General features: G+C 39.4%; 3 protein-coding genes across 53 annotated transcripts; 2 read left to right on the plus strand and 1 right to left on the minus strand.

Annotated features, from left to right (window-relative positions):
• Window positions 1–31718: 31718 nt before the first annotated feature.
• dlg1b (discs large MAGUK scaffold protein 1b) lies at window positions 31719–142751 on the plus strand. 50 transcript variants are annotated; one of them, XM_077195693.1, is made up of 28 exons: window positions 31743–32368; window positions 32722–32853; window positions 41841–42004; window positions 46759–46830; window positions 79945–80112; window positions 84253–84369; window positions 100125–100223; window positions 100783–100836; window positions 105469–105519; window positions 108344–108468; window positions 111484–111653; window positions 113386–113522; window positions 113610–113754; window positions 119503–119629; window positions 122110–122266; window positions 122428–122530; window positions 123124–123238; window positions 124601–124777; window positions 126931–126997; window positions 128993–129092; window positions 133767–133808; window positions 136133–136183; window positions 136291–136392; window positions 138059–138231; window positions 138489–138598; window positions 138865–138956; window positions 141165–141247; window positions 141361–142751. In XM_077195693.1, the coding sequence occupies exons 1-28, from the start codon at window positions 32350–32352 to the stop codon at window positions 141406–141408; spliced, it is 3000 nt and encodes a 999-aa protein (XP_077051808.1). In that variant the 5' UTR covers window positions 31743–32349; the 3' UTR covers window positions 141409–142751. The 50 variants fall into 50 exon arrangements, with proteins under 50 accessions (XP_077052348.1, XP_077053030.1, XP_077052599.1 ...); XM_077195457.1 differs by having other exon boundaries at window positions 31769–32416; XM_077195543.1 differs by having other exon boundaries at window positions 31769–32416; window positions 128996–129092.
• A 1203-nt stretch (window positions 142752–143954) lies between these two features.
• LOC143707054 (protein NCBP2AS2-like) lies at window positions 143955–144701 on the minus strand. Its single transcript, XM_077199736.1, has 2 exons — window positions 144571–144701; window positions 143955–144469 (listed from the first exon to the last, which is right to left on the minus strand). Exon 2 carries the CDS (start codon window positions 144460–144462, stop codon window positions 144148–144150), a length of 315 nt encoding a protein of 104 aa, XP_077055851.1. The 5' UTR covers window positions 144463–144469; window positions 144571–144701; the 3' UTR covers window positions 143955–144147.
• A 21275-nt stretch (window positions 144702–165976) lies between these two features.
• Window positions 165977–188219, plus strand: tfr1a (transferrin receptor 1a). Of its 2 annotated transcripts, none has more exons than XM_077197526.1 (18): window positions 165977–166281; window positions 169428–169478; window positions 169992–170226; window positions 170390–170570; window positions 170681–170900; window positions 173341–173463; window positions 173533–173628; window positions 173723–173862; window positions 175762–175925; window positions 176999–177118; window positions 177257–177342; window positions 180088–180151; window positions 180227–180294; window positions 180958–181028; window positions 182646–182730; window positions 182829–183056; window positions 183620–183772; window positions 186017–188219. In XM_077197526.1, the coding sequence occupies exons 2-18, from the start codon at window positions 169446–169448 to the stop codon at window positions 186257–186259; spliced, it is 2310 nt and encodes a 769-aa protein (XP_077053641.1). In that variant the 5' UTR covers window positions 165977–166281; window positions 169428–169445; the 3' UTR covers window positions 186260–188219. The 2 variants fall into 2 exon arrangements, with proteins under 2 accessions (XP_077053641.1, XP_077053650.1); XM_077197535.1 differs by lacking the exon at window positions 165977–166281 and adding an exon at window positions 167731–167847.
• The last annotated feature ends 49168 nt before the right edge of the window (window positions 188220–237387 follow it).

Consider the following 237387-nt stretch of genomic DNA (forward strand, 5'->3'; position numbering starts at 1 on the left):
AACTGTACCGTCTAATGCTGGCACATTCAGCGTGTAGCCAACAGATGTCCTTCATATTCTTCAGCTCAATGAAACAGCTAATAATTCATTTCGAGAAGGGCAGAATGATATTACCCGGTCACTCCTTAAGGGAGCCACAAATGAATTATCACCCTTCCCCGCACAATATGATGATCTGAGATACTGAGATTAAAGATCAGATTCATATTCGTATTTCATTATAGAAAGGAATAGATTAGGTGAAGGGATAAGGATTCCTTAACTACAATGCCCGCGTTGCTCTTTATGGAATTGAGACTGATTTGGTGACCAAGGTTATACGCCGATTTGTAAGAGATGTGTAATCAGTGGAGGCAGTCATGGCCTAATGGTAACAGAGTTGGACTGGTGACCCAAAGGTCACTACTCTGCTCCTAATGTGTGTGCACTTACTTGGATGGGTTAAATGCAGAGGTAAAATTCCAAGTATGGGTTACCATACTTGGCTATAACGTGTCACTTTCACTAATTTATACTTCTGCGTCGAGTGTACGCCGTCGTGTGAATGTTTTCAAGGGCAGTGGTCCAGCGGTGTGAGAAGGTTGTTGATCTAGCATGCTGTGTGTACAGGTTCAAGAGTTGGCAGAGCGTTCAGCAGAGTGTGCCATCTGAACCTCTCTATCCATCCATTCATCCATCCATCCATCCATCTGTCCATCCATCCGTCCATCCATCCGTCCATCCATCTGTCCATCCATCCGTCCATCCATCCGTCCATCCATCTGTCCATCCATCCGTCCATCCATCCATCCATCCATCCATTCATCCGTCTATCCGTCCATCCATCTGTCCATCTGTCCATCTGTCCATCCATCCAATCCGTCTGTCCATCCGCTTCAAACACACGTCCCTTCTTAAAAAAACAGCCTAAAATAAACCACAAGTGGGGTAATATTAATGTATTTATGTCGTATAATAAAACGTGAAAGTGTCTTGACCTTATTTCAAACCCATTTACTTCAAGATGAAGGAACCGGAGGTGCTAAAATGCTAATTCGTTTTCATGATTTGGCTTTCAAATTTACGTCATACCTGCATTGGTCAAGCCAGTGCTATTATGTCCATTCCAGGCATTGTCCACACTAATACGTTTTCGTTTGAAAATGCATCTTTTTCTCTCCGTTTATGTCAACGAAAATTGAGCTTTTTGAAAACGCTTTACCAAGTGTATAAATTTTAAAATTTGCATTGTAGCGTAGACTGTGAAACGGAGGCATTTAAAAACTATGACATATGTTTAATTATGTGACGCATATTGAACCAATGAATGTTTATACCGGTATTGTTGTGCTATTCACTTTCACATTGTTGCTAATGATATTTTACTTTGTACACTCTTCATATCACAGCCCTGCAAAGATGTCTAGATGACTAGTTTCAGCAAATTTACTCACAATTGCTGTCCTGCAGCAAAACATGAGAGTAGTTGCGTTTCAGACCAAACATATAATAGTGACTGAGTGCGACCTGAACGCATCAGTGAATGGTGAGATATTTTGTTAGATAAAATGATCCTGCCAGTAGAATAGCATGAGAACTTTATGTCTGTCTGTTCCATCTGTATCATCTCAGTGAGCTTTTAAAAGGTTGTATGCATGCGCAGTAAGTTGAATTTAGCTCTTATAAACTAGTCTAACTCAAACATTCTGGGAAAATTTGTGGGACCGTGGTGTTGTAGTTTGTTTATAGCCTACCTTTAGCTTTTTACTTCTGGCGACTGCATTTAGTTTTCCGACATTTCAGTGTAGATGAGAAACTTTTGGAAAACGCTTGAAAACGCTAGTGTGGAAAGAGAGCGTTTTGAAATGAAAACGCTGTTTTCAAATTTATCTGGATTAATGTACGTAGGCCCCAGTCTGGGGTGCTTAAACAGATTGCAATCCATTTGACGCAAGATAAAAAAAAAACCTGTTGTGAGATTAACTAATTCAGGAAGGGGTCAGCAGAGGTCAGCACAGCCCATGGAAACACAATCAATGTTTCCACACAGGCCTAGCAAGTCATTGATCTTGTATATCATGTTGTTGTAGTAGTGTTGCATGTCACAGCCTGCCACATCATTGCACACAGGCATCCAGTAAGACCTGAGAGCTGCATTATGTGTAAAACATGGCCCTATGCCATGTACTGATTTGCTCAGACAAATATTGTCATTTTATTTGCATTGTCATTGTTCAGTAATGTTCATTAGTAACTTTTTATGAGTGTACTTTAGCCGTGTCTTCTTTGCCTTAGGTACCCCCAGAGTTCACAAAACTGAACTGGCACTGCCAATACATGTTTGCACAGTGAATTGTGGGACTGACAGTGGAGCCTTGTCTTATCCAAGCACACTTTAATCAACAACCTGATGAGAATCACTTTACCAAGGTGCATTATGAATGACGAGGTGTTACCGTCTCTTTAAATGCCATCCACACTTCTGCAAAACACAAATAAGCAGAAATTCATCTTCCTTGTCCTGTGAGTCTAAAGTCTGGTGAGAACAGCTTAGTGAGGATTTTGAACTGTCCGTGTCATCATAAGCAGCTTTGCTTCAGAAGTCCCTCGAACTGAAGACCACCTGAGTCCTGTGGAATTGATAAGGTGGTTTAGGACATCATGCTTACCCTTCCAGGACATCATTAACATGTCTTCTATATTCAGTAGCAACTATCTGCATAGTGTTGATTTAAGATTTACATTACACCTGGTGTAAAAGACAATGATGAACATGTTTCTTTTATTAATCTGTTTTATATAGTAATCCGGACTTCTGATAAGCAGAGCAATGTTGCAGACCACATATTTTATCAACTACCAAGTCCTGCTGGCATATAGTTTATGAAGCAAATGGTAGTTGATGGTGATTATAAATTATTGCTATTAATATGGCACTCCACCTGACTGTTCAAAGGATAATGGATTGTCAGTGGATGCCAGTATAAAATACCAAGGTAAAAATGTCTAACTTTTTTCATTTTCTTTTTTAGATTGAGAGCCATGGGATGATACAGTACACTTCCCTCTTGATGGAAATAAATGTTATGATGTTATTTTCATCAAGAGGTGCATACATTTTTGGTCCAGATCTTGTTTTGACAATGCAAGAGTCCAGGACGTAAAGTCTCCTCCAGCACATCCCAAAGACTTTTAATGAATTTAAGCTCATAACTGAAATCATGAAACTGATTCTTCATGCTCCTCCCAAACATTCTTTCACAATTTGAGCCTAATCATTGTCATCCTCGAATATGGCCATGGTGTGTCTTCCTACATGGTTGTTTAAGAAATAAAAAGCTACACACTCTATCAACTAGGGTTAGAAGAACTGTTGTAAAACATAAAACATGCTAGAAACACAATAATCACTGCAATAATGATCCAATCATAGACTGTATATGTATATACTGTATATGTATAAACCTATTCCTATACTCTAAAGGCTCTTTCTTAAAACCTATTGATTTGTTACGTAAGGGATAATGTACATCCAGCCGGTTGTTACCGCAGAATAAACCCCAAAAGGGGGTTCAGGATTGGGTTGCATCAGCCTGAAGAGGTTTATTCTGCGATAACAACCAGCTAGATGTACATAATCCTGCTTATTACAAGGCTACTTGCCACTCAAGTAAATAATTAGACATGAAATATTGATCTGAGTCAAGATATATTATCAGCTCTTTAAATGCAAAGCATCAAATTAGATCGACATTTAAGGGGTACGGCACTTTCATTTGTTTTATTAGCTCACCAAACGCAAAGAAAAAACATTCCTAGTAAGCGTATGTTGTGATATATAATTACAGGTTGTGGGAGTCGCGCAACGGTGACGTCAGTGGGGTGCGCCTCGGGGAGCACAAAAGACATGTGACTGTGTTATGCTCAAGTAGCTTAGCTGTAGCAATAAAGGTCAGTTAATAAAACAGTTCATTCCCAGTAAGACGACACGGTTCAAGTTCAAGTTCAAGTTCATTTATTTATATAGCACATTTAAACAGCCGCTTAGACAGACCAAAGTGCTTTACAGAACAGACAAATAAGAAAAGTAAAAACAGCAAAACAACCCATGGAACACATAAAAAGCAGCAAAGCTACGAGTAGCCTTGTCAGAGACTCAATTGTAAAATAATAAAAATAATTAAAAATAGAGATTAATATGCTATAGAGAACAGGTAGGTTTTTACCAAGGACTTAAAGATAGAAAGGTTGGGGGCCGTTCGGATCTCTAGGGGTAGGGTGTTCCACAGATGAGGCCCTGCCACTGCAAAAGCACGCTCCCCTCTACGCTTAAGTCTGACACGAGGGACTACCAGCAGAGCCTGGTCGTGAGACCTTAGGCTTCTTGACGGAGTATAGGGATGAATAAGTTCGGAAAGATAGACTGGAGCTAAGTTATGTAAAGATTTAAAAACAAATAGGAGGATTTTAAAATCTATTCTCTGCCGGACTGGCAGCCAGTGTAATGATTTAAGAATTGGAGAGATATGGTCATATTTGCGACAGTTGAGAATAAGTCTAGCCGCAGCATTTTGGACCAATTGTAGACTGGCAATTTGAGAAACTGATATCCCATAATAAAGTGAATTGCAGTAGTCTAACCTACACGTGATGAATGCATGAACCGCCATTTCCAAAGTTATCGGAGTAAGAAAGCCTTTGATTTTAGATCAAGATTTAGATTTAGAAGTTGGTAGAAACCGGAGCTGATGACAGCTGATATGTGTTTGTCAAATTTTAGAGACTGGTCAACAAGAACACCCAAGTTCCGCACTCCTGTAGACTTAAAGGGAGATAGGCTCCCCAAGTCTGGGCTTATACACTGAGACCTTTCACTCGGGCTGAAAACAATGACCTCGGTTCCTCTTTCATTTAAAAGCAGCGACACATGACATGGTGTCAGAAGTGGCCGACTTCACGCTCTGAAAATAAGACATGGCGAAGCTCGGACCTCCGGAATCTTTTGACTTCACGCGGCCGGCGGAATGGCCGATGTGGCGCCGACGTTTCGACCGCTTTCGGGTGGCGTCAAAGTTGGACAAAGATAGCGGTGAAGTGCAAGTAAACACGCTTCTCTACGCAATGGGGAGAGAGGCGGAAGCGATTTATGATTCCTTTGTGTACGATGACGGCGGAGAGGATGACGACGAAGAGGAAAGAGGTAGACCGGAGTTGGACTATGACACGGTGATAGTCAAATTCTCCGATCATTTTGTGCCCAAGAGAAACGTGATCCATGAAAGAGCATGTTTTCACAAGAGAGCACAAAAGCCCGGTGAGTAAGTAGAGGCATTGTGAGAAGTTTATACGAACTTGTACAGTATTCTGAGTTTGGGCACACTAAAGATGAGCCAATCAGGGACAGAATAGTTATTGGTATATCTGACAACGATGTATCACAGAAGTTTCAGCTCGAGCCGGAACTCTCTCTTGAACGAGCTATTCAAATAGCGCGCCAGAACGAACAAATAAAGCAACAGAATGTGAGCCTGCGCTCGGAGTGTGCATTAGACGCCATGAGACAGGGGAGCCGGCCGTTCCATGGCAGAAGGAGCAGCAACGATGGACAATGGCAGAAAAAACAGGAACACAGTGAGTCAAAACAGCATCCTACCTGTCCCCGCTGTAACAGACAACATGGTAAAATACATCCTTGCCCAGCCAAGAATAAAAAGTGCAGAAGGTGTAAAAAAATTTACCATTTTGAGGCAGCTTGTCAGACGAGGATGCTGAAAGAGGTGGTTACAATGCCTAGCAGCACCACTAACACAGATGAGATGTTTTTCCTTGGAGAAGTTACTGAACATGTGTCAGACATAATGGATCAACCTGATTCAGAAAATAAATGGCTCGTTGACTTACCTGTTAATGGCAGCACTGTGAAATTCAAAATAGATACTGGGGCAGACATCAGTGTAATATCACAGGCTGCATTCATGAGACTGCCACAGCGCTCCCGCCTGGTCACTACAGTGAAACGACCCATCACCAGCCCCGGGGGCGAAGTCAAGAGTATTGGCAAGTTCCTGACAACAAGTGAGTACAAAGGAGAAAAGTACAGATTCTGGATAACTGTAATTAAAGGGCCATACTCTCACAACCTCCTGGGACGGAGTGTTGCCACAAGAATGGGACTGGTCATGAGAGTAGATGGGATGGACACTGTAATGTTAAGTCAGGTGTTTGGGGATATTGGTTTGCTCAAGTGCGACCCCGTAAAAATCGAACTTAAAGCTGACTGTGAGCCCTACTCACTGACGACGCCACGTTGCATCCCGTTCCCCCTTCTGGCTAAAGTAGAGGCTGAACTCAAACGCATGCTGGCCCTGGGCATAATTGAGGTGGTTACAGTGCCTTCTGACTGGTGTGCCCCGATGGTACCAGTAGTGAAGAGGAACAAGGAGCAAGTGCGAGTGTGTGTCGATCTAAAACGCTTAAATAAGGCAGTTAAGCGAGAGAGGTACATCATGCCAACATTGGAGGATATTGCTCCCAAGCTAGCCGGAGCTAAAGTGTTCTCTATCCTTAACGCCTCCTGCGGATTTTGGCAGATCCCCTTGGATGCTGCAAGCCAAAAGCTGACAACCTTCATCACCCCAATGGGGAGATTCTGTTTCCGACGGCTGCCATTCGGTATCACATCGGCTCCAGAAATCTTCCAACGACAAATGTCGACACTGTTAAAGGGTCATGATGGAGTTGTCGTAGTAATGGACGACATACTTGTTTATGGAGCAACAAGGAAAGAACACGACACCTAGGGATGGGAATTGATAAGAATTTAACGATTCCGATTCCATTATCGATATTGCTTATCGATTCGATTCCTTATCGATTCTCTTATCGATTCTCATTGGGTGAGGGAATAAGTACAAATGTGTTTGTTTGTATTAACTCGCTTTAATATCTGACCAGAAGACACAGCACAGAGTATTAGTGGTTTGAACCTACACTGGTCTCATGGTTCGGTTCGATTACGATTATCATGTAATCGATTCAGTTCAATTCGATATCTCGATTCATGGGACTAAAGTCTGTTTATGCCATTAAGAAAATGAAATTCTGTCAAATCAATTTTGTTTTAAAGAAATGTTCATTTAAAAGCAGCGCTCATTCATCAGTGTATAATGTTACCCTGAGACGCGCGCATCCGTCAACGAGTCCGTTGTTGAAGACGATCATCCATTTATAATCACGCTTAACAACACAGAATACTTGTAATTTGACCATCGGGTGCGGATACATAAATCAGATAACATCAGGGCGGGTGGATGATTTGTTTTTGGCTGCAGATCCGGGTGATATTGGAGCTCATGCTTACTCTAAAGCAGTCAGACTCTGCAGGCGTTATAACAGCTCGAGTGAACACGGCTAACGTGGTATTTCAAGTTAGTGATATTACCTCCTGCATGTTCTATTTGTGCGTGACATGAGCGGACACGCACTGTCTCTTCTCCAGGTCGTGCTTACCAGGTTGTTCATAAAAGCTGAAATGTGCCCAGATGTAGGCTTTTAAAGTAGTTGGAGCATTTTTAATTACTCACACTCGCGTCAAATGAATTGCATGCTGTATGGCCAAATGTTTCTGCATAATGGAGGTAGTTCCCTTTGACGAAATTGAAATTTTACAAGTTTTGCAAGTGACCGTATTGTCGTCTTTTCGCGTGAAATATAACCAAAACAACGTAGCGCGTGTGTGACGTCATGACACATTTGCAACGAGCGGAACCGATAAGAGGAATCGTTAAGCAAGCATGCTAACGGTTCCAAGGAATCGGTTCACTGGGCACCGGTTCTGAAGAAGAACCGGTTCTCGATTCCCATCCCTAACGACACCCGTCTTAATGCAGTGCTGATGACCATAAAGGACAGTGGTTTAAAGTTGAACAAGGCCAAGTGTCATTTTGGCAAAACAGAAATAAAGTACTTCGGCCACCTCATAACTGCAGAAGGCATGAGACCTGACACTGACAAAGTTAAAGCCATCACACGGATGCCAAGCCCAACCAATGTTACGGAGTTTAAACAGGTTCTGGGTCTTGTCAACTACGTTGGAAAGTTCCTGCCTGGCCTCTCCTCACAGCTGCATCCCAATCACTGCCCTGCTTAGGAAGGAAAGTGAGTGGGTGTGGAGTGATGTTCAAGAAGCGGCGTTTGAGAAAGTGAAAGCTATGCTTGTGTCAGCACTTGCATATTATGATGTTAACCGCAAGACTGTCATCAGCGCCGATGCGAGCAGCCATGGATTAGGTGCGGCATTATTGCAGGAACAGGAGGGTGTGTTAAAGCCAGTTGCATTCTGCTCCCGCACATTGTCAGATGCAGAAAAGAGATACTCCCAAATTGAAAAGGAGTGTCTGGCAGGGATGTGGGCATGTGAGCGCTTCGCTCGCTATGTGCAAGGCATGGAAAACTTCCTTCTACAAACAGACCACAAACCACTGGTACCCCTCATAAATACATATGACATGGACCAGGTCCCTCCAAGGTGCCAAAGACTCCTAATGCGCCTACTGAGATTCAATGTTGTGGCCGAGCACGTCCCAGGGAAGCAGCTTATAATAGCCGATGCTCTCTCTAGGAGCCCACTGACTGACAGTGGTGATGAACACACTGACCAGGACGTTCAAGCATATGTGGAGTCAGTGGTAGAAAATACGCCTGTTTCATCGAAAAAACTTGACAGAGTCCGCTCCGCTACACTAGAGGATGAAGAGCTTCAAAAGATTGTGCAGTTCATTAGGAATGGATGGCCACTAAGGACATCGCTGTTTCCATCCCTGCAGGGATATTATTCTGCCAGAGCTCACCTCTCTTAGACCGATGGACAAGTGTTGTATCAAGATAGACTGGTTATCCCAACTGCACTTAGGTCAGAAGTGCTCAAACAGCTACACGAGGGACACCAAGGTCTAACAAGGTGTCGTGTTCGAGCTAGGATGTCAGTATGGTGGCCTCGTATCAGTGCAGAGATCACAAACACAGTGTCAACATGTAAGTTCTGCATTGAAAATAGACGCACTCAAAGATGTGAACCGCTCCTCGCCACACCTTTACCTGGGGGACCCTGGCAGAGCATTGCTGCTGATTTGTGCGAGCTAGAAAGACAGAATTATCTCATTATGACTGATTATTATTCTAGGGACATTGAAATTTCCCACCTGTCTTCAACATCCAGCCACCAGGTCATTACCAGGCTCAAAGGCATGTTTGCAAGATGGGGGATACCGCTGGAGCTGGTGAGCGACAATGCCACACAATTCACCTTGGGTGAGTTTCAAGACTTCTGCCAAAGCTATGGGTTTGTGCATATGTCTACCAGCCCTCATTACCCCCAAGCAAATGGTGCTGTTGAGAGAGCTGTGCAGACTGCTAAGCGCATTCTAAAGCAGCCTGATCCATATCTTGCTCTAATGTGTTACAGAGCCACCCCTAGTGCTGTTACGGGGGTGAGCCCAGCTTTACTTATGGCTGGAAAAGACATTAGGACCACACTTCCTATGTTGGAAGGAAAACTACAAGTTTCTCCTGTGGACAGACATCAAATCCAGCAGAAGGATGCTCAGGCTAAATCAGCCTACCGGTTCTTCCACGATCGCCGTCACTCTGCTCTGCCACTTCCTTAACTCCAATCTGGGCAGGCAGTTAGAGTGAAATTGGATGGAGAAAAGGGGTGGAAAGCATCTGCTAAAGTCATTAGCAAGTGCAGTGAGCCCTGGTCTTACATCGTGAAGACAGACAACGGTGCAGTGCTGCGACGCAATAGAAGACATCTGCAGGCAGTCCCGGAGCTTGCTGACTCTCCAGACCAGCAGCAGCAGTCTGAGGGATCTTCGCTGCAGCTGCCCAGCAGTCCTCCTTCTGTGGCTAGACCCAGTCATGGTGGTCCTGCTTCTTTCCATAGACTGAAAGATTCACCTGTGGTGTGTTCACCACACCAACCGTCCCCTCAGGGAACTGTTCAAGTGACATCCAAAGGTCGTGTGGTCAGAGTTCCTCTCAGATATAGAGACACTTGAACACTTATTGATACTTATCTTCACACTGTTTCCTCAGTATTTCTGTTTTGGGTGATAAGTATAGTTAATCGAGCTACATTGTGTTCCCGAGTTATGTTTCATGGGAATAGATTGTTATGTTTGGAGAAGATCTGATAATTGACAGGATAAATAGAAATTAAGTGCCTGAGATCACAATAAGTAATGCCAATGTAATTCATCAACCACCCAGAGACTGTTATGTTCATGTTTATCTTTATTTGATGTGTAGTACATCTTGTTTAACTGTTGAAACTTTAAACCTTTGAAAAGGGGGAGATTTTGTGATATATAACTACAGGTTGTGGGAGTCGCGCAACGGTGACGTCAGTGGGGTGCGCCTCGGGGAGCGCAAAAGACATGTGACTGTGTTATGCTCAAGTAGCTTAGCTGTAGCAATAAAGGTCAGTTAATAAAACAGTTCATTCCCAGCAAGACGACACGGTTCCTCTTTCATTTAAAAGCATCGACACATGACAGCGTATAAAGCACATAATTCAGTTACCCGGATGAGCCTGTGTAAACAGTTTTTATAGGTTGTTCTATGGGAATAACATACCGCTGGATGTCACAATTGACCAATCAGAATCAAGTATGATAAAGCTGTGTAAAATCTGGTATAAGAAGACTGAATGGTCAATATTCCCTGTTCCTAAATACTAAACGCATCACATTTTTGGCTTGCTGTTCTTTAAGAGAACAAATGCAGTAGAAGACGATTCTTCTATGGTTTATTGCTTCATCAATTGCAAGACTTCAAAGGTGTGCTTCAATAGGATGGAGGAGAAGTGCATGTAATTGAACACACAATGAATGTCTCATTTCCACTGTAGGAGAAAAGGAAGCAGAGGCAATTTGTGATTTGCATAACCAAAGGCTACATCAAATGACTGGTTCTACTCAAACAGGCAGGTCAGATGAGAGCAAAATCTGGGTTCAAGGGGTCTACCACTTTTTGTAGTTTAAGCATTGGTGTGTTATGTCTTGCATACTGAATCAGAGCACTTATTTAATGAGTAAACATGATATGGTGAAGTTACAGTGAGGTTAAGATTTCAAATCAAGTGGCATCTGCAAACAAATAATGCTTGACCTTTTCTCAGAACTAGAAAAACTAGTTCATCACCAACTATGAGCTTGTTCCGCTAACTTTTGACAACCAGAAAGTGAATTGTTTTTGTGTCAATATATTTTATTTATGCTTGTTTACATTCTGTTCCCCAAGTATGGCCCACTGTAAGCATTCTAACTGAACTTTCCTTGAATGCAGAGAAATGGTGCCTCATCAAGATTGTACTTTAAAGGAATAGTTCACCAAAAAATGAAATCTAATTTACTCACCTTCACTTCTTCTCAAGCCATTAGACTTTCATTAAAGGGATAGTTCACCCAAAAACTTTAAATTCTGTCAATAATTACTAACCCTCATGTCGTTCCAAACAGTAATACTTTCGTTCATCTTTGGAACACAAATGAAGATATTTTTGATGAAATCTGAGAGATTTCTGTCCCTCCGCTGACAGCTATGCAACTACCACTTTGACGCTTCACAAAAGTTCATTAAGAGATCGTAAAACTAATCCATATGAATTGAGTGGTTTAGTCCAAATTTTCTGAAGAGACACAATCGCTTTATATGATGAATTTAGATTGAATTTAGGCTTTTATTCACATATAAACATTCTTCCACTCACTCATCAGTTGTTTTAAACGGAAGCTCAAACATGTTCACTTGACATGCGAGAACCAATGTGTTCTCGTGTTACGCAGCAAATTTGAGATTTTTTGAAAAATTTGGAAAAAATTATGTTTGTTCTCACTTGTCAAGCAGGTTCGATTGAGCTTCTGTTCGCTGATCAATGTTTAAATGGAGGGGCTCAGGAATCTCTCAGGTTTTTATTAAAATATCATAATTTGTGTTTTTGTTTTTTGGGCGAACTGACCCTTGAAGTACAAACAAACTGGCAGCAATTGTTCCATTAAAAGTGTTTAAACTAGGGGCCTCTCTTAGAGGGGCCACCCCAACTTGCCATTAGATCACATTACTGAAGTCATTCACAATGGCAGTTTGAAAAACAGGCCTGATGTTTCTCCCCACCATACTGTGCTGCTGTTGCCCGGACAGCTAGGTTGAAACATTTAATAGAAAACAGATATTGGTGTATGAAAAATATGCAATGGATGAATAGGTATATTGGGCCAAGGATTTTGACAGTATAGACTAGTTTCAGGCTAGCTTAAGGGTTTTATGAGACTCTTGTGAGAGCCGCTAAAGGGTGTGTTGGTGCATATTGTGTTCAGGTGTCAGTGCGCATGCTTAAACAAATATGTGTGCAGTGCAACACAAGCTCTCAAACACAAACACACATTCACATTCATACAATGAGCCCAACCCTTAGCACTTTCTCTTCTTGAACAGAGGAAGCTATTGTACAGCCTGGTACACGGTTGCCGAGGAGGCTCTGTGGTGCTGTTCCCTCTACTTTCTTTCCCCCTTCCATTCACTCTTTCTCAACAGCAACCAGACACCAGGGCTCTCTGTGCCTTCCATTGATGGAAGCAGGCTTTCTGACCAGCACTCATTTACTGACTTCACTGGCACTACGCCTCTTTTTCCTTATGTGGGATGTGGTCATTGCTGGGCAGACAGGGTCAACGCCCAAAGCACACTCTCGCACCACACACATATATATTTAAAATGCAGACTCGCACTACGATTTGCTTTGCCTTTCTGGTTGGATTAATAGTTTATAAATGACTTGCTCTACATGACAAAAATAATTATTTTCATAAATATTAGGTTAGAGCATGGTGCTAGGGAAAATCTTTTAAATTGTAAAACATGTGCCAAGTGTAACGTGTCTTTCCTGTTTTAGTTTTTTCACTGTTTGCTCTGTTCCTGTTTGCCTGAGTTCCTAGTTAATTTCCCCTGTTTGTTAATTAGCTTCCATAGTTCCTAATTCCACACACCTGTTATGTTTCTCTCTTGATTACATTCTCTGTGTATATAAGCCCCGAGTATCCCTAGTTCATGTGTCTATTATCATCTGTTATACATGGTTTTGTGTTTGTTAGTTCTCCAGCGATCTCCTGAGTTTTCTGTTTTGAAATATTAAAGGCCGATTTTTTCCTATTACTTAACCGTGACACCAAGTACTTAGAAATGTATTTTTGTATTTACATTGGTTTCATATTTTGAAAGTCTTTTATCATTTTGTAATGTTGTGTGTGTCATGTGGTGTAATCAATTAAACCATAATATTACATAAAATAAAAAAATAACATGTCCTTACACCTTGAATACATATTTTAAAAGTAATTTACAAACAGTTTTTAATATATATTTTTTAAAGAAAACTTTTTTTTATTATATGAATTATGAATAAATGAATGAATATCATTTTGGGGAGTTGCACCATGTGGCATTTTACAACCTGAATTAACCTTGCCTTATCATTAGAAGTTTAAATTATCTGATATTTTAGAGACTTACTGACCTTGCCACTGTAACAGGTGTGCAAGAATGAGCCCAGGGCCAATCCAAATGCTCACACAGCTTTAATAACAAAAGACAAAACATAAACAATCCAGACCAGAGAACAAGGCAAATAATCCAATCGAGAGCATAAAGAAATAATCCAAACAACACGGAAGGGAAACCAGGAACATACAAAACCCCCAGGTAAACTACATGCTACACCAAGAACGACTCATAAAACCTAACTAAAAAGCAGGAGCTTCAATACACAAAGCAATGAGTAGATAATTAACAACAGCTGGAACTAATGAAGGTGACGATGGTGACTAATATGACAACACAGAGGAATGGAAACCAAACACAGGAAAGTAACTTAGTCACAATGGAAACTCAGAATGCATTTCAACATAAAAGTCCTTTAACAAGACAAAACAAAAGACCCGGATCGTGACATAACCCCCCTCAAAAGGAGTGGCTTTCAAATGCTCCTAAAACAAGAATAAGTCCAGGAGGGAGGTGGAAAGGAGGCAGATCCGAGGGTGGGACAGAGGGCCAGGTCTGCGGAATGGAAGCAGGACTGGAGACTGAATGGATCAGGGAGCCAGGACGGAGCAGGCTAGACCTGGCCAGTTGGGTGGCCAGGGTAGAGCAGGTGGCCAGATTGACCCAGGTTGGCTTGAAGACCACCTCAAAGGAGCTGGAGACCACCATGACCACCAGATGATGACCACCAGCAGATGACCACCACCACCGGGCAGACAGGGCTGAAGATTCCCATGGTGGAGCAGAAGGCCACCACAGCAAAACTGTAGACCACCACAGCGGAGCAGAGGGAACCGAAGACCACTTCAGCAGAGTAGGTGAAACTGGAGGCCCCCACAGTGGTGCAGAAGACCACCACAGCAAAGCAGATGAAACTGACAACCACCATGGCAGTATGGAAGGAACCGCAAGACACCACGGCTGATCCGGCAGATCTGTAACATACAACATATAGAGGTTAAAGGTGGCCTCTAGGGCCGTGACAGGGCTGGAACAGTGCTCATAAATGGCCTCCGTGTTTGCAATATGACAGGCAGAAAGTTCTTAGATGGCCTCTATGGCTGTAATAGGGCAGGCAGGACATCTAGAGACAACTTTCATAGCAGTAACAGGACTGGCACAGAGTTCAAGGGCAGCCCCCATGCAGTGTTGCCAACTACTTTCAAAGGAAAGTAGCTAACGCCTTCACTAAAAGTCGCTAAATGTCGCTAGATGAAGTCATACGTCAATTAGCATATTCATGAAGTCATCGCGTCGTACTTGTGTTCTGCCTGCGTAATGTGTTTTCTCTCTAAATTCTCTTCTAAATGCTCACATACTGTATTTTAATATAATATAATATAATATAGCCGAATGTCCAATAAAGCTGTTCTCATTTCCTAACATTTTTTTTGTGAGACAATAGAACGAGTAGCTATGATAGAATGAATGACAAAATGTTTTATATGTGTAAAATTATCTGAATTGAGAGAGTTCGGGAACTGTGGATGAAAGCTCTGTTATATTGAGTATTACAAGTAATAAGCACAAGAAAAGAAAGGAAATTAAAATGGTCAAACTAAATTCTTTAAATATAAAACAAAAGAGAAGTAGATAAGTGATAAGTCCGTGGAAAAACAAAAAAACTGGCGTGCGCTCAATAGATGAATGTGCTGCTACTCCTCTCAGCCATTCACTGAACAGGGTAGACACAGCTAGAGAGAGTAACGCCAGGGAGAAAGTAAGACCTCACGCTCGCAGGACAGTAACATTTGGAGGATACTGAAGTTTGTCCAAAAAGTCGCTAGATTTGTCGCTAATCGCTTTTTTGAAAAAAATGTCGCTAAAGGGGTCTGAAAAGTCGCTAAAAATAGTGACAAATGCGCTAAGATGGCAACACTGCCCCCATGGCCATGACAGGACAAACAGGGTTTCCAATAAGGACCTCCAAGGCTGTGACAGGACAGGCAGGACCCTCAAAGATGAGCACCGTAGTCGTGACTGGACAGACAGGGTTTTCAAAGGAAGCCGGCAAAAACTTAGAACAGCCTTGGATAGCTCAGGTGCAGTGAACGTCACTCTGACACCAGACACGCCTGGAGACTCTGGCATGGCAGATGCAGTGGGAGTGTCACGATCCTCCTCCATGACACCCACTATAAAAGCAGAACCACTCAGTTGTAATTCAATCTCAATATAGTCTTTTGTCCAGTTAGGATTGTGCAGTGGCATACCTGAACTTCCGGTGTACCTCGACCTCAGAGGTCGTACCTGAACTTCCGGTGTACCTCGACCGCAGAGGTCGTACCTGAATTTCCGTTGTACCTCAACCGCAGAGGTCGTACCTGAACGTCCGGTGTACCTCGACCGCAGAGGTCGTACCTGAACTCCTGGTGTACCTCGACCGCAGTGGTTGTACCTGAACTCCTGGTGTACCTTGACCGCAGAGGTCGTACCTGAACTCCTGGTGTACCTCGACCGCAGAGGTTGTACCTGAACTCCTGGTGTACCTCGACCGCAGTGGTTGTACCTGAACTCCTGGTGTACCTCGAACGCAGAGGTCATACCTGAACTCCTGGTGTACCTCGACCGCAGAGGTCGTACCTGAACTCCTGGTGTCCCTCGACCGCAGAGGTCGTACCTGAACTCCCGGTGTACCTCGACTGCAGAGGTCGTACCTGAACTCCTGGTGTACCTCGACCACAGAGGTCGTACCTGAACTTCCGGTGTACCTCGACCGCAGAGGTCGTACCTGAACTCCTGGTGTACCTCGACCGCAGAGGTCGTACCTGAACTTCTGGTGTACCTCGACGTGACCGCAGGGGTCATATCTGAACTTCCTGCTCTGCCTCTGTCTCCAGGCCCTCTTCTGCTTCACAGGCCTGGCCCTCCATCCCTCCCACGTTCTGCCTCCGCTCCACCACCCTCCTGGACTTTTGTTTAGAATCCACTCCTTAAAGAGGGGCTCTGTCTTGATTCCTGTCTTCTGTTCCCCTTGTCTTGTGTGGACTTTTATGTTATTTCCTGTTCTATGCCATGTTTTGTAGTCCTTTGTAGTTTTTCTTGTTGATTAGTTTTCCCCAGGTGTTTCCTATTAGCTACTCCCCCTTTTTATCTTATTAACATTGTTTCCCGGTGTTATTTTGTTCCAGCTTTATGTTCATTATTGTTTGTCTGTTTCATTAAACTCCACTGCACTTGGATCCTCATCTCTGCCTGCCTTCCTTGATTACTGTTACAGACACAGTCATGAGGTCAGATGTCCCCTCTATCCTATAACATGTATTATGTTTTTTTGCATGTTGGTTGCACCACATGGATTTGTTTGGGACAAAAGTTTTTTAAAATAATTATAAGCATTGTTAAATTATTTTTCCCCCTAAGAAAAAATAATAAAAGTTTATAAAAAGTTTTTTTTGTTTTGTGAGTGCCATGTCATTGATCCATCTGCCACAAGCATAACGGTTACATTCAAGCTGGGAACATGTCCGTAAGACTCAAACATCTGAACATACTGAATTAGCAGGCCACTGAAGATCATGGTGATGTGGAGGCCATGTTGCTAATGAATATCTGGTTATGACATGGCACTTGTAAGAGATTTCGCTTAACACTTTGAATGCAAATGTCTTGTCAAGTCAAGTCAACTCATCCTCATTTATATAACGCTTTTAACAATGTAGATTGTTTCAAAGCAGCTTTACAGAGATAAACATTTAATTTATGGTAACAGTGACTGGTTTGCTTTTATAGTGGTTCTTGAAAAATGTTTTTTCCAGCTAAAGTTAGTTTTGATTGATTCACTTCCGTCTAAATGATCATTTGTTATTACATTAGGGGCCGCTAAGACGACACCGTTCTCTCTAAACAGACTTTAAACGTGAACCTGTGATAGACGCTGATGGCGTTCACATGCGCATTAAGAATTGATTCTATAATTATGTGCGTTTGAATATATGTGCGCAGGTTTGTAATTCCTGACAAACCATGCCTAAACAAACTACTTGTCTTGTCTATAAATTTTGATGCAGAATTTTATTATTCTTGCATAGTATTATAACTTTAATGCTACAAATATTATTTCATAGAATAGATACTCTGTATGTTCCCTGGAGGATGACTTCTCTGAGATAAGACTATGTAGAAAACATGTAATAACTGAGAATATATGTGTAATCCCAAACCAGAAGAGGGAGCCCTCACCTGAGTACTGACTGTGTTCTCCTCCCTCTGCTTCTTCTGCACTCATCTCCTGTTTGACTGCTATTTAACCAGAGACCATTCTTATACTCATTGCGAAGTATTGCCAGTTTACCTGCCTTACCGAGCGTTATTTCCTGTTGATCCTGTTTGTCTACTGTGAATGATTCTGCCTGGTTATCGGTTTCTCGATTTTCTGGATTATCCCCTTGTTTTGGTTGCTGATCGGACTGATGTTTTTGCTTGGACCTTTTGCCTGCCTACTCACCATTGCCTTCTGGAATTCCCCTTTGTATGTTGAAAGATCTGACTGCTACCTTGGTTTTGACCCTCTGCCTGTCTTATCGTATTTGTTTGTGGAAACTCTCTTTAATAAACTTCCGCACATGGATTCTCACTCAGCCTCAGCGTCCACGTTACAGAATACTTCGCCTCCCATGAATCCAGTGGAAGTTTCGAATCTGCAAGCAGCATTCGCTTATCAAAGCGATATGTTAAAGGGATACCAGGAACAACTAACCAAGCTCCAATCTGTCAACGAACATCTAACGCACTCACGATGAACCTATGCAACTCAACGTCTCCCGACTTTCTGAAGGAGAAAGGGAGAGGCGTCGGCAACATCAGTTATGCTTTTACTGTGGTGAAGCAGGCCATCGCAGTCTAGGATGTCCACACAAATCTCAAGCTGTTCCCATGGTAAATATCGAACATTTCTCCTTACTCAGTAACAAATCATTGACCTTAGACATTACTCTCAAGACTGACACGTTGATTCTTGAATTAACAGCGATGATTGACTCTGGAGCTCCTCTGAATCTGATTAACAAGGACATTGTCACGAAGTATAACATCCCCATGCAACCATGTACCCCACCTATCAAAATCAAGGCCATCGATGATACACTCATTGGAGAGGGGATCACTAATCAAACAAAAACTCTCACACTTAATGTTGGTTTGCTGCATCAAGAGTCTATCACATTGTATATCGTTGATTCTCCCAAATTCGAGATCATCCTGGGACATCCCTGGCTATCTATTCACGACCCTGACATTTCCTGGTATCATGGTGAGCTGACTCATTGGTCCACATTTTGTCTAAATCACTGCTTCCCCACTGAACCCCAACCATGTCTCACAACCAGCATTGAAAGTCCAGATACCCACAAAACTGTGAACATCCCCACCTATTACTACAATCTTTCTGAAGTCTTTAGCAAAACCAAGGCCGCACAGCTACCACCACACCGACCCTGGGACTGTGCTATTGATCTGCTTCCCAATGCCATTCCTCCCAAAAGCAAAGTTTACCCTCTCTCACGTACCGAAAGTCAAGCAATGGAAGACTATATTGAAGAGGCTCTGAACTCAAGTTTTATTCGTCCATCTACATCTCCAGCAGCGGCAGGATTCTTCTTTGTTGAAAAGAAGGATGGAGGACTAAAACCCTGCATCGATTACAGAGGACTAAATAATGTGACTGTCAAATTTCGTTATCCCCGTCCTTTAGTACCCTCTGCCCTAGAACAGCTGCGGGAAGCCACCATTTTCACTAAACTGGACTTAAGAAGTGCCTACAACTTAATTAGGATAAGAGAAGGTGATGAGTGGAAGACTGCTTTTCTCACCACCAGGGGACACTATGAGTACCAAGTTATGCCGTATGGGATGGCCAACTCACCCGCCATCTTCCAGTCATTCATCAATGAAATCTTCAAGGACCTTCTCAACCAGTTTGTGGTAGCCTATATTGACGACATTCTCATCTACTCCAAGTCTGAGGCAGAACATATCAACCATGTTAAAATCGACCTTTCTCGATTACTCGAAAATCAGCTCTATGTCAAAGCAGAAAAATGTGAATTCCATGTTAATCAAACCTCGTTCCTAGGCTACCACATAAGTCACCATGGAGTAAAAATGGATGAAGTAAAAGTTCAAGCAGTCACCGAATAGCCCGAACCCGCCACAGTCAAGGAAACTTCTACAGACGTTTCATCCGCAACTACAGCACCATAGCGTCCCCACTAACATCACTTCTAAAAGGTAAACCCACAAAGCTAAGCTGGAATAAAGAAGCCAACAATGCCTTTATCACACTGAAAGAAAGATTCACCTCTGCCCCCATTCTGAAACACCCAGACCCCAGTTTACCTTTTATAGTAGAAGTGGTTGCCTCCAACTGTGGAATCGGGGCAGTACTCTCACAGAGACACGGTCAACCAGGCAAACTGCATCCGTGCGCATTCTTTTCAAGGAAACTAACTGCCGCTGAACGGAATTATGATGTGTGGAACAAGGAACTGCTATCCTTGAAAGCAGCCATCGTGGAGTGGCGACATTGGTTGGATGGGGCAGTCCACCCATTTCTAATCATCACAGATCACAAAAATTTGGAATATATCAAAAGTGCAAAACGTCTTAACCCACGTCAAGCTCGTTGGGCTTTATTCTTTACCCGCTTCCAGTTTACAGTAACCTATCGGCCCGGCAGTAAGAACTGTAAAGCAGATGCCCTCTCCAGACGATACGACCTTCCCACAGAACATCTCACCACAGAACCCATCCTTCCTCACTCTGTCATCCTCGCTCCAGTTTCCTGGGACATCATGGAGGAATTACAACAAGAACAACAACGTGAACCACAACGTGAACCACAACCCACTCACTGCCCTCATGACAAACAGTACGTACCACGATGTCTACGTCAACGTATCATGCAATGCTACAAAATTCATTTTGGTGCCCTGCAATGGCTAAAGAGGTCGCCGCTTATGTCGAGTCTTGTCAAGTCTGTACCCAGTCCAAAACCCCTAAAGAATTACCCTCCGGTCACCTACAACCACTACCCATCCCACAACGCCCATGGTCCCACCTATCCATAGACTTTGTCACTGATCTACCTCCCTCCGACAATTGTACCACTATTCTAGTCATTATAGACCGTTTCTCAAAATCCTGTCGTCTAATCCCATTAAAAGGACTACCTACCGCAATGGAAACAGCCCAAGCCCTGTTCCACCATGTCTTCAGAGTATATGGTCTCCCAGAAGATATTGTCAGCGATCGAGGCACACAATTCACTTCCCAAGTCTGGAGAGCTTTCTGCAAACAACTGGATATCAACGTAAGTCTCACATCAGGATATCATCCTCAAGCCAACGGCCAAGTTGAACGCCTCAACCAAGAAATCGGCAGATACCTACTGCAGTCGAGAACAACATCGATGGTCTGAGTTTCTACCTTGGGCAGAATATGCTCAGAACTCTCTCACACACACATCCACAGGCCTGACGCCCTTCCAGTGTGTCCTGGGGTTCCAACCTCCCTTGTTCCCGTGGTCTGGCGATCCTTCCTTAGTCCCAGCAGTGGACGACTGGATCCAACGTAGCGAGAGGGTGTGAGACAGTGCACACGTCCGTCTCCAGCGGGCCGTGAGAACACAGGAGTTCCAGGCCAACAGACGACGTCGCCCACATCCTCCCTACAAACAAGGACAACAGGTCTGGCTCTCGAGAAAAAACATCAAGTTACGGCTGCCAAGCAGGAAGCTCAGTCCAAGGTATGTTGGCCCTTTTAAAATTCTCAAGAGAATTAATGAGGTAACTTACCAATTGGAGCTTCCTGATAATTACCGTATCTCTCCCTCCTTCCATGTCTCCCTCCTCAAACCGGTCCACCCGAATGCTGACCCTGGTCATGAGACCCCAGAACCACCACCTCCATTGGACATTGATGGAACTCCTGCTTAACAAGTGAATGAGTTACTAGACTCAAGACGAAGAGAGGGTCGGCTCCAATATCTGGTCGACTGGGAGGGCTATGGACCTGAGGAGAGATCGTGGGTAGCCGCCCGGGACATTTTGGATCCATCTCTCATCGAGGAATTTCATCGAGCCAGACCTGACCGACCAGCGCCACGGGGACGCCCACGTCGAGCTCCAGGAGTCGCTCCTAGAGGAGGGTGTATTCTGTAATGGTTCTGCCAAAACAGCAGAGGGAGCCCTCACCTGAGTACTGACTGTGTTCTCCTCCCTCTGCTTCTTCTGCACTCATTTCCTGTTTGACTGCTATTTAACCAGAGACCATTCTTATACTCATTGCGAAGTATTGCCAGTTTACCTGCCTCACCGAGCGTTATTTCTTGTTGATCCTGTTTGTCTACTGTGAATGATTCTGCCTGGTTATCTGTTTCTCGATTTTCTGGATTATCCCCTTGTTTTGGTTGCCTGATCGGACTGATGTTTTTGCTTGGACCTTTTGCCTGCCTACTCACTATTGCCTTCTGGAATTCCCCTTTGTATGTTGAAAGATCTGACTGCTACCTTGGTTTTGACCCTCTGCCTGCCTTATCGTATTTGTTTGTGGAAACTGTCTTTAATAAACTTCCGCACATGGATTCTCACTCAGCCTCAGCGTCCACGTTACAATATGAGAGAACATACAAGTCCTCTCAGACGAGTACATGCGTTAAAAACAATACGTGCTGTTGATAGGTCACAGTGATGAATTTCCTGCCAGTAAAACATGGCCAGCCCCTTCTGTAAAAGAAAAGCTGTTAGACAGCACTGACCCATAAACGTGATGGACAATGAAACGAGAGTGAGTTAACGTACTGTGCCAGAAATGGATCTAATCTCTTACAATAGCTTTTTAATGCAGTCACTCAGTGTAATAGACCCAGTTTACTTTTCTAGAGCAGTCTTTAGAGCAAAATGTCTGTTAAAATGTGACAAATACTGTTTACCTCTTAAAAAAATGTGTCGACATGGTTAGACGCATATAGATCTCCATGCATGCATTTTTAATCCTCAATTTAATCCACAAAGATCTGCTTCATGGCATTAGTTATATTTTCAATTTTCACACGCATTTGACCAATTGTTGTGTTCTCTGTTATTCTGGGATTAATCCCTGAGGTCAAAGAAGCTAATTCAAACCATTATCTGTCCGCCTCTGGGATTTGTTCAAATCAAGAGCGGAATCGAGTGTACTCAGATTACACTGAAAAAAAAAGAAAAAAAAAGAAAAAAGAAGCAGGCTTGTCAATCACAATAATAAATCGTTTCCCATTAAGGCAAACATTTTAGGAAAATGTAATATGACTGTCTCATCATTTCTAAACGTCTAAAGATGCCAACTGCCATATGTCCACATGAAACAATCTGTGATATGGCAGTTCATTTACTGAATTAAGTCACTCCATTTATACAGCAACATGGCTGACCCCCGCTGAAAAAAATGACATTGGATTTAATGTGCTATACTTCACAGCAACTACAAATCAAGTTGCTATTCTGATTATTGATTGTATTTCCCTAGTAATGGCATATTCAGTCATTTATAGGAGAAAGGATGTTCACAAAAACTGCTTTTTAAAAAGACTGCAGTTGTTAGACTGTTCAGTCAGTGAAAGCATTGGTAGAAATACATTTCAACATTTAAGCCGTGCATAATACATGAAAAGTTAGCCTAACTGAAATCAGCTATTTTATAATGCTTTATCAATGATAAAAAAATATATATGTTTGTATAGTGTCACACTTATTTAACCCTAATTAGAGCCAAATTAATCACTGTGGTGTAAAAAGTATTTTAAGCTATACAGCGCTTATTTTCAATACAGATTGTATCAAGACAGCTTCACAGTGATAACATAAAAATAATACAACAAAGTTTGTTTCTAGAATAAAATTGTGTCATCGTCCACCTTAGGTAGGCAGATAAATAATACTGTTGAATATTAAATGTCCCCAACTGAGCAAGCCAAAAGCCAAGGCAACAAGAAAATACAATTTCAGTTTTTTTCTACTTCAAGGTTTTATGTTTAATTCAATGTGTTACTAGCTTTTTCTTTTGTAATTATTTTTGAAATAATCATCATCATGATTATCATCATCATTGTGCAGAGTTTAGTGTGTTTACACACTTTAAACAATTAGGCTGTATTTATTTATCTATATGCTTTTATTTTCCTTTTCACCCTAAAAAAACAGTATGCAGATGTTAAACTCAGATTTTTGATGTTTTTGACTGGTATATGAGCACTGTTCAAAGATTAACAAGACAAACACACATTACTAGAAATCTTTTTTTACAACCCTTTATCTATGTGACGCCATATACCATGTAATCTTCTATGGATTTTCCTCATTGACAAATCTTTTTTTGTGCATATTTTCCTTGTTTTCAAGCACACTATAAGTGCATCATCATCATTGCCCGTGTACTATAGGTGCACAGTGCAGAATGGTGCCACTTGGCACAAAAGCCCATTCGCTTGAATCACTATGCTTTGTTTTTGCTGACAGTAATGCAGAATGTGTGCTACTGTCTCCCTATAGTGCTCTGTTGGGCCTGCTGGGATGTAGATAAGACTTCCTGTCTTGTGTATTAATACTACTGGGGGAGATTATATTAACAGACTTATTTTATGATGTAAGGTGGGATTTGTAAGGTGCCATCTGGCCATTCACAAACACTAAGCCCCTTCCCCAATCATCTAATCATGACATGACCAAGCGGCAGGAATAGATTACAAGGAAATCTCCCCTCACATACAGGTATAAAGCAAAAAGTACAAGCATCAGTCCTTTACAAATGATCTTTTATTAGATGTGTGGTAGACAAAAGCATTCAGTACAACTAATTTATCAGAATTGGTAAAGACTCATATAGTGAAGGTGAACAAAAGTCTGTCTTCTACCATTATGACACATTTTGGTGTTCCCCATGGCTGTCCTATGCTCTTTATACTTATTTCTTTTGGTAAAGATACATTTTAAAATATTTAGAAGACACAGTTTTAATATCTTTTAAGTACCTTGGGCATCTGAGATTTGAACACTAACACGGTGTGGACAAAGTGTTTGAATGGTGTGGTAAAAATGCTCTTGAGATTAATACAAATAAAACGGAACATTTATAAGGTTCCCGATGTTATTCATGATGAGGCAATCATGCAGTTGGTTCATAAATACTTGGGTGTAATGATAAATAATTTATCTTGGAAACATCATATTGAAAATGTTTGTAAGGACAAAGCAAAAAAATATACTTTCTTCACCATCTCAGATCTTTTAAAGCAACATGTAGGGTCTGTCTCTCATTGTGTTTCTGGTTTAGTCCAGTGACCTAGTTTTCCCTAGTCTGTTTAATTAGTTATGTCATTCACCTGTGCCCTGTTCATTTACTAATTAAGTTCCTTTGTTTGCTCTGTATACTTAAACCTTCAGTTCTCCTTTAGTCTCTGTCCGTTCTTGTTAATGTTTGTGTGGCTTTCTATTGAGTGTTGGTGATTAAAGTCTGTTTCCTGGAATTATTCCTCGTCATGCGAGTTTCTAATATTCCACGTTACGTAACACAAGTATACAGACATTTCTTTTTGCAATATTGTACTACATGGAACAAATGTTTATCTTCCACCTTAAAGTCAGTTATTTCATCAGAAGTTTAAAGCTTGTTAGCTAGCCCCTTGGGATACTTTGTGAATCAACTTACCATCATAATTCATTAAGCCTGTCAAACAATATTATACTGATCCTAATCATGTCCTGCATAATACTGTTACCATCAAATCAAAATCCCGCGATTTAATAGACTGTAGCACTCCTTTGTGTATTAGTCATAACACTTTATTTTTTATACTTTATACATACACGTTACACCTTACTATAGTAATAATAACAGCAAATGATGCATAATTACAAGTAACTAACCCTATAAGTAAACCCGTTAACACTTTATTTTACAGTGTCCTTACATATGTTACATGTACTTACCATAGTAATAACAGTAAATTATGCATAATTACATACAACTAATGTTTATTTGCAGCATATTGCACCATAAGCAGGGAAACACCATGGATGTTTGGCAAGTCCATTAGCCTATTTTACGTTGGAATGTTCTCCCCACATTGACATGGGTTTTTTCCGGGTGCTCCGGTTTCTGGGTGAATAAGAGAAAATACATTTCCAGAGAGTGTGAATGTGTTTCCATCCATCCAGGACCAGGATGTTTCCCTGCCTAAGATCCAAGAAGCTAGGATAGGCTCCAGCATTCCCTCTAGGACAAGAAGTTTGAAAAATGGATGGATGTATTTTTAACCTGTTTTATTTATTCTTTCATGGCCCCTGGCAGGACTTTTATGGATCCCCGGAAGACATGGCATTAAATGATGATGTTTTAACATTAATCCATTTAAATGAGCATGCAAAATCACTGAATTTGACTATCAGGGAATTACAATATAATCTTCATTGGATATGTCAAGTGTTGCCATTAAGAATGACATTTCTCATAGTGAGAGTGTCTTTGATATACTGAGATGCAGAACAAATGGAAGATAAGCTGTTACTCTGGATCGATCAAATCTTGGCATCCTGACATCCCGCTGAAATTATGCCAGAGAATTATCATGTTTACAGGCTGGGATTTGTTTAATAGGCCATCAACATTAAGAGAATAAGATAAAATTACATGCCACGCCGCTGTATGATACCGAAACGATATGATTATAATAAAATGAGCAAAACTGGAAATAATGACTTCAACTCAGCATCACATTATCATTAGTGGTGACAAAGCAAAAACAACTAAACAAAACAGTCACAAATGTTTCTGTACATAGATGGAGCTGCCCGGAGAAATTCCTGCATCATTCTAGTTGTATTTCCCTTGTTGTTGACAAAATTTCATGTCGCTACACGGCTGCCAAAATCCTGATTTATGCCAAGATTAATTGTGAGCAATTTGTCCAGAGATGACAGCAAAAACAGCTGCTATAATCACTGCTCAGTACAAGAGAGCCAGACGGGATGGACATGTGTTGGAAAGAGCCGATGTAATGTTGCTTACAGATCCACATTCTGTCACAGAGAATATGCCCAGTCTCAGATGGTAATACATGATGATTACATCGACACAGTTTGGACAAAAACAAATTTAGAAACAAATGAAAGAACGGAATTTTCCACAACAATGCCAGACTCCCGAAAAACTAAGCCTTCTGCGAACCATACATGTCTGTCACCAAGAATAATATGCTGGAGTAAAAGCAAAATCTAACTAAACACTCAAAGCAAACCCAGTCTTCATGAGATACAATACAAACCTGTACACTGTGGACAAACAAAAAAACAAAAATAGAGTTTTTTCGCATTTCATGGGAACAAAAAACAAAATAGAGTTTTTTTTCGCATTTCATGGAAAGAGAGCACGGTTGCGTACAGAGATGGCTTAAAAGCTGCTAGATCTGCTTTTTTTCAACCTTATTAGAAGAAAATAAACAAAACACTAGGTACTAATTTGAAACAGTGGCTAAATTAATGAAAAATAAAGCTTCAACCCCAGACATTTCCAAGCAGCACAGCAGTAATGACTTTATCAACGTCTTTACTTTTAAGATTGTACTTACAATAATATCAGGGAGAAAATTATAACTATGCAACCGTCTACTACAGTATCGCATCAGGCAGTGCATTGTAGTCTCCTTGAAGAAAATTTTTATTCATTTATTCATTGCTATAGATTTAACTCGTTAAATCATCTAAATCGACAACATGTATGTTACAGACTAAGTTATTGAAAGAGATGCTTCCAGGGGTCATAGATCCTCTTCTTAATATCATTCATTCATCTTTGTCATTAGGATACGTACCCTACACTTTTAAGCTGGCTATGATTAAACCGCTTGTTAAAAAAACGCAACTTGATCCTACAGAATTAGTCAATTACAGGCCGATCTCGAATCTACCTTTTCTGTCAAAGATACTAGAAAAGGCAATATCTTCACAACTATGTTCGTTTCTAGAAAGAAATGGTATCTGCAAGAATTTTCAGTCAGGATTTAAACCGTATCATAGCACTGAGACAGCTCTCATTAGAGTCACACATGATTTGCTCTTATCATCCGATCGTTATCATCTCGTATCACTCTATTAGTGCTACTCGATCTTAGTGCTGCATTTGATACCATTGACCACAACATTCTTTTAAATAGACTTGAAAATTATGTTGGCATTAGTGGAATTGCATTAGCATGGTTTAAATCATACTTATCTGACTGTTATCAGTTTGTAGCAGTAAATGAAGAGATGTCTTATCGATCAAAAGTTCAGTATGGCGTACCACATGGCTCAGTACTAGGACCGTTGCTGTTCACACTGTACATGCTACCCTTAGGAGATATCATTAGGAAGCACGGCATTAGTTTTCATTATTATGCTGATGATAATCAGCTCTATCTTTCTTCACGCCCTGACAAAACTTACCAATTCACAAAATTAACAGAATGCATAGCTGATATAAAAAACTGAATGACTAGTAATTTCCTACTACTAAATTCTGAAAAAAACAGAGATACTAATTATTGGACAAAATACTTCCTCACATAATAACCTAGAATACTGTCTAACACTTGATGGCTATTCTGTCAAGTCCTCGTCGTCGTTTAGGAACCTGGGTGTGCTCTTTGATACCAATCTTTCATTTGAAAGTCAAGCGTCTAGTATCTGTAAAACCAAATTTTTCCATCTTAAAAATGTATCTAAATTACGTCATATGCTCTCAATGACAAATGTGGAACAACTAGTTCATGCGTTCATGACATCAAGGCTAGATAATTGTAATGCTCTTATGGGTGGTTGCCCTGCACGCTTAATAAACAAACCACATTTGGTCCAAAACGCAGCAGCTAGTTCTTACCAGAACCAGGAAGTACGACCATAAAAGCCCGGTTCTATCAACACTGCATTGGCTCCCTATTACACATCGTATACATTTTAAAATATTGCTGATTACTTACAAAGCACTAAATGGTTTAGCTCCCCACTACTTGAGCGAGCTCTTAATGCATTATAGTCCTTCACGTCTACTGCGATCTCAAAATTCTGTCCAGTTGATAATACCTAGAATATCAAAATCGACTGCTGGCCTCCTATTTAGCCCTCAAAACTTTAGAACAGTCTTCCTAACATTGTCCTAGAAGCAGACACACTCTGTCAGTTCAAATCTAGACTAAAAACACATCTCTTTGACCTGGCATACATATAGAACATTATAAATTCCTATTATTCAAATCAGTTAAATGATTATTAGGCTGCATAACTTAGGTCATCCGGAACCGGGAACACTTCCTATACGACCTGATGTACTCGCTACATCATAAAAAGAATGGCATCTATGCTAATTTCTATGCTAATTTTAGTCTTTCTGTTTATTCCGAGGTTTACTGTAATCAGCCGGACCCGGGCCGTATCCAGATCAGATGGTGGTTGCGCCTAGACACGACCATAACACATCCCTGAAGTGTCAGCAGAGCCTGTGTCATCTAAACTCTCCCCTTTGAAGGCCTCATCGACACGACAGCCATCGGCACTGATTCTCAACAAACTCGTCTCCATACGCGCGTGATGACTCCGATCTTCAACCAGATTGTCACGGTTCATGAATTCACTGACTCTTTCTTGCCTTGTATTGTTGTGTGGGCGTGGTCGCTGATCACCACTGCTGATCACGGCGCCAACTGCATCTGATCAGCGTCACCTATTTATACTCACAGTTTTCGTTTTGTGTTTGTCACATCGTTGTGGATGTTTCCCGGTGTGTTTCTTGTCTCCTGCCTGTCTTCAAGTGTTGCACTTTGGATTCTGTGTTCCAGTTCCCATCACTCTGTCTTCTTCCATAGAGGAAGTATCTTCAAGTTGCTGAGTCTGTTCGGATATCGTGTTGGACATCTTTTCATCTATTCACCACCACGGGATACCGGGTTGTTCATCGCCGTCCCTGTGCTGCCAAGAGCGATTATTCCCGGACACTTGCACAACCTGACCACTCATTACATTTCACTGACTTGTCATTTATAAACATCCTTTTACTTGCTATTGAATCCATTGTTTTACTTTACGTAACACTGATGAACTATATAATATAATGTTCCGATCCAATCTGACTTCTGTCCTATAATTGCTGCTTGAATCATAATCATACACTGTTCGTTCGTTGGCCAGAGGAGAACTGGCCGACTGAGCCTGGGTTCTCCCAAGGTTTTTTTCCATTCTGTCACTGATGGAGTTTTGGTTCCTTGCCACTGTCTCCTTTTTTGCCTTTCTACGCCTTTGTCGCCATTGGCTTTTGGCTTGCTTAGTTGGGGACATCTAATTTTATATTTAACAATATTATTACAATATTATTTTTCTATTATCTCTGTGAAGCTGCTTTGGAACAATCTGTATTGTAAAAAGCGCTATATAAATAAAGGTGACTTGACTGTGTCAAGGAGGAGGTATAGCCTCTTCAAGATCAGAGAGAATCATTCATAAAACATGATAATCTAAAAATAAAATCCTCTTTTACCATGACTCCTTACTAATCTGGGCCACTGCTTTGGTTGTTTGTGTCAATACATGTTATATTTGAACGGCACATATGGATCTGATGATCCATTGAGTGTTTGTGGTCGTTCTGGGTTTGGACAACATTAATAAATGAACATTGCACAGAGGATGTTTTCGTTTGAGGTTATTTCATGGTAGAATTTTTTTTTTATGCAAGCATCATTTCAACAAAATGCACAACAATTAATTAATTACAAATTTTACTATTGTATACCACTTATATTTTAATAATAATAAATACAAATTGATATATATATATATATATACTTTTTTTCTATTTATACTTTTTTATTTTTAATGTTTTTGAAAGAAGTCTCTTATGCTCATCAAGCTCATCAAATTCTTACAGAAAAGAATTTAATATTTTGAAATACTATTACAATTTAAAATGAATATAATTTAAATATTAGGGCTGTTCAACGATTAATCTCATCCAAAATAAAAGTTTGTGTTTACATGTGTGTGTGCTGTGTATAATTATTTTGTATATATACACACACATGCATGTATATATTTAAGAAAAATTTGTCATTTATACATATCAAATATTTATATATAATATAAATTATATATATATATATATATATATATATATATATATATATATATATATACATATATACAATACATACATGCAAATATTTCTTAAATATGCATGTGTGTTTATTTATATATACAAAATAATTATACACAGACACACACATATATTTTGTAAAACAAACTTTTATTTTGGATGTGTGCACAGCCAGTGTGTCACATGATCCTTCAGAAATAATTTTAATATGTTGATTTGATACTCAGTTATTATCAATTTTGGAAACAGCTGTGCTGCTTAATTTTGTTTTTAGAGCCTGTGATACTTTTTTCAGGATTAATTGATGAATAAAAAGTTAAAAGAACAGCATTTATTCGAAATATAAATCTTTACTAACCATATAAATCTCTACTTTCACTTTTTTATCAATTTAACACATCATTGAAAGTATTAATTAAAAAAAATAATAAAATAATTAGTTAAATTGTATAGTGTACGTTGTAAGAGGCTTCTTTCAAAAACATTAAAAATAGTAATGTTTCCAAACTTTTGACCGAGACTGTCTCTGTTTTGCAATACCAACACTAAAATAAAATAGTTCTACCCATTACACCACTGGATTAACACAGAGACGTTTGTGCAGCAGAAGACACATCTCAAGATCAGGTTCTGTGTGGCTTTACATAATGCCTCAGTTGAGCTTCCACGTAAACAACTACTACAACTTCTTGGCAGTGGTTTGTTAAGTCAAAGCCGCTGTCATAACCGTGCATGTTTCATTTGGATTGGAAACACAATCTAGGCATAGCAATATTCAATCAAAATATTTACTTGTAAGAGCCTATATCCTCATATAGACCCTTGTTTACACCACTACCCTGCTTGAGTCAGTAGTGAGTCTCCTTTAAGAAAGTGTGAAGTCTCACCTTCCCAACCCTGAGCTGAAAGGTAGCTCAGTCCCATGATTGGGCGGTCAAGGGTAGGGTCTAGAATCACGTGACATTCTTCCAACCCTGGGACGCCATTTTGGAGGAAAGTTTGGAATTTCTGACACATAGGAAGAAAAAAAGGAGGAGGAGATAACGAAAGAAGTTTGACGTTTAGGAAAACAATCCTCATTCCTCCGAAGGCGAAGAAGATTGAGGAAAAACTGCTGACGTGAGGATTTGAACCGCTTGTGTTGACACTGAGTCCTTGCAAGCTCACGGCAGGGAGGTGTATATTTGCAGTTTGGGGAGTTTTTTTTAAGCCCTCCTGCAACTGGCGGCGACATATGTTCAGTTTTTCCCACGCAGCTGCGGAGCAGATTGGCGGCGGAGCCTGAATCGCAGCGTCTGTGTGTGTTGTGAATGGAAACGCAGGGCTGTCAGTGGAGTAAACGACTGTCGGGTTAAAGAAGTGCAGGCAGCTCGCGCTCGCCTCTAACGTTAACGTACAACCAAACGGCTCGTTTTCATATCAGCCCGAACCGCCCTCATGTTTTTTACCGGATAAACATTAACGTTAGAGTTTCATGCCAACTGCGTCCGACTTACCACCCTCTGACACTCTGGACACACTCGTGTTGGGTGAGGAGCGTTGGTTTTATCATAGCGTGTTTTGTTCGTTTCTGTCGCGAGCCCTGCTGGATTGGTTATCGTGTTCGAGCCCAACCGAAACATGCCAGTCAGAAAAAAAGGTGAGATACACTTCGGATATACTTTTACACAATCTGGCACTGGAGCTGGTAAGTCACTTCTTTCAGACTGTAAAATATGAATATAATTTCTTATACGCACTGTATCTCTAAGGTTACTGAATATAACCTAAACTGTAAAATTCTTTGGAAATAAGAACTGTCATACATTTTTGTTTTGTCCAGTCATCACCACATATATTTTAAAACTTATACCAAAGTCATTTACGACTTGTTTAGGCTCTATTCACTCCTTAAGACGGCAAACGTATAGATGAGTTTTAAAATATTTTTTTGCATTATACTCTCTCGTGTAATTATGTAATTAATGAAAACGTTCTGTCTGCTCTGTATAGATGCACAGAGGGCTCTGTTACTGCTGGAGGAATACCGGTCAAAACTCAGTAACACTGAAGACAGACAACTGAGAAACTCCATCCAGAGAGTCATCGACATCTTCCAGAGTAACCTCTTCCAGGCACTTATAGGTACTACAATGTGTCATTCAGCACTTCCCCAGTCATAATGAAAGTACTGTGTCATGCTGTGAGGGCTCTATCTATCTATCTATCTATCTATCTATCTATCTATCTATCTATCTATCTATCTATCTATCTATCTATTTTTATGTTACTTACTATTTTATTTCACAAAGGGGACACAAGACAAGTGACTAAAGTTTATTTGGAGCCCTGTAGGATATGTACAGTATCTGTTTTTCATTTATGAAGGGTTCATATTCAGTGTGTCGAGGTTGCTTGCGACATTTTCCCTCCAAAAGTTTGTGAGAGCTTGTCATTGCACAGATGTGTTGAGTAGTAAAAGCCAATCAGGGCCGTGTGGTGCTCGAGCTATACTGTCATTTAATGACTATTGCCCTGTTTCAGAGGGGTGAGAACTTCTGACATGTAGACGACTATAATACTAAAGGGTACCTAACACTGTGCTGTGAATGGTAAATACTTCGAAGCAGTGTGAACTATTGTCTAAAGTATTATCTGAGGATGTTCTTGTATAAAGAGATCTGATATGCATTAATGTATTTTGAATTTTGTTTTGAGGAGCCAGAAGACAGTGTCTCTTAGTTTTCTTATTTAGTATGGATAGGGACAGTGCACATCAGTCAACAGTCAGACACTGTACCTAAGCCAGACGTAGTAGACCAAGAGGCTAATTTTCATCTGTTGCCCCTTGCCAACTATAATAAAACATGTGTCAATATAATAAAATCAAGTGGTTCCCAAACTTTTTAGACTGGCATACCCCCGGAGGCATTTAAGATCCTTTTGCGTTTACATTCTCTCTTCCACTTAGTCTGCTGTCACACCTTTTCCGTGAAGGGACAATATTTTGCCCCTTAAATTGCATTTTAGGTGCAATTTTTTATATCTTTATTAAAACAAAGATTTTCTAAACCTATTAAATATATGTCATGTTTCATATAAAATTCTTAAAATTCAATTCATTTAATCATTAATATAATAAATAAAGCAATGAATTAAACTAAATCAATAATTCTAATGAAATAAGTATTAACAAAAACTATCTTTGCACTGCAGTTGCATCTAGATGTATTTAGTTTAATCCTGCTCAGTGGCATGAATTCAATTACAATGGTATAAATAATGTTATGAGAATGTTTTCAGAAAAAAGAAGTTCAATAGAGAAATATGAAATTATGGCAAAGGAAGTGATACTGCCAGTAGGTGGTGGCAAGTCACTGTCTTTATGATTCATTCATTCATTCATTCATTCATTCATTCATTCATTCATTCATTCATTCATTCATTCATTCATTCATTCATGCAAGAAGCAAGCGGCTGACTGTATTTATGAATGGGTCATTGAATCATTGACTCTCCCAATTGGTTCAAAGCCGCAGATTTGTTCACTGACACACCAATGCTGCTGACAAGCCAGTTCTGCTGCGGATTTTGTTTGAACTATTATTTTGTTTAGAAATAGAGCAAACAATACTGTTTAATTTAGATTATTTAAAATGTCCTTTTTCATTGTTGAAATGTTGGATAAAATAAATGTCATATTTGCAATCATGTGGATATTCTAGAAAAAATTGCATTCTTACTCGTAAAATATATGATCAACATTAAAAACTAGAACTCACACAGAGTGTGTTTTTGTGTCGAAGCGAGTTTGAGTCTTAAATCGATCTCTGTGGACAGTCCGTGTCTATATTTGTTTGTCATGCTAGTAAGTGCTAAAACCCCACTTTTGCAAAGGTACATTGTCGAGAACCGCAGTAATGTAGTGCTAAGGCAGCAAACTCTGCACGCAACCTATCAACCAACCCATATGCATGCTGCTTGCGTGGATGCAGGCAGTTTTGACTGCAAAGATGATTCAAATTGATTGAATGTCATGTATTTCACCTTTTACGGCACTACCATTTTACTGTTTTTACATTACAGGCGGCATTTTGCCTCAGCGTTTTGTTTGCGTACTCCCACCGTCACCCACATACCCTAGTTTGGGAACCACTGTCTTAGGCAAGACGTTGCAAACTAGGTAAAGAAAGCAACCACAAGGAATGCTGAACAGCCAGTTTCAGTGGTTCTGTTGTTTGATTGGTCGTGTGCAAGTGTCTTCTTGTGTTTGACCCTCAAGGTGTGGAGGCTTCCTGTAATAACTTAATCCCCTGTTTCCAATTCTTTAGAAAAAAAACCAAAAAGCATGAATGTTTTATTGCTTGAGTTGTTAAGGGTGCTCTAGGCGATGTTGGGTGACGTCACTTCTTGTTGACGTTTAAAGTATTGTCAAACAAAACAGAGGCTAGCTAGACCCTCCCTCCTCCTCATCCTCCGCGCACTAACCCCCCAAACCCCACCCCCAAATCCTTCTTGTCGGTTATTGGCTGGAACAGTTTGTTATGTTTTGTGGTGCTGGTTAGCCCAGTTTGTTTTTGTTGTCGTTTGTGGAGCCAGGGGTGTCTGCAGAGACCGCGTTTTTTTACAGTGTGTTCAGGGGACAGGCAGCTAGCGGATAGTGAGGAGATGTTTGCTGTATGTGACAAAAAAAGTTTTGGCCTAAAAAACACGTGACATCCCTTAGAGCACCTTTAAATGGAAAGAGTGCTACTTTAGGCGTGCTTGGTTACTTGTTTAGGTTTGTCTGGTAAAATGCTCATGTTTTTAGGATAAAGACTGGTCAGCTTCCTCTTTGTGAATGTATTTCAGTCATATATGAAAAGCCAACTTAGTTAGAGACAGGGGGAACATTGCAAACATTTTAATTGCTTATCACAAGGCACGCGAGTTGTAAATATCTGCTTGTGTTCGCCAGGCCGGAGCATGTGTGCCTCACTGTTCTGTATCTCAGAAAACCGTCTTACTCTAAGCTGCCATGATGAATCGTTGTGCTCAACATTGCTGGATAAGTTCATACATCATACATGTGTAATCATCCTCATGCGTAGCCTCGTTCACGTTCACACAAACACGCGCAGAAATCCCTCTACTCGTCGTATATGTCCTGCATGCACACGTGTTCTTCTTAAGAGTGCCGCTAATGAAAAATGCATTGGAGTGACGGATTCCGATATGACTTTTCCTCAGATATGTATTCTAAAGGACAAACAAAATGTAATCCGTCTGTTGACATGATTACCCTAGTCCTAATCCGCAGGCTGATGATTTCCGACGGTTTCTCTGAGAGAGCAGCGCATGCCGACTCGGTGCATGTCTCTCAATGATTAGAGCCTTAAGATCCCTCTCAGGATGCCAGAGAAGAAGAGTTAACCAGAGCAGGGCAGGTCTCCTCCTGCATGCAAAATGTGGGTCAGATGGGTCGAATGAGATTTGGAGTAGGGGTAAGGTTAAATCACATTACCTAAAGTAGATAATGGCCAGGTTTTCTATTCACACACAGAAGAACCTTTTTTTCAAAAAGCTCTTAGTGCTTCATAAAGAGCTGGAGTGCTGAATCTGATATCACACAGGCAGGCTGCTATCTTTTCCTAATCTTTATTCAGAGGTCCTGCCTGAAACAGAATATGTAATGGAAAAAAATCACTTCCTCAAGTAGATGGGAAGCATCTCCTAAATCACATTGTAATCACGTGGGCAAGCGTCAAGCTAGCCAAAAAAGCAATAGTATACACTACCAGTCAAAAGTTTTGGATCGGTAAGATTTTTAATGTTTTTTAAAAGAAGTCTCTTCTGCTCACCATTATTTGATTAAAATACAAAAAACAAAAAAACCAACTGTAATGTTGTGAAATATTATTACAATTTAAAACAGCTGTTTTCTATGTGAATATATATATGTGTAATTTATTCCTCTGATTAAAGCTGAATTTTCAGCATCATTACTCCAGTCTTCAGTGTCACATGATTCTTCAGAAATCATTCTAAAAATGTTCACGAAACATTTCTCATTATTATCAATGTTGAAAACAGTTATTTACATTTTTATTTCAGGATTCTTTGATGAATAGAAAGTTCAAAAGAACAGCATTTATCTGAAATAGAAAGCTTTTGTAACATTAAACACTACCGTTCAAAAGTTTGGGGTCAGTACAAATTTTTATTTAATCTTTTGCGGGAAATAAATAAAATAAATCAATACTTTTATTCATTAAGGATGAATTAAATTTATCAAAAGTTACATTAAAGACATTTATAATGTTGCAAAAGATTCTATTTCAAATAAATGCTTTTGTTTTGAACTTTCTATTCATCAAAGAATCCTGAAAAATTTGTACACAACTGTTTTCAACATTGATGAATGAATGAATGCTCAGAAATGCATAATGAAATGAATGTTTTTTTGAGCATCAAATCATCATATTAGAATGATTTCTGAAGAACCATGTGACACTGAAGACTGGAGTTATGAGGCTGAAAATTCAGGAATAAATTACATTTTAAAATATATTAAAATAGAAAACAGTTATTAATATTTAATATATTATTGTCATAATATTTAACAATATTACTGCCCCCCATGATTTCCTTATGTGGCTGATTGTGGTCTTGTAAATTATTGTAATCTCCAAAGAACAGCACAATTATTTTATTAATTACCTACAGAAAGCGTTCATAGTCTGTAAATGAGCCATCAGAAAATGAAGACATGTGTCAGAGGTAAAGAGACCCGGCCGGCTCTGTGAACTGAGGAAACTCTATCCTGTGGCTGCAGAGGTCTGTTAATCGGACGTCAATACAGCACTCTGTTTAAGGGCTGCCTTACCACAGATCTCATTCCAGAGGGAGAAAAAGTGAACACGAGACTCTGAGAAACCTGGGAATCGGCTGAGAGTTACACCTCTGTTTTAATTGGCTCAGAGCGGATATCTCATCTCCAATCAAATATAACAATCATCCACACTAATGGAATATAACAAACTTAAGGAGATTAAGTCCAGTTACAGATCTTTTGCTTTCTGCATCCTGTTATGAATCCACTGGCATTTACATTTTACCTTAGCTGTTTTTTCTTCAGTCTGTCTTCTGATATTATAAAGATCGCGTAAAACATTTGTACTATAACAACTCGGCCATGGTACATGGTAGTACTACTAAAATAGGCAGCGATTAAAAGTGTTAGAGCTCCATTTTTATCACGCACATTATGTACTCTCAGAGCATGGATGGGGTCACTGAACTGACATGAATAAACAGAAGGCCTCGTAATGACATTGGTATTATACTAAGGGCAGTATTAACCTCTTAATACTGATTCTCAAACAATGATTAAAACGTTTTTTCGTTGAGTTGAGTTCCTCACTCCTAAATTCGTGCTCATTAGTAATTTGCTTCTTCAATCATAACTTCATCAAATGCCAGACTGATTTGCCACAGAGACCAGATTAAAGATCTAACTCATAACCTCACTGGTTATTACTTTTTTATTTTCATCATATGCATGTTTTATCCTGGCTGACCAAAAGCCTAAGTTCAGCCATGTTGTTGACCATACTGTTTAAATCTGCTAGAACAAACAGATTGCTTTGGAGTCAAAGGCCTGATGTGAGAAAGATGCTTTTTAGCACAATTTGAACATGATTGGTTTTCCAGACGATGTTTGGGTTATTATTAATTATTAACAGAGGACGTCTGCAATGTACTGATTGGGATGGGATTGGGACGTCTGTGTCTGGTTGTGGCCTGTGGGGATTACAGAAGGAAATGTGCTCTGGATATTTGCGTCACAAAACTCATTCAAATGAACAATTTATACATGTGATTATAATTATTACGCTATGTACTTAACTCAACCTGAGCTGCTGAGCCATTTTCAAGAAAATGCTGAAGACGCATCTTTTTCATCAACACTTGACTGTGCTGGACTAACTGGGGACTGTTCACAGCAATTGCATATTGTTTCCATATTGTTGGTTGGATTGCTTCTATTGCGCTCCTCATTTGTAATTCGCTTTGGATAAAAGCGTCTGCTAAATTATTAAATATAAATATATTTTATTGAGGGGAGAATATAATTAAGGTGATGATCATACCTCACATTGCTGCTCCAGTGGCCTTTTTTTGAGCAATTTGCAATCGGACTCTCTTCTCGTCAGATGGGATTCCTGCCGTACGCAAGCCACTAAGTGTTATTTTACTCAGAAAGTTGGCAAAAAGGTCAAAAGCGCAATGAGAAATGTAATTGTAATTACAGTGTTCGATGAAGATAAAAATAAATTTGCAAAAGATCATACACCGCAATCTCAGACACTCATATCTGGATGAGAATAGATTTCTCCCAGATTTACCCCAGGAGTCAGTTGATAGTTTGCTCTATAGTTTTTACCGAGGTTGCGTGGAGAAAACACGATTCGATTTCAGGGTAAAAATCGCAAAACGCATTTGAGAAATACAAATTTACCAGACCGCCTCAGGGGAAAGTAGTTTCATCCGAAAATCACTTTTGGCTGTTGGTCTATAGCTTCCCTTCTGTAATTACTATTAGGAGCTTATTTGAGACAAATACAAGGCGAAACTTGGCAAAGTGTAAATGCATCTGCTTGTTTAGGCTACTCTAATATTGGCATGCTTAAATTTGGGAGCCCCGCAATCCACATGTAAGAGAGCTGCCATGGATGGAGCAAACACAAAACTCAAACACTAATTTACTAATACAAAAATACAAAAAGTATATTTCAAACATACTTGTTCAGCATAACTGTACATGATTGATTTGCTTGCAAATTGAGGGTTTTTCACCATCTGCGTCCTGATGTGCTTCAATGAGATTTACAGATGAAGTTATGAAATATTTTGCTCAGATATTGCAGCTGACTCAGCTAGAGTGCTGTGTAAATGCACACTCTTATATAATGCATCTTTAATTTGTTTGATGCATGATGATTCAGCACTTGAAAAATCGTTAGGTCCTTTAATTTATGTGTCCCAGGTTGTTTTCAGTAAGATAGCATAGTTTGTTCTCATTCCATCCCATCTCAACCCCACTTACTTTTGGACTGGTCGGTAGCCAATCTGAAGCTGCACTTGACATTTTGTGTTCTACAATTCTCTTATCATTTCTTAAAGCTACACTGTGTAATTTTTTAAGTTGATTCTTAGCAAAAAATTATATGTTTCAAAATTATATGTGCTCATTCATGTGTAATTTCTACCGCTGCTCATGTGCATTTGTTATTATCTGAGGCGGCCAACTTTATTGTGTGGAGCTATGTCTACCGAGGTGAGTAATACATCATACACATTGAGGGCGGCGTGTGTGTTTGTCGAATTGCCGTAAAGCAGTTTGTGTTTCTTGCTCGTTCTCGCTTCTCACGAGACTTCCTATTTCCAACAATTTACTTGCGGGACGTTAATCCTCATGTTGCAACTGCAAGGTTGGTTTTCCGCCTGGGAACGTTGGGGGGAGCGGGGAAAGTCACCATTCTCACCAGAACAGGTTATTAAACCATCCATATTATTTCTAAACGGTTTTATTTAGTTGAATTAGTTGCCAAGTTCCCCTTTAATGGTTTTTCATAATTCCCCCCCCGAAAAAGTTATATTTTTGAGAAAGTGAAATGAAGGCCATTGCAATCAACAACTTTAGCGTTTCAATAAATAGATTCAGTATTTGTTTTGTCTTTCTTTCTTTTGTTTTATTTTGAGAGTAGTTGCATGACTGAGAGGTCAGTCAGATGTCAAATGGTAGGATTCTGTCACATCCTCCAGCTTCTCGAAGGCTTACAGGGCCATTGACAAGTGAAAGAACATCGATTAATCTCAAAAAATAAATCCTGGATTAGACACTTAGGTGTCTGTGGAACAAATCTTTTCTTTTTGACCAGCCTTAATACAGGCACCAAAGTCACATTTCAGATCTAGATATTAAAAAATGCTAAATTATTAATGGTCACAGCAGGACAAATGATCATTCTACTATATTAGTTGGTGCTCAGTTACAAGCCAGTGGTTTTTTAAAGGGGCTGTGAAGTTACTGGACTCAGTATTTCTACAGGGAAACCAGAGATGAGGGAATCACCACCACCAGCTGTGTGCATTATAAAAATATTTATTCTCATTTCTGTGAAGCTCCATGTGATCCAGCATGTATTTTCAGCCCTGTTACCCAATCTCTTCCATGCATAGAAGACCTGTAACCCTCTGCTATTTTCTGTCTCGACTGTGCGTCGACCAGCATAGCCAACCACAGCAGCTCAGCACGGCATTCTCTCGAACAGTCATTCATTTCTCCTCTGCTTGTGGAAGGGACTAGTTCCCTAATTTTTAAACTGCACATGTGCCTTGAACAGTTTCTGTTTGTTTCATTGTCAAAATGTATGAACTTCTTATCTTATCTGTTTACTCACGACTGGGTGGTGGCTTTCAAATAAGTGCCACAAACACTTTCACTTTCATCTGACCCTTGTATCTTTATGATTGTAACCTGATGAATGTTGTAACAGCTGTGGATGACCTTTAAATCTCCCATGCCCTCCAGCTTCAGTCAACACTCTTGTTTGTAATCTTTAAATTGTTGTTCACTCTAGGATGTGTATTTATAGATGCTTGCCATTAGCCACCAAATCACTTCAGAGACCCTGATCAGTTATTTAAGATTTTAATTATTGTGTCCTTGAATGACCTTCAAAAAAACTTGTCCAGCTCCCCGTAAAAAGATATTTGAATACTTAAGTCACAATTAAAATTTGGGAATGATATTTTGAACACAGATTTGGGCACTTTATAGTTGTCAAAGGTTATAGAAACACATGATGATGAACTACGCCCTGTGTGAATTTTAGGGGAACTGAAATCATGCAGTCTTTGGTTGAATGATTTTTTGCAGCCATGTTGGTTAGAATTAATAGAAGAAATTACTTTTTTGATATGAAATGATATATGCAGTGAAATTCATACATTTATGTGTGACATAAGTGTCTTCAGTAAATAGTTTGTGGGCACCTGTATCTTGCTTTTCCTTTTTAGTAAGCTCTCTCAGGTATGACATTACAGAAACATTTCCTGTTGAAAATGCATATTTTCTCTTCTAACAGATATCCAGGAATTTTACGAAGTGACCTTATTGGATAATCAGAGATGTGGGGAATCGGTGAAAGTGCCCGATGTGATGCCCCCAATGAACCTGTGGGATTTCTCCAGCATTCAAAGCACAACGGTGACTTCAGACACCCTGCCCAGCCTTAGCACCAGCATAGAGGTAAGAGTGCTCTAATTTCTAATTATCTGAATTAGATTACCGAATGAATAGAGCTCAGAAATGCCTGGTCTGATTTTTAGGTCAATTTGAGGCCCTTTAAGACTTTGCATTTCTGCTAACACATACAAACATCTCACAGTGTAAAAAAAATTGATGTTTGTAAAGAAAATGTCATTCTGCTAGTTTTTTATTAAACAAGTCATGCCACAACATGGTCGTTTAATTAGACAGCATTTAGATTACTAAGCACCAACCAAACATGACATGATTGACATGTTAATTGGGAAAAGATGTTAGTCTTGAATATTAAATGAAATTATGCTGCGCTGATGCTGTCATTGGGGCTTTTTTGTTCTTAAGCATCATTTGTAACTGTTCTGTTTCCCGAAAGCAACTATGGGAAACGGCGTTCAACGGAGCTTGCGACCCATAGTTGGCTGATGATGCTTTTGGGAAACGCACACCTGAAGGGGAAAGGAAATGTCTCCCCTACATGAAACACTTGTGCTTTTGCAGTTACACACTCTTATGTAATCATCAGTCAGTCATTCTGAGAATCTGACTTCCTGCTTTGCATGTTACCACAGAAGTCATTGTTGGTGGAATTCACTGTAATCCATCTTAAAGAGTCTACTGGAAATCATTCGCTGAATGACTCCTCACACTTGCAGAAACTGTCGGAAAAGACACTGTCCTCCTGGATTCAGGGGGCGGTATTTCGGTCTCAGTAGCTGTGCGTGTTGCTGCTGAAAACAAATGTGACAGAAGAGTCTTTACGCTCCATGGCTCTAACTGCAGTCTCTGTGCATGCTGTTTGTGAGCTTGAATACTTTAGTAGCAGATGTTCTCTTTCCCTGAGCGGAGGAACAGAATAATGTACTTCTGCAGAATATCCTGAAAGAAAGCAATGTTCAGTCACTAAATTACCTCTTAAAAGCACAACAAGATAGATAAGTTGTCACAGAAATAATTGTTTTATTATCCTTTTTTAAGTTACTAAACTGAACAAGCAGTGAAAATGCATTCATTTTTTGAGTTTAGGAGTAGATATGCAGATACCTTCAGACTTTTGAAAAATGTGGAGATAAAATTGGAGAGGAAAAGTGAACACAAAATTGTCTCTTCCAGTCAGTTTTATTTCTCTCTAAGTTAAAAATATCAAAGGTTCACAATGCTAGTACTACATGCAAAAAAAAATAAAATAATAATAATTAAAAAAAAATAGCAAACATATTACACATGATTTTGCAAGCTTCATTACACACCAATAATTATCTTTGATTTAATAGTAAAAAGCATGGTAAATATCACTTGTGAACCATTTTTATTTTGCATAGAACATAGAAAGTGTATAAAATGTTTATTCTTACATAATGAAATGAAACTTTATAGCAAGACAAAAGATTCAGACACTTTATTCCAAAGTTCATTCCCAGTTTTAAGTGTCATTCTTCCATAGAATGCTATAAAACATGAAAGAATGAAAGAATTCTCCTTCAACTGTTGAAGAAACACTCATACTACTATTTTTAGTTTACTTGCTGTGTAGATAAGCTTTGGCAGACTAAGGTAACTCCAGAAGTTATCTACCTTTTTCATACGCCCCATGACGCCCATGAGAATCAGTGAAAACTTCTCAGTAAACACAATAAACATTTACAAAAACTGGATATAATGAGATGATATTATTCTACTCACCCTTCAACCATCGGATATTAAATGGACATTTAAAAGTGTAAGAGGACTAACAAATTACTAGTACATACGATTAATAACCCCAAAAGATCGATTATTTCCGCAGCAATATACATGTTAAAAATCAAATAAAATGTGCATTAACTGGAACATTGAGTAATAATATTTCAGTGATTTTCGTCATTTTGATAGACAATAGATATTGTATTTAAACAGACCTGTAAGGAGAAGTGAGGGTTTGGGCAGACAATTTTTATACATTCCAGTGAATTATTCATGGGATACATCATAAATTAAATCTGGAGAGCAGACCACAAATGAGCAGTATATGTTGTCTTTTTTTTCATAATGTTACAGTGGAATACAAAGGAAGAAAAGAAAAAAATAAGGAGGAAAAGAATTCAGCGACTGAAGAGAACTCTTGCCATATATAGTTGTGGTCAGAATTAATGGCACACCTGGTAAATATGATCAGAAATGGCTGTAAGAAATAAATCTGCATTGTTTATCCTTTTGATCTTTCTACCCTTTGAAAATCCAACCTTTCATTGAAGTAAAAGAATTGAAAGTGGGGGGTAAGTCACATTTATGAAATAAATGTTTTTCTCCAAAACACGTTGGCCACAATTATTGGCTCCCTGTTATTAAATACTTTTTTCAATCTCCTTTTTCCAAGATAACAGCTATGAGTTTATAATGCCTAATGAGTTTGGAGAACAAATGACAAGAGATCAGAGACCATTCCTCCATACAGAATCTTTCCAGATCCATGTTGCTGGTGCTCCTCATCAGGTCAGGGAACTGGGACAGTCATGGCAGAAGCTTCATTTTGTGCTCCATAACACATTTTTGTGTTGATTTTGATGTTTGTTTTGGATCGTTGTCCAGATGGAAGATCCAACCACGGCCCATTATAAGATTTCCAGCAGAGGCAGTCAGGTTTTGATTTTTTATCTGTTGGTATTTGATAGAATCCACGATGCCATGTATCTGAACAAGAAGTCCAGGACCTCCAGCAGAAAAATAGGCCCACAACATTAAAGATCCAACGGTATATTAAATTGTATACATGGGGTACTTTTTATCCTTGTGTACACCAAACCCATCTAGCGTGTTTGCTGCCAAAAAGCTCTTTTTTTAGTTTCATCTGACAACAGAACCCTGTGCCGTTTAAAGTTCCAGTCATTCTGACAACTGAATATGCTGGAGTTTGTTTTTGGACGAGCGAGGTGGATTTTTCTTGAAACCCTCCCAAACACATGTGGTGATGTAGGGGTTTTTTTTTTTGGTTTTTTTTTGGTAGGCTTCTGACCCCGAGACTCAAGTAATCTCTGTAATTCTCCATCTGTGATCCTTGGAGAGTCTTTGGTCACTCAAACTCTCCTCCTCACCGTGCATTAAGACAATATCGACACATGTCCTCTTCCTGGCAGATTCATAACATCTTTAGTTGATTGGAACTCTTTAATTATTGCCCTGATGGTCAAAATGGGGATTTTCAATTCTTTAGCTATTTTCTTTACAGCCATTTTCTATTTTGTGATGCTCAACAATCTTTTGATGCACATCAGAACTATATTCTTTAGTTTTACTCATTGTGATGGATGAATAAGGGAATTTGGCTTTTGTGTTTCCTCATATTTAAACTCCTGTAAAACAAGAAGTCATGGCTGGACAATTTCATGTTCTTAGTCACCCTGGTGTGCTAAAAAAAGTTAAATATTAATGGGGATATATTTCAGAGATATTTTACTCGCAAACAATTCTAGGGGTGCCAATAATTGTGGCCAACTTGTTTTGCAGAAAAACATTGCTTTCATAATGTGACCCCCCCCACTTTCAATTCTTTAACTTCAATGAAATGATTTTTGCAACAAAAAAAAAATCAATGAAAGATCAAAAGGATAAACAATGCAGATTTATTTTTTTACACCCATTTCTGATCATATTTACCAGGGGTGCCTTTAATTCTCACCACACCTGTATATTCTTGTTACCGTGACACATCATATAGAACATGAAGGAAATTTTACAGCTCATTCAGGCAAGCTGTCGGATAAGGATTATTTGTAGCACAAACTTATGATTTGAAATGATTTGTTTCAGTCTTTTTGAGTGGAACATCCCCAAACTGGAAGTGCCTCTCATAATCTAAAAATAGATTATGCAATAGTCTTGTTAGGTCTTGTAAGTGTGGATACAGTTTGTTTTTACTAAAGGTCACTAAACAAGTTTTGCTCAACTATAACATCTGACAATTGTGAACAAACTAAAAAGATTATAAATAAGTAAACATGCTTCTCAGAGTTTCTTCTCAGAGTTCTACAAAATCTGATGAATTGATCGCTTGTAATAACAAAAGTGATGTTAGTTAGTGACTTGTCAGACCACATTCTTTGTGTCTTACCATAAAAAAATTGTGTAAACAGTGTTGATGTAGTTTGCATGTTTGGATCAGTCTGTTTGTCACAACACCACCACCTGCCTGCAGTGTGTAGACGTGTACAACATCAACACTCACTTTGAGTATATTTATAAAAGAACAGATTATTGGATCCAGTCATTCGCTTTGTTGGGAAACAGGAACTCAACTGACTAATATCTCAGTAACAACATTCTCAGACTGACCAGTGTCTTAAGACGACATGGTTTGTTTATATTTCTATAAGTGAGTTAGTCAATAATCTGATCTGATTCTCTAAACTTGTTCAGCTACTGTGTATTACTTAGAAAACCAGTAAATCTGAGGCTTGAACTGCCAGAGCCTGAAAAATTGACTTGGGAGGATGTGGATCTGTTATACCATTAACGCAATAATCACTTATTCAGAATAATTCTTCTCATTCAACTCTAACTTACAGGGCTTTCTAATATTTTGTTCTATACAAACAAAATATTCATTGTTGCTTAGCGTCAAGCTTTGAAACTTCATACTAGTGGAATGTATAGGTCATTTTAAATAAACTTATCTAACTCGCACATCTGCTGTGTATTTCAATGTCCTTTCTCTCCTTTTTCCCTCTTGTTTCTTTCTGTGTTAATAAAATGGCCACTCTCAGGACTCTCCCCTCCTAAATGAAATCCTTCTTGTGCTCGCTAAAGCGAAATCCTCCCACAGTGAGCTGGACCAAGTGAGTATCACACCGGCACGGGTCTGGTGGGTTGGGCATCCCCCATGGCCGCATGTCTGGGCCGTTCATTTCCTCCTACCCTCGTTGACGGGGTTTGTTCCGAGAATAGAGGGACTCATGGGTCATTGCGCCCCATTCATTTAGGCTTGCCTCATGGGTCTGCTCTGGACATAGTTCATAGCTTTATCGGTGGGATACCAAGTTTTGGTGGCCAAGCTGTGGGTTGCATTTTCACAATGCTAAAACTTTATTCAAAATGTGTTGGTAGCTTTAAATTCATAACGTCCAAAATGTGACATTTTTGTTTCTGAATGCGATCAGCCCGATATAGCTGATAACTTTTATGATTTGTGGAATTGGATTTTTAATTGCGTGATTATTAAATTGTGCTGTTCAATTTAGCCTAATAATTTCATAAAATAAGTATGTTTATGCTTGTGAAAATGTCAATTTGGTGTTGTAAGTTTAAAAATCCCATTTTACCAAGGTGTATTTAAATCTTTTATTCAAGGACTGTATGATTAATGTTTTTTTTTATATGTACCAGCAAAATGTGTATTTTATGTTGTTCACTTTTTACATTGTCTTATGATTGTACCTGATACCTCTTATCATGGACTCATTACACAGACTTTGATTACACATTTCAGATGCAATATTTAACACCATAAATGTAGCAAAGTTTTTAACATTTAAATTTTTTAAAAATGTACATTTATAACACTTTACTTGGTGTTATATTCTGCAGTACTTCGAAGGGATTTCTAATATACAGTAGCTGCTGAGCTAGTGACTGTAAATTTTTCTCTTTTGACTGGCACAATCCATCTATCCAAAGTCATAGAAATGCAATTGTATATTTCTCGTTTACCGCTGGAAAAATGGAAACACAAAAATAATATTTGGTTTGATGTCCCATGTACCTCTATTGAAATATTTTATGTATAGTTTACTGTTCCAAACGTGGTAATGTGAAAAGGGTCCATAATGGAATAACTTTTTTAGACAATAATGTATTTATATTCTGAGAGGCTAAGAGGTTTGTGTCATTACTTTATAACAAGGCTAAATGTGGGCAGTCTTGAGGGGAGACACATTACAGGGTACGCAAGTTACGAATCAGCTTACTTTTTTCAAGAAACTAGTGAAGTAACGCACTGCTTTTACAATTACAACAAAATATCTGTTACTTTTTCAAACAAGCAATGCAAGTTACTTTGTTTTCCCATTTATTGACTGACACCACCTGTCCCCATGTTGAGATAAATCGGAAGTGATCTCCTGACGACGTGCAAGTTGAAGAACACAGACGAAGCTGGATCATTTCCATAATGACTCAATCCACCAAGAGCAGCACAAATTAGTGTCGGGTTTAAGACTTGCTTTTTTGGGCATTAAATAAGGGCACAAATACCAGTAAATTGACTAGCACAAACCTTAGTAAATCACCTTGCATTATTATTCATTTTAATACTCTCCTATAAATTTTGAGTTGCAAAGGGAAACTCCTACAAATCCATATGCCAAAAGGTCAGCCGCAAAAATAACCCTCTGCATGCCTTTTCAGTGCTAATTTTTCACTGCGTAAATCCTGACAGAAGTTCTTTAACACCAAAAAAGGTTTTGCGCTGGCTCAAGCTGTAAGTAAATCTGGCCCTTGGTGTGAAAGGACCTTTACATTTGCCAAAGATATAACTTTTGTTATACAACAAACAAACCTGCAAGCCCTGCACAGATGAAAAAAAGTAACGTGTAACATTTCTTTCCATAAAAAGTAACTTATAAATGCAATTAGTTACTTTTTTTAAGGAGTAATGCAATCTTGGAAAGTATATGTATATATATATCCCCAACACTGGTTGTTTCCACCGACAGGGTGCTGGTGCTTGATCTGGAGCTGCTCCACACCCCGACAGCCTGCTGGCCTTGCACCAAAAACCCCTACTGCCCTATCATACACCCGGCGCAAAGCAGCAGCAGGGGCGACACAAGTGTTTTTTGCTAGTTTCAGCCTGACGCAGTTATCATTTTAACGTCCTGCGCCACGTTATTTAAATAGCAAATGCATTTGCATTTTACTTTTATTTGCGACCTTTTGTGCACCCATTGAAGCGTTCAGTTTTAACGCTTGCAAATTCTGCCATGTAAATAGTAAATCCACCATGGCATGAGTGCAACTGGCTTTTAAAGTAAATGTGAGATGAGACTCTGATTGGTTTGTTACACGTTACGCCCATAACACCCATTTCTCATTAAGAGAATAGTGACAACCCTTTTAGAACATGCGCCGGGGGCACCGACTACGTTTCCCATCATTAAAAAGTGGATTCGGACACGACCTATGTGCACTTGTGCAGTGTGATTTAGACCATGCGCTTAGATCCTTAAAATAGGGCCCCCTAATGTGAGGTAGAGTGTCGAAATAATGTCAGTTTAAATAAAAAATACAGGTCAGTGTGGTAAAAATAACAAAACTTAAATGCACAAACAAACAAAAAAATCCCTCTGATTACAATCAGTAAAGCAAAGTGCCCTATGTTGGGATCCCTTTCTTATGTTCAGTATGTTTCGTTATTGTACTATTAACAAATATAACATGTGGACTTATTTAACTTACCATTGTATAAAAAGCAGCTCATAGTAGCGTTGAGACACTGAATTAATTACTTAGATGTTTAAAAAATGTTTGCAATGTATGTGTATTTGTAAATCAACGTTCATTTCACAAGTCAGAGGAAATGTTGGCCGTTTCTAAGTGCTTTCCGCCGGCCAAGTTCCGACTCCACAGCACTGTTTTGTTGGAAACTAGGTTACCCAGTGTTCTTTTTGTTTTCTTTGGTCCAGAAACCTTTATGCAACAGCAGCGTGAACTAGTATAGGCTGCTTCTGAAGGGAAGGGCTAATCACTGTGCACATCAAATATTTATTCCTACACTGCATTTCAGGGCAATCTACAGTACGTGCTATAAAAGGCTGCTTTTACACCGTCAGCTCAGTGTTAAAATGTGTGTGAGGTGAATGATGGTTGGGCTGCTTCTGCTGGGAACATGCTTGAATTCTGCCAAAACACTTTCTCTGTGGGGTGTCTGGATTTCTCTCTCCTGAGGCTGGATCAGTTGTCACTTTTAAATCTTACTCTGGTGTCAGTCTTTACAGGATGTGGCAAATTCAGTTGTGAATGATTTATATTGCAGTGTAATTAGGGGTGCTCCGATTGATCGGTCGCCGATCATAATCGGCCGATAATTGCTTTGGGATATGTGATTGGCGGTCTCTATAAAGGCCAATCAGATGAGGCAAAACTCGCGAGACAATTTTTTACGACCTTGTAAAAATGGCTTCACCGGTCTGGCAATTCTACAGGTTTTGTGAAAAAGACAATTCATTAGCAATCTGCAATGTGTGTACCATGCAGCGGCCGCTTTTCAAATTGTATAAATCCATAAATTCCGCAAACTTTCTTTTAGTTCTTAAATGGTGTAGTGGTAGATCTTTTGCCAAGCGTGTCAGAGGTTACGGGTTCTAATCCGCACTCGTATATATATTTTTTCTTACATCAAAACTGAATATGTTCATCAGTGGTTACAGTCTATATCAAGCAGGGACACGTTTGTGTTTTATTTTGTGATTTCACCGGAATGAATAGAGTCCGCAACGGCGATAGATTTAAGCGCGCGTCCGAGTGAAGACTGTGCGGGCCACAGAGAATACTGTATCCATGACACTAATCGCCGCGGCAACGAGCGCTCAGTTTGAGTTCAAGAAAACACATTTTAGCGCTAGATCTCTTATTTAATAGTGAACTAAATGAATGTTCTGCTAGTTAACTGGAGATTTTTTATTTATTTATATTAGGTACAGCCGTGCCTAAATGGTACAAAAAGTGTCGGGGGACAATATCGATCCTAAGAAGTCGTGGGACAGACTTCACTGGATCTAAACAAATCAATCTAACCATAGATGTGACCAGTAGTGGTGGCTTTCTTAATCTGTTTAAAATAATTTTGCAAGGGTTCTTGCAAAAAAATAAAAAATAAAAAAAAAAAAATTCCAAGAAATTGAGAGAAATTAAGCGAATAATCTCTATCCCCCGTCTCACTTTCTCTACCTCTCTCTTCCTCTCTAAATGCCCACAAAATTTGACTGAGCATCCCAGAAATAGCAAAGTTATAGATAGATACAGATATGGAAGTTGTTAGTTATTAGTATTTTTTGTTGCGGTGCACTTTTCTGTGGTCCTTGTTTGTCCTTTAAGTGTATTAGAAAAACGGATGCCTGACTGACTCAAAACAACATTTTAACTATAGCTTTTTTTGTTGCAGTTTTTAGTTTAAAGTAGTGTAAAGCTAAATTTAAAGACTCGGATGTTCTGTCTTTTATTTTTATTTTATTTTATATTCTACAGGAAAGTTGTATTTGTCAAGCCCTAAGCTGCTCCCAATAACCAAGCACAGGCTGCTAAGTTAATATGCTGGACATGTTGCTTGCAAATAAATACACAGGTGTCAATTCATGATACATTGTCTTCTCTTAAATGTAATACTTAATGTAAATTGTTGTTAAATATAGTTTAATAAGTAATGCTACATGATAAATAGAAGGCTTCAAATAGACCATGTAATCGGTGATCGGTATCGGGTGATACAGCTTCCAGTAATCGGGGATCGGTGATCGGCCCCAAAAATCCTGATCGGAGCACCCCCAAGTGTAATTTTTAAATGTTCAGAAAATGTACAACACTTAACTAGCATGATAAGCTTCAGGTAAATTCTGGAAGTTTTGATTATCCTGAAGAGACTGTTTTAGCAATGCCATTCATCATACAATTGTAACAGATATATAATTTTTTATTTGAAGATATATGATTTTCGACTCTGAAACAACGTATTTATCTTTTAAGATCATGTATCATGCAGCGAAAATAATATATTTTTATATTTTTTCTTTGCTAATTTGGTCTTTTACAATGTATTAAAGTTTGTTCATGGGTCGCAATTCTCCATGGATATTCAAATATGTCGCGATGACTTTTTTGATGTAATCTGATGCTGAATGCGAGCACGCACGTCCAGAAAGATAGACGTTGTCTACAGCAGGGGCGGAGCCAGACGATGTAAAGATTCGGGGCTTAGCCCAAATCTAGGGGGGTCCAGGGGGATACTCCCCCGGGGAGATTTTTTTCCCATTTACGTCAGCTAAATGCACTATTTTTCAGGCTGTTTGTGATAATAGAATGCCTAAAAATCTATATACTATCTGGGAAAATGATGATAGTTAAACAGTAAAACAAAAAAACCAACCAGTAGAGCCTACAACCTATTTTGTATTTAATTGTTATTAAATACTTATACTTTTTGCTCAGAATTACTGCATTAAATATAGATGATATTGTGTAATATGTTACGTAAGGGATAATGTATAGCGAGACGGTTGTTATAGCGAATACAACCCCGACAGGCTGATTATGAGTCTGACGCGAAGCAGCCTGAAGGGTTTATATTCGCTATAACAACCGCCTCGCTATACATTATCTCGCTTATTACATGGCTACCTACCAAATAAATCAATAATTTGACACAAAATATTGATTTAAAAAGGAGTTTATTGATTTAAAAACGGTTGTATTGTTTCCGCTAAAGAAAATAGTCCGTTCCGTCTCTGAACGCGTCCATGGCAACGCTCTGTTTTTCATGGCAACGGTCTGTTTTTCATGGCAACGCTCTGTTTTTCATGGCAACGCTCTGTTTTTCATGGCAACGCTCTGTTGTCAAGAAATAACAGACCGCATTCTACATTAGAATTCTACCAAGCCATGTAATAAAGTAAAATAATGATGCGTTGTCCAAAAAGCTTACATATAAAATTGTGGACGGTGATATTCATTTCATTTAATTCATTGCTGCTACTATTTATTAATTATTACTGTTCACTATAACAATTCCATTCATTATATAAATACTAATACGTTTATTACATTATTACAGGCGCATCTCAAAAATGTATTATAAATAGTGTGCTGCACCACCAGAACAATATGGAGGACCAGCTCTACCATATTTAAAAATAAATACAGAAATAAATAAATGCTCAATAAATAAATAAGCATACAATTAATTGCCCCAAAAATACAATAAACAAATAAATGTAGGTAGAAATTAAATTATACAGTGAGACATAAATGTATATATCTCTTTTAATTAGCTTCTTTATTTATTCATCTTTGTAATAATTACCTTATTTATTTATTGTTCGTTATAATCTTCAACTTTATTTATTAATTACTTATTTTTTTAAAGTATTTATTTATGTGCATGTTATAATATTTTTGTCTGTTTTATTCTTCCTTTGTATTTTTTTACCCTATTTATTTCTTCAATGCTATTTATTTCTGCCTGTCGTTTTTACATTTCTGTATGCATTTCTGCCTCATTATGCAAATGAGGAGGGGCTGTGTCTTAAGGGGTCAACTTCTGCCCATTGGTTGGTTAGCATTTTACTGCATCGGTCAAATCTACATGCCACCGGCCACAGTCACAACAAAGATGGCTACCTACGATGAAGTTGTCAGTGAGCTGAGGCATTTAGCAACTGTTTTTGAAAACAATGCTAACGTTATAAGTATTGACTTTATTATTTTTCGTTTGGACGCTCTGACAGAACGTGTGTTTCAGTTAGCGGCACACATGGACACAGATGTCGACAATGTAGTTTTTCAGAATCTGGAGGAAGCGGCCCATCTTCTTAACTCGGTTGCCAACGTTAATCACACACCTGGGATAGCTGGTCGCCCTGCTTATATGCTGCCTGTGGACGCCGTGGAATGGTGCAATGGCACCAACAGGCAAACCCGCATGTAAAAGTCCTTCCACGGCGTCCACAGGCAGCATATAAGCAGAAATGCTTATCCGGTTCCTCCAGATTCTGAAAAACTACATTGTCGACATCTGTGTCCATGTGTGCCGCTAACTGAAACACACGTTCTGTCAGAGCGTCCAAACGAAAAATAATAAAGTCAATACTTATAACGTTAGCATTGTTTTCAAAAAACAGTTGCTAAATGCCTCAGCTCACTGACAACTTCATCGTAGGTAGCCATCTTTGTTGTGACTGTGGCCGGTGGCATGTAGATTCGACCAATGCAGTAAAATGCTAACCAACCAATGGGCAGAAGTTGACCCCTTAAGACACAGCCCCTCCTCATTTGCATAATGAGGCAGAAATGCATACAGAAATGTAAAAACGACAGGCAGAAATAAATAGCATTGAAGAAATAAATAGGGTAAAAAAATACAAAGGAAGAATAAAACAGACAAAAATATTATAACATGCACATAAATCAATAAGGTAATTATTACAAAGGTCAATAAATAAAGAAGCTAATTAAGAGATATATACATTTATGTCTCACTGTATAATTTAATTTCTACCTACATTTATTTGTTTATTGTATTTTTTGGGGCAATTAATTGCATGCTTATTTATTTATTGAGCATTTATTTATTTCTGTATTTATTTTTAAATATGGTAGAGCTGGTCCTCCATAGAACAAGACTGACAGATTAAATTCTCAGGAAACCTTTGCAGGCGTTTTGAGTTGATTAGCTGATTAGAGATCTTGTCAGGTCGTATAAAAAATTATTTGTTCTAAAATTCTAATACATTTTGAGATTACTACTTCTGGAGTTTTGATTTCCATGAGCTGTAAGCCCTTATCAAGATTAAAACAATAAAAAGCTTGAAATATTTTACTTTTTATGTAATGAATTTAGAATATATTAAAGATTTACTTTTTTAATTAAAGTATGAGGGGGAAAAATAACTTATTAACGATATTGATGCATCTGTAACGTTACTTGTAATTGTTGTCATCAGGAGGAAATATACTTTCTCATGTCTTTCTAATCTTCTTTAGCACTATATTTCTCAATTAGTCTCTCTTCTTATCCCACTAATGTGCCAAGATTAGATGTACCCCCCAAATCATCAGACAAATCATCCGCCCATCTCTATTAGCAAATAATTTCTCTTAATAACACCTAACGATAACTCGCTAGCTAGCCAGCAGCAATACAATCACTTAACTCAAGTGTTAAGTTACAACAGCGGATTCACAAACCTGTAACACTTGTCCGCGGTTCGTCTGACGCTGCTTCTGAATCTCTCTCCGGCCGGTGAGGTTTAGTTTTCTGTATAAAAAACTTTGTTATGTCCATATTAAGCTCGCTACGACGCCAGTGAAACATACAAAAAGCCCGCCAGCAGCCAGCCCCTGATGACAACGACGACGAATTTCTTCTTCGTTAGTTTTTATTGGCAGTTGGCAAACAAGCTGAGTGATGCGCGATGCATTACCGTCCGCATCCACGCACGGTAATAGAGATTTTGTTTCATTTTTTGCCGCTCGAGTCAGAAAGACTGAGATAAAATGAAAACAAGTTGAAGTTATTTTAAAAAACCTAAAAGATTCGGGGCTTTTGACAAAACATTCGGGGCTTAAGCCCAATTAGCCATCCCCCCGCTCCGCCCCTGGTCTACAGCGGTTTATAGTCTAGGATCTATTGGTTTATAGTCGCAATAAAGTAAAGTTATCCACTCTGAAGAGTTGAATTAGTGATATGCTGGATGAAGCAGTGCGCGCGCTCTCGCTTCTCCTGAGGGTTCACTTGGAGACGTGCGCGCATCTCTCTCTCTCTCTCTCTCTCTCTCTCTCTCGAACTTCATCGGCATGGCCAACATGGAGAGCAAATACAAACACGTGGATGGCTGTTATTTTTCTCTCGTTCCTTGAGGAGTAGCGGTGAGCTCCGCATTTATGAACGGATTCAGCGTGATTCTCGTTAAAGAAGAGTTGCGAAATGAGATGCTGAGAGGCGCGAGGTCTCTGTCCGATAGGAGAGAATGGACTGCATTTGTATTGTTACTACCAAGGTAAGCGCACAGATTAACGATGTTTTACTGCGACCATCTGAGTGAATGCCTTTACTGCATTATAGTTCGTTTTTTTTCTGTGTATAGCAGTACTTTTCTAATTAAATAGTATATGGCATTATTATCATCTCTTCCTGGAGTCAATTTAATTACTTTAATATTAATAATAATATTCTAATATTGTTTTTTTTATTGTTGTTGTTACTACTGTCTACTAAATAATAATAATAATATTTTTTATTTATTTATTTATTTGTTGTTTCTTTGGACAATATATTTGTTTAACCAACAATATAACCAAATATTTGAGATTGGGGTACCAAATGTCAATCTGCCTTTTGAAAACCCTTATTGATTGAGCGCTATTCAGTGTCCCTGTCATTTCCCTGTGTTTAACCCAGGGCTTGCCCTGATCAATTTGTTTTCAATCAATTTTTTATTTAGGGATCACAATTCTGAATAGACAATTAAGCAAAATAATGTAATTTATTAGAGGTTAATAAAAAATGTTGATTGCTGCAGTCTATTTTAAAATATTTAATTATTTTGTTTTGAATGAATGAATCAATGACGAACTAAAGATGTCACTTGTTTTATTATTAGATGGATAAGTGTTTTTGAACAAATCTATTAAATGATTCAGTGCTCTTGCAATGCATTTTTTAACAGTCACTTGTTGCCAAAGATCACAATCTTTTAACGATTAAAATGTCCAGCTCTGTTAGCTAGACTCTGTTAGCTATTTCACATCATGTAGTTACTAGCATCGTCTAACTACTATGCAATTAGATAAACTGTTCATTCATTACATTTCATTACCTTTGTCTTTATTCCTGTTTTCCTTCCACTTCTCTTCATTTTCTTTGTTGGGCACTGAGGGCTTCTGTCTTTTTGACATAGGCAATTTGGCTATAATGCTAATTTAGTCATGTGAAATCGGCCCTCTGTTAATTCTGCAAGTCGATTTTTTTGTAATGTTTTAAATTAAAAGTATTAAAATAGTATTCTTAAAAAAAAATCTAATACAACAAATTCACTCATATGGACACCCCAATGGATGTGCGGCGCTCCTAGCATTTGCCTATGCCGCGGGCCGGCCCTAATTTAACCGATTCTCAGCAGCACCTGTTTGGTTTTCTGGCTTTTTTAGCATCTTGAAGCTTTCGGTTTTAGGTCATCTACTCAAGTTACTCAAATTCCATTCAGATATTATGATTTATATCATCCCCATATTTTGAACCTCGGTGCTCTCCTTTCTGCCAAGCAGAGCTACTGTGATTCAGTATGATACCATATGATCCAGAAGCAGCCTGCCTACGAGCCATGAGACTTACTAACATGTCTTTTCCTAGTATCCCCATGTACCAACAATACCAAAAGCTTAAGGGACATGCTCTCCAAAATTGCTGATTATATTACCAAGTCAAATCACCTTTATTTATATAGCGCTTTTTACAATACAGATTGTTTCAAAGCAGCTTTACAGCGATAACAGGAAAATAATCTTGTAATAATATTGTTAAATATAAAATATAATGTCCCCAACTAAGCAAGCCATTAGCCAATGGCGAAGAAAGGCGAAAAAGGCGACAAAAAAAAAATACCACTCGTGTGATGTCATGACTCGTTCCCTCATTAACAGTACTTTATGCCATTATATATCTGTTCATAGATGACTGAAGACACAATGCTGAATTGCTCTTTTTTTGCTGATTTGTTTGAAGAAAGAAAGATGTCAGCTGGACGCCTGACAATATCTGGTGTTTTGTATGCAAGTCTTTCCCATCCTGCTTTAATGCCGTTTATCTCAAGGGTCTTACTGTCATTTATCTTGACCTCCATGAGGCTGACGCCCTGCCTTTGATCTCTAGTGCTGTCTCTCAAAACTGTGGACTGAAATGATACCTATTGTTTGATTCATATGGGTAAATATTAAATACTATTTATGAAAAAGATGTGAATAGCAAGCATATTGAATATTGTTTTTTTCATTTGTGGAACTTTTTGTAATAATGAAACGTTTTTCATATATTTAACTGATTTGAACAAGTATATTATTATATTTGATAGTGCTATAAAATTATATTATAGTCACAAAGTGTCTTGGTTTGGGAAACTGGACAGTATGAGGTGGTCATTGTGACTGGGTCAGAACAGCGTCTGATGTGTACTTATTTTCTGTTATGTGATAATCCATGGTGTGAGAAGAATACTTTTTCATTATTTTTTCATTATTAATGCGTGGTCACATTAGCAAAATTTTGGCAAAAATGTAGTGTAGCGATGTATGAAGCACAACGGTCTTGACTGTAAGCTTGACCTTTGATGACCATGTAAATAAAGTTGTATTGCACTGCAGTGCAAGCTGAATTTTGGCTCAGCGTGGAGTAACATTTGGCACTGAACTGTATCGCTGAATGATTACTTCATTTCTTTACTGTTTACTGTGATTTTTTTTTTCAGCTACAGCATACACTTAAAATGTATCATCCATAAATATAGACTGCACAAATGACATTTCCAAGTAAACTAATGTATAACCTATGAGCTTCTGTTGTCAGAAATGTTGCAGATGAGGCTATTTCTGCTCAAGAGAGCAGCGTTTGTGTCCCGGTGTGGGAATTCTCTCTTTCTGTCTCTTCCCCTCGCTCAGACTGCGAGGCTTCACAGAGGACGGGCTCCAGTTGTGTGGAGTGACTGCATGTTTTCTGCATGCATGACTGCTGATTCTCATGTCTCCTCTGGTTGGTACCAGCCTCAGGGCATGTCAGACTTGCAGCTAAAAGCTCATAGATTTCCATGTGGGCTTTGCATCGACCAGGAGGCAAAGTCAGTAAAAAAACTTTTAATAGATCTTTGGCTTTCTCACTGTGCTCAGAAAATACTTTTATTTACACCTTTACATTTATCAGAATTTAGTACCATGTGATTCGGAGGTTTTTCCTCCATAAACTTTCCTCTTGAACATTTTCTTTGCTTTTTGATGAAGTTATGACACCCTACCGTCCACATGATATTTGCTTGTCAACATTATGCACTCTGAAACCTTTTAATCAGGGTCAGAGTTTACAGTGTAGCTTTTATTAAGTCTACAGGCCTATTAACCTTAGCAGTTGAAAAGAGCTCTGTAATAAAAAAAAACTAGCCATAGACTGGCCTGAAGAATTAGACACAAGTAATTCAGTGTGTGTGTGCGTGCCTGTGTGTGTGTGTGTGTGTGTGTGTGTGTGTGTGTGTGTGTGTGCACCGCCTAAATATGGTGTAGTACAGCTGTGTGGGAGTCGTTGTAGCGTAGCCTGCATTAAATGTCATGCTACACATTATCTCAATCCACGCAAATGATTGACTCATTGGTTCAGAAATGAAGCATTCTCCTCTGGGCATTACAATCTGCGCTAATCACTTCTTTAAAATATTCATCATCTTTTTCTGTCTTGAGAGGTCTCACAGCAAAGATTCAAATAAACGAAGGAGGCACCATTGTCATCTAAACGTGAATTTCTATACAACATAGCTGATGTCTCTCAAGTCATTGTTACTCGTGCCATTTTTATGCATGGTGGTGAAGATGCCAGGCTGCTTCTCCTCCTTCTTTTATGCTGAATTATGCATTTAGTGGCTCTGAGGTATCAAGCTGGAACACAGTATTTCTTCATCTAAAAATACTCTGCTGATTTTGGGTCCAAGAAGCTACTGGTCAGCACTGATGGAGTAAAGGCCCGTTCACACCAAGGACGATAACTATAACAATAACGTTAATGATATATTTATACAAATTCTGTATAGTTATACAAATTGTGGAATTATACGTTCTGCAGGGCACTGCGATACTTTCACGATTAAAGGGGCAGGGGCTCAAGCCCTCATGTGGTTCACTTAAGAGTGTGACACAAGAAGCTGACGTAAAAGAACTAGCGGCGATGAAAGTGTAGTGGTCGACCGATATTGTTTTTTTAATGGTGATATTTTTAAATGTTTTAATGTAATCAAATTACTGTATTTTTCCCAAATAAAGAAATTGTTTGGAAAAATAGGAATAACAAGCTTGCCAAAACACTTACCAACGCTCAGTAATCTGGTAGCCTAAGTTTGTGATCATGTTTGCACTGGGAATCATATTTTTTTCAAATAAAGACAAGGTAACACTAATTATATAGCATATAGCACACAGTGAACATTACATGAATATGTTACAGTGGGAACTAAATTTAATGTAGCATAGTTTGAAATCAAGGATTCAAAGTTTGTCGATCGCATTCAATTCACACAGACTGACCATCGCGGATATCGTAACATGTTCATGCAAGCTACAAACGCGCACTTCAGAATATGATTCGACTAAGACTGCAAGGTTTGTAAAATTTAAATGTTATTCAAATATTTGTTTAAATCATAAAAATGCATATTTGCTGAATGCTGACGGTAAATTTCGATGAATGAGAAAGTATTATAGTTCTGTTACATTCTGTTACTAATAATATAAAAGCTATAATTCTTTTTCGTATACGGTTTACTTTCTTTAACAGTTTTATTTAGTAGCCATAGCTAATGAAGATGGAGAATGTGAGCGCTGTGTGCTCAGGCGCTGTCGTTCTCAGAGCACATGAGTGTAGGAATGTTGCATGAATGTTCTCAGTGCCAAAATAAACAATACAATAAATAAAAGTCAAAGAAGTCAAAATAAAAGTCTTCCAACACATCGGACAAACAGAAAAACGTATCAACTTACAGTATCTGTTTAAGCTCACTTAACCAACATAACCAACAGTGTTAACGAGGACACGCAACAAAATATTTCTATATGTGACCGTTCAAGTGTATAAAGACATTCAAAAAGCACTCAATTCGCATGGTGTTTGAGATTTGTTTTCTGTTCGCACACTTCTCAGACTAAACGCGTACCAAATTGATTTATTTTTCACGTCTCTTGTGCTTGAATGTTTAAATTGACAAGAATTGTGCAAATTATAAACTTTTGTGATGCCACAGTACCGGTATCTTTGACTCTATCCCCGGGCCATTGGTTATTTCTGACGTAATACCTTTCATAAGTATTTATTTTTAAATGTTGATCTCTATCCATTGTCTCCTAAGAGCTCTTTTTGCTCTTAATAGTTTCCACTTTTTTTTAAATTTATTTTCTTTGCTCCAAGGTTTTGTTTTCATCTATAAAAAGAATACAGTAGTGCATACATTAATTCTATAAAAAGTGAATCACAGTCATATGTCTTTAAGACCCTATGAAATCAAATTTGAACTTGTTTGGCTTTTAGACAATGCCTGCTATCTTTGAAAACATTTATATAAATACACTTCTCAAAGTTGACAACTTTTATCAGACTTATATTTATATAATATAAATAATTATCATCATAAAAAATCTGTGTCTATCTTTAACTACATATTGAACAACCCATTCAGTGATTTCCATTACACGAGAGTAGATGTTAAAAAATACCATGACAATGCTTAGGTTTCATGAGCTTCTCATTCAGAATATTATAGGAGCCATCTTTGGAAAACAGTCTTGACCACGAACGCCGTGCTACGAGCTGAACTGTGACTTGGAATTTCACAGTTCAGCTCGTAGCACGGCGTTAGTGGTTCGACTGGTCGAGACTGTTTTCCAAAGATGGCTCCTGCCTGTATACGCGATGGTACTGTCTTTATAAAGTATATTATTATTAAACTGTCTGTACACTTACAGAGTTCTCAGTGCTTCGGTTTGTATGTAGAGACCCTCATTAAGCTACCGCGTTAGTGTGGGGCTATTTTGAGCCTTGTTAGTGGTATAAACTAGCAATCTCTTTTTACTTATTATATGCCCCATATACTAGCGTTATAAGCTAAACAGTTTTTAGAGATAAAACTCTTTACACTCGATTATCATGAAAACAAATCCCAGAGAACAGTCGACTCTGTACCGATGTGTTATTACAACACAGGTTCATTTTGCGCCAGAATTCTCCTTTAAGAAGAGGTCATCACTTTTTTTTAAAGGGTCATGAAACCCTAAACCAAATTTTCTGAGATTTTAACAGAGGTATGTGTGTTGAACACCATTGAAGACAATGTTAGCATCTGTTAGTTTTAATAGTAGGGTGAAAATGGTTACATTTTAGTTTTTCCCCGCTATTTTCGTCTTCCGGGTTTAAAATCTTCATCGCAGGCTGTGACGTGGCAGAGCACAGTGTAGTGCGTTGATGACTCATCGGTCTCTCATAATTATTAATGAGACACTGTCTCTTAATTATTCATGACACCACGTAGATCTTTCCACAGACATGTCAAACTGTGATATCGCGTAGTAAAGGAGAAAGACAATCATGGGACGCAAAATTTTCGTGGTGCAAAATTCAAAGTTGGTTGAATATATTTCCCCGCGATGCTGCCAGGGCTAGACTCTGGCTCCGGGCGGTTGGTTGGCCATCAACCACGGACACTTCTAATACGTGTGCCGCAAACATTTTACCCGAGAGAGCTTCGAGAACTGGAGAATGGTGGACTTTGGCCTTATCGATGACCAATGCAAGTTACGTCTTGCGAGTAATGCGGTACCAAGTCCTGAGGACTTTTCTATCCCTTCAGAGGTAGGCTATGTGTGTGTCTAAAATGTAACCCTGGTCATTTTACTTGCCTTTTGTTAAATAAGCGGTCGTTATGAACATTTTAGATATTTCGATTATATATCAATTGTATGCTTAATGCGGGAGACTTGTGAATGTGTAGTGTTGACGTGCAGGCCGGGCGACACCGTGTGGTGGCTGTGTGTGTGTGTGTGTGTACGTGCTTGCGTACAGGCAGGGCGAGCCTACGAAATGATTCGGGGTCAGAGAGAGAAGCGATAGGATGTGTGTTTGGACGAACGACTGAAAACTCTGAAATTATTGTTTATTATTGATCGTACATTGTACAGAGGTCAAAATAATTGTACAAATACGATTATTATCGTACATCTGGCAACACTGCTGGCTGATGACAGTTCCCCCTCTCCTCTCCCCTGCCGTGCCACACCCACTCCCTCCCTTCTTCTCACAACCATCACGCCCATTTAAGTTGCATTTTTCAAAAAGATTGTGAGCTAGACTTGAGCTGAAAGAGGGGGGTTTCATGACCCTTTAACGGCACTGTTTTGGAACAATTTGGACGGCATGGAGAGGGATGAATATGCATATGGAAATGATGTGCAGATGAGGATATGCATAGTAAAACTAGGTGTCGTAAGCTCCATATATGTTTATTTCGGGGAGGAGACGGGGTGGAGATGCATGTACACACAATCTTCCGCTGACTGGATTTTATAAAGGGAATTTTGCACACGTTCTGGCTTTTGTGCGTACGGACACTTTTAGGATGAAATCTACGTAAAGTTTTATACATGATGCCCCAGCCTATTTCCTCTTTATGTCATTTTTGGTGTGTTCATATCATGTTTCAGTGAATTCAAAATACAATTTCAGCCTGATGGGACTGGAGAGGGGAAGCTTTCCTTAGCTTTGATTGCCAGAGAAGTGGTGTGTGTGTGTGTATCATGGGAGTTTGAATGGGATGGAGGACTCTCATGAAACATGTTCAGTGCACATTGCTGGCACCTCCACAGAGACTACTTCAATGTCTTTACTGCTCTCAGATCTGCTCACAAACAGATTCATTGTGATAACAGTCATGGGATTTGTTGACGTGCCACACGGTCGTGGGATCATAGCGGTTCTTTGTGTGTATGCTTTACCAGTTTAAAGTTAGAAAGAATTAATTGCTTATTCACCATCCTCAAATTGAAAAAAGCAGGGTTGGCAAAGATAAATTTTTGTGATTCAAAAAAATCATAAGACTCTTTTTGACCATCAGCCCGGACGGTTGTAGTTGTGAAATCATTCTGTTCTGGGTCAGTTGGCATATTCACGCTTCTTTTTCAACTGTGGTGATACAAATTCAGGATTCGATCGTGCATTACCTCAGGGACACACGAGCTGGCGAGTTGCACTTTGGAGGATGATCCCGTCATCCGGGCTGGGACCGGTTTGTAATTGAACCGTACTGAACCATGCTCAGATGGGAATGCAACAGGAACTGTTCATCATCATGCTTGGAAAATGCGTTCTTAAGTCGGGGCTTTACATTGTGACCATTTAAGTGGCATTTAACTGAAAATTGCTGCGTGTGACTGAAAAAATATTTAAACTATACTGTTGTGCAGATGCATTTTGGGAGTTGTTGATTAATTCCAGCTGTGATCAGCTAGTTTTCATGCCTTCAGTCAACAGAGCAAGAGTAAAAAAGTTATGTGCGATGTACAACACTTCAGAGTTTGTAATTATTTTTGTGAAACGGGTCAACTGTTTTTGTTTAAGCTTATTTTGTTTGTTTTCTAGTAAATAATCTGAAAATATTACATTCATGGTGTAAAAATGTCTCCAAAATGCAACCAAAATAGCAAAAATGCCCCTGATTGGGTTATTGTCTTTAAATATATATAAAATAGTTAAGCAACATCACACAAGCAAGACTGATTCTGCTTGTAACTGTCATGCTCCAAAGAAACGCACAGTCCACTTTTTCTGAACTTGTTTGATTGCTTTGAGGTTATAATTTAAGTTCTTCACATATAAAAAGTTTACATCCCCCTTTTCGAATCTGCCGAGGTTTTCTGCTTAAGCACAGTATGCTTGACACCATCGAATTACAGGGAAACAAGACAGACAAATCTTGTACCCTAAGATACAGTGAGAGGGTTATCAGTATGAATGATCTGCTGGATTACATTTCTAAACTGCTGGTTAGTTTGGTCACCGGAAACTTTAGGTCAGGCTTTTGTATTCGTTTGCTTCCCTCTCCTGGTTTTATGTGGCATTACATACTGAAAATCCCAAATCAATGTATAAAATTAATTGACGTGAAGAATGGCTTGTCCAGAATCTCATGAAGGTGCGTGTGTGGTTGTACATAATGCATGTTTCTAACAGCAATCAAAGGAGAGCAGATCAACTACTTTTTCCGCTTAGTTGGAATCTCTTGTCAACTGATAAAACATGCTCACCTTTGTGAAATAGAGATAATAGTAGAGTGTATGCAAGCACAAACTCATAGCATTAGATCCATGAGCTAAAGATTTAGTCCACAGGGTGGAGCTGTGCGCATTTATTTCAGGCTTCTCAAAGAGGTTTGCAATTATGACAAATGCTTGATTAGGTTGGTGATATTACTCACCTTCACTCAAAAAAGAACTTGATTTAAAATAAATGGCTTTGAATAAAAGTTTAATTATGAAGTTGTGTCTCCTTGTTGGGCTATTGGTGATAATTGTGCTAAATTATGTTTCTCAGGAAGTACTTACATGCTCATTAGAAGGAAATTATTTTATGTAATTGTTTGTAATGGAACAGACCCTCCTGAAACAGTCTGAAAAATCCTGACCACAGTAACAGCCCGAATGTTCTTTTAAGAAAAATAACTCTACTTGCCAGCTTTACTCTGATATAAAGTAAATCTTCATAACTAAAATTATGAGTAGCGTGTTAGCCACCTCAGCTACCTAAATAAATGTGTAATTTGGTCAGTTAAAGCTCTTGTTCCGGGGTTTAGGTGTTGCTTTTTCTGTCAATACAGGTGGTACTTTTTTAAAATATACTCAAAGCAATCGATAAATTGTAAAGTGCCGTCAGATCAGGTTGATAGACTCTCTGCTATCTGCTTATTTGCAGTTGTGGAGCTAGTAATGTTCAGTTCTGCTCTGAGGTTGTTCTCTCTGTGCTGTACCACCCATCAGAAATGCTCTCAGTCATGTAAATCAACTAAATCGGCTCTCAGAGACAGGGATCTTTCAGAGCAGCCAGTGCTAAATTAAGCTGCAATTTGGAATATGCCATTAAAAATGGGGGGAAAATGACACAACTCTCCAAGAGAACATAATGAGAACGGCAGGATCTGAGTCACACTTGGACAGTGAGGAACACCGACAACCGAAGTAACGTAAAATGGGAGTAATTTACAATTGTGGTACTATTGGCTTGGAGCCCTTTGACATTTGCACAAAATGTAAATACGCATGAGAGAAGAAACTCAAATATCTTAGAGAAACCAATAAGATGGCACAACAAATTGTGCTGTTGGTTATTACATTATTATTTTGCTTTGAATTTATTCTAGGATATCTGCACTGACAGATCATAGCACATGTATGCGCACGTTGCTTACAGACATGATCTCATTAGCTGTAAGGATTGGATTAGTGTGTATGGCAGTATTTTGCTACATCCCTCTTAGCTTGACTGCTGATTTAAAAAGTTCCTAAAGCAAAGTCAAAGCCTGATCTTTGTCATCGCAGACCCTCCCCCATGTTACTGCCCCTATTTGGCCAATGACCATAGCGGTTTGTCCTGTCTTACCGTTCCACGGACATCATAATCAAACCTTATACAATGGGAAAAATAGACTAGAGTAAAGCTTAAGAGGTTTTCTGAGTGACCCTGTCATGGACTTTCTCCATCGAATGGATTCCTTCAAGAAATGGCACCATTCTCAGAAGGTCACAGCCAGACTGTCCAGTCAGCTGCCAATGACATTCTGTCGTCTTATTGGCCAGTCTCCGAGCTTCCCCTCCCCCTGCCCCTTTTCTCTCCTCCGTGTAAACGTGCAGGAGGTCTCCATTATTGCTCCTCCTCCGCCATGTGAGGCTGTGCTCCCCGGGGATGTTCATTTGCTGTTCCTCTATCTCAGTGGTAACTGCTCTAGCCTTTTTCCTTCCCCTCAATGTATCGGGTGACGTAGAGCACCCACGCTGAGGATGAGACAGAGAGAGACTCAACCCAACTCCTGTCTGACGGAGCCCATGTGACAAACCCCACGCTCTACAACAGCTTTACCGTCCCCTCCCTCCCCTCACATCTCTCCTCTTCCCCTCGTTCTCTTCACAACTCACTGCGTTGTGTTCACTGTGGCGTTCTTCACCTCTCTGTTGGAAAAGAGGTGCTTGTGTGATGGAGAAGATTTAACCAGAAAACCTGAAAGCTGTACTTCACGCATGGACGCACATTCTCGCACACGGCATGGCTCCAGCGAGGCCTTTGTGTAAACATCTTCTCTGTGACTGACAGCCGTGAGGTCGCTGGTCAAAAAAGGAGAAGGACGGATCGTGGAAGACCGGTAAGAAGGTGCGGGGACAGATTTTTCATCGCAAGCAAGTGAAGCAGAAGAAAGGCACTGAGAGACAGCGGAAAACAGTGGTGACGGAGAGGGGGGCGTGTGGAAAACTCGCTGGATGAAGGAAGCAGACTGGCTGTCCCTTCCCTGGCGTGATGGAGTGAGACGAGGAATGAGGGTGGATGGTGAGAGCGGGCAGCAGCAGCAGCAGTGGAGGGGCAGGAGGAGGAGGCGGTGCGGAGGGAGGTGGTGGAGCAGGAGGTGGCCGGAGAGGCAGGAGCAAGTGCCGCTTGCGGAGGCGAGTTTCTGGCTCTTCGCTGGCCGAGCGGCTCAGCTGCCACAGCAGCGAGAAAATGTCGCCCAGCATCAAGAAGTTGGACTGTTTCTCGCCCATGCTGTGCCACTGCAAAGTGGCCTGTACGAATAGCACCATCTCACTCATGTTTGGATGCAAGGTGGGTGGCGGAGCTCTCTGCTCTGTTTCTCAGGGTTGCTTTATGGTAGAGATAGAGGACAGACTGTGAGAATCTGTCCAGCATGTGCATCTAGGTGTAGCCAGGTGTTGCTGCCAAAAAAGATTCTATACAGCTGCCAGAAAAATCAAGGAAGAGAAAGTCTGATCTCTAAGGCATACAATCAACTTGGTGAGATAAGTGTTGTCTAAAAGATCCAGCATACACCAAAGTAGAGATATTCCCATGGAGAGCTGACACAAGACATGTACATGGACTTTATTTGAAATTTATATGAATATATAAGGGAAGTTACAAACATTAGGTTCTTTCTTTTAGATTTTGTTTTGGTTATTTATTTTTGGCTCTTGCCCTTATTTATTGGATAGTTGCGTACAGAAATAAAAGTTGGAGAAGTGGGATCAGGGCATGACCGAAGTCGGATCAGGGTCCAACAGCTCTTATACGTTACATACATGTATATACCTTTTTGTACTCACCAGTGTATATTAACATGAGTTTTAAAACTTATATGCATATAAATAAATAAATAAAACAATCAAATTTTGTTTAAAATAGTTTTAGATAGAATGTAGCAAGTCACACGACATATCTACTTTCAGAATGTGTTTAATGTTAACTAGCACCATGTTTAGAAGTATCAGAGCATAAGTCATGGCTGGCTTTCTTCTATTCACAGCTTTTTCTTTTAATCAGCCATTGGCTAATCTTTGCTTTGACTATAGTTAACACTTTGCTCTCCAGTAATCACTCTCTCTCTACACTGATGAAGATTGCACACATTTCATTGTGTTAGCTCAGGGTAAAGCCTGCTTGTCCCTAATGAGTGTCACAGTAATGCGTTAGCTCTGGCATTACCAACAATTCCTGATCAAACTCTTACAGACTCTCATGTATGAAACCTCTTGATTTTTATACTGAATTATTCAGTACAGCGTGATCATGAAATTGCAGGTAACATATAGTTTTGTAAAATGGACTGTGTGAATTGATTTTGATTTAGTGTCTCATGTTCTCATTATTTTTTAACTCTCAAGCCTACGAAGACACAATTAATTCAAATGATAATGTCGTCAGTCACTCAATAAACTGTTGGAAGTCATTGGGATAGGCAGTGTTTAACTACTGCCCTTTGGCCTCTGGCATGATTACTGCCTGTATGGTGCCGTATGGTATTATGCCACCTCGAACCATGGCATTAACTTCTCAAATCCTTGATCTACAGCCCATAGGATTACATTCCATCTGCTCTGCTCGTGATTGACATTCAATTGGAATTCGTTGTCAATTGTTAAAAAATGGTGAATTCTTGAGGAACAAACCTCAAAATAGTACAAGATTGTGAAATTTTATTCCAAGGACCTCACCATAATTAAACTGACCAGGCCAAAATTGTTTCAATCTCAGCCATTCCTGAAATGTCTAAATTGTAATTTAATAACGTGCTGAACCATACATATGACAGGACTTCAGACTGACATTTGAGAGCAGTAGCACGGTGCCACTAAGTTCTTCACCAGCACCTGATTTGGTTGGGTTCGGGGGATTTTTAATCATAAAGTTAATTTAATCCTAAAATTATTATTGTTTTGCATCAATAAGTGCAGTAACTAATATGTTTATTTCTTTGAAATTCACATTTGACAGTAACGCACTGAGCTTGAGTTGAGATACAGATACAATTTACTTTTATCAACATTGTAAACAGTTTTTTTTTTATCAACAGTAACATGTAAAAAACACATTTTTATTTTATTTATTTAATTTTTTGGTAATAACATTAACATTTAAATTGGATACTATTTAGATCTTTAAAGTGCTGAAAAAATTGAGAAGCACTTGAAAAGTGCTTGAAATTTCACTCTCAAAAGGTTGTATGAACCCTTAAATGCATAATGTAAAAACATTTGACTATTTCTGCCACAATACCATGGTTACAGTTAGTGTTACTACATCAAATCCATGGTGAATGTTGGTGATTTGTGGACTGAAAAGCCTTCTTTAACTTGTTCATTCATGGCACTATGTTTCTCCTGGTTTCCAAATCAGTGCTGTTTGATCTGATATGGCTTATAACAGATGTTATTAATACTGTACCGAATTCAAGTGCATTCTCACTGGATCTCCCAGTGCTGTGTAGTAATGGTGTCTCGTGACTAAAGATAGACCTGCGTGTAAACCTGTCCTGAGGTCACGCTACGCTGTCTATTATTAATCCGAGCTGACAAACAGTCTGCACTGCGCAGCTCAAACAAGAAGCGCGGTTTCGTTATGCTTTAGTTTCGTTTGTCATTTGATGTTTTTCATATGCAACAGAAACGATAGAGCTTATCAGTTGGGCAAAGTGGTGGTGACACCAGTGTGACCTCTAACAAAATGTACCTGCACCGACTAGAGAAAAGGTCGCAGTCTTGAGCCCTGTAAGAGATGTGTAACATGTCAGCTGACATGATAAGCCCTTTCTACAGATGATCAGAATCTTAGACTTTTTTTGGATGGAAGAAAATTTTTACATTCCCACTTTTTAAGTACTTGTAAATATTCTGTTGGTTCAAGTCAAACATGGATTATGTAGGCTAAGTAATGCCTGTTTAAAATGCCTTAAAGCATTTCTCTGATTAAACTGGAGGGGAAAACGGCAGTGTGACAGTGATGTATGAGGGAGCCTATGCTGGCTTTTGACTGCTGCTTGTGTAAATACTAATTTCTTAGTCAATCGTCCTTTTTTTCTTCCAGAACACGCCTGCTGAATACAGCTTCTATTTTTAGTTTCTTAACAAACATGGGAGGTTATGATGGCTTTGGTAGGCTTCCTTTCTCTTTTGCTCTCTGTTTCTGCCACACTCCATTGATTTAATAATGATAAGTCAGGCTATATATGCCAATTGGTGAGCAGCGCAACACCTCACCACGTTAACACAGTTAAGTAAGAGGTGCACGTACGCTTTTCACCAGCTCCATCTCTGTGTGTTATAGAGTCCAGATTCTCTGGTCTACTACTCGCAAAGTTCTCCTTGCAATCTTTGCCTTTAAAAGGCCTTGTTTGATTTCATAGATATAGGCTGGCACATTTAGCACATCTCAGATTGAGCTAGAATGATCCAAACTTGCAAATGTCATTTTCTTGATGACAGGAAGGGCAGCGTATGAAAGAGTAGTGGCTGAGCGGAGGAGCTTATTCTGCTCACTGGGTTGCCAGCTCAGTTTTAGCATCTGATCACACAAATGGGATAATTGCCCAAATGCCATGTCATGTCACCCCAGTTATTCTTGTTAGAAGTAGATGCACCAATTGATCGGCTGGTGACCGGAATCGGCCGATGTTCACGTGACCACATGGGCGCCACATGATTAACAACGTGCAACATCAGCATCACACGTGCACACGGAACGCACATGTAGGAAACCTCGTGAATTACGGCCCTTTCACACCGCAAGCGTGAGCAGCGCAGTTTGTTTTTTTCCGCCGTGCATGTTAATCAATGAGTGCATTCACACCGAGAGCAGGAGCAGCGCGTGAGCGTTGAGCAGGAGCGTCGCGTAAGCAGAAGTGAAGCGGGGTTTCATCGCTGAGTCCATTTTTGCTGCGCTGCTCGCGCTCAATTAAAGTGATTGTTTAGCCTGTCTGGACATGTGGCAGACGAGAGAACAACTGTTTGCGAAATAAAACTTGCCATTGATGTACAAGTGATTGCAATGGGCCAAATGGGTGTGTTTTGAGAAACATCTTTATACTGCAAGGCTATATTTATTTTATTTTTATTTGCTATTTATATATTATTTTATTGCCATTACCTGTTTTCATACAGAAGTTTAGTTTCCTTAGGTAAATATATCACTTTTTTTTTAGTTGAATATATGGAAATGAAAATGGTTCTTCCATAACACTGCACTTAGAAATGTGTGAATTTCCCACACCAGGAGTAATACTTTATATAGTTCTATTTTATTTAATTTGTTCAAAAAATGTTCTATGTTCTATGTAAAATGTTCTATTAAAAAAAAGATAGAAAATAAATATTTGTGTTTGCTGTAAAGTGGTTCGAAAAAATGAAATCGGAATCGGTTAAAATCGGTATTGGCAGGCCAAACTCATGAAAAATCGGAATCGGCCTAGAAAATTGTAATCGGTGCATCTCTAGTTAGAACCGTTTCTGATGATTGTCCTTTAGCACTGGAGCCAATGGCTTGTGTGAGGATTAAGTTACAGGCGATGTAAAGCATTACCATTCGGTCACCCTGTAATAACAGTAGGACAGCACTGGTTAATGCATTTGGACAGATGTGGAGCTGAGGCTCATTATGCAATTGTTACGAGAAATTATACAATCAAACATGTATATTGTAGCTCCTGGTTATGTGTGTTTGTAGTGGTATTGTGGTATAGTGGTTTATAGTTTACATCATCCAGGTTCAGATGGATCCAATCTGCCCCCTTTATTGTTCCAGTACTGGGTGCTTCCCTGTATTATTAAGGAGAAAAGAAGAGTCTGTTTACTAGAGTATTTCATCCTAATCCTTAAGGATAAGTTTATGTTCTAGTGAGTGGGATATTGACAGTGTAATTTTGACAAGACCTCTGAGGCACATGTGAACCAATTCTGACACTAACTGTAACTTCACTTTTTTCAGAGATTGCAAACTTATAAATGATGCAAGGAAAAAGAAACTACAGATCTTTTAAGTTAATTGTCTTGCCTATGTCTTTATGAAATCTTTTGACATTTTTTGCTTTTAAAAATAATTTGTCCTTAAAATAACAATAAATAAATAATAATTTATTAACTTGAAAATACTAGTCTTTTACATTTTTAATTTTTTTTTTTTTACAAATTTATACATTATTTGAAAAGTTTATATCTGGAGCATAAAACAAAATCATTACATTTTACCTCAGATTTTCATTTTTTCATGGCAGGTTCAGAGAAATGAGCAAGGGAGTATTTTGGAAGCCTACCAAAACTCTTCCGTTTCTTCTGTCATGTCAAACTAGTAGGCTATATAACAATTAAGCTTGCTTTTAGGCTTGTTATAATATATATATATATATATATATATATATATATATATATATATATATATATATATATATATATATATATATATATATATATATATTAAAATATTTACATGATGTATATAAATACCATAATTGTTCCTGACCCTGTGAGCAGTCCATGATCAGACTATTTATTTATTTAAATAGGAGTGTTTGGTAAGGCAACCATCACCATTACGTTTTCTCATACTTGAGAGGTTATTGATTGCACAACCCCTTATTCTAAGTATTAAACATAGGCACAAAACTTGTCCCGCAGTGATAGTGCCATGTTAATAAACTTAACTTGTGGGTAAAACATTTCATCTTACTGTCAAATTACCATATAAAGCAGGTTATTGCAGTGTGTGTGTTCTCATTTGAAGCTGTGAATGTTGGCACAGTGTGCAGAGGAGGAAATTGGAGTCAGTTTGGATTCAAGTCTGCAGTGGTGAAGTATCAGGTGTATCCCAGGAAAGCTCCAGATTGAATAGAGAGCTGCCTACCTCAGTCACAAACGACCATGACTCAATAGTGAGTGGTCGTGGTTGCCAGGAGACCCTCCTCCTCATGTGCTCATGAGGGAAGACTTTGAGCTCTCCTCTTCTATCGTGTGCTTCCTCCCACATGCCCGACACACCAAACACCTACAAATCAATCTTAATGATAGCAATTCTTTATTCCGGTCTCGCTGACATTTCCATTTATGGTTTTTAGAGAGGATTACATAACATGGCAGTATTGTTAGGGAAACACGAAACATCCCAAACTGCGGCCAGATAAAGAAATGGCTACATCTTTGGACTCCTTTGACTTTTTAGTAAGGCTTAGTTTCAGTGTATTGTGTAATTAGATCACTCGCTGTCAGTTCAACAAACACACCAGTTATAGGTAGTTGAAGTGTTTAGAGGGATTGTTTCCATCCAAAATAACTCAATATGTTGCCGTTAATTTATAGTTATATAGGTAATTTACAGTTAAACTATTAAAATATTACCGCACTGGATTTTATGCACATGTACTACCGTAATCTTAAAAGCACCGTTTACAGAACAAATAAAATAAAGTCCTTTCTAACTTAGGACCTAAGTTATAAAGACAGTACATTTCCATGCATAAAATGTATTTGTACTGTATGAGAATATAAAGCATGAAAACACAGAGATGAGAAATAATGTTGCATAAAAATGTGAAATAATATTCTTAAATTAAATAATTGACTTTACAATTACAATGTACTGTAGCCAAAGCAAATGATTTAAACAAATGATAAAGAGAAACATGTTCTCTCAGTTCAAATTTATTTCTACAGGGACATTAAGTTTTAATTACTGTTAAACCTTTGGGCTATTGTAACTTGTATGTTCTGTTTCTATTCAGTTATTGTGATTCTGTGTGCCTCAGTTCTTCAATCAGTTTGGGAGCAAGGCACTTGTGTGTCATAATGAAACCGATTGGAACGCACTTGGAGAAGGGAGCAATGAAAGAGTCAAGACCACGTATTTTCCTCATTAGCTTCACATTAACACGAAAAAGTTAACAGGAATTTCTTATTATTGTTGTTAATAGTACATTTATAATAAAGTTTTTGAAATATAAAATATGTGTGTGTTCCCGATCTGCTCTTAAACATAAAGCAATTTACACATTTCTTACCTCTGAAATTTTTTAAACTTAATATGAAATGGATGACAAAAAATGTTTGTAATACTCGATATCACAAACAAAACAAAACAACTTGTATTATTCTGTTTATACAACTCCAACTCTCCCGCCATACCTAGATTATTCACTTTGTGAAGGGATTCACAGGCGTTTGGAGCATCCCTACAAACGGCGTCCCCGTTCTGAAGTGCCCTTCAAGGGTGCAAAAGCGCCGTTTGAAATTCATGCTTTGTCTCCATTATCATTCATTAAGTTAAGTAGGTGTATTTTATTAAGTCCTTAGTTTATTCTGTTCTGTTCAGAGCAGTTAAAATATCAGAATTTAATAAATGCGCTGAAACTGTCATTTGGTCCTCTAAACGTTTGTGTCCTATTGAAGTCCATTATATGGAGAAAAAGCCTGGAATGTTTTCACCAAAAAACTTAATTTCTTTTCGACTGAAGAAAGAAAGACATGGACATCTTAGATGACATGGGGGTGAGTAAATTATCAGCAAAAGTTTTTTTTAAAGTGAACTAATCCTTTAACGTTATCTTAGTAGCTATAACTTATGGAAAGAGTGCAACCTTATAAAGTTACATGTATTGCAAAATACATAATGATTTGAGGACCAAGTTTGTAGTCAAAGAATGAGCATGCCATAGTCAATGTAAAGCATATTGTTGATGTTTCGTCCCTATTAGTGAATGTTCCATAACTGTTTATAATCCGCCGTCATCGGTGGTCCTGCTTACTAGCCTGCGCGTTCACGGCAGGCTCCGCTGTGGGGGAGGAGCTGTGGAGGGAGGGCTGTAGCGTAGCAGAGAGCAAGGGGGTTGGACCTGTAAGTTGTGCTTGTTCAAATTTTCAGGCTAAGTCAACATTTTCTCAAAACTCCCTACTGCAGCTTTAAGTTAACTTTAAAGTTTGTCAGCCCTAAAAATACAATATTTTTAATTGGATTGTCCCATTGAATTGTAGCCTGGATGCCAGCTCGAACCCCGCCCACAAATTTTTTAGGTCGGGAAGTTCTGTCTGGACTCGATCTGTTGAGGAGCTATTATGCCCGAACAAAAAATTGTTTTGTCCAATCAAATTGTCAGGGCGGGCTTTATACGATGATGGACAGATGAGCAACGGTAACGTAACCATCCACGTCATCAGAACGCTTGGGTTGAATTTATGGTTGAATAAGTTGTATATTCCGCAATGGCGTGTGTCAGAGAATATATAGACAGCGCATTCATTTTAGAAGAGGAACAGAGAACCGTGATCAAGGCATTTGTCGATGGAAAAGATGTTCTTGCCGTCCTTCCTATGGGATTCGGAAAAAGTTTAATCTATCAACTTTAATCTATCTCTCAACATACGTCACTTACTCCGTTGCTCTGATTGGTTCTAGGTCTATCCAATTGAGTACAGAGGCCTTTTATTTCCTGGTTCGGTTGACACACGCCCCATAATCACAGCCCAATGGAGCAGTATCAGACTCGCATTCTGAATAGAATCTGAGTATGACGACATCAGGCTAATTGAATTGGCTTGATGAGCGCAGATTTTATTCATTCTTTGATGCATTTCCGACTGAAACAAGAAGTCAGGGTGGGCACAATTATGTCTAATACATTCCCCTTTAGATTTAATATGAAACTGTTACTATTAGGGATGACAATTTACCCAAATTCCCATGATCGATTGTTGTTTAAATTAACGATCAATTAATTGATTAATCATAGCTTTAATACTGCAATTTGTCTCTATTGCAGTGGCTTATAGCCAACAGCATGACAGGGTTTGCAAATGCTGTTCAAAACACATGTTCCTCACCAAATGAATGAGGGTTTTTAGTCTAAATAAAATGCTAGTGGGATTTTAAAGTGAGTCGCTGTGATTGATTATTTATTTAATAATCAAAATATAACGATTAATACAACGTGTCACCAACGCCGCCTCAGATGCGCGCTTGTGAGAATGTGTAACTGCTGTTGTGGATGCGCTCTACTGTAAAAACGCGCTGAAACACGCCAACTAAACTCAATGAATTCACAACGTTTTATTACAATAGTGTTCTCTTTATAATGTTATGTAATATGACAGTCCCAATCATAGTTATTATTAGTCATGCATTGTTGTTTGAGCTGCATGCACTGAAGCTGATCAGCGGCACGCTTTACTACAGCATTAATGCTTAACCAAATGCATTCTATATGGGATAAATCAGGTATAGATAGGCCTACACAAAATAAACCATTTAGAAAATAGCAAATGTGTGAACAATTGAATTTACCAGCATAGGGAGACTTCAGATTCTAGAGAGCATTTGATTGGACAGACAATCTAAACAGAAGCAGAAGTGTAGAATGATGCCATCAAATTTGCAGATCCGTATTGGTGGTCAACCATATTGGAGAGAAGCTGCACATTTTGAATGCTTCTAAATGTGATTTTTCACGGAGAATTTAAGATATCTTTCTGCAAAACCCTTGGTTCACTCTTGTAGCCCCATAGGGGTCCTTGAACTCCAGTTTGAAAACTTGTTTTATTCTATAACAGCTTGTTATTATACATGTATATTTCTGGATACTCTCTTAGGTCTATGTTAAATATGTAACTGTATCTCAGTTAAAATATGTAACTGTAATAAATGGACAACACATATTTAAAGGAAGTGTTGGCAATTCACACACTCCATATCGTGACCGTAATTTAGAGATGACAACCCTTGATGCTCTTTTCTGAGCCGTTTCTAACCAACTCGGATTTATGTGTTTATGTGTCAACACTATTAACGCCGAAATGAATCTGCAGCAGTAAAGCTCTGTAAGTTGTTTACGTTCATTATTATTGCAGTGTTATGTACTTTGAGATATGAGGTAGTTTAATGCGGTCTCATATGTGTTCATGTGTTTTGGATGAGGCGTGGCTTTGGAGATGCTCTGTGGGGAGGGGGGTGGGATCTAATGCTTTGCTCCGAAATTCCCAATACTAGCTTTGATTATTTCTTGACATAAAGTCTACTTGGAAATGAGCTTTTGACAATACCAGTAACTGAAGGAGAAAGTGATGTATGTGTACTGATTATGTTTTTAAAGAATATGAGTCTGATCTGTCTGATGGATAGATAGATGTTTTTTAATAACCAAATGCAAGATTAAGATGTAGAATGACATGTAAGATGGTTATCTCGGTTGTCCTCAACATCCATCATTAAATATTTTTTCTAAAACATTGTGGAAGATAATAATTTCCCTTAAGTAAGTAAACCAAAACACTTTACAGTGTGAATTCCCCAATGATCTTTCCTGTAATCTAGCTTCTGATTATACACCATGCAAATTCATAAAGCTAAGTGGTTGAACCAGTCCAATGAGGCTTATGTTGGCTTTAAATAAGGCTGCTTAAATCGCAGGCTTACCCATAGTGAGAAGTAGTCCGTATCTGATAAACCTGTTGCCATAGCAACAGTGTCCATCCTCTGCCTGTGTGGAAACAGCTCATCAGTTTTCAGTGAAAGCATGTTCCACTGAATGTATTTTAGTGGGAGGGGAACTCATTCATCATCATGTGAAAGCGCTACTGTAGTGCAAGGGAATGGGTTGATAGCAAAGTCCCATTCAAGAAAAGTCTGTGCACTGTGGCGGCCATATACGCCTCCGGGCAGCTATTTCGGACATCCAAGACCAAGTCCTATCTTTCTGAATTGTGGAATCCTGAAATTTCAAAAACTGCTTTCTGAACTCACAATTAAATAACATATTTGAAATCAGCAACAAAATCTGACATTCACTGTCCCGTAAATGTTGTTTCTTAAAGCTTACTTTTCTGGCTAGATCAGCCAATGCACATGTGCAGTCCTAAGCGCGAGTCCCACCCACGAGTCTCTCTAGTCTTCTAACGGCAGCTGCTGTGACTTAGAAGGTGGGACGTAAACCATATTGCGCGTTGCAGTTTCTCAAATTCGTAAGTAATAGAAGTGCACCATTTATATTCTTTGGTTTATAGTCTTCTGTATTTCTAGAATCAAATGTGGATAATTGTAGTTATTCACAACATTTATGATACTTAAGCTCTCGCTTTAAAAGTATATTGTGTAATGCTGAAATGAGGGAATACAAATCATTTACTCAATCATTTTGCTTTAAAACTGTATGATTTTGACTTTTGCTCTACAGTCCAGTCAAGACACGTCACTGTATCTCTACTTTCAGTCAAGGATTTCCATAAATTTCAGGATTAAAGTATCTGCAACCAAATTCCTTTTTCATTCCTTTTGCACCAACTACATGATTACTAAAATCACCTAAAGCTGCAGTCTTTTTTCATCATCCTCCTAATTTCACATTTATGATTGTGTAAGCCCGGGTCAATTGGCCAAAAGATGGTTTTCCGATCAGTGGGTGAAGATCTCTATGCGTTACCGTCTTTCCGCATGGCAAAGTGATTTGATTAAATGAAATATATTTTCTCATATGTATTAACTCTTTATTTCATCTGACTCCATAAATGAAAAAGGTTTTAATGATATATGTGCATCATTAAGTGTGAGTGAATGTTTGACTATTCTTTTTAACTCTACTGATAATATCTGAATAATGTCAGAGTCGATTAGAATAAAATCAGATGTTTACAATATATTATGTCAAGTAAATGTATCACGCCAATTGTATAATCAGTTCAAAGATAATAGATACAAACATCAAATGCTCTGAAATAAAGAGAGAAGATGCAATACCTTGACATTATAAAATACATGATGCAAAGTGTTTTGTTAAACTTCGCATAACGGGCTAGTCTGGGTTACAGAATCACCCCAGCCTCTCGTTGCATTTCATTATATAGCCAGACCAAGGCAGAAACCTCTTTTCAAATGTTAACATGAGTTCACAGTAGGAATTCACATTAATCACCATCCCAGACTTACTGGGGGCAGAAGTTGATTTACATGGAACCATTTGCTAACAATGGGAATTTGTTTTGAGTTTACACCTTCTGAGAGCTAGAGACCATTTGCCTGGAAGCCACACCCCCCTATGTGTGCAAATTATCTCTAAACTCTTAAATACCTTATTACCTTTTGGTTTACTTCTTTGAGAATGAGACCTTTGTACCAGTCACACTGAGACATTTCAAATGATATCAAACATGTGTAATACTGTATGATAATGATTCAAATTAACAAATATATATTTTCGGGTGAATTTCAGGTGATCTCAGCATGAATGCATAAGAGAGAAATTCAAATGTTGATTTCCTTAGTTCTCTCAGAGAGTTGCGCTCTCCTCCAGTTCTTCCAGTTTCTCCAGTCTTACAATTGTCTGGATGTCTTAGCTCTGTTACCAAAACTAGACCGATGTTTTGCTGTCTACTTCCTTCATAGACAGCTGTGTTGTAAGACAACTTCCTAACATTCATAGAACCCATAAGTGACTGATTTTTAATGATGAAGCAGAAACTCCACTCACAAATCTCCTAAAAAAGAGACTTGACTATTTCTTTCAGTAGTTTGGCATCAGCATGTTGCTAAGCTAATATAAAATACTCTAAGCATAAAATTATATAGAGTGCACATACATTGGGTAAAACTGTTACATTTACATCTCAGTATTGAAATAAATAAGCTAATTGTATTTTTCTTGTCCAGCATTTTGGATTCGATTTTGGTATTGGCTTCTCTGACAAAGCCTAAATAGTCTTCAGAGGCTTTAAAGCAACCTGCATTTCTCCAGCGTTCTTACGATGGCTTAAAATTCTGCCTCTGTAGGAAGTTTTCAAATAGTATTTTTGTGACTACATTATCAATGCAAACCAAGCAATTTTCAAAGGGAAAATAAGATCTCAAATCTTTTCTCAAGCATTCATCTTTTCTGACTGGTCACTGTTGTTCTTTACAGAAGTACAGACAACATGACGAAGACACAGGATCTCCACAGGATCAAAGCTCGCCGCAGTTCACCGATGAGGCTCCTGGGCCAGAGCTGGTCCAAGTGGCCGAGAAGAACCTTTCCCAGATTGAGAACGTCCATGGCTATGTGGCACATGCACATATCTCCCCAATGAAGGTAGGCCCCAGTCTTGGAATCTACACTTCCTGATCAGTTCACCTGTTTTAACATTTGCCATGTTGTCTATCACCTCATTGTCCAAATTCTGCCATGCAGTTATAACTGTGTGTGCCTCACTCTTTACATACACAAGACACAAACACAAGTTTTAGTTTTTAGAATGGCTTCCCCTTCTTGCATTATTACAAGAAAAAGCCGGACAACCATAGTACTGCTACTGCTTTTTTACATTCAGTTCACTTACATTTTTGCCACAATCGATCAAAACGAATAACTTTGACTAAAGCATACAATGAGGTCAGAATGAGAAAATGTTGGGCAAATTGAATGATTTTGCTAGATTGGCTCTTAATCCACCCATGCACTTGGTTCAATGGGATTCTCATTATTAGTGTGCAAAGTGCTTTATAACACAGAGGGGTTTGCAGAGCCCACAGGCTCATAGGACATTGATCTAAACCAAACCGCTAAAGCATATGAAAGACTGGCACAATGGACACAAAGACATGTATCCACCCCTTGCTACTTTCTCTTAGCTCTAGCGTTTGTTGCAGGTATACATAAAACATGGGACACATCTTTAATGTTTTTCGATGAGTGGCTTTTAAATGTATTCTATTAGTTAATAGCTTTTCTGATTTAAACTTCCGCAGCAATGAAAGTAATAGAGGTGAGAAGTTCAGTTAATTTCTGAGAAACAGTTCTTTTGTTCAAAGAATTGATTCAAGTTTCATGATTCAACCATATTTTTTTACTCAGAAAAGTTTACAGATTTGCCATTTTGCATGAGTTTAAAATGTTTTGGTATAATAGTTTAGTATGTATTCAGTTTCTAAAGGAAAGGTGGCGGGCTCCCATTTTTACAAGTTTCTCTTTTTCGGTGGCTAAAATTTTGGTACATTACTAAAATAAATCTGTATTAGCTGTTTTGTATGTTTAATGTATGGTTAATATAATATGAGCATATAAATAAAACTGATTAAATATTCGATCGTAAGAATTTAGACATAATTTACACACCCTAATCTGGTTCCGAACCTGTATAAATTACTCAACACTTAGTTCTCAGTTATGAAGAAAATTCTGGTCACTGTTTTGTAAAATAATGAATGGAGCTGTTCAGCTCCCAAAAGAAAGCATGATAAAAGTGGTCTATGTTACACTGAAATGTAATTTGTTACGAATTTACATTTTTTTTGTAAAATATAAGGTTGGGTAAATTTAATAGTGTAGAATAGAATTGAGTTTTTCAGCCATTTTGACAGCCCTAGTTCAGTCGAATCCATATTACTGAATATTAAGTGTCCCCAACTTAGCAAGCCAAAGGTGACAGTGGAAAGGAACCCAAAATCCATCTGGTGACAGAATAGAGAAGAAAACCTTAGGAGAAATCAGTCTCAGTCAGTGGACCAGATTTTCTCTGGCCAAATGAACAAACATTATGTGGCTCCATTAGATTGTGGATTGATATCATTCAAAATATTTCACGTAACTCTTTCTGCTTGAAGATCGGCATATACATCACACCAGAATTTGGTTGGGAGGAAGAGGATCTTTTATATTTGATTTTATATTTGATTTAAAGCCACAGTGCATTTATTGTTGGCTTCTTTGAATATGTATGTGAAATTGCTTAGCCCTTTATTTTCTCAGGGTGAAGCACTATCTCTGTGTGCTAAATGAAAGGCAGTAGAGTGACTGTGTCCAGAGAAGGTGAATATACTGTGAGGCAGGAAGTGATATGTATGTATGTGTCAACATTTGCTAGGACTCGTCCTGCTCCTGTTGTGCTCCAGCGCTCCCTTCTGCCTTTAGATTTATGACCCCATGGCAGGCTCCTCCTCAGTCCTGATCAGAGCCTAAGCCAAAAGCATGCACACAACAAACCACACATGAGAAATCACACCTGCCACTTCTCATAACCTTCACTGCTCTCACTTAAACCAGCACCTTTTCATTCCCCCAGCCCGCCTCGCAATGTGCCATCCATCTCAGACACACCCTCACAATACAGTTATGGCCCAGGCTAGGGATGCTCATATTGACCGTTTAACCGTTAACCGAAAGTAAACATTTTAACTGATTAATACTGACAGTTAAATGGTTTAAAAGTTAAAAGGTTTTTTATTTTGAAGTTTTTTTTTTTTTAGTTTGCTGCATGGTTAAAACAACACTATTAAAAAAACACTATATTGCCTATATTTGTTAACTCACGGGGCGAGTCGAAACGCGCAACCACACGTGTCTACAGACATAATTCGCTGAGCAGGCAAAATGGAGCGAGCGAAAAGTACTGTGTTGGACCATTTCGACAGAAAGGGCGACGAAGTTACTTGCAAAATATACTACGCGGTATTAAAATACAGCAGTAGTACAAGTACAATGCAATATCACTGGCGAAGCAAACATCCACGAGCAAATGAAAGGTGCGCGCTTCCCAAAGCTGGCCACTCTAGCGAGATGTTATCTCTGTATTCCCGGGATATCTGTGCCATCGGAGAGGGTGTTTTCTACCACGGCTCTAACTGTCAACAGGCTGCGCTCCAGACTAACCCCACATCATTTTGACATGTTACTTTTTTTTTAAATAAAAACTAGACAAGGTGTGGATTGAAGTAGGTCTGCTATTTTTATTTGACGGAAAAACTTAGTCTGACGGAAAACAAATTGCCGGTTTTTCAAAGCTCACTCATCAGTTTTATTTTTATTAATGCCACTTCAATATTATAATCTTATCAGGTAACGGTTAATCCTCGGATAACGAGCGGGAGTTGTCGGTCGCGAAAATAAACCGTAATGAGCATCTCTAGCCCAGGCTGATCTGAGTCACCTTAGCATCTCCTCAGAGACTCTCTAAACTGCCTTTTTGACATTTTCTTTTTCTTTTTACTTTAAGACCCCCCATGGCTCAACACAATATTTGAAGGCCCCTCCATATACACAAAGATATTTCCTGTATTTCTGCTGTAATTATGAAAAAGTTTTTTTTTTTTGATATATTGAATTAATTCAAGTGGTTAATTAATTTAATATATTAAATTGACCAAAATTTATTTTTTGATTCATACAGTAATATTCTGTATTCCAGAAAGCTGTTCTTTAATAAAAACAATAGTTTTAATAGGGACAATCTATCCATCCATCCATTCTCCAAACTACTTTATTCCCTGCAGGGATGCTGGAGCATTTACAGGTACAGGATTATGCAGAAAGCTTAAAGTCCCTCTGTAGTCAATAATTGAATCCCTTAAAACTCATATTTGATCACCAAAATAACATATTTAAATGTTTTAAAAATTCTTCATTCTTTTTGAAGACATGAAATGTAAACTTTTCTTCATAATTGTATAAAAGTTAAAAATAAATAAAACCAATTTGAATGCAAATAGTACATTTATATCTCTCTATCGTGGAAACTTTTAAATAACATTGACACAGTAATTTATCATATAACAATTTGACAAGGTTACTTGGTGAGGGGAACTTTTGGAGATTAGTTATTCAATCCATCGCAGCGGTGGGTTCTATTGCCACCTTGTGTTACATAGAAGTCAATGCAGATGTACATGTCTCAAACTGCTGATACTGGTCATTATGTGTTGTGTACCAATGATATACATGCATACGTTTGCTACTGAATGTGTTCATGGAGGTGGGAGTGACATTGTTGAGACTGACATTCTATCCCAAGAGTCTTTTCATATATTCATTTGTTTTACATTGAGTTTTGTAGTATAAATTTGTATCTTTGTATATTAAAACAGTCTCCATGATCCTCATAGTTGCCATTTGGGATTAATGTTTCCATCCTGGTGATTTATATACAGTCTGTGTTCCATCAACATATGCCCTTGTGATACCACTCTCCGTTTGCTGAGTCTTAGGCTTTGTCTCAAAACCTAGTGAGCTTGCCTATCCTAGGGACTGCGTTTTTGGGTATCTTAGGGTGTTCAAACATCCATGTGAAACATGCCCCAGACTGATGACTAAATGAGCAGCTCACTAGCTTTAAATCCTAACTCCTCATTTTGTCCTATTGTCTGTTCTCTCTTTATCCTCTTCTCATGATGATGCAATTGTAGGCAATTTGAAGTCAAGCTTATATTGTAATACTATGAGTTAAATGCCCCTCTGTAGGTTGAATCTCTGGAATGCATCTTCGATGGGCCGTCCGCTGTAGTGAACGAGGAGAGTCCTCCATCTCCTACTACTCCCCTCTCCAACCCGTACCCTCAAAATCCTGTGACCGTCCAGGTAACAGTCACCCCTCCGACTTGGCAAGCATCTTTATGTGCTTCTGATGTAGTATCTGTGGCTTGCCAATTCTGTGTTTGTCATATGGCTGTCAGTGGTGTGGTCTGGTGTCGGTCATCATGTGATGAGAGTGACTGGTCGATGCAGCTTTTCATCGTTTCATGAGGAGTCACATACGTTTGATCAGACAGGCTTGATGCTGACACTAGAGGGTACATTACAGTACCTCTCGTTGGTCCTTCCGGTTTGTATTAGCAATATTTCATTTTGATTAGTGCATGAGCCTGCTATAATCTACATATGTGGGTTCTAGTTAAATGATCAACTTGTTGCAACTTGTTTTAAATGCAACAGTTGTTTGTCTACGAATGTGGAAGCGATAGCTTTGCTGTTGCATTCGTCATCTGTTGGTGCATGCTGTCATGCATGGAAGCACCTTTGCTTCCAAAGCGCATGGCCAGTGTTTTTCCGTGCTGTAGTTTCCAATTAAAGCCTGGTTACTGCATTATTACTGCGTCATTTTATATGATGATGGCAAATTCCTGGTTTACTCCTTTTTTCTGACTGCACATAAACTAGGGCTTGGGATATATGAGGTGAAAGTGCTAATTTAGGTCTAGAAACAGTTTGTATTTTCTTTGCCACATACTTCTAAGAATGAGGCAGTATTGGTATGGGTTTGAGGTGAGGCTGTGTCCTTCAGTCACTTTTCTCATACAAATCATGAGCCTTGAGCTGCCTCCCATTTCTCGTCAGTGACGTCAGTCCTGATAAATCTTCCCACGAGGCAAAGTTGAATGGCTTTATCTCACGTTCAAGAATGCATTAGGCAAGCACGACAAATGCGAAGAGGTCAAGGTTCCAGAGTGCCGTCCCCTACAACCCGGGAATCTCCATAGGCACAGGAAAGGATATTGCCCTGCCTCATCTCCAAGGCAATGTGAGGAAGAAGGGGAAAACATCGTCCTCTCTTTTATCACAACGCAGCATAGAGACACTGCAGCCGTTTATCAGAGTACTGTCTGCATCGCAAACCTCTGGACTCATTTCTTTCAGGCAGTCAGAGAGGAGCGCAGTCAGTGCTAGCCAAGTCAAGCACCCAGTCTCACTCTCTCAGCTTCCTGCTGACTCATTTTGTGCTGGAAGAGACGAACACAGGCACCTGCATCTGCTCGCATCCCACCACTGCACAGCCGCGATCGCATCAGCGTGCCAGGAACTGCATCAGCCACAGCAGCGCGAGAGAGAGAGAGAGAGAGAGAGAAGGTGAAACGAGTAGCGTTTCTGGGGGCTGCACTGATTGTAAAGTGCTTTATTTCTGCTGCAGTTTACGTGCGTCAGGGAGCCTGTGTTTTTCTCTTTCCCTGCATGCGGTTCTTCTTAGGTACCTGAACCGTATGTTTTTGTCGCCGACACGCACTATGTGCAGAAACTGGCATTAAGATGCCTGCATAAGAAGAGGTGGAGGGGGCAGGTCAGAGTCGGGAAACCAGTTCTATTTTACCGGAGCGTGAACCCCACACACGCACACTCCAGCCTCAGCCCACAATGCTCAACTCGGTGTGGTATGCTAAAAAGATGGGTCGCCGGATCATGGGTACCCTCAGGAGAACCAAGAGGCGGCGTCTGCACTTGTTGGTAGGTCTGGAACTCCGCAACAAGAAAAAGCTGCGTGTCACTCACGGCAGTGAATTCTTTTGGTAAAGCAGATGATAAATGCTTAAACTTAGTTTTGGATGTTGACAGAAGTTACTTGATTTGCCTTGTATACAATGTTTTTACATCTTTTGCAACTGCATTAATCTGATTCGTGGGAACTTAGTAATTTGTGTTTTCACCCAAAACACCGAATGCACCATATAATCACGATTTCGATTGTGAGAAAGCAGAGTAGCGTCATTTTTTGTTAGCACGTCATGGAGTCTGAAATGCACTGATTGACAGACCGTTTCGTAAAGGCCAAAGTAAAGTCCTTTGTTTTGTTGTGTGAAATATGAGCATTGATCTGCGTTTACATTGTGGCAGTCACCTGCGTGAGTATGTGATGTCAAACACACAATCAGTGTTTTTCGTTGAGAAAATGTGAAAGCACATATCTCTTCCCTCTGCTGCCTGGCAACCTGCGTGCCTCTGTCATGCAGCAGTGCTCGCTGTGTCTTACACACACACACACACACACACACACACACACACACACACACACACACACACACACACACACACACACACACACACACACACACACACACACACACACACACACAGACACACACACAGACACACACACAGACACACACACACACACACACAGACACACACACACACACACACACACGGTGTGCACTGCACATAGCGTGCACGTTACAGATGTGAATGGTAGCGGTACTTTGCCACTGATCTAATCATGGTTGTTGAGACACTGGAAAGATTAAGCTCATTTAACTAGTCAGATTTACTGTTATGGTCCCTAGTCGCTAAATGATGCATGTAATTTGTTATCAAATGCATGTTACATGTTTAAATACCCATGGTAGCTTTGGTTGTGCCTATTTATGAGTTTGCTTGTTTGTGTGTATTTACTTTCAGTCCCTATCAAGACACAATTGCTTTGCTATTGGCTTCTACATTTGGATCATAACCCAACAGATATTTTGGTGGGTTTTATTCCAACAGTCATTGTTCAGGTAAAAAATAGTGAGTGTATATATAACATAAATGGCATTCCAAATAAGGTATATTATATTAATATTAAATGTTTAATTTAGAAAAAGGGTACAAAACAATCCAAGTGTTTGGATGTTTAGAGATGTTCAATTAGCAGTATTGAATAATATGTGGAATCTGCACACAGAGCTGAAACTCAACAGATATCCACAGAATTGGGATGTGCCTTTTATGGCTATACAGATTTCCCGATTCGATTCTGTAGCAGACTGTTTTCATTAACCGGTAACTTTATTTATAAATAATATTTTTAAATGAATTTATTTGTATGCCATACCCTTATTGGCGTATCTTGTCATCATTAACAGATCAGTCTTGGCAGAGTCATCAGAGTCAGTTTAATGCGCTGACATTCTCAACAACACTGACGCTGAAAATGGGAGAAACGTTGTGCCACAACGATATAGTTTAACAATCTTTCAATCCACAAATCACCAACATTTACCATGGATTTATTGTAGAACAGTAACTGTAACCATGGTATTGTGGCAGAAATGTGTCATTTATTAATATCGAATTTGATAGTTTTATTAAAGTAGACATGTATTACATGTATTAAAGGAATAATGGAATATAATTCTTGTATTTTTTGTTGTTAAGCTATAGCAGTTTTTTTGCATTTGTATTTATACCAAATGTCATTAGCCTACTGTTTTTTCATAACAAATACCACAGAAATAATATTTTCTACCTTGGTAATGAGGTGTTATGTGTTTTTAACTGTAGTTATTGTGATCTTCAAATGTATGATACTATGGAAAACCAATAGTTAATTTTAATATGAGTAGAATCCTAGCTAATACAGGCACAAAAATGTAAATTGTACTTTATAAAAATTAGGTTGTTAAAATTTTTCAAGATGTTACTGTTTTTGTTAATAAAAATAAATGTATATCCACATCCCAACTCAAGCTCAAGTAACTGTCAACTCAAACTACTGTCAAAATTTATGTTTGTAAGAGATAAAACATGTACAGTAATATTATTAATATTACATGTGCTGTGCTACCAAATCAGCTGCTGGTGTCGCCATCTGCAGAACTCTCAAATGTTATTGTAGAGCCCTGTAAAAAGTTTTTTTTTTGTCATTTAAACATAATGGACATTTATAATACTCAAAATTTCCATTACTGCAAATATTTTAACCTACATTAGACCAAAAACTAAAATATATTTGAGATGGTTACCTGTAAATCATGTTTGTGCTTTGATAGTTAATCTGGTGCATCTGAGTGCATTATGTATTCTTATTATTATGTATTGAGGATCTCTTTTGATGAAAGTAAATTCATGGCCTATAGTTTTGGGCAGGATCGTCATCAGCAGCAGTTCTTTCATGTTCCCTGAACAGAACAGGCTTTTAACAGAGACTGAATACAGATAAAATGTGGTGACAGGAATAGCCAATACATCATTTGTGGATTCTGACTCTGCTATCAACATCTATTGAGAAGCTGACCAGCAGTCTGACCCTGTCAATAGCTGGCCTAATTTGTCTGCCATTGTGTGGCCTATGGAAGATTTGAAAACGGATATCCAGCGTTAGGTGCCCATTCTAGCTATAGAAAGAGTCAGACGGTACCTTCATGCAGTAGCTGTTTTAGTTGCACTAACACATGCTTTTTTTATCTCATTTTTTTACTCTTAACGTGTTAAGACGGTCAGATCCATGAGTTACTATTATTGGTGTGGATTTCCCGTGCTGCTCAATGCTGCAGCGTGGTGGTGTAATTGTCAATTAGCAAGGTGACAGGATGGCTTGGTTCTCAGAGGCGACTATAAATGGGGTTTGCTGGCATCTCATTAGATATGCACGCAGTGTATTCAGGGATAATTTGGAATTTATTATTGATGTCCTGCCATATCTATTGGCAATCTTTTCAGAAGGAGGTGGTGGTTTAGCATTGTTGTTTGGGATACCATCTTACCCTCCGAATCAATAGTTAAAGCTAAATCCAGACAAGCCAATTCTTCAGTATAATTCAGTGGCGCTTATGTGCAGAAGGCTTTATCTGATTACATGAGGGGATGCAACACTATCACAGCGCTTGAGCCAGCATGGTGTTGACACGCGAATGATAATGTTTTCATACCATCCAGTCCCTGCTGTAGGCTCTAGTGCACTAATGAATATGTCAACAGATGAAGCCGAAGAGCATGTTTACTGTGGCTTCTGGTGCGAGACAGGGGACCGGAGCCTGCACGGGAAATCCTGCTGGCTCTCTTAGATGTGCAAGCAGTTGCCATGGCTTTATGCTCCTAAGGGAGTGGAGGCAGAGCCTGGTGACAAAATCAGCCAACTCATCCGGCACCTGTGGCACATCTACGGAACTGTTGAACGGAAGAGGTTCCTTCTGAGTACCGGTGTTAAAGATCGGGCACTATATCCATGGCGAATGGTAATGCAACTGATCCGGATCTGGAGAATACTTCATACCTTTTTGTGCTTTTTCCTCCCCAAAAAATCTCCCTTTTTGGTCTAATTACAACTACTACACTTTTGATGGTATGGGAAAGCCTTCTCGGAGGAATGGAGATTGAACTTTATTTTGGAATGATGCATGTTTGAGTACTGGTTTTCACTTTATGAAAAAAACAACAACTGAGGGTCAGTTTTTAACACTTGGAAGCATGGTTGGCTGGGCTGAGTGAGCTCCCCAATTGGACTTGGATAGGCAGCTGTTAATCATTCAATGGTCTTTAAATTTAGTATCTTGGAAACGCATCGAATTGCACAGATGGTTTCATTGGAACAAAGTAGTGCCAACTCAGCTACTGATCACAGTCTTTGAGTTTGCTTCCCCAGCTTCTTGTGGCTGATAAAAAGGCAGCTAGCTTCGTGTAGAATACTTACTTTCTTCTTTTCTTTTTTTTAATCTCTGTGGTGCATCTGAAGCGAAGCAGAGTTGGATGGTCCTGATGAAAACTCCTGATATGGCCCAGCACAGGAAGCCACACTCATAATTAAGGAAGTTGTTTGGAAATGCTCTTAGACTTTGACTAGATTTGTTTTCCTGTCTTTGTCATCGACACACTCCCGAGAAGTGACTGGCGTGCATCCATAGTACATTTGCAGTGATGAACTACATTTTCGGTGGAAACACCCTGTACCCCAGGGGAAGTCGAGGCGGCAGCACCAGTTCGGCCCATGGTGGTTCATCTGGACCCAAGCTCAGACAGTGGTCCATTCGTAGTTCCTCTGCGGAGACTGCAAAACCGACCCCGTCCCGCTGGCGCCGAGTCCTTGCCACCCTCACCCACCTCAGTACCTTCTCTGACTGCATCATATCACGCACGAGTCAGGTAAGTTCTGCAAGCTCATGCAGAGGTGCCACAGGACACAGACATCAAGAGATAATGTTAGCTTTCAATCCTTATACGTCAATGACAAGTTATCGCTTTCAAATAAAGCTACGTATGTGTGTTTACTTCCACTCTGCTGTGTTTTTTTTATATTCAGTTGAGCTAACAGTGTTGTTTGGTATCATTTTATTTTATATTTACCCAGATTGTTGATGATATTTTATTTGGCTGTTTGTCTCAAGAACTTTTATTGCAATGACAGATTATGAACTTTTGAAAGGAGTTTGTTAAAAATGTAAGCGGTTTAATTTGGAGCACACAAAACTCCCTAGAATATATATGCTTTATATTATATTATATTATATTATATTATATTATATTATATTATATTATATTATATTATATTATATTATATCATATTATATCATATTATATCATATTATATTATATTACATTATAATGCTGTTGTTTGCAATGCTGTGGCCAGGATAGTGTTAGTTGTAGCTTCAGTAGCTTCACCTTGCACTATGTGATCGGCGCATATGCTAATAATTCAAAAATAATGCCACTACATATGGTAGCAGAATTTCTTGCCCAATCTCTTGTTCTTTTATAATTGTAGTCAGCTGAAAATGATTTGACCTATAGCAGCATTTCAACCGAAGGTCAGAGAGATAATTGAACAGTTTAGTCCCCTCATACAGTGTAAAAGAAAAAGATACATCTCTGCACATGCATGAATATGCACGTATTGTGCAAAAACACTGTATACAAAGTTTTAAATTGAATTCAAATATAATGAATAATACTAAATTGTATTTTCTATTTACAGTTGATGGCATTATGTGTTAGTTAGTAGAGAACATGCAAGCAAAATTGTCCAAGAACCTTGTGTTGGTTGTGTGGCCAGTAGGTGGCACCGGAACTTCATTGTTTTCTGAGGTAAAATGGCTTGCTGTAAACTTGATATGAATCCTGACCACATCCTTAATTTTGCATTTAAAGCTCTCACTTGCACCTGAAATGAGGAAAGTTTAAGAAGCTTAAACCGTGGTCTACAGGGGGACACACTATTATTATTAATAATACCATTGTACTGTTAATACAATTATTATTATAATTATTATCATATTTTTTGAAGCATTCAAAGAGTAAACTTTTCAGCACTTTTCAAATCATTCAAAGAGTAAACTTTTCAGCACTTTTCAAATCATTCAAAGAGTAAACTTTTCAGCACTTTTCAAATCATTCAAAGAGTAAACTTTTCAGCGCTTTTCAAATCACAAATAGACTGATTCTCACTCGGAAAACTAATGCTGTGTGTTTGACACTGTAACATGAGATTTATTAAACTGCACTTTAACCTGCTCATTGTATTCAAGTTCATCCCAGCTGACATAAACACTATAAATGCTGAAGCAGTGGTTGTTAACAGCTTGTCACACTCAGACTCAACAGTTCAAATCTACTTATAAAATCAGCCTCCAATCCAATGGCCCGAGTTGTCATGTCAACGCAGCTATTCTAGGCCATTTATCTATTCATAATATTCCCAAAGGAAAGATCCTTTGCATCTATACACTTATGGTGAGCCATCTGTCACAAAAAGGAGTCATATGTAACATATATTATTTTGTATGTTCTGTTGTATATGTATTCTTTTATTATTGAGTGACATTGATTGAATGAAACTGAAATTCAGACCACAAACAAAGATTTGTGCATTTCAGGCGTTAAAATCGAATGGACAATCGACTTAAAGAGAATTTTTATATATAATATCGGTAACACTTTACAATGAGGTCTCATTTGTTAACATTGTTTTAAGTAACATGAACTAACAATGAGCAATACGTTAGTTAAAAAATTAGTTCATAAAAATACAGCTGTTCATTGTTTGTTCATATTCGCTCTTAGTGCATTAACTAATGTTAACAAATACAACTTTTGGTTTGAATAATGTATTAGTAAATGATGAAATTAAAATCAACAAAGATGAATAAATGCTGTAGAATTGCAGTTCATTATTAGTTCATGTTAACTAATGTAGTTAACTAATGAAACATTATTGTAAAGTGTTACCATATTATCTTCTTCATCCTGGCTATTATCACACAGAACATCAGAGAAACGCTCCCCACAAACGCCATGCTGACTCAAGGAACGCAAGGAGGTCAGATATTCTTAATTATGTGGGTGAGGAGCTGTTTGCTAGATGGATGCCCCTCATGCGAGGTTACAGTCGCTCTATGTGTGTTGGCGCTGTTTCAGCAGGCTGGCTTTGTATGTGAATCGGAGCTCAGCATTGATTATTCATGCCAGGAAAAAGCCCCTCCACGCCTGATGCCTTTGCCCATTGGAGCTCTCTAATTGGCATGAGAATCCAAAGAGATGAGAGGAAGGGTGAATGAGAGAGATACAGAGCGCGCAAGAGGATCGTTGCGCACACCAACGCGTTAGAGACTGGGGCTGAATTTCCCTCCAATCGCTGTTGCCAAGGCACTGCACCAAAACACAGCAGCTTTTTCAACGTCATTCTTGTCCTCCTAAAATTTGACGCCGTCTCCTAACGTTTTGTCCGCGTGCCGACCATGACAACCTTCTACTCTGGCCATGAGTACGGCATCCGGAGAGCAGACAGCTGTGAGAAGAGGAACGACTCTCATGCTCGAGTCAACCTCAGGCAGAACCCGCCATCCACCTCCATCCTCAAGCAGCACCATCTCCAGCCGACCGGGAGCCAGGAGGGCTGCTACAACTCGTGCACCCTGCCCTTAAACATAGGAAAGAGCAGGACCAAGTTCCTCAATCTGCGTGACAGCGTGAAGAAAAGCCCCACCAAGAGCACGGCCAAAGTGAGTGGACCAGGGGACAGGTTTTCCTTTTGGGCCTCTGTGTCATTCGATAAGGTAAGTTAGAGGATAGGGATCAGCAGCTCCACACTTTGGACCTTAATTGACTTGGGATGCTTTTCTACTTCTTGGTGTTATTAAATTAGGTTCCTCCTTTACACTCATGGCTGGTGTGCTCTCTTACATTTTTGTTGATCTTGATATATCTCATTCACTATCGTGTCTCTTTAATCTACAACACTGGACACGGTATTTGTCAGCTCCTTAGTGTTTTCTGGTTTGTTACGGCATTTTTTGGTAGTTTTTCTGCCCTGCATTCGCTTTATTCTCTTAGAAAATTTGTGGGTTGTTGCATTTTATATATGCACCTTTTTTTCCCTTTCAAATGTCAGTTATCATCAGGTCGACGCCAAGCTTCTTATATGCTAGTGTGTTGTTTTTCCATGTTAAATTCATTAAGAGCAATTAATCCCACAATTAAGGGTCTATAGTGGGACGCCAAAGTGGAACTCCAGTCGATGATATTGACGAGCCCTAATTTTAGTTTCCGTGCAGATCGCGTGTTTGGGGTTTAGGCACCAAAACAATTAAAGGGGCATCAGTATTGTTTAAAATCAAGCAAACCCTATATATATATGGGTCAAAGACAAAAAGGGGTTTCATGCATCAAAAAAATAAATGTGTAATACAGTTTTAATTTTAGTTTTTCCTCCCTGTACATTACATCCTTCAAACCACTAGGTTTTTGTAAGGAAGTGAAAATCATATAATACAAATTTAGTACGATCACATATTGTTTTTTATATTTTGATAATTATAGGTCAGAATAAGTATATTGTTTAATTTTTACATAAATATATCCATTACACTGAATGACCATGGTTTGTTACTCTGAATGACATTTTGCACAAATATTGCCATTGTTCCCTTAATTGCAATGTTTTTGTTATTAGTCTGTATCGTTAAATTATATTCAATAATGTTAATTCAATAATATTAATAGAGTAAATGATGGCAGAAGCAGATGTTGAAAAACAATAAGCATTTTATTCTACGGTTCTTATGCTCCCTGCCATGCTTGCTTAGCTTGTCACTTTGTTTCTGACCTGCTCGGCCCCCAAAAATTACTCCTTGCAGCTATATTTATGAATATTTTTTGTTTGTTATCAGGATTCTTTTGGGTGGAGAATCCCCTCAATGGTCTCTTTTAAACTCTCTGTTCAAAAATACTGGTAAGCTATTATTCTGACAATCGCAATCCTGAAATCCTTTCTCTTTTCCTTGCTAAAGGCCGATTACACCAAGTATGATAACTATAATGATAATGATAAAGATATAGTTAAAAAAAGTTCTTTCTAAGATATAGGCTAGTTAAAAAAAAATCATTCTAATTATAAAAGAATAGTAGAGTCCACACAACTACTATAACGATAAAGACACTGAGAAATGATATTGGGAATCACTTTCAGAGCAATTTTTTTCCCCAGCTAATGAACGATAAAAACATTGACAGCCAATCAGAATCCATTTAAAATGGCAGATGACAAAACTGCAGTACATGCTTCGAATGAACAGTGTTATCATTCATTGGTGTGGACACTAATATAGTTACCATTATAGTTATCTTTATTGAGTGCCACCCTAGATACTGGGTCTGCATTTGCTTTTTGGCATTTTACAGTGCCTTTTAAAGGGTTAGTTCACCCAAAAATGAAAATTAAGTCATTAATTACTCACCCCCATGCTGTACCAACCCCGTAAGACCTTCGTTCATCTTCGGAACACAAATGAAGATATTTTTGATTAAATCTGAGAGGTGGATCACTGCTACATAGGCTGCCAGAGGGAATGAAACTTGACGGCCCAGAAAGTCATTAAAGAAAATGTTTAAATATTCCATGTGCCTACAGTGGCTCAACTATAAGTTTATCAAGCGACGAGAATACTTTTTTCCCGAAAAAAAAAACATAATAACGACTTTATTCGACTATTCCTTTTCTTCCTTGTGGGCCTGAGACGAGAGTTCAAGAGATTTCCACGACGCATGCGCGAGAACTGAGAAGAGGACGTTCTTCTTCTAATACTTCTTGTTCAGTTCTCGCGCATGCGTCGTGGAAATCTCTTGAACTCTCGTCTCAGGCCCACAAGGAAGAAAAGGAATAGTCGAATAAAGTCGTTATTTATGTTTTTTTTTCGGGAAAAAAGTAGTCTCGTCGCTTGATAAACTTATAGTTGAGCCACTGTAGTCACATGGAATATTTAAACATGTTCTTTAATGACTTTCTGGGCCGTCAAGTTTCATTCCCTCTGGCAGCCTATGTAGCAGTGATCCACCTCTCAGATTTAATCAAAAATATCTTCATTTGTGTTCCGAAGATGAACGAAGGTCTTACGGGGTTGGTACAGCATGGGGGTGAGTAATTAATGACTTAATTTTCATTTTTGGGTGAACTAACCCTTTAACTCTGTTCATGGGCATCTAAAATGAATCAATAACGCAATTTAAACAATACAAAAATGCATTAAAATATTAATATTTATTAAGTTTAACAAATGTTTTCAGTGCTATACATTCCTCTTCATCTGTAATATGAATAAGATGCTAAACTTGTTATTCATACAGTGATACTGCCATTGTGTAATGGATGACACTTTGGTGTAACAATTTCTATATATATTTATGCTAACCAAGGCTGTGTTTATTTGATCGAAAATACAATAAAACCAGTTATGTAAACAAAATTCAATTTAGTCTTTGTTGGCAAAGTTGAGTTTTCAGAATCATTACTCTGGGCTTAAGTGTCACATGATCCTTCACTGATCATTCTAATATTCTGATTTGATGATGAAGTAATCTTGATGCTGCTTAATATTTTTGTGGAACCATGATTTTATTGTAAACTGCTTTGTTTACTAAAAACTGAATGAACTAAAAATGTAGCATACTTCTAGAGCAAGGTTCTTCAACCGAGGGTCTGCAGTTGTACTGCAGGTCATTAGCCAATTAATGTTTGATCATAAATCATTTTTTGATGACTGACAGCTTTTTAGTCTTTGTAAAGGGGGTGGACTATGCTTGCTCTCAAGGTTATATTTAATCCCTTAAAAACGGTTTTGTTTTTCATGATGCAAAGAGGACCGACGGCTTTTACATGCTGCAAAATTTCGGATGTGACATCTACATATAAATGCGGGATTCACCTCCGAAATTGCAATTGACAGTGATAGCTAGCGTGGGACAAAAATATGGCACGTCAAAATAGATACAGTACGTGCAATAGAAAAATATTCCTATCAGTATATTTTTGAAATTCCATTCCAGTTATCTATAAAAGTAATGACTTGTAAATAATCTTAAATGTCTCACTGTGTATTGTCTTGTTATGGTGGAGCCGTTGCCTACACATTATATCTGCACTTTACTGGAGAACCCTCACTAATTTCAGATACTCAGTGATTTGATTCTTAATTGTCCATCTCACAGTAAAATTAAAACTTTGATGTTTTAGTAAATTTGAGGCTAAATTTCAGGTAAATGTTTAATTGTCCAACTGACATGTAAAATTAAAATGTAAGACTCTGCAAATCGATTAAAATAAATTACAACAACTGTGAACAACTCATGAATTGTGATTTTTATTGCAACATGGATGTTTGTTATGATACATAAATCTCAATTTTAACAATGAAAAGTAAAAGTTCTAATAGTGGCATAGTTCGAATCTACTATCCTAGCTGCAGTCCGTAACTTTTTTTGAGTTCAAAATTGACTACATTTATAAAATAAGCAAGTGCATCATGAATACATTTTCCAAACCGTGTTTTTGTCTTATCCTGAATCACTATGGTAAACCTATTATAAGTGTTTATATTCAGACTATTTTAGACTGGTATTAGCCATTCCAAACTGTATTGCACCTCACCCAACTCAAGCATCACATAGAGCTCTTTTTTCATCACACAGAGCTCTTACAGGTGAATGTCTCAACAGGTGAAAGTAGGCTACCTTTTTAATAAAAGGTCCAACATATTAGGAAAACTTTTAGCTGGCTTTCCTGCAAGAAACCCTTCTAGTCAAGTAAAGTCTTTATTTATATACCGCTTTTCTACAATACAGATTGTTTCAAAGCAGCTTTACAGAGATAACAGGAAAATAATGTTGTAATAATATTGTTAAATATAAAATTAAATGTCCCCAACAAAGCAAGGCAACAGTGGGAAGGAACCAAAACTCCATCAGGTGACAGATTGGATAAAAAAACCTTGGGAGAACCCAGGCTCCCAGTGTATGATTATGATTCAGGCAGCATTATAGGTCAGAAGTCAGACTGGATCTGAACTTTCACTTTATTTATCCGGTCGGGGGTCGGAGTCATCATGCCGGTATGGAGATGAGTTTGTTGAGGTGTCAATGAGGCCTTCACAGTGTTGATGAGGCTGGCACTTCAGGGATGCGTTGTCGTCATGTCCATAAGATGGTCCTTCATCAGATCCGGATATGGCCTGGATCCGGCGAACTGCGGTAAACCTCGGGATAAACAGAGAGACTAATATTAGCGTAGACGCCATCCTTCTTATGATGTCGCAAGTACATCAGGATTTGTGGGGAGTATTCACGGTTCCGGCTGATCTAATCTATGCAGCCTAACATTGAATTATAGAAGTCTATAGAGTGTTATGTGAATGCTAAGCCAAAGAGATGTGTTTTAGTCTAGATTTGAACTGACAGACTGTGTCTGATTCCCAGACAATGTTCGGAAGATTGTTCCAAAGTTTTGGTGCTAAATAGGAAAAGGATCTACCGACAGCAGTCGATTTTGATATTCTAGGTATTATCAACTGGCCATCATTACATGTAAGTAATCAGCAATATCTTAAAATTTATACGATGTTTAATAGGGAGCCAATGCAGTGTTGACAGAACCGGGCTAATATGGTCGTACTTCCTGGTTCTGGTAAGAACTCTAGTGGCTGCATTTTGGACCAGCTGTATTTTGTTTATTAAGCGTGCAGGGCAACCACCCAGTACAATAATCTAGCCTTGATATCATGAACGCATTAACTAATTGTTCTGCATTTTTAATTGAGAAAATATGACGTAATTTAGATATATTTTAAAAATGAAAAAATGCGGTTCTATATAGTATTGATAATTTACTTATTAATCGTGGATGGGAGATGCAAATCTTTTATTCTTCTTTCCAGGCAAGGGTAGATGTCACAAATAATATCATAACAGAATGGCCTTTATATAATTGTTATGGAACTGTTGAATTTTCGAGACTTCATCATACATTTCCCCTATCAGTAGACATCGCCGATTCAGCTGTGGGTGACTCTTAAGGCATTTGTAAGAGGTCATATTATTTCTTATGCCACTTACAAAAGAAAAAAAATCTTTCTTGCAAATGGGATTTTTAGATTGGATGTACCATATGCCAGGTCTTCTACACCGGACCTGTATAAGAAGCGTCTTAAACAGAAATCAGAGTATGATTTGCTTTCTTCCAATGAAATAGAGAGCCTTTTGAGAAGAACTAGAAGTGTTTATTGTGAAAGTGGGGAGTAATCTGGAAAACTACTGGCTAATCAACTACGTAGGATCCGCGCAAAACAAATTATCAGTGGTCTTTGTTTGGATAATAGGGAGGTCACAACTGAACAAAGCATAATTAATGATACGTTTAGAGATTTTAATTCTATTTTGTTTGCCTTTGACTAGGAACACTCAGCTCAATACCGATCCTGATCATTCAAGCTTTTTATAAGTGATATGTAAGCTCATAAGTTGGCTCATTGTTAAAACATTTTTTTAGATAGTTATACAGTGTGCTTGCGTATTAATGAATGAATGGCTCGTTTTAAAATCTTCCTGGTCTACTAACATTTTTTACGACATCTGCTTTAAACATTACTATCCGCATTAGAACTTGCGTTAACTTTACAGTAAGTAAATTTATTTCACCAGCTAATTACTCCTCGACAGCGATGCCATAGAGATGTACAGAGCGACCGCAAAAACGGAAGTTCAAAGACAATATTCTAAAGATGGCTGCGTGCTTGTTTCTCTGGCGCATATGATAACATTACATTTTTGCTTTAATTCACAGATAAACATTGATCAATACACATCAAATATGGTTAACGGCAGCTCAACTGTACTTGCTTGAAGTGCAAACAATCCTCACTTACTTGCAGAAGCACTAATGCTCCTGCATGACGCACGAATACAAACATCATTGTTCTTGTGGGTCAAGCAAGCATACGGTTACCATATTTAATGTGCTTAATGTGCGTTGTTGATCTATGTTTATATGAGAATAAAAGCCCAAATTAAATCTGTTAATCATATAAAGTGACCGTGTCTTATCAAAAGACTATTAGTAAGCCGCTCAATCCATATGGATTACTTTTACAGTATCTTTATTAACTTTTTGAAGCGTGAAAGCTTTGGTGGAATGGATAGTCATTTGAGTGAACTATCACTTTGAACATGTTTTCTTTACAGTTTTGTAACAAGCAGCACATTATAAATATATAACAGAAGTCTAGAGTGACTTTGCATGTTTGCAGTGGCTTTGTTGATTATGTCAGGAGTAACTGTACCATGTGCAACTGGGTGGATTATGACCGTATTCTCATTCACATGCTCATTTCCATTCTCCCCTCATCTGAATTCTTCAATAATCACTAATGGAGCGTCTCACATCCCCCCCGCCCTCCACCTTCAGATTTGCTTGAATCTTGCATATATTCTCATACAGACACCTACTTGCACCCATCCTCCATGGCTGGTTCCTGTGCAATGATGTGCATTGTTGTGTTGTTGTGTATGCATATGTGAACTGACCTCTCCCCTTCCATGCTATTGTTCAGCAGACAGATGCTGTCCCACCCTCCACTCTCATAATCCCTGTGATCCCAATCTCCACTGTCCCTGCGGAGCCCGCTGTCATCTCTCCATCGACGTCACAGGTCTTTTTTTTTCCTTTCTCTATTTTACCACTCCCCACTCCCTTCTTTTTTTTTCGCTCTCTTCCTGTTGGTCATTTTTTCTTGATCCCTGCCATTCCACTGCTCGTTGATGGGGCTGAAGGATTATCGGCCCTAGAGTCGGGTAAAGTACCACGACTAATAGCATCTGCGTGTCAACCAGCCAGAGGAAGTGGAAAGCTCCACAGAAAGACAGACAGAGAGATTGAGCGAGCGAGAGAGAGAGAGTGAATTTAATTTTAGGCTACTTTTGGCTCGTGATAGCATTCATGCTTCAGCATTGCATGTTCTGCAGTATAAAATGCAATGTACGTATGTATGCAGGCAGTGTTGTGTTAATCTGGTGTGAATGCCAGTGGTGGTAAATGTAGCATCATGTGGAGAGTAAGTGAATATACCTTTGCTGTGTAAAATGCTGCAAGCTTAACACGGCTTTTCCTACTTACTGCATCTACTAAACGCTTCACGTTCCAGGTTCAATTTGGATGGAACAAGAAATATGCTGGAATCGATGCCTTAACTGGACTGTTTTCTCTTGCAGGCAAATCCTCCCCCTGTTGTGGTAAATACAGAGAGCTTGGATTCAGCTCCATATGTAAGTTACTTACACTTTTATTAACTTTTTTTTCATTTTGAAATTCAGAATTCCCTCAGACCAGCATCGGTGTCCTTTTTGTAAGCAAGCTGTTATTGCCAAGTTACTTTTGATGATGCAAGCAGAAAAAGGTGTAATACCTTTAAAATCAGATGGCATTCCTATTTTGCTTATGTAATGTCATGGATTTTCAATAGAACCTGGATATTCAATAAGAAAAAATATTGTGCGGCTCTTGACTTTATATATCTCGAATTGATTGGATTGAGTGGGCATCCTGTACCAATATGGTGACTGGAATGTGATGCCTAAATACACTCTTAAAAAGGTGGGTACCCAGTACCCTCAAAGACACATCTTTGAACCTCATTTACACCTAAAATGTTGTTAATATTATCCTAAGGGTACATAGTACTTGTAGCATAAAAAGTAATATTATTAGTAATGATAACCTCAAGAGTTCATATTACAACTCCAGGGTACTAATATATCTCTTTTAGGCATAAATAAGGCATAAAGGTGTTCCTTTAAAGATAGTGCCCCAGTGACAACCTGTTGTACCCCTCAGGGTACAAATTTGCATTACATAATACAATAGCTCATGCAGCCAAGGTGACGTCAGCATAAAGCCACTTCAGAGGCGGAGCATATTACATTTTGATGAAAGATCATGAAGACAATAATGTAATAATATCTGAGGTACTGTAAGTGTAGTCAATATCTTAAACTCATGATGACAATATATATTTTCTTCAGTCATATTTTATGTATTGCACTATGTGCTATTACTGGATTCTGTCTTAAGACACTGAATTTGAGTCAAGTTCCAGGGTAGCTCTGGACTAGAGGCTGACATTTTTTTCGGGAATCCCACGGGTCACGGGATTCCCGTGGGATTCCTGCAGGATGGGAGTCATCTTTGCTATTAATCACGGGATTTGGACGGTACAGGATAAATGGTTAACGGGAGCAGACGGGAGCGGGAATCAACCAATAGCAAAGAAAAAAAAAAAAGTAAATGCACCATTTTGTAGTTTCCTTTTAATACGCCTACAATGTAACGCAATTAAAAAAAAAACTACACGACCCAGCCGTCCCAGAAGCCATCAGTGCTTTTTGTCACGGCTTACCGCCGGAATTCAAAGAGCAGTGATGGAGGGAGCTAACAGCCGCGGAGAAGTCGATGTGGCAAAAAATGATTTACAGCGCAAAGTACTCCTTCTGAGCGTAGCTTCAGTGTTTCGGGAAGACTGATAGAGGAGAGGCGTTCTACCCTCAATCCAGAAAATGTAGATGCACTTTTGTTCCTACACAGCAACATATAACTAAGATGGACTCATTATGCAAGAATATAATTGATGAAAATCGTTAACATGTAACTAAAAAAAACTATAAATGTAAACTATGAATGTATTGTTTACTCAACAAGAAATAAGTAAAATGCAGCTTTATGTGCTGTTTGGGTTTATTAAACTATTGTAGACATGGTGTAAACTATGTACTGTTTTTCTTTTATTTGCTGTCTTCCATTTTCTGGAGAAAATCTAGAAACAGGGGCTCAGCAGCTGGTCTAAAACAGGATGGAGAGCAGATTAAATCAAATTCTATGTATTAACCAAACACTAATTGAAGAAAAAAATATATGGGAGCGGTACAGGAGCGGGAGTCAGTTTAAACAGGAGCGGGATGGGAGTGGGAGTCAATTTACCAGGAGCGGGATGGGATGGGATTATTTTTTAAACTTTGGTCTGGGAGTGGGACGGGACAAGATTTCTTTCTATGGGAGTGGGACGGGACAGGAGTGAAAATCCACTCCCGTGTCATCCTCTACTCTGGACCTTCGATGTCAAGTTAGCGTAGAGTTTGGAATATCGTTTCTAAGGCCCATTAGTCAAGTGTGGTGTTCATTCAGCACGGTAGTGAACTGACATCTCTTGGGTTTGTTTTCCACTTCATTTCCCTTGAGTCTTCCTGTGGAGTAGTGAGGTCAGTAGTCTTGATTGTGCCACTCACGGCCACTACGTCTGTTTTTCTCATCAAGCACCACACATTCAACCTCCACTTCAGCCTTTCTGCTGGATCAGCAGTGCTGCAGGTTCTGGGTAGCATACAGAGCCTCATGGGACTTTTTGTCTTATGTGATCGGGGACCATAATTGACTCCATGTGGAAATGATGTTGTAAAGCCAAGTGGGGTGAGAATAATGTTTTTGGGTTGGCTTGTTTATAGGAAACTACATTATGTTGGCGGTGTTGCTGTGGCTCAGTTGAGATGAGAATTAAATCAGGCTGATATCTCTATCATTTATGGAATTTGTTGACTTGAAGATTTACTAGCTACCAAAAGGAATCTGCACAACTAGTCATAATTTAAATGGCAATTTCAAAGTAACGTGACCACTACTTTTCAAAAGTTTGGGGTTGGTAAGATAAAAAAGAGGTCTTATGCTCACCGAGGCTGCATTTATTTGATCAGACATACAGTAAAAATTTATTAGAATTTAAAATAACTTTTCTTTTTTTCAATACATTTCAATATATTTTCACATGTAATGCATTCCTGTGATTGCAAAACTGAATTTTCAGTAGCCATTACTCCAGTTGTCAGTGTCACATAATTCAAACTATTCAAATATGCTGATTTGGTGCTCAGTATTTTACTGTATGTGTGCAAAGTTTACACTTGCAGAACCAAAAGGTGTACATTGTGCAAATAGTTAAGTCCCTGATCTTAAATACTAAATACACTCAATATAAATATAAAATCTTGAACACTACTAATCACAAATAAAGGGAAATCAATGAATGGAAATTAATAATGATAACAATTATCTTGTCAGTGTGGCACTGTCTATGGCGCTGACACCAAACCAGACGCAGCCAGGTACAATGCTAATGAATACGTGAGGCTCAATTCCTCTATGCATTACATAATCAATGCTTATCAAAGTCACATATTGTATAGACACTGTCTTTGTTTTGTAACAAAGCAAGCTTTGTTGCTTTTGCAGTCTAAAGGAGCGTTTAGACCCGGAAAATGTAATGTGTGATGTCAGACTTAACTGATTTAGTAGTAGTAATCTTTATTTGACAGTCCTTCCAGAACAATGCTAATTTTTTTTGTGATTGTTGCGGGCAAAAATCTTTGATTATGCGGCCCGTTTTCTTAAAAATTGTGATGGAATATGCGGGATATTTATGCAATTTTATGCGATCAAATTGCGGGAACTTACAAAATTGCAACAGGGGGAAATGGCTGCTCTTGTGTGAAGCAAACGCAACATTTTTCAACTTTCTGCTAAGATATACGTGACATTTCTTTGCAACGAAAATGCGAGGATTATGAAATCATGCAAGCCCTGCATATTTTGGATGGAAATCGTCAATTTATGCGGCGAAAGTGTGGCGTATATGAAAAAATGCGGCCCCCGCATAAATATGTGGACTTTGGCTGATTATGCGCTAAATCATGCGATCACATAATCGCGTTTTTCTGGAGGGACTGATTTGTCCCTTCACAGGGCAATTTATGCAGCATCAACAATAAAATACAAACTGACATAACACGAGACATCACAAACACATTCATCTTGATTCATAAAACCAACAAATCATAGCAAAGGTTAAAACTTATTCAATAAAAGATCTATAAAACATGATCAGTATAGATTTGTTTACATCGAACGACTTAAGTTTCCTCAAAATATATAACCGTTTCTGAGCTTTTGATATTTTGGCCTCATGCATCAATGAGTATTGGGCGCCCAACACTCTGTCGCCAGTTTGTTCCTCCTCGGACATGTTTTATTTGTTTATAGGATCAGGATAAATGAAAAAAAAAAAAAATCAATAAGGAAAGATACAGAAGATACCTTAAGATACATTTCTCTTTGCAGATTGTACACCGCGTGATGGCAATATGGGGCTCTGAAGCAGCATCTTTGAAACAGTTGCCGGTTTCATTCATTGTTTTGTTTTTCATAATACGAAGCAGAATATGGTTACAAATAAGGATGCACACATTTTTTGATAGATTGATTATTGGCCAATATTAGAGTTTTATTTATTTATTTATTTACTGGATATGTATTGGCATATTAGGTACATAATTGTGCATGTTCATTTCCTTTATTTTAACATTTAGATTATCTCTACACCATCAATGCTTTCTTAATCTTACTTAATTTTTTTCTTGCAGTACATTATAATGTTGTAATGATTAAATTCATTGTAGCATGTAAAACGACTGATTTAATTTTTTAGATTTATTTTTTATTTATTTACACAAAATAATATATCATTTTATTATTTGATTTTTATCAGTTTTCGGCCATAACAAGAAAATTCATTGTGAATCCCTAGTTACAAATGCTTTTTCCAAAATGTGTTTATCACCAGGCTGTCTCCATAACCAAAGTTGTTTTAAAGAAGGAAGTAATAAAAAAAAAAGAATGAGATGGTGGAATTTTACTGGTTTACTTGGTCTGTTTGCATTAAGTTTTATTTTCCAGAATATATACCCAACATGCAACAGTCTACTAAACAATCCATGAAATGAATAGAGTTCTCCTGTAAAAGATGATGAACTGAGTATTGAAATATGTAAAGAGTCTCTGACATGTTTTATTTACAGGTTAACGGAACCGAGGCTGACTTTGAGTATGAGGAGATTACACTGGAAAGGGTGAGTGGACTGACTAGTACTGCTTTTGTTCTCTGGTTTCTCCATACAGCAGTTCCTACAGGCCACTAAGGGGGCTTTAGTTCAAAACAGAGCACGTTTTGCATGAGAAAGCGGTAATGTGAAAGCTGTCGTGCGATCCCGGGAGCGCACTGGGGAACCGAACTCGAGGCTACCTGTAGTAGGTGGTCTGAAGTGGAACTGTGGTGTGATTCACTTGAATGTGAAAGCAACTCTGATTTGAGTCCGCACTTGTTCGAGCAGTAAAGTAAACCTGCATGTGCGTTTTAGCTGACGATGATGTCACTAGTTCAACAAAACAGATGTAGTGGTGATTTACCCTGGATCTGAGCGAGAGTGAGCCTGCAGTGTAATCGTGCAGCGAGTACAATCAGATGAATTCAATGAGTGTCTCGCAGTCAGCTTTGCAAGCAACAGAAAGCCCCCTTCATTTAACACACATACAGTAGATGCAAGTCCTTCACTCTGATGCGCATAATAGCACCAAAAAAAGACCCACAATATATTGACCAGCGTTCTGTTTTCAATTAAGGAGAGAGGAACTTGTAGCTCAACTGGGTGGTGTCAACTGCATGTCAGCGTTCATTTTAATGTAATATAACAAAGAAGGACAGAATTTTTTTTCTTTTTCTTTGAAATAACATACACCATAATGTCATTCACAATAATCTGGTAAAGTAAATGTGGTTGGTTTTGATAGACAATTTGCATAGCATATAGGACAATAAAAAATCTGTAGATTAGAGCTGAGCCGTGCGCAGATGAATCTTTTTAGAATTCTATCACTCTCTCCATTATTTCCCCTCTGAACAGCTTGTGTAACACTGACTCGGGTTACTGTGTACTTCTCCCTCAGCTATTCCTAAAGTACAAGCGGATACACTACCAAAGCTTTAAATACTCCTCTGCAGTGACTCCATGTAACAGCTCAAAGTCTGTCAATTAAAATGCCATCAAACTTGAGAAAGAATGAGAAACGCTCTCCCGACTAACCAACTCACTCTATCTCTGCAGAGTTACCAGGGAGGGAAAAAAATATAGCACCATCTTGCCTTCTACAGTCGAGAGTTAATCCCCGACTCTGCCTAAGGCCCCCCCTCATCAGCTTTTTTGTGACCCAATTCGGCACTGCTCTGTAGTGCACATTTATTAACTCTCCATAAATAAACAATGCCCCTCCACAAGCTGTTGTCAGCTCACCTTTAAGCCTGCTTCTTAATAACAGTATAACTTGATGTTGCAATCCACAACTGGAGCACCAGAGGTGTTTTTTAATCTGGGCATTGTTTCTTGGCATGTTTCTTTGTCATGTTGGCTTATAATAGTTAGCGTGTGACCTAAAAATCCACATTATTAGAGCATTCTTCTAAACATGTTTTGAGTATCATTGTAAAAGGCAGTGAAATAATTACAGTATTAAGTACTGTAACATATTCTGCTCTTAGTTATTGACTGTGGGTTGACTTTAACTGTGGTAAGAGCTATTTCTCTGTCCATGGCAGCAACAATAAATCAATAAAACCAATACAAATACAATGCCAATGTGAAGCTAGTTGACAGCAGAACAAGCTGTAGCCCTTTTTTTATTGTGGCATTTAATTTAGGACTGCTAACAATTATTTAGATTATTTCTTAGATGTATTGGATACACATCTTTTTCTGTATTTTCTTCAAAATACAAATCTAGCTCATTGTCCTCCTGCAAGTAATGTGCAAATAAAGGCAATAAAACTGTTCCAGATGTATGAATGTAGCTGCGCTATACATGTGCAAAAAATGTTTAAAATATAAAAATGAAAAAACTACAGCTTTCTCTGCAATGTTAAAGCACCATGACTAAATAAATTCAATTCTAGATGTGGGATTTCAATGAAATATTTTAATATAAAAGTAAAATGCAAGTTGTGAAAGTTATGCACTGAATTCTGGCACTTAAACGGTACAATCCATATCTTAGAGTTTTATTAGACATGTGGCCTTTGATGTCAACAACAAAACATATTGGGAAGATTTTAACGTATTAGCCGAAATAGACTGATATTTTCAAACCAATATTTTATATATAATTTTCTTGAAATGCATTTAAACTCACAATTAACACAATGAATGTAGCAAAATTTAATTAATTGAAAATGCATTGCACAACATGCTAATAATGTCAATCGCTTATGTGCGTCAGCGTCTTCAAGCGAAGGTTTTAAGCAAACCCTGTTAATACACATTTAGTGTCGATTAAATAAAGAATTATTTCTTCACTTATGCAGTGTATATAGTATATAAGTGTGTGTGTGTGTGTGTGTGTGTGTGTGTGTGTGTGTGTGTGTGTGTGTGTGTGTGTGTGTGTGTGTGTGCGTGTGTGCGTGTGTGTGTGTGTGTGCGTGTGTGTGGATAGCCTTGTTCGTCAGCACCAACAAAGACTTTGGTCTAAAGTCTAATGGAATTTCAGTTCAATTCACATTTATTTGTACAGCGCTTTGGAAGTCTATGGAAGTCCATTGTGTGGGTAGTTTTAAACCAGTGTTTACTAAAATTATCCCAAAAATATGGTGCATTGGTTCCTTTATTACTTTGATCAAATTATAGAATGAAGATAATAGCCTAAATAAATTAAATATGACACATTTTACAATGCATTGCATTTATATTTTTGAATTTCTATTTTTGCCTAAACGTTGTAATTTGGCTTAATTTCAAACGCATTGCCAGTTGATTTTAGCCGACATTATGTTCCCATAGTCGCTGACCAAAGCAATAATTGATGTTTCTCCAGAATCTCACTTAAGGTTTCCTCTCCTCTTCTGTGTAGGGGAATTCAGGCCTGGGCTTCAGTATTGCCGGTGGCACGGATAACCCTCACATTGGTGAAGACCCCAGCATTTTCATCACCAAAGTCATCCCAGGGGGCGCCGCCGCTCAGGACAGGAGATTGCGGTAAGGCTACGGTTCTCAAAAAAAAAAGCTATGGTTCTCACGTGTTTCCTGGTTTATTCCTGTTGCTTTTCATACTTTAAACAGTTAAACGAAACATTACATTGAAAATTCCATGTGGTCAATGACACAGCAGTTTTTTAAGCATCGTGTCAATAAGTGCTAAAAGTTGTTTAGATTCGACTTACTGTTCTATTCTGTTGTAATTGGTGTCTTAAGCACTATGCAGTTTTTTTAGCTTAACTGAACAGCTTCGGAGTTATTTGAATGGTTATATGACTCTTTTCGGGTTGAATGGTGGTCGCCTCGCCCCCCCCCTGGTACCGCACTTGCAACTTTGGGCCGGCGGACTGCCGTCAGGAATTATCGCGTGATTTCAGCTCTCGCGATGTAACAAATTGCTTTACGGCACTGCACACATTACACGCATACACGCCCCCATCCAGGATCCGGCTAACTATAAGAACAACTATCGTCCCATGGCAAAGACGGCATATTATAAGCAGAAAGCTAGAAAAGCATTGTCGGAGGAACAGAGAAAGAGGAAACGGCAGACTGACCGAGCGAGGAGTCAGACACGAGTTAACATGACCTGCGTTTTCAGAATGGCGAAAAAAAATTAAGAAAGCGCGGTCGGAAGAGTCTAGAAAAAGGTAACGAGAATCTGACAGCGCAAGGAACCGGACAAGAGTCCCACTCAGTCAGGCTTTCACTGTTAAAGTTGATTCCTGCGATGATCATGAGAACATTTGTCAATATCTCACAAAATTATCAGGACATAAGTAAGCCTACATGTTGTAAATAGTGTAAATGAGCGCAATTTGCAAACTATTATGATAAATTGCAATTATCATGTCTAACAACATCAAAACGGACATTGTTACGAAATAATGCAACGTACATGATACACTTTATTGGTGTCATCTGGCATTTAGGCTCAGGTAAGCCTAACGCGGTAGGCTACTTTATTATTATGAAGTGCAGAGGCCGTGAGTGCAGATAACCTCTGCGTGAGTTGTATTTACGACAGTAACGTTAAATACAAGTACTCTACAGCGACTCTAGGGATCGCTGTTTGACAAAAACAGAAATCCTGCCTAGTGCCGCTTTAAATGGCCTCTAAGACAAGCATCTGATCAGGGTCATGTGACCACACATTCTTTATAACAATATTTTTTTTTACAAATTTTCCTTTACTAGTGTGTGAACCTTGATTTAATGTTATCTAATGCAATGACGTCCAGACATGTTTTAAATGTGTCTAAATACTTGGATGTACAGAAGGACATTTTTAAATGTGTAAGTCCCTGTGAACCAAAAATTGCAACCAACTTTACTTCAGTTTTGTTATATTTTCCAAGTGAAGCGGAATATTGAATAGAGGGCATGGTTTTATTTTAGCGCTCCTCCTCTCCATCCCTCTCTCATAGCAGACTGAACCCAAGCTATCAATTTACGTCATCAGAGAAGGAACGCCATTCCAGAGCAGGATTAATTGTTCACCACAAGACTTAGTAATGTGCGCTAACAAACTAAATAGGGTCAATTTAGATTTCATGAGGACTTTAAATATATATTTGATATGTATTTGGATATGAGATAGTATTGTATTGAGCATTTTAATAGATTTCCTCCTCTTACATGTTTTGTTTGGGGATGGATTTTTCCTGTTTTGGAGTGGTTACTAAGTGATAGAGCCCTCCAGTGTCTCACTGCTGTCAGAGGCTCATTAATGCAGCGCTACTGAGGTCCTGACAGCATCAGACTGACAGCTCAACACACACACACACACACACACACACACAGAAAGAGAGAGTTTAAAGAGCCAGCCCTGCCACTGACTGCAGTGCATGCTTTTTATTTAAATTGAATTGTGTGAAAGAGAGAGTTAATTAATATGTCATAAGAGATACTTTAATGTACTTACAGACTGTAATGTATAATTGTATAAAATTGTTTCGATGGACTTGATAACTTACTTTTATAGCTTTAAATTTTTCATGCCCAGTTAGAGCTGTCACTGAGAATTGAATTGTAGTCTTGGTTAATGCTCAAAGTTTGTATTCTCTATTCTTGTGTGAAGATGCTATGTTGAAGCTCTGCATTTATGTTATCAGGGCAGTTTGCATGAACATTAACAGAGCAGGCAACATTCAAAATAAAGAAAATTGTACGTCACCTGGAGACTTTGTATTCAGTAACAGCTAGACAAAGAGATCCTCATCAAGATGTAATACCATGTCCAAAGAAATCGGAAATCGGTGTAAAACATTATTCTAGCATAACAACAGAGGGCAAGATTAAGTATTTTCTGCTCCACTAGCAGCACTAAACAATGACGGTTGTTTACTCAAAGAGAGTCCCACTCAACTATTGGTTGCTAAGTGTTGCTGTCTGAATGCTCAAACAGCATCTTGATAGTGTCAAAAAGCGACAATGTTTATACATGTCTGGAAATCAGTTTATGAATGGCTTTATGTAGCTGCCTTTGCATATTAAAGGAAAGTCCACCCAAAAATGAAAATTCTCTCATCATTTACTCACCCTCATGCCATACCAAATGTATATGACTTTCTTTCTTCAGTGGAGCAGAGATTTTCAGGAAATTAATCAAAACTGTGAGTCCATGTAATGCAATGGGGTCGTAACCCAAAAGTTGACGCCTCAAAAACCTCACAAAATTAACACACATGACCCCAGTTGATGAATCAATGTCTTCTGAAGCAAAACGATTGATTTGAAATGATAGAAGAAAGAAAGTCATACAGGATAGGAGAAGTTACAAACTTCTACTCTAGAGTTTGCTGTTGATGGTCAGTTTGCCTTTGTGATGTCTTGGTTCTGTTAGCTGTACTTGAGAAACAACACAGAAGGTAACTTTTTGTCAACAGAGTAACAAAAATGTATCAGGACACTTGATGATTCTTTTCGGTTGAGCAATGCAAGTAGTTAAATGGGATGGAGTGTCCACACACCACTGTGTGCGCATGTGTTTGACCTGTGCTTTATTCCACACAGGGTGAATGATGTGATTCTGCGAGTGAACGAGGCCGATGTCAGGGACGTGACCCACAGTAAGGCTGTGGAAGCATTGAAGGAGGCAGGGTCACTAGTCAAACTGTATGTCAGGAGGAGAAAGTCTGCATCAGAGAAAGTCATGGAGATCAAGCTCGTAAAAGGACCCAAAGGTACAGTAAAACCAACCAACTCCTCATTACTGCTGTTTATCGTCACATTTTATTTTAGACTTTTAACTGGGATGTTAAAGGTCTTACAGTTCTAAACGTTAGGTCAGTTTTTCATTTAAATTGGTAATCTTGGGTAGTCCGTTTTTGGGTTTCTGTGTTTCACACAGTTAAACGATAGGTCCATGTGATATATCCACGCTATGTAAGATTGCCAGATCGGGTAGCGTTTCTGTAGTTCTAATGGGAGATAAGAAAACTACTAATTTGACTTGCTTTACGGCAAGCGTTACAATTGCTACAATTGCTTGTTTGTGATGTCGCAATACATCATACTTTCATAAAATCATCCATCATACTCTACCTTGTCTGTGGCCATTGTTGATTCCAAAGCCGGTGCTGGATAAACAGAGAGCATGTGCGCGCGCGTGCGACAGTTGGCTGCGGTAGGGTAAATTATTTGCGACAGCGGTAATGGACAATTCCGCTTCCAACCTGTAGGGCGACCGCAGAGGAAAAGTTCCTTGGTGTTGCTTTAATAACATTGATTAGACAAGTAAAACGTGTGAAGCTCAGAACATCTTTGTATTTGAATCTCTTCATCTAGTTAGTTAGCATGTCTCACTGTTTGATGTTTACTTTCTGCATTGAGAGTTTTTTTTTTATTTTTTTTTTTAAAGATACCAAAAACGTACTAATTAAATATTCATGATCATTTTTCAGTTGCAGAAATGTTTATTTCATTCTAATACACTCAGAACATTGTGGCACCACATAGTTTCATTTCAAATTGTATAAATGTGGGAAACATTTCTTAATCCAGGGTTAAAAGTAACTTTATCCCAGGGTTAAAACTATGCTAACCCAGGGTTAAGAATAGCATGTAAAACCTGTTTTTTTACACTACATACAATACATCTTGGCAATCAACAATGAAATGATTAATCAGAATTAATGTGCATCATGTTGCAAGTCTTAATTTCACAATACACTTGACTAGTCTCTAATGTTCTAAATTGTTATGTACAGTTGTAATCAAAATTATTCAACCCCCATTGCAAATATATATAATTGTGGCTCGTGCTCTTTTAAAAAGGATGAATAGCATATAACAACAGAGTTTTAGTTTCAGCCAACCAAATGTGGCATTTTCTAGGTATTTATTCCTCCTTAATCAAAACCTCTAATCCTTCCCAGCATTACACTGAGGAAGCAAGAGTGCTGCTAAATCATTTCTCCAGATCAGAGTTAAGAGTGTATTATTGTTCACTAGAGACCATAGACATTGTCCCCTCTTGGAAAATTATACACAAACACACACACACACACACACACAATACCCAATGGGGCTATTTTAAGGCCAGCCATAAAGTTTCCACAACACTGCAAAGACTTTAAGCTGCTGTTGCCATGGAAACATTCCCCTCCCATGGTTTTATAGACAGTTTGTTGTACAATTTATGAAACAATGTATTTTTCTGTATTCAAATTTAAAGATTACAGCATAGCATTTTATGGTGTGTGTGTGTGTGTGTGTGTGTGTGTGTGTCAGAGAATGTTCATTATGACAGATATTGTTGATTATTTAGCTACTAATTATAGCTTTCTTCTCATGTTGTCTGGTTAATTTTTCTATGTTTTAGGTATAGTGCCAAATGTATTAGAACTAAATATAAATGTTGTTGTCGCCATCAATTAACCTTTTGTTTTTCGTCTGTACCTTTGTTTATCCCAGGTCTTGGTTTCAGTATAGCAGGGGGTGTTGGGAATCAGCACATCCCAGGGGACAACAGCATCTACGTCACTAAGATCATTGAAGGTGGAGCCGCACACAAAGATGGGAGGTTGCAGATAGGAGACAAACTTCTTGCTGTAAGAAAAAAGGACAGTGCTTATTTCTGACCATGTGCTTGTTACATAGACTAAAGTCTGTGTTTGTGTGTGTTTTGGTGGTCTTAGGTGAATAGCTCCTGTCTGGAAGAGGTTACCCATGAGCATGCCGTGACTGCCTTGAAAAATACCCCAGACGTGGTCTACTTGAAAGTGGCTAAACCCAATAGTGTCTTCATGAATGACAGTTTCGCTCCTCCTGATATCACCAATTGTGAGTTCCTCTATAAAATGACCTGACTAACATCAGTTAATGGTAAATACAGTGAAGGAGTTGTCAGGTAGGTGGATATTTAAAGCACAATGTGTCGCAAAGTCTACAGTATCTACTAATAGCACACATGCTGTATATGAAGAAGGTTATGTTATGCATTAATACCATTGAAAAGCTCCCTCAAAACATCTCTCAGTCCCACTGCACATAATCCTCGATGGAAACATTTGTAAAAGCTGTGAAATGTGGTGATGGTGGGTGTGGGATAAAGTGTGCTACCTGTGCAGACCAGATTGTTGTGGTGTGTGAGGCCCATGCCCAGCAGTGAGTGTATTGATCTGTGCTCTGTTCATAGCCCTGCCAGCAGGAGCACTAATAGGGCACATAGGGGAAGACTAAACTACTATCGATTGCTCTTGACTGAACGTGCCGCCCCCGCAGCCATTAAAGCTTACGTTGTGCTTAAGTGCTGAGGAGGTGAAGTCACCGCTGCACAAATGCCCCTCCGTGTGTCTTCCTGCCCTTAAACATGAGACTAATGACTCGGTGTAATGCCGAGGGCTGGGATCTCCCTGACAATATCATCTTTATGTGTCAATCAACTAGGGATGTGCAAAACACATGTTCAAAATAGACTGGTTGGTTGGTTGGTTGCCTGAATGACTATTAAACCAATTGATCTTAAGAAAGCTCTAATTAGGCTAATTTCAGGTTCACCTGACCCCATTTGAATGTATTTTTGTTTGGGGGCATTTACACAGGATTCATTCTAAACCAGTGGTTCTCAACCAAATTTCCAAGGGGGGTGGATGACTTGAAAGTATTTAAATGTATAAATTATTTTTACTATATTAAAATAATCTGTAATCTATAATGATACACTAAAAACACTTAGAATGATATAAGGCGTATACACATTTAAACTGAAAAGCTTTTCCATTATTTTCCTCAATATATATTGTTTTTATTGAAGAACAGTTACATAACTTGAAAATTAATCTTGGTTAATTATTTTAAGCACTGTAAAATAAACCATGTTAATTAAGTTTGAAAACAAGCAGCTTTGTCATAATTTCAACAGAAATACTGGAAATATCTTGCCGTATATGGAGTTTTCGAATATTGTGTCAAAAAGTTTGAGAACCATTGAGCTAAACGGGAAGCAACCTTTTGAGATGCTTTTTTGTCTGAATATTTGGGCTGTTAAATTATAAATTCGAGTTTCTAATATTTGTCGAAGGCAGCCTCATCAGTGGCGCATGAGATGCGATGATGTTGTAAAATGCATTATAATGTTTTTCTTAGCCTATTCAGTTTAACTCACTTGATGCGGAGCTGCTGTTTTGTTCATTAAAAATATTCCAGAAATAGAGAATCTTGGTTACTTCAAAACCACAACCAAGCCGTTCGCACAGAACACATTTTCTGCACTGCTTTTCCATAGTTTTCTGTGTAAACAAGACTGACACATTTAACTATTTGCACTCTCATCTCATCTCATCATATGCACTCATCTCGCAACAGATAGCCGCATGTTTAGAAAGCCATGTAAAGTTAAAAGAAGTTCAACTTTAAAAAAAAAACGCCAAAGTGTTTTTTTAAACGCAAAAAAGTAAAAAAATGTACGAATAAAATTTTAATTTAGTTTTTCAGCCGTTTTGACAGTCCTACTGAACATTTTTACTATGTCTAACAACTAGAGAACAAGATGCTATCATCAACATGCTAAATAAAGCACCATAGCCAAAAATATCAAAACTAAAAAAGAAATTAATGTGAACCTGTCCATCTCACTAATCAACTAGTCAGTTGGACAAATGAAGGCTGGAATACACTACTTTACAACTTTTATACAACTTTTAAAATCTGAACAGTTTTTAAAACTCCAGCCATCACACACTTGCTGAATGAAAAAAGTTGTTCCGAAGTCCAAACACAACAAACTCACACAGAAAAGAGCACATAAATGCTATATACACGTTATATACGTATAACAAATTAAAACAATTTGTGTTCTAAAATCAGCTCAATATTTTCAACAGGATAGAATCATAGTCTAAAGCTGAAAATGATAGTCTGTTCCCATCGTACAATATGCAGTTTTGTCTGTCAGATCCGCTTGCTGAAAATCTCTAGACTGTCTCTGACTTTTAGCAACTAATGTTAACATGTCCAAACTGAAAATCTGGAAAAAGTTATTTAGTGTATTCCAGCCTTACTTCGCTTGTTGATCGTCGTGACCCATCCCTACAGTCAACATGATTTGTCTCTATTGATGGAAAACCCGGGTGAACCTGGGCGTCCTTAAGGCCTTTAAAATATGATTCATGTCGGTGTTCCCCGGTGCAATACGTCAAGCTATAGTATTACCTTCGCCAGTGCATTGTAAATGGGTCAATCATTGTAATGCAATGCCCAAAATTAAGCAGTTTCAACTCTGACACCATTTGTTGTTGGCCTTTCAAAGCTGAGACAACGATTGATGCATCTGTGTATCTAGATACATGAAGTTATTTTACACATCTGTTGCAAATATAAACTCAATACTCAAGATGCTTATTCTTACTCCAAATAATTTTATCGTAATGGCTCTGGCAAGAGGTGGCAGGTCAAAGATGTCCATCTGACGCATGTGTTCATCGACATGACAATGAAACAACTGCACTGACGGAGCATGAGAATGCCACTTATGTTAACAACCCTCATCTGCAGTGCTGTTCATGTGGATGTCAAAGCACCACAGGCTGCTTGTTTTGAGAGATGCGAGCCTGACGCAAATCATCTGAAACTTTAGCTTTGTGCTGTAGCGAAGCACTACAGCTATAGCTTTTGACCTACAATATCTTGACTTTTGAAGATTGACAGAATAACTTTCCAGTAAATTCAAATGTCTGTTGAATGAAAGTTACCTCAAAGTTATTGTACCGACCCCATGGGTGCCCACAGTGCATTTACATAATCAACCATCCTGATTCTCCACTGCTAAGCCCTCCAACGGCTGTAGACCCCAGACTCATACAGACACAACATCACACCATCAAATCAGACACGCTTTCGTCATAAAAAGCCCTTGATCTCTCTCTACCTCTTCTGATGTGCCCTGCACAACTCTCTTTAGACACACTCGTTTCTAATCCTTAAAAAGGATGCTTGCCATGTGTCCTAATACGATGAAGGATGACTACTTTCTCAAAGTCAAAGCTTGCACAACTCTTTCTCATTTGCACTGATCCCCCTTGTGTAAAGGACAATTAGACAAAACCACCCCCATATCGGTCACAATTTGCGACCTATTAGAGACAGATGAAGTCTAGAAATCAGTTCAAAAGCACTAGATGAGAAAAGGTCCCTGACCCTAATTAGAAGGATCACAGAAACTCGTCCTTTTAAATCAGAATGTCAATTCAACTTAATCTTCCAGTGAAACTACAGACTTTTCTCTGGTGATGTATACTGGATTTCTCTGATAATTTAGTCCGCTTAGTCCCCTGCCCCTTTCTTACAATAGACTGCAAGCTTACATTCAGATTTGCCTACATTCAAGCAACAACCATCGGTTAGAACCACATCCTCACTGTCTATTTTTGTCTATTTATTCTACTACCATTGCATCACAACAATATTACCTGTATCCTTTGGTGAGGCAACCCTAGCCTGAATTGCGTACATTCAGTGCCAAAAAGTTTTAAAAAGAGTTTCTGCCTATGCAGCACATTCCAAATCAGTCGGTTTCTTAACTGTTAGATGATAACCAGGCAGCTCATTAGGTTGTGGAAGATAGCTAGGGTTGATATAGCTACAGAAAGACTCACACCATCTCTTAGACCCATCCATAGATAATAGTGGAGCCAGCAGACAAGGATGCTTTGCTCTGCTTGGCTTGAAAGACAAATAGCAAATTCAATCATGGCTGGGATCACATGGTCAAGTCTGTATTGCTAATCCAAGCAGCAATATCTTAATGCAATGAGGGCAGCATGTGGAACGATGGCACACTGGCCTCAGAGAGCCAATCTGAGTCTGAGTTAATGAATGAGAAATAATTCTATTGAGTGTGCACTATCATTCAGCAGCCTGACTCAGAATGGTAATACCGCTGTTTATAGCTCGTAGATGGTGTGCAAGCGCTTTTCTTTTTTGAGTGTAGTTTTTGGGCACACTGATATGCTTTATTTGGGTGGTGTGTTGCAAAGGGAGAGCCTTCGTGTTAATAGATTATATTTTTGTCCCCATGGAGAGCCATAAAGCATGCATTTTACCATCTGTTGTGCTTTTTTTTTTATCGTGCCACTCTGTTCTCCTCTCCTCCGCCTGAGGGTAAAGCAAGGTTTCTGCAGCTAAACCTCTCGTTCTATTATATGCCATAGTGCAGTGCTGTAGAAGAAAAAGCTACTGCCACTGCTGCTCCCAGCCAACTGGGCCCAAATATACATCTCACAACCATCAGAGAGCTCATATCCCAGGACAAACAGTAGAATAAGACCTGGATAGACACATAGATGAATAAAATGCCTTAACATGGGTTTGGAGAAACAAATTGGAATTGCATTTCATTTTTAAGACTATCTCAATTTTTTTATTTATATAGCTCTTTATACAAAACAGACTGTTTCAAAGCAGCTTCACATTAATAAACAGGAAAATAACAGCGTAGTTGTGAAATTAATCAATTATGCAACAAATTCGAGTTCAAATGTAAAGCAGAACAGAATAGTGTCATTATGCATCTGAATTTAGTTCTGTATCGCTCATCAAATATCACAAATCAATATCACTCATCAGTACATTAGGAGTAAGATATCTGTTTTCAGCATGGGATTTTACCTAGATCTTTGTCAATGGATAACCAGATAATTCAGGGAATTTTATATATATATATATATATATATATATATATATATATATATATATATATATATATATATAATATATAATATCAAAGTAAAAAATTGTCCCTTTCTTTCTAAATACATTGTGGTCTTCAATCTTGGACTCTGAGAGCACATATCTGGTCTCATCCCACTAAAGTGGTGTCACATCTCATCACGGGAGCTTTGATGGTCAAAGATAGGAGCTTTGTTACCCTGCCTTTCACCACTACAACGTTTATCATGTTCAAGCATGCATTCCACACTAGTGACATTTCCACTGTAACTGTTGATGAGAAAATATCGACTAACAGACAGACATTATTAGCGATGTTGGGAAAATGATTCCTTTACTAGTCTTGGTTGATGTATCATCTATTATATCTATCTCCTTCTCTCATCCCATTTACCATCATTCTGTCATTATGCCAGTACGGATCACACTTATTTCCAATCAACAGAGCTCATATGAGGATGCACCGATACCTTGGCACCCTTTTGTCATGAGCTCAGCTAACTGTCTGCTTCAAATGAGACATTTACAGAGAGACAAAGACAGGTAAGATGAGGATAGTTTAGGCTCAGTGTCAACCTGACCTCCAGGTCTTTTTCACCCACATGGATAGCTATGTAAGCAGAGCCGCAGTGGAGGCCCAGGTGTTAAAAGCTCAGGCCAAGGTATCATTTACTGCCAACATGTGTCTGTTTAGCTTAGGTATGCAAACTATTGAAGAGCATTCAGTAGTTGTGCAATTTTGGAGGATTAGGTAAAGTTCTTTGAGATCCTGGAAATGATTGGTGCAAGCTTCTTGGGGAATGCAGATCAAGGCATTATAGACTTGTTTCGGTGACATATTGAACTTGTTTTTCTCTTTCCCAGCCTATTCCCAACACATGGAGAACCATATCAGCCCTCCAAGCTATCTGAGCCAGCCGATGCCCCCAGTGCATTCTGGACGCTACTCCCCGACCCTAAAGACCACTGCAGGGGAAGAGGATGTTTCCAGGTATTGCCTCAAAATTGACTACATAAACCTCTATGGTGCTCATGCACAGACTATTTTGCCACAATGCATCAATGAGACACTATGCGACACCATCTGTCTGTATAGACCAACGTTTTACACATTAAAGTTTAAATACACTTTTTATTACACAAAACTAATCATAGTCCTTGCTAGGGCTGGCTATCAATACATATTTCCTAATTCAATCCTGATTTTGCATCTTGCTTACATGTAAGAGACATTTCCTGTCATCTTATGCTTTAAATTATAAAGGTACATTGGTAAAACTTTTAAAATTAGCAAAAATAAAATACCCTATTTAGCAGATGTTATTTTAAAATGATATACTACTTCATGAAAGAGTAGCTCATATATATTTATCAGACTACACCGATGGCGCGATCACCAGTTGAATACCAGATTAATCCTGTTCTTATAAGCTTATTGTTTGTGAGTTCAACAAATGGGAAGCTTCAAGCTGTTCATGATTATTTGTATAAAGTGTTGCCTGAGCAGGTCAGTGCTCTGATGCTCACCTGTGATGTTCAGGATGATGTCATGAAGCTCTATGAACTTTGATAAGAGTTCACTGGCATATCGAATTGCTTTTTTACTTTTGCTCAGGTCACCTGACCCAAGCTGCAGCGCTTCACTGAGAGAGTTGTCAAATGTGCAGTTCCCCTGTCAGTACCTCTCTCTATGTCTGATAAACATATGTATTGATTTTACAGTGTTAAACCCATTTTAATTTTAGGATTCAAAAATAGGATCGAAAATCAAACTGGATGCAAAAAAGAGTGTGGTTAAAACATTTATCCAGATGCAACAGCAGACCTTTAGAGAAATCCGGCCTGAAATGACACGTCTGTGCCGATTTAGGGATTTAATAAGCTCCAAATTTAGCCCATCCACGTCACGTGTTGGTTCATTTTCATAAAAACCGCAGCGCATCATCAAGCCTCTTAACCAGCTTGCCAGAAAATGAAGAAACAAGATTGTCGTAATCCAACAGAACAAACGATTCTATTAATCTGACCATTTAGGTGCATGGGGGGATTTTAATTTTGGCACAATAATCAAGCATACAGTACAAAGTAGCCTGAAAAGAGCATTCCAGATGTCATTGTGTTCAGTGTTGTTGGTGGTGTTTTTTTAGAGGAATGTTCTATTTAATTGGCAAAAGCTGATCAAATGGTGTTTGACTACAGTATCAGTATTGTAAGATAGCCACAGGGATTCTTTTGATGGTGTAGTAGAACAAGGCTGTGGGCAGTAGAGTAGACCAGCAGTGCCTCCAAGAGGCCAGTTATATACACTGATCATGCACTCTTAAAGCAACCTTTATTGTGGCATAATATCAATTACCACAGAAAATAATTTCATTTTCAAATCATATAAACAGTAATACACTATGGACATACAGGAGCAATATATTCAAGGGACTTAAATTCACTTAAAAGCAGAAATATGATGCTTGAATATTATTATAGTATGTTATTTGCTCCATATAAAAGGTGCTTTGTTGATAGTTATATCACATATTTTTCTGAGATTCTTGCATGCATCATCCAAACATTACAGGATTCCTGCATTCCCCTTGACAAACTATTTTTGATAAGATGTGCTTTTAACTGCAACTGACTCACGTATAGTAGATGTTGCGGATTCATTGCATTTATAGAGACTTTGAATGTACTGATTCTGATTGTTACTCTTTTTTTTTTAGAGTCAGTGGTGTTTTGCACCACTTGCATTTGTACGCTATATAAAGATCCTGTAAACTCTTTGAAAAGACAGAAAAAAGAAGACCATAGTTAACAGTTCTACACACATATTATGAATGCACACATTAGTGTCCCATTAATCCCATGTTCTTTGGAGATAGAACTATTAGATATATTAAATAAACGTATAGCCATAAAATGGTATAATGGCAACACCATCCATGTGTATATTGGTATAATACTGTTCATGTGTTTTGTTGAAACCATTTTTTTATACACACAAATATTCTCCTGTGAAGTATATTATACACACAAATGTCTTATGACTGCGTTCCACAGCAGCATTCTGGGAGATGGGCTGTATTGACGTTCGAAAACCTTGTGTTTTACGTGAATAGCCTATTTCAAAGTCAGAACGGAAACAAATCAGCATATTAGAATGATTTCTGTAGTAACATGTGACACTGGAGACCAGCTTTGCCATCACAGGAATGAATTACATTTTAAAATATATTAAAATAGAAATCCGTTATTTTCAATTGTAGTCAAATTTCACAATATTGTTAATAATGAAACGTACAATACAAAGAACACAGAACATATTTTTTTTGATTCTGGAAGATGTAAGGATTTTTTGCCAGCTGTTTGTTTCGGACTCAATGAACAGTTTGTGTACAATGCTATATGAGTCTGTAAGTTTAGTATTTATGTCAGTCTATAAGGACACATGTTGTTTTGTTTTTTTTGGTCATGAAGGGAACCCAGGAAGGTGGTGCTGCATCGAGGCTCTACAGGGCTTGGCTTCAACATAGTGGGTGGAGAGGATGGAGAGGGCATATTTATTTCCTTCATCCTGGCCGGAGGCCCTGCAGACCTGTGTGGAGAGCTGAAGAAAGGAGACCGCCTGGTGTCTGTGAGTATTTCAGTGGCCACTGTCACATCTAAGATGAGTTTCTAATCAGAAGTATTTCTTACCGTATTCAGCGGACATACTGAGCTTAGTGCTGAACAGTCTGCAGACCACTGTCATACCTTTCGCCCTATAGATGTAAAAAACGACTGTCCCTTTCTTAGGTGAATGGAATAGACCTACGCAGTGCCACTCATGAACAGGCTGCAGCAACCCTGAAGAACGCCGGACAAACGGTTACCATCGTTGCCCAGTATAGACCAGAGGGTGAGTCCTTCTCAATGTAAGACAGTGCCATGTCAATCAATTTGATCACCCATTAAAAACCAACCAGAAATCAATCACCGATCAGCAGGAGTCTCTTAGCTGTGTTGTTGCGAGTAGTAAAAAGCCAATAAACCAATACTCCAGTTTTATAGCCATCAATTGACTCATTTGAGTCATTAAGTCAGGTCAGGGTCTAAAATAGAACTCGTAAAAATTTGATTTGGATATTGAATCATACAACTCGTCCTACAGACCATTATTATAAATGTAAACAATGCCAGTAAATGTGCTTTTAACTGACTAGTGTCCTTTTTTAAAACCCCATAAAGGCAGAAATCCCATGTTCTTTGGAGATTTGATTAGATTAGATATGTTACTGTAAATAAATGTTTTTGCAATAAAATGGTATCATGAAAACACCACCCGTGTATATATTGGTATATATCTGATCATGTGTTCTGTTGAAAGAATATTTTTTATACACAAATATTCTTCTGTGTAATCTATTATACACACAAATGTCTCATGACTGCATTCAAGAGCAGCATTCTGTGAGATGGGGAGTATTGACGTTTGTGACCTTGTGTTTTTAGAGTACAGCCGATTTGAAGCCAAGATCCATGACCTAAGAGAGCAGATGATGAACAGTAGCATCAGTTCAGGCTCAGGATCCCTGAGGACCAATCAGAAGAGATCACTATACGTCAGGTACTGGACAAATATACACCAATATGTTACAAGGGACTGGTCACCAGCATGTAAAGTCACCACGAAATTAAAATTGACAATTCTTATTTTTGGGGGGAATATTGCAGTTATTATAAACAATTTATTCGTGCACATCATTATTTTTTAATCTCGCAGTGACAGCTCTTCTCTGATGACTTGAGCACTGCACAAGGGCAATAAAACATCTCTAGCAACCTGTCACTTACATGAGATCGCAGCAATTAGCTAACAACAGCGATCCAACGGTACAATCAATTCCTGACGGATATCAAGTGCCGCCCTACATTTTTTCTCATTCAAGAAGCTGTTTCACTCAGATATTCGTCACTGAAGCTAGGGGAAAAAAAGCTGAAATTTCTGTTTCATACCAACTTTGAAGGCCCGTTTACATTTAAGAACGATAGCTGTAATGACACCTATATCAGTGTCCACACCAATGTTCTGTTTATTCTAAGCGCGTGCTGCAGTTTTGTCATCTGCCACTTTAAATGCTCAAGCCCTTTAAAGCAGGATGGATTCTGTTTGGCTGTCAATTTTTTTTATCGTTCACCAGCAGGAAGAAAAAAAAAACGTTCTGAAAGTGATTCCATTGATATCGTTCCTCTGTGCCGTTATCATTATACAGGTGAAACTTGACAAATTTGAATATCGTGCAAAAGTTATAATTTTTATGATTATGGCTTACAACTTATGAAAACCCCAAATTCAAAATCTCAGAAAATTTAAATATTACATGAAATCAATAAAAAAAGGATTTTAAATGCAGAAAAATCGGCGCTCTGAAAAGTATAATCATGCATATAATCATGCAATTTTTCAATAACTGAAATACTCTAACTTTTGCACAATATTGAAATTTTTCGAGTTTCACATGTAGTTGTGGTGTGGACTCTACTATTCTTTTATATTTAAAACGATTTTTAGAACTACATCTTTATTGTTATCTTGGTGTGAACAGGCCCTAAATGTAGTGGTTTTAATAAATTTCACAATTGATTTGAAAAATTTACAGTTCACACACATTCATTGTAAAGCTGGGTGTCAAACTCCTAAAGGGTCACAGCCCTGCAGAGTTTAGCTTCAACCCTAATTAAATGCCCTTGTTCCAGATAATCAAGTCCTTCAGGCTTATTTATAAACTACATGTATGTGTGTTGAAGCAAGGTTGGAAGTGAACTCAGTAGGACTGTGGCCCTCCAGGAGCTGAGTTTGAAACTCCTGATTTAAATGGGCCAGCAATTTTTAAAGCTTCTTGTCAGACTTCACCACATGCACTCAGATAATGCATCAAGTATCTAGTCTGTGTTTTTCCTGTGGTCTTATTTGGACTGTTTTCTGCAGGGCACTGTTTGATTATGATAAAACTAAGGATTCAGGGCTGCCTAGCCAGGGCCTGAACTTCAAATTTGGGGACATCCTGCACGTGGTGAACGCTTCAGATGATGAGTGGTGGCAGGCACGGCAGGTCACTCCTCAAGGAGAAGTGGAGGAAATGGGCGTTATCCCCAGCAAGAGAAGGTGAGAGATTGAAGCTTAAAAAAATGAAAAAACGAACAAATAAACGCACACAGGATTGTTAAGGTTTACTTTGTAAACTTTGTTTTGTACCAAATAATATCACAATCACAATCTTCCAGCAACTGAGTGCTTAGCTGATAACTTACCCTCTGTAGCCTAAAGTGCATGTCTTTGCATGTTTACACTGGTTTAAAAGATGCATTTTGGCTGATCGGATTAAAAGTAGACGAGGGAGACACATTCTCGTTTACGCCTGGTGTTTTAATTTATCACTTTTGTCGACTTTCAACCACTTCTGTCCTGATTTCTTCGAGGGGACGGTCTATAGGCGGGTAAATGTATGGACCTTTTCAGATCTTTCAATGTAATGAATGAAGTAAGCTCACGCAATTTACATATAAACACGCCCAGAGACGACAGAAAAACATACAGAAGCGTTAGATTTCGTTTAGGCTCTGACAGCTGAAGACCACACTGACGATGTGAGTGTGTGTTGGAAATCAGGAATGGAGAGAGAACATCGCGCTTGGGACGTTTTTCATCTTCAAATCAAACTTGGGTATCCAGCCAACAAAGTTTAAATCCCGTCTTGCGCTTCCCATAATGTTTACGCTGTAGGTAAGTTGGCGAACACATATGACCACATGAGCGTCTACACTACAAAAGCAATCCAGTCGAATGTGTTTTTCGACTACCTCTGGAAGTGGTTGAGAGTGGACAAGCTCAAAAAGTTTTAGACCCCGTTTACACCTGCATGGGATGACCCGCCCCCCCCCCCCCCCCCCCCCCCCCCATATCACCATACATTTTTTGTAGTCATGGAGTTTCAGATATATGTACACCTCCACGTTGATAGGAGGGAGAAGAACAAAATAAGAGCAATTGGTTACTTTTCAGTTATCATCGTTAGTATGACTATTAGGGAAAAATAAATGATCGGAAAAATGGCTAACTGCCCCAATATGCCGGATAATTACTTCTCGAAGAAAACAAAAACCGAAATTGCTTATGGAGGACTGGTAACTGAGCAGACAAGTGTCACTCGTGTAGATAATGAGAATTCCCGATGTAAGCCGTCAGCTCTTTGGAGATTTTAGTCAGGCCTCCACAGACCGTGTCCTAAGCGAGATCCAAATCCACATGAATGACCCGTTCAATGGCGCAAGCTAGGGTTAGCACAGTCTAGTAAACATTGGCTACCTGTTTAAGTTATTTTTGACTGTGCTGATGAACACCGCATCATGTGAAATTGTTGCTTGCGCCGACTGAAAACATTCATGAAAAACACCATGAGACAGAAGAGATTCTTGGCCATTGTAGTAGGCTACTGAACATTGAACGGGCCATTCATGTGGATTTGCATAAAACAGTTAATCGTTTTGATGCCGTGCCTTGTGGACTTCGTTAAGCCCTTCACAGTGGGGTAGCACGAGGGCCCACGATAACCCCCCATGGATTGCACCGATAGATGATTATATTGTGTGTCGTCAAAAACATCCAGCTATCAGAGATGTCAAGAGGATTTGGCATTTCCAATCAATGTATTAAATTATTATTATTATGTTACTTTTGTTATTAAATTCATTTTACAATTAATTTGCCCCTATGAAAAAAATTTCATAGAGCATCACCATATAACCGATGCGCAGCGAGGATGATAAAAGATAGGTTTGATTAGCTCACTCTTCTTTACAAAAACAACTTAACACAAAATACTTCTCTTCTCATTTTTTCATTATGGGCCAAAAGAGAAATATTAAGAAAATGAATTTGATTCATCTCTCATCGTTTTTCAGAGAACAAGCCGAATTTGCACATTGCTTGTGTGATATTCACTGGTTCACCGCCTTGGTTTAGAATGGAAATATTTTCAATATTGTGACGTGGCATTTTTCTTTTACACCAGTTGCTCGCAAAATAATAGACAATGATTTCATTTTCCATAATAATAATATTAAGTAAATTATTAAATAAATGACTAAATCAACAAGTAGGTAAACAAGTAATATTTTGCGAATAATTTGCAGGTACAAAAAGACTTTTCTTTTTTTTAACCCCTCTTCATCTGTCCTGATGAAGAAGAATGCAGTGTAACATGGGTTTAAAGTGGAGAACAGCTTTTGTTATCTGAGATCCTTGTGTTTTCTCTATAGAGTGGAGAAGAAGGAGAGAGCCAGGTTAAAGACGGTTAAGTTTAACTCCAAGTCACGAGAAAAAGGGGTGAGTGAACCATTTCATACATGCATACAATACCTACTAAGATACAAACAATATTCTGTTCTAAAACCTAGTGAGTTGCTTTGACTTTTAAGACCAACACTTTTCCCATAATTTTCCATAAATAAAGAACCACACAAAAGATTTGACACTTACATTTTGTTGTTCATTTTGTAAGATAATTTGACAATAATGTAATAAAGACAAAAAAATACCTAGCAGACTTAAATATTGGGTAAATTTGGGTCAAAGTTGTTGGGTCAAGTTATGTTAGGATTTTCTAAACTTTTCTTTTAATCGACATTTCTCTCAACTTGTCTGCCATCTTGAATAAAGTTTTGAGCTCACAGTGTGTCCTGGAATTGTATTCTCTGCAAACCAGACACTACTGTTCAAATGTTTGGGGTCGTTTTTGAAAAACTATGATATTGTGAAATGTTATTACAAATTAAAATAACTTTTTTCTATTTTAATGTTTTTTGTAATGTCTATTCCTGTACTGACAAAGCCATTACTCCAGTATTCAATTTCACATGATTCTTCTGAAATAATTCTATGCTGAGAAAATGTTTCTTATTATCAATGTTGAAAACAGATGTGCTGCTTACTATGTTCAATAAATATTGAACACATGTGCTGCATAATATATTATAATTCATTTTTTTTGATGAAAAGAATATCTTTTGTAACAAAAATGTTAATTTAATGCATCCTCGCTAAATAAAGGTGTTCATTTCTTTTAAAAAATGACTGACCCCAAAAATTTGATTAATCACATTGGTAGTGTACATGTTGATTTTGGCCACAACAAGGTATCTTAGAAAGCAACACAATGTTGTTTCCTTCCTTATGGAATAACCTCAGGATTATGATGTCTACAATGCTCTAGAAGTAGGCAACTCACTAGGTATTAGAACTAAACTTCTTTGTTGCTTATATTGTGTATCTAGAATGACATTGAAATGCATTTTAAATTACTTTACGAATTAGTGTTGGATAATGTTCCTACCTCTGTGAAAGTTCGACCATTTTATATTAACTCACATTTAATAATGCTCAGTCAGTGCATTCAGTGGAATGTAATGTTCTGGATGACGTTTACTAATCAGTCTGCCATATGAATGGTCCGGTCTAAATTAACAGCATGCATAGCTGCAAGTGTTGCAGGCCCAAAAACGGCCATATGTTATATATAACACATATAACAATACAGTAATACATCTATAACTGATTTATGAGGCATAGAAGTCAAAACACCAGATTATCTAACAGCCGACAAACATGCATGATAGGAAAACGAAGGACAAATACGCTTGCCATTGATGTCGGACTGCTCGTCCTTCTGTATGCCACACCTCCTCCTCTCCTGTCCTTCATCCTCACACTCTTCTCCTTCTGCCTACCATGCCATGCTCTCCAGTAACTCTCAGTGTTGCAGTGCAAACAGCCAGACTTAACTGATCACGGAGTAAGAAAAGAAACGCACCCAGAAGAACAGAGCCATGTAGTTACTATTACTTAAATAATTTCACATACAGGCTCTGTTTATATATACAGGCTCATACTATATTTTGAAAAATAAATCAGCCCAACTTGCTTTGTTTTGTGGCATGCTGCCACAACCAAAGCAGTTATAAGCCTTCACATGCTTTTTACCCTCTGCATGCAAATCTGAATGCTTCGAGATTTCCTACTGCTAGCTTTTTTTGAGTCTTCGACTCAAAATCCATTCATTTGTCCACTTCAATTCATCATGAATTTCATGTACAATTCTTACTTTGTGACGTCCTCCATTAATTGAGTAAACCCCTATCTATGAGAAATTGATCGTCATGTATCTTGAATCACTTGTAATGCCAGTGGCATTTGATCAAGTCATCAGAGGTCCACAAAGCCAAGAGCAAAACAATCATCTTTTATTTTTTCCATATGGACATTAGACAGCCCTCTTTCCCTTCCCTTCTTTTCTTTTGCCCTCCCCTTCCTTCTCTTCCTCAGCAGTCCCTCAATGACAAGCGTAAAAAGAACCTCTTTTCCCGCAAGTTCACCTTCTACAAGAACAAGGAGGCGAGTGAACCGGAAACAAGCGATGTGGACCGTAAGTACAGAAAGCGGCACTACAGCGCAATGTTGGGTGAGAATAGGGCAGCCGGTCATGAGGACAGAGGTGGGCACTGCTCCACTGGACACCGCAGGCATCAGAGAACGCTTGGTGCCTGCTGTGTCCAGTGACTGGACCAGGCCTCAGAGTGTCTCAGTAACCCATGTACTCTTGTGGTTGTTGTCTCTCTCGTTGCTCCCTTCCTGACCGCTCCACAGGACAACCCAGATGACTTGCTATCCAAAGGCCTGAGTAAGTTCCCCATGTAGATGCCCACTTGGTCACCTCTGGACCAGATCTCTCCTCCTCTCGCATCTCTCATTCTTTACTCTCATAATTCATGCTGATCTTTCTCTCAAGGGCACTTTTAGTTTGTCCCAGAGTTCAAGAGCTTCTCCAGACACGCTTAAACTACCAGAATAAAACTGTTTTCTCTTTCTGTTGTTGATGGTGGAGGTGAAAGGTTGTTTTCTACTGTCTTTCTCACCGTTCTCTATGGAATCTCCCCTCATTCAGTATCTGCACATTTTATTTTCTCATGATGTTCTATTGAGAAAAATAAATTTTTTCTATATTGATCTGATATTTATTTGCCATCACACACTTTAGATCTAATTACAGTTTCCCCGACGTGTGAACTGCTAATGTAACGGGTGGAATAACATTTACGTGGTCATTTGCGGTGCGGGTCATGAATCGATGGGCACGGGTGGACTGTGGGTCCAATAGCCTAGACTATTTCGACTCGTTTGGAACCCACTTATAGACAGCTGCTTTCAAACGGGCCCTTGCTTATCACGCTCTGTAGTTTAAAGAGTTAAGAATGTCAAAGGTTTCTAATTACAGCGCAATTTGCAGCATTTACCACAGCGTTAGTGCGCTGCAACTGAAGTGATTGACAGCTTCAGTCATTAAGGGAGCCTTTCTGTATATAATCTATTCGCATAAGCTAATCTATTTCTGTGTTGAGTCCTTTTTCAATTACGGTGGCAAACAAGACAACAAATTTGTAAAATCATGTTTTATTTTTAAATAATAAAATGCATTGCTACATATTTAAAAATTGTTTTAATATATGATATGTCTAGTAAAATGAAAGCTTAATGTTTTTTTTTTTCATTTTTAGAAATGTAAATCAAATACTGGTGCCACAAACATTTATGTCTGTGGTGTTACCAATTTTTGAAGAAAATTTCTGTTTTTCTAAAATGAGTAGGATGATGCAACTTTATAATGGTCTTTGGTGTCAGGTTTGGATGAAGAGATGAGGCTAGGACTCAAAAAGCAATAGGTTTTTATTAATTATAATAAATATATAAAAATAAAAGAACCTACCCTGAGGGGGGAAACAGACCTTGATCTAGACTTGACTTGACTGGCATAGGACTGCAAACACAAGGAGAACAGGTCTGCATCCAAAAACTTAGGCAGCTTGTTGCCTCGCTGCCCTATCAGCCAATGACTTTGTAGGCAGCGTTTGCGCATGAAGGTACCTCACGAAACTGATTTGGGACAGACTTCTGAGGCAGCTTCACGGTTTAATGATCTACAGCAAAATAGAGCAAGCTTCGGTGAAAATTAATGACTACATTAGTGATTTCTCGCTAGGAATTATATCATAAGTGGAAAACATTGATCAAAAATTTACATTAACACACAAACCGAAACTTTCGGACACCATTTTTATTTTTCTAGCTCAACTGTCACAGAATGAAAAACACAGGATTGTGGGATATCAAAGACAGCGAAGTACACATCTATGCTGCCTTCAAAAATCGGTCAGATGAAGGAATCTCAGGAGACAGGAAGTGAAACTAACATTGCATTCGGACATGCCTTCCGACCTAGGAATGTGTCCTTCGAAGGCAGCATTTATCAGTTTTCAGATGCAGCCTAGATTGGGAGCAAACAAGGCAGGTGACGAGGGAAGACAGGTGGGGCAAATAAACCAATAACCAGGTAACAAGACGGGCGGAGTTAAGACAATAGACAGGAGTGCACAATGGCACAAGGAAACGCATGACAAGATCACAGCAAACGTGACTAAAACACAAGCACATGGTCAGCAAACTAAATCACAAGCCATGTGCTCAAACAGAATGAGACACGAACACACAGCTAAAGAGACACTGGTAAGCCGCGTCTTTGGACGAAAACACCAGCTGCGTGCGGAAAACACCAGAGGACAACAGAGGAAAACACCAGCTGCGTGCTTTCATGTTGTCGTGTTCTGTGTGAACACGACAACATGAAAGCACGCAGCTGGTGTTTTTCACTGCTACGCAACGTGTGAACTCGAAACAACCACTCGCTTACAAACAAGACAGAGCAAATACTCATCCCGTGCCCACACAACAGAAGATAAACACAAGGAGCATTAATGTCCGAATCCCGTCACAAAACCAAAACCAAACTAGACCGAAGTGATGGAATCCAAACACCACGACCCACACATGAAATGATGTACACTGACCGGAGAGCGCAAGCCTCGAGCACGCCTGAAACCACACGCTCAGACAGACACAAGACAATACAGGAGTGTCAGGGCTCTGTCAGAAAACCTAGAAATAAACCAAAGTGACAGAACCCTGACATTTGGTACCTTTATCACTTTAAGGTCTCAAAACTTATTATATTTAAAATTATATTAAATGGCAATGAAAGAAAGAAAATTCAGATATATTTTTGAAGTAACACCACAGACGTAATATAACATCATAGACTAAGAACAAGGTCTACTACGCTGTCTATACAGATGCTGCTTTTCAGCCATACCTGATAAGAGTGATAAAATTATGTGATTATGAATGTCCTAAAGCAAATTCTGTAACACTTTACAATAAGGTTTCATTAGTTAACTACTTTGTTTAACATGAATAATAATGAACTGCACTTCTACAGCATTTATTAATCTTAGTTAATGTTAATTTCAACATTTACCAATAGATTACAATGACAGACTGCATTTTAATTATGTAACATTAACAAAAATAAATAAATACAGTATTAAATGTATTGCTCATTGTTAGTTTGTTAGTTAATACATTAAATAATGTTACCAAATGAGACCTTGTTGTATAGTGTTACCGCAAATTCTACGATTTTTAAATAGAACATTTCTGTTTGTGGATTTCCTATGGAGTCATGCGGTGTTACCATGAAAGACTGTACCACCACAGACAGTAACACAGATTAGCACAGATCTAGACCTTTCTAAAATGAAGGCTGCTCCAATAATGATGGTTTCAACGTCTGGGGACATTTCAGAAATATTAATACGACTGTATTTTAGATTAAAATATGTAAAAACTTGTTAGCAGTTATCAATGTCACATTACAGACTCTAATAAAGGGGGATGCATGAAATTGTTATAAATTTAGCAAAACTTGTGAAAATGAATAAGAGAGAATCATCTCACCATGCCACCCCTGCAATGACCTTTACATACAGTAAGTAGTCCAGTTACAATTCCCCCTTTTCTTAAATGGACAACATCCATTATTGTAACACCACTGAGATGAAGTTGGGAGAAACAACGTTTTATGAAAAAATATAACAAAATGTTTGCTTTTTTAAAACAATTTAATTAAATTGTTCCTGGTAAATTAAATAGAAATTACAATACAACCATGTTATTTGTTCTAAAAATGTTATATTTTTGCATTTACATCCCAGGATACATCTGTATGGCGGGAACATGCAGATTTTGTTGCACATGAAATTTCTCAAACTCGATTAAATATGTACTAGTTTAAACATGTTAAAACCGTACACAAATTGTTTTCCCCCTACACAATATAAAAATGCAAACATTTAATGATTTATTGGTTTTGGTAACTTGCCACTGCAATTGAACAATGACATTGACGGATTTTGTTTTGAAACAGGACATTGGGGGTCATCCATTAGCTTTAAGTTTAGATCACAACTCAATAAAACCACACTAATGTGGACAAAGACACCTTCAGAAAGGATTCTCAGTCTAGAGAGCTTTTTTTTGGTCAAAAATTTAAATGTGCCTGCGTATACAAAATGGGTTGTAAATATTTTTAATGTTTTAAAAATGTAAGACATTTATAGACAAACGTTGCGTGAAAGTGTGCTTAATACCCTGTTTCTGTTGTTTAGATTAATATTTGCTGCTAGGAAGGATTCATTTGTTTTTCTCTAATGTTATTCAAATTTATAGGCTATTTTATGCTAACATTTATTTTAGATGTGAAACTATGGCTGGTAATAAAAAAATAATTGTGATTAATCTTATGATTTCGTAATAATGTCAAACTCTGTACTTTTAACTATTGTTTTATTTAATGTTATTATTATTAATAAACATTTAAACAATTTTTTTACTATTTTCTACAAAGCACAAGCTTGCATTCCCCTGGGGATCGTCGACCAGTTTGAAGTTTGCGCTAGTTAACGTTGTCAACTTTTAAGAGTATAGTAGCACATGACCTCAAAACTAACATAAATGGACTAAAGTTTTGATTTCATGTGGTCTTTAAATTGGAGAGGGACACAGTTACATTCTCAGAAGGTGTACTGTGTCCCTCAGTGGTGTGTGCCTGTACTCCTCCACTTGCTCTTCCACTCTTATGTGAAGTCACCTCATGCATGTGCTCCTGTTGTTGGTTTTCATCATCCATGCTCCTCTGTTATGATTTCAGAGCATGTCACCTCTAATGCCAGTGATAGTGAGAGTAGTTACCGTAAGTTCCTCTTTGAGTCCTTCATCCGTCGACCTCGTCTGCTTTTCTTTCACATTTAACACCGTTCTTCTCTCTCTCTTCCTCTCTGCTGTGAATTAACGTGTATGGGAGATCCAATTTAATAATACAATATAAAAACTGGACTTCTCAAGAGTTTACATCGCCCCACCCCCTTCACCAGAGCAGCACTGCAGTGAGGCAGGCTGGGTAATATTCCACAAGCCACACAGATACAATACCAAAATCAATCAGTGAGCCCTCCGCCAGTCTCCATAGCAACAGTGCACACCCATCACTACCCAGCCCTTGCCCTCTCTCTGTCAGAGACAGTCAGAGTCACAGTGTTATATCAAAGCCACTGAAGATATTACACACCGCTGTGATCAGCACTGCAGACGGTGCATTAGAGCAGGGCATTACCAGCTACTGCATGATACCAGACACTTCCAGGCACGATTCTATGCGTCACGGCATCATAATGGATCATCACCAATGAAATTGTGGCAAATTTAATGAATGCAAACATAAATAATAAAAAATTGATGCAAGCAGGGCCCACTCTAAAAATGTTACTGGGCCACTGGTTCAAATTTTTACGTAGCTTCTTCAATATCTCCACTTGTTCTGCTGTATCACCGTTCAAAAGCTTTGAGATATTTTCTTTCTTTTTTGAAAGAAATTAATTCCTTTATTTAGTAATGATGTATTAAAGTATGTAATAGTTAATTACATTTAATTGTGAAAGTAAAGCCATTTATAATGTTACAAAAGTTATCTATTTTAAATAAATGCTGTTCTTTTGATCTTTCGATTTATCAAAAATCCTGGATGGAAAATCACAGTTTCACAGCAATGCTGAAAATCCAGCTTTGACATCACAGGAGTAAATTTTTTTTTTTGGTCAAATTAAATTGTAATAATATTTCACAATATTACAGTTTTTAATGTATTTGTGTTAAAATAAATGCAGCCTTGGTGAGCATAAGAGACTCATTTCAAACACATTTAAAAAAAAAAAGCTTAGACTCAAACTTTTGAACAGCAGTGCAAGTAAATAAATAAATATATTTAATTTTGTAGCAATTTATTTTATGCTGACATGTTTTAGTAAATGTTAACTTTTCATTTCTTCAGCATTAATGTAGTTTGCAATGATATGGACATTGTACAGCTACAGTTCAGTGCAATGAAGCTCCATCACAGAAATTCATTCATACTGTAAATAATTGTTTTGCTAGACAATGATGTCATACAATGTAGGACCTGTACTGATCAGTTGTAATGTGTAATAGATTGTATCAGCACAACCCTGCAGTACAAAAGCTTGTCCTGTAAAATCAAGTCTTCATTGAAGCTGTACTTTTTGTGATTTCCTTAAGTATTCTTTGTGATCTTTCATACATGTGAATAACTAACAAAAACAGCCAGTTTATTCTGCACTAACGTACAGTATTTCACATTGCTTTATTGTGGGGAAGGTATAAATGCATAATATTTCATATATTAAGTACACTACAGTATGATGCAATAAACAGCACAAGCTGGCACAGGCCCTTACAGATTCTGCCCTTAACTTTAAAGGACAATGTTCATTAATTTACAGCACATTTCTGCCTCTAACTCTCAGTGCACAGACAGGCCTGCTGAGATCCACAGAAAGAGCTGCACTTTAATCATCATGACAGTCTCATACCGACGGAGGACTCCATTGCCCTAACACTGTTCATTTGTGTGGCACAGAGGACCTCTAGCGGCCTCGAGTGGATCTCGCATAGCTTTTGTTGCAATTTCACACATTCAATAATAGACTGGTGCAGGTATGACGTCAGAACCCAGTTAACCGCTGGTTCCTATGTGGTTTTATAATGGGATTTTTGCACTTTATGAGTAAAATAAAGCCTGTGGTAAACATAACTCGACGATACTTTGACGTTTGTTCTACAACTTACACTGCACACACTCACACCTCAAGCAGTCTTATCTAATTACTTAATAAAAACATAACTGCTTTAAAATTCACCTTTTTGCTCTGGGTGTGTGTAATTTATGTTGTAGAACAAAATGTCAAAGTATATTCAAGTCATGTTTTCCACAGTTCAATTGATAAAACCCCATTATAAAAACCTATAAGAAAATCTCGAAGGAACCAGCGGCGAATTAGTCTTTGGGTTCTGACGTCATTCCTGCACCACTCTATAATGCATGATTTCAGTGTCATAATATGCTTGGCTGGATTTGTTTGTCTAAAAACGAGACCGTAAACCAAATGATGAATTGTACGGAGATATTTTTTTGAAGTGTAACTGTGTGTGTGTGTTTCTCAGGTGGTCAAGAGGAATATGTGCTCTCTTATGAGCCAGTCTGTCAGCAGGAAGGTAAAATGCTTATGATTCTCTGTAACATCAATATTAACCCATGAGATTTAACATGAACAATTATTATTATAAAAATGTAATTGATTTCATGAATGGTCTTTCCACAGTGAACTACGCACGGCCAGTGATAATCTTGGGTCCGATGAAAGACAGAGTAAACGATGACCTGATATCGGAGTTCCCTGACAAATTCGGTTCCTGTGTTCCCCGTAAGTCTCTGTACACCGTGTGTATGAGCTGATGAGATGATATGATGAGGGACACATCGTAACAGTGTCTGCAGTGGATATTACAGGACGGTTTGCAGGCTTGTCAGATGAGAAATGCAGTTTTGACTACATTTACATGGTTGAATATCTTTTTTTTCTTTTTTTTTTTCGATTTTAATATAATTCTACTAGTAAGTAATGTTAATTATTATTCCCTGTGAAGTTATTCAACTGGGGAATGTCTGTGATTTTAATTAATTTCAAAATGCAGTGGACTCGGACCATTCATGGTGCGGTTTGATTAAAACGGGCATTAAGAATACAGAAATATGGCACTATTTGAAGGGACGGCTATTTGTAATGCTGTCTGTCACCATAGTGGATGTTATCGAGTGCACTCATTCAATCCCACAATGCACCGCAATAACGGTCTCAATAACAACCGATGCACGCTCAACAGCTAGAGAATACCCATAATGCATTGTGAGATCGCCAGAAGACGGCACTCACAGCTGAATCATCCATCCATCCATTTTCCAAATCGCTGATCCAATGTGGCTACAGCGTAATATCATCCTCCTATTTGATGGATTATTAAATTGTTTAATTAAGGGTTATACATGATAGTTTCCACAACAGAGTGCAATATAAATCTTTTCATTACTACTGGAGCTGCCAGTTTGCTAAGTGTCAAATGATTTTGAATCAGCAAGCACAAACTACACAAAAGTGGCAGCGCTTCTGGTGCACTCAGTGTCCGAATTCAATCACTCGTTTTTTCACTCACTCGTTTTTCGTTTTTTTCACTCACCCAGTTTTTTTGGTGTGCTCCGCACCATTGGCTCTAGTCGGACGCCGTCAGGGTTTTTTGGGCCGAATCGGCGCCAGGCCGTCAGTGAGAGAGAGAACTTTGATTGGCTGTTCAGCTTAGTGAACAAATCCGTGCACAAGAATAAAAGTGAAAGTGATGAAAGCGAGCGAAGAAGTTAAGTGGGTACAGACAGAAGGCTGTTATAAATTTACATCATCTTACCCGAGCATTCGAATACACAAATATTTTCATAATAACATGAGCCGACTGGAATGAAGAAAGTGATTGATATTGAAAATGGTAAGCAAGCACTGCTTTGTTTACGGTTTGTACATCTGCAGACTGAGTTTCAGTATCCTTTTTTTGAATGATGAAAATACCTGCTGATATAGGCAGATATTTACTTACACGCAGACGCAGAACGCACGTGCTAGTTTACAGTTGCCTTTAGTCCTTTTGGTGAGTTCAAATGTAGCTTTTTGGTCGAGACGCAGCCGGCGAGAGGCGACAACAAAGTCAGCTTTAGTCACCGCTAGTTCTTTGACGTCGGCTTGGTGTGGCTTAGGCTTTAGATGAGGGAGACATCCAAAATGAGCAATGAAGTTTGAGAAGCACTGCAATAGCTTCCAAAAAAGTCACTGAGGCCAATGGTTATCATCTTAATATTTTTTTTATATAACATTATCAGGTAGAAATTGTGACACAATATTTTTTTACTGATCCTTTTCCTAATTCTTATAGAATAAATCTCTTAAAAACTCATGGGCCTTCGAATATTGTTGCACAGCATAAACTGGGTGGCTGTGTTCTGAGACCCACAATAATAATAATGTAGCTTGTGCTCCTCTGTCTCAGATACAACGAGACCGAAGCGAGATTACGAGGTGGACGGGAGAGACTACCACTTTGTCGTGTCCAGAGAGCAGATGGAGAGAGATATACAGGAGCACAAGTTCATCGAGGCAGGCCAGTACAACAGCCACCTGTACGGAACCAGTGTGCAGTCTGTCAAAGAGGTGGCGGAAAAGGTGAGGTTTTTACCAGCACCAAGTCTACTGTACATGCATTACATTTACCAGGCAACAAAAAAAAGTATTGGAATGGCATTAGTCAATGTTTACATATGATGTTATTTAGGAATTGGAGCTTAGCATTATTTCTGGAGAAATAAGCACAATATGCACGATACAGCTGCACAACTGCTGACAACACAGGAGTCTAATGCTTAACATGCATCCTTATTGCTAACCAGATGAAAACACTGTGTGTGTGATACTCTCTTCAGGGCAAACACTGCATTCTAGATGTATCAGGCAACGCCATCAAGAGGCTGCAAGTGGCTGTGCTTTACCCCATCGCCATTTTCATCAAACCAAAATCAGTGGAGAACATCATGTGAGTAAAAGACAAGAAATCAAACTAGTATTTACAAAGAATGTCATGCCATCAATGACTAATACATTACTATGGCGCTGGTGGGATGTCTATTCTCTACCCTATTTTCCATTGTGTCATATGTTGTAAACTGAACCCAGTCAAAGGCATTGGGGCGCCATCAAATCTATTTATTACTTTTTTAATATTGGATCACTCACTAACCCAAAAGCAATGCAATACAACAGTGTGTAATTAGAGGGCAATGCTGTTTGCTCTGTCCTCAGGGAGATGAATAAAAGACTGACGGAGGAACAAGGCAGGAAGACATACGACAGAGCCATGAAGCTGGAACAGGAGTTCATGGAGCACTTCACAGGTCTGTCTGCTCATTCTGTGTGTCTCTCATACAGGCGTCAAGACTACAGCCTACCACAACTCACACCACATATGTAGCAATGGCAAGGTCATTGGTTTGATTCCAAGGGAACCAGGGCTCCGAACCAGTTCAAGAAATGAAAAAACGATCGAAATTTTAACAAAAATATAAACGAAAACGAAAACAACCTTATCAAATTCTAAACAGAAACGCTAGTTTGAAATTTGGCTGTGTTGGCTATGACCAGATGGTAAAAACCAGACGAAGACACTCTTCTCAGCTCCTCAAATACGTAAAACATTAGCCTTTACAAATATCATGTTTTTTGAATAAAGACAATGCTGCACTCATTCAAAGAACCAGGGCTGGATCCCGATAACGTTGTCTCTTAGCGCACTACGAAGACTCTTAAGGTATAACTGAACTAAAGGTATACCATTTCTAGGCGCGTTCCCCCAACAAAACCTTAGGAAGCTGGTTTAGATATACCCTAGATATACGTGAGACGTTACCAGGTGCTGTCCGTGGCGGTGCTGCTGAATTGATGGATAAAATATATATATATATATAATAGCCTATAATATCATAGCCTACATATTTTAAAATGGGATCATATATTGCCGCCACAATAACGGCCCATTTGAAATGTTTACGCACTTTTTTTTCTCTTTCTCCTTTTTGTTCGCTGAGGTGGAGCTGTGATGAAATATTGTTCTTGTAAATACTTTCCAGCATTTCAGTAATAAAAGTGTACATTGTACGTACGGTGCTCGTGCAGTGACCAAAAAGGATTTAAACAGTGAATTTTGAAGTGATCACTTGTAATCTTGAGATGTGGATTCGGACGGCAATTAAATCACCACACGACCTTGGTGTTCGTCAAAAAACAGTAGGTAATTTGGCCGGGGATTTTTACCTGGGTGGTGAGAGAAAAACACTGACATCCTGGATTCGGACGGCAATAAAATTACCGACTAACCTACTTTCCCTGTAAATGTTGAAAATACCGTACGACCCCATGTGTCCACTAGCGGAGTGAACTGTCAACAGTGATAAGATAAAGCTAAGAGTGGTCCAGATAAACCTTCCGAACGTATGACTTACAGAAGGTATACTTAACTAAGAACGTTTCGGGAAGCACGTATTAACCATAAGGTACAGCTTAAGGTATATCTTAAGAACGACGTAGCGTTAAGAAGGTTTCGGGAAACCCAGCCCAGTTCTTTATTTGCCTTTGCACTGCAAAGAAGCTGAGACAGTCTCTCATAGTATAAAGTTCTGTTCAAGCTCTTGTTTTTAATATAGACAAAAAAAAGTTTTAAAAAAATATATTATTAACCAGTATTTTTTCTAATCAAAACACGTTTGTAACGGTAATGTTACAGAAGGAACGCATGAACAGAAACGTTAAAGTACGGATTCTGCTCGGACTGAACAGATTGGGGTTTTTTTCAAGCGCTGCAGGGAACATACAAACTGATAAAATGACATTTGCTTTGGATCAACTTGTCTGCGAAATGCATAAATGTAAATGCACATGTAGTCTTCACACATATCCAGAGACCTATGGATTATACATAATAACAAGAACACTGGTCACAGCAGGCTATGAATTTGGTGAGTTTGTGTTTTGATGGTTGTTGCAGCGGTGCTACAAAAGAGATGAATTTAGAAATGTAATTTCTAAAAGAGCATTTTACCATCCGTTACTGTCATCACACAATCCGCATGATGAAACCTCTGACAGCTTACAGGCGGTCACAGTTACAGTAACTTAGCTTTTTACCGTGATCCCCTGCCATAAGGACTGCACATGTGAAACTGCTTATTCTTTATCTCCACACAAATATTTGCACATTTTAAGAAATGTGCTGAAAAAAGCAGTTCAAAAAAGTGAGAGTATGTTTATATCATTCAGTTATACAACTTTGTGGTTTTGTGTTGACAAATGAATCTACAAAAAAAGTGTTTTTGTGGAAGTTGCATTTCAAGTGCACTTGTTTCAGGGGCATGTGACTCTTCTGCTCTCTGAATTCATCCCTTTTAAAGCACCACTGCTAAAATGTAAGACTAACTAACTAAAAAGCCTAGATAAAGTCACAAATTGACTCATCAGATGACTGTTCCTCCATTCCTAACTGTTGTCCGTTTATACTGTGATGAATTCCTCTACGCTGTCACCTCACTGTGATGTTCTCTGCATTGCAGCTATCGTTCAGGGCGACACCTTGGAAGAGATCTACGATCAAGTCAAGCAGATCATCGAGGAACAGTCCGGGCCATACATATGGGTACAGTCCAAGGAGAAACTATGAGCCTTCAGGAGATTACCGTCCCCTTCTCTCTGCCTGATTTATTTATTGATTCTCTCATTTTTATTTTTGTTCTTTTTTGATAATCTCAGTCGGGCTTCTCCAACCGACAGCGTTCACTCAACAGATTAATTCCTTAATCCAACATACTTGGATCTCTGTTCAGTCCTACATCTGCACCTCCTGACTCTCAAGGGAAGGTGATCCGTCCTCCTCAGATCTCCACTGCTTCCACTCTTACAGAGAGCAAACGCTGCGCCAGAGCGGCATCTGTTTACCAGGGGTTTGGAAACGGGACAGTTCCTTAATGTTTAAGGGAGGTTACTTTGTAAGGACAAAGACAGCGATCTGATTTTTCCGACACGCGTCTCTTTTCGTTTGACCTGTTCGTTTCTGTGTTATTTTTGTGTGTAAATGGTAACACGGAGCATAAGTCTCAGGCATCGGATTCATTCAAATGGTGAGAGAAACACAAAAAGGCAAAAGTTTGCACGTTGTAGCTTTTAAGACCAGGTGTTTCTTCGGCCCTTCTTTCTCGTTGTCTGTTCCGCACATTGATCATCATTGATTTACTTATTTTTCTCCCTCGACTGTTGTATTGGCATGCTTATTGTTCTCCTCATTCTAATCGTCTGCGTTTCAGAGCCGTTGTGTTTCGATGATGAATGTCGGAGTCTACAATCAGTGTCTTACACAGAGTACATGTTTTCAACTCTTTGATTTACATTTAGGAAAGTCCGGCATTTGTAAGGAACTGATATTTTAAGAGGCAATAAAATGCCAGCGCATATGTGGAAGAAATTTATTGTACAATGAGATCTTAACAGATATTTAACCCTCCATAAACTGCCTATTTTGTTATAATAAAAGTCTATATTGAGCTTTACTTAAGCACTATTATGATGGGAGTTATTTTCTTGACATTGTAAAATGTATATTAGAGCAAGATATTTAACAAAAGAAATAGAATGAATATATTTTTCCCCTTTTTCTGTTACCACCCTTTATTTTCCCAAACTGAAACAAACGACAAGATGCAGGGCAGCGAGGAGACCGCAGAGAAAACAGAGCCAAGACAATTATTGACACAATATTTGAGGCTAGTTCTGTCTCTTCCTCCTCTCTGCTCACCATTTCAACATCATCATCATCATCATCATCATCATCAGCTGGAAGAAGAAGGCTCTGTCCGTTCCCCCTCTCAGCTGGAAGAAAAGCTTCACAGAGACTCCTCTTTTTTTTTCTGAACCCGTCCAGGAGAAGAGGTCCCGTCTGCTCTTCCTACGACATGATTGTTTTCTATACTAAGACTGCTTGTTCTACCACCTCAACAACTCTGCTTTTTAGGGACATAGTGGGACTGGACAAAAAAAAAAAAGAAACATGTAAATAACCTACTGATCTGATTCATTCCATTGATCACATCGAACAAGAGAATGGTTAATTCAAGAACAATAAAACAAAATCTTTCTTATACAGCAAAGTGCTGGTGTGAGTCTTCCTTCAGATGGAGTGCTGAAGTATATGTACATCTGCAAGGATGTAAACATCAATACACTTCTGAAAGTTGTCACAGTAGTGATTATGGTAATGCAGGGCCATTTATGGCACATTAAAGGATAGTTCAGTTTGGTATGATTTATTCGTCCTCATGCTGTTCCAAACCTCTATTATTTTATTTCTTCTGTGATCCATACAACGGAAGTCTGTCTGTGGTCCTCAAAATGGTTACCAACATTCTTCAAAATATCAAAAGTTGATGGAAATGAGGGTTTGTAAATGATGACAATTTTACAACACACTGTCAATTATTTTACAATTTCTGTGAATTGGTAGCTAATTCGTATAAATTCTTACAATGTCATTGGTATAAATTCATGACAGATATCCCTTTATTCTATAAACCATTCATTTTTAGTACATTTAAATAATGCATATTAATTTGTTTTATCTTGCACCCCAAAAATGTGGGGTTGTGCAACTTTCCAAACAAATAAACAGACTTTTATGTTTGAACCCTTTCATATAATGTTTTTTTGTAATTATCAGTAGTTTTAAAGCTGTTGAGATAATCGAAAAACTTTTGGCCGTGAATTTGTATATTGTCCGATGTCAGAGTGGCACAACTGCAAACATGCCTCTTTTATTATGAAATGACAAGGTAATAACAGTAAACATGATAATGCATCATCCAGATCATTGTGGCAGAGTGTAAAGGTTTGTAGATCTCTCTCAAATACTGTTAAAAACTGCTAATGTCAAGTATGGGTTGGCTGATACAGTTTTCATGTCAGGTAGTACAACTACAGTATACACAATTATTTGGTTGTACCGCCTGACATAAAAACTGTACAATTTAATTTAAACACTTCTAAATGATATTTAACAACTGTAACTTGTTTAAACATTGTTCATGACTCAAAAATGTTTAATACAACCGTTTTGAAACGATTTTGGTTTTAAAAAACACCCTTTTTAAGCTCCATTTGTCAATGTGTATCCTTTGTGACGAAGTGTTATAGAGACAAATGAGCAACATTATCTACCTTGATTTTACATTTTTGAAATTGAGCTCCTGCGCTTGTTCAGGTCCTCATGAAACTCAAATCATTGTATCTTTGGAATCCCTTAAATTAATAATCTGGCAACACGTTTTGTTTCAATAACGTGATAACCAATCCAAACACTCATTTCAACCATTTATTTCTCAAACAACATGGCACTCTCGGTCATACAAGCAATCTTTAGAATGCTATTCATTTAAATAAGTCTATTAAGGGCCACAAACTCCAGTCTGAGTCTTTCAATGACGCTGTCCTCATATTCACAAGTGGCACAGAATATGAGTTCTCTGTTCACTCAATTCAGCTCTTCATCAGTCACTTTTTGTCTTTTATCTGTCGGTTGGCGTCCTTTATTCCCTCTTTCACCTCCTTCACAAACGTGTCCCGCAGCCTTGAAGCTCTTCGACCCAACTCTCCCACATCCCTGGGCATCTGTGAGGTCTCCTCGCGTATCTGGCGATAAGTATGGGATGTGAGCAGCTTGTTCGAGGCGTTCTTCCCGGCGATCTGGGCTTTAGTGATGGCGAAGGCCGTGATCTGCGCCGCCCGTCTGATGGCTCGAGACTCCGCGAGCTTCTCTACCACCTGAGCGTTATTTATCAAGGCATGAAAGATCCGCCCGAGCACCATTTTGAACCTGTTACCGATATATACATTAAGTTTTAATGACCTTAACCACGTTCACGTTCAACAAATGTTTAGTTTAACTATTATTTCGTCATGTAAACAGTAAATTACCTTCAAAGGTCCCCAATCAAGTTATCTGCACTCCACTGAGCGGGTCTTTTTCACTAGGATTTGCATCACGGTAAGGGTTTACACGACGCAGCGCCTCTACAGGCGTGGAGAGTAATGCATTTTACACCGACAACCATGTCATTCGCTAAAGTTAAGTTATAAACGTGTCCATCCAGGTTATTGTGTTATATTTACAATGTTTTTAATAGTTTCCCTGAACCTCACGATTTCTTATATCATGATTAGAACTTAGATATAAAGGCAATACTACTATAGGGCAAAGAATAATCTGTTGTCGTAGGATTTTCCCCTCCATTTCTATTACCAATTTTAATACAATTATTGTCACAGTGTTGGGTTTGTGTTCCCCAGGTGTCCACTAGATGGCCTCCTTCTCCACGGTGTCATCCACTTTATGAAGTGCATTCCCCACAATCCTTGTCTGTACCCATCACTGCATCATTGCACTCAGCTGTTCCCCATTTTCAATGTTAGTTCTGTGTTATATATACCTTGTCTGTTTAGTGTTTGTTACAGAGTCCTTGTTTTTCATCACGTCACTTTTTGAGGTCTGTTCTGCTTTGTGCTAGTTTGTTTATTGTTTTATGTTTTTGGATTACCCTAATAAATAACTGCAAATTGGATCTCTCTGTTTCCTGTGTGTGCATCGTGACAGAAAGACTCCGTCCTTAGGGATCCAGCGGTATGTTTTGCAACACCTCTTCCCCAGCCACCGAGCAGGAGAGAAGGGAGTCGTTTAAGGGGACCCGGTTGGTAAAGTTCCGTGGGACCCGTGGAGGTCGCCGCAGAGGTAAAAGGGAGATGTATCACGTCACGTCTGCCCAGTCAGAGACTGTTTCTCGTCCCGTCTGCCCAGTCAGGACTGTTCACGTCCCGTCCGCCCAGTCAGAGACTGTTCACGTTCCGTCTGCCCAGTCAGAGACTGTTCACGTTCCGTCTGCCCAGTCAGAGACTGTTCACGTCCCGTCTGCCCAGCGAGAGACTGTTCACGTCGCGTCTGCCCAGCGAGAGACTGTTCACATTCCGTCCGCCTTCCTGGACCAGGACTATCTGGAGCGTCTGGCTCGGATCCTGGACATGGACGTGTCTGCTGTTCCAGAGCCGAAACCAGTGTCTGCTGTTCCAGAGCCGGAGCCGGGGGCAGAGCCAGTGCCCGTTCCAGAGCCGGAGGCAGAGCCAGTGCCCGTTCCAGAGCCGGAGGCAGAGCCAGTGCCCGTTCCAGAGCCGGAGGCAGAGCCAGTGCCCGTTCCAGAGCCGGAGGCAGAGCCAGTGCCCGTTCCAGAGCCGGAGGCAGAGCCAGTGCCCGTTCCAGAGCCGGAGGCAGAACCATTGCGCGGTTCCAGAGCCGGAGGCAGAGCCATTGCCGGTTCCAGAGCCGGAGGCAGAGCCAAAGCCTGTTCCAGAGCCGAAGGCAGAGCCAGTGCCGTCTGCCTTCTTGGATCTGGACTATCTGGAGCGTCTGAATCGGATCCTGGACATGCCCATGTCTGCTGTTCCAGAGCCGGAGGCAGAGCCAATGCCCGTTCCAGAGTCGGAGGCAGAGCCAATGCCCGTTCCAGAGTCGGAGGCAGAGCCAATGCCCGTTCCAGAGTCGGAGGCAGAGCCAATGCCCGTTCCAGAGTCGGAGGCAGAGCCAATGCCCGTTCCAGAGTCGGAGGCAGAGCCAATGCCCGTTCCAGAGTCGGAGGCAGAGCCAATGCCCGTTCCAGAGTCGGAGGCAGAGCCAATGCCCGTTCCAGAGTCGGAGGCAGAGCCAATGCCCGTTCCAGAGTCGGAGGCAGAGCCAATGCCCGTTCCAGAGTCGGAAGCAGAGCCAATGCCCGTTCCAGAGTCGGAGGCAGAGCCAATGCCCGTTCCAGAGCCGGAGGCAGAGCCAATGCCCGTTCCAGAGCCGGAGGCAGAGCCAATGCCCGTTCCAGAGCCGGAGGCAGAGCCAATGCCCGTTCCAGAGCCGGAGGCAGAGCCAATGCCCGTTCCAGAGCCTATGCCTTTTCCAGAGCCGGAGGCTGAGCCAATGCCTGTTCCAGAGCCGGAGGCAGAGCCAATGCCTGTTCCAGAGCCAGTGCCTGTTCTAGCGCCAGAGCCGGTGTTTTTTTCTGTGTTTGTGTCTGTTTTTGTGGCTGTTCGTGAGCCGGTGTCTGCTGTTCCTGGGCCGGTGTCTGCTGTTCCTGGGCCGGTGTCTGCTGTTCCTGGGCCGGTGTCTGCTGTTCCTGGGCCGGTGTCTGCTGTTCCTGGGCCGATGTCTGCTGTTCCTGGGCCGGTGTCTGCTGTTCCTGAGCCGGTGTCTCCTGTTCCTGAGCCTCCGCCCTGGCCGCCCGATGGACTGTCTTCTCCGCCCTGGCCGCCCGATGGACTGTCTTCTCCGCCCTGGCCGCCCGATGGACTGTCTTCTCCGCCCTGGCTGCCAGCTAAACCATCACCCCCTGTTCTTCTTCCCCTCCACGGACTTGGCCCCCCATCCCTCCCCCTGAGCCTTTACTGTTCTGCTTTGTGGTCTTTGTTGTCTTGGAGCGTCTGGTAGCCGCTCCGTAGAGGGGGGGTTATGTCACAGTGTTGGGTTTGTGTTCCCCAGGTGTCCACTAGATGTCCTCCTTCCCCACGGTGTCATTCACTTTATGAACTGCATTCCCCACAATCCTTGTCTGTACCCATCACTGCCCAAAATGAACAGACTATTGTTTTTAGTCTGTAAAAGTAAAAGGCAAGTAATGCAACATGTATACCTATTAATATTTATTTCAGGAATGTCCAAAATAGCAGAATTTCTAACAATTTGCACTCAGCTGTTCCCCATCTTCATTGCACTCAGCTGTTCCCCATTTTCATTGTTAGTTCTGTGTTATATATACCTTGCCTGTTTAGTGTTTGTTACGGAGTACTTGTTATTCATCACGTCACTTTTTGAGGTCTGTTCTGCTTTGTGCTAGTTTGTTTATTGTTTTATGTTTTTGGAGTACCCTAATAAATAACTGCAAATTAGATCTCTCTGTTTCCTGTGTGTGCATCGTGACAATTATTGTAAATACCAAGCAGATACATAGGCAGTATCCGAAATCACAATTCCCTACTAAGCGAAAACTGTATGTGACAAACGAAGTAGGGTAGAGTGGGGTAAAAAGCCCCCCTTGAGGAAAATGTGACAATACTTTGAAACAAAACATAAATGTGACTAGAACTGCCATCCCAGTTTTGAGTGACCATGGCAGGAGTTATTCACCAAATATTAAAATTGCTCAACCTTCATAATTACTTAGTATTTTGACTGAAAATATTTTAACCCAGCGGTGGCCGGGGTAAAATGCCCCCTTTCTTACCAACCAGTTTGCTTCATAGATCAACAGCAAAAAGAACAGACTATTGTTTTTAATCTGTAAAAGTAAAAGACAAGTAATGCAACATGTATACCTATTAATATTTATTTCAGGAGTGTCCAAAATAGCAGAATTTCTAACATTTTAACATTTTTTAACATTAAGATTTCTACACTTGGCCTATATGGGATTGATAATTGATGTATTTGTTCACCACTATCATCAAGACAAACAGAAAACCCTAAATAAATATTAAACTTATAAATTAGTAGATTTATGTAGTGAAATATATTCAATAAATGCATTAAAAGCCACTTCGTTTTATCATTGGGTCACCTAACCACCTTCAATCAGTGCATCCACCAAGCTAGCTAGCTAATGCTCACTTGACGTTATTTTTTCATGTTTTGTTCAAATATTTAGATTTTACTGCATAGTTATACTGCATTCAGTGTAAAATAAGGATTTGATAGACAGAAATTTGATATTATAGTAATTATGATAAAGAGAAACTATGCCCCCTGGGGGGCGTTTTACCCGGTTTTACCCCACAAGTATCCCGTAAATCTTCAATATCTTCAGTCCTAATCATAAATACAGTGTATGTTCACAATTACAGTTTAAATAAATATAAGAATGATTAAACTATGTTTTACTTCTGATATAAACATTTAGATTAAATATGCCATTCTCATTAATGAAGTTAACCACAAACTACATGAAATCATTACTGAGAAGCTACAAAAGAAATTATATTCAATAAATATAAATATTTGTTGTGGATGCAATGCTTTTGAACAAGTTTCCTCTGGCATGCTGTGTTTTAATGTTTTAACTACATAGAAAATTACTTATCATGAAAATAGCAGATTGTCTGAGAAAATAGTTTTGTGCAAATAATGCACAACAAGGTCAATCTGTTTCCATTAAAAATATAAATCAATTAAAAATACTATTTGGCCAGTGGAACAGTTTGAGAAAAACTTTCTCTGAAATGTATTTTACACTTATTTGATTTATTTATTCAAAAACAAGGCAAGGATAGGCTGTTAAATGATTTTTATTAATGTAATGTGAAGGCACATCCGTATTTCATCTTTTCCTAATGTCTTGTACCGTTAAACATGTTATCACGTGGATGAATAATCAAATGCAACTGATATGCAGATGAGGATATGCATAGTAAAACTAGGCGTTGTAAGCTCCATATAAAGTGAATTCTGCGCAGGTTCTGGCGTACACACGGTTTTATAAGTCTGAATATTTTTTTGCGTATGCCATTTTTGGCTTTCGGGCGCACGTACACTTTTAGTAAGGATCCTACACACAGTTTTATAAATGAGACCCCAGGATCTGTATACGGCCCGGATCCAGCTGACTACATCATGCGTTGTGGTCGTGTCTATGCGCAGGTCCACCATCTGATCTGGATACGGCCCGGATCCGGCTGATTACAGTAAACCTCGGAATAACCTTCTTCTTACACTTAGGAAGTGTTCCCGGTTCCGGCTGACCTAATTTATGCAGCCTAATAATCATTTATCTGATTTGAATATTAGGAATGTAAAATTTTCTATGTGTTTGCCATTTTAAAGAGAAGTGTTTTTAGTCTAGATTTAACCTGACAGAGTGTGTCTGCTTCCTGGACAATGTTAGAAAGATTGTTCCAAAGTTTTGGTGCTAAATAGGAAAAGGGTCTACCACCAGCAGTCGATTTTGATATTCTAGGTATTATTAACTGGCCAGAATTTTGAGATCGCAAGGAGGACTATAATGCGTTAAGAGCTCGCTCAAGTACTGGGGAGCTAAACCATATAGTGCTTTGTAAGTTATCAGCAATATTTTAAAATGTATACAATGTTTATGGAGCCAATGCAGTGTTGACAGACCCAGGCTAATATGGTCATAATTCCTGGTTCTTGTAAGAACTCTAGCGGCTGCATTTTGGACCAGCTGTAGTTTATTTATTATGCGTGGAGGGCAACCACCCATAATACCATTACAATAATCTAATAATTCAAGTCTATTTAAAAGAATGTTGTGGTCAATGGGATCAAATGCAGCACTTAGATCCAGTAACACTAATAGAGAGATACAACCACGATCGGATGATAAGAGCAAATAATTTTTAACTCTAATGAGAGCTGTTTCAGTACTATGATACGGTCTAAATCCTGACTAGAAATCCTTGCAGATACCATTTCTAAAAAAAAGGAACACAGTTGTGAGGATACTGCCTTTTCTATTAATTTTGACAAAAAAAAGGTAGATTTTAGATTGGCCTGTAATTGACTAATTCTCTAGGATCAAGTTGCATTTATTTTTATTAAGAGGCTTAATCATAGCCAGCTTAAAAGTTTTCGGTACATATCCTAGTGACAAAGATTAATTAATGATATGAAAAGAGGATCTATGACCGGAATCATTACTTTCAATAGCTTAGTCTGTATAGGGTCTAACATACATGTTGGTGATTTAGATGATTACACGAGTTTAGAAAATTCTTCCTCTCCTATAGCAATGAATGAATGAAAAAAGTTTCTAAAGTTTTGGAAAAGAAAGTGTCAAAGTTTCTGTCGCAATATCGAGTAAATATCTAGCCGCAATAAGGCAGTGGTTCCCAACCCTGTCTTGGCGCCCCCTCCCCCCGCAACACTGCGCGTTTTCTACGTCTCCCTAATCAAACACACCTGATTCAACTCATTAGCTCATATTCACATGGGCTAATGAGCTGAGTTGAATCGGGTGTGTTTGATTGGGGAGACGAAGAGAACGCGCAGTGTTGGGGGGCGCCAGGACAGGGTTGGGAACCACTGTTCTAACCCCTAAAATCGACTGGATCCGTCTACGGCGCGGAACGTCAGCGCCACGTTTTTGATGCGTCCCTAGCTCGGCGTCAAAGTCCACTGGAAGCATCTCAGACGCGTTTCAGCAGCGGAGTGTTGGTCTCCACAGGGTATTTTATTTTGAAAATCGACCGGATCCTCTATGCCGTTCTGTGTCTGACTTCCTGCCCGGTACGATGTGCTCTGTGCTGCTTGACGCGGCAAGCAACGAAAATAGACCTGCTACCTATTCTCTGCGGAGCGGAGCGGCGAGACGCTTCTGGGACGCTTCTGAGACGCGATGCGTCCGCAGCTGGTGGACTTAAGAGCATTGACTATAATGGCCGCGATTAGCTCCGGCATCCGCGACGCTGACGTTCCGCGCCGTAGACGGATCCAGTGGATTTTAGGGGTAAGGTATCTGGGAAGATACCACCTGCACTCCCTCATCAACACACCCTTTATATGCCCCGTTAACCTTTCACTCCTTGTCTGGTCTTGTTGCAGTATACACTGCTTTATGTCAGACTCCTTACCAATCTACTCACATGAGATCGTCTTGCTTTGTATCCCGTCTCCTGTCTGTCTGCCAGATTCAGATCGCCTGTCTTCGTGTTTACTCGTCACCTGCACACCTACACTTTAGTCATCGCCAGCTAAGTCACCATCATCATTCTACAAGTCACCATCCTCTCACCATCATCTGGTTCCTGTTGTTCCAGCACTCTGCTTTTAATAAACACTGTGTGCACCTAAACCTGTCTGTCTCCTCCTGTGTTTGTGAGGAGATGAAGCTGATCAGGAATATTATTAATAAAGCAATCTTTAGTGGCAGAAGTGATAGGTCTAACATATTTGTAACACGGAGTCGGCTTTTTAACCTTGGCTAAATTAAGTATATACGAGACTAGATAATGATCTGAGATGTCATCGCTCTGCTGCATTATTTCAACGGCATCAACATTTATTCCATGTGATAATATTAGATCTAAAGTATGATTATGACAATGAGTAGGTCCTGACACGTGTTGTCTAACTCCAATAGAGTTAAGAATGTCTCTAAATGCCAATCCCAAATCATCTTTTTTGTTATTTACATGAAAATTACAATTACCAACAATTAGGTCTTTATCTGCAGCCAGTACTAACTCTGATAGAAAGTCAGCAAATTCTTTGATAAAGTCTGTAGGGTACCCTGGTGTCCTGTATACAGTAGCCAGCACAAATGTCAAACGTGATTTATAATTTACACTAGATAGTGTTACATGAAGCACCAACACTTCAAAAGAATTATATTTGAAACTAGACTTCTCAGTAATTCTGAAAATATTACTATAAATTACAGCAACACCTTCCCCTTTGCCTTTCAGACGAGGCTCATGTTATAACAGTAATCTTGTGGGGTGCACTCATTTAAAGTAATGTAGGTTTCTGTCAAACTCAACACATCTAGGTTATAGTCTGTAATCATATAATTAACATTAAGTGCTTTTGAAGTAAGGGATTGAATATTCAGCAACCCAAGCTTTATCAATTGTTCATCTTTATTATATCTATTTTTGTATTATATCTCACCTACTGGATTGGAGTGTGGACGGCAGATTGACAGGAACATAATGAATAAAATGAATAAATAAATAGATATCCTTAGTAAATTCTCTTTCCCCAGTATTTTTCAGATAATTTATTAGGAGGCTGTATTTTTCAGATGTTTTTACAAGCAAATTTTCTAGTGTCATATTTTGCTTTCCAATTCACATCTCTAACTGCGTTCTTTCCTCCTCACATCTTTTGCAATCTAATAGAATGTGTTTACCATTCTAGAAGCTTGAGGAACATTTTTGTTCTGCTTATTTTCTTCCAACCACTACAATGCCAATACAATTCTTAATAGATCTACAGTATAAACACTGATAAAGTGAACTGTTCCTCTTTTATGATAATGAGGAATGAAAAAAACAGTGCCAGTATGGCCTGTCTCTGACTGTTTTGACCCATCTGTAAATAATATGAATATTATATCCTGATAATGGTCCATATAGTTTGGAATTATTAACCACTGTGGTAGGCTACTATTTTAGATTTCTCTTTGAACATTTGTTGTTGAAATTTTGTGCCTTTGCATTTCCTACCCTTCTAAAATGGTAAAAAATAGTTATATTATGCTCTGAACATTCTTGTAAGATGGCCTTTGTCCGGTAGCTGTTTGCATTAGGACCACACTTTAATTGATAAAAAGTGGTCTTTGTGAGGCCGTTCTGTAAAGAGCTGATAGTGTATCTGCTGGAAACAGTCCTCAGCACGACGCACACACACGTCCAAGCTTGCTTCACTTTCAGTGGGATTGCATCATCTGTTGGGGGCGAGCATCTTTTTTACGTTGAGGTGGGCCAAATTAATCAACGTACTTGGGCTTCAGCATTGACGGAAGCTACGTCTATCCTCCATTTTTATTTTTATTTTTTCCCTTATAACAGTAACCTGTTTATGTAAAAGTCATTCCTCTATCTGTTTTATTCTTATACAGGAATACATTTAAGTGAATATACTGTGTGAACTGAATGTTATGTTTTCGAACACTTAACTGTATGTAATTTGCAAGTAGAAGAAAATGTATTAGCTTGAATTTATATTAAATGCAATTATTTAAACAAGTATTTTTTGACCGACATAAGTAGGTTTAAAGTACATCTTTATGTTATTTCACAATTACTTCTGTTGTCTTTGAAGGTGTACTGTCGAATGTACTCTACTGACAAGCATTTACGTTAAACTAAAATATACTTTGATACTGAAACATGTACATTCAATACAATTAAGCACACTTCTTTTTCACAAGGAAATACATTAGTAAATGATGGTGATTTTGCATGATCTGTCCCTTTAAGCATGGTCACTTAGAAAAGTAATAACACACCTCTCCTCAACAAGCGCTGCATTAAAGGAGTTCACTCAGAAATAAAAATTCTGTCATCATTTAATCCCTCAAGTTGTTCCAAACCTGTATGGGTTTCTTTTTCCTGCTGAACACAAAATATATTTAGAAGAATATGGGTAACCAACAGTTGATGGACCCCATTGACTTCCATAGTATGGGGATAAAAGACACTAAGGAAGTCAATGGGGTACACCAACTGTTGGTTACCCATATTCTTCTAAATATCTTCCTTTGTGCTCAGCAGAGGAAAGAAACTCATACAGGTTTGGAACAACCTTTAATACATGCGCAACAGTAATGCTAACCCTAAAAAGCCACAATAATTAAATGAACAGATGGAGTGGCAAGATAAAAAGTTAAATAAACGAGTGTGTATGTGTTAGAAAGACAAAGACAGAGTGTTTGAATGCTTAAGGTGCATTTCTGCCTACTTCAGCTGCCACAGCCAAACAGGAAAACCTTTAAATACGAATAATTTTACCACTGGACGTCTGAATTCACATGCACTTTCCATTCAACTCTGTGAACTCCATGTGAAGTTTCAGCATGTCATTGAGGCCTCACATTTACTGTAACAACACTTTCTGCTGTGAGTAAAACACTCACAGATTCACCTCTGACCAAACCAAACATAAAGAAATGGTGAAATGTTCTTAACACAATATCGCTTAATAAAATAACTCCTCTCATATAACACACTGACTTAGCAGCACTGTTTTCCCAGCATAAAATGTTTAGGTTACAATATTTTCAAAGAAAAATATGCTTGAACCTGCCACACTTTAATTTGGCACTTAAGGGGCCGTTAACCATTCCACTGCCTTACCTTGGCATTGTTTTTCAACGTAAACACACGCCAGATCGACATGTTTTCAAGAATGTAGTCACCGTTTTTCATGAAAATACTGGAGCTTTCAGACTTCAAAAAAGGACACCATAAAATATCATAATAGTAGCCCATATCACTTGTGTGCTATAATTCATAGAGTCATGCAGGTTTGTATGATATTAGGGTGAGTAAATGACAGAATATAATTGTTTGCATGAACTGTCCTTTTAAGCTATGTACTGTATAAGGATAGTCTTTGGTCAGTCCTGCATTGTTTTCTGCTTGATATTGCTGCAGCTCCTGGTAATGCTTTTTAAATAATAGATTAGATTGTAATTTGAGAAAACTGCAGTTTAGATGGAATCAAGGGGTCAGAGAAGGGCAAACCTGCATATCTTCCACTATTCCCCCTCTCTCGTTGTGTGTGCCAGACCTCTCCCCCTGCGTGTGGGACCCTGATAACAGGATCTTCTGAGAAAGTGAGGAAGTCATTTTAGGCCTTGGGTGTGTGCCTCACCAGAAAGAGAGATGTGCCAAAGGATTGTGAGCAGAAACGTGTGTATGTGCGCAGCAGCTGTAGGAACAGCTCGTGGCCATGGCGAGTATCTGAAGCTTCTTGTTGAAGGTCGTGGTGTTCTGTGCGCTGTCAGCAGAGTCTGCCGCCCATATCCAGCACACAAACACCTTGAAAAGAGTCTGTCGCAGATGTGGAGACAACTGTCTGACTGCTAGCCTTCAACTAGTCATACAGTAAGACACAAAGAGTCTTATTCATGGTTTAGTTAAGAAAGATTGGCTTCTCAATAGACCAAACACCAAAAAAATAAAACAAAGATGACATTTCAGAACACAGTGAGCAAACCAAGTGTGGCCAGATGTTAAAGTCCCCCTAGTCAATCATTTTATCCTTTAAAAGTCATCATTGATCACAAATATGACACATTTAATGTTTTTCTTTGGGAAAAAAAAAATATTCATGCCTTAAAATAGCTTGAATGTAACTCTACACACTTGCCTCATTTAGTATATGTGGTTCTATGATTATGCAAATTGGCCCCGCCTCCACTCACTCACACCAGTTCAGAGATCCACTGGTTGACGATCACACATTGATCTGACTGGTTACGAGGAAGTTTGTGACGTCAGAAACACCAGCGATTTCAAACCGTGTTTTTGAGACTGTCTTTGGTTCGCTGCAGTTTTAAGGAGAAAATGCTCAGCAATGGTATTGACTTATGTATTTGCACATTTGTCTTAAAGCATATTAAACACACCACATAGACATATAAACAACATTAACAGCTTGATTTTCACCACAGGGGGACTTTAAAAGGACAGAAAACGTATCCCCACGAAGTAAAGTAAAAAAAACAAGAGAGAGAGACACACACACACACACACACACACACACACACACACACACACACACACACACACACACACACACACACACACACACACACACACACACACACACACACACACACACACACACACACACTTGATTTCTTTACATGAATCCGCCAATCAAATTTCTTACAGAAAGGGTTCAAATATTCTCAGAGATAACACAGCTTTGACATTCAAGGGTACATAAAGCATCGCTTACGCCACACAGCAAGGCTGCCTATCGCAGCAGATATAGAGCAAAATTTTGCCAGCTGTTTAGACTTTCCTTTTGGTTGGCCTGCCAGTCTTAGTCCACTGACAGCCAATTTGTGGAAATGTCCTAGGCTGCCAAATATTAATGCCACAAACTTACATGGATATCCTAGGTCACTTATCTTTGCAAGGAGGGGTTGGTATTTAGTCATTTTATCTAAAAAGGCTATGTCCATATACACAAATCATAAACACAACCTATTTCAAGGACTAGCACCTCCTTTCTATCTGTATCCATGAACACAACATCAGGGGTGTTAGGGATGTTACAAAACAAATCATCAGAGCTGTTAAACCAGTCTGGGATTACTCGGGAATGTTTATACATAGGCATATTTTTTGGAAATATGTATTGAACAGCACTTGCAATGAGATCTACAATACGGTCATGTCGTGCTGTGTATAACCCTTTGTCAAGTCAAGATATCCTCATTTATATAGCGCTTTTAACAATGTAGATTGTTTCAAAGCAGCTTTACAGTGATAAACATATAATTTAAGGTAACAGAGATTGGTTTAGTTTTATAGTGGCTCTTGAAAAATGTTTTTTCCAGCTAAAGTTAGTTTTGATTGATTCACTTCCGTCTAAATTATAGTTTGTTATTAAATTAGGGGCCGCTAAGACGACACCGTTCTCTCTAAACAGACTTTAAACGCGAACCTGTGATAGACGCTGATGGAGTTCACATGCGCATTAAGAATTGATTCTATAGTTATGTGCGTTTGAATATATGTGCGCAGGTTTGTAATTCCTTACAAACCATGCCTAAACAAACTACTTGTCTTGCCTATAAATTTTGATGCAGAATAGTATTTTATCTTATCACTTCGGGTAGGTACGCGAACCAAAAAAAAAAAATTATCCACAACGCTTTATCTGTAGAGTGGTATAGGGATCCTCCATAGGGAGAGGCTAGTTGGCACTTCAGCACTGCATTGTCATCAGGTCCAGGCGAAAGTCCTTCGTCAGATCTGGAAACGGCCTGGATCCAGCAGGCTGCGGGAAAACCTCGGGATAAACAAAAACACTAAAATTAGCGTAGATGCCATTCTTCTTATGATGTAACGAGTACATCAGGATTTAAGGGAAGTGTTCCCAGTTCCGGCTGACCTAATCTTAGCAGCCTAATATTGAATTATAGAAGTCTATAGAGTGTTATGTGAATGCTAGGTCAAAGAGATGTGTTTTTAGTCTAGCTTTGAACTGACAGAATGTGTCTGCTTCCCGGACAATGTTAGGAAGATTGTTCCAAAGTTTTGGTGCTAAATAGGAAAAGGATCTACCGCCAGCAGTCAATTTAGATATTCTAGGTATTATCAACTGGCCAGAACTTTGAGATCGCAATAGACGTGAAGGATTATAATGCGTTAAGAGCTCGCTCAAGTACTGGGGAGCTAAACCATTTAGTGCTTTGTAAGTAATCAGCAATATTTTAAAATTTATACGATGTTTAACAGGGAGCCATTGCAGTGTTGACAGAACCGGGCTAATATGGTCGTACTTCCTGGTTCTGGTAAGAACTCTAGCGGCTGCGTTTTGAACTAGCTGTAGTTTGTTTATTAAGCGTGCAGGGCAACCACCCAGTAGAGCATTACAATAATCTAGCCTTGATGTCATGAACGCATGAACTAGTTGTTCTGCATTCGTCAATGAGAGCATATGACGTAATTTAGATATATTTTTAAGATGGAAAAATGCGGTTTTACAGACACTAGACACGTGACTTTCAAATGAAAGATTAGTATCAAAGAGCACACCCAGGTTCCTAACTGACGACGATGACTTGACAGAGCAGCCATCAAGTGTTAGACAGTATTCTAGGTTATTAAGTGTGGAAGTTTTTTGTCCAATAATTAGAATCTCTGTTTTTTCAGAATTTAGTAGTAGGAAATTACTAGTCATCCAATTTTTTATATCAACTATGCATTCCGATAATTTTGTGAATTGGTGAGTTTCATTTGGTTTGGAAGAAATATAGAGCTGAGTATCATCAGCATAACAGTGAAAGCTAATTCCATGTTTCCTAATGATATCTCCTAAAGGTAGCATGTACAGAGTGAAAAGCAGCGGTCTGAGAACTGAGCCTTGTGGTACGCCATACTGAACTTGTGATCGATAAGACATCTCTTCATTTACTGCTACAAACTGATAGCGGTCAGATAAATATGATTTAAATCATGCTAATGCAATTCCACTAATGCCAACATAGTTTTTTAATCTATTTAAGAGAATGTTGTGGTCAATGGTGTCAAATGCAGCACTAAGATCAAGTAACACTAATAGAGAGATACAACCACGATCGGATGATAAGAGCAAATCATTTGTGACTCTAATGAGAGCTGTCTCAGTGCTATGGTGCGGTCTAAATCCTGACTGGAAATCCTCGCAGATATCATTTCCTTCAAGAAGAGAACACAGTTGTGAGGATACTGCTTTTTCTAATATCTTTGATAGAAAAGGTAGATTCGAGATCGGCCTGTAATTGACTAATTCTGTAGGATCAAGTTGCGTTTTTTTAACAAGTGGTTTAATCATAGCCAGCTTAAAGGTTTTTGGTACGTATCCTAGAGACAAAGACGAATTAATGATGTTAAGAAGAGGATCTATGACTTCTGGAAGCATCTCTTTCAATAGTTTAGTCAGTATAGGGTCTAACATACATGTTGTCGATTTAGATGAATTAACGAGTTTGCAAAATTCTTCCTCTCCTATGGCAATGAATTAATCAAATTTTACCTCAGGGAGACTATAATGAACTCCCTGATGCGATGCTGTAGTAGACGGTTGCATAGTTATAATTTTGTCCCTAATATTATCAATCATATAAGTGAAGAAGTTCATAAAGTCATTACTGCTGTGTTTCTTGGAAACTTCTGGGCTTGAAGCTTTCTTTTTCGTAAGTGTAGCCACTTTTTCAAATAAATACCTAGGATTATGTTTATTTTCTTCTAATAGGGTTGAAAAATAAGCAGATCTAGCAGCTTTTAAAGCCTCTCTGTAAGCAATCGAGCTCTCCTTACATGAAATCCGAAATACCTCTAGTTTTGTTTTCTTCCAGTTGCGCTCCATTTTTCTGGCTGCTCTCTTAAGGGCCCGGGTGTGCTCGTTGTACCACGGCGTTGGACTATTTTCTTTAATCTTCTTTAAGCGCAACGGAGCAACTATGTCTAAAGTACTGGAAAGGAGAGAGTTAAAAGTTTCTGTTGCAATATCAAGTTCTTCTAAGCTATCTGGGATGCTGAGATGATGAAACTGATTAGGAAGATTATTGATAAAGCAATCTTTAGTGGCAGAAGTGATAGGTCTAACATACTTGTAACACGGAGTTGGCTTTGCAGCCTTGGCTAAATGTAATTTACATTTTACATACTAGATAATGATCTGAGATGTCGTCGCTCTGCTGCAGAATTTCAACAGCATCAACATTGATTCCATGAGATAATATTAGATCTAGAGTATGATTACGACAATGAGTAGGTCCTGACACGTTTTGTCTAACTCCAATAGAGTTAAGAATGTCTTTAAATGCCAATCCCATTGCATCTTTTTCATTATCTACGTGTATATTAAAATCACCAACAATTAGGACTTTATCTGCAGTCAATACTAATTCTGATAGAAAGTCAGCAAATTCTTTGATAAAATCTGTATGGTGCCCTGGTGGCCTGTATACAGTTGCCAGCAGAATTCTCAAACTTGATTTATCGTTTACATTATATATTTTTACATTAAGCACCAACACTTCAAAATAAGTATATTTAAAAGTAGATTTTTTAGTGCTTTTGAAAATATTACTATAAGTTTGTCACGGTTCATAAATTCATTGATTCCTTCTTGTCTCGTGTTTCTGTTGTTATCTGTGTGGATGTGTGTGAGTGGGCGTTACCACTCCGTTCTGCTGATCAGCGATCCAGCTGATCAGCGCTCCAGCTGATCATTATCCACTCACCAGCTGCAGCTCATTCCATTCCCTTTTTATTCTCACTGTTTTGTACTCTCATTGTCAGATCGTTGTTGGAAGTCCTTCGTCTGTGTGGTTTTCCCTTCCTGTCGGCGTGTCAGCTCGTGTCTTGTTTCGTGTTTCCCTGGGATCATCACTGCCGTGGATTACCTCACATCACCTGGACCCTCACTTCACTTCACATCAAGACTCATCACTTGGACCCTGACCATCTTGTCCCTGCGCTACCAGTCTTGTTATTGTGTTATCTGACCGTGGATCCTTTCATTAAAACTTCCTTCACTTGCATTATTGCTTCTGTGGTTTTTGCCGTTACAAAGTTACAGCAACACCTCCCCCTTTGCCTTTCAGGCGAGGTTCATGTTTATTAAAGTAATCATGGGGGGTGGACTCATTTAAAGTAATGTAATCGTTTGGTTTTAGCCAGGTTTCTGTCATACACAGCACATCTAGGTTATAATCTGAAATCATATCATTAACTATGAGCGCTTTTGAAGTAAGGGATCGGATATTCAGCAACCCAAGCTTTATAGTTTGTTCATCTGTATTATATCTATTTTTTATTTGTTGAATATCAATTACATTTTTAACCTTAGATCGGTTTGGAAGTTTTTTGGATTTCCAAATTCGGGGAACAGACGCAGTCTCTATATGATGATATCTAGGTGAAAGAGGCTCTATGTGATGGGATTTATCTGACCTTGGTGACCCAAGGCCGCTAGCAGACGGTCGGTTTAGCCAGTCTGTCTGCTTCCTGACCTGAGCCCCAGATTGTCATGTTTTGTCTCTAAGACTATGAGCCAAATGACTAGAGAGAAGAGCAGCACCATCCCAGGAGGGATGAATACCATCTCTTTTCAACAGGTCAGGTTTGCCCCAACATTTTTTCCAATTGTCTATGAATTCTATATTATTTTGCGGACACCACTTAGACAGCCAGCCATTGAGTGATGACAATCTGCTTACTATCTCATCACTCCTTCGAACAGGAAGGGGGCCAGAGCAAATTACAGTGCCTGACATCGTACTTGCAATGTCAAACACCTCTTTAATATTAATTTTGGTGATCTCCGACTGGCGGAGTCGAACATCATTAGTGCCGATGTGAATAACAATCTTAGAGAATTTACGATTAACATTAGCCAGCACTTTTAAATTTGCTTTGATGTCATGCGCTCTGGCTCCCGGCAAACATGTGACTATGTTGGCTGGTGTCCCTATTTTCACGTTCCGTGTGATCGAATTACCAATTACCAGGGCACAATCAACAGAATTCTCAGTGGGTGTTTCACTGAGCGGGGCAAATCGATTTGTTATGGTAATCGGAACGGAAGAGTGGTTTTTTGATCCGCGACTAGAGCGATCCCTCACCGTCACCCATTTGCCTTGCTGCACAGGCAATAATTCAGCCGGAACCGAATCATGTAAAGGGTTCACTATGCTAGGCGCATCCAAAATAGTATCTAAAGCTTTAGCACACCTACTATCCTCAATTAAAGTTTGGATGCGTGTTTCTAATTCTGAACTCTTCTCCGTCAGCCTGACTGTCTCCTTGCATTTATCACATATGAACCCTATATTGCCGACGGGGAAGGCTATGCTAAACATGTAACATGAAGTGCAGGTGACAATAACAGGACAAGACTTTACTCACCGTGTTTGTTGACTGATTCTTACTCACCTCGGTAATTTAAAAATAAATAAATAACTGAGCGCACGGGTGGCGCGTTAACAGGCTAGCGAGTTACTAGCGTGTTGTGCTAACAATAACGGAAGCTAGCGATGTCAGGTTAATCTGAGATGTTGTCTAAGATGTATTTAGTAGTATAAACAACTAGAAATGGTAGCAAATGATGGTTCAAAACTGAAAGAAATACAAAGCTAATACGAGGCTTAGACGGAGCTTACAGCCTCGAAGCAAACAAAACACAGCCGGCAGCTAGGCAGACAGGAGCAATCGATGTTTGTACATATTACACCCATTTACAATATGGGCAACTGATTCAAGGTGATCAGAGTTGGAATGCATTATGCAATGTGGGTAGTAATTTTCAGGGTACCATAATGCTAGGTTGTATCTGGTTGGTAACACCAGTAGTCTGGCCTTGACAGTGAAGTAAAGAATATCCGCCCCTATTGCAGCATTTCTGTACATAGAATGAGAGGTAGAATGGTCAGCAAAGTCAAGACATGCCAATTTTCCCTGCATTTTTAGTCCACACACACACACACACACACACACACACACACACACACACACACACACACACACACACACACACACACACACACACACACACACACACACACACACACACACACACACACACACACACACACACACACACACAGGGTTACCCTTCAAGTTTTTACTTTATACAGTAGTTAAGAATAAGGTTGATAACAGCAAAAAATAACTCAAATATAAACTATTATAAGTGCTTCATGCTTCAGGGTGGGGTTAAAGCCAAAATAACAAACAAAAGGGGAAATAAGGGAATAAGGGAAATACATTAATACAATGAGTGAGCAAACATTTAGCTAACCTATTTTTAAGAAATTGTAAAAAAAAACTCCCCCACCCAAATGACCCCCCCCCCTCCCATAAGAACATAAGAATCACCTAAAGGGGGATTTCCACCCTATTTTCCAAAACGAAGTTAAATGATTCATCAGGCTCAGATTTTGAAAGAATGGTTGGGAGGAGCATGAAGAATCATTTTCACACATGAATTGGCACCAGAGCTTAAATTCACTGAAAGTCTTTGGGATGTGCTGGAGGAGACTTTACAGAGTGCTGGACTCTTGCATTGGCAATACAAGATCTGGACCAAAAATGTATGCACCAAATGTTGTGATTTTATTTTCATCAAGAGGTGCATCCATTTTTTAAGTCAAGATCTTGTGTATTATATTATATTATATTGATTTCTCCCCTATTATCTGACAAGATATTGGTTCAAATGTTGGGTTTAAATGGCAAAGCATTGAAAATAGATACTTCCTCATAATTGATGTTTGTTGTCAGGACACGCAGATGTTCCCAGGGGGAGAACGAAAGCCGTTTGTGTTGCTCTGCAGATCCAGGATTTGTGGGCAGGTGTTTATGCGATCAGTGTGTGAACGTTGCACAGGTGGGTGAGGGCGAAACACTGTTATGAGTTTCTCTGGCTGGTTCATGATATCCGTCTCGGGACTCGCACATACCATGCAGCAATATTTACTATCAAACAGAGATGACTGCGGGGGGGGGGGGGGGGGGTTTGTCTAACAGCAAACATTGTACTGTTCTCGCTAGAATGAAGAATTACAGTGTGCAACCGGAGAATTTTAGAAGTACTTGTGTGGACATGAATTTGATTTCTTGGGAAATAAATGAGAAAAGCAAATCAGCTTGCAGTTGAACAGCAGGACAGTTCATGAAGACTGATTTACTGAAACTAATTCAGAGTCTGGGCACAAGAAAAAGACCATGTTAATGAAGCTTTAGTGAAGACATAAATAACATTTCATTGTCTTCTTGTTCTGTGGAGACTTGCATAGAAATAAAGCTCACAGAACATTTGTTACCCCCTTAATTGCACTGAAAAAGTACATTACAAAATGCCTTTCCAGTGGATGATCATCAAAGAAAAAGTTATCGTACTTGGGATGTTTATAAAGGTTGTAAGAAATGGCTCAGCCCAGCAGCAGAGGTGCAGGATTCGCTCTGAGCCTCGGTAAGAGTTCATTATAGAGGCATAAATCAGAGACCACCCATCGTGTCAGAGAGATCGTGAAGAAAACTGTTTTGGTGTCTTGGAAAAATGGGGTTTCCTTAATACTAGCAACATAATAGTGGGTAAAAGATGCTTATGAAACATAAGTCGCACTAAACAATAATCAAGAAACGGTTATTATTGCTATCCACACACACACACACACTTTATCATTGTGCCCTTAACATAACATCGTGGTGACTGTCCCTGTCGTAAGTTGTTTCGGCTAAAAAGTGATTTGTTTTTATGAGCAGTATGAACTTGGAAAAGTGTGAGCAGCCGGCTCCGGTCCGTATCCAGACCAGATGGTAGACCTGTATCTCAAACAACCACAAAGATTTAGTCCTAACTACCCCTAAACCTAACCCTAACCATAAGGTATCACTAAAATCAGAGAGAAATAATGGGTGAATGACACTGATGTAGAAACACCAAACCCTGGTTTAGAGCCTAAACTTGACATAAACTGTAAACTTGTCCCTCAAATCTGATTGATTGATTGGAATGTTGTTCCAGGATCACAAAGATGTTGATCCAGAAACATGTTGCTCTTGTGAAATTTGGTTCTGTGTACAGACCTTATAGCCAGCTTCAACTCCCCTTCCACCAAATTCTGGCGTAATGAACCCCGATCATCAAGCAGAAGGAACTGGATGAAATATTCTGAATGATATCAATCTGGAGTAAGACCTGTGATGCAGGCTGGAGTTGTAATCACATTGTGTTTGTACGTTTGGCCGGAGAGGAACATCTGAGCCTGTTTTCTCTCACGGTTTTCTTCTACATTCTGTCACCTGATGGAGGACACTTAAAGAGATAATTCACCCAAAAATGAAAATACTGTCCTCATTTACTGCCCCTCAAGTTGTTTCAAACCTGAATGAATCTCTTTCTTCTGCTGAACACAAAATAAGATATTTTGATGAATGTCAGTAACCAAACAGTTGATGGACCCCATTGACTTCCATAGTATGGAAAAAAATACTTTGGAAGTCAATGGGGTCCATGAACTGTTGATTAAAAACATTCTTCAAAATATCTTCTTTTGTGTTTAAAAGAAGAAAGAGATTCATACAGGTTTGAAGCAACTTGAGGGTCAGTAAATGAGCACAGTATTTTCATTTTTTGGTGAACTGCCCCTTCAATATTCAGCAATATTATGATTTGATTTTGATCTGATCAGATGAGAACTAAATCTGAACTGGATGATGACATCACTGTTTTCTCTGCTTTTTAGATAAATTGAACTTATTCCATAATTTATGAACTTTCCACAGTTGTTAAACAGAACTGAATCAACACTGAACTGATTTCAGCTGAATAATGACACTATTTTCTTTTTAGAGCTGCATTAAAGCAGAATTTAATTCTGTTTGCATCATTGAACTTCCTGCTTATTGCTGTAAAGCTGCTTTGAAACTATCTGCATTGATAAAACTCTAGCTATATAAATGAAGGCGACTTGGCTTGTTGCTAATTGATGAAGTTGTATCATTTCATATTTGGATAAACATGACAACATCAGCCATGTTTTCTGATGTGTTCCTGAACACACACCACATGTAATCAAAGCAACATACAGTTGCTTAAATGTGCTTCAGCGTTCAGAGAATGAAGCGTCTCCAACATTTGCACACATGCACAGTTAAAACTAAATCTGAGTTTTTACCGTATTACTCACTGTATTTTCACAGGTGCTGCTGAATTTTGACGAAAACCCACATTGGTTGTGTCCTTTACTTTTCCTGAGCTCCTCCTGGAAAATGTCTCCCAGGTTAGATTACTTTGGCCCAAATCTTCTTCTTCTTCTTCCTGCACAGTTGCAGATGTTGGCGTGTGAGTCTGCTGAGCAGACACTATGAAAAATAAAGCAATCTTTTCATTACTTACAAAAACAAGAATAGGCTAAACATGCAAACATTCCTTATTCAGGGAGAAGATAAATAAAGTGCTTACACTTATCTGTGACACATTGTACAAGTTATTATAATTAATTAAAAACGCTATGCATAATAAGCAGATCAACAGAATTAATATTAAATATATGCTAATTAGTATTATCTACTCAGTTCTTATGTAGCTAATTATTCAGTAGCATATGACCATATTTTTTAGCCTACTGGATACTCCTAGAATATAAATGGCAATTAGAGATTAGACTGAATTTGAAGATATAGTGTAAAAAATAAAAATAAAAAAAAAGCCTAAATCTTCGTCTGTTCTTGAACCTACTGAAAAATTATTCCCATAGAATCCCGGAAGTGACACCAGCAAAGGCACCCGCCTCCTGCAATATGAACGTCCTGCAGGGTCTCCAACCCAAGGTTATTAAGTGCATGTGTGTCGCTCGCTCGCAGAGGTGGTAGTGACTTTACCTTCAGTAAGACAGGAGCTCGAGAGTATTGGTAAGACTTATGGTCTTCTAATAGAAATGCGTTGTCTTCTGAATGTTACCGACCATTTCTAGCCTACTGTAACGGTGCAGGAATAGGGGTGCATAGCTTTTTTGAACCATTGACATTAACTAATATTTCGCATAATATTGAATTAACAAGTGAAATGATTAGAATGATAATCTAACTAATCGCTTTTAATTCGTGTGGAGACTACTGTAAATGCTTGTCTACAGAGCAGGTGCGGACTAGACGTTTCCTACAGAGTTCATGCACGTGCTCTGCAAACCCTAACGTTACTGACCTTCACACAGATCCTGTCAAATGATAGGACATTGATTTACGTGGAAAATTAGTTTAACGACAAAGCTGGCTTTTCGGTGATATTTTTAAATGGCCGTATAAATATGTATTCAGTTTTAATATAAATAATTGTAATATTAAATTATTTTACTAGTGTTTGAAAGTTCGATTTCCATTTTTTTAGGAGTTTAACTAATTTGTATTTTTCCATTGTGATTTGGTGGCAGGTGGATGTGACATTTTCTTCAGGTCAGCTCTGAGCATTTGTCCTTCCCTGTGTCTCTCTTCATCTAAATGATCTCCTCTAGCTTGAAAGGCACAATATTTACATTGCAGGGAGTCATATTTGCAAATAGAGTTTTGTGGTAATAACATTTTATGAGAAAAAAAGGGAAAATATGCAGTCGTTACCTCATGGAGCTAATTTTAGAGTTGATGCACAAATATTAAATCGTTTTTTTATGTCAACTTTTAGTTCATTTAGAAATTACTGAAGCATATTTTTAGGTTACCCAACAAAACATTATTCGACTGTACAGTGATTTTACACATTGTGACCATCACATGATTTCGCTACAGTTTAATCCTCTCTGCCATTTCTGGAAAGATTAATCAACAATGTCTGCACATTCTTGGAAAACTTAGATCGTGATCTAAAATAGTTTGACGTTAATCTGTGGGGCCAGAAAAGTACAGTTATGCATTATTGACGTATGCGTCTAGAGAGGTTATTTTAAAATGTGAGTAAACGACACAAGTTTAGACTAATTCATCCATTTACTTCTTAAAAAATATGATTCAAGTGGCGGTGAAACAGAGTCACATGAAACAGTAGCTTGGTGTATTGCATGAATGGATTAAACCAACAGCACACTTTACAAAACCATTGAGGTTTTTTGGCCAGAGAAGCCGCTCATGGAGAGTTATTATTATTTTTATTTTTTTCATAAAAGAACATTTGACTGGCTTGTCCTTGAACATGACTGACTGTAACAGACAGTCTCTGAACTTTGTTTTAGTTTCTCTGCTAGTGTGATTGTTATTGTTTTGTTTTCAATGGTTTTAGCCTTGATTGATAAAAGTTCCGTATAGTTAAGCACGAGGGCTAACGCACCCATTGACGAGGTATGAGGATTAGTGGGCCGTCCTGAAAGGGCACACCAGACTTCTGTGTAATTTCCGAGGAAAAGACAGTATGAGGTTAAACGTCAGGCTTGCCCCAACGGACGTGAGGATTGGTTTGATCTGATTGTGTTCACGACATGTTCTTTCCTGGTAGGGTGTAGCCCTAATGCTTTTTCCTATCTCTAGCATGCATGTGTCTCACGGTGCATTTGGCACAATTCTTCAGTGTTACTTTTTTCTATGTCTTTAGTTATTTCAGAACAAATTAATTGTTAGACTTTTCTTCTCTGTTTGCTGAATGAAACTGCTTGCAGTATCTGTCTTTTGTGCTTTGGGTTATCATATTTCTTGTAACATTCAACCACTGAAAAAACAGATCCAGTCTTTTAGATGTCTCTTATTCCATATTCCTGCTTGTTAAATTTTATAATGAATACATTTTATAAACATGCAATAATATTTATATATTATACTCTTTATAAAAAGATTAAGGGTTGATGTGAAATTTCTAGCAGTTTCCAGTGGCGTGACGGGCTAGATTTAATCTAAAGGTGTTTTAAACAACACTTTCCCAGTTCTTATACTATGAATATGGGATATTTGTAATTAAAAAAAAAAATATCACTCTACCAGACTATGTTAAAGGGATAGTTCAAGCAAAAAAGTTATTTTTATCATTAATACACATAAAACTTTCAACTCGATGTAAAATGGAGAGAAACTATCACAATATTAGCAATAATGATTATGCATATATAATTATTAAATAAAATAATTATACTTCTGTGCATCAGTAGTGAAGCATAGCTAATTTTATTTTATTGCCAAATGAAATTTATGAATCATGTACCCGAAATAAAGAGAGAAAAAGCAATAGTGCGTCCGCCCCCTTTTTCAGCAAACTAACCAGTTCCTGAAGTATTTTTTTTCCATTAATTTCTCTCAGATATTTAATAAAAAGCCTTTGTTAAAGTGTTATAATCCATTAAACAAGCCCATCCGCTATGAGGTGAATCAGAATGCTACAAACTTTGAAATAAGGCAAAAAAGTTGTTGAAAATGGGGGAAAAAATACAAATGTACAAGACGTGTACTAAATCACTTTTCAGTAGCATGACGCATTGCGAACGGCATAGTCGGATTAATAGTGATTGGTGTTGTTTTTTTGTACAGCATCATGAGAAATGTAGTTTTTCACCATGAATCCTGCTGTTGAAAACTATAAGCGGAAATAATGCAGGATTACGGCTTCAACAGAAGCAAATAGCATCGATTAACAACCTTGTAGTGGCCATCTTTAAAGTTTTTACTTCCAGAACCTGACCGTTGCACTCTACAGAAATAAAATCAACTCGTTTTTTTTAAATGTAATTTTATAACATTGTATGTGTGGCAGCTGTATCAGCAACTATCAAGATTTAGTTCTAAATCCGTATGCTGTTATTTTTTTCATTAACAAAAGAACATTTGTAAGAATCTTCAAACATTTTTTTTTAATTTAATTTAATTTAAGGACAAAGTTCATGACCACTGTCATATCAGCCAGAGAAACATGAACAAAACATTGTGTAGTGCACCTTCACCAACATTAAGTTATAATATCTGTTATTGTTGACATAAGGAATCTATCTTTGTTTTATGATAGGTTTATCTCCTACACCGTGATCAGTGTGTGATTTTTTTTTTTCTTTTTTTCTGTGTTCCACTGAACATTTCTCATTCTCTTGCAGCAGTTATTTGAGGTCACGATGGATCAAGCCAGGACAACAATTTCAAAAATTGTAAGACAATCTTCTCATACAAATTTATTTTGCCATGGCATTATAACTGAGTTAACTGAACCAATCATTTACCATTAGAGAGAGAGAACAAATAAATCACAGTTTCTTTAAAATAAAGCATGAGGTCTGTGGTCACTCATATTTAAATGTCTCTCTTTAATCAAACAGATTTTAGGAACTTCAGCTGAAACCTCCTTAATGTTCCTGATATCACTTTTACCTCTTATGCTGAAAACGCTCAAACTTCATTCATTGTCATAAAAATCTGTCATAATTCATTCCCTTTAAGTTGTTTCAAACCTGTATGAATTTCTTTCTGCTGAACACATTAGATATTTTGAAGAATGTCGGTAACCAGACAGTTGATGGACACCATTGACTTTCATAGTAGGAAAAAAATACTATGGAAGTCAATGGGTTCCATCAACTGTTTAGTTACTGACATTCTTCAAAATATCTATGAGAAACTAGGACAGTGTTTCATCTTGGTGTCTTGCAACTGTATTTTCCCAGTTCAATGGGGAGCCGCGCTCCTATACTCGCTTTAACCTGACCCAGAACATGGAGGGGGACAACAGCCATGTGGAAATGAAGCTCTCGTCTGACATGGATGATGAAGTGGAGGCTAACGGTGTTGGGGACAGCATAAACCAACATAATCGTCCATATTACCCAAGCAAGCTGAACCAGCGTTCTCCCAAAACCGTCTGTGGATTTGTCACTGCCATTCTGTTCCTCTTCATTATTGGTAAGCCGATGTGCCGGTGTAGTTTCAAGCTTATTTCGTGGCCCTCTTGAATACTTCATTCTGATTGGTCAGTCGTAGAATTCTGTGGTCAAATGTTTTTTTGTAAGAATGCTAAACTCATTTTTATGCTCAAAAATGGTTAGTTAATGTTTTCGTCTTTCAGGATACCTTATTGGTTACCTATCTAATAGAAGCACAGTCAAGAATGAAATCAAGTCAGATTGTCCGGTCTTTAGTGAGACTACCCCAGTGAGAGAACAACCGGTTTATTCGTTGGACTGGAGTGATCTCAGGACATTGCTGAAAAAGAAACTGACAACCGACAACATCAAGAGCAACCTCAAGTAAATACACACAACTGCTCTTTTGCTTTGTCCATATGGTAAGATGAGCAGGTACTCAAAGTTAAACATGCTTTGTTTGGTCTTTCTGTTTCTCTTTCACCCTCTTGCAGGGAATTCTCTAGTGTCAGTCACCAGGCGGGAAGCTCAGGCGATGAGGCGCTTGCTAATAAAATCATGGGAAAATTCCGAACGTTTGGAATGACCCCCTGGACCGACGAGCACTATGTGAAAGTCCAAGATCGTGGTACCTCAAATAAAGTGCTGTTTCGTGGCAACGCTGTGGGAAAAACCGAGGGATATTTGGCATACAGTGCAGTTGCAACAGTGGAGGTTAGTTTTTAATGTTCATTTATCACACCTGCAAACTTGTCGCTTTTCGGTGACAAACAGCGTTTTCTTGGTCAATTGGGTCATTTACATGAATCGTGTAGAACCGGAGAGTTTTTTTTTTTTATTGTAGGCCATTTTTCCTGCCGACCAAAATTTTGTTATTTAAAATGTAGGCGCGTTGCGCGTGGTAAGGGCGCTCATAATCCGCCGGAGCCACCACAACATTGCCCACAACATGAAATGGCAAACGTAATGCAAGCGGAACTGCAACCATGGAAGTTGGCAGGAATAGTAGGCTATAATGCCTTCAAGTAACATGACGTCGGTTTTATTTTGACATTATGAATACAATTGCTGCCCTCAAACTAATCTGAACTAAAATAACCTTTGTTTATAACTACTATATTACATTTCATTTTTTCCAAGGAGCTGTTTTGTTTTATATGCTCCTAAGTCAATTATAGCTACAGAATTGCCCAAAGTAAAAAAAATATCATACTTTATGTTGTTAGTTTTAATTTAAAAAAATAATTAAAAAAATTAAATCAAGGAAATGACAAAAAACCTAAAACCTGGTCAACAGTAATTTCTAAAAACATAGGGCTATTTAGATAAACAATCTGGCGAGCATGTTGTTTTAGGCTAACAACAGCAAATTTCTGTTTAATAAAGCGCTCAGAAATGTGTCATTTGGATATTAAAATCTCAAAAATTAAACCCCCCCCATCTCCCCCCCCCCCGCGCGACACTGTCACCTTTTTTACTCTGAGGAGTTTGCATGTCTGATTTATGTTGACAACCAACTGACAAAAGAGCACCATAAAACTTCTTACTTTACATAAAAGTAATTTATACAACTTGTGCAATATTCCTAGTTTCTTGAAGCCATGCTGGATTACATCTGAGCGTATGCAAATTGTTTTCGCTAAAACAGCACTAAAGCTCTGTTCGGACAGGACTAGCTTTCTAAGCGACGTTTGAGTTACAATTCTTATCACTTAACATCTGGGATTTCATGTACCAATTCGGACGGGACTAACATCTCCTCGTTACTCCGTGTGGGAGTGTCTGTTTACTAGATGTGGCCGTTACAGAAGATCATGTGCTGTGGTTGAGTGCATTACATGAATGAATGAGGCATTTATATAGCGTTTTCATATGTACTACTGCACACCCGGAGCGCTTTACAATCATGTCAGGGTCTCTCCTCAACCCCCACCAGTGTGCAGCAACTGTGCGCTCACCACACACCAGATATAGGTGGAGAGGAGAGAGAGTGATAGAGCCAATTCAATGGAGGAGATTATTAGGAGGCCATGATTGATATAAGGGCCAGTGGAGGGAACTTGGCCAGGACATTGAGGTTGGTTTTCCAAGGAGTCTCCCACCCAGGTACTAACCAGGCTCAACCCACTAAGCATAGCCTCAGTGGGCAACGAGTCTTGGGCTACAGGGTGATATGGCTGTGGCAATATCACCCTACATATTACATAAATGTCCTTTTGAGCCGGGGACACACTTAACACCTGTAAGGCCCTTTATGAAGGTAATTTGATACTTCGGACTCATGCCCATGCCCAAGTGTCTGTTTATAATTAAACCCACATAAGTGAACAGTGAAATCTAGTCTAGTATCTTACTCTTATCTGACATTAAAATGGGCAGTTTTCACAGTTTCCACGATTTGGCTCTATCCTTTATTTTATAATAAAAATGTTGCATTGGATACCATCTATGTTGAAATGAAATGAAAGCATGCTGAAGATTAATGCACAACGGTAGCTCAGATATTTCAAAAACACATGAGGAGAAGAGTTCGTATAAATAATACAACATTGGCAATCGCAGACATTCACATTCGGATGGGATTAGATTAGGACCGTTGAGTTTGCCGAAAAACAGTAGGAAATTTGATCTTCAGTTTGTGTGAGGAAATATACAGACCTTCCAGATTCGTACAGGATTTAAAGCATGTTTGTGAAACACAAATTTCTTTAACGTCCTCCTGGAAAACTAGTTCTGTCCGAATAGGGCTTAAAAAGTTAAAAAATTCAAAAAATGTGCATGTTAAATATTCAACTCTGAGAGAAGTGTTAATTTTCTTGAGTATGTCTAGCATGCACTCTTCTATAAGATTTGAAACCCTTAAAACATGTTTTAAAACACAAACGCAACAGTAAGACATATCTAGTAGGGGTGTAACAATATCGAAGTCCGAGCCCATTCATTTACACACAATGTAATATCAAATTTAACATTTTAATCAACAGTACATTTATTGTTAACCTTTTATCATTTGTCTTGGAGTATCGCAATAATATCGTATCGTGATGTGTATCGAATCGTGACATGAGGGTATCCTTACACACCTAGTGATTAATTGTTTTGACCACAGTAGTTTCAGACTTTCTTATTATTTATGACTGATTCTGTTGTGTAGGGAGCCGCTCTGTATGCCCATTATGGACGAGCAGAGGACTTCGGACGCCTGCGAGAGCTGAATGTTGATGTGAATGGAAAGGTTGTCTTGATCAGAGCTGGACTATTAAGTTTCGCTGAAAAGGTTGGTGCTCTCACTCACTCATATTTTAAGACTGTTAATATTTACTTATTAATCCTTTGCTTATTACAGGTGGCTAATGCTGCTAGCTTCAATGCTAGTGCAGTGCTAATTTACCCAGATCCTGTTAACTACGAAATTAATGACGACACTGCTCTTTTTGGCCATGTAAGTTGTGGAACCTTTCTCTTATCAGATCATTTGTTTTATTCAAAGTTTATGTACAGTTGATTCATGATCTTTCAAAACGCTCTTTTCAAAGGTCCATCTTGGCACTGGGGATCCGTACACTCCAGGATTCCCTTCCTTCAATCATACACAGTTTCCCCCGACTGAGTCTTCTGGCTTGCCCCTCATTCCGGCCCAAACTATCACCGTAAAGCAGGCTACAGAGATCATGAGGTGCAGTTGTGACCGCAAGTGACATTTCTCTTGCCGTTTACTATCACTGTCTGTTGCTGTTACTGATATACTCATTACTATCACTGATAGTTAAGTGTTTGAAATGAAAATTGTGCAGCTTGTTGAGGAAAGATGTTTTCTGTTGGATGAAAAAGCAGGCAAATCTTATATACTTATATAAGTCCTATTATGCTTAATTACATTTTCAACATTTTAGTGTGAAATGTTGCTGTTTGAGCATAAAAAGGGTCTGCAAAGTTACAAAGGCACTCCAAAGAGAGTTATTTTCTATATCAGTAAACACTGTTTCTGAACTTCCTGAAGTTAGGGCCGGAGTGGGACCCATTTTCAGCTCGGGATTTAATTCCCGAGACAAGCCCCTTCAAGCAATCAACCCCCCCTATAAAAAAACTCTTGGACAGGGATATACAGATAAATAAGAAACTAATATAACTAGATAAATAAGAAACTTTTTAGCAAATGCTCTAGAATCAAACTTATTAATGTGCACAGCTAAAACTGCACATACAAATTAAAAAGTTTTTATGAGCGGCCCACCAGGGATTCTCCTGATGGCCACTCCTGGGATGTGCTGGAGTTTTCTTCCGGGAACGAACACGTCAAAATATTCCTTGTTTAAATAATTCCCGCCCAAGGAATGCAAAATAAAAGAGCGAGGCCTGGTTGAGTTGAGATAGTAGCGTGTTGTCACCATGTCCAATAGATGCTGTTTTTTCCATCCCGGATTTAACAAGGTTATGGAAAGGGGCATGGCATTTCCGAAACACGCTCGAAGCGGTTGACCAATCACAACACATTGATCCAGCCAACAAATCAGAGCACGTGCTTTTCAGAAGAAGGTGCTTCATAGAGACGGGAACTAAACTGAGCGTTACTGAAAGACTGATAGGAGAGATGCTGCAACAATGTAAAATATGTGAAAAATAGTGTTTTTTGAACATTCAAGTATGAAAACCTATTCTATTAGGATTCACAAACAAAATCAAGACTTTGTAAAAGGGTTCTGTACAGAGTCAGTTTGGCAATTTCTTTGCCAAAGATTAAATCAGAATTATAAAATGATAAACGAGTTCCCTATTTGACCTTGGTTTTGAGTTTTAACTGATTTACGAATTCTGAAAAATATCACATGTTTAATGATCTAATTGGTCCCAGTGTCATGATTCTGCCATCATGTCTTTTGATTTCTCTGGTCTGGTGGCAGAATCATGACAGACCCATGTTTTGTGTACAAGCAATCATTGATTACATTATCAGTCAATGTTGTCACTTCTGTGTTATTGTGCTCATCCTTTGTAATAATAATATGTAGCTAGTGTTTTATTGTAATGCTTGATGTTTTAAACAACCCTAAAAATGTATTCAATGTCTTACCTTTGGGGATTTAAGAGGTGATCCTAACTTTCAGAGGTTATTTATGATAAATTTAAGAACATTCTTTTCAGGAATTTAAACTTTTCTTTAAAAAAAATAAATATGAAATTTCTTATGAAATTCTTTTTGGAAATACAAAAATATTCTTAACTTTATTTAGTTAGAGAATAAGTATAAAATGGCAGTTAAGAGTTTTATTTTAATGAATGTTTTGTGAATCTGGCTCCGGAATATAATAAAGGTTTGGAATTGGGCTCTTTTGACTTGAGCCAGCAACAACCTACGGTAGCAACCACGCAGAACACCCTAGCAACCATCTATCAACCCCATGACAATGCACCAAAAAACGCAGAACATCTTAACAACTGCATAGCAATGTCTTGGAAGCCACCCAGATCACTCTAGCATCCTGGCTGCCAGAACCACTCACATTCTCATCAGTTTTCTGTTAATGTGTTTTTTTGTTATTCCCTTTATTTACGCATTTGTCACATTTGTTCGCAGTAAGTTAGGCGGTCGGGATTTACCTGGTGGCTGGAGTGATCGGATGCTCTGGGATACCAGGCTTGGCGATGAAGGTGACAATATTACCGTGGAAGTGAACAATGTCCTTGTTCAGAAAAAAATCCACAACGTGTTTGGAGTCATTAAAGGATATTTGGATGCAGGTACTGTATACTGTTACACTGGGCTTTAAACAGCACATCAAACAAGTAATTGGTCCCAGTGTCATGATTCTGCCATCATGTCTTTTGATTTCTCTGGTCTGGTGGCAGAATCATGACAGACCCATGTTTTGTGTACAAGCACATGGCCTTTTGCTTGGGCCATGTGCTTGTGTTGTCTCGTCACGTAACCCCGCCCCCTTGTTATCCTCGTCTTGTCATTATTGTCTAGTCAGTTTCACCTGTCCTGTCATTAGTGTTTCCTTTATAATCCCCTTGTGTATGCTGTCCTGTGTCGGTTCGTTGTTTGACTTTGTCATACGTTGTGTGAGTCATTGCTAACTTATCTGTGAGTACCTTTTGAGAGTTTTGTCTAGTGTATTACTGATCCTGATCCTGTTTCTGTTATTAGTTTATAGTCTAGTTTGTCAAGTGTTAGTCTAGTTTAGTCTTCCCTCTAGTGATGGCGAGATGAAGCTTCATAAAGCATTGAAGCGTTCCATCCAATTGGTTCATTCATGTGCCGAAGCTTCATGGTGCTTCATTTGCTCTATTGTGCCATCAAGTGGACAATAAATGTAAAACGTGCAGTGTGATTATAATGACATCGCATGGTTCCATCGCAAAAAAAAAGAAGCTTGAATAGATCGCTAACAAACTCGTAAAGTCCCAAGTCCACAAAATGTGAGGGGGAATCCATTGCATTTTGTTGGCCCTTATATTTCAAATAGACCGCCAAACCGCGAACCACTTCCTGAAGCAGTCACGTGGTACAGGCGGCTCGCGAGGCTTCAAACGTCACCACATTCGTCACCGACACAAGCCTGGATACGCGCTTCACAGAAATCATCCCGGATTACTCGACACACGCTTCGAAGTCTCGATACGGGAGGACACATCACTACTTCCCTCGTCAGAGTTGTCCTTGTTTTACCCCCTCGTGGGTTTTGTTTTCCCTGTTTTCTGTCTACAATAAACGTTTTGAGATTGCATACTGTCTGCGCCTGGGTTCATCCGTCAGCCACATAACACCCAGACCCTGATCGCTTGGTTTTTGTCTTCATCCTTTGCTTTAGATCGTTATATGGTGATAGGAGCTCAGCGGGACGCATGGGGCCCTGGATTTGCCAGAAGCACAGTCGGCACTAGTTTACTGGTGGAGTTGGCCAGAACTATCACAGACATGATCCAGAATGGTACATTGCAAATAAGTAGTGATTTCTTTTTAAAGACATACATTTATTTCAAATCACAATAATGAAGTAAAAGTGATAATTATTAATTTGCAATAATTCTTGTTGATTATAAGTGCAACTTTCTTTCTTTTTTTCAAGATGGATTCAAGCCAAAGAGGAGCATAGTGTTTGGCAGTTGGAGTGCTGGTGAATTTGGAAGTGTCGGGGCCACAGAGTGGTTAGAGGTATGAATGCATTTTTCACTGTGTTCTGTTCAAAATTGGCCTTGTTGTTTGTGTGACCAAATAATCTCAAACCAGTAACCATACATATTTACATTAATTTCTTCAAACTTAAATCACATTTTTTTTAAATTACTACAACCAAATACTAGTATAATTCCCAGATAGAAGCATATCATTTTAAGCCTTTAAAAAAAAAAAAAATGTAAATTTAAAAAAATTAAACTTTCCCTTCGGAGGAACCTTTTAGTTCCTAGAACTATTGGGGGAAGTACCCGCTTTTTGGCGTGTTCGCACCACAGGAACTGGGAATGATTTTAGTTCTAAGAACTAAACGAGCGTGACTTACGGCACTTCAGAGTTCGTACTGGCGGTGCGTATACAACCAGAAAAATGGCCTTGGGGAACATTTAGTTTTTGGGGAACCGCCCTGGTGGCTACTTCAAATAACTAAGATCCTAGAATTACCCGGTGCTCATCGACTGTTTGTATAGTCATTTCATCATTAACCCTCTGGGGTCCAAGGTGTTTTTGGGGTCCTGGAGGTGTTCTGACATGCTCTGACATTTGTGCTTTTTTCAGTTATTTATAAACATGTTAATGGCAAAGGTGTAAATTCACTCTATATAGCACAAACAGGGCTACCATAATATGTGAGCAAGATATATGTACATATTTGTATTTTTGAGAGAATATTGTTTATGCATGGTTATTGAAAAAACTAAAACTTAAAGTCTCTGAAATAAGGCCACAAAAAACATACTAAATATGTGTCCACAAGACTTTTGACTAATGGATGTTCTCGCCTAGGATTTTTGCTTCAAAATGATCTGAAAATCATCCTGCCGAATCATTCACATAAAACAATGCATTGATTTAAATTTAGTAAAACACTTTTTGTTTGGAAAGGCAATATGCGAAATGGGCGTGACTCATGTATAATGGTCTGATTCACACCTGTGAAGACAAAAGACCTGCTTAATGAGCCTGCATAATGAGCTTTTCACAGGTGTGTCACTGAGCCACAAGAAAGAATACAAGGACACAAGAAAAAAAAAATATATATACTACAAAAGTGGTTCACAGTTGGAAACATCTAGACAAAAATAGTATTTTTCCACTTGTATTTTTGCTTGCAAATTGTATAATATCCAAGGTGAACATTTCTAGTAGTTGTGTAGTTAATTCTCATACTGTATTTTCAGAAAGTTTTGGATATGTATCCTCTCCCCAAATTTGTCACTAATAAAACACAATACAAATAATTTGAAGAGAAGGCTTATATTGACCTTTTAAGATTTTGTTTACATCTACCTTGTAAATATATTATTTGCTATTTTATTAAAAAGGTTACAATTACAGCAACAATTAAAATAACAATATTTCAAATGTAATATTTCTTTGTAAAAAGTAAAGTATACATTTTATCATACATATTTCAAAGTTAAGGATTCATTAGTTTGAATAAAGCCTACATTGGAACAAACACTATAATAGTATCCTAGTTGATGACTTTATTTTTGACAAAACAAACATAGCCTAATATGTTTAACATTTGAGCAGAAATTGGTGAACAAAAGCTTATTCAATGTGGCAGTAGTCTAGTTTACAGTAAACAGTTAATAATCTATCCAAAACTAGTCAACGAAATGTTGTCTTTCATATTTCGTTTATAACATAGGCATGTCGTTTGTTGTTTTTATGATAGCCTATATTAGGGCATATAAATATTAATTTGCAGTCTAATACGTTGCTAATACAAAGACATTTTAACGTTATTTCAACTTATTTCAGTCGATTTTCACTTAGTATAAATTTCCATCTTAGTATAGCAATAGGGTTTGGTAAAAACTGTTCAGTTCATTCATTCACAGACGCGATTCATATTTAAACAGTCTGTTTGCGGTTTACATACACTATGATATCGCGATTAGAACAATATAAAAAAAAAAAAACATACTTCTCGGCTAGATCCGTTGCTCCTCGAAATGAAAATAAACCAGCACATGTTCTGAGGTAAATGTCCCAGGATTATTCCTCACACAGCCTCGCAAGAAGAAACAGTACATTAATCTGATGATTACATTTGTTGTGTTATCGCGTTTGAGGGGCGTTGACACTTTGCATGTTTTGCTTCAGATCATTTGCGTCTGAATAGCGCGCGCGGTCCGTGGGCGTGTCACATTAGCAGAATAATGAGCTGAGAGAACGATAATGAGATCGGCTGACACCTCTCTCTTTTTTATAGATTACATAAACAGAGAATATTTATTTTAGTTTTGAATTAGATATTTTAAAAGTACAAACTTAAATGATTATAAAGATATATTGCTCATGCTTGTGTGAACAGTATTCGCTGAGCTTTGTTTAAGTTTAGAGACGTGCTCCAGAAAAAAAGTTGACGGAGACAGAGAGGCAGAAAGCACACCCTGTTTATTTTCTTCATTTTACAAAAGCACATGGTTTTGATGCTAATGTGAGTGTACACAAAAAAAGAAGACCCTCTATAGTTTATAATCATGTATTGATTTTATTTATATGACCAAAAATGACGGAGTATTTTAAGTCTATGTTGCTGCTATGTGGAAAAAAAACAGCAAAACGCGCCGGCACGTTTAAAATCTATTTTCACGTTGATCTTGACTGAGCGGTGCCAGCCCTGCTACTGTAGTATGTTAGGACGCAATTCCAAACATAGACTTTTAGTTTACAGTGTGAATTTGTATTTTGTGTTTTTTGTACCCATAGGGCTACCTGACCTCCTTGAATATGAAAACGTTTTCTTACATCAGCCTTGATGAAGTTATTTCAGGTTTGTAAAGGGTTATTTCTTGAAGAGTTGAAGTTTGTTCTTGAGTTGATGCTGATCATCTGCCATTCTCTTTAGGTGTTGACTCTTTCAAAGCATCTGCCAGTCCACTGCTGTATGACTTACTAGAGAGCACTATGAAGCAGGTAATGTATCACAAAGGGGTGTGTGCGATATTGACAAAAAATGAGATCTCAATATTTTCTGGGATTTTAACGATATACACAGACTGTTTAATGCTGCTCAGAGGTGACATGAATGCATTTAACCTGCAGGTACAAGTGCATAAATAATGTTTATTAGTCTTTGTTTTGAACTATTTTCGTAGGAGAAATGGATAGAAAAAGGGCAATATTGTGTCTAAAATGTAAGTCACATAATATGAATAATTTTTGTTTATTGGAATGTTGTATAAAAGCAATATCACATTTGTAATCGTGCCGATATTTGGAGAAAGTGGCACTCTTCGTGTGTCCAAATTAAATTACATAAATATAAAATATATACAGGGGCATTTTTACATCTTGAGTTTTGGTGGGATTCAAAATGCATTTTAATAGAGTAAATCTAAATGCACAAGCGCACTAGTCTAACCTACTAGACTGATCACGTAGTTTATGCGTGCGCTCTCTGAGCGTTTTTTAAAGTGAAGGACATACTCGATAATTTCAGATCACATATCATTAAAACAATATATATCGCACGCCCCTAGAATCACAAATGCTGAATGTTTGCCATTTTTCCTCTTATAACCTGTCCTGAGCTGTTTTATCTGTCTTGTAAAGAAAATGAACTTCTTCCCCATGCAGGTCTCATCTACAGCTGATGCAACCAAATCCTTGTACGAAGAGTTTGCTGGATCCAACTGGGAGAAGTCTGTGTAAGTTGGTCCCGTGCTGCTTATGCTCCACAATTTGAACATCATTTATATACTATATAGTATTGTTAAAGGCGTGGTTGATTATGATTTTACTTTTCTAACTTTAGTTAGAGAGTATTGTTGCTGTTTTAGCATAAAAAACATCTGCAAAGTTACGACGCTCAAAGGTCAAAGCAAAGGAAGATATTTATAATAACAGTCTGATTAATGATGAGTCTTGAACTGGAAACTCTCTAGGGTTGGCTTTCTAAATATATGTGTGTTATGTGTCTATTCAGAGCAGAAACTTTTTTTATTTTGGAATGCATCATTAATGCATCACTTGCCGAAATTGACTAGTAAACCGGGTTGACTAGTAAGGGTTAAAGAAGTTTTTTAAGGACTACAGCAAACAGCTGGTAGGGACTACATGACATTCCTCACGGGTTAGTGACATCACCAACCCTAAGATTTACATAAACCTCGCCCCCGGGAACACGCAGTCCATGCTGAGAAGAGGAAGACTTGTTGTAGTAGAGCACATTTGTTTCAGCTCAAGCTGTCGCATCCGTATTTTCACATGCAATACAGTACATAACACAAATGCAATAGCATGTCACTCTAGGCATCTTACAGCAGTTCCCACACGAGCAATTTTATAGATTATCATGACAGAATATGCTAATAGAAGAGTTAACTCCACATCAGCGACATAAATTCATCAACTTACCATACAGAAATGTCCTGTTGCATTCTACATGTTGTCACTTCTTGAGTCTGTCCGACTTTAAACTTTAAAGTTTAAACATAAAAGGCAGAACAGTTTGACATTTTAGTGCTTGTCTGAGTGAAGTAATCGGATCTGTTAATACACACACACACACACACACACACACACACACAAACTCCGCCCTCTGTGCAGGTCATTTGCATTTAAAGGGACATGCGAAACAATGCGTTTTTACTGACCCTGAAAAAGGGACAATTTTAACATGCTGTACAAAATGATCTTATTTTGAGCTTAAACTTCACATACACACTCTGGGGACAACAGAGACTTATTTTACATATTGTAAAAAGGGGCATTATACAAACCCTTTAATATTTTAAATTAGCTTTTATCTTTATATTTTCAATTAAACCATTTTTTAGTTTGTTGTAGTAATTTTGTACTGTGCTTTTTTTTTAATTAGTTAATTTTAAAGATTTTTATATAACTATTACATTTTAGTACTTCACCCTTAATTCTGCAGTCCGTAACTTTTGGCGCTCTAGCGGTTAATAAACAGAACTGCATGCGTCTTGTGGAAGAACATTGTAGCCGGATCTACTTCTCTCTGTTTGTGTCTATAACGAGTCGTGCAGGTACTGGGCTACTCCACAGCGGTACGACCCGAACCAGTCTTAAATGGTCCCAATATAAACACTTATTATAGGTGTACTGTGGTGATTCAGGATAAGACAAAGCCACGGTTTGGAAAATTGATTCATAAAATACATGTTTTAAAGCTGCAGTTTGTAACTTTTTAAGGCAACATTTTATTTTATTCAGCTTTATTTCAATGAATTACATTGTTTAATAGTTCTAGTCCAGTACCAACAATGTTAGAAACGTTCTACCTTTTTCTTTCTTCACAGAATGGAGCCTATGGGTTTGTCTCACTCTGCTTATCCATTCCAGAGCTTCTCGGGCATCCCGTCACTTTCCTTTCGATTTACTTCGGTAAGTATTCAGCTTTTACTGAAGATGTTAAATGCATTCAGGTTCAGTTAGTTTCTTGATGGATGATAGGAAGTAAACATCTGCCTGATGATTTTCAGAGTTCAAAGTCATACCCGTTTGGCACTTTTGAGGATACCGAACAAAGTCTGGACCGGTACACTTCCTCTTCCACTCTGAAACTGGCCAAGACAGCAGGTGAGGTGGCTGGGCTGGTTACTCTTCGGCTGGCACACGACCACCTGCTCAAGCTGAACGTGGCAAAGTATACCAGCGTGATCCGCAACTATGTGTCCCAGATCAGGGCTAAAATTGAATCACGTCAAATGGTGAGTCTACGGGGTTGCATGCGTTTACTCTAAAATAATTTGGGGTTAATGTCTGTTGAAGATCTACAGAGCATCTAAAGCAGGGATGGGCAACTCCGGTCCTCGAGGGCCACTGTCCTGCAGAGTTTAGCTCCAACCCTGACGACAAATTATTTTTTAGTAATCCTGAAAACATTGATTAGCTTGTTCAGGTGTGTTTAATTAGGGTTGGTGCTAAACTCTGCAGGACAGTGGACCGGAGTTGCCCATCCCTGATCTAAAGGGACATGGGGATGGAAAAAATATGAGATGGGAGGTAAAAATAAATTTCAATGCTTTTGCATTTGCCCGTAAAAGTGTTGCCTTCGCAGCGTTCCCCTGAGAAACTTTGCATTCGCTCGCAAAGAATTTTTGGAACGCAAAGTTTCTCAGTGGAATGCAAAACATTTGCAAGAGAACACAAAAGCATTTACTCCCATCTTACTTTTTTTTTTTTTTCTTCACCTTGTCCCTGTAGGGCTCTGTAAATATCTGTAAAGTACAGAAAGCAGCTTTAATTCACTTTTTGCATTTTACTTGTCAAGGTTCGCCGCCTTCCTTCCACTTTGACGATGCAGTGGCTTCTGTCAGCTCAGGGGTCGTACGATCGTGCCGCCAGCGCCCTCGTTTCCGTCATCCGCAACAGCGATCTTGACGACATGGAGCAGTGTCGCATCATCAACAATCGCATTATGAGGGTAAATAACATGGCACTCGTCCAGCCATTTCATTCTTTCCTGTGTTGACATTAGGGCTGTCAAACTGGCTGGAAAAGCTAAATTTAGAATTTTACTAATATTTAAGAAATAAATTCGGGCAATACTTAATGTTGTATAAAGTCTGTATTGTCTCCTATACCCAGAAGAGGGCAAAACCGAGCGCAATAAGCAAACGCAAACCAAATCAAGCATCAATCTTTTATTGAAATTAAATGACATTCACTTTTTAAAGTGTATTAAATTTTGTAACAATTGTTCTTAGATACAATATAATCTCCTTAATATGCATGCAAAGAAAATTAGGTTACAACAGGGATGTCGTTAGGCCTATTTTAGTGGGGCTGAAGCTACGCCAAAATGTTCCTAAGCCCCCCTAAATGATAATAAGAACAACAATCAGTCTCCGGGAGTCTCCCGCATATTGATAACGGCTCCTTGATGCCCGCAAATTAGTTCAAATCGCCCAGGAATCTAAAGCTCGCAAGCTCCAAACTGCGTAGCGCGCGCGCAGCAGAGAGGGAGAGAGCGAGAGTCCTTGTGTGTGTGTGCAGATGTGCGCCAGTGTGCCTCATAAAGCGCATGTACCAACCCCCAAACCCACGTCCCTGGGTTACAATAGTGCATAAAACTGTGTAAGAGCATCAGTAACCTGAGAAACCCGCTTCAACAGAACACAAAATAGCAAACTGCCAATCAGAAGCAATCAACTTCTACTCACTACACATATTGTTCGCAAAACACCAGACGGTCAACGTGGTCAAGTATGTCTTTGCCAGCTGTGCAATATGTGGATACATACCGCACGATTTTTGCCACCAACTGAGAAGGTATTCGTCAGCAAGTAGGCTTTTTCCGTCATTTTTTCAAATTAACAACCCAGCCTCACTGCGTTGTATACTGGATAAGCTAACAAAAACACACCGCGTCAGTTACGTCATCATCATGTATCGCGCACCTCTTGACACACCAAAAATTCGAGTGCACGGTTTTTGCATACACATTTTTTTTTTTGAAGAATATTCTAAATTCAAATTGTTATTTGACAGCCCTAGTTGACAAATTTTTCTTATTGTAAAAGAGAGTTGGGATGGAATACATCAAAGGCCTGCTGCTATTGATAGTGGTATTAGGAGGAGGGTCATTCTCGCGATCATTGGACAAAGTTTGGATATGATGATAAGATAAGTCATTAATATTTCTGTTTTGCTTTCTCAGAAGACAAAAGATACATTTTAAATTAATTTTGCAATCCTATATTCCTGCAATACCGGAGGTTTCCGTTTCCAACAGAAGAGACCTACAATAAACCTAAAATAAACCGACTAGACCCACAGATTTTATTTTATTTATTTTTCCTTAAAGTAAGAGCGGGAGCGGGCATTTTAAGTTTTAATACTTAAGGCTTTCTGTGTCAGACATCTCAAGTTATTTTAGCTGTGCAAAAATAGTTAATAATAATTGACATTGTAAACCGGTATTTGTTTTCATATTGTTTTAATCTATTAACATACTAAATTACACACTAGTTTCTAGGGCAAACAGTTTTACGGTTAACTGCACTTTAAGTCGTCACACACCAGACGAGAAGCGCCACACTGAACTGTGACTAATGAAAAGGAAGTCCCCTGTATGTCTTTCCATCAAAACGTTATTTAAACCAGAATATAGGGCCTCATATTGAAACAAATTAGATTAAATATTTCAAGAGATTTACCAGTGGTTGTGTTTAGGGGTAGGTTAGGACAATATATCTTAATATATATATATATATATATATATATATATATACAATATATGTAATTAAATTTACATCATTAAACTACTAAATCATTCCTGTCTAATACAAATACAGACTTGAACAGTAAGTGCTATGAAATGGTATAAACTACTAGTACATACGGGAAAAAAAGAGGGTCACATAAATGCAGTCCTGAAACTGCAGCATCTAGTATTGCAGGAACACCCTACTCTAATTTTGCTACATTTTTAGATCCAGTTTAAATGAATTGCTGAGCATTAATTTTGTCAACTTGTACACTAGGATATAGAAATAGGCTAAAAGCAACATAATACCAGCCTTAAAAATCTTTTAAAAGTCACCGTTTGCATTCTAGGGATTTACAGTTTTAAAAACAGTGCAGAGCAAGCAGTTGTGACATGAAAAAGACAGATTTAAAAAAAGTTCCTATCATGTGGATGTTAACACTGTGTGTCTGTGTGAAGGTGGAAGGCAGTCTCCTCTCTCCTTACGCGTCACCACGGGAGACTCCGTTCCGGCACATCGTGCTGGGCTCTGGCTCGCACACACTGGCAGCTCTGGTGGATCACCTCGAAGCTATTAGAGGAAACCTCCAATCTGGTGACGTCGACCAATTCAGGAATCAGTTTGCTCTCGCTACCTGGACCATCCAGGGCTGTGCCAATGCGTTGGCAGGGGAAGTTTGGGATATGGATAATGAAATTTAGACAAGCAGATTCAGCTCTCCTCTTTAACTATTTGATAACTCTGAACCACCACTCAAGACAAAAAAGGAGAAAACGATATTGGTGCTCTGTTAACGTGAATTTATGATTCGAGGTTTACCTCAGTATTTAAAGCAGCAGTTGACCCAAGAATAGCAATTCTGTCATCCTTTACTCACCCTCATGTCCTTCCAAACCTCTTATGTGAAACACGCATGAAGATATTTTGAAAAATGTACTGGTTGCTCTTTTACACGAAATTACTGGAGATTTCAAACTTCAATACTGACACAAGATCACCATAAAATATCATAAAAGTGTACTATAATTCAACTTTTTGAATCTATCCAAAATATGTGTGAAGAACAGAACAAAATGTATAAGGGGCTAGAATGACATCAGGGTCAATAATCTAAAATTTTTATTCGTGGGTGAATTGTTCCTTTAAGATCTAGTTTAGATTACACAAATTTGAAATGTGTTATTGGTTTATTTTCATCATTTTAGGAACATGTGGTGTAATACCTGAACAGTCTGGATTTAGAGGTTGATGTTTATTATACAGGCTACAGTTGGACAATCAGCCATTTTAATGTTTGTAACCTAACTTACCTGTGATAACACCCATCTAAAGCACAGTATTTTTCCAGTTTTTTGGTTGGATACGCTTTTCAGGGGCATTTCAGATCAATTCTGTCAAATAGTAGAAGGAGGCTTTCCTAAGTGGCTCTGAAATATCTATTTATTAGTTTTTTTATTTATCAGTGACAGGGATCACTATAAATAGCATTTTGTAACGCCTTTTTAACAAATGTATAATTATCGGGAGCAGTGCCTTCCATAATTATGACAGTTATACTGTCGAAATGTGAAAGCAGCATCTGCTACGGAGATAACCTTGTCTTCAAAAGCTATGACCAGAAACTACCACAGTGCATTTCTTAAAAAAAAAGAAATAGAAAGAAAATGACTGGTGTCTATTAGTCTCTGGCATCCTCCTTTTGAATCAGTGTTATTACCTGATCCAGAAAAATTATCGGGAGCAGTGCCTTCCATAATGCGAAGAAGATGATGGTAGTTTTTGCCTACCGATGTGTTGATATCGAGGGCAGTGCCCCTCATATTTCACTGTGGTGTGGATGTAATTATCGGGAACAGTGTTTCCCATGATGATGTACAAATCGTCTATGTTCACACACTCCTACCATACTAGTTATCTGTTGTGAGTCATGTAATCTATTGAACAATCAAGTGCTGTTACCTTCTTCTGCCTTGGATGAATCAAATGTGGAGTGGGTGAGGATCACAGCAGAGATCAAAACTATAGAAACCTCTGTAAGATCCTGTCACAAGAGTCTGTCCTGTTCTCGTATTCGGTTTTCATATTTCTTCTGTTTCTAGTGTATCAATTACTTGTTTGTGCCTTGTAGATTATGATGAAGCTTTAAAGATTGAAATACTTTTCCTTTTTTTTGTTTTCTCTTTTTTTTCTTTGTGTGGATTTCACTTCAATCAAATTGTATTCAACTTCTTCAAACTGAGATTTAATTGAAACTATTCAGCTAATTGGTTTTATTGGTTACCTTTTGATACCAGTATCATCTGTTTATCATCATATCATGGCCATCAATATGAATCGAGTTGCAATTAGAAAATAATGTTTATGGACTGATAAAGAGAGACACTCATGTACAACTATGAAATTTGCCCGAACATTTAATGTGGAAGAGATGAAAATGGAGATTAAAGATTATTCTAACAACAATGTCTTTGCTATCACTTGCAGTTTCATGATTGTCTATATATCCATATCTTTTAAAAAGTTTCTGAAGAATGAAATGTAATGGCAGTAGTAGTTTTGTTGTGGGCATAATTGTTTTATTGCTTTACATAGGCTATGTGCTGATTCTCAGTTTTATAAGCCTGCAAGTGATTAATAAAACATTTGAACAACTCGTTTAAACCTAAGACTCTTTTGGATCCATGGATGTTCTTTGTGTCAAGCTACAGTAACTGTGGAGTGACTCTCATCTAAAATTACTACATATACACTAAATTTAGGTTCTTTCATCACTTGTTTAACCTCACATTTTTAAGGACGTTTATGACTCAATTAGTTTTTTTTTTAAAGAAACATTATTCATAATCACAGTTCGCATATGCCATAGCACACCAAAAAAAAATCAACATCTACACTATTAATAGATATGATTTAAAAAAAAAATGATATTGCGCTTTTCATCAGAGAAATTGGCTTCTACATCTCAGCTAAATTTACAAATAGTAGACATCAGTAAAAGTAGTAGGTTACGTCTATTACTTTAAATTTGTTATATAAATGCGCACACTGAACTGATGTTTCATTGTAGGCTATTATACAATCACCAGTATTTGTGTGAAGGGACCTGTCTGCAATTCTTCAAATGACCAGATGGGAGAACTAGAGTACTAGAGTAGAATTATCTTTGAAGCTCTTATGACTGTGGCACTGCCATCATTTATTAAACCGAGGTTTTGTCAATTTAATTTGCCTTAACAGCCGTCAAATACATACTATTTCTTATTTAACGCAGTCTCGTTTTTATACTGAAGCTTTTTAGGCTTTATAATGAAGGTGCTTTTCAAAAAGCAATACATCTTCCCCTAACAATGTACAACTATGACATATTGAATAGACTCATAATTTACCAGTTATTTGGTGGTAAAACTGGACTTGAGTTTAAAATTAAGTTTAGTGTCGTCCATTGCCATGTGGAGTGCTGTCATAATAAAAGTGTCCTGTCCCTTTAAGAGTGGGTTGTCAATAGATGCATATGTACAGCGCGAGTGAGATTGAGTAATCAAAACGACTGAAACGCGAGGCAGAAATGAGTGAGAATGAGACAGCGGTTGCAGAGCACAATATATTACACACTGAAATAAATTAATAAAACGCAAGAATTCCGTTGAACTTTGGGTATACACTCACAGGACCAACTTCGAGTGAAGTTTTGTTCAGTCACACCTGGCGTTATCGAGTGAACACCGATTCTGACAGGTAGGGCTCAAAGACAGCGTGTGTATCATCACACAGATAATCGAAAATTATACCTACCACTGTTGTAAAAATCGGTTTTAACGGATAAGACGGCGTGGAAAAAGAGAGGAAATTGTTTTGACGTTTCCTAATTTCTTAACTTACTCCTCGCGCTGGTCTCAAGGTCTTACCTGCGCGTGAGGAAAGTGAGTGGCGGGAATTTGGCTCCTAAAGGCTTAAAGATTCACCCGCAGTCTCGGAGTAAGTATTTATTTGTATTAATATGATTGAGATGTCAGTAAAACCATGTCCAGTTTAGTAACAGGTGTTCGGTTTACCATTATAACAGTGTAACTCATGCATGCAACTCTCTGAATAGTTCTTGTGGTGTGCAAGAAACAATCCCATCTTTATTTATCCAAAAAGTGTATAATTTCTGTGTGTTGAGGGCTCAAATGTCTGAAATCAAAGTTGATCTATTCTACATCAAACCATATGGCTTATTCTGGTGTCTCTTTCCCTGCTTCAGCAAGCAGAGTTGGATGAAACAGTCTCCTCTTCATATGTCAGAGACCTTTAGTCATTCCTTTCTTTCTCAGATAATCGTCGTTCTTGTTGCATCTTCATTAATTTGTGACATTAGAAGCAGCAGCAGCCTCATCTCTGCATTGTTATTTGCGTTTCTGTGAACAAAGAAAGACTCACTTGTGATCAATGCTGAATTACAGTCACGCAGGACAAAAGGTTGATTCAGATGGAGAATGTATGGCAGCTCAGGGTCACAAGTATAACTGCTGCTGTTGCTCTTAATTGTAGCAGAATGTAACTTAAGTGTGAGCAAGTTGCATAATGACTGGCATAAAAAGTGTCATTATTTGTATTTTGGCAGACAGCACTGCGTGACTCATCCAGGGCCTGTAGGTTAGGGGTGTGTGTGTTTCTGAAAGCAGACTTTCGGTGTGTTTGCGAGGGGATGAATGGTTTGAGGGCCACCTATTTAGTAGTTTCTCGCTTGTGTGTTTGTATTGTAGGTCCCTGTAAGGTTCTGCCTTTCCTACTAGTGCTCAGTGTGCAGAAGATAAGCACTGTTGTTTAACAAAGGCTGCCCCTAGGCCCTGTATCTTGGTCTAGGTGTGATAAGTGTCCCTGCATGTAAAGGCAAGCCAGGCCGCCAAACACGCTGCCGCCCGGCTCTTCTTTTATGTTCGTAGAGTAAAGAGCTGACTGAAGACACACACATATCCATTGCCATGTGGAGTGCTGTCATAATAAAAGTGTCCTGTCCCTTTAAGAGTGGGTTGTCAATAGATGCATATGTACAGCGCGAGTGAGATTGAGTAATCAAAGCGACTGGAACGCGAGGCAGAAATGAGTGAGAATGAGACAGCGGTTGCAGAGCACAATATATTACACACCGAAATAAATTAATAAAACGCAAGAATTCCGTTGAACTTTGGGTATACACTCACAGGACGTTTACACGACAACAGCGTTTTAGGTGGCTGAAAACGCAAACTTTTGAAAACAGGTTTCAAAGTGCAAGTTTCTGAAAGCGGTCACTGTGTAAACAACAAAAACGAATCTCTGAATATGATGATGTCATGCACATGCGTATTATGTGTTCAGTCTATAGTGTTTCATCGCCATCTACTGGCCTGGCAGCAGAATACAGCGTTTTCAGTCGTTCTCGCGGCTCCGTGTGAATTGGGATCGTTTTGGTATCTGTGTCATCTGTACGCAGAAAACTCAAAAGGAAAAACTTCTCCGTTTTAAGCATATCGTTGTCGGGTAAACGTACCCTAATGCTACGTCCGCATTAATCCGGATACATTTGAAAACGCGTTTTCATTTCAAAATCGTCTCTGTCCAAAATGCTCTCTGTCCTAGAGTTTTCAGCGTTTTCCAAAAGTTTCTCATCCACACTGAAATGTCAGAAAACGCTGAATTCACCTTACTGCGCAGTGCGCATGCAAACAACCTCATAAAAGCTCCCTGAGATGAGAGAAATGCAACTTTATTCTTCTGGCAAAATCATTTTGATTAGCAAAATATCTCACCATTCACTGATGCGTCCAGGTCGCATTCAGTCACTATTATATGTTTGGTCTAAAACGCAACTACTCTCATGTTTTGCTGCAGGACAGCAAATGCAAGTGAATTTTCTGTCATCTTTGCAGGATTGTGACATGAAGAGTGTGCAAAGTAACACATTTTAGCAACTGTGTGAAAGTGAATAGTACATAACAGGCACAATAGCGGTCAAAACATACACATCCATCGGTTCAATAATCGTCACATGACTAAACATGCGGCATCTTTTTCAAATACCTCAGTTTTCACAGTCCACACTACAATGCGAAAATGCCGTTGTCAAATTTATCCACTTTGGAGAGCGTTTTCAAAAAACGTTGTTTTCATTCATAAAAACCCCGTCTCAGTGTGGACAGAGGGCCTAAACTTAGAGAAAAAGATGCGTTTTCAAACGAAAACGTACAGTATTAGTGTAGACCAGGCCTAAAATTTCACTAGAACTACACCGTTCCCTCTCAGTGTCGTCATTAGTGTGTCTCATGCTTTTGACGAACCGTGTGTGTCGTACCCTTGACCTCACTGAGTAGCACCAGATGTTAAAGATCAGTTTCAGCCTCACAGTGACGGCATCGTAATTTAAAAAGAGAATCACACGGAGATCAGCCTTTAAAAGAGGATTGAAATTCTGAGAAATTCAGGATGCAAGCTGATGAGCAACACCATGCTTGTGTAGTCAGCAGATCGCAGGCTTTCATTTAGACGGGCTCGGTGAGTCCTGGATTACCTCCACTTGCTGTGTGCCCAAGGTTAACAGAAGCATCCCTTCACCACTTAGAAACGTGGCCACATGCCAGTCTTCTCTACGGCAGGCCGAGTCCAAACTGGTAACGGCTTCTGATGAGAGATCACAGAATAAACGGCTTGCGAGAGTTGTTGGCTCGGTTGAAAATCACATCGAGCCCTTCAGCCAATTTTTTGTACGCGGTTCGTTATTATAGCGAAGCATTTAGACCAGTCAATTTCAAAGCAGGTCGGACTCTAACTGCTCATTGACTGAGTACAGATCAATGCCTTTTCACTAGATTGTTTTTCTACCTCTGTGTCTGCGGTGGTGTTTTATTCATAACCTGTTTCATATATCATGTTTATTTTTAAGCTTTGCCCATGATGTAATTGTGGGGTGTTAACATTTAGCAGTGCCCATTCCCAGCTCTTAGACCCCAATGTTTACTCATGGTGGTGCACTTTACGTCTGTCGTCTGCTTGAGTGTTAATAAGTGCTTTCATTAATGTTGTTCTCTTGTGCGGAGTAATACCAATGCCAAGAACATTTCTAGTCCTGCTTTGACTTGATCTTTACTCTCATAGCTCACATGAACCCGGCCGCTGGGCACGACAGATGCTGGCCGTTAATGGCAGGACACGAGAGATGACAGAGAGCGCTCCAGATTTCACATCGAGGCAACTTTCTCCCACATCCCATTTTAGTTTGAAAGGTTACTCTACAAAAGTTTGTGTTAGTGGAAGATGGGCATATTCAGAAGATGGGCATATAAAACATATTCAGTTTTTATCATAGCTCGGCAGCACTAAGTTGCGTTTACTTGTTTTACATAATTTACACTAATTCACATAGATTATCTCATGTGGTAAATGTTTATTACAACCACAAAGCTGAAATTATGTCTTTAAAGTGTAATTAGTTGGACAAAACAATTGCAATCTGTGCAGTGCAGATGTAGTAATTGTCTGATAGGAAGAAGAACAGTTGCTGACTATTTGCTGACCCCATTCGCACTGGGTATTTCTGGAAACGTAGTTATATGAACTAGCCACCAGGGTGGTTCCCCGAGAACTAAATGTTTCCTGAGGGCAATTTCCTGGTTGTATTCGCACCGCCAGTACGAACTCTGAAGTGACGTAAGCCGTGCTTGTTGTGACTTTTATTTTGACGGCGCTGAGAACGGCAGAGTTTGGGCACATAGCGCTCCCATTATTCATTAGTTTACGATCTGTCTTACAGTCCTATTTACAGTCCTAAAAGTATTAGCGTATGCCTGATGCCCAATGTCGCTAGCTGAGCAGAAATACATAATCATATTTCATAAGGATTTTCTCCTCAGCGTAAAAGTTGAGAGGCTCATCTATCACTGTTTGTAGAGTTGGTAAATATAGAGTAAATGGAGTAAATATAGACCCTTACATCATTCACCTCTGACAATTTGTTCTTTGTAATTGTCTGTCCATTAGCATAAGTTAACCTTGGAATTTATTACTAACCAAAACTATGGGGTGAGTTTAGCCTTTAGAAAATGTGTTGTGTTGTGTCACCAAATAGTGTTGAATATCCGTTTGCACTGAGGCAACGTATTGATTTCTTTCATTTTACATTTGAATGGGTTGTCATGTCACTTTCTGACTGATTGACCATGGGACACATCTGTACTGTGAATGGAAGTATTTCCCCCCCAAGCATTCAGTATAATACCTCTTTGTAATCATCAGCAGTGAAACCAGGATGTTGAATAAGCTTTTTCTTATTTATCAGATTAGTGTCCAGTTGCCATGATCAAGTGAATAGGTTCAGGAGACACACTGTCAGTCTAGTTAACCATCACCATACCAGGGTTCCTGCGGGTCCTTAAGTCTTAAAGCCCCTCTGTTGTCATTTTATGCCTTAAAACTCATCTTTGATCACCAAAATGACATATTTAAATGTCAATTGACATAATGTAAATTGCATAAATATTTTTTTAAATTGAGATTCAATAAATGATTGGATTTACTTAATTTCTTATAATACAATTATACAGAAAAACTAATTTAAAATAAGAAATTAATTAATTATAAAGAAAAGCCATTTTCGGGTTTCAGCCTTTTTGGTGCATCCGTAACTCAGAGTAAAAATTACTTAAATTACTGAACATGATGGTGATTGATGAATGTATTTTCCTCAAAAGATAAAAACTATGACAAACAAACATAAAAGTTTGATCATTGTCTTTCCAAATATATTTCTGAAATCTGAAACCTTAATTTTATGTTTGTAACAAGTAGAGACGACGCATTTTTTATTCTATATAATTGCAAGTCTCTGTTTTGATGATGAAATTAAATGAAAAAAAACTGGATATATGCTTTTGGCTACTTCATTCAACTGTAATGTTTAACAAAACATTGTATTCAATATTACTTTAGCCGCATCATTTTTCAATGGTGAATTTGAAACAACAACAAAAAAGCGAAAGGTAAATAAAACCGAGATGGGATAATTTAACTATGACTGCTAAAGCGCAAAACAAATTTTTAACCATGACATATAAAACATAAACAAACATATAGCTTCCATATTTTTTTCAAAAAGATGAGTTGATCTACATGTTCAGGTAAGAGCTGAGTGCGAAAGGCTTGCTGCCTATTCATTTTGTTCTAATGTAATGTAAAATGTTCTACATTCTGTTCATCCCCAGTATAACGTCCCGACGCACAAATCAATCACTGCAAGAATAGATGCTCTCTATGAAAGGATTTCCTCTTGATTAAAGACAGCGTGTCGAAGCCGGTCATTATGGACTTGTGGACCTCGCTAACCACTGAATCCTATGTAACACTAACTTGCTATTACGTCACTGAACGGGAAATTCACAGCACAGTATTAGAGACACACAGAAACTATCTTTGACATCACTGCACATTTTTTGTCAGTTTTCATATCAGACAACAAGGTGCTGCCATAACCAATCAGATTTTTTTAAGCCCACACATTTTTATGATTAATCATCGCTGTCATGTTTGAGTACTCGGGTACTCATACCTATCCCTAGCAATAATGTAAAGTTTCTGGTGTATATGCATCCCATGATCAGTTAAAGGTGTGATATCTCTTCACGTAGCTAGTGTTTGGTCTATAAATTAAAAAGAAAAAAAAATAGTTGTTATTCTGCAGTAGAATATTATTAGCGTTGTCTCTTAGATTTTAAGACCATTTTTTAAATTTAAGTCACTTTATAACACCAAGTTGCATCTTCACTTGTTAGTGGGCGGCAGACACTGGACAATTCTACTAAAACAATGACACATTCGCATTGAAATCCTCGTGCTCTGCCTCGTGGAGCATGTTGACAAATTATACCATTTGACTCTTTTCAGGTCGTTTTTTGCCTGTAGATGTAGCATCCAGGTTTAACCAGTAGTCTTGTGTATCATGTTGAAACACACTACTCAGAACACGTTAATTGTTTCTCTATTGTGTATTAAAATTAATTGTGCTTATAGTCTTTAGTGTTGTCAAGATTACCAGACCTTTGGTACCAAGTCTCGCTACTGAAATTTAAACAATGTGACGATGCCAGCATTTGTGCATTCGGTATATTCGGTACTCCCTGATAGACGCCTGTGTAAGCGCTCTGTGAAGAGCGTCAAAGGTTTCTATTTACTACGTGTTTTTGAAGAGTTGATCATTGCAGCCAATCACAGACATATTTGTTGAGCGCAGTGGCCAATCAGAGGTATTTAAGTTTGTCAGAATTTGTTTAACACTGCTCAAAAGACCAGAACTTTCGCTCACCGCGTGCTTTAGAGTTCTGTATGCTCGCAAATCATTATTATTAAGTGGAAATGCAATGCAATTTAGAGATTCAATTGTGCAGTGTAGACAGCTTTTTTGATTATTGCATGAGTGTAGATCCAGTGAGCAGGCGCTGAACGTAACCAAAGTGATTGACCGCTTCAGTGATTATAAAAGGAGCTCTCTTTGCTGGCTTGTGTACAATTAGATTTTTTTTGTTTCATGCAGCTGCACACTACAAAATCTGTATTAAATTTGTTAAACAATTTGTTACTCTATATCAAAATAGAACTTGTTCCATGTAATGTGTATTTGTTTCTTTGTTCCTCATTTTATTATTAATTTTTCACTTGATCTTTTTATAAACAATGTTTAAGCCACAGACTGTAAAAAAAGATGGACGACACCCCTTCACGCTCTTCCATTGGTGAAAAGTGAAGCCGCCAAAGTCCTAATATGGCGCTGACATATTGCGCAGATTTTGGAGCTGCGGTAATGAATGCGGGACCCGAGTCTGTGCAGTACTAAGCTGGAAGTCAAATAACAAAACTAAGTCATCAAACTTATTTCAAAAAACGAACACTTAAACTTAAATCAGCGTGATAGAAAATACCTAAACTGACAGAGAACATTTTTGGAAAAAAATTATTTTAAGTGTAATTTGATTGTTTGTTTCCATCACGTCCCAATTAAACGACACTTTATGACCTATACTGGGACCAACCACCGTGGGCGATCGAGACGCTTTGGCTTCACCTTTCAGCACTTGTGCGACACGCTTGTTTTAAACATTTGAAGTAGTGTTGCACGATACACCTAGAAAGGTATCGCGATACCGAGCTATTAAAATCTGTATGATATGAAATTTTATTAATACCGGTACTTTAAGAGTGACATCACTCTAAATAATAAGAGCAGTATTATCGATTGCGACTTCAGTTCTCTTTCGTGGATTATTTGGATTGAATAATCAAAATTCTATGTAAAAATGTACGTCCTGGCAAGTATTCACGTAAACACAATTGGGTTTGTCTTTAGTGAACGTAAACCGTTTGTAAAAATAAACCGTATGTGTTCCATTGGGTAGCCTACGTGCAGGTCTTAAAGGGCCGGACCAGCAGCCTAATATTCTGTGTGATTAATGTTAATGAAACAACAGAAAATAGACAATTACCCAATGCTTGACTGAATAAATATATCTATTTATTAAGAATCAGTCTATAGTTAATTTATAGAGGCAAGACTTTTTTTTTCAGCTACAGTACTAGGTCTATTTAACAGTAGCATTCACAAAAGAAATGAAGCACTGTTTATTATATTTGTCTCTTATAGTATTTGTCAAATTGTTTGTAATTAGCTTTTTTGCTTATTTTTAATAACAAAGATAAAATTAAATTGAATATCTATATTGTAATTATAAAATTACATTTAAAAAATACTAAACTCGTTTCATGAAATAAGATTTTGGTCATCCCAACTTGTTCAGAATTGTGAAAGGTTAGCAAATGTTAACATGATTGATAATAATGTCAATGTTACAAACATCTTTGTAATGACGTACACCCAGACGCTTGCTAATTATTATATTTTATTTAATAAAGGGGAGGGAATGGTCAAAGAGCAGGGAAGGAACAAAGTTTTAATTTATAAAACAATGAATTGTAAGTTCTGTCCTATTTTTCAGTTTCTTTTACTGTTTTCGTTTTTTTCTAATGGTATCGATTCAGTATCGTATCGAGGTATTTTAGTCTGGTATCGCATCGAAGTCATAATTTTGGTATGGTGACAACACTAATTTGAAGGCTACATGCTGTTTAAATGTATAATTTACTTATATTTATTATCAATATAAAGAATAAACTAATTAAATTTAATATTTTTTTATTTTCAAATAGTTAAATAAAATTGTGAAATAGTTCCAACGGTTTATGGGATGGTACCGAGAACTGTGTTTTTTATTTATTTTTTTTATATATTTTTTTAAATTTGTTATTAGTCTGTTACAGTAGTTTTCCATTAACTTGACATATGAGCCAAGAGTGGTCCTCCTCCCTTGTAAAGATGACGTTATGCAGCTCATCACAGACGTAGTGATGAAAAGAATTACTCAACACATATCCCTATGATTCAGCATTGATAGCAGGTGTGTAATGTTTGTATATCACCCTTTAAAAGAAGTGGATGAATTTCTTGCTGTCCCACAGTCTGAGTAGTCAGGCTGTTGCTTTACCCTCCATTGTTCATGATATAGTTACAGACTCCTGCATTCACTCTGTGTTTATTTAAGAGCCTGAAGTTCATTTTTTCAGATACATGAGCAACCTGTCAACCAACTCACTGCCTGCGGCTCTGTTTCTTTTTATTTGCCTATCAATAGTTTCAAGCACTTATGAGTGAAGCTATTGTTCATGCTTACTTATGATTCGTATGGTTTTTGCTTGTCAATTGTGACATCATGGACCAAATTCAAACAACAGTGACTTGCTATAATCCTTTCTGTTTAGTCTGGTTCTGTTTTTTTTAGTTTTTTTGTTCAGTCGCAAAATTTAAATTCTATGGTTTTGAAAGTGTTAATTTATAGGGCTGAGTGTTATACTGTGTGCTGTACCAGCAAAGTACACTGGTATAATATAATTTCAGTTCCCTAATCTGGACGAAAATGTAGTACAGTTCAACATAGTTCGGCAATTCAGGCAATGTGAAATGAAGCATAAAAGTTAATGTGAGATTAATTAAATGGGTCAATGACATGCAAGAGTGCCCACCACAAAGCAAAGTAAAAACCTTTTAATAATATAGTTTAAAACTCCTTTTTTGAAAGCTTTTGTACCACTTTGATGAACATTTACAGTATCATACATTTTATTTGTATTTAATGTTTTATTTAATAAGTTAATAGTTCCAAACAAAAACAAATGAGCATTGAGCCATTGACAACGCCACATCCGTTTTTCCCACCATCCTTTGGTGTTACATTATGTGATCACGTACTTATTCATGCAAATGCTTGTAAACCATTCAAGCACGATAAGACAAAAGGGAACACAGTGCAGTCTGTGAAATTCTTGTCTGTGTGACACGCACACACTCCAGTGCTTGATCGGACAAAAACACACAAAATTATACCAAAATGGCTGTTTTGTCGAGTATCCTTACAATCACAGTCTTAAAATTAGTTAAATTAAGTCTTAAATGAACGTAAAGAGTTGCAGCAGGTCTTAAAGTGACAGCAGCCTAATGAACCCACTGCTGTTTGAATAAAGGATTAGTTCACTTTTTAAAAAACTTTTGCTGATAATTTACTTACCACCATGTCATCCAAGATGTCCATGTCTTTCTTTCTTCAGTCGAAAAGAAATTAAGGATTTTTGATGAAAACATTCTAGGATTTTTCTCCATATAATGGACTTCATGGGGTATCAAACGGTCCAAGGTCCAAATGACACTTTCAGTGCAGCTTCAAATGGCTTTAAACGACACCAGACGATGCATAAGGGTCTTATCTAGTGAAACGATCGGTCAGTTCAAAAATAAATAAAAAAGTTTAAGTTTTATAAGCACAAATGCTTGCCTTGCTCTGTTCTGTGATGCACGTTCGTGACTCTCCTGTTCGAACTCGTTCATCAAAATTAATTAATCTTTTTTCGAGTCATTTCGTTCATTCCACGAACAAAATGAACAGAATGACTCCAAAAAGATTTGTTCATTTTGATATATATCGTATATCAAGATATATTTTTTGCTCCATATCGCCCAGCCCTAGTGGAGATAACTCTTTTCAGAAATGTAAGACTTGCAACCTAATATTAATACAAGCAATATGAATATCAGCTAAAAGCAGTTCTAGGCTTATTCTTGGCTGAATAACTCTTAGCAGGTTAAAAAAAGACCTTTTAAAATTAAATATGAACACAGTTTTGGATTAAATAAAAGTGGTCAAGTCAAATAAAACACATTTTATCTCCTGTATAGTTTGGTAACACTACATTAGGATACCATTCATTAAAGCAACACCAAGGAACTTTTCCTCTACGGTCACCTTACAGGTTGGAAGCGGAATTGTTCATTACCGCTGTCGTAAATAATTTAGCCTACCGCAGCCTACTGTCGCAAGGGCACGCTCGCTGTTTATCCAGCACCGGCTTTGGAATCAACAATGGCCACAGACAAGGTAGAGTATGATGTATGATTTTATGAAAGACATCACAAACGAAGAAATACTATGTATGCCGTAAAGCAGTCGAATTTTGTAGTTCTTTTTGTGCTCCGGTTACTACCCGAAACCCGAAGTTACGTAGTGCCAGTAAAAGCGATACAGACACTGTCAGGGTATGGCAGACGTGTCATTCAACCTAGTGTAGTCATTCAACCCAAGGGTCTGGAAATATATTATGAAGGTTGAAAAACTACATAGTGTTACTTTAACATTACTTAATGCATTATCTAACATCAACACATTGAGTGAAAAATATATTTTTACAACATTAATTAATGTTTGTGAATGTTATTTAATACAAACACTTGATTGTTCATAGTTGTTCACTTGATTCATTGCCGTGGGGATTTCTTTAAGACTGCAAGGGAAGCTCGGCTTCCCCTATAATGTCAAAAATGAATGGTCAAATATGTACTATTGTGTTAACATTTTATTGACTAAAAATGCGTTAGAATGCATTTATCTTGAAGACGAGCTGGTTCAGAATCAGCTACATATAGCAGGTCGGCTGACTCGATTTCCTTCTCATACATTCCCGTAGCGTCACAGTTCATTTCCCTGTTGAAGCCCAGCGTTGACTTTGATGGGGCTGCTTTGAACGTTTTTTTTTCAGTGCTTCGAAACTAGGCGGTCATTGGATAAATCTGCGATTATGTCCCGGACACTCAGCGTCTCTGGGGAGAATGGAGGAGTGGGCGAGCCTGGACTCCGGGCTTCTGTGTGATGATTGGAGGGTCTGTCGAAAGACTGCATCTCCTTTTGATTGACAGCGATTTTGTAATATAAAAAGTCGCTGACGCAGAAGCTATTCTAGCTCAGTCCCATCGCAGATTTTGCAAGTGTAGTCGAAAGGCAAACTGCTGCAACCTATTTCCTGGTATTTGCTTGACAAAATTACTAGCCAATTTTCATCATACATTTCACACAATTATACACCACATTCCTTTTTTCAGTTTAACCTAATTCCCAAATTTCCTCAGTTGAGTTTAATAACTTTTAGATCATTTGTTCATTTATTCATACAGTAGGCTAGGCTAGCTAGGCTATAAATAAATGGACAATATTTATGATGTAGGCCGAAAATGAGCTTCCCCCCTCTTTGAAAGACCAGCAGTCGCCACTGATTCATTGTGCATTAAATAATGTTAAAAGATAAAACTTTTGATTTTAAATTAACCCCAAGGATAATAATTGCTACAGTATATAACTATTGTTTATTGTTAGGTCATTTTATGTAATGTTATCTAACAAATGGAATCTTATTGTAAAGTGTTTTTAATACCACAGTTTCCATCTTTGTAACTGTGATATACACTTAAATACATGTAAATTGAATCTAAATTAAGCTTTAATACCCAGAACCGTGGATTTTTATTGGTACCGAATACTGAAATGTTGGTACCGTGACAACACTAGTACAGTGAATGACTGTTGCTATTGTGGCACAGTGAGCGCAGAGTGCCTGTTCCCTCACCGTGGTGCCATGATGTCAGTGGCACTCAGTGCTTTGAAATGTGCACAATCACGCAATGTCTGTGTGTTGTCATTTTGTCTAAAAATTGTGCTCTGTCATTATTTGGAACAAACAGTGTTCGCCTACAGTAATGAGATGATTAGTGATAGTTAGGTAAAGCAGTTTCCTCCCACAACGCCCCGAACACAGCCTTTTCCCTGAACTCTAATTACATAATGTTTGTCTTTCTGCTGAAAAAGTCAGTCATCTGCTGTCAGTCCCCACAACAAGTTACCCAGGACTGCTGAGGAAATGATCCACTGTGTATGTCTGTGTGTGGACAAAAGTGTTCTTTGTGTGCAGGAGAGTAGAATGGGCTGGTGTGTCTGACGCTGAACTGCCTGTTCCTCGCTGTAGGTGGAGGTTTGTTGTCCATGTGAATCAGAATGATTCAGGTCAAGTCGCCTGTTGGCATTCCTCAGCTTCCCACTGACTGGTGACTGGGCACAGACTCCGCCCATCGACCACTATCAAGTCAAGTCACCTTCATTTATATAGCGCTTTTAACAATATAGATTGTTTCAAAGCAGCTTTACAGTGATAATAGGACATTAAAGTAACAGAGATTGTTTTGGCTTTACAGCAGCTCTAGAATAAAGTGCACATGCACAAAACATGCAAAAAACATGCACATGCACGTTTGAATATATATGTGCGCAGGCATGTAGTCTTTTTTTTTTTTTTTGCAATTGACCTCAACAAATTACTTGTCACTATCCCTCCTAACCAGGCCACCGCCCTCCTGCTCTGTCATGTCTGACATCATCGAAACACATACACATACAGTACACCGTTATGACAGCCTTCACAGTGATATCTTGGAGTGCCTCCCTTTAAAGGCACACTATGTAATCTTTCGTCACTAGTGGTTGTTTATTCAAAGCAAAGGCGTAGCTTGATGACGCCTTGATTTGGTGGAATCATGGGAGTTGCTGTCTTCACCTCTACAGCCGGTGGAGAATACGACGTGACTCAGGCAGAAATCACATTCATGGATGACCAGTAATATATTAAAGATTTATTAACGTTACGAAAGCCGTTTGAGCGTAACGTGGCCGCTGGAGCGATTGCTAATGAGAGAAGAGCGCGACACGGATCGAGAACATTGAGCTTTCATTACGCCGCTTCCGCTTCTTCCGGTCATGCGTATGACTTGGTTAAGACTGCTTATTTCTCTGGATTTAAACTTTCTTAGAAACATTTGGGATAATGTAAGTACACAAATCAAAAAAATATATAACATTGTTATAGTGTTTTTTGGATATTTTGATCCAAAAATCGTACATAGTGTGCCTTTAAATGCATGCATAATGGATACAACATTCCTCTGTCACAGGTCGTGGCTAGATGGCGATATTTGTATATATCTGACATGAGTCATACTGTGATGTCTATAGTGCCTTAAACGGATAGTTCACCTAAAAAATGAAAATTCTGTCATCATTTACTCACTTTCATGTCGTTCCAAACCCGTAATACTTCCGTTCATTTTTGGAACACAAAAGGAGATATTTTTTTATGAAATCGAAGAGATTGCTGTCCCTCCGTTGACAGCTAGCTACCACTTTGATGCTTCAAAAAGTTCGTAAAGAGATCGTAAAACTAATTCATATGAATTGAGCGTTTTAGTCCAAATTTTCGGAAGAGACATGCTCGCTTTATATGATAATCAGATTTAATTTAAGCCTTTATTCACATATAAATTATATCATTTAGCAGACACTTTTATCCAAAGCGACTTACAAATGAGGAAAGCAATGGAAGCAATCAAACCAACAATAGGGAAACAATATGCAAGTTTCATGACCAGTCCCAGTTAGTCCAGCACAGTACATGTACTGTAGCAAGGTTGTTGTTTTTTTAAATGGTTATAGATTAGTAAGTGTTAAAGGGATAGTTCACCCAAAAATGAAAATTCTGTCAGTATTTACATCTTCGGAAGACAAATTAAGATATTTTTGATGAAATCTGAGAGCTGGATCACTCCTCCATAGGCTTCTAAGGGATTTACACTTGCCAGCCCCGAAAAGTGATTAAAGATATCGTTAAAATAGTCAAAGTGACTACTGTGGCTCAATCTTAAGTTTATCAAACAACGAGAATGCTTTTTTGTGCGCAAAAACAAACATAAATAACGACTTTATTTCAACTATTCATGTCCTTCTCTGTGGGCCTCGAGTCAGTTCACTAGTGTAATAGCGTAAGCTTCTGCTGTACGTCACACGCATCACACACATGACCAGCGTTGGCCAATAGTGAGCCTACGTGTGACGTAGCACTACGCAATCATACTACGTTAACTGACTAGAGAACTGACGATATCTTAAATAACTTTTCGGGGCTGGCAAGTGTGAATCCCTTAGAAGCCTATGGAGGAGTGATCCAGCTCTCAGATTTAATCAAAAATATCTTAATTCGTGTTCCGAAGATGAACGAAGGTCTTACAGGGTTGGGTGAACTATCCCTAATATATACCCTGTGGGTCTATTTGAATCATTCTGTTTGTCATGTAGTAGTAGCCTATTATTTATTTATTTCGCTATTGTTAACAACAACTCCTTATTTTCTGGCAATAAACATGAGACAAGTGCTTAACAAATATAGCTTTCCTGTGAAATAAATATTAAAACAGAATAAATATTTTTTGTCGACAGAAAATAATCAAATGTAGAACAACATTTCATATTCTTCACTATATTAATGAAATCTAGATTAATCCTACTAAATATACTTTTGAGGAGTGAGTGATTTTCTCTTTTGTCTTTTGTGGCTTGGCTAACATTTAAGGACACGGACAGTAGCATGAATATTAGGCTGGTGTCACTATTAGACCAAATGCACAGATCCAATATACTGAAACGCATGCTACTTATTTCCTAACCGTTTGTTCCCTTTCGAGAGGTCTCTCCTATTGCGTAAGTAGCTTACGCTATGGGAAAACTCCTTTTCTCGAGAATATTGAAGTCTTTATGTAAAACGCATTGCAGCTGCACAGCTGACAGCAATGAACGAAGGAAGCTCGGTCATTGGCTGTGCTGCGGCAACTTGCTCGAACCAATGACGGGGCGACTCTGAATGCGCGACCAATGAGCGCGCTTCGCGCCCGCGCGCGTCAGAGCCCGTCAAGATGGGCGTGGCCAAGAGCTATTTATTGGGCGCCCCGTCATGAGAGTTCTTTAGATTTAATCTCCTTCAGCGAACACCTTCTTCGCTGGATCCTCCGGATTATTGAAGCCTTCGCCGCCGTTGAAAAGCATACCAGCGGGATTGCTACGAGGACGTCGGCACCTTCAGCCGCCTTCGAACGCCATCCTACTGAGCCATCCGGCGTGCCACACACGTAAGTATCTTTACATCTGTTCGGCCCGCGACACTTGTAAAAGAGCAATTTTCTGAGGCGTTGTTTCAAATGCCTTCCTGTGCGTCGTGCAGAGACCTTCTCCCGGACGGGGATCGTCACATCATCTGCGCTCGCTGCCTGGGCCGGGACCACGCAGAAGCTGCTTTGACCAAGGGCGGATGCCCGGAATGTGATGACCTGGGTCTCTCCGCACTGCGGGCTCGCCTCGCAGCTTTCGCCTTGAGCGAGCCCATCGCCGCCACCCCTCTGTTTGAGCCGCGCACTAAGAAAAGGCGCCGCTCACATCGGACGACTGGCCGGGCTCCACTCTCGACCGCGCCCCGTCGATGCTGGGCTCCACCATGGATACGGAGATTATCCGCGTCCTCTCGAAGGCCGTAGAGGACCTCGGGCTCGATTGGTCTTCTCCCGAAGAACCAACCCGAAGCCGACTGGATGAGTGGTTTCTGCAGGGGCGCCAGCAGGCCCCTCGGCAAAGGCCTTCTCCCTTCTTCCCGGAGGTTCATGACGAACTCACCAAGTCATGGAAAGCCCCCCACTCTGCGCGTCTGAAGCCTTCTTTTTCTTCGTCGCTCTCCTCTGTGGACGGCGCGAAGGAAAGAGGCTACGAGGGAACGCCGCCCCTCGAGGAGGCCGTGGCCAATCATCTCTGCCCGCCCTCCACCACTGGATGGAAAGTCAAAGCTTCCCACCCCTCGAAGCCCTGCCGCACTACTTCTGCTCTCGCCGGTCGCGCCTACGCCGCCGCCAGCCAAGCTGCATCAGTCCTCGGCCCAAGATTGTGCTGATCCCTGAGCCTCGAAAGCCGTCCTAGCCACAGGAATGAGAAGAGAGAGTGCGTGTCTCGCAAAAGCCGGACCACTCTCTCTGCAAAAGCTCAAACATTACCCAGTCCCCTTACAGGCGGCTGGAAATGTCCATACAGCAGTCAATGGGCCAGTCACAGAGCTCGCTCACCTGCAAACAAACGCCGTTTTTACGGCGACGCACAGAAAACACAAAAAGAGTCTTTTTCTGCCTGTGTCACTAAGGGTTCACATGTCCACAAAGTGTACATTCCCAGATACTGTCAAAACAGTGCCAAATTCATTCCCAGCTCAGGCTGCGCGCCCCATGAATGTAGATCACGTGCCTACGGTCATGTACGCACCACTACACACAAGCACTGTTCACACAGTTATGAATTCATCCCCAGTAAAAGCGGGAAACATTATAAAAGTGACGCGTGTGCCTACCACTGTTTATGCACCCCCACTTATAAACACTGTCCTTACAGTGTCAAACACAACCCCAGCTCAGGCTGCGAGTTTTACAGACATAGCGCGCGCTGTTGTAAGCACACACGCGCCCATTCACTCAGCTGCTCAGCGCGCGTCCACGCCTCTGAGATCTAGGAGCTCAGGCGATTCGCTGGCTGGGTCCCTACGTCACAGCGGCCCGCCCCTAGCCTGTATTCAGCCCATATCTGTACACGCAGCGGCATGGGAAAACATTCCAGATATGCCGAAATGGGTATTGAATATAGTAAAGCACGGATACTCGCTCCAGTTCGCTCGCAGACCACCACGTTTTACGACTGTGGTCGATACGAAAGTGAGAAAGGAGTGTTCACAGGTTCTACGCACCGAGGTGCGCAAACTAATAGAAAAGGGCGCTGTGGAAACTGTTCCCCCCTCTATGAGCGAGGCAGGTTTTTACAGCCGCTATTTTCTCGTCCCGAAAAAGGATGGTGGTCTCCGCCCCATCCTAGATCTCAGACACCTGAACAAAGCACTAATGATTCGCTCGTTCAGAATGTTAACGAACAAGCATATCCTCGCGCAAGTACGCCCAGGAGATTGGTTTCTCTCAGTGGATCTGAAAGATGCTTACTTTCACATTCCAATAGCGCCTCATCACAGGCCGTTTCTGAGATTCACTTTCGAGGGACAGTCTTACCAGTACACAGTACTTTCGTTCGGCCTGTCCCTGGCTCCCCGTACATTCACGAAATGTATGGACGCAGCACTTTCCCCCTTGAGACGAAGGGGAGTGCGAATACTGAATTATCTCGACGATTGGCTGGTCCTAGCACAATCAGAGAGTCAGTTAATAACACACAGATCTTGGATTATCAGCCATTTAGAATGCCTGGGTCTAAGAATCAATTTTGCAAAAAGCATACTATCTCCCAGCCAGAGGATTTCTTTCCTGGGAATAGTTCTAGACTCGATGCAAATGACAGCGCGTCTCTCATCAGAGCGCGCGCTCACCATCCGGCGCCTTGCAACATCATTCAGGGCGGGCACGCGCGCCCCCGTCAAACGGTTTCAGAGGATGCTCGGTCTCATGGCCTCAGCATCGGCCGTACTCCAGCTAGGATTGTTGCATATGCGCCCTCTCCAACGCTGGCTCAAGAGCCGCGTCCCTACTCACGCGTGGCGTTCGGGCCACTTTTTAATCAGAGCGAACCACGGCTGTATAAAAGCCCTGACGCACTGGAAAGCCGCCGACTGGTACCAGTCAGGCGTGAGTCTGGGTGTGAACACAAGGAGAAAGATGATAACGACAGATGCCTCCAAAATAGGTTGGGGGGCCCTTTACGAGGGCAGGCCTGTCTCCGGCTTTTGGTCAAACCCGGAGAAGCGCCTACACATAAACTGTCTGGAGATGAAAGCGGTCGCTTTGGCTCTCAGAGCCCTGCTTCCACATCTAAAAAACGAACACGTCCTGGTCCGAACGGACAACATGACGGTAGTGTCGTACATAAATTGCCAGGGTGGACTCAGGTCGAGCTCCATGCATTCAATGGCCAGGAGACTCATTTTATGGTCCCAGCACAACTTGCGCTCGCTGAGAGCAGCGCATGTGCCAGGCGCCCTGAACCAGGGGGCAGACATGCTATCCAGAGACAAGATTCTCCCAGAAGAATGGGCTCTCAACCCGCTGACGATTCAATGGTTATGGAAAACCTTTGGCAAAGCGGAGATCGACCTCTTCGCCTCCAAGGAGAACGCGCACTGCTCTCTTTTCTTCACGAAGAGCACGGACGCGCTCGCCCAGAGCTGGCCGAGCCGCCCCTTATATGCCTTTCCCCCGATCGCGATGCTGCCACAGGTCATCAGTCGGGTCGGAGAGGAGAAAAACGCAGTGCTTCTGATAGCCCCACTCTGGAAGAACCAAACATGGTTTCCAGATCTGATGCAAATGCAATCTGCACCACGGCCGATTCCACTGAGGCCAGACCTCCTCAGTCAGGCCAGCGGGATGATATTTCATCCCCGCCCCGATCTGTGGGCCCTTCACGCATGGCCCCTCAACGGGTTCCCAGGAACCTCACGAGCGGAGCGCTAAAAACCATCGCTGAGGCGCGGGCGCCATCCACGAGACGCTTATATGCCCAGAAATGGAAAGTGTTCAGTGACTGGTGTAATGCCAAGGGCCTGAACCCTGAGACATGCGAGATTACGAACGTACTCGCTTTTCTACAAGGGCTTCTGGAGGCGGGCCGCACCCCCTCCACGCTCAAAGTATATGTGGCGGCCATCACAGCGTCACACAACCCTGTTATGGAACGTCCATTGGGAAGAAACGACCTAATTATTCGTTTCCTAAGGGGCGCTAGGAGGATGAACCCTTCACGCCCCCCCTCAGTGCCGATCTGGGACCTAGCTACTGTCCTAGACGCTCTTAAAGGGCCCCCGTTCGAACCACTCCGAACCGTGCACCTTAAACAGCTCTCGCTCAAGACTGCGCTCTTGCTGGCACTCGCCTCGGTCAAGAGAGTGGGCGACCTGCACGCGCTTTCGACAAGCGCTGCCTGCCTAGAATTCGGACCTAACGACTGCAGGGTCGTCCTTAGACCGAAACATGGGTATATTCCTAAAGTGCTCACCACTCCCTTCAGAGCACAGGTTATCTCCCTAACTGCGCTATCGTCTCCAGCAGACGAACACGACGCTAATCTACTCTGCCCCGTTAGGGCTCTCAGAGTGTATTTGGAGCGTTCTGCCCTATTCAGACAGACAGAACAACTGTTTGTATGCTTTGGCGGCCATACGAAAGGTTCCGCCGTTTCAAAGCAGAGAATCTCTCACTGGATAGTTGAGGCTATAGCGCTGGCTTATGAAGCTAAGGGACTTCAATGCCCCTGGGGAGTCAAAGCACACTCCACCAGGAGTGTGGCTTCTTCCTGGGCATGGTCGAGCGGGATACCGATCGAGGATATTTGTGCGGCGGCAGGCTGGGCCTCACCTTCCACATTTATCAGGTTCTACAACCTACAGGTCCCGACATTGCATTCCAATGTACTATCAGCATGATACTAGTTGAACTACGAGTTCGTATCTAGATTATGTATGTGCTTGTGTCACACTGAGCGCCTTTTAGCCGCTCTGTATTTTTCCCACATATAAAGCTCGCCTCTGCCGGCTAGTTGGATGATAACTTTGCTTTTCAGCTCAGGCACCTGCCTCTGGCTATCATAAGGCGAAGCTCAGCACGCACAGCGTTTTGCATGGTGTTCCCATAGCGTAAGCTACCTACGCAATAGGAGAGACCTCTCGAAAGGGAACGACTCGGTTACTAACGTAACCTCGGTTCCCTGAGAGGAGGGAACGAGTATTGCGTAAGCTGCCGTGCTTGTGCTTGGTTAGTTCGCTTCAGTCGTTTTAACCTAAAGAACTCTCATGACGGGGCGCCCAATAAATAGCTCTTGGCCACGCCCATCTTGGCGGGCTCTGACGCGCGCGGGCGCGAAGTGCGCTCATTGGTCGCGCATTCAGAGTCGCCCCGTCATTGGTTCGAGCAAGTTGCCGCAGCACAGCCAATGACCGAGCTTCCTTCGTTCATTGCTGTCAGCTGTGCAGCTGCAATGCGTTTTACATAAAGACTTCAATATTCTCGAGAAAAGGAGTTTTCCCATAGCGTAAGCTACTTACACAATACTCGTTCCCTCCTCTCAGGGAACCGAGGTTACGTTAGTAACCGAGTCGTTCACTGAAGTCATAACCGACTGTGTAAGCGAAATACTCACCTAGCTGGGCATTTTGACATATTTCTGTGGGTATTTGACCGTTTAGCTGCTTTAGAGAGGAACGAAAGTGCACCACTGTAAAGGAGAGAAATGCTCAAAAATACCACAGACCTAGTTTTTTGCTGTCATTGCTGAAGAGTTACTGTCGCTACAATATCTCCACAAAGAATATTTTTTTTCAGACACCTAGTAGAAAACTAATGCATGCAAGGTCTAAGGTGAAATGAAATTGTTTTCCGCTCCAGATATAAACTTTTCAAAATTGTTTTTTTTCTTCTTAAATTACAACATTAACATAACAGTAATTTGAAAGGTAGCTTTTTTCGTACAAATATAAAGCATATAAAGTTGTTTATTTTTTTTTAAACGACTAGTATTTCCATTGTCATCTAACAGCAGCAGTATTTAGTCGACTAGTCTCTCACATCATTTTTAAAATCATATGCAGTTTTATTTTTCAGCCATGTGTGTTTGGTGCATCACAAAAAGTAAAACAATGAATGCAGAGTGGTGAAGGGTAATGGTGTGAATTCTTTGGTGAAAGACCCTGCTTGGGGTCTTTGTGTCGGTGTTAGATAACGAGTGATATTGAGAATGGCGTACAATGCCCAAGGAGAGATCCCACTTTCAGTTTCCGCAGGTGTGTGTAACCGAGTCTAGTTCTCACACATACATTTTCAGTGATAATAGTCTCGCCAGCAAATTCCCAAATTTTAGTAATTCATTTATCTATAAATGACCTACTTAAACATGCATGTGTGGCTTCTGTTGGGTCCTAATTCCGAGACCAGATGCCTTCTGAAAACAGTTCAAGAGTCTGTCTTTGAAAGAGTTAAAATAATGTCAGCAAATGTTCCTGAATTGACTTTGTTTAAAAACACATTTGGATGATTTTTTCTGTTTTTGTCCCATACTCTGTTTAACCAAGCAGTATGCAAGAAAATTGCAAAAGTTAACAGCTCTATTTTTCTTTTTTTGGTGGCAAAATATGGCAAATGTTTTGATTTGGCAAAACTTTACACTATGATTTGGCCTGATAGATACTGTATGTTTTTCACAGGTGCTTTTGCTTGTTGTCCAGAATAACATATTTCCAGGCTAGGGTAAACACAGCTGAATGGTGTCTCTGTGTGATAATTACTGCACTTTTAAATTTACTTTAAATGCTGTGAGCCATTTAATGCTGTGCTCATTCCCAGCAGACCTCAGCTGTATGTGGGTGTGTAAGTGTATTCATACAGATTGGTGTCAGAGTACAATCAGCAGTGTGCAGGAGCGATACTATCGGCTCAGGCTTTTTCATTAGAGTTGACGGAGTACATTATAAATATTTGAAATGTATGCAGCAATGAAGAAAAACATGAGGCTGGTGACTAGGGCTGGGTTGAAAATATTGATTTCTCAATTTCAATCACATTCTTTTTACAAATTAGATTATGGAATAGAATAGTTCCTGGCGCAACAGGTGCATTTGAGCTACAATTAGCATCAAGCAACATTATACAATTTAAAATATGAATATTACACTTTTACTCAAAACTCACTTTAAACCACCCACGAATGTTTGTGTTAATTTCCGATCGCGATCTAATGTGGATTTTAGTCATATAATGATGTTGAAATGTGTTCTATTTCTATTCGCTCATCCCAGTATACAGGGCGGTGCGACTACGTTGTTAATTTGAAAAATGGCGGAAAAAGGCTACCTGTTGACGAAAACCCTCTCAGTTGGTGGCAAAAATCGTGCAACAATATACTTGACCATACCTGGCACATCGGTCAGGGCTGAATTTCATTTCAATTCAACAAAAGATGCGATGCTTGATTTGGTTTAGCTTATTGCGCTCGCTAGCACCCTCTTGTGTTAGAGTACCTTTTTCGCACAGGGCGCAATTGCACTTTGGGTGTGTCTGAATCCACTTTTGCAAGTTTAACGACAGGAAAATTGGTCTAAAAGGGTTGTCTCCATTCTCTTAATGAGTAATGGGTTTGTTTTGGGTGTAATGTGCAAAAACACCAATCACAGTGTAATTTCCCATTCCCTTTAAAATCCAGTTAGTCTTACACCATGGCGGATTCGCTATTTACATGCTGGAGAAGCGTTCAGTTTTTCCGTTGGCAAATTCCACCGAGGGAACGAGCAGATCCACCGATCTGCTCGTGCGCGAGGTTAAAGCGCGCAAACAGACCACCATATACGGGACAAGCCTTATTCCACCATATCTTTATGTTCTCAATATTCATCTTTTACATTATAATCCTTTTATTTTTAATATTTGGCTAGTTTGTGTGCTGCTGCGTGTCCCTGTGTGTGTAACAAGCAGAGTGTATGTCGTGGACCCGCCTATAGGTGCATGTTACTAAAGCGCTCTTTACATAACAAAAAAATACTGCGCCATTGACTTTAGAGCAGTTTTTGTTGGTCAATTGCGCAGTCTATTTCAGTTACCTCAAAATAGTAACACGCCAACAATGCGCCTCAACACACCTTGTTTTCAGACCAGCACAAATGGACGCAAATGCATTTGCTAAACAATTTGGCGCAGGACGTGAAAATGAAAAATGCGTCGGGCTGAAACTAGCAAAAAACACTTGATTTGCACATGGCGCATGCATTGCACCAGGTGTATGATAGGGCTCTAAGTATTGTCTTTAGAATTCGAATATAATTCGAATTTTGCTAATATCTAAGAAAGAAATTTGAATGTAGATTTTCAGCCATTTTGACAGCCCTAGTGGAGATGTGTATGGAAAATCTTCCGCTTCCCGGGTTTTTAAAGAGAATTTTGCGCAGGTTTGGGGTACGTATGGTTTTATAAATCCGAATACTTTTGGGTGTATGCATTTGCACACTTTTAGGATAAAATCTACATAAAGTTTTATACATGAGGCCCCTGGCTTAGTGTGCCCAGGCCTGGTACTGACTACTGACTTCTAGAGAAAGAGCTGTAGAGTTGTTACAGTTCCACTGAATAAATATTGTCTGCAGTTGCACTTGAATCCAGTGTTGAAGCTTGCCTTTTCAAAGAGGAAATGGATGCAAAATGGCATATTTGTTTTTTTAATTGAATTTATTTAATAAATAATTCAACCAAATCTGTCAAGGTGGTGCCACTACCAATTTGCCTAACTGATAAGCGCCGTCATTTGTTGAATATCAGAAACATTAAATGGCAAATGCACCAAAAGCGGGACGAAGCAGTGCTGCTCGTTTGAACCGCACCACGTGGACGATTTTTCAGGTAGGCCCAAAAGACAGTGCAGTAACGGTCACACACAGTCAAAAGTGAGTGAATGCGTTGGTTTACTCGCTGACTGGTCTCGATCATGCGACTACTAAACATCACTGTGTGATCCAGCGAGAAGCGTTTGAGTTCTTCAGTACAAGCCAGAAAATGTCTTAGTGATTTAAACTAGTTTAAGGCCTGATGAAACTGCTAACATTCTCAACAACACTGACACTGAAAATGGGAGAAACATTGTGCCAGAACGATCCAATTGGAAGGCCTTTCAATCCACAAATCACCAACATTTACCATGGATTTACTGTAATAACACAGTTCACTAACTGTAACAATAGTGGCAGAAATGTGTGATCAAATTTTATTATATTAATTATGTAGACATGTATTAAAGGAGCAATGAAATGTATAATATTAGTATTTTCTGTTGTTAAGCTGTAGCAGTTTTTGTGTATTTGTATTTATACTAAATGTCTTTCGGCTACTGTTTTTCGTAACAAATACCATACAATTTACGAGGCTAGCCATGGTAATGAGGTGCTTGATGTGATGCGTTTATGAAACGTATGATTCTATGGAAAACCAATGGTTAATTTTATTAAAAGTAGAGTCCTAACTCAGTCAGCATTTTTTGTTAAAGTGAGGTTGTTATTTTTTACAGATCTTACAGTTTTTACTGAAAACAAATTTACATTCACATTCCAGCTCAAGCTACTGTCAAATGTGTATTTTCAAGAGACAAACTTATATTATTATATTATTAATACAGTGCCACTGCTCTCAAATATTAGTCTGGAGCCCTGTATTAATTCAATGTTTTTTTTTTTTTTTTTCAGTTGCAGTGGATCCACATGGACGGAGATGTGCACGATGGTGTGATGGACTTAGCAGCCTGTGAGGTCAGCCACTGCACAGACAGCCTGCCTGCACGCTGTGTGTGAACCTATTGCTGTGCAACACACACACACACACTCATACACACACACTGCCCATAAAGCTAAAGCAACCAACAGTCTTCCTACGTAGCGGACAGCTGGGTAAGTGCACTCTGGATTGTGCTCATATCATTATAAAGGTGTGTTAACTGAAAATAAGTTGTTTTTTCTAGGGGGTATTTAACTTGTAGCAATTTTGTTTTTTGAATGAAAGCTGGTGTTGACCAGTTATGAGAGACCTGACATTTGCAGCAGGCACTATTGTGTGTCTATGCATGTGTGTTTTTGCGTATGTATATCACTGCACTGCGCACATGATCTCTACCCATGTCCCATCCATCATTAGCTGTGCAGAGGGTCAAATGGACAACGAAGGTGAGGGCTCTGTATCTTATTACTCTGTGCACTGAAGTGCCTGGAACTCCGTCATTTGACTCTCTGCTCGCCCGTGTTATCCAGAATCAAACACCCTCTGTGTGGTCCGTAGCCTTGACCCCCCCCCCCCCCGTAGTTGCTTTGAGATCTGTCTCTTTTACCTGATTTGGATGTACTACACTCCTCCACTGTGCAAACATACCCAAGGGTGTGCTTGTCATGTTATTCCAGGCCGTAATGGTGACTGTGGGTCATACAAAAAAAAAAAAACTGTAGTCGTCTGTTTCCTTTTATAAACAGGAGGCAAACATGTCAGCCCCATATATCTGACTATTTAGAGATATTTTTTCTCAAAACACACCACAAAAGTTGTACTGTGCTGTTTTAGTCTGAGATAAGCCCAAAGCGCATGTGTGTGTGACTGTCTGATTGCCTGGCATTTCGTCATGGTGCAAAAGTTTTGCAGTCAGTGAAAAACATCAGTCTGTGCTCTCAGCACTGTTTGCTGAGAGGAAATGGTCCGAGTGTAATTACCTTAGCTTATCTACTCTGCATGGCTCCCTTCTCAGTCAAACGGCACTATAATTAGAACAGGGTTTTAAACAGTTCATTACCAACACTTTTAGATTTTTATCTGGAGGTGGAGCGGTTCTGGCATACACCTGCTGAAATGCCTTTGTGCGTGGGTGAGCGTTTGTGACCATAAGTATGTCGCACAGTTCATGTCTCCTGGCTTGTGACTGGAATTCTGGATCCGGAAAATCTTTTTTTTAAGGTTTTTGATTCTGATATACAGTGTTGGTCTTAGGGTTTCTTTTGTAGCAAGGTGATAAACTCAATCTGTGACGTTCACACCGGCTCTGCCTCTCGATAAGAATATGTCCCTGAGCGTTTTTTTTTTTTAACAGAAGGGAGGCTCGCAGAGGTTGGGGGGTTTAGCTCTCATCAGGGGAAGTGAGTCTATTTTTACCTCATAGGAAGTGTATGTCTGTGTGTGCCGAAATAGCCAACGAGCGTGCTTCTTGTGGAGTGGTGTTGCGAATGCCTGGAGAGACTGAAGAGCCAAGACTGACAACTCTGGGGCTCTGCGTGGAGGTACGAGGAAGGAGCTCAGAGCATGGTGTTATTTTAACCCTTCTATCTGTCACTTCCTGTGTGTCGCCCATGCTCACTCCCACCAATTTCTCTGTCCACTTATTTAAATGGACCAGCATTGCCTTACAGTGCCCCCACCTCAAGGACATATGTCAGTGATGACAAGGCTTCCTGGAGTGCTCCTAATGTGGTCCTTGGCAGACTGGGATTTGGGATGAAGACTGATGACACCAAACAGAAGGAGGGAGCAGGTTACAGAATGATAAGATAATTCACTGTGTGTCATATAACAGAGCAGGATATGATGCAATAGGCCAGGTCTTTAACAGAGAACACCTCTGTTTTCAGAAGAGCACACCCACGCATACATGCACAGTCACTTTGTATATAGTATAACATGCCAATGATTGCCACCCACACAGTCAAAAATCCATTCATAAAAGTGGCGCTCATGCCTGCTAATGCACCACAGACAAAATTTCTGTTAAATATGTTAAAGAACTCGAAAAGCAACTTAATCAAAATTAAGTGAGTTGTTGCTAAAAAAAAGCTAAATTATCTGCCAATGGGGTAAAACAAAATAATCTTAATTCAAACAGAAACTAGATTATTTTTCTTTCCCCATTTGCAGATAATTTAGCTTTTAGTAGACATTGGAGTGCTGTTCCTGATAGGGTTGGGTACCTTTCACATTTTTACCGGTACCTGAAATACTGGGCCGGTACCCAAAGGTACCTTTTTTCAGTACTTTAGGCATATTTATCTCAATAACTGTAAAGAAACTGTTTACCTCAATAACATTTATAGAACTGATATTGACATTATGCCAGAGCTGCCTTGGTCGCTCTCTGCCATCGTCTGTGATGCTTGAATATTAATAAAAACAACAATTTTTGTAATAATAATAAAAAAATAATTTCTATGAAATGTTTTGTTGTGAATTTAGTCTAGTAATCAAATGAAGAAATAAAACATTAATTTAATTGATTTTTTATAAGAAATTACATTTTTTTTGTCAAACAACATTCGACACAACAGCTTTATACTGTTAAAATGACAACATGAATGTTTGATAATTTATTATTATTAATGTTAGTATTATTGCTAAATTGAGATATCTAAATTTTACTGTACAACAGTGATATATTATCCAGTTAAACCAAACTTATTTTGACGGGTTGTGGTGAAGACCTTTGAGTTTCCGTGTGTTAAGGATACAATGATCGTTTTTCTGAAGTGAATCTGTAAAATGCTGATGAACTTCGGTGACTCTGGAAATGCATTCATGTTCTCATATAGTGAGACTGCAGAAGCTGAAAAACACTGTGAGCGCCATGTGTGTGTCTGTGTGTGTGTGTGTTAAATGAAACCTTGCGCCTGCGCCACTCATTTACACAGAGACACACAGAACATGCAGAATTCATATTTAAATAGTCTTACTCTCGAGCCAGATGCGTTCTGAGGTACCAAAATTTGGCACCAATTGATTTAATGTGAATTGGTACTCGGTACTCGGTAGTACCGGTAGTACCGACTTGGTAGTACCGACGTAATTGGGTCGGTGCCATTAAAGGTACAGAGTTTGGTACCCAACCCTAGTTCCTGAGATCCCCTTCGTTATGAGGGTTGACAGGAGGATCTGGTGGTTAACTGTGTCAAAAGCAGCAGAAAGTATACTGAGGATTTGGAAGCTGCTCTTGCCAGTCTCAGAGCTTCAATAACCAAGAGCAGAGCAGTCTCAGTTGAGTGTTTGCTTTTGAAACCAGACTCGCTGTAGTCCAGGAGGTTGTTCTGTTCAAGAAATGACCTGGAACTTGGTTCACTTGGTTGAACATGATTCGCTTAAGTGTCTTAGCAATGAATGGAAGAAGGGACACCGGCTGTAAAAGTGCTGGACTTTTTTCTAAAAGTGCTGGATTTAGAGTAGGTTTCTTAAGCTTTGGGGTTATCTGAGTTTACTTAAATGCTGTGGGAAAGGTACCAGTGTGAAGAGACGTGTTGATGATGTGAGTGAGTGCAGGTATAAAGGAGAAATGGCTTGAAGGAGATGAGTGGGGAAATGATGACGCAGACAGGCAGGGATGGGCAGTATTTCAGATACATGCATTTAAAATCCGTATTTGAAATACAAAATACTATTTTGTATTTTGAAGCCTTTGGAAAAAAATCAAATGTAATTTGTATTTAAATACATTTAAGATAAGTATTTTTGTATTTTCAAAATACATAAATTACTTTTTGCCAGTCAACCTGTTTATCAGGGTACTGGTTTCGTGCATCAACTAGTTCAGACTCACCCCCTCACCCTCACCCCAACCCCAACCCCAACAGTCATGCATGTGAGTTGCAGTACAACTCAGCATTGGATCAGTGATTTTTCTGGAATAAGGCGAGGATGTCATGATCAATTCTACTTAAATTCTACAATTCTAAGTTCAATTTAGAGGCCTGAATAAATAAAGTTATTCAGATTTGCCTTCAGTTAAAGAATAAAAGAGCACAGACAAGTCAGGTCAGGTCACCTTTATTTATATAGTGCTTTTTACAATACAGATTGTTTCAAAGCAGCTTTACAGGGATAACAGGAAAATAATGAAAATAACAAATAATATTGTTAAATATAAAATTAAATGTCCCCAACTAAGCAAGCCAAAGCCAATTGCGACAAAGGCGAAGAAAGGCGACAGTGTCAAGGAACCAAAACTCCATCAAGTGACAGAATGAAGAAAGAAAAAAAAACCTTAGGAGAAACCAGGCTCAGTCGGGGGGCCAGTTCTCTTCTTGGCCAACAAAAGAACAGTGTATGATTATGATTCAGGCAGCATTACAGGTCAGAAATCAGATTGGTTTGCAACATTATATAATGCAATTCATCTGGTTGAAGATCGGAGTCATCACGCGCGTATGGAGATGAGTTTGTTTAGGATCAGTCCCGATGGCGTGTCGATGATGCCTTCACAGGGAAGAGTCTAGTAGACACAAGCTCTGCTGACACTTCAGGGATGTGTTGTGGTCGTGTCTAGGCGCAGGTCCACCATCTGATCTGGATATGGCCTGTGTCCTGCTGATTACAGTTAACCTCGGAATTAATAGAAAGACTAAAATTAGCGTAGATGCCATTATGTTTAGGATGTAGCAAGTAGGGCTGTCGCGGTGAAGGAATTTCCCTTGCGGTAATTTTGAGTGGCCTCAATAGCGCGATATGCGGTTTTACCGCCATTTATTTATTTATTTATATTTATTTGTTGCTAAATAAATACGTGTTATGAAGTGGTCAGCATACACAAAAACAATGTAACCGAAACTAAACAGCGTCTCTGCGCATTGAAAGACTGTCACTCAGCGTGCAGTTGTTACGCCAACGGACTGTCTTTGAGTGAGTCATTAAACCGTTCATTCAACGAAAACGTTCAAAAAAGCTGATTCCTTAAATGATAGATGTAATGAAACAAGGTGCTAATTGTTTTTTAACTTTGAGCTCCACTTTTCAAGGCTCAGCTGGCCAGCAATGCTTCACTTTTGGGCAAAGCTGAAGCAATGCTTCACTTAATAGAGACCAATGGCATTGATTCAATGCGTGACTCGCTGCTTTCCCCCCACGGCTTCCTCGCGCTGTGTAATGCTGACCAGCGCTGACACCATTCATGGTAAATACCCTTACACGTTAAAAGGATGATAGCCTACGACAAATATTTCGCTTTCCTTGGAAACGGCAACCTTTTCACGAATATACATGACTTGACTTCAAAGACAGAAGCAGGTAATCGCACGCGCTCAGTCGAACACATTCAGTCTGTTTAGGCTTAAATCCAAATCCACGAACCCTCTGTACAAATCACCATGATAAACAGTCTTGTTATCATTATTAACTTATTTAACATTCAATACACATGGTACGAACCACGAAGGGTGGCCTTATGAAAAAAGAAAACGCGGTTCGCGGTTGCTGCGGTTACTTGCATTCCTCTGCGGTTGGCCTGTCAGTAGCGCGGTACTGCACTATTGCGGTTATCGCGACAGCCCTAGTAGCAAGTACATCAGGTGTTATAGGAAGTGTTCCCGGTTCCGGCTGACCTAATTTATACAGCCTAATAATCAATTAACTGATTTGAATAATAGGAAGGAATAATGTTCTATGTGTATGCCAGGTTGAAGAGATGTGTTCTCTTACGAGATGTTCTCTCGTATTGCGTAAGCTAGCTTACTCTACGGGTAAAGTGATCTTTACATCAGGTGTTTTAGTAAGTGTTCCCGGTTCCAGCTGACCTAATTTATGCAGCCTAATAATCAATTAACTGATTTGAATAATAGGAATGTATAATGTTCTATGTGTATGCCAGGTTGAAGAGATGTGTTCTCTTACGAGAGGTTCTCTCGTATTGCGTAAGCTAGCTTACTCTACGGGTAAAGTCATCTTTACATCAGGTGTTATAGGAAGTGTTTCCGGTTCCGGCTGACCTAATTTATACAGCCTAATAATCAATTAACTGATTTGAATAATAGGAATGTATAATGTTCTATGTGTATGCCAGGTTGAAGAGAATCTCCTCTTCTCTTACGAGAGGTTCTCTCGTATTGCGTAAGCTAGCTTACTCTACGGGTAAAGTCATCTTTGCTCGAGATATTGAAGCCAAAAATAATCCTTAATTTTGCATTTATTGTCAACGCAGTGCAGCAGCCAGCAGACCTAGAGCAGGCGTACTCATTGGTTGCCCTGTGGCAACTGCTGCAGCCTACCACTGAGCCTCGCACGTGACGTCACGCCCAATGAGGGCGCTTTGCACCCTCTACGCGTCACAACCCGCCAAAATGGGGGTGGCTTAGCGTATAAAAGCCAGGCTCAGAGGCTGTGTCACTGATTTCATCATCTTCAACGAAGCTCTCCGCATCGCTGGACTCTGAGAGAAGCCTTCCGCCGTCGCCGGCTTCGGCCCGCTCTGCTACCACCTCAGGGGACGAAGCTGAAAGGGGATGCCCAGATGACAGCTGTTCCATCCTGGCATCGGACAGCGAGGAGTGGTCGGGCTCTCATCACTCCGCCTCCTCCTCGATCCAGGAATCCAGCAGGACTGGGGCTGGCGTGAACGCCGAGCTCATGCGCCTCCTTTCTAGGGCCATCAACCAACTCGGCCTGGATTGGTCACCGCCTAAGGAGCCCGTGCCCAATAGGCAAGACGGCTGCTTCCTTCACAGCCGCCGCCCCCCCGCCCATCTCCAGATCTGCGCCATTTCTGTCAGAGCTTCATGCCGAGCTTTCTAAGTCGTGGAATGCACCATTCTCCGCGAGGCTCCACTCACATGTCTCCTCGGCGCTCTCCCGAGGGTGCACAGCTATCCCCCCTCTCCCGGGGGTGCACAGCTATCCCCCCAGTGGAAGAGGCGGTCGCAGCGCACCTTTGCCCGCCCTCTGCAAGATGGCGCTCAAAGTCTGCCCTCCCGTCTAAAGCCTGCAGGACCACCTCAGCCCTTGTCGGCCGCGCGATCGCCGCCGCTGGACAAGCTGCTTCCGCCCTGCACTCGATGGCTGTGCTGCAGATCCTTCAAGCTGATCTCCTCCACGAATGGGACGAGAGAACCAGGACCCTGCCGCCATCACCGATTTATGGAGCGCGACGGATCTCTCCCTTCGTGCGACGAAATCCACAGCTCAGGCAATGAGCAGATGCATGGCCTCGCTCACCGTCACAGAGAGGCATCTCTGACTGACGCTTGCGGATATGAGGGAGTCAGAGCGCTCCGCGTTTCTCGATGAGCCGCTCTCCCCTACTGGTCTTTTCGGTTCAGCGGTGAACGGGATCGTCGACCGCTTCTCCGAAGTACAGAAGACCTCGCAGGCCATGAACCTATTCTTGCCTCGATGTTCTAGCTCCTCTGCAAGCCACCCACGTGAGTCGCCTGCAAGACACGCTAGCCAGCGCCCAGCTCAGCCCCAGCCTTCGCAGCGTAAATAGGGCGGCCGCCCTAGATCACGCTCTTCTGGACGCAGGCCGCCTCCCCCCCGGGGACCCCGGCCCAAGGTTGTGCTGAAGCCCGAGCAGACAAAGTCCTCCTAGCAACATCAGAGAGGAAAAGACGGATGGGTCTCGCTGCGGCCGGACCACTGTAAAAATATCTCGTCCTGTCAGTCCCCTCAGAGAAGGCTACTGCACACGCAATTTTAGCAGCCAACGAGTCGGTAACACAGCCCGCTCGCCTGCACACAAACGCCTTTTTTTATGGCGACCCAGAGAAATCTCCGAAAGAGTATAAATTCTGTTTATCCGGCTCACGCCGACGGTGTTTTAAGTGTAGAAAAAGTGCCCACAAGTCAGTGCTCACCCCTACACATAAACACGATGCCCCAGGTCTCACACGCTCACAGAGCCCACTCTTATAAAGCTGGCAAATGCCGCTCGAGTACTAGATGTAGAGAATGTGCCCTCAAATCTGTGCTCACACCTACTCGCTGCCAGCTCTGTTACACGGCAACAGCCTCACAGCGGCCAAGTTATGAATGTAAGTCACGTGCCCGCCCACGAGTGCTCACGCTTACTGATAAACACTTCGCCCCAGGCTCCGCTCGCACTAAATGTCGTCACAAAATGTTCCCCATTCCCATTAATCGGGTCATCTCAAGTTATACAGACAGTCACAGCTGTCAGCGAGCCGCCGTTCCCGAGATCAGATGGCGCGCGCGCCCCACACACACCTCCGGTTCAGTTTCCCGAGCCTGCGAAGCGCGTCGATCGGAACCCGGAGTCCATTCTGCCCCTAGCTATACATGTAGAAGCATGAAAGGCTATTCCAGGTGTGTCAGAATGGGTGCTGAGCACAATAAGACAGGGCTATTCGCTTCAGTTCGCTCGCCGTCCCCCTCGCTTTCGAGCACGGACCGAGACGAAAGTGAAAGCGGATGTAGCGCATCTACTCCGCGCTGAAATAGTCAAACTACTGTGCAAAGGGGCCATAGAACCAGTACCTCCTTCTCTGAGCGAGTCAGGCTTTTACAGCTGTTATTTTCTCAAACCCAACAAGGACGGAGCTCTAAGACCTATCTTAGATCTGAGATATTTGAACAAAGCTCTCATGACACGGCCGTTCATGCTCACGACCAGACAAATCTTCTCACAAATTCGCCAGAGGGACTGGTTTATCTCTCTCGATCTGAAAGATGCATACTTTCAGATCCCGATAGTCCCCCGTCACAGGCCATTCTTGAGATTCTCCTTCGACAGTTGGGCATATCAATACAGCGTCCTCCCGTTCGGCCTGTCTTTGGCACCCCGTACATTTACGAAGTGCATGGATGCGGCTCTCGCCCCCTTGAGAGTGAAAGGGCTGCGAATTCTGAACTACTTGGACGATTGGCTGATTTTAGCACAGTCAGAGATAGAACTGTTATCTCACAGAACTGTGCTTCTCAGCCATCTGGAAAGCTTGGGCCTCATGGTCAACTGGACCAAGAGCTCTTTACTGCCCAGTCAGTCAGTTTCCTTTCTAGGAATAGAACTGGACTCTGTGGCTGTGTTCGACACCTGGCCGCGTTTTTCCAGGAGGGCAGCATCACATCTCTGAAGACATTCCAGAGGATGCTAGGCTGCATGGCATCAGCTGCGGTTGTGCTTCAGCTGGGCTTGCTGCGCATGCGCCCGCTACAACGCTGGCTGAACGCCCAAGTGCCTCACCAGGCTTGGGTTTCAGGCTACAGACGAATCAGAGTGACTCAGAGCTGCGTTTGGCTCTGCAGCCCTGGTCAGCGGCCGACTGGTACCAGCGGGGAGTGACAATGGGGGCTGTCTCGCACCGAAAGGTCATCTTGACGGACGCCTCCAACTCAGGCTGGGGCGCCGTCTTCGAGGGCAGACCGATCTTTGGCCTGTGGTCAGACCAAGAGAGACGCTTCCACATAAACTGTCTGGAAATGATAGCGGTCGAGAACGCGCTCAAATGCTTCCTCCCTTTCATACAGGACCACCATGTGCTAGTCCGCCTGGACAACATGTCTGTGGTGTCCTACATAAACCGTCAGGGCGGTGTCAGGTCCAGAAGCCTCTGCCATCTGACAGAATGCCTGCTTGTATGGTCTCAGTACCTCCTGCGCTCACTGAGAGCTGCACATCTGCCAGGCCACTTGAACGACGGTCCAGACAAACTGTCCAGGAACTACGTTTCTCCAGGGGAATGGTCCCCGCACCCCTAAACAGTCCAGTCACTGTGGCGCCTTTTCGGCAAAGCGAAAGTCGACCTGTTTGCGTCGAAAGACAACGCTCATTGCCCGATGTTCTTTTCAAAGAACGAGGATGCGCTGGCCCAAATCTGGCCCAGCCTCCCACTTTATGCTTTCCCTCCGGTCTCTCTGTTACCACAGGTAATCAAGAGGATCAGGGAAACACGCCACTCGGTGCTCCTTATAGCCCCGCACTGGGAGAATCAAACTTGGTTCCCGGAGCTGATGCGGCTGTCGCACACAACCCCTTGGCCGATCCCGGTGAGAAGAGATCTCCTCTCTCAAGCCCACGGCTCAGTCTGGCATCCTCATCCAGAGTGCTGGTCTCTGCACGTATGGTTAAACAACGGGTACCCGTTTTCCTGCAAGAATGAGTGATGTACACGATTACGCAATCCAGAGCTCCCTCTACGAGGCGGCTTTACACGTCTAAATGGTCGGTGTTCTCCAAATGGTGTGCTGATAGAAATCTAGACCCACGAACGTGTGGGGTCCCGGGGTTGCTTGGCTTCCTTCAAGAGCTGCTGGATAAGGGCAGGTCCCCATCCAGGTTAAAGTCTATGTGGCGGCCGTTGCAGTGTTCACTGAGTCGACGCGCGGTCATTCAGTAGGAAGAGATGAGCTTGTCATCCGCTTCCTTAGAGGAGCCAGAAGGATGAATCCCCCACGACCCCCATCGGTTCCCATATGGGATCTTTCTTTGGTCCTCGAGGCCCTATAAGCTTTCCCCTTCGAACCGATAGACTCAAGTTTTAGTGGTCCTAAAGTACTTTTCGCTCATAACCGTTTTTCTGACAGCTCTATCGTCAGTTAAACGTGTGGGGGATTTGCACGTGCTATCTGTTAGCGCGGCGTGTCTTGAGTTCGGGCCAAATGACTCTGAGGTCATCCTTAAGCCAAGACATGGTTATGTTCCTAAAGTGTTGGGCACTCCCTTCAGAGCGCAGGTCATTTCTCTCTTGGCTATGCCAGCATCCGATAGTGAGGGTCATGTTAATTTCCTCTGCCTGTCAGGGCGCTGAGGGCTTACATTACGCGCTCCGCCTCTTTCAGGCGTTCGGATCAACTCTTTGTCTCGTTTGGTGGGCGCACCAAGGGTCTCGCCGCCTCGAAACAGAGCCTGTCTAGATGAATAGTGGAAGCTATCGCATCCGCTTATAAGTCTAAAGGTCTGCAATGCCCCTTGGGCATCAGGGGGCATTCCAACAGAGGCGTGGCCTCGTCGTGGGCTTGGTCCAGCGGGATTTCCATTCAAGACATTTGTGCGGCGGCAGGCTGGGCCTCTCCGTCCACATTTGTTAGCTTTTATAACCTGGAAGTTCCCGCCTGGCAGGCTTGACTTCTGTCAGTGTGAGTGGTGTGTATACTCTGCCCAGTTTATCATGCGCAAGCTACTCTCACGCAACGTTGGCTCTCCTGGTTGAGCTGAACTATATGGTGGATAGTTATTTGGACCGGCGACGCCGCTCTGTATAGCCTGTATGTGCTTATAACATGTTTCCCACTTATCTATGTTCCCTGGGAGCCCCTGGGACTCATGAAGTGGAGGCTGTGCGCGCACGGCGTTGACAATGGGTTCCTGTAGCATAGGCTAGCTTACGCAATACGAGAGAACCTCTCGTAAGAGAACGTACTCGGTTACATACGTAATAGGGCTGGGCGATTTGGCCTAAAAAAAAATCCCCAATTTTTTCACAAAAAATACGATTTACGATTTAAATAGATTTTTTTCTCTCCATACTTAAAATCAATATGCAGATGACAAAGAAATTGTTCAAAAAAAGTTAAAACTTTATTTTGTTTTAATATTCCCTTCTGGGATTTGATCTCGATTAAAGTGCAATCAGAAACAAGCCAAAAAGACAAGAGGAAAGGCCCTGTCTTTGAAAACAATCAAAATGTAACATAAAATAAAATGGGTGGATTGGGATTGGGGGGATGTGTAAAAAAAACAAAAAACTTGCATCACAATAAGTGTATTGTGATTGTCGAATTATTTGGTAACGAAACATAATTTTATTAAGGTATGCTACTGTTTTTATTATTGCTTAACACAAATTTCACAATTTCAATTAAATTCTTGTGATTTGATTCTGATCAATATTGATTTGATTCTGATATCAATATATCAATTTATATTGATTCAATATAAATTCCTTTGGATAAATAGGTACAGTTGGATTGCGTTAATGTGTTAATTGTTCTCCAAAAAAAAAAAAAATCACCTAATGCTGTAAACATACAGAGAGCCCTGTCAGCTGGTATTATTAAAGGTTAAAATTAACTCAAATTAAATATAATGCGTTTTTTATAATAACAACGTTTTACTATTTTAATGATATAGGTAAAAATATAATAAATGTGTAATATAGTTATCATATTTAGCAAAATACTCCTCTCTATAGCAATTATTTTAAGTCCAACTAACATGCGTGCTATGGGTCATTAAAAGGCATCCTGATGTAAAGAGTAACAGATGATCGGTTCACGTGCCGCTTGAACTGAGATCTGCCAGCGTTCTTTCACGTCACATTTACAAGCACCAAAACGGTGTTTATTGTTTGAATTTCGTAATAAAATTGACAGAATCTGAGAGCTGAGAATCTGTTTCATATCGATAGTAACCTGCTCTGTCTTGTCTTTCGTTGTCAGTGTCCTCTTTGCTTCGCGATTTTTCTCTGCGTGAGAAAAGGGATGTGTGGCGTGAGAGCGTGTAAAAAGTGACAAAATTGTGTCTCTCACAGTGAACTCGTGATAGTTGGCGGCCCTGCAGATTCAGTCTTGTTCATTTGCCATGTTGTTTGTGTAACTCTTATCATGGCAAGATTTTGGCGGGCTGTGACGCGTAGAGGGCACGACGTCACGCGCGAGGCTCAGTGGTAGGCTGCAGGAGTTGCCGCAGGGCAACCAATGAGCATGCAAGATGGCCTGCTCTAGGTCTGCTGGCTGCTGCACTGCGTTGACAATAAATGAAAAATTAAGGATAATTTTGGCTTCAATATCTCGAGCAAAGATGACTTTACCCGTAGCGTAAGCTAGCTTATGCAATACTCGTTCCCTCTTGTAGAGAGAACCAGCAACCTTTGGGTCACCAGTCCAACTCTGTTACCATTAGGCCATGACTGACCCCAGCGAGTAGCACTAATAGAGAGATACAACCACGATCGGATAAAAAGAGCAAATCTTTTGTGACTCTAATGAGAGCTGTCTCAGTGCTATGGTACGGTCTAAATCCTGATTCAAGAGGATCTATGACCTCTGGAAGCGTCTCTTTCAGTAGTTTAGTCGGTATAAGGTCTAACATACATGTTGTTGATTTAGATGATTTAACAAGTTTATAAAATTCACCCTCTCCTATAGCAATGAATGAATCAAATTTTTCGTCAGGGAGACTACAATTCACTGCCTGATGCGTTACTGTAGTAGACGGTTGCATAGTTATAATTTTCTCCCTGATATTATCAATCTTGTAAGTAAAAAAGTTAATAAAGTCATTACTGCTGTACTGCTTGGAAACGTCTGGGATTGAAGCTTTATTTTTTTTAATTTAGCCACTGTTTCAAATAAATACCTAGGGTTTTGTTTGTTTTCTTCTAATAGGGTTGAAAAATAAGCAGATCTATATAGTTACTATATGAAAAAAGCTATACATTTATAATGTGGCCAATTCCATCCAACAAAGCACCAAATCACATGTAAGATATATACATTTTGTTAAAGATCTTTTACACCTTAACATTTGTAAAGTTTTATGGAAAAAAAGTTTTGAACGTTTCCTTGTATAAAACTTTACTTCTCTTTGGGGCTACCTTTTTACTGAATCAACACATCAACAAAAAGTTGTAAAGTTAAAAAGTTGCTCTGAAACAATCTGTATTATATAAAGCGCTATATAAATAAAGGTGAAATACTTGTTTTAGACTATGCTTTGCTGACTTCTGTGGGTCTGAAGTACAGCAGTTATTATTATCCACTATTTGTAGTGCTAAAAATACTTATGTTCAAACATATTTTGGTTTTTAAAGAAGTGACTCCCTTAAATTTTCAATCTCACAACTGAATTTGAGTGAGAGTGAGTCTGCTTATGTAGTGTATGCACAGAACCACAGTCAATACCTAGTTAGTGTGTAGCCCTGTTGACATGAGGCATGCTTTGCAGGTTTTTCATTCCTGTCAGTCACTAATATTAGGGCTGTCAACCTTTCTTAGGTCAAAGAAAATGGGCGTTGGACTGGAGTGCAAATAAACATTTACAATACAATGAACTATAATTTTTAAAGCCCCTTTTTTCCTGCTGCCTTTTAATATTATTTAAGCTCATGAATCTCATTTGCAGTATGAACATCTATTAGTAACCCTGCACAGATCACTTCTTGTTTGTCTGTCATTTATAGCACATTGCTTATAGTCTTTCAGTCTCTAACTGTCTCACTGTGCTCAAGCGTCATGCCGCTGGATGCCATCACTCCAGGCTCAGTGGATTAGTTTGATGACCCCAGGATACACCTGGGTCACCCTGTCCCCTCCACTCTTCACTAGAGATCTGTAATCCTCTCGCCTCGCATTCCCTCTTAAACCACACCTGTTAAATACACACACACGCTGCCTTGATGCCAGCTTGGCTCACATGGCTGCACAAGGCTTTCTAGAAAGATGCCACAAAAGCAGAGATTAGTAAGCCTGCACACACACACTCTCAATGTGTGTGTTTATCCTGAATTCCTATCCCATACACCCCTGTCTGTGGATAAAGGTAGCTGTAAAGCTTTCTGGGAAGTAGGGATAATGGGCCATGTTGGGGCTGTGATTGGTTGAGATTTTTTCTTCTTCTCCTGGGTACCTTTTTCAAAAGTCATTCTTTATTTTAAGAATGGATTTTATACCTTGGTGACCTCTTTTATGTTGAGATATTATTATATATATATATATATATATATGTATATATATATATATATATATATATTATTATTATTTTTATTATTTTTATTTTTTGATTATTATTATTTTACATACTTTTATAACTTGCAGTGAGTTTATTAATATACTGTATATTCCACCCGGAAAAAGCTATCCCGACATTGACTTTTGTTTTTTGTAATCTCCGGTCACGTTTCCTTTTACTTTTAATTTTGGACTTTTTTGGCGACGAGGATTTCTTCTCCTGTGGCTCGGCAGAAGTATGCCATTAAAAATAACAGTGCAATGCAGCCTTTTAAACTTGCCGGGGCAGTGACAAGCGCCTCTCACTGCTCTGCTCCTCCGTTTCTGCTGCTTTCAGTTACGTGATGCTGGCTCTGAACGAAAACGCATTGTGGAAACGCGTTGGCCTTGTACTTTTTGACCCTCTCTGCAATTATAGTTTTACAAGATGGCGGAACGACATGGAAGCCTCCGTGGACATATCCGTCACATTTATATAAAGATAATAAATTCTTCGTTTACGAAGACAAGTCAGATAATTGGCAGAGGTATTTGTACACCATTGAGGACATATTTATGAATAAAAATATTGATTTTAGATAATAAAATACCTAAAAAACCACATTGTCCCTTTAATAATAAATTTACTGCTTGTATGCTCATATTCTTTAATCTATTTAACACAAATATAATAATCCATCTTTCTGATTGGATTTCTGTCAGTGAATAATTTAGGTGAAAGCTTATTATTCAGTCATGTTTCTACAGTGGCCATCTCTTATTAAAAAGCCGTTTTAGAAGGTCTGATAGAGGTGTTCTGATATTTTGCTGATGATGGGTTGTTTAACATCTCTCCCTCACATAGCTCTATTCACGTTTTAAGTCTCAAAAAAAAAATCATTCCGATGGGGATGACTAAAAACACACAATGTGAGTTCCGTAATTCCAATTCTAAAAAAAATAAATAAAAATAAAAATAATAATAATAATAATATATATATATATATATATATATATATATATATATATATATATATATATATATATATATATATATATATATGTTTATGAAATGTTTGTGTCCAAAATTAGTTTTTTTGTTTTTGTTTTGGCCAAGAATTTTCCCTTCTGTTCATTACCACTAGTGACTGTTGACTTTTACCATGAACAACTGTACAGTAATTGTTGATGGCCAATTTTTGTTTTATTTGCTAGGAAAAATAATACAAGCCTCAGTTAGTTAAAGGGGATGCACCAGGGTTACATATGCATACAGTCAGTGGGAAGAATTGAGAAAAGCATGTCTGCATGAGAGATGAAAATAGCAGCACAATTTTAGGTGTCTTTGTGTCAAACAACAGACTATACTGTACTGCAGACTTCTGAGCATCATCATCAGATAATCTGGCCACTACCTTCTTCTGTGGCATATGCAGAGGAGTGATCAATAAAAAGCAATCCTCTCCAGTCTCCACTGGACGGGGCTTGGCCCCGATAATACACATGCGTGAATATAGAAAATTAATCTCCACTGTAACATGCAGCCTCTGGAAATCAGATTTCATGTGAGTGTGGATGTATTAGTCTTCACATAGCTATAACAGTCCCTGTTTAGTATGCAGGTCAGGCTATAGGCTCTAAATCCCTTTTCCATACCTGTGTGAGTGGTCATGTGGGATGTCATATAGCCCTGTTTTAAAGCTTGATCTGAGAGAATGCTTAAAGCACCATGGTGATGGACTGTAACATACACCTACTTTTTCTCTTTCCCATCGCTCTCAACTTTCTTTCATCTTTTCCCTTTGTTTCAGCAGCTACCATCTTGGTGTTTGGTGAGGAGTTCATGTGGTGTTAAACAAAGAGCTGTTTAACTAGGCTTTTTGTTAAATAATTGTGACTTCGATCATGTCATTAAGACTTGTTTCTTCTGTAAGGCCATGTCCTACTCTAAATCATTCCAGTTAAAACTGGCTGTTGATTCAGAGTGAAACGAAGTACTGGGCTTGTGTGGTGTTGATTTTGTTTAGAATGAAGACCGTGTATGGGGTGAACGCTGGTCTGTGTGTCACGTTGAAGTGTGCGGTTATGGCCTGGCAGCAGGAGAATATCCCCTAACAGTGGGTGGGGGAGGAGGGAATGTGGGTGAAGTGGGATTTAATGACATTGCTGTTGATGCTTCAGCCATCTGCTCAGAGAGAGAGAGTTCTGATGCAAACAAAGCTTTGAAACATGCCGAAAGAGACAGATGAGAATAGTGACCTGGCACTAATACAGCCGCTGTTCAACCTGGTCACCCCCCTCTACACTCAAATTAAAGAACTGAGAAGATTATTTGATTTAATGTTAATATCTGTACTTCCTTTTCAGTCTATTTTGTTCTATTTATGGTTGCCGTTTTTTCCCTTTTCAGCAACTGCTCAACATTTTTTATGAATTGTCATGATGTAAAAACAACACCACATCTTTCTATAGACATATATTTATTGAATTGGTAAAAAGACATATAAATTCCTTAGTTATTATAATGAATTACCCGCCGACTCCATTAGCGGTTAGTAAATTAGACTTGCTGAGACACTAGCCATACTCGAAGAAAGTAAGCTCGCCAGTGTGAAAGATTTTTGAATTACGCGAAAATGACTTGTTATTCAGCCAAGTTTGCAGGACTTGCCGATCAACAGTGAGTGTAAAATGGGGCAAAACCACCAACCTCTTCACCCAGCTCCGCCTCCATTAGCCTGCAGATTTGGCCGCTCATTCATAATCGATGCCGGAGGGCGCCCTCATGCAGAAGGTGAGACTCATGAGTAACAAGTTCCAGGAAATCCCTAATATGGACAAAGACATCCAGTGATCACTGTAGCTGAATAAAACACAGATACAGGCTTTTTGACTGATTTAACATTAAGAGAATTAACACCATTGCGACAATATTATGGTTTATCTGTGTTCCTTAGGCTACGTCTACATTATTCTGGATAGATTTGAAAACTGAGTTTTCGTTTTAAAACGCTCTGTCCACACTAGCGTTTTTAAGCGTCTTCCAAAAGTTTCTCATCCACACCGAAACGTAGGGAAACGTTAAATTCATCTTACTGCGCATGTCTAAACCCTCATAAGAAGTTACTGAGATGATGCAGTCAGAACAAGAAATAATCAAGTTATCATACAATTCTTCTGGCAAGATCATTTTATTTAGCAAAATTTCTCACCATTCACTGATGCGTCCAGGTCGCACTCAGTCACCTTAATGTTTGGTCTAAAACGCAACTTCTCTCATGTTTTGCTGCAGGAAAGCAATTGCAAGTAAATTCATCAATTGCAAATCATCTTTGCAGGACTATGACATGAAGAGTGTGCAAAGTAACATGTTTATGCAACTGTGTGAAAGTGAATATCACATAACAGGCACAATACCAGTATAAACATGAATAGCTATGGGTTCAATATGTGTCACATGACTAAACTTACGTCATCGTTTTTAAATACCTCAGTTTTCACAATCCACACTACAACACGAAATCTGCATTTTCAAATTTATCCACTTTGGAGAGCGTTTTCTAAAAGCTTAATTTTCGGTGCTACAAACCCTGTCTCAGTGTTGACGGAAGGCCAAAACGGAGAGAAAAACGTGTTTTCACATTGTAGTGTGGACAATGCCTTAAGCCATCTCAGGAACTTTTTTTATTTTATTATTCTTTATTTTGGTGTTGCAGCATAGACAACTGCACTTATTTCAAACCGAAGTAGTTGAATTTTTCTCTGCCATTAAATTCTTTTTTTACATAATACAAAAATAAAGTAAACTAAGTTACACATTAAAAAATAAACAAATAAGAACAATGATAACAATAACAACAACAACAACAACAGTAAGCACAATAATCATTTGTTACGATTTGGGGGAGGACAAATGTATACTTAATAACCAAACTCCATACTGAAGGATGTTAGTTGTAGGTTCTTAGTCAATGTTAGAGACTTTGGGAGAAAGCATACTTTTTTCCAATGTGTGTAGGTAAGAGGTGTGCAAGGGAGATTACAATGACATTTTTCATTCAAAAGGAAAGGGTCATTTGTTCTATACCTCCACAAAGTCTGGCCGTAATGGCCTAACATATAATCTTGGGTATTTTTACAATGCCAATTGACATAGCCTTTATCACAGTACTATGAAATATATATATATATATATATATATATATATATATATATATTGGATGATTGGATAATTCATCCAGTGATTATGAAAACAAGATAATCAAGATAAAAGGTAAAATACAGTCAGTTATGTCTTAAGTGAATGTAAACAGTTGAGAAAGAAAGCACTTGTGTAATGGTTGTGTAATTAATATATTTTTTCCACGAATGAGTATTAAATTATTCTCAATAGTCCATTCTCTTAATTTCATAGCTTTTCTCTTGGTTGCACTGCTTCCAGTATTTTATGTTTATGTTAGAGCTTTTATATAATTATATTTCTGCCATCATGTGTTGCCATGGCCAAAGAAATCTGCCTTGAGGCCTTCAGAATGCCTGTAGATTAAAATGAATGGCAATGAAACTGTTGCTCTAACCAATCAGATAATCAGTCAGATTTTATCATCCAATCAGATTTCGCTTTGACTGCACTGGGGCCATCTAGCAGGCATACAATAACGTCGGCATTTTCTCATGCTTTGATTGGATGTTCAGAGCACAGTACGCGTATTACTGTATTCAAAGCTAGCTAAACGCATCTTTAGCGAACTGCATAAACTAAAATATATTCCTGTAGATTTAATAGTTTTTCAACCCACAAATTTTTTTTTTTTTCTTTTTCCTCCTCGACCCCCAACAGGTTCAAACCTACTGGAAAAAATCCGTTATTCAGCATTATCTAGCTTAACGCAGAGTCACGGCACACTGTTCGATCTGTCCGGGTAATAACAGAACTGACTGACTGTAATGTATGCCGGGTCTGATTTGAAGGCAAAAGTCCCGCCGATCTCATTGATTTCGTTCCTCGACGATTTTCATTGATCGATGTGTTCCTGTGTCCACTGGTTCTGTCGAGCGGACACTCTCAGCCCTAAAGCGAAGTAAAACTGATGCCAGAAATGCGACGGGACAGATTCGACTTTCAGCATTAGCCTCGATGCTGATAGAAAAGGTTGTTGGGACTGAAACGCACAGATAACCTGTACAACTGAGTAATTTAAGTCTTTTTGAGGAAAGAAATTAGGATAGAATTTGTGTAAAAAAATTATCTGTAGTTTTGGTGAGTATAATGCTTTTTTGCCCCCGTTTTTTCCGTGGTAAATCTGATTTTCTTCTTAATTTTTCTTGGAAATGTATGATCGAAACTACTTCTTTTTTTTTTAAACATTAATACTATTGTAACGTCTGACAAGGGACTGTAACCCTTGAAGGATAAGACAAGGCAGGCTCGCTTCTGAACTTATAATCGGGACGCAAGAACAACTGAGCAATAACGCACAAGCCGAACTCACTCGCTCGTTTCTCTCTACCGGCCTCTTCCCAACTCACTGCATTAACCCAATAACTGCCGGAGCAAAATAAAAACAACAATTTCACAACAATTATAGAGAGTCTGTGCGCTGCTACTCTTTTAAAAGTTATTATTTCAGGGTGGACACCACTGAAGGCCTAGGTGTGAAATGCACAGACCGCCATTGTATTCTTGGGTTTGTGTGTGGCAACCACAGCCTTCTTCAAATCCCACCAGAGATTTTTTTGGGGTTCAAGTCAGGAGACTGTGATGCCACTGTAGAATCTTCCAGGACTTCTTCTGCAACCAAGCCTTGGTGGAATTTGAGGTATGCTTGGGATCATTGTCCTGTTGGAAGGTCCAATGACGCCCAAGCATCAGCTTCCTCACTGACGGGATGATGTTTTCTCCTAGGATTTCCTCATACTTGAATCCATCTTGCCTTCCAAACGCTGCTGGTTTCCAGTACCAGAGGCACAGCAGCCCAGAGCATCACCATGCTTACCTGTAGGCAGAGTGTTCTTTTCTGCATATGCTTCATTCTTCTTCCTCCAGACATACCGCTGATCCATAGGGCCGAAAAGTTCTAGTATTGTTCCATCGCTCCACAGAACAGAATCTGAAAACCTGTGTGGCTTATTTTATATGATTTTGAGCAAATTGGAGGTGACTTTTCTTGTGGTTTTGTGTCAGTAGTGGTGTAGTCTTGGAGTTCTGGCATGGAAACCATCTGCGTTTAGTACGTGCCTCGCTGTGTAGCTGAAACCTCAGTGCCTGTTGACGCCAAGTCTGGCTGCAGGTTTTTTGCAGTCACTCGAGGGCTTTTCCTGCCTTCTCAGAAATCTGGTTGTTGCCGTTGATTGCTTCCTTTTTCTGCCCTGTCCAGGACAGTGTAATCACTGTTCCTTTAACTTTGAACTTACAAAAACTGAAAACTAGACGGTTTCTAGGAACATTTAGTGCCTTCGCTTTCTTTTTATATCCATATTTTGACTTTCATATTTCTTTTCTTTTTTTTTTTTTTCATATTTTGACCATCAGTCAAACGTGACACTCAACAAACCTAACCAGTTCAGATATTTCATGTGTTCTAGCTCAAGCACAACTTGGGCAAGTCCTTGATTAGTGGCATCAGGTGTGCTTGAGACAACACCTGTTTTGCAGATTTGTGCTGTTGTGAGGGATTTTATTCAGGGGGTTGGATTGAGACCGCAGAAGTCATTAAAAGTAGCATTTTCAGTTGGGGAAACCACTTGAAACATTTGTTGTGTTGAGCCATTTCAATTACTTTTTTTGTTTTGTTCATTGCAGAACAGGAATCAATTTTGTTGCTGTTGAAATTCTGCAGCAGAGCGACGACATCTCAGATCATTATCTAGTCTCATGTAAATTACATTTAGCCAAGGCTGCAAAGCCAACTCCGTGTTACAAGTATGTTAGACCTATCACTTCTGCCACTAAAGATTGCTTTATCAATAATCTTCCTAATCAGTTTCATCGTCTCAGCATCCCAGATAGCTTAGAAGAACTTGATATTGCAACAGAAACTTTTAACTCTCTCCTTTCCAGCACTTTAGACACAGTTGCTCCGTTGCGCTTAAAGAAGATTAAAGAAAATAGTCCAACGGCGTGGTACAACGAGCACACCTGGGCCCTTAAGAGAGCAGCCAGAAAAATGGAGCGCAACTGGAAGAAAACAAAACTAGAGGTATTTCGGATTTCATGGAAGGAGAGCTCGATTGCTTACAGAGAGGCTTTAAAAGCTGCTAGATCTGCTTATTTTTCAACCCTATTAAAAAAAAAAACAATCCAAGGTAATTATTTGGAAAAGTGGCTACACTAACGAAAAAGAAAGCTTCAAGCCCAGAAGTTTCCAAGAAACACAGCAGTAATGACTTTATGAACTTCTTCACTTATAAGATTGATAATATTAGGGACAAAATTATAACTATGCAACCGTGTACTACTGTCACGACACACACACAGACAGCGTAGATCCAATTAAAGGTATTTATTAAAAGGGGTAATCCGTACTCGCATCCAGTCCAGGCAAGGGTCAAATTCCAACAAAGACAGTCCAAGAATAAACGACAAAACACGAGAAAGCAACAACAGGAACGGAAGTGTGGGGACATTAAACAACGAATCCGTACACATACAATGAACAGCTGAGAACAATGATGATGGGGAACAGCTGAGTGCAATGAACTGATGAGTGACAGTGACAGACAGAATGCTGGGAAATGAAGTCAATAGTGAAGGACACCGTGATAATGAGGACCTCTAGTGGACACCTGGGGAACACAAACCCAACACTGTGACATAACCCCCCCTCTACGGAGCGGCTACCAGACGCTCCAAGACAAAACACACAACACAAGAGTTCAGGAGGGGGGTGGAATGGTGGAGGATCAGGGGGAGGGATGGGGGGCCAGGTCCATGAAATGGAATAGAAACAGGGGTTGACGGTTTAGCCAGGGGGCCAGGGCGAAGCAGACAGTCCATCGGGCGACCAGGGCGAAGCAGACAGTCCATCGGGCGGCCAGGGCGAAGCAGACAGTCCATCGGGCGGCCAGGGCGAAGCAGACAGTCCATCGGGCGGCCAGGGCGAAGCAGACGACCCATCGGGCGGCCAGGGCGAAGCAGACGACCCATCGGGCGGCCAGGGCGAAGCAGACGACCCATCGGGCGGCCAGGGCGAAGCAGACGACCCATCGGGCGGCCAGGGCGAAGCAGACGACCCATCGGGCGGCCAGGGCGAAGCAGACGACCCATCGGGCGGCCAGGGCGAAGCAGACGACCCTTCGGGCGGCCAGGGCGAAGCAGACGACCCATCGGGTGGCCAGGGCGAAGCAGACGACCCTTCGGGCGGCCAGGGCGAAGCAGACGACCCTTCGGGCGGCCAGGGCGAAGCAGACGACCCTTCGGGCGGCCAGGGCGAAGCAGACGACCCTTCGGGCGGCCAGGGCGAAGCAGACGACCCTTCGGGCGGCCAGGGCGAAGCAGACGACCCTTCGGACGGCCAGGGCGGTGAAGACCCCTCGGGCGGCCAGGGCGGTGAAGACCCCTCGGGCGGCCAGGGCGGTAAAGACCCCTCGGGCGGCCAGGGCGGTGAAGACCCCTCGGGCGGCCAGGGCGGTAAAGACCAG

Source organism: Siphateles boraxobius, unplaced genomic scaffold, assembly GCF_051911475.1.
Source record: "Siphateles boraxobius isolate OS27281-9 unplaced genomic scaffold, OSU_SipBor_1 1, whole genome shotgun sequence".
In the NCBI taxonomy this organism is placed as follows: domain Eukaryota; kingdom Metazoa; phylum Chordata; class Actinopteri; order Cypriniformes; family Leuciscidae; genus Siphateles; species Siphateles boraxobius.

What these genes read in the sequence shown, in the direction of transcription:
- dlg1b (XM_077195457.1), top strand. Translation starts at nt 32,350, where the DNA reads ATGCCAGTCAGAAAAAAAGGTGAGATACACTTCGGATATACTTTTACA. An exon ending in GGGGAAGAGGATGTTTCCAG is followed by an intron (nt 119,630 to 122,109) that starts GTATTGCCTCAA and finishes TTGGTCATGAAG; the next exon opens with GGAACCCAGGAAGGTGGTGC. An exon ending in TGATAGTGAGAGTAGTTACC is followed by an intron (nt 133,809 to 136,132) that starts GTAAGTTCCTCT and finishes TGTGTTTCTCAG; the next exon opens with GTGGTCAAGAGGAATATGTG.
- LOC143707054 (XM_077199736.1), bottom strand. Translation starts at nt 144,462, where the DNA reads ATGGTGCTCGGGCGGATCTTTCATGCCTTGATAAATAACGCTCAGGTG.
- tfr1a (XM_077197526.1), top strand. Translation starts at nt 169,446, where the DNA reads ATGGATCAAGCCAGGACAACAATTTCAAAAATT. An exon ending in CAGGCTACAGAGATCATGAG is followed by an intron (nt 173,863 to 175,761) that starts GTGCAGTTGTGA and finishes ATTTGTTCGCAG; the next exon opens with TAAGTTAGGCGGTCGGGATT. An exon ending in AAATTGAATCACGTCAAATG is followed by an intron (nt 183,057 to 183,619) that starts GTGAGTCTACGG and finishes TTACTTGTCAAG; the next exon opens with GTTCGCCGCCTTCCTTCCAC.